At 35.7% G+C, this 244,015-nt stretch overlaps 2 protein-coding genes across 2 annotated transcripts; one reads left to right on the top strand and one right to left on the bottom strand.

The window, feature by feature from the left end:
* Window positions 1-20,348: 20,348 nt before the first annotated feature.
* Window positions 20,349-24,068, bottom strand: LOC149786088 (uncharacterized). Its single transcript, XM_089976382.1, has one exon. The coding sequence runs from the start codon at window positions 23,593-23,595 to the stop codon at window positions 22,714-22,716; it is 882 nt and encodes a 293-aa protein (XP_089832508.1). The 5' UTR covers window positions 23,596-24,068; the 3' UTR covers window positions 20,349-22,713.
* Window positions 24,069-72,700: 48,632 nt separating this feature from the next.
* On the top strand, window positions 72,701-230,131 carry LOC149786087 (uncharacterized). Its single transcript, XM_089976381.1, has 5 exons — window positions 72,701-73,075; window positions 178,669-178,934; window positions 196,081-197,125; window positions 214,112-214,253; window positions 222,434-230,131. Exons 1-5 carry the CDS (start codon window positions 72,793-72,795, stop codon window positions 225,915-225,917), a joined length of 5,220 nt encoding a protein of 1,739 aa, XP_089832507.1. The 5' UTR covers window positions 72,701-72,792; the 3' UTR covers window positions 225,918-230,131.
* Window positions 230,132-244,015: the final 13,884 nt, after the last annotated feature.

The following is a 244,015-nucleotide window of genomic DNA, read 5'->3' as shown; positions in this document are numbered from 1 at the left end:
GTCCCTTCTAGGGACTCTTGTTAGCTCAACTGGCTGTTAGGCTAAGTGAACTTATGGTACATCCCTGCATCTATGATGCATCGTGTTTGTCCATTATCCATCCGTCAACAAATTATTGTTACCACTCTAAAGGGCATATTCCTGATCCTTATTTTTATCAAGCTTGGAATATAGGCTTACATCACCAAGACCAAAGATAAGGTAGAGAATAGGCGAAATCTGTGCATATTAATGCAGTGATATTACCTCAGAGTAGTTGAGCATGTTACCGTTCTGGAGTTAATTTTTCTGATCCGATTTCGATCAAATTTAAAAAATATACTTTTATCATCAAGATCTTGGTTGAGTTTAATAATGAACACGATTTACTCATATTAATGAGGTAATCTTGCATCTAATTAACTAAACTTTTGCGGATGGGGGCGAATTTTTATTCGATTTTGATCCAACTTATAATATAGGTCTCAGGTGAATTAGATAATGAGCTAGATATACGCATAGTAAAGATGTGATTGTTTTTGATTGACTGGTTTCTTATTACTTTGGATGACATATTTCTGGTCTGATTTTAAACAAACGTGGGAATATAGGCTCATATCATTGAGCTCTTTGAAAAGTTAGATAATGAGAGATCCACAATCTATCCATATTAATGAGGAGATCTTGCTTCTGATTGACTGAGCTTGCTACTATTCTGGAGTCCATGTTTCTGATCCTAGTATGATCCAACTTGAACTATGGTCTTATATCACCAAGAACTTGGATGAGATTGATAATCAGTATTTAATCTCAAAGGAACCTTTACAGACACGTATATATTTCCACTTAAACAGGATTGAGAAAATCGTTTACCTTGTGTCAAACAGTACCTTAAATCAGAGCAATCTGTCTTTGATATTTGTGTAAACGTTAGACGAAGAAATACAGAGTAGCTTTCTTTACAGTATCTTGAAGTTGAAAGATATGTAAACATATTATACTTGTGCTGCTACACTTGAATTAAGTGGCAAGAAAACTGCTGGAATATCGATGCAAACAGTGTAATTTATTTGTTCTGATGTATTACATGATCAGAGAATAAACAAGTAAATATGGATATAATTTATCATTAAAATAAAATTTACCTGTTACTTGCTAACGAGCACCGTCACCTTCCTTAAATCTCTTGATTAGGATATTCCAAGGCATATATACCTGACATGCACTGACTACCTTTCTCTTAAATTCGCTTTTTTTATTTGATCAATTAATAAAGGCTAAATTCCGTTTGAAATCTGCCTTCATGCTGCAGGTGTACTACCTAAAGGTTTATCTAAACCTATCCTTCAGACATGTTCATGCACCTGAAAGTATAGAACAATATTTAAAAAATAAAAAGTTCTATTTATTTTCCATCCGGTGAAACTATCTAGACTTTATTTATAAGCCATGTGGCTCTTTTATAAGCCGCAAACAAACTGATACAACTTCGGCTTCAGTTTCATAAGCCGCAAACAAATTGCTATAAACATAGTCAACTTCGGCTTCAGTTTCAGTCTTTAAGGTAAGCCACGTACCTATGGCTGTTTTATAATTCGCATATTCCTATAACTAGAGTAAACTTGGACTTCAGTTTTAGCTATGGACTTTCCAATGAAAGAATCAACGAAGCCTTTCCTTTCAGCCTTCGGTATACTGCTGGAAGAATCAATCCAGTCTTTTTTTCAAGACTTAACGATACTGCTGCATGAATCAACTTTAACTTTTATGTACCCACTAGCCTTGTACTAGAGTAAATACTTTTTTGTATCCACGAACCAAGCGTTGTAATAATCAGTCTACACCTTTTTACCCACGAACAACCCAGTGCTGTAATAATCAGTCTACGTCGTTTTACCCACGAGCCAAGTGCTGTAATAATCAGTCTATACCGTTTTACCCACGAGCCAAGTGCTGTAATAATCAGTCTACACCGTTTTACCCACGAACCAAGTGCTGTAATAATCAGTCTACACCTTTTTACCCACGAGGCAAGTTCTGAAATAACCAGTCTCACCTTTTTACACAGTAGCCAAGTGCTGTAATAATCAGTCTACACCCTTTTACCCACGAGCCAAGTGCAGAAATAACCAGTCTACACATTTTTACCACGAACCAAGTGCTGTGATAATCAGTCTACACCTTTTTACCCACGAACCAAGCGCTGTAATAATCAGTCTACACCCTTTTACCAACGAGTCAAGTGCAGAAATAACCAGTCTACACCTTTTTACCACGAACCAAGTGCTGTAATAATCAGTCTACACCGTTTTACCCAAGAACCAAGCGCTGTAATAATCCGTCTACACCTTTTTACCCACGAACCCAGTGCTGAAATGACCAGTCTACACATTGTTACCCACGAACCTAATACTTAAATAATCAATCGATACCTTTTTACCCACGAACCTAGTGCTGTAATAACCAGTCTACACATTGTTACCCACGAACCTAATGCTGAAATAGTCAGTCGACACTTTTTACTCACGAACCTAGTGCTGAAATAACCAGCCTACACTTTTGTTAGCCGTGAACCTAATGCTGAAATAATCAGTCTATACTTTTTGTACCCACGAACCCAATGCTGAAATAACCAGTCTACACCTTTTTACCCACGAACCTAGTGCTGAAATAACCAGCTAAAGTTTTTGTTATAACCACGAACCTTGTACTAAAATAATCAGTCAACAATTTATTTTTTTTGCCCACGAACCAAGCGCTGAAATAACCAGCCTAAATTTTGTACCCATGAACCTTAGTGTTGAAATAATCAGCAGACACTTTTTTTACCCAGGAACATACTGATGAAATAATCAGCCCACATTTTTGTACGCGTGAACCTAGTGCTGAATAATCAGCCATCACTGTTTTGTGCCCATGAACCTAGCACTGAAATAATAATACAATACTGAAAAACTTAACTGGGCCTTTAATCTCATCCGCGAACCGATTGTTGACAGACTCGGTCCTAGTCTTCTTTTCAGCTCTGAACGTACTACTGGAAGAGTCACCTGTTGTGTTTCTTTAAGTAATGAATGTTGCAAAAATAGACAAAATCTTGTCGAAGTTTTTATTTTAAGCCGCAAACCCACTATTGAACGAATGACCTCGGCATTTTCTTTAGACAACGAACTTACTGCTGAAAAAAATTGTCTGAAAATCATTTTTAAACTTTGAACGCACTGCTGATTCAATCATTTCACTCCGAAATAGCTAACTGGCTGTTCAAGAAGTAAATTCGTGCTTTTTGAAGTTGATTTGGAGCGATCTCCAAAACCGAAAAAAATTTAACTCCGACATTTTTTCACTAATTACATTTACCTTGCCTGTAGGTTAACCCAATGGAATCTACACGTCTTCGATATGAAGTATAATTTAAGTGAATAGTTGCTTCATTGGAACTGGATTCTTGACTCGAAGCGTGTTTCGATAATATGAGTAATAGGTGCATGGTGAATGGTTTGAATTTGAAGCATGCGCAGTGGAGAAAGTGTTGGCATACCTCTATGCTATTTTTATGTATTGTGTCTGAAATTTCTATACATACTGTACTTGTGGAAAGTGTACATGATGTAAGCGCACATCTTCCCCCAAATTACTGCTTCCATGTGCTCCAACAATCAGCCTAGATTAGTATAAAGTACCCGATTTCACCTCTAAATATGTTTTGTCCTACATCCTTAAAACTTAATAGCTGACCATTAGATATAGCCCCCCCCCAAAAAAAAAGAAGAAAATAACAGCTCTGATGGCGCCCCTGTAAAGTACACTAGCACTATCATTAGCTGTTATTAAAACAGAGAAAACGAATTTTGTTCGAGTAGGCAATACCAGCTTCTGAAGTGCAATGAATGTATATAAAAAGTAAATAAGGGTATTGGCTCGTTATTTACAATTTACCTTGAAGTCTAAGAAGTAAACATGACCATTTGGAGTTATCAGTGTTTTTTATACATGCAAATCAGAAGACCAATCTGTATACTCTATAACACAAAGTACACCTTCAATCATACTTCAAAATAAATGGAATTAAACGTTCGTTTAACAATGCCTAAGACATACCAAGACATTTTTAGATAACCAGGAAAATCAGTAAGGAAAAGCTATTAAATTCTTTTTCTTTCCAAATCTAAAGAAACTGCACAGCACCGCCATACCAGACTCTTTTAATCTCAAGAAACGGAATCAACTGTCAAAACCTGTCCATTTATTTATTTTTTTTAAAATCGATTCCCAGGCACGCCCGATGCAGGCATGCCCGATACAACATATGTGTGCTTCAAAGGAAAAGACAAATTCATTCCCAAAATAGAAGTTGAAAGAAACCAGGAATTGAACTATCCGTCAGCAAGAAGGTGTGTCGAACGCAGTCTTTCAGGTTTAGTCAGTGCCGGACTACCAAATAGGCAGAGTAGGCACCCGCCTATGGGCCCCACGCCATTTAGGGGCCCCTCGACAATGTGTGTGTGTTCTGGATTTCTAATGTAGCTTTAACAATTTTTCAGTCATATCGCTACGATGTCTGCAGTGTGACAGTTTATAGTGATATCTAGCACTGGGGCATCATGCTGCAGACATGTAGCATGATGTCCCACCCAGTCACATTATCCTGACACAAAGCCAGCTAGTCCTAACACTAACCTCTTAATGCTGTTCGCCAAGCGAGGCAGCTGTTAGTACCATTTTGTAAGTCTTTGGTATGACTCGGACGGTGATCGAACCCACGAACTTCCGCATCCGAGGCGGACGTTCTAACCACTAGGCCACAGGAGCGGTCCTTCGCGACAATAATTATTTAATAATTTTTGTTTAATAACGTAAAATGTTAATTTGTTTAATAACATTAATAATTGTTAATATTTGTTTGGTGTAATAAAAATGGCTTATTTAAATTGTTCGTAGGTAAAATTACAAACGTATTAGGAGATAATTTGCAAGTGGAGCCCCAAGATATCGACTGCCGACGGGCCTCCACAGGGTTTAATCCGGCACTGGTTTTAGTCTTGACCGTCATTAATTTACGCATCTAATAAAGTGTAATATGTAACTAAGTACTTTCGCCCGTCGTGAATAGTTATGCTCTGAAGGCAAGCCCTCGTGCATGATCAAGTTAGATAAGGTTGACTGTTGAAATGAACCGATAAACTCCGCTTGAAGATAAGTTTTGCGTTTATCAGTTCTAAAAATAACTGTCACAATTTTCTACATAGTGAATAGAATCTACCACACGAACACTAAATTCAAAAGACATGGTGCAAAGTGCTCGTGAAAAGTGTGCACCCTTAATACTCTAAAGGGAGCCCAATGAGTATTACCTTTGTACGTGCCGATTTGTCATGTGCGTTATGTATTATGTAATTCTCCAACGTTTCTCTTCTCAATTTTTTTTTCTTCTTTCTTTTCTTTAGACGGACAGGCCCGGCCTTGGGATGTGCGAGGCCCAAGGTAGCAAGCGATGAGCGCGGGGCCCCAAGCGAAAATATTGCGGTTGCCTCGTATGCCTTGCCCTAGGGCCGAGCCTTCAGACAGATATCCTCTTCCCCGATTTGCCTATATAATAAAAAAAAAAAAAATGGATTTTCATGTGATTTTGTAACTCCCTAACTTAAGGTGGTGTGCTATATGTTATTATAGTTTCTAGAAACAAAAATTTATTTAGATAATACTATTTTTGTCTGGGGTAATTCCTAATGTTGAGGTAACCAGGCTGGTTCTTCCTATGAAGGTTGCTCATCCGAACATAGACCTTTGCCTTTGTCGGCTTTACTTCCTTCCAAATTTTGTGATCCTTGCCGGGATCTCCTAAGTCCTGTGTATGCTATATTGTGTGTTTGCTATATATATCGATGTAAGGATCATAGCTTAAAGTCAAATTATCCCCCAGTTTTCTTTTTCTTTCTTAATTTTTTGGGGTTAGAGATGTATTAGTTTAATTTCCGTTTCGAATTTTTGAATTTCTTTATTTTTGAATGTGTGTCTATGGACATATTTTGATGAGAAACGAAACGTACACTACAGAAATAAAGCAAAATCCTTTTGTTTTATGTGTGTGAATACATCTGTCCAACGTTTTTCATTTTTTCACGTGGGTATTCAAGGGTTGTTCGGCAATGTCCTGTTTAATGAGTGCATTATCTGTATTGTATATGTCATCATGCTTTTCTGTGTATGTATATATGTATGTATGTATGTGTGTATATATATATATATATATATATATATATATATATATATATATATATATATATATATATATATATATATGTGCAGATCGGCGTTAGAGCTCAGATATTTGCGTTTTCTTTGATTTTTTGACTAAGTGTTTGTAGTTTTCTACTTTCTCGTCTTTTCCAAAGAAAACTCCAAGCGCTTTCACCCTCTCCTTTATTAAGTATGTTGGGAAGTCCATGGTGATTTCCTCTCCAGTTTCCTACTTTTAGAATTTCTGTTTTATCATGGTTTATTTTTGATCCAGAAGCTTTCCCAAAATTTTAAAATTCTTTCTCTAGATGTTTAAAGGAATTTGCATCCTTTGTAAATTTGGTGCAATCATCTGCATTTTGGAGCATTTTAACGTGCTGTCTTAGATTAGGGATTTGTATGCCTTCTATTTCTCGGTTATTTCTTATCATGTGATTCGGAATTTCAATTGCTATTACGTATAATATCATGGATAGTGGGCATCCTTTCCTCACTGATCGCTCTATGTCAGATTCTTTTGTGATCGCTCCATTTACCTGCATTCTTGAAATTATTCCAGTGTACATGATTTCGGTCCATTTCCGGAAGTAAATTCCGAAACCAAATTTTTTCTAGTACTTTCTGCATATAGTTATGTTCCAATCTGTCATAGGTTTTTTCTTGGTCGAAGACTACCATAGCACCTTTCTGTAATGTTTCATTTATATAGTCTGTAACTGTTTTTATGTGAAGTATATTGTTTTGTATGTCCCTTCCCTTTTCCCCGCAAGTCTGATTTATGTTATATGTTAATTGTTTTTCCCGTCCGATTTTTCACTCTGTTCGCTAAAATTCTACTTAGAATTGTGTATTCTATATTTATAAGGGAGATGGGCCTCCAGTCTTTTAGGTCTTCCCTTTCTCCCTTCCCTTTATATATTAAAGTAATTAAACCCTCCCTCATAGTTTTTGACATAATTCCCTTTCCTAGTAAAATGGTATTATATATAGATTCAAGGATCGGCGCTATCTCACCTTGGAATTTTTGGTAGAATTCCACGGTGAGTCTATCTTTACTTGGTGATTTTCCTTTCGCCAATTATGTGATAGTCTTCCTAATTTCATCTCTGTGTTCTGATGAGATCACCTCACATTGGACATCCTGAAGTCAACTATTTACTGTGTTAGGATCTGTTTGTTGCGATGTATAAAGATATATATATATATATATATATATATATATATATATATATATATATATATATATATATATATATATATATATATATATATATATATATATATATATATATATATATATGTGTGTGTGTGTGTGTGTGTGTGTGTGTGTGTGTGTGTGTGTAAATTTCCCTGCTCTGATTTGCCTTCCATGATTTTCTTCCTCCTGTATTTCTTTCAAACGTTCTAGTATTTGCTTTTTTTCTTTCCTTACTGTTTAACTTCCTTAAATTTCTTCTTTTTTTTTTTTGATTTCCTCTTTTCTCATTTTTTAATTTATCCATCCTTATTTTAGAATATTGACCAGCTTTTTTTCTGATTTTGCTTTTTAAACTGTTCCATTCCACAATTATATCTACGTTTCCTTTTTCCATAAAGTTAAGTTATTCCATTCTTATGATTTCATTTAATTCTTTTTCATTTAAAATGTTGTTATTTAGTTTCCTTGTTCCCTTCTCCCATTTATTTATATTCTAATTGCTTATTTCTATATATACCAACTTATGATTAGATAGTTTAAAATTTGAGATCGCTCCATTTTGTAAAACTATTTTACATAATTCCATAAAATTTATCTAGCTTACTGGCTTGACCATTTTTATATTCATACGTGAATTCTCTTCTAATTAAGTTTAATCCACTAAATTATGTTCAGTTAAAAGATTTATATTTCCGTCTAAAGAGTTTGTCGCTTGTCGTCAGATGTGAGGTTCTGACAATTTCGTCTCCAATCCAATTAAAATCACCTCATAAAACACGGTAATCCATAGAATAGTTATGTAGATAAGTATACAGGTTTTCTTTAAACAATTGTTTTTGCCCCTCTGTGCCGGAAAGTATACGTTTATAATGTTCCATTCTTTAATTTTATAGGAATTAGCCTTCCTTTGAAAAATTCTCCTTCATTACATATTCCCGGCTGATATCTCTTTTATTTTTAATTATAGTCGCTACTTCCCTTCCCACTGTGTCATCCATTTCATAGTTACTAGTTATTAAGATTGCATTTAATTTGTCTTCAATCATTGCTTGGATTTCTTTTGTAAGACCATTATGCGTTTCTTGCAATAATATTATGCCGTATTCCGCTTCTTTAATTAATTTATCTATTTTCTCTTTGTCGATCCCATTAATGTTTATTGTAGCTATACAAAAGTTAAGTCCCTCCATTTTTTCGTCATTACCAGGTAGCCGCATCTCTTGAAATTATTGCATTTTTATTGTGTTAAAAATGTTTATATTAAATATTTAAATACCATAAAACTTATGATTATTTATATAATATTAGAAAGTGTTGGGCTCTGGCCTTCCGTTCTGCCAGAACCTCCTGTTGTATTAAACTTTCATTTTCTGTTGTCTCATTTTTTATTTGGTTAGTCTCGTCAATGTCTGTCTCGTCAGTATCCGTTCCCGTTTCCATGTCTGTTCCGTCTGTTTCCATTTCGCTTTCGTTGTCATTGTCAGTATCGTTTTCCTTGTCCTTGTCGATTTCCGCTTTCTGCGTTTTTACTTCTTTAATGGATCTATCTGCCCTCTATTTTTGTAACCTATAATAGTAGCCTTTGCCGGGGGGATTACCGTTTGGTGTGTTTTGTACGCTCTCTCGTGTGCCTCCAAGGGGGTTGTTTCACCTCCCTGCGAGGAACTGGATTCTGATGTTCTTTTTTTTAATTCTTTTTTGGGCGCCGGTGTGTATGTTAGGGACTTCAGCCCAATTAAATCCACCGGTCCCTTTTCTATGGGGAGATTTCCACCCTCTTCTTCTGGGGAGCTCCCCTCTTCCACCATCAAGTTTTGAAGGAGATATAACGGTTTTTTCCAGGGTATCTCCTTCCTTGTTACTCAGGCCCGGTCCTAGGATGTGCGGGGCCCAAGGTAGCAAGCGATGAGCGCGGAGCCCCAATCAAACAAAAAATGCATTGCGGAGTTGATTTCCTGAAAGCTCGGGGCCCAAGGCGGTTGTCTCGTTCGCTTTACCTGGAGCCGAGCCTGTTGTTACTGGGGTGTACTTTATTTGTTTTCTTGGGGCTTTCAAAATCCTCCCAGTCTAAGTCTTTTTGAGAGCTATTTTCTTTGTACCCTATAATTGGAGTCAGGTCAATATTAGGGACCTGTATGTTATATGTTCCCTCCATAGGGAGCCCTATACTGTCCACATTTGTCTCTAACGTGGTGACTGGGTCAGGGGTAGAGGTTATCTCTACCTTGTTTGTCCCCTGTGATTGATGTTTTAGGGATGAATTGTCGAATATTATTTCAATTAAATCGTCATCCCTTTTTAATTTCTCAGAACTTACTATATATGCGTACGTGCGGGGTGCTGTTGGGTTATTGCAGTATATTGGCGCGCGCTCCGTGATTTTACATCTGGGACATATACGTTCATTTTCATATCCGTTGTACCAGGTTTTAATGAGAAAACTCGTTGCATAAAAGAAGGTAGGTATTTTACTGGAATCCTCTTTGGCGATTCTTAATATCCTTACACTTGTTTTCACAGAGTTATAGCCCCATACAGTTGCCATTCTGTGCCCTTTGACCTTTACATTCAGTCTCTTTTTGTAGCTTCTCGACTATAACCTCATCGTGTACTTCTAAAGGTAGCCCTGAGATGAAAATCTCTTTTGTTTTAGCTTCTGCATATCTTAGGATGGGCGGCGCGATTGAAACTACGACCTTTTGCCCTTTTACCTATACCTCTGTTTCCTCTAGCAGAGGTGTATTGAATTCTTTAGGGTATAATAAGAGCTTGTGTATTCCTCCGTTTTGCATCCCCTCAATTGTTTCTATGTTTATTCCTCTTGATTTCAGTGCTGTCAAGATTTCAGCAATTGGCAGTTGTACATTGTGCCAAAATTTAGCTGTTTTCAGCCTTTGGGGTTGGGGCCTACAAGATACTGACGTCCATCTCCCCCTTTTACCTTAACCTCGAAATACTCTTCCAGTTTGGGCCCCTCTGTATGCTTGTTTGCCTTGATCCCTTTTAGGTTAATTTCATATACAATGGATTAGTGTGAGTTGTGCTCACTACTGTCTTCTACCACTACATTGAATCGTTTAACCTATTTTATTGTTATGGTTAATCATATAACAATCAAGACTGAATACAGCCAAAAATCCTGTGTAGTTGATGCACCATTAGTCAGAATTGTGAATTACAACCAGAACACAAACTCCAAAAGTTCAAAATGCCAAAAAGCGGGAAAATAATATTCAAAATAAGAATGTGAAGTTTGAGTGCACGAAATGCATAAACTGCACTTCACAATGCAAAGATGTGAGACATGATTGAATATTTTCCTCTCTCCTGTGGACTTTCGTGCAGTTTGTTTCGTTCGTGTCATGGCAAAGGTTCCTACTTTTTTAGCATATAAATCTCAGACTGAAACAGCTTTCTTGTAAAAACCAACCTGTACCACAGATATTTTGAGTCAACGTTTCTCTTTTCTGGTATTTTCGCTAGACAAGGTTCCGATAACCCTACCTACACCTTGGCGGATCGAACAGGTATATCGGTGCTTTGTCCTAGCGACATCTATTGGATTTCATGTGTTGCCTCCCTTAGTATGTAATTCCAACTAACCAATAGCGTGGTGCATTGGTGGCGTTCACCAGATAATATGTACTTTTGAGAGAGTGACGTATGTAAGGTGAAGTACTTCACATTTAAAACATGCACAGTGGAGAGAATGTTTGCATACCTCTATGCTACATTAATGTAATGTGGATGATATTTCTTTTGGATATTGTACTTTTGGAAATTTTACATGATTTAAGCACACTGCTAACTAAAATGACTGCTCCCTTGTGTTAAAAAATCAGTCTGAATTAGTCTAAAGTACACTATACATAGCAGCTATTAAAATAGGGAAAATGAATTTTGCCAGACTAGACAATACCAGCTTCTGAAAGTGCAATGAATGAATTACCAAATATATAAAATGTAAAAAAGTTATCGGCTCTTTTTTATACAATTTACCTCTGAAGTTCAGGAAGTGAAAATGACCAAGTAGAGCAAGCCCATTTTTGAAAGATGCACATTTGAAGTAAGGCCAAGCTGTATACTCTATAACCCATAGTACACCCATCAATCATACACCAAAATAAAGGGAATTAAAGGTTCTTTGCATTATACCTAAGATATACAAGGTCTTTTTTAAATAGCCAGTATAACCAGTGAGGAAAGCCGGGGACATTCTTTTTCTTTAAAATCTTAACTATGCAAAATGCGAAACTGTATAACGCCACCATTGTACATCGGCCGAAAACGGTGGTGGCAATTGACCTAAAATGGATACTTTACAAATTTAACATCAAAAGTATGACTATGTATCAGAGAGAAGTCATTACAGTCTATATGGGTGAAAGGTATTTGTGCAAACACGGACTGGCACTAGAAAAGTGCTTATTTATCAGTCCATTCAAGTTGTGTGCTCCCATTGTCTCGATCACGTGGGAACAGTGTTCAAATGTGAACAGCTTAATTTTGATTGGATGCGGTGGCTTGCCGCCGAATCCAAAGAAATTCACAGAACCGAAGCACAGAAATATCTACTCCAGTGCTGTCCAACCTTTTTGACACCATGGGCCACTGAAAAATGTTTTTTTTTGAAGCCGAGGGCCGCAGCAGAAAACTAAAAAGCAACGACTATATAGCTGCTCGAGCTCTGGCGGGCCATTTAAAATCGCCCGCGGGCCGCGGATTGGACAGCACTGATCTACTCGATATGCAAAGGTGCAGATAGGGTTATCGGAACCTTGGCTAGCGAAGATGCTTTTCTGGTACATTCATTTATTTGTTAATTCGTTCTTATTCTTACACTCTCTCCTTGCTTCAACGACGTTTGTGTGTTTGTTCTGTAATTGTTATCTTCTTTTGTTTTTTTTTTGTTTTTTTTTTAAATATAAAACAATAATTAATTTAAAGGATTACTGCTGAAACTACAAACATAGATAACTTGAGTGCGAATGGCATTACAGTTACCACTATTCATTTTTTTTAAAACTGTTAGTAAAATCTTAACGCACCCTCCTCTCTCTCTCTCTCTCACTGACCATTACTTATTTGAAACTGAGAAGACGTCTGTGTCCATAGTATGTCCTCTTTCTCTAAATGAGAATCACTTTTCACAACTAATGGTTTCTAAGCAAAGACTAATACAGTTTTGGGAAGTAGTCCAAAGCTTTTAGAATGCTGCAAAAGTGATAAAAAAAATATATTAATTTTTCTTAACGCGATTAGTTTAACAATTATAATAATGTTCTACATGAGGATAAACATTCTAGTACAATTTGTCAATTTACCGAAACATCACTTAAATCTGTGTACTGAAACTATATAAGAAAAAAACATGTAAGTATAATTACTTTGAGTGGTAAAGTATAATTTATATCACAACGTTGCAAGTTAAACATTTAATTTGTCTTTAACAGCATGCACATCTGCGTATCGCTCTTATTTGGTTGATTGGAACAGTTAGGTGTTTTATCAGGAAGCTGCTAACCCGCGTTACAATCTGATTAAAATCGGATCCCACTGTCCTACGTGAATAACCAGACAGCGACAGCTTATGGGTCATGTTCTGGTGACTTTTGAATTAGTCAATGGAGATACTGTTTGAAAGCTGACAGCGAATAAATCGTTAGGAACACTTTGATGCTCATCAGCCATACTGCTCAGTCTCCCAAACCCAGTGATATAAGATTTAATCAGATTGGGCTGATAAAAATAGCGATTATGGCAGTAACATATGGCACAAGGACAACGGAGATCTGATTTTAATTAGACTGACCTGCATTAATAGATCCCCCTAAAAGAGTGCCCTTTTTTGCATCAATTATGTCCCACGTTTCGGTGTGTCGGAATTAAACGTAAACTCCTGATTCAGCTGTACGTATGGAACTGTGAATAAAACGTTTATATTATACATAAATCATGTATATCTGCAACTCAAGGAGCACATGTACTATGAGTGTATTTACACTGACCTTTATGCTAATGATTTAATACGAACCCTATATTGGACACAGGTATTACATTGTGTGATGTATTTAAAGTCAGAAGTATGGGATTAAACATATCAAACATAGCCGTTATTATCTTAATTTCTTTTCATTGACCGTGTGGCTGTCTCAACGGCAACAGAGGAATTTGTAAACATTTTATTGACCAGTGGGCTGTCTCGAAGTAACATAGGAATTTATACACTGATGTCATTGACCGTGGTCCTAGCATGATCACAGGTAACAGAGGAATTTGTACACACTTAATAAAGGTGCGTTATGCAGTCCTGAGAACAAGTCGTACTTTAATCAAAGTAGATTTTACAGTTCCTATAAATTACGATATGCTGCAATCAGTTCTTATCATAGATCATAACTGTGCACGTGTGAAAATACGACAACGAAGGGAACTATCTCTTTAATCCACCTTAATCCCAGTCCACTCGCGGCATGTCATTTTACCACGTTAGCATTCAACGTATTATCATAAGATTGACCAAATAACGATCGAGTTTGGGGTTATTTCAATCAGTGAGACGTGGTTAAATAGATAAATTCCAAAATAAGATATCTTAGTACCGATAATACTTGATAGAACTAGATAGAGGGTGGGGCAGCTATGTATTTAAAAACAGGAATTTCTTTTTGGGCTGAAATAATTCTTTACGGGTAAAGCTTTTAATGGAAAATGTGTATGTCTACACAGGAGTCGATGACTGGAGCATTGTCGAAATCTATACTGTCGAAGCAAAACAATATTGTGGAAATATAACTTTGGGTGACATTAACGAGGGCAAATGGCACTATAGGGATTTCAACGAGGACACCATGGCATTTTGGGCCCGTGAAGACATCATGACACATTGGGGACATCAACGTGGACATTATGGCATCAAGCTAATGCAAATTTATCACAGATATTAAAAATGTTTTAATTTACACCAGGTGATCGGTTAAGCTACAAGGGATGTCGAACATAACTACACTAATCGATTTAATATTTATGATTGATGTACAACATGGCTGTAGTGGTCGCATCCTATGTCCTACAAACTTTAATTTTTGTCAGCTTCACTGCAAAGTATTGAGCTATAAAGAAACCTGTCACAAACGTACACATACCTATTGCATGGAACCAGTTAGGATTTTTTTCCATCCTTTCCCAAAAACGAACAGGTTTGTAAGTCTTCAATAAAATGGTAGATGTAACCCATTCCGCTATTCATAATAATAATAAAATGGTTCTTTTCCGAGGAAACACAATAATATTAGGAAATTAGTTCGGCAACGGAAAAATAATACCTAGTTTGACTAAAACTAAAAAAGTATTTTCGTGTACACTGGACCAAATATAGGGATATTACAAACCGAGCTATTCGTACGAAGTGCAAGACTTGGGGATTTTTATAAATTAGCTAATACTCTTCAAGATGGCACTGCTGGTCCAAAAGACTGGCTGATTGTAGCCAAAACAGAAACTCAGAGTATCCACCGTTTTTTGATAATAGTGAATATGTTCAATTAAATCTTGTTTAAAAAAGTGTCTTTAATGGATACTTCAATGAATACTTTAATGGTTGCTTCAGTGGATACTTCAATGAATACTTTAATGGATATTTTAATGGATACTTCAATGGATACTTTAATGGTTGCTTCAGTGGATACTTCAATGAATACTTTAATTGATATTTTAATGGATATTTCAATGGATACTTTAATGGTTGCTTCAGTGGATACTTTATTGGATATTTTAATGGATACTTAAATGGATATTTTAATGGATACTTTTCGTAAAAATCGTTGGTGAAAATACCGTCACTGCCCTCCGCTCTGTATTACTTCATGTCGTTATACTTAGTAGTATTTACGTTAGAAGAAATGATGCAGAAGATTAATTTTAAAATTAGCAAGACAAAGATTTGTGATGAGATCAACCCTAAGCTATTTAAAGAAGTCACACCTGTGTTATCTCAGTGTACACACATGCACGAAATGACTACATGAGTCCCTATCTCGGCGCACACACATGCAGGAAATAACTACAAAAACGTGGAATATAAAATATGTTATAAAGTTTTTCAAAATTCAAACTAGTTTGAAAATTGTTGGAGTTTCTTTATTTCACCATTTTAAGTCTTCTGTGGGAGGTGAGAACTATTATTTTGTTTAATTACGGTCATTATGAAAAAGAAGAAATAGAAAAGAATACAAGCCATACCAAATCGTACCAAAACCATATAAATAGTTTGTTGGGAAGCAAAATCTACGTCATATGCTAGCATTTTGGAAGAAACAATATGATTCATACCCTCATCAAGGCACTATAAACATAGAATGATGTCATTTTTTAAAATTCACCAGGGTAATCTACTTCACCAAGTCTACAGCAATGTGAGTAATAGACAAATCTGTGATTGTTATATCCTCCGAACGCCTTTTGCCAGACTAGCTCATATCAAAAGAATTATAGCAAAATATATTAATGAATGGAATCTTCTTCCATTGAGAGAATAAGAATACCCCTTCATTGCATTCCTTTAAGTTGTACTTAAGCAGGAATCTAGAAAAGTCCCAGCTTAGTACTATCCAGGTGATTGATTAGTGAAGTGTTGAAGAATTCATCTATACTATAGTTCAATAAACGATAGCCCATTCAGAAAGCATTGGTCATTAAACAATAGTAGTTCATACAGTGAACCAGAAACCGCAAAATATATTCTTTTTGACTTTAGCAAATATATTTTAACAGGAACCGCACAGTAGGCATATTGTCCTAAGGTACAGGCGTATCTTCGTTTCTGATAGGCAACACCCCTGCATTTGCTTGATTTTAAACAGTTTTGTTGTGTAAAAGTAATTATGAAATGCACATCAAACCAACAGATAACGAGAACTGGGCACCAGTCTAACGCTTGGCTCAAACTCTGTCCTCCTTAATAATTATCTTGTCTTTGACAATGGAGCTAATATGAGCAATGACGACACAGGATTGAAAACTTACATTACAAAAAGTTATGTACATATATTTTAATAATAGCAAACTGTAATTATTAAGTATTTATTACAGAAATATATTACGTATATATGAAAAACAAAATATTAAAATGTTGATGTTGACGTGTGAACTGGGAACGTCAAGAACTTCAACTTTAGCTCAGGTGGTAATTATGTACTAACTAAATGTGTACCTCGGGTATATCAGGTTAGCGTGAAGATATAAATATCCCTTAGTACTTTTGGACCACTTTCAAAATCTTCTGGTTGACCTCAAGCGACTTCCATAAGTTACCCATTATTAACGAAGTTATGTCGATTTTATGGGGAAAATGTATTGTGTTCGGTTTCTGATAATACGATATTTTGTACAGTCTTAGAAAATACTTTAGAGGTTTCTGGTTCATTGCATGAGCACCTATTGCTAAATGACGCGTGTTTTTTTTTTATTGATTGTCTTTATTGTGTATACATTTTCTGTTAAACCTTTGACCCTGATAGAAATAAAATTTGGCGTTTTCAGATCCCTGTTTAAGTGTGATTTCAAAGTGCATGACAAATAGTTGTTCCGAATTTCCAAAGGGAGAAGATTCCATTCCGCAACAGACGTTTTGGATGTTACTTATATCACAAAGAGCCACACCATGATGTGTCTTAAAAATGATGTCTTTGTTTGTAATGCCGTGTTAAGAGTCTTTCCCATTTTGTCTCCTTCTAAATACTAGCATATGGTGTGGATTTTGTTGCCCCCTCAAACATTTCTTCCGTCTTCAGCTTTAAAAAAATTTCTTTCAGTTTCATCTACTGAATGTTGTTGCTTTTGAGTTTACGCCATTTTTAGCGTATGATACGCTGCACATGGCGGCCAGTATATTTGGTAGAGGAAGAACCCAGAAAAAAAATCCCAGGAATAACTACCGATCCACGGAAAGTTGCTGACTAGCTTTCTCGCATACCCACGCTTGCCGAACCCAAGACTCCAACCCGCGCCGACAGAGGTATACTGAATGAAATGGACAAAACCAAGGACATGTCCTTGCATGCATGGCAGCGTTGGAAGCTAGGTAAAATATCGTGATTGATTATCAGTTTAGCTAATCGATTGTTGCTATTAATAATCAGCTATCGATTTAAAATCAATTAATCTGTCTACAGGATGTCTTGTCACAGCTGTGGCTATGTTTTAAATAGCATGAAGTTCCAGACACTCCGAATGACGCAAAATTAAATTTCGACCAAAATCGCTGAAAAAATAGACGGTTGCTAGTAAATAAGTCAAAATTGAAATAGAATGAGGAGGATGAGAAAGAGATGGAAAAGAAGGATACCATTTATTTATACAAATGATCAAAGGTTAGTGACTTCTCTCTGGGTCCTTCGATTTACTCCATCTTACGACCACTGTACAATGGATAACATAATGTGTGGAGACATTAACAACTATATAAAGAGTATGATAAAATAATATGACAGTCTCAGCTTACAGATGTCGTTGTCAAACCGAAATAAAAAGTAATCCAACTCTGATCTATGGCCCAAAGTATAAGAAGTAATCCAACTCTGGTCTATGGCCCAAAGTATAAGAAGTAATCCAACTCTGATATATGGCCCAAAGTATAAGAAGTAATCCAACTCTGGTCTATGGCCCAAAGTATAAGAAGTAATCCAACTCTGATCTATGGCCCAAAGTATAAGAAGTAATCCAACTCTGGTCTATGGCCCAAAGTATAAGAAGTAATCCAACTCTGGTCTATAGCCCAAAGTATAAGAAGTAATCCAACTCTGGTCTAGGGCCCAAAGTATAAGAAGTAATCCAACTCTGATCTATGGCCCAAAGTATAAGAAGTAATCCAACTCTGGTCTATGGCCCAAAGTATAAGAAGTAATCCAACTCTGATCTATGGCCCAAAGTATAAGAAGTAATCCAACTCTGGTCTATGGCCCAAAGTATAAGAAGTAATCCAACTCTGATATATGGTCCAAAGTATAAGAAGTAATCCAACTCTGGTCTATAGCCCAAAGTATAAGAAGTAATCCAACTCTGGGCTAGGGCCCAAAGTATAAGAAGTAATCCAACTTTGATCTATGGCCCAAAATAGTAAAAATGATAACTTATCTACTTAATAAGGCGGTAAAATTACTCCGTCAAGCTCGCACTTCTGTTTAACTACAGAAGTTGTAATAACTGTTGAATTACAGAGTAAAGTTCTTTCATGCTAGTTTGACATATAAATCTTTTAATACCCTGGCTTCACAATGTATAAATGCCCCCACCCCCAATTCCAGCTTCCAGTATATATTCACACAATCCGCTGTCTATTTCGCTTTCCAATCTTCTTGCCTAAATTTGAAACAACTTTCTATAAAACATGGTATGCATATTCAAAAGCAGTTTAGTGGAATATCATTCCTAATGGTATTAGCATACACCAGTACTTTCTTATTTGACAGTATAGTTTTCTTTTTACAACAAAGTTGTATGATATAAAATACAGAAGCTTTTCTTTAACTAGTGTCAAATTTTACAAGTTTACAGTTATCTTTTTATTATCTCACTACTCACGTAAGTCAGATTATCTAAGATTATTGTTAATTGGAAGAGAGTTCCAAACAAACTAATGTTTGTTGCGTAATCCTCCGTATCCAATAATATGACATTTTTATGTACTTTCCATGACGATGCGTGGAAATAAACACTGTTTATAACACAAACACATATACAGATAGAGGGACGGTAAACCAGACAAGCTTGTGTCAAAATTAATTTTCGTAGTCACGTTTTAAACTCATAATCAATACACCTTCACAATTTGAACTCGTAAGCAATTCACGGTCACAACTCATAGGCAATTCACGGTCACATTTTGAACTCATAATCAATTCATGGTCACATTTTGAACTCGTAAGCAATTCACGGTCACATTTTGAACTCGTAAGCAATTCACGGTCACATTTAACAGATTTGTAGCAGATAAGTGAGAGTACATTATTTAAATTTAAAGTGTGTCTTTGTGACTGCACTGAAGCATAAACACACGACAAAAAGCCTACATAAGATGTGATCTTATTTGATTTCAAATGTAACTAATTACTACGGAAGTTTCTATTACTCTATTAAATTCCTAGATAGTATGGTACTCACACCCAGTTTTCTACCGGCCTTTCCCTGTGGATATGAAATTGATACTTTTTCAATGCCGTGCATTGAATGATTCTTCAGCACAGATAACATGTCATTGACATTTGTTGCAAGAAATTTTTGTAGGAAATTATGTTCATGTCGTATGCAGCACTTCAAGTGAAAATTATGTCATTCGGGATAAGTTACGATTATTTTCACATTTTGCTGTTTCAAGTGGATTTTCATGTTTCGTACTGTTGAACTGTTTCTGACCCAAATGTACATTCTCCCACCCATAAAGTATCATTACTTTTGATATATCACTGGAGTTAAGTGGATTTAATCATTTTGGCTAAAGGAGAATGCTAGAACAAAAAATATGGACATGTCAATCAATCAATCAATCAATCAATCAATCAATCATTCATCTTCAAAAAGACACTTCGAGTTTCTTCACCGAAAACATTTAATTATGTTCAAATGGATATAATAATAATAATAATAATAATAATAATAATAATAATAATATATTTAAAGAGGGCAGCCCAGTAATATATATTGTTCAGTTATACATCTTTTGATATTGTTTCGCAATAACTGATAATAATAATACAGCTGTGTTGTAACAATATTTAAATTTTTATAAAGTCCCGTGAGTTGCAACACAGCAATTCAATACTTGTCAATACTGATTGACATTTTCACGTTAATCACAAAGCCATCGGTACATAAAGCTCTATTAAATTCAGATTAGATGTAGCTAAAGCTGCCGTTAACTAAACAAGGTCAACTTATTTAAAAAATCTTTAATTAAAAACGGATAATTGTCAATGGAATAGTGGTACATGAAATAACGCGTTCCCCGATTCGATTAAAACCAGTACACAGTAAGGCTTTATCGATTTCCTGCAGAACAGTATGTACACTAGATACCCACATCAATGCACCGTTGGAAAATCAATATTTCATCACACATTAGTTAACATGTAATTGGTTATTTTTTTAATACTTTTTTATATATAATTTTACATCACAGCACATCTGCATTTTTAAACACTGTGCCGATCCAGGTAAAATGACTTGCACGGGACAAACCATGATAGTTGATCCTTACCGAACTGAAGGTGGAAATCTATCCGACTGAGTACTATTTCTTCCTAGGAAAAGACAATTATTATTGTGCTTACCACCCCACCCCCACCCTTTTTTTAAATGTTAATTTTTCTTCATTCTTTTCCTTTGCATCAAATTAACCTGTGCAACCACCAAAGGTGATATGAGGACACACATTAAGGTTTAAGTTTTTGAGTGTGTGTGTGTGTGTGTGTGTGTGTGTGTGTTACGACACATAAACACGTTATAGGAAATATCTTGCTTCTGGTCATATGTCCAACGTCTTTACACCTTAACCACCGCTAAGGACCCAGGCGGCAGCAAGGGTCAATGGCACCCGATGTGACGATGATGACCTGATAGGGTTTTGTTGCTCCAAGACCTCAGGCGACCGGAGCAACTGCACTGTCCCCCACCTGCCATCCCCGTTAGTACGCTACTGCCAGCGGCGTTATGCACACTTACCTATTATCCAGATCACATGAGCGAAACAAGACACCATTACTCGAAGTACAGCGTCTTAAGTTTTAACTGGAAATTCAAAGATTAAACACAAAATGTATTTATTTTAAACCATACTGCGCAACTTTACATTTAAAAAAAATTACAAGTAAAAAATTATAATCAAATGTGAGAAAAAGCACATGGATCTATTTTACATCTGAATTGTACCTTAACGAGATATTATCTTAGCTTTGATGCAGATCTGTTTTGCATTAAATCACGGTTGACATAATCCATATTTACGTCAGACTAACATTAATCATTTGACTTGTTTCTTTGAGATCAATCAAATCTGCTTTTAGATTAAGAGGAAAACGGTATTTGGCAACTGAGTCTAAAATAGAAACTTACAAATCCGATTTTGCGTACAAATCAAAGTAGTACACCTTGGTATGGAGACAAGAAAATTTGTTGCGGTAGTTAATCCCGAGAATTGAAATCTGGAGCTTATAAATATATATATAGTGAAATGCGAGTTTACGATAACCTTTTACATTAGACCATGAATGGTTCCTATAACGATGAGCTTCAGTTAACGTTTCTTGTTCTGTTAAATTCATAGAACACTGAGCAAGTCACGAGAAATAAATAAATAAATATATATCAGAAGTACAAATACGACCCTTTTCAGACCGTAAGTCTCATTTATCATTTTCTCTCACCGAAAACGTTATTTCAGACCTTAACTCCTACTAACAACCATTTGCAGACTTTATCTCCCACTGACAACCCTTTTCAAATCCAAATTCCCATTTATAACCCTTTCAGACCTTTACTCCTATTAGACTGAGCATCATGACCCATGCTGTATAAAAATTCAACATAATTTTGCATACTCAGTATAGTTCGACATTAACTGAGTACCTGCCAAAGTAAAACAAACTTCTCAAATTATCAAAATACATGGTGACAAGTGTTTGAAATATGTTCAAAGACCTATTATAATAGGTATAAAGTCCTTATTATGCCGTGCTGAGCACATGTAACATTGTCTTTCACCATGAAAAGTATCACGTTGCTTTGCGTCATATGTGCGTTAGCATGGTTCTTTTAGCTTCGTGCATACATATATATTGCTTACCACACATACGAAAGTAGAACTGACATTATTTAGTACTTTCTATAACAATATCAATGTCTGACATGGAGATTAATTGCATCACAGAATGCAGAGTTTCGAGGATGGTAAACATCGAAGAAAACTAAGTATTCTACACGATCTTATGTAAATTTTAGAAGTAATTTTACAGTGAAAAATAACGTTGGTCATTTATAAGCAAACAAAACATCTTCGACCCCCCCCCCTTTAAAAATATCTGATTCGCACCATGGATGGTGTGCTTGGCTTTCAACTAATGAGACATTCCATCATCAAAATTTAATGTCTTATGCTCTTTCCGTTGCATTGTTTGTACGTATGCAGGTGAAAAAATCTGTTTCGGCTCTTTCCGACAAATATGTTCAGCTCTTAAAAAATCCTTTTTTGTATCTTTTACAATCGTCATAAAAATTTTAAATCTGAAACATATCCACTAAAAGTTTCATAAGAGTTTGTCATGAGAGAAGGAGCCAATCTGATGGACGTTGTCAGCCCAGAATTCGTGGTATTGACTTAACTTTCCAGCGTCGATCAACTTATCGATGTCCGCTTCCATGACGGCTCTTTCCACCTCGTCTGTGGGTGAATATTCCCATAATCTTAATATTGGACGATCCTCCGTTAAATGTAGAATTAGTAAACACAGTTTTAGATTCACTGGGTTTGCTAGTCCATTTTGAATCAACAAAATTTTACACATGGCAAGTTCAGCAATGTCCAGGGGTCTCGGTGCGTCTAGACCCGTTACTTTGACGTTGATTGCATACGTTTTATTATCCTTAATACATAAAACATCAATCTGACCGACAAGAACGCGGACAAAGTTTGACACCTTGACGTGACCCGTGAGACGAACGGCGACGGCTTCAAATGAATCAAACCAGGATTCGAACTTGCGTTCAAACAATCGACAAAGATGTCCGCAAAATGTGGATCCAGTGTCATTAGTCCCGCTAGGATTTGCTTGGTTAAATGTGTCTGCGGCCCCCTTACTCTGAATGAAAGCCATCATCGCGAGGTAGAACTGCTCTGCCTGTTCTTCACGGGAAACGCTTTTCAGGAATTCCCTGTAACGTTCTCTGTTCTTCTCATGTTTGTTCAGATCCAGACGACATGCCTCCTTCCGTTGCAGAAATGTTTCCCATTTTCCTTTTCTGGCAGCATTGTACGTGCTGGTTACAAGTTCTTCGCCAAGACATTCTACAGTAATAAAAATTTTCATAGTCGCAAGGTCGTATGTCCTGGACAGCTTCTCCAACCGTCTTTTAAGTTCATCCTCGTAACGGATGAATGTCGAAGCAGACGACACTGACATGACAGACATTTTGTTATATCAAACACTTCCCCGACCTTTTTAAATAAACTGATTGTGCGTACCCTTAGTCCTGTTAAACAAATCCTAATCCGCTGTGTATTATGTATAATGTGTATTTATGTTCCAATAATCCCATCTGTGCTGAGTATAGTAGTATATATAATCTCCAGTGCCTAACCCTGGTTTTGTCTTTGTATGCACTTCATCTCAAGCACTCGTATATACATTTTATTTGAGACGAACACCTGGGTTTTCAAAAATGCAAATATTTGCCACTATTTATGTATACACTTCACCTATATACATCACACTCGCGATCGAATCTAATGGCAGCAGTCGTTTTTCTATCACCTTTAAAAGAATTCACTCCTCAGCACTCCTACTGTAAAACTGCTCCCGCGTGTTGTGTCAGAAAAAGTTACTATCATGGATAATTTCATATAAATTAAACATATCATTGCCACTTAAAATTGTCTTTCATAACCAAGTAAGGTTCATTTACCACCTCTGAGTAGGCAAATATCGTATCTATTTTCACAGGGGCTCCACATGGGTGCTATTCTTGAACTATAGACCGATACACAGTCCCTATTGTGGAATTCTCAGGCTTGCCCATTCAATAGCTAAAAGTGTTAATTTTTTATTTTATTTTTACAAATATTTTAATCATTCTCCTAAAAGGAATGAGAACATGACTTTAAAACAGGCTGAGATGAGAAGATGTGTTTACAATGTATAATCCCTATGGAACCTCTTAGGGAGGACCTCGCGTGTCTCCCCGGGAGACCTGTCCGAACACGATCGGATATTTCCGATAGAACCTATGGGCAAGAACTAAGAACTGTTCATACGGGTATTGATACAGACACTGATTGTCAACTATACTGTTCTGTAAAAATTGCTTCGTTGATATGCTTCTATAATATAGAGCCATAAATTCCCCAAGTCAGACGTCAAGATTTGTGCCGATCGATTCTACCGTATGAATATGTTATCGATCTCCGCCGAAACTATTAGACACGCACAGAGAAAATATTAAATGTCTAATTAATATATATATATATATATATATATATATATATATATATATATATATATATATATATATATATATATATATATATATATATATATACAGAAACATCGTGTGGTTTCGTGAATTTATGACTGAAATACAAAAGCAGCAATATAAATGATGAATCCCACAGGTCTTTTATAAGATCAGTTATTAAATGCGGAATAATCTTCACTTGGAAAACAATCTTAGAGCAAAGTTCAACTTTTAAATGTACGCTGTTATTGTCAAAGACTAACCGCTCCAGTGGCCTAGTGGTTAGAGCGTCAGCCTCAGATGCAGGAGGTCGTGGGTACGATCCCCGGCCGAGTAATGCCAAAGACTTACAAAAATTGTACTAACAGCTGCCTCGCTTGGCGAACAGCATTAAGAGGTTAGTGTTAGGACTGGTTGGCCTTGTGTCAGGATAATGTGACGGAGTGGGACATCATGCTACATGTCTGCAGCATGATGCCCCAGTGCTAGACATCACTATAAACTGTCCCACTGCAGACATCATAACGATATGACTGAAAATTGTTAAAGCAACGTTAAAAATCCAAATCACACACACACACACACACACACACACATTGTCAAAAACGTAAACACGGCAAACATTGTTACTGTGAAGTTTGCGAGATTCCAAGCAATATTCTCTTCACCTATTTGATAATATAACTACCTGGTCCCCAACGTTTGACCAGGTGTTTATTGGAGGTTACATTCACCAAAATCAGTCGGATCTAGATACACAAAAAGTATATTGTCTTTAACCTCACACATGACTTCAGATGCCAGCGTGGGTTTGGTGTTGAGAAGGCATTCTTTCATTTGTTTTTATTTTCTTATCATCACTATGTTAGCTAACATGTTTTTATCACCTTCCCAAAACCCACCCAGCTCCTTTATTTTGTGTGTAATTGATATGCACTAATTAGCTTAACAAATAGCTCAACATGCTACAGTCAATCGTTGATACAAATACAGCTTAGTCCGATTTAAGTTTGACTTGATCAGTACAAATGTTATTGATTGGAACTGACACGTTTATGTTCTCCACACTGTTCGTTGATACGCGCCAATCCGCTTATCCAAATCCGTGTCTCGCCTGCATTAACAGAAATAGAAACGTGGGAATACATTTCTTCAGCGGCGACAACAACGGTGGCGACGACGACATCCGTACCAAGAATGTTAATTTTGGGGTTAATTTTTAGTTAATTTTTTCTTTTTTGGAGGGGGGTCTAGTAAGATACATCAAAGAGATTTTTGCAGCTGTGAAATAGCGTTTTGCGAAGCCCTTCTATATATATGTTTATTGGAGGTTTTATATATATATATATATATATATATATATATATATATATATATATATATATATTTCGGTTGTCTCTTTTTCTTGACCCCTGTGAGCTCACAATGTAGAATGGGCCCGATGCGCGTTCCTGCATATCTTCATAAACTCTTATATCATGCAAGCAATCGCTTTGTTGCAGTTAAAATGGACGCATTGTAAGGTGAGGTTTATGACTTTGCATTTAATGAATTTAAATTACTGAGGACACCCGAATTTGGCTTGAAGTGTGTTCATGTACCGCTAAGCTTTATATATATATATATATATATATATATATATATATATATATATATATATATATATATATATATATATATATATATATATATATATATATATATATATATATACATATATATACATATATATATATACATATATATATACATATATATATATATATATATATATATATATATATATATATATATATATATATATATATATATATATATATATATATATATATACACACACACGCGCAATTTCAAATAGTCTCTCGCAGTGATAGAAAATTAAAACATTTGTTCCGCGAAATAATGTATCCCTCCACCAGCAGCCTAGTACCCTCCTCTACTCTCATATCTTGCAAAAAGCGTAACATTGCTGACGCCGCTGTCATTTCCGTTCATGGCTTCGGTGTTTGAGTAGAAAAGTGTACGCAAACTGACTTATAAATTATAGGAATGTTGTCCATACACCGTCATCGATCATACTGTTCAATCCATATTTATATGCTTACTTACCTACTTATTTACCTGAATTCCATGATGAAGTTTAAAAGTGCTTTTCATGTCATAATTTTAAATAATCGTGTATTATTATTTGTTTTTGGGTGGTGGTGGGTCTTTTTTTTTACTTCTCTTTTTTTTTGTAAACTCAGATTAGTTAGTGTTTTTGGTGCAGGGTAGTCATCACTGGTTTTAAAAAAAATAGTAACTTGGGGGTGTGTGCTTGGAATTATCTTTCTAGTTTCTGACGGGAAACATTTATTTCTTTGTCTCAAGATTTTATAAAATAAAAAGTATATACCATGTTTTTTTCCTATAAATCAGAGCAAGACTATTTTTAAACCTATTTAACCTCCACCTTCACCTCCCCCGTTAGAGAAAATTAACTGGTCGGTTGCAAAGTTATCGCTGAATGACAGTAGTCTACGATCACTGGAATAATGATGCGTACATCACAATAATGCTAGACCACAGTGTACGTATGTAGGGCAAAGAAGGTATGTATCTATGTATGTATGTATGTATGTATGTATGCATGCATGTATGCATGTAAGCAGGTAGGTAGGTAGGTAGGTAGGTAGCCCTATGAATGTATGTATGGTTACAAAAATATTTTTTAACTACACGTCATGTACTACCTATCAAAAGTTAGGCTGTAAAATGTGTTTGAAAGCTTTAATTTTCTGCCCTAAATTACTGATTTGTATTACATACCTAAGTGTGGAATATGCAACCATATTGGCGAAATAATGTTAATATTATTGTTCATTCCTATATTTTCACGTTTGAAAAATATATCCTTGACATGTTCAAATAGAAGATTTCCCATCACACTACTCGTTAAAATACCACGTTTCTTTTTCCCCACACAATGAAATGTATCTGATATTAACGTAGGGAAAGTAAATATCCTCAATTTGATGGCTATCTTATATTTTACGTGGCACAATAAAAAAGCTGGCTGTCACTGCAGGAAAATTTAATTCATTTCTTTTTTATTTTTACTCTTTAAAAGAATCGACATTAATTTGTGAATCTATATCATGCGTACGCCGTTCTAGTCACTGTTACTTTTAGCAACCATGTGTACGAATATTAAATAAGTGTTAGAGCAATAAACAAAACAAAAACAGTAGCTTTATCTCTGTGTCATCTTCTGGTCGAGAAAAATAAAACAGAACTCATAACAATTGCAATGACATAACGCATCGGAAATAATTCGTATTTGAATTACACTAGTGACAATAATGTTTTGGGCATGTAGGATGGAAAAAGCTGAATCTAGGATAAAAACTTAATGTTCAACCAAGTCTAACATTATTTAACAGTATACAATATATATATATTGTTACGCTGTATAATTGTATCATTGATACACCACAAGATGTATACATTTTTCATTAAAAGAAAGGAGGCTTGCCGAGTTTCCTTTTAGTGAAATATGTATACAACACAGTCGAAATAGATGTTGTAACTCGTAGTGAACACTCCGATAATCTGCATGATCAACAATGTTGATGCTCCAGCACGAAACCAGCTTACACAGCTGTTCTCTGACACCATTAATGCAGAGGCAAAAACTAAAGGAGAAAAACAGCTTGTTAGTCTACAAGTCCTGCTGATCGAAATGACAGCAATGCAGTCCCATGGGCATCACCAACATGCTCATGTTACGACTTAAAGGTCTTAAACTAAGTAACAAAAAGAAGCGAAACCAAAACGTTTATTAAATTAAACTAATAAATGTATTTGTCTAAGTTGCAGTGTTGCCGTAATATTAAAGCTTTACATTTCCCTCCAATTTATTGTATAAATATTGATTATCATTAAGACAAGAGGCATGGGTGTATATCGCAGTTTAAAGGATTTTAAGCGGTCAGATATGGTAATGTTAGAAACAAATTCTACATCAGGGGTCTCAAACACGCAGCCCGTTAAGCCGTATCATGTGGCTCGCAAAACGTTTGGCGTCAGAATGTGTCATGAGAGATAACAAAAGGTCATCGAAAATGCCATCACGCGGCCCTCTGGGCGGTTTGAGTTCGAGACCCCCCTTCTACATAGTTCACACATTTGATGCTGATAAACTTTCTGACCCATAGGACTTGGGGTCTGTATTTGTCCTGACTGTAAAAGCAAGAATTTATAATGTTTATGAACCTTGACTTTGTCACTATTCTGTAGTTTTCATAAACTATCGCCCTGGTGTAAAACTACCAATCTGTTCTGTGTAAAGGGCAGTCGTCTTGAGCCCTAGCTTGAGTGAACATTAAAAATAAGTTGGGAATCTGCTTTGTGTTGGATGTTATTGTTTGCAATTTTTGTATTTTGTACCCCGTAAAATACAGGGCGAACATTTAAGAGGAATTAAATCCCAAATAATCATAAATGTTATCACATGCTCATAATAATGAATGCTCAGAATGAATTTCAATATATAGGGCGAACATTTAAGAGGAATTAAATCCCAAATAATCATAAATGTTATCACATGCTCATAATAATGAATGCTCAGAATGAATTTCAATAATGTTGAATATGCTGACGGACCGATAGTTTTGCATGTGTCGATATACCAACAATCTTGAGTTATCACAATGATACAATCCAGAAGGTCTTTGAACCATAATCCCAAAGTAATGTTTTTGTCCAAAATAATTAAATAACCACTTTGTAAGATAACTCAGTCTGTCTAATCTATGATGTAAAATGATAAACCAAAAGACGGAAAAAATATACAAAAAGAAGCAAAGAAATATTGGAGGCGAAACTTTTTGTTCTCTGTTGATTCTATTTTTCTTTTCTTTTTGATCACTAAAGCAGAGAATAAGATGGCATGTTCAGAGGGGAAATAAATTATAAGAACGAAAGAATACATGAATAAAGAATGGTTATCTTCGGTACTGGTATAAAGCTTGATAATGTGTACGGATTATTTCCCTTACATTGGTTGTTTCACAAACATCGGACATATATTTCAATAGAAAAGCAGTTACAAAGATTTGTTGCTTGTGTTATTTCCGAGCGATCTAATTATGTTCTCTTCGTCGTCTCTTTGTGTAACTGCTTTGGTATGGTGATTGCATAAGGCGTCTCTCTCCTTTTCTCAGTTATGATAAAAACATCGTCCTACCCAGTGAAATTGGTGAGATATCTCGCTGAAAGTGATAGAGAACTATATGTATACACACCCCTGTCAAATTAATACTAATTTTAGACACACGGAATAATACCCATATATTTGTCTATTCTGCGCATAGCTTTGAAAAGATGTAATGTTTATGGATCGGGCTATGGAAATTAAATACATTACTTTGAACTTTTTCTGTCAACATTTCACCCGAGGAACTAGGTCAGAATTATAGCTGGTTTTACAGAATTTAAAGTAACAATGCCACTCAATGACAAGAAACACTGAGCAAACTAAACCGATCTTGTAAAGAAAATTAGTAAATTTGAACATTTTATACAAAATAAGCTAATATGTAGAACAGAAACATCAATGAATAGGATGTAATGTGGTTACAACGTCTTGTTTATGGAAAAAATTGCTAAAAGAAATATAGAAACAGACTATACGCCCTAGAATTCCTAGAGAATCCGTTCGAGCCGCAATTTGACAAGTTGGATAGCAGACGATAAAGTAGGTGTGGGACAACTTCTTACAAAATTTGAAACTTGGATAAAGATGCAGTATTGTTCTAAGGTAAACATTTCTATCCTTTAAATGATGTATTTATTTGTATGATCCTAAAAGGTACATATTAAATAGGTTTTCTGGGTTACAAATTCATGAAGATCATAGAGTGGGTCTTCATGCTGACATTTAGAATTCACATTCTCTTATGAACTTAGAAGAGAAACGTGGGACAGTTTTGTACTTTATGAGTATCACTTTTCTTTTTTAAAGGGCGATTGTTTTTTCTTAATACAAATTGGATTTTCGACCGAAAACAACACGTGATCCAGAATAGTCCGAAAAGTTGTTATAAACAAAAGTAATTACTATCTGTATTAGCGACTGGGGGATCAGACTCAGTTACTTTAATTGAATTTGATAGGTAGCGACACGGGAAAACTCTGTTGTCTAAGAAATAAAGGGAACAAAATCTCGTGTTTCTACTCGAATAGCATTGTGTTGATAAAATATGCTTTATTAAATCTTTAAGTATTTAAGTATTTGATAACTTATTAAAACTTAATATATTACAAAGACATGGGTTTAATATTGCTTTTACTGTGTTATCAAACCCCGACGATGATACAAATTATTATCCCGACTATATAAATCCAAAAAATTTCTTTCAGTCAGAAAAGCGTTATTCGGCCAGATTATGATGGAAAAGTAATCTTTTTTCTAATTTTCTTTTTACATAGGTCGATGAAAGCGATAGACAACTCAAGACTTTTTAATATTTAATTGGCTGACTTTTTGACATACAACTTTAAATTGCTCAAAATAGTTCTCTTATTAAAAATATTAAACAATGAAATTCGACATTTATTTAAAAAATAAAAGAAGAAGAATCGAAGTAAAAATCATTAAGCTGAAAAATAAATAATTCACAAGTGTCCATGTATATTTCACCTTAACACCCATAGAAGCATAAAGACGTCTCTGGATGGCAGCCGTATCCCCGCACACCAAGGTAAAATGTAGGAAAACATTTCCTGTTTTTACAGTAAAACATATTAAAGATTTAATTAACAGAACCGGATGTTACACACAGTAGCACATACTCCACCCCCATTTGTTTCATTCTTTTTCTGGGTGGGTGGGTGTTTTGGTTCACGGTACAGTTAATACATAGGACCGAAGGAGGAAGGGGTCTGAGGGTCTGAAGTAATTATGGCGCTCGTATAATGCATTGGTAACGTACTTGCTCTGCTCCGTTGAGGTCAATTGATCGCGTGGCAATCCAAGGTCATTACTGTATGAACATCAGATAACGCTGCCAGTGTCAGGCTAATCGACTGATTAAATCACGATCTGATCAAAAAGTTGTCTGATTTTTTCGTGATACGTTCTAAAAGCGTCGTCAGGTCGCGGTCAGATAAGGATAGGTAGCGATAAAGTGTCCCTTATAAAGTTGCCGACTAATAGAAAACAATGAACCATTTCCCTCCAGGCGCCCTGAAAAATAGAAATAATAAAAATCCCGGTTGGATAAAATCCCTAGACTCTCGTCATTGATGGTGCCTACAAAGGAAACATTGAACATTTTTATCGAGATGGCTCTGATGTATGTTTTGTAAACATTTCAGGGAGGTATAATGGACGAACCGCATTTGAAAAGTCGTTAAATTTTAATGACGGATAGAAGGTTCATAATATGGTTATACATTGGAGCGACAGTCCCTCATTTAATATGGTTCTATATTTTCTTTTGAGTATTTGCAATTTTCCGGTTGTACGATTTTTCTTTTGAGTATTTGCAATTTTCCGATTGTACGATTTTGCTTTTCATTTCTTCTGTGTCATCATCAGCTTTATATTTTTTTTTAAATTCTGTAACCACGTATATAGTCACTACTTATTTAAGAACTTTACAAGACTTCAAATACTTTTCTCTGTTATAGAATTGTAGTTATTCTTTTGTTTCTGTGCGATAGAATGGTAGCTAGTCCTTTGTTTCTGTGTGGTAGAATGGCGGTTATTCCTTTGTTTCTGTGCAATAGAATAGCAGTTAGCCCTTCGTTTCACTTTGAATAGCAGTTAGTCCTTTGTTTCTCTGGGTCAGAATGGCAGTTAGTCCTTTGTTTATCTGTGATAGAATGACAGTTGCTCCTTTGTTTCTATGCAACAGAATGTCAGTTAGTCCTTTGTTTCTCTATGATAGAATGACACTTAGTCCTTTGTTTTTGTGTGATAAAGTGGCAGTTAGGGCTTTGTTTATCTGTGATTGAATACAGTTAGTCCTTTATTTCTGTGCGATACAATATCAGTTAGTTCTTTGTCTCGCTATGACAGACTGGCACTTAGTCCTTTGTTTTTTCTGTGACAGAATGTCAGTTAGTCCTTTGTTTTTCTGTGATAGAATACAGTTAGTCCTTTCTTTCAAGGTAATAAAATGGCACCTTTGTTTTGTTTTTCTGTGACAGGATGGCAGTTAGTCCTTTGTTTCTATATAATAGAATGGCATTTAGTCCTTTGTTTCTGTGACAGAATGGCAGTTAGTCCTTTGTTTCTATATGACAAAATTGTAGTTAGTCCTTTGTTTCTATGTAATATTATGGCAGTTAGTCCTTTGGTTCTGTGCGATAGAATGGTAGTTAGTCCTTTGTTTCTATGTAATATTATGGCAGTTAGTCCTTTGTTTCGCTATCATAGAATGTCAGCTAGTTTTTTGTCTGTGCGGTAGAATACATTTATTCCTTTGTTTCTCTGTGACATAATAGCAGTTAGTCCTTTGTTTCTATGTAATAGAATGGCAGTTTGTCCTTTGTTTATGTGCTGTAGAATGACAGTCCTTTATTTCACTTTGATAGAAGGGCAGTTAATTCTTTGTTTCTGTGCGATATAATGGCAGCTGGTTAGTTGTTTCTGTGTGATAGAATGGCAGTTAGTCCTTTCTCTGTGACATAATGCATTTAGTCCTTTGTTTCTCGAACATGGTGGAGCTACAATAGCTCCGTTGGTGGAGTGTCGGATTTGTAATCTAAGGGTCGCAGGTTCTGTATTCGCCCAGACCATACCTGGCGGCTACCTCAGTGTCTCCTTGCTTGGGAAAGGCATTTAGCTCTAATTTCCTCGGCATGATGTACTCAATAATAAGTTAAACGTGCCGTTAAAACCCCACAAAACAAACCAACAAACAATACAATTATCGGACATGGTTCAAGCATTTGATAGTTCTATTATTGTTTCTACTATGTTTTATTTGAGCCCTTTCCACGCTCAATGGTAAAACAATTTGTGTTCCCATTATTTGGCAATATTTCTCAGACTGTGCATACTCACTGGTTCAACTTATATTTCACTATCTGACTCAAAATGATAATTAAATTATAAAAGCTGAAAGTCACAATACGTTCTCTCTGTATTTTCGTACATATTATGGGACCTTGTCAGTTTATTGTCTAACACACTTGCCCACCAGTAACATGCAGTGTTATCAACGACTGATAATATTCATAGTTATCGAGACAAGGGTGTGGCAGGTATCTTGGTATCTTGGGTGACACGTCGTGTTGGATGGAGCGGCTGCTTAACATATACACCCGTTTTTAATTTCGTTGATTTCATTGCACTATATATGAACTTTTATAACGCATTTAGTTAATTTGTCAATTATGAATGCCAAAAATAGTAATACCGAATGTGAGCAGCCGATAGCAAAACAAATAATATTTTCCATCCGATTCTCTGACGAGTTTAAATAAAGCTCAAATATCTTTATTTGGTAAATTGAAAAACGTTATGTGACTTTGCCAATTTGTTTTTATTCTGAGCTTTACTTATCACTCCCTTTCACTTGCTCCGTATCTTTTGCCACTCTGTGCGGTGTGGATGTGATGTCATCAGGTGCAGGCTGATTCGGACCTGCTTATTTAGACTAAATTACGGATTGACACGGACCATGGGAATATTTCTAAGTTTCGTCTTAGATCTAAACCTGACTTTTACAATTGTTTTAAATATGATATTTTTCATATTTCCCAGGTACGTTGAGCAGTTCAAAGGAAGCAAACCCCCATTTTTACGAGAAATAATGGCGCTGTTCTTTATACAAATCAAATGAAATAATTTACGATTGTTTATCTTGCATTTCCTATTTACTGGTTAAATATTTTCAAAGCAGCCCACCCACGTCTGTACAAAATTGAAATAGTTCACTTTAATTTATTGAGAAATAATACAACTGCTAGCACTGAAAAAATCGTGAAAACAATGTCAATGCAGTTAAAAATCTCTCTCTGTGTCTTTCTATCTATCTATCTATCTATCTATCTATCTATCTATCTATATATATATATATATATATATATATATATATATATATATATATATATATATATATATATATATATATATATCTGAGTATGATGATGCAATTTGTCCGATTTAAGTAGTATTTATCTTTATCATGTATATAGTACAATATACTATTAGTGTTAAATCAGAATGTGCTATTTATTTGGACCTCGTAATAATTATGATGAAGAAAATGATAACGTAACTATAATGGTGGCTGTATATCCGTTAAAAAATGAAATATATTTTATTAATCTTTGTTTTTATGCACATTACTAACACAAAATTTATTGATACTGCTATAATTAAGCATCATCCGATCACCGTCTGTTTAATGCTTTGTTTAATCAGTATGTCCTTACCTATTTTAATTAAAACCAATAATAGAGAGATCATCTATCCATCGATTTTCAAAGCCTGTTCGATTAATTAAAGCACTTTTGTTGTCATTTTCCAATTACTGAATTTAATACCATTCTGCAACACAAGTACAATGCTGATTTAAATACGTTTGTGATCTTTGGTTTTATGGAAGTTTTATTATATTATATCTGTCTTAATATAATAGAATCTCTATTCAGGAATCAAGCTTTAACGAAGTTAACATGTGCTTTAAATTAAATATTTACGTTCATTAATATTGACAACATTTTCAAAGGTTAGAGTGAAAATAAAATAAATTGGTGTATGGGTTTGAGATTTTCCTCACAAGAAAAAATTAAACAAGAACAGCAAAGTACGTTTCAGTATTGTGTTACTGATCAATAACTCATTACACAACATTTATTGGGTACATATAATGCAAAGAAAACACTATTTGATGAAAAATCAATATACGCCATGAGTCAATTTATATACACTTCATTTCATAGTATTGAGAGTGGGCCACAAATTTCAAAATATTTTTTTAAAAGATATAAATTCAAAGAATTACTTTACGCTTTCTTTATTGTTAGCATTGAAAAGTTATGTAAATTAAAAAAATCTAAATGTGATTGTTCGTCTCTATTTTGTCCTGAATTCGACTAACTTTAAGAGTCAACCATCCATGTTATTTTACTATGTTTTCGACAACAATAATAACTATTAATAATAAACCAGGTATGTGTATTCAGTTGATTTTTTTATAATATTTCCCATGGTCCGAATAGGCCTGGCATTTGATCCGAATCAACGCATAATTTGGTTTAAATGAGCCATGGTCCGTCCATATCAGCCATTTCGCACCATCGAGGTCAGCCGGTTAAGCCCGAATCTTAACCTTGATTATGAAAGCAGGTGCGACCGCTATAACATATAGTTGTCGTATTCAGAGATGCGAGTAAATATGTTTAATGTTATATAAATCCGAGCTCACACTAAAGACTGAACGGGAATAATGCAACTGGATTATCATGCATCGAACACAGATTTAATACCTCTTACGATAGTTCAGTTGATGAAGTGGAAGGCTGTACATGAAATAAATGGACATCCTTAGGACGCTTGTTCGAATCGGTTCTTGCGAGACTTTTTTTATCTTAGTTTTGGAATATAATGTTTGATGTTCATTAAAACTCTTCCTTTCAAATTAAGTACAAAGGTAAAATAGATTATTAATTTTTCCGTCTTGTACGAAATTGTGAATTATGTATACCAAGTTTTGAGAAATCTAAATTGTGGAACATCGTTAATTCTGTGGAATATGTTACCAACCCGTGTCTTTTAAATAAAGAATTCAATCATTCCCCAATTTTTAAATTTTTTATATTGTATATCTGGTATGTCCCGAATAAAGCTTCAAGCAAAGTGTTGCAATATGTTTTAATCGTTACTGCAGTGTGTTACTGACAAAAATATTTCTTGTACCCAAAATATTGTCAGATTAATTGGAACATAAGAATACAATACATCCCAATTCATCACAAAATGTATATATACAATAAACTGTTGAAATAAACTTCAGTTGTGATAACTGGAACACGTAACAATAAGTATCGAGCAATTGAGGAGCGTATGAAATTTACTTGGATTAAACAAAATCTAGAATTCTATTTCGCAGTTAACGCTGGATTTTACGGAAAGGAAGAAACAATTGTGTTTACTGTGTTTATATTCTTTATATTGATTTTATTAGTAAAAATATCTTTGATGAAAAATGTAAGTGTCATGTTTAACATTTGTATTTCACCTCTTTTCAAATAAAATCTTGCTGCAGATTCTAATAAGGCGAATGCAAGCATTGTGATAGGACATTCTTGATGCACGTTTAGGTCATCTTTCCGCAAGGCCGAATCATCACGTGGTGGCTCAATACGTTTGGTATATCTTTGATTTTACTGATCTCCTTGTTTTGCACTGGTTCGACTGTTATGAACTATTTTTTTTCCGATTGATTTTATTGTGCAATGATTGTTAACAAATACTCTTATACCATTAGCTTTGTAATGCAGTTTGCATACAATGTCCGTTCCTTCACAATACCCTATTCGTTTTACACGTTTGTTTGCTACACGATCGTTAACATTACCTCATCCGAAATTAAACAAACATCTGTTCAGTTGTATTAACAGCTTTCATGAGATCGATAATTTTATTTTTATTTTACTGAAATGTAGATCTAATATCATTCTTAAGGTAAAATAAATATTTTTCAAATTGACTCATTTTTGTTTATCAATCACGTCAGTTAACTTGCTGTTTTCTTTCAGAAATAGCGGAGTTAAAGATTTAATTGAGACAAAATAATTAGCAATTATTTATATTTTCTATAGTATCACACAGAAACTTATGGATTTTGCTTGTCAAAAATGTCGCCAATATATTCCATTCGCTTGTTATTTGCTATTATTCATTAATATCTTTATTACTGTATAGAAGTATTTCATAAAATAATATACAGTTGTGTTGATTAATGTCATAGCGGATATCTTAATTGTCTGATCATCAGTTATTCCAAGACCAAGTAACCAGTTTAACGTAGTTGCGTCATGGCAGTTGTTGACATAAATCATTTTAGTGACTAATACATAATATTTTACTACATTTTTTATGATTGACACAAATGTTTAACACTCCTTGTGACAGCTCCTAATAGGAATGTATTGTGGTTGCTAAGAATGGTATAATTTTTTCATTTTTTAATAGTGAATTCGATAACGTTTAACAATTCTATAGTTAATAAAGCGTTTATTTTAGTATTGTGTAAATACGTACCGGTTTAAAGCTTAAAACATTCTATTTTATCACTAAGATTGACTAGATTGATAACTCTGTTAGTGTTTTTTTGAGTACATCAACCAAAAGGCGGCCAGACTAATCAACTCTATTCGTGTTCTTTTGAGTACAATCAACCAAAAAGCGATCAGAATAATCAACTCTGTGCGTGTTCTTTTGAGTACAATCAATCAACAGGTGTTATTTTGAGTACAATCAACCAACAGGCGGTTAAACTAGTAAATTCTGTTCGTGTTCTTTTGAGTACAGTTAGCCAACATGCGGTCAGACTAATCAACTCTGCTAGTGTTCTTTTGAGCAGAATCAATCAACAGGTGTTATTTTGAGCACAGTCAACCAACGAGCGATCAGACAACTCTGTCGGTGTTCTTTTGAGTACAGTCAACCAACGAGCGATCAGACAACTCTGTCGGTGTTCTTTTGAGCACAGTCAAGCAACGAGCGATCAGACAACTCTGTCGGTGTTCTTTTGAGTACAGTCAACCAACAGTTGCAAAACCATGGACAGTAGTGCCATTCGTTGTTAATTTATTGTTATTTGTATGATTCTTTACTGTTATATTCTCCTAATAGGTGAAAGTCGGTTTATTAAGTCCGATTTTTCTGCCACACAAAGCGCGTATAGTTTATTAGTTTCAATTTCTCTGTGTAACGTTACGTATTCATCTTCTAAACCAGGCTATTAAATGAAATTTTCCCAGTTACTTCCCAGTTACTGTTTAAAAAAACCCACATAAATATTAACTTATCTAATTACGATTTAAAAGTAAAGGTCCGTTCACAATAGTTGAAGTGTTATGATTGATTTCTTTTTTATTATTATCCCTATATCTTTGTTTATAATAAACATTTTGAGATTAAGCATGTAGGTCTGAACTTTAAAAATAAAAAAAACAATACTAGCCAGATCTTAACTATTACTTGTTTTGAAGTTGGATGCTTTTCCTAAAATATAGTACGTCATATTTTATATTGCTTCTTTTTTAACTTGCAACAATAACATATATTGTATGCTGCAACGAATATTACAAGGTTTCCATCTTTATTATCTTTTTAACAGTATATTTGGTATATTCGTTCAACACGACTGTTGCCATGTGCAAAAATAATGGAACACTGGATAGTGTTCAATATCCATAAAATCACCCATGTAGTGGTTATACTGTATTACTGGGTATATAATTCATTTTTTCTCTCAATTATATCCAGTAATAATTTATCCTTTCTCGGGAATAAAAATTTGAAATTCTTGCTGCTTGGGGTAAGTTTTGAGATCAACCATGTTTAAGTTTGTTTTTATTTTCGCTTGCAGATTCAGTGTATATTGGTTTATAGCAATAGATAATCTGATACTATATTTATTTGAAATTTTAATTCTAGTTAATTCTTGTATGCATTTTTTGTCAGCCTTCCATACAACTTGTTCTAATGAATTTACGTTATTAATCATAAAACCGTTTAGACCCCCAAAACAAAATAAATAGTACTTGAGGTATTATACAAATCATCAGTAAACATTCATTATTGGAGTGATATTTTAGTAAGTAATAAGAATCTTGTTTGTATCTTAAAATAGATGCACCCTAATCATTATTTGGTTTCGGAATGTAATCAAGCATTATAATATAATGTAAGCTAATATTACAGATCTAGATACATGGCATTATGAGTTTACATGTTTATGTAGTAATTATAGCAAGAGTTATATGACAATGCAAATAAGGCATTCATCTTAATATCATCACTAATTGGAGGTTGTGCTAGCATAAGTGCAATACCTGTTATCCATACTTTTGAAAGCAAAATATTTATTACCACAATTATAGCAACTGGAATTCCTACTTTTGCAAGCATAAAAGCTATTGCCACAATTATAGCAACTGGAATTCGTACTTTTGCAAGCATAATAGCTATTGCCAAAATAAAATTATAGCAAATGGAATTCCTACTTTTGCAAACATAATAGCTATTATCACAATTATAGCAACTGGAATTCCTACTTTGCAAGCATAATAGCTATTACCACAATTATAGCATCTGGAATTCCTACTTTTGCAAGCATAATATATATTACCACAATTATTGCAACTGGAATTCCTACTTTTGCAAGCCTAATAGCTATTACCACAATTGTAGCAACTGGAATTCATACTATTGCAAGCATAATAGCTATTACCACAATTATAGCAGCTGCAAGCCATAGTAGTTTCATGCTTCATTCAACAAAATTTACAAAATAAAAAGTTCCATTGAATCACAGATATTATGAAACATTTATTTATGTTTGTAAAATCCTATCGTGATTCTGATACCAAAGAGGTAATAAATATGCTTTCGGTAAGATAATAGAGATTTAACCTACATAAACATATACAGAACCATTTAAAAGATACTTTAAACGTTGAAAAAATAAATGACTATGAAATAAGATCTTAAATAAAATTGTAAAAAAAAATTGTAATGAATTTATATAACAGAACCAATGTTTCAGGCGATCGTTGTTCTGGTGATGCTGACAAACAATGCTTTATCAATATTACAAAAAAGTAACCCACAATCCTGATGATTTCGTTGGTTTTGACAACACAGCCATCAACCCCTGGAAGATTCCGTAATTGTATGGACGATTTTTATACTGGGTGGTCATAAAAATAAAATCAGTCATATATTTAATACGATAATGTTTGTTATTGCTATCTTGTTATTTTACATTGTCTTGCACTATTGGTCTGATATTATATTTTAATTCCGTTTTCTCTATATGCTATTTTTACATTATCTGAGATTAGTATGCAGTAACTGTTATGCAACATATTTACATAGATAATGAGCAAAACTTACTAGTATGATGAAACGTAAAGAGAAAAAAGTCTTGAAACAGGAAGACAATAAAAAATAAACTTTGAAATGAAACCAAATAGATAAATAAGTTTACAACGAGAAATTTTAATTATACAATACATTATTCAATTCGAATTAAATAAAATATATTTGTTTTATTAGGAACATGCAAAAACAATACCATTTAATGTTACAACAACACCACACAGATAAAAAAGATAGGTACACGACTGGCAAAAGAATATGATTCAAGTTAATCTCACGAATTTACAAACTGGTTGATACTCATAGCCAAGGTTCCGATATGTTCACCTATCTACCCGGGGGCCCCGAGTGGCCGAGTGATCTAAAGCACTCACCGTTATGGATCACTGCTATCTCACCTCTGCCTGCGTGGGTTCGAGTCTCCGATTCGGCCAATGTGGTTATGTGAGAAAGCTTGCCAGTAGCTTCTCGTGGGTCGGTGGTTCTTTCCGGAGGTTTCCCGGGTTCTTCCTCCACAATTTATACTGGCCGCCATATATAGCATATCTTGTGTTGAAAAATGGCGTTAAACCTTACAACATCATCAACAACAACAACAACAACCTATCGACCTCTTGGCAGATTGATCAGATATCTCAGTGTTTTGTCCCAGCGACATCTATTGGATTTCACGAGTTGCCTCCCATAGTATGTAATACCAACTTAACAACCGCGTTTAACAGCGATTTATTGTACATCGGCCAGAAATAGTGGAGACAAATGACTTCAAAAGGATACTTTTCTAAGTTTAACATCGAAAGTATGAATACGTACCAGAGAGTGGACAATTGTTTATTTATGAGTCCATGCCAGTTGTGTGCTCTCCTCGTCTCGATCATGTAGGAACAGTATTTAGATTTGAACAACTTGATTTTGATTGGATGCAGTGGCTTGCCAATTGTTATGAATTGGCCGAAGTTTCTGAAGTTTGATTGGATATAAACGGTCACGTGCTCATGATCAAGAATTTTTTATACATCGGTACATTCTGCGGTAAATGGGCAGTGGTACAGATCCATTGGACCCGTACGGGATGGAATAAGACGCTCCAGCCCCCACGAGTCTCCCAGCTATAAAATAGTGAGATGATAGCACAGCATTACTGGGCGGAAGTCTTCTTCGACGAAGTCAACGGCCAGGGCGGAATGGCTCCAAGATGAACTCAACGACCATGTGATCAGGGCCAGGGCGTACCACACTATATCAGTGAACTTCGGCTGTGGTCATCCAGTCTGGAGAGGGACGATCTCCGCCAGGCTGTATCTTGCCCTTGACACACCACATGAAGACAACTAACAATTCTTCCATACCGGATCGGTCGCAGCCAGGGTCAACAATGACCGAGCCTTCCGCTGCACACTAGGACGGAGGTGACAAGTATGCTACTGGTGCTCCCACTCCCAAGATCCATGGGAGAGACAACATCATAATCGGTATATGGAATGTTAGAACACTGAGGGCTGTGGAAAAGTTGAAAGAACTTACACATGCGTTGAAGAGCTACAACTGGAACAGTATTGGTCTCTGCGAAGTGCGTTAGAAAACATTTGGCGAAATAACAACAGATGAATATCATAAGATCTACTTCAGTGGAAGAGGGGACATTCTGTTTGTACAAGGAGACTGGAATGCAAAGGTAGGAGTTGAAGCACAGACAAACTGGCAAAGCACACTTGGACCCTTCTGCAATGCCGAAACAAATGAAAGAGGACTCAGGCTCTTGGAGTTACCTGCCTACAACAATCTTGTGCTAGCCAACACATTCGGCCCTCACAAAGCATCTAGAACAAGGGTGGGCAAACTACGGCCGGCGGGCCGCATGCTGCCCGCCAAGGGCTTTCATGCAGCCTAGGAACAAGTCATCATTCGCACTGACTCTGTTTATGTTAGTCTGTTTATCAAATAAATGTACTTCTTTTGAAGTTTAAGTTTAAGTTTTCAAATATTAACAACATATTAACAACTGAAAATTAATTAGATGTTATTTAGAAAAACCTTCTGTTTTTGCTATTTCAAATATTAATTATTTTACTTAATGAACTATGCGGCCCGCGACAAGGTGTAAATTTGTGTATGCGGCACTTGCACTGGAAAGTTTGCCCACCTCTGATCTAGAAGATGGACCTCGCACAGTCCATATGGACAACATCACAAACAGATATTGGAAGTGACCATGATGTACTAATGACAACGTTTCGTCTCTACCTGAAAATGATTAAAAAGCCTAACCAACCAATAATCAGATTTGACCTTGAAAAATTGAATGATCCAAAAGTCGCAGAATCCTTCCAAGCAATGATAGGTGGTAAATTTTCACCTTTGATAACCCTGGGCAGCCAAGACACCGACCTCGCGAGTAGTGAAGGGGGGCACTTTACGGACAATGGGAATTAGCATTAAAAACACCCTTGGGGCACTTTACGGACAATGGAAAATTAACATGGAGAAAAATCGTGGGGCACTTTACGGACAAGGGGATTTAACATGGGAATAAATCGTGGGTCACTTTACGGACAAGGGAATTTAACATGGGAATAAATCGTGGGTCACTCTACGGACAAGGGAAATTTAACATGGGATTTTTTTTAAATTTAAAAAAAATTTTTTTAAAAAAGGGGTAGGCAATGGAAAGGCTATCTCTTTTCGAGAAATATGGCTGGCCCTGAAAAGGGCCTTTGGGTTTTCTTCTTCTGCTTCTAATTTCTTCTTTTCCTCCACCAACTTCTTATTTTATCTCCAACACTCTTTCTCTTCTTTTTTTTCTCCTTCTCTTCTTTCTTCTCTTCCTCCTCTTCTTCTTTCTTCCTCTTCTCATTTTCCTCTTCTTTTTCAATTTTTTCGTTCCATGTTCTTATTCTTATCTTTTCCTCTTCATCCTCCTTCTCCTCCTTGATCTCTTTCATTACACCACTAATCTTGTCCTTTGCTTTCCTTAAATTGTTAATTTCCATCTTTACACGATGGGGACTATAGGAATAATGGTCTTCAACCAGTCTTAATAGCATCTGTTCCATTATTCCTAAGTTGTCTAAAACGTCTTGCAAGGTTTGTAATTTGTCCATTTGGTTTGACGCCATCTTCTTTGTATTCTTTGCAGAATGGTTTGAACAACTAATACTGTGGGTTCTTATACGAAAAGCGCGAACGTGAAGGAAAACATCCCCCTAAAACATAAAATGGATCTTACCTAGATGATGACCAAACATCGCGCGTACGTGAAGGAAAACATCCCCTACTTTCTCATTTCATATAATATAACCCTAACTATACTCTTCACATACGCTAAGAAACCCATAATCTACTATTCACACAAACATACCTTAGCTCTTACTAACTCACCAACACACAAACTCATACCCTCACACTATCATAAAAAAGAGTTAGTGTTTATTTTTACACTACTCTACCTACACACATTGGCAAATTAATAGTTATTTCTTTTCTAGAGTATTGGGTAGCCCTGAAAAGGGCTTTTTTTTTAAACTCCAGATGCACCTATCTAATGGTTGCACCTTCCTGGCCTGGCGCCGCACACGCATCTTCTTCCCCAGTCTTCTTTCACCTTTCTTCTGGGGAGCGCAGAGGGAGGATGATTCGCTTCAGCACCCCAATCCTCTGTTTCAGGAATATTAAACGACATCCTCTCTTCTCTTTTCTTTTCCTCCTCTTCCCTCTGTCTTCTGTCCTCTTCTTCCTTCTTTATTCTTGCTTCTTCTACTATAGCCTCCGCTGATAGTTCGTTTACTATCCGCCTGGCATATTCCAGGTGCATCTGGAGTTCTAACAGTTTCACTATTCTGCTAGTCATTCTTCTGGCTGTGTTGATCAATCAACAAGGGTAGCTGGACTGCCGAACGAGTTTCAATTTATACTGAAAGCGCGAACGTGAAGGAAAACATCCCCCTAAAAACATAAAATTTATCTTACCTAGATCATGACCGAAAAAAAAAAAAAACAACAACGCGCGGACCTAAAAGAAACACTCGCTCACTTTTTTTATGCTACCCATCACTTCAATAGACTATCCACATACACAAAGCAATCCAATCTAACCCCAAATATACACCTCAAACAGCCCAAAAAAACAAACATCATTTTAATCTACTATTCACACCAACCTACTTTATCACTTACAAACACAATCACACTAACACATACCCTCAAAATTTTTAGAAAGAGTTAGTGTTTATTTTCACACTACTCTACCTTCACACATTGGCAAATCCATCGTTATTTCTTTTCTAGAGTATTGGGTAGCCCTGAAAAGGGCTGTTTTTTTTTTTTTTGTTTTTTGTTATGGCATTCTTTTTAGTTTCTAAGAATGCGATGTCCTCTGAGGATAGACTTTCTGGCGATAGGTCTGCTTCTTCGGAAAGAGAAGAAGAATTCTTTGGTGTCGATACGACAATCGACAAAGCCTCTGTCAGCTTCAGGTTGCTGCTGTTGCTGTTGTTGTTGCTGCTGTTGCTGCTGTCTCTGAAGTCTGTACTTCTCTGTCCATTCTTCTTTCTCCTTGTTCATTTCTTCTCTGAAGAGCTCTTCTATCAGGTCTTCAGTGATTTTTAACATTCTCACATTCTCTATTTCTTCTGGCTTCGGTATCAGACTGTGTCTGACCCTATGCAAATTCACGTAGGCTTCGTTGAGCTTAGCTAGTTTGGAGCACATCTTCTTAGGAGGATGAGTCGACAATGGATGGCTAGACTGGGAACAACTCGGTTCTTAAAGTGAAAGCGCGGACGTGAAGGAAAACATCCCCCACACGGTTTTCGAGCCGCAACGTTCATGAGAGGGATAGTAAGAAATGAAAGAGCATCAATCCAACATTCTTCTAGCTAAACAAACCACAAAGGCATTTTTTTCAAAACACAACATTTTTTATTCAAAAATCACTTAACACTAACTAACAACAACTCTAACAATAATCCAACATTATAACATCAAACAATTTTTTTCAAATCAGAAACATTTTTTTCTTCAAATACTAACTACTTTAAACAGGGCTGACAACGTTGTGAATGAAATTGTGATTTCCACTGTTGGAAATCATTAGGCCATTGATGGACACTACGTTTCCTAGCTTGAGACAAAAGATAAGCATAATGGTCACAAAACCATCGATGTACTTTCACATCGTTTCTAGCAGAAGAACGAGGATCGAAATGAGTCACTAAATGTTCTAAGGAATAGCCCAGGCTGCGATGATGCAGAAAATACACACAGTACTGTCCACACACCAAGGAATCTGTGCCTTGTAATTTCACGTTATTGAATCGGGTGGTCTGAGCATTTCTTCTCATAAAGTCGATGATATCGTCTTCCAAAGGAGGCAATCCATACGAATCGAAATATTCCACATAGCCTTCTTGAGGAAAGTAGACGGCTACCCAGTGGGTTCCTGGGAGATGACTATCGTCCGTGTTGATCACGTAAGCTTGATGGTCTTTAGGTTTGCGATGAGGGAGTTCATCTTTAGCACAGACGACGGGATTCCAAGAAGACGTATACGAACTGTGGTTCAAAAGGTAATAAAGTTCCCAGGTATCCATTGTTTTGTGTTTGTTTTCTTCTTCACAGGTAATAATAAGTCGTCAATTCGATCCTGACTTTTTGCTTGAAAATGTCTGACGAATAAACGGTTATTCGTTCTGTTTCCTCACTCTGATTCAGGAGAGCTTCGATACGATGGATCTCTTGAGTGGTTAATGGTGGACAAGAATGTTCACGCAAGTCTTTATACCACTGGTGCAACACGTCTTTGTTCGAGATGAGACTCCAAGCTTCATCCAGATACTCGTCCAATTTTTCTTCTTGACTCAACATCAGGCATTTATCGTGTTGAATTTGACTGGGATGATCGTTTTGACATCCATAGCAATTTTTCTTGATCAATTCCGTCATTTTGTCGACCAAGTGTTTGGCAAAACAGGAGACTAAATGGGCTTCTTGTTCTGGCCATCTCGACTTCATCATGATATCTTCTTCGTCTTTGTCTTGAGATTCTTCTCCTTCCACGGTCTCCTCACATTCCGTCTCCAAAGTTTCTTCACTTTGTAAAGAGGGATAACAGTCTTCCATGGCTTTCTAATAATCTAGAATGACTTCTCTCAAACTGTTGATTTCTATGGTATTATCGAATTCTGCATACAGGATGACGTTCAACGTTGGATTATCATCAACACTGGGGTCTTTGATTGCAAACTGAATTTCCACACGAATCTGGCCGGATTTTATAGGGTGGAAATGTCCCTCGTCGCTGCCTTGGTCTGGAGTGAAATCGAAAGCCCACAAAGCGTAGCCTCCTGCATAATCCTCGTACGTAATGCCGTGACTGGTGTTGGTTCCTAACTGTCCGGTGGCTTCGTACAGGGACAAGTACGACCTCAAGTAATTCTTCTCTTTAAACTTAGGTTCGAAAGGTCGGGTACACAAGGTCTTGCCATCTCGACTGACTTCGATCTTCGACACGTCAAAGTGTTTAAAGTAGAAAGGATTTTTAGTGATAGTTCCGTTGAAGGCTTCATTCTCGACGATACCAATGATTAAACGTTTGGGTAGTTGTCCTTGGAACAAATGATCTTCGATCATGGATCGCTGTCCCTTAGGAATGGTGAACGTTTTCACTTCCACACGTCGTATGGGATACTTGGCGGTCGTTCTGCTCAACGTCTGACTGATGTCGTTACCTACTTTAGGTAGCACTTCCACACGTCGCACGTAGAGTCTGGCTTCTTGGATTTTGGTTTTGTAATCGTCAGCACTAGCCAATAAATGGAAAGCGGTACTGCTCCGATTCAGTCTCAGGCGAACATTCACTCCGTTCAGCAAATATTTCTCTTGCAACCACATGTCCAAATGTAAACGATCCATCAGTTCTAAACTTTTGTCGACTCCTTTGATTCTGTCTCTTCGTTCTACAAATCCGTCATTGTTTGGTGTTTTGGTTGCATCAGTTTCGAATGTTTCAAACTGGCCTGCTTCGTCAGCTTCCCATACCACACAGGCATTGAGATGAGTGTTCTTGGCGTCTATTCCGTACGTCAAGAGATTTTCCAGGTAGGCCCGATAAGGGTAAGTATCCATGCTGCTACTGACCAGTTTGTTATTCAAGTACAAGTCCACTCCACTGAACAAGGAATGCATGAAATTGTTGACGGGAGCTACTGCTTCATCGTCTATAGGACCTCCAGTCTTATCGAGAATTTTGACTTTCAGGTACAAGTAACTGCTATTCAGATCGATGTAATCTTCGGGCTGTCCTTTGATTTCAAACTCGATGGGAGCGGAATCGGTCAGTGAGGAGACGGGGTGAAATTCCACCCACTGAGATTCTTGCATGGTCATCATGGTGGGGGGCATGGCAAACAGATCCAGTTCCGTCTTGGAACAAGCGCAAGACTCTCGGTGCATCATTTTTTGTTCTGTGTCTCAATAATCGAAAACGTCTAAGTCTCGAACGGTTCTTCTTTTCTTGGCCTTTCTCGCTTGAAGTCTGGTGAAAGGGTGTTTTCTTCGTCGTCGTCTCTTTCTACCTTGTCCTTGCTGAATGCCTGATTCGGTAGCGTGCAGGGCATTTATAGGTGTGTCTCGTCGGCCTAAAATGTCTTTACCCGTTTGCAGCAAGACATTTTTGCCTGCCCTCATCAAGGCTTCTTTAGGGTTTTGTTTGTCGATGATGACATTTTGGAGAAATTCTTTGCCTTGCGTCAGTGCCGCATCTTTCAAGGCGTGCAATCCGCGTGTCACCATCGGTTTCAACACCGGGGCTACCGAACGAAAGGCCGATTTTAACATGTCTCCTAAACCGTGTCCTCGCTGTCGTGCAACCCCTCGGTACACTGGATACATGACTTACTTACGAATCGTGAGAAAACCGTTTTCGAAAATGGAGTTTCACCGTGACTTTTCCTTTGGTGAATGGAATATTTTGTCCCAAATCTCCTTTTATAGTAATGTTGACCGTGTCCAAATACGACTTGCTGACAGGCAAATAGTGAGGATGGACAAATTCGCGGTGGACGTGGTAAGTGTTTCCACCTTCCTCGTCAGCGTTTGCGGCAGAATCCACTTTGAAAGGAATGACACGCAGTAACGGTACGGAGGTGTGTCCCACCACGATGTACTCCACTACATCGGAGTACACGAACATCAAATTCAGTCCTTGGTTCAGTTCTACCGGGGTACGAAAATACTTGGCAAAGGTCTCGTTGTCGGCAATGATTGGTAATTCGGGTTTTTGTTCTACTTTCTTCCTCAGCTCCATGTCTCCGCCCAACATGTCAAACAATTCAGGACAAAATAAGAAAGACATCATTTTACGCCCCTCAGGAAATTTTATCAGGAAGCGACGAGCTGTTTTGTGGTACTCAAGGGTGACGATACCTTTATTGGCACTTTCCAAAGCTTTCAGAAACACGCCATTAAACCTGGTGACTATGGTGCTGACCAAATGTTGGCCACTAAAATAATAGCCTGGGGGAATGAACAAGTGATAGGTGGTGTACTTTTGTGTACGGGTTTTCTTGTCATATTTGCTATGGGTATCCATCCACTGTTGCACTTGATCGTCATAAACTTCCACATCAAATTTATTTTGATTGGGAAGGACATTGAGGACTTGGGTCGGGTGAATCATTTCTACTAAAGCCACTTCCCAATGGGCTTCGTGATCTAAGGGAATGGCTTGAGGTAATTTGGCCGTGTAACAGCACAACGTGTTGTGGGGAAACACCTCCATGGAACTGTCACTGGGTAAGGTTAAGTAAAATTGGTTTTGGTGACTCATAATTCCAGAGTTCTGTGGCTGTCCGAGGGGTTAGTGGACGTCAGAGGCGTGTCTCCGCCCAAAATGGGGTTCTGGTTGTGGTTGTTGGAGTGGTGACTGGCACTGGCACTGGACACAACGTTTCCGTTCGAGGAGAATTTCAGGGAGGGATTGGGAAGCAGGTAACCGATGCAACTGCTCAATAAAATGGTCCACAATTGTTTGTCTCCTTGTTGCAAACTTAAATTGGCGATGGCTGCCCCGATGACACAATACACCACGAAGATTTGGCAGAAAAAGACGATTTGCGTTTTAGGCACACGTTCTCCACACCACACCCACAAGGGTTGTTTTTGTAAATCTTGCACAGAAGAACTAGGGGAAGAAGGACTGGTCGACGTAGCTGCGTCTGCTGTGTGAAAGGGCATGATGGTCACTTCTTCTTTTTATAGTCGATGACTTGCGAAGCGTCGATCCAAGAATCGAAACTGGGTGGATATCCTTTCCAACGTACTTTGACTTCTTTGACACGTCGTTTGCCCACTTTACGGGTTCTGCGTTCGAGAATGCTTTCGATGTCGTACACGTCGTCTTCTTTTTTGGTGACACGTTGTAACTCGGGCAAATAAAACGTTCCTTTGAGTACTTCTCCGTTCATGTCTTCCAATTTATAGACGGTAGGATGACGGCCATGCACTCGTCCAGTGACGCGAAACAATTCGGTCGTCCAATTAGGTAAGTAACCTTTGTCGAAAGTGCGTTTGGTTTTGCCAATGCGCACCCAATCTCCTACGGCCAACTCTCCACTTTTCTTGGGGACAGCCCTCGTCGGGGACGTACCGAACAGACGCTCGAACACCAGCACTTCGTTGTCGGGAGTCACGTCTTGCGGGGCACGTCCGATGCTTCGATGGTAAGATTGGTTGTACGCTTGCACCAGGTGCGGTAAGATGTCGATGTACTTCAGAGTGTGGTGATGCGTAAAATATTTCCACATGCGTTCTTTCAAAGTACGTTGAAAACGTTCCACGATGCTGGCTTTGGTTTCGGGATTTTCGGTGGTAAAAAAATGAATGTCACGTTTCTTTAATTCTTTTTGGAAAGCTTGGTTCAGAAATTCGGTGCCTTTGTCCGTTTGCCATCGAAGAGGGCGACGGTCGCTTTGTTTCAACACCCGTTGCAGGGCTCGCACTAATTCGCTGCTCGATTTGGAAGTCAAGGGCACGACCCAGGCAAATTTGGAAAAGACGTCGATGACACAAAACAAATATTTGTAGCCGCGATTGTAGCTGGCCAAATGAGAGACATCGGCTAAATCGGCTTGCCATTGATGATCGATGCCTTCCACTCGGGTGCGACTTCTGGCAAACTTGCGTCGAATGGGTTTGTGCAAAGTGTAGGTAGCTTGTTCTTGTAACCATCGTTGCACTTGAGGTAAACGGAGACTTTTCAGTCGCGTTTTGGCAGCACGATACAATTTTTGAACTCCTGCGTAACCTGCAGGATGCGAGGGATCGTAGTAAATGCTGGCTAAGACTTTTTCCATTTTTTGTGTTGGTGTGTTAATAAGTCACCCACTCTTCGGTGATGCTACTTTGGGTGGGTCGAAAGGGTGGTTTGGAAACGGATTTACGTGTCCGATGGGCTACGGGAGTAGAAGTCGAAGGTAGTGGTGGTGGAGGTGGCAATGGAATGGCTTTGGTTTTCTTTTCTTTTTTCGCTTCTGGTTTCCCTTCTTTCTTTTTCACTTCTGTCGAAGGAGGTGTGGACATCATCTTTTTAACCCAAGCTTTCATTTCTTCTCGTTGGGGTGTGGGGGACGGGGTCAATAAGGATGTTGCAATCTTACTCGAAATGGGAGCTGCTGACGGTGTTTGAAACACTTCGCGCGTCTCTTCTTCCTCAGGTCTTTGTGGGGTAGCATCTCTGGTGACGGTTGGGGATGACAGTAGTGGTGGTGGTGGTAATGATGATGATGATGGTGCTGGACTTTTCATCAAGGTCTTAAAATCTTTCAGAGTGGGTAGAGCTGTTTCGTCTAAAGCTTTCTGGTGAAAGAGTTGCAGTCGTTGCAAGAGTTGACCGTACTTTTGCGATTTTTCTGTTTCGGACAAATCTTGGCGATCCATCAAGGACTGCAATTCGTGTTGTAACTGGGACATCTCGCTCAAATGGGGATTGGGAGGTAAATGCGGGGTGCGTTGTTCTTGCCACCGATGGTATTCCATCCATCGTTTGTAAGGCACTAAAGCTAGTTTTCGTCCTTCCATGGGGTTGTCAGGGGTGAATTCTGAAATCTTGGGACTTCCGAAGGCCTTTTTATCTTGCTCCCATCAGTCCTCCCAACATGGTTCCCAAGACTCCTTTCAGTATGGGGCCTAACAAGAGAGGTAAAATGCCTCCACGTTGGACCAACATCTTCTTTTTCTGACGAATGGGAACTTTCTTTTGAACCATTTTTCGAAGAACGTGACGATGTTTGCCTAAGCATTGTTTCTGGTGTTTGGACAAAGGGATCGTGCCTTTCAAAACGTTCAAACAACATTCGCACACGGTATCGATGACCTCTTTGGAGGCTGTTTGAATGAGTTTTTTTCGTAGGGGTGGAGAAGCTTTGGACAGGACAGATAACAGGTCCCCATGTTTGGCTAAACGTGGTGGCAGTCCTTTTCTTTTCTTTCCTTGGGGTTTTCTGGAGGGTGACATCTTTGAGTCTTTAGGAGCACCTAAAAAACACTGATACCCTACTTGGTCACAGGCCTTTTTTATACTGGAACGCGTCGCCACTGATTGTCTTTACGTTTTATCAGTTTGAGGACAGGCATGACACGTCGTGCAGGGGTACGTAACGGACTAAATCGAGCCAGTTCTTGCTTGGACAAATCCAGTAAACTTTGTAACATGCCCGATCTTTCTTGGACTTTGATTTTGGGAGAAGGTACTTTGTGAGCAGCAGCCACTGCCGCTAAATGGGAAGGTCCTGCCACTGGGGAAGTTCTTTTGGGGGTCATCAACGGAGAAGTTCTTGGTGTGATCAACGTCTCCAAGTACTCTTCAGTTCCTGGTGACATCAACGGAGAAGTGGACAAACGTGAGGCTGCCGGAGACGCAGTCACCGCTGTGGCAGGTCGTGGCTTGCGAGTGTAAGGTTGCGTCCTGGCCGAAGTGCCTCTCTTGCGACTAGTTTTCTTCTTCTTCTGTGGACTTTTCTTTTTCTGAGGACTTTTTCTCTGTTTCTTTTTCTGGGGGCTTCTTTTCTTTTTCCGGGGTGATGGTGGTGGTGTCTGGTAAGAGGAGGGTCCTGCCACTGGAGAAGTTATTCTTCTTGGGGACTTGGTCTTTTTCTTTTTCTTCTTGGGGCTTCGTTGAACTTTTGTCTTGGGGATAACTTTGGGGGCATTAGGATCCCATCTTAAGAGTGAGCGAATGATGACCCCTCCTAGAGTACCGCTCCCTCCAGGTTTCAAAATGATTTGTTTTTTGGTTTGAGTGTCGATGCGGGGATCGGCCAGTTGGACCAAAGCGACTTTGTTTCGATCGAAAAAGCGTTGGGTTTGATGAGGAATCTGAATGATTCCTTGGAGTAATTGACGTGCCGTCACCGTGAACCATCGTAAGACTTCTTTGAGACTAGCTTCTAAGACACGGGCTCGTGTTTGTGGATCTTTTTCTCGGCTGATGCCATACAAGGCACGAATCAATTTGACGGGAAGATGTGACTGAAGGGAGGTCATGTTCACACTGTGTGAGACAGACGAAAAAGGGTCTGAGGTTTTTATAGATTTTTTTCATGGGAGGAGTGAAATGAAGTCGAGGACGGAGACGTGTACAGGACAGGTCCTCCGTCTTGGCACCAGTGGTGAAACAAGTGGGTACGAAATCGCAAATCCTCGGGGGTCGTAGGTTTCAAATCGACGAGTAAATAGGCGTGTGGCGTTTGAGTGGCATCGTCGTACGCCTGAGTCAGCCAAGGCGTTCCTAACTGTTTGGCTAAGACTTGCACTTGCGATTTATCTCGAGGGCTTTTAAACAAGACTACGTAATGCGCATTGAGACTGATGGTGCGATGGGCTTTACTTTGTTGAAACAAATTTTGGGTGATGTAAACGACACTGGCATTACGGTGATGCCCTTTGCGCGTAAACCACAATTTAATTTCTTCTTCGTCTTCTCCTAACATGTCGTCGAAAATGACCAAATGGGTTAGACGGGAGTCAGAGACGATGCCATCGTCTTCTTTAGGAATGCCTTCCACAAACACGATGGAATTGCCTTGACTTTCTCGCAAGAGGTTGTACGCCGATTGCCACTCTTTGTAACACCACACGATCCGTTGAGGGGGCCGATCGATCAAATGATGTTTATGTTCGATCAAACGTTTGACGAATTCGGTTTTGCCTGAACCGCTAGGTCCAGCAATGAGCATGTTAAAGGGATGGCGAAGATACAAAGCCTCCCAACTGGCACGATCTAAGTGTTCGTCGATGACTTTGACAGTAGAGGAAGAGGGAGCAGAGACAGCAGAGGTAGCCATGGTGTGAGAAATGTCACTTGTGACACGAAAACAAACAAGACAAGAGTTTATATACTTTTTCAGAACACGTTTATTGAATGTTTTTTTTTCAAACATGAATACGAAAGACAAAAATACATAAAAGCCAAAGGCTTAAGTACAAGGATAAAAGGCACATGATAACGATGAACGTGGAATAAACACAAGTGTCTGTACAACAATCACATCTTTTGGGTAATGTTCTAACCAGTTCAACAGGGGGTAAGGTCACACAAGTGTCCTCCCGAAAGGGTCTTTCAGGTCTGTCCACGACAGTCCTGTCCTGGGTGACGGGTTCTTCTGGCACCGTCACTAACACGGGTTGAAAAGTAACTATTTTCCTTGAACAACTCTCGTGCATACTGGGCCACTTCTTGGGTCCAAGCCTCAAAATCCCATTCTTTCCAGGCACGGACATCTGTCCAATGGGGATGTAAGTCACAAGCTACACACACATCGTCATACACGTCTTGGGTAGCTAAAAGTTGACGAATCTTTTTTTCCCGTAGAGGTCGAGAAGTATCCAGATGAAAACGCAAGGCTTTGAGCAAAAGGAGTTTTTCGTGACCATTTAAGGCCATGGAGGTGGTAAGTACTGATCGTAAAGAGTCCACAAAGAATCGACTGGTAAACGAAATCCCAGAAAACAAGTCACTAAGACACACACCACTTGTCGTCCAAAATTGAATGGATACAGTTCTTGTAATAATCGATGGTAATGATCCACGGTTTGAATATGGTCATTGAGTTCCTTCCACGGAATCTGTTGGATGACATGTGACATAAACCGTGGCATGGCAGCCTGTTTTTATATTCTCTTTTTTTCGGATGCAATACACGTACTTTCTAGCCAGTGATGTTCGTTCTCCAGTAGGGAATCTAAATCTTGCATACTGTAACCGAAACGTCAGAGTTCGTTTAGGTGTTTCCTCTTCCTCTAAGTAGATTCCACGTAACAAATGTTGGTAATCCTTTAACTTGTCTTCCTCAATGCGTTGCACTAGGTGAATCTCAAAGTAACCATAATTATGAACATGTCGATCATTAGCGACCTCAAAGTGTTGAACAATGTCTGACCATTGAAAGAATTTCTGACGAATCAGTTCTCTTATACCATTCAAGTACCAGTGGTTAAAGATCTGGTGACGTATCGGATGCAATTGTTCTTTACGTTTCACTTGTATTTTCACCAGCTCTCGGTAAATGCGTTCTCTCAACTCCACAGGCAAAGCACGAATGTTCTCTTGTAAAGTATCCATGAATAGGTCATACTAAATCCTCTTTGGTCTGACACAAGAAATGTACTCTTTGCACAAACATGGTTTCACTTCAGTGTCGAATTTAAATTGTTGAGTCACTAATCTACACATTACAATTCGTTCAGAAGTTTCCTCTTTCACCAAGTTGACATTGTGTTCAAAAAGTTTGTAATTCGTTAACTCTTCCTCTGGAATTCGATGCAATACGTTTACAATGTAGTAACTACAATCGTCAATACCAAACCATTCCTTTTTATAACCAGAAGGTCGTTGATCAATGTCTGTCCAATGGAACACTTTCAATTGAATCAGTCCTTGTATAGCCTTCAGGTACCAGTGGTTCAAACACCGGTGACGTATCGGATGCAATTGTTCTTTACGTTTCACTTGTATTTTGACCAGCTCTCGGTAAATGCGTTCTCTCAACTCCACAGGCAAAGCACGAATGTTCTCTTGTAAAGTATCCATGAACAAATGATTATGGTAAGAAGTTACTTCAATGTCTCGGTCCCACTAAAGGTAAGTAATGACAATTCGGTGACCATCGAGCATGTTCTACGTAGGCCGAATCTTGCGGTTCCCAGTGGTGAAGTGACACACCGCAACTGAAGCACTTGACTTTATCTCCTTCGCCCAAGTAGAAAAATCCGGCTCTGGCTAATTCTTCGGGGGTCGGTCCTCCCAGATACTTTGGCCATTTTCCTTTGAACGATTGAAGACGATTTTCAAAGTCGCAGTATTCCGACGAACGCACAGGAAACGAATATTCGTTTTTCACAGGTTCGTTTCGATGAGGGTTGGGTGACAGGAACAGGAGTTTGCTCAGGGCTGGATGACATCCGTAAGGGGGTAGACGTGAAGGTGGACATTCCCCTTTAAAACGAAACCCAGTAAAATGTCCAAGAGGACGAGCAGCATCACTTTCGCATCCCACAGGTCTGACACGCACAGCATCACTTTCCATGACAGGGGTAGGAGCACTAAAGTTCCCATGATGCTTTACGGCATCGCTCAGGTCACAACGTACAGCATCGGTCCCATCGCAAGGCTCACAATCGCACTCGTCTGCAAACTCCGTTACGCAATTACAATGGTAACCACATGGACAATCGCAGTTTCCTTCCGGACATTTTCCGTCGCAATGCATGGGTCTTATCCATCCAGTATTAGTCACACTAGAGGAAGATACAACTTTTTTACAATCCCCAAACTGAAACGATGTCTTTTTCAAAGTATTCATCTTGTTCGCTCGGTCTTGGTAGTCACAATGAACTATCGATCTTGACCATAACCCCTTTTTATACTAGTCTCAATGCAGTCTCCAACTTGTACATCTTTCCTTTTTTAAGTTTTTTATGTCCTGTTCTGGAAGGTACCGTCTCTAAGGTACCGTCAACATTGTACCGTAGTGTAATGGGTGGAAAGGCCATAGAAAGGTAAGGGCAGTGCGGAGACCATCGAGTATGCTCCAGAATAGCTGAATCTTTATAGATACATAGATCCATTCGTAACTTCAGTCCGCAAGCGAAACACTGTACCTCGTATCCCAATCCTGACTTAGGTCCCAAGTAGACAAATCCTGTTCTAGCTAAAACATGCGAAGAAGGTAATCCTTCCCTATCCGTAGGCCATTTCTGAAACGTGTCCAATCGACGGGCACAATCACAATAGTCAGGTAAGAAGACTGGAAAATGGTAGGGTTTGAACTTGGAGTTCTCATCGGGTTTCTCACTCGATTCTTGCTGTGGCGAAGTCATCTTTCTGGTGGGGTAACTATCCTCTTACAACCAATGTTTTATACCAACGTGTCCATACGGTAAGGTGAAATGATTGGGAAGTCGAACTCGCTTCTGGTACACGATTTGATAGACTTTTTCCAAGGGCCGACTGACGATGTGGTGAGTGGGTAAACGTACAATCTTGTTCGGTTGGTGAGTGGTCACTTTAAAGTTTCCATCCTCTCCCGATTGCAAGGCTTCTTTCAATACCCCAAAGTTGACCACTCGACTGGTACGATAATTCAGAGTCAGTCCTTTCACTTTGCACGTCGTGTGCACTTCTCCTTGTTTGTCCCGGTATTCGTAGCCGTAATTTTTGGGACCGCCACTGACGAAACTTAGAATCTTGTCGTCGGGATGCTCGTCTGTCCAGGCTCCTAAACGGTCTCCTTCGATGTTAGGGTGATGTTGAATCGGGTGATGGATGTAAATGCAACTGTCCGTGTCAAAGTACAGGACGCGTTCTTCTAACAGTTCTAAAGCTTCGTACAATTTTAAGCGAGCATGGGCTGTCACGTAAGCCGCAATGATGACATTTCCAAAAGGGTCGTCTTGTACAAAGTCCAGATCTTCTTCGTAATTGACCAAGATCAAATTCTCTCGAACGACGTCCACGTGTTTCATGTATTTGGTTTTGTCGTGAATCATCTGGAAGTAGCGGGAAGGTTCTGTCAAATATTCCGTCTTGGGTAAACACGGTCGTTGTGCCATTTTACCCCACAAGCAATTTAACATCACTTTGGCAAACGATCGCCTGCCTTCGTTTTTCTCGATGTGGTCCAAAGTGATACCTTCTTGTTCGTAATATTTCTCTTTGAATTGTATTTGGTCTTGGGGAGTGTGACACCAGGAAGGATAGCCGCTGGCTTCTTGCTTCAGTTTCAAAAAGGCATCCACGTAGTCTGCGAAAATGCCTTTCTGCGTGGGGTCACCCTTGCGGTACTGTTGTGTCTTGGGAAAGTGGCAAATTTCGTACACTTCTAACAGTTGGTATCCCATGTCCAGAGCTTTGAACAATTCCACGCTGACCCAGGTTCCCGTCAAGGCCCGTTCTTCCTGGCTGTGCTGACAAGGCTGGTCTTGGTTGCACGTTTCGGCACAAGTACGGCACAAGGGAAACATCAGTTTGCCTTGACAATGGTGAGGTAAGACGGGATGGTATAGGTTCGTGGGAGGCAAAACTTTGCACTTGATCAAGCCTTCGTATTGTCGAATGTTTTTCAGGTCGATGTGTTCCGTCAGCAATTGCGGGTGCCCTACGGGAAAGCGACAATATTTGCACACGTAGGGATACAGCGAACACACGTCCAAGTATTTGATTTCTTCTCCTTTCTCTTCGTCGGCTTGGTACAGCAAACAGGTGGCATTGGTCCTTCCTCCGTACAAACTATCCCTCGGGTTCAGCGGGTCCACGAACTGGTAACTTTCCACGAGGCGTTTAAACTCGGGATCGGTTTTCATACGGTGATCGTACTCGTGTTCCCACATTTCCACCACTTGGTATCCTTCCTGTTCTAACTTTAGGCGTCGCTGACAAGTGTCCTGGTACAAGTCTTCCATGGTTCGTTGCAAAAACTGATTTTTAGTGCCACGGTCAGGGTAACAGACGGGACATCCGTGAAATAAGCAACCGTTAAACTCGTACACGATCTTGGGGTTTTCTAAGTCCCAGCCATCGACCGAATACGTTCCGATGGTCTTTTCGCCTCCTCCGTTGCGGGCATGCTGAATCCACTTGTCTTCCTTGTCACACAAGTAATGTAACCAGCGTAGGGCTTTGACCGAGTATTGACGTTTGACAAAGTGAGTCGTTTGAGGACTGATGACAGCCACGGTGTTTTCAGGCATGAATCGTTGTCGATACACTAAGGAACACGCTTTGGCAATGGTGCAAGCTTCTTTCAAAGGATCGACCCCTCCGTGTTCCATGAACAGTTCTCGAAATTTTCCACAGCAACGCCGTAAAATGTCCACGTCGGAACGACAATACTTTAGCATTTCTTCCTGAAAGTCGAAAGGGTCCGAGGCGTGAGCCTGGTACCAAGCGTAGAAAGCTTCTCGTTGTTCGGTACGCATGTTGTCGGGGTCGTAATAGTGAACCTCAGGTAAATGGGGTAGAACGGCATGTTGATTGGCTTCCGTATTGAAAAAGTGTGGAAAGTACCCTTTAGCCATTTCTGTCATTCCAAACGTTTTAGGCATTCGACTCAAAGGCATGGCCAAATAGCTCATCGAATCTTTAAACTGTACTTGTCCCACTTGCATGAAAATGATTTTGGCTCCGTTCAAAGTCACTTTAGGACGCTCGGTGCCTTGTTCCGTATAGTACCTCAAAAGAAACTGTCCATCGTATCCGGAGAAATTGTGAGCCATCACCGTGGCATGACGATGACAATCTCCGTAACGTTCGATGTCCTCTTGGCTCCACGTCTTGTCGATGGGGTCTAAGACCCATCGAGCGAAATCAGCTAGCGTGTTCGGTCCCCGAAAGATTTTTTCACGTCCTCCAGGAATCTTGCTGCAGTGAGGGCAATGACTGAAGATAGGTTCTTGAATGCACTTCTCGCACGCTCGATGAGCCACGCAGAAATTAGGAATGTGAATGCCAGTTTCTTGCATGCATTCGAAATCGAAAAAGATGAAATTGCCTTTCTTCTTGTGACCGTCCTCTTTCTCTGGTGGGGGTTGGTATTTTTGCACGTAACATTGGTGTTCCAAGTCCACGATGTGGTGACAAATGTGACATTTTTTCTTTCCTCGACATACGTGTGCCTTGGTATTATTGGTACGTATGACTTGTTCACACGTAGAGCACAATCTCAGCAGTTGACAAGCGCATTTCTGCTGTGAACCTTGCGTTTTCAGATGTTGTTGGTAACAGGTAGGGCTGACAAACGTGCGCAGACAAGTGGAACAAGGCACTGGTTCTTCGCTCAGACAGGGTGAAGAGGCCAAACATCCTGTGCATTTCGATCCACAATGCTTGTGTTGCTCTCGATTGTTATAACCATGGTCACATTTCTCACAGTAATAACTGTATTTCAGGAATCCGGTGATACTGGTAATGGTATCGAAATGTTCATCGTGATAATAGACATGAATGTATTTTCCGTCCTTAAAGTCTTGCCCTCGAAACAACAGAGGTCCGCGCACTTCTTGAGGGTGCACTTTCAAGGTATATCGTGGAGCTAGGACATCTTGCAATTTTTGCATCTCAGGAATGCCACAGGGTGTGTCTTTGGACAGGCCAGCTTGTTGCAACAGGAGTTCTGCTTCGTTTCCTTGTTTGGCTCGATGGGAACGTTGAATAGTGTCCCAGGTTCTTTTCCATTCTACCGTGTCGTTCTTGTTGGCATAGGTTCGTCCCACCACGATGGCACGGGCTAAACACATCTGGTCATGAGGGTTGCTAATTCGGACGAGACTCTTTTTGGTGTTGCGAAGGTCGTCCACCAATAACATCTTTTTGCGTCCTGTCCCTTGAGGAGGAGAGACGTGGGTCATGTCCAGTGTGGCTTTACCATCGGTGATGTCAAACTGATCATTGGATTGTTGTACGTGTTGAATCTTGTCCATGACTTTGGAAGCAGTTAATTCTGCAGGGGTGCTAAACTCGATCCAAACAGGGGATTTCAAACCGTCGTGTTGTATGGAAAGTCTCAAACGATCGTCTTCTTTGGGTTGACATTGTCGCTTGAGTGCAGTGAGCAAAGAATCCCACACCTCGGTGATGAACACTTCTGCTTTCTCTAACGGTACTTCGGACTTGAAATCTTTAAACTTCACCGTGTATTTGTAAGCCGTGGTTCTAAATTTTCTAGAGGAGCGCTTTTCTGTCTCTCGAATGGAATAGTACTTTTCAGGGTTGACAAAGGGTGGTGAACTTGGTTTAGAGGGTTTGGATTCTGGTTCACTCATGTCCTCTTCAAAATCACTGGCATGAATTTGTGCCAAGATTTCAGCCCTGGTACGAGGCGATAGATCACGTTTCTGCCTCTTACTTTCTTCTTTCTTCTCAAATGAATGGGATCGTTTCATCTTGAAAGCAAAAAGTCAAATGACTCAAGTTCAAACACCATAAACTACTTTATAGTCCTGGCAGACCAGCGTATATAAAAGGGTGTGTGTCTTGTCCTTTCACTATTCATTTCACTCTCAAGCCGAGCACAACGATGGAAGAGACTGACCAGATGGAACGTTTCGTCAGAGCTTTGCGAGGGGTCATTAGAAAATTCTCTTCAGACCAGCCTACGGACTACTCTCCTTCCTTTAGAGATAAAAGTCAAGATACTTGCTATATCTGTCAGAAGAAAGGGCATTGGTCTTCAGAGTGTCCAGACCGTCAAAAAAGAAAAAAAACAGGGACTAAAAGAGACAAAAGTGAAGATACCTGTTATTATTGTCAAGAAAAAGGACATTGGTCTCCAGATTGCCCCAAAAAGAAACAAGAGGAGTCAGAAGAAAAGAGGAATTCTTCAGAAGAAGAGAGGGATTCTTCAGAGGAAGAGAGGGATTCTTCTGAGGAAGAAAGAAGACAGGTGAAGAAAAAGAAACAGGAGAAAAAAAGAAGAAGGGAAGAAAGCGAGGAGGAAGAAGAGGAAAAGAGTGTGACGGTGAAGAAATTCAAAAAACAGAGAGACTAAACAAGGAGAAAAGAAGAAATTAATGAACTTTTTATTAAAGTGTTGTGTTATAAATTGTGAATTGGATTGTAAAAAAATGGAGAAAAGAATAAATGAATGATATAAGGTAAGTGTCTTTGAGTTGTGATTTTAAAATAAGAAGCTACACTCACACACTCATACACAGACACGTACTATAAAGGTAACATGGGTGAGTTTTTTTGAGTTATTGGCAAATTGAAATTGTATTTCTTTTCGAGAAATGTGGGTGGCCCTGAAAAGGGCCTTTTTTCTTCATGGTGTAGGGGTGAGTTTAAGCAATCAATTTTAACTGCCTTAAACCTTTGCCACGGCCAAGGCCTACTTCTGGACTGCGTAATGTTGATGATGATAATGATTGGGTTGAAATCACTAAGGGTGGTACGGTAGGCTTAGTCACAGGGTTGACATGTTTGGCTCGGGAAGGTCGTATTCTCTTCGGTCGTGATAAAGAAGTCTGATACATTTGTTTCAGACTTCTTAACTCCGCTAAAATGTCCAACAGTACCGTGACCGTTTGATTTTCACCCTCTTGTTTCTTTGCTGCTACTTCTTCTTGCTGTTGTTGCTGTTGTTTTTTTCTTACCTCTTCTTCTTGTTGCTGTTGCTGTAGGAGAAAAGTCTGTTCCGCTTCCTTTTGTCGTTGTATAAATTTCTCCAATTCTTCTTTCTGTCTCTGTCTAAAATTCTCCACTTGCGGTAATGAAGAAAGTAACGAAGGTTCCGGAACAAATTCTTGCGAGGAGAGAAAATCCACAAAATCCCAATTCACCTCTTCTGAAAGTAAGTCCGGGTTCCCTTGGGCAGTCTCCCCTGCTGGTGCACCCCACTGGATCGTTTTCTGAGTTTCCGTCATGTTGAATCACTGTCGCATAGATTGACTGCACACAAGCGCTAGCGAATCTATATTGACTACGTGACGTCACAAACTGCTCTCTTCGGATTGGATGCGGGCTGACTGAATTCTGTAACGCGTGTTCGGATTGGTGAATGAACTCAATCCGTTTCAATCCTTCCTCCGCCTATAAATAAGCGCCGTTCAATGCATTGATTCACCTGTTCTCGTCGCTTCAAGATGTGGACTACAGTTGAGTCATCCACCCTTGTGTCTTCCATGATGTTTCGGACAGACTTGCTCATGTATGTCCGATCGAAGTGGACCGTTGTCCACAGGACAAACACCAGCCTGTGGATACGTAGGATCTACGTCGAAAGACAAGGATGCCTGAAAAGAGTACTGATGTACGGACCAACAGTAAGACGCAGCCTAAGGACAAGAAGAAGACCAATGCGGTGCCATTTATGTTAATGAATACATTAACATAAAACCCAAAGGCCCTTTTCAGGGCCAGCCATATTTCTCGAAAAGAGATAGTCTTTGAATTGCCTAAATTTAAATTTAAATTTTAAAAATTTTTTTTAAAAATTTTAAAAAAAAAAAAAAATCCCATGTTAAATTCCCCTTGTCCGTAGAGTGACCCACGATTTATTCCCATGTTAAATTCCCTTGTCCGTAAAGTGACCCACGATTTATTCCCATGTTAAATCCCCTTGTCCGTAAAGTGCCCCACGATTTTTCTCCATGTTAATTTTCCATTGTCCGTAAAGTGCCCCAAGGGTGTTTTTAATGCTAATTCCCATTGTCCGTAAAGTGCCCCCCTTCACTACTCTCGCGTCCTTAACAACCTTATTCAGCACAGCTGTAACTAGCACAGCTAGCGAGATCATTGGCAAACATCATCGAACAAAGAAACCTTGGGTCACAACAGATGTCATTGAACTATGCAACAAAAGAAGAGAACTGAAAAAGGGAAAAAGAGACCATGAAGGAGCTAGAAAATATAGAGAGATAAACAACGTCATCAGGAAAAGCATGAAAAAGGCAAAGGAATCCTGGATAGAAAGACAATGCTGCAAAATCGAACACAGTCTGAGTAGAAACGATAGCAAAATGGCACATCAACTGGTGAAAGATCTCACAACCCATACACAAGGGAAAAATGTGATCACCATCCAAGACAAATCAGGAAAATGCCTCACAAAAGATCAAGAGATCCTCAAGCGATGGACAGAATACTGCTCAGAATTGTACAATCATAAGACCCAAGGAGATATAGTAGTACTAAATTGCTCTTAGGCATAAGAAATTTATAATAACCACATTCTTCGAGAAGAAGTAGAAGTTGCAGTTAGGTCACTAAAGAAAAAAGAGTCAGCTGACGTTGACAACATACCAACAGAGTTCATTCAAACAGGAGGAGAGGAGATAGTCACGTTCTTGGCAACAATCTGCAACAAGATATGGCAGACAGGAGAATGGCCCACCACATGGACTCAGTCCGTGGTCATCGTGCTCCCCAAGAAAGGAAATCTACAGCTATGCCGAAACTATAGAACCGTCAGTCTATCAGTCACCCGAGCAAAGTCATGTTTTAGATAATTCTCAACAAACTAAAGCCTCAAGCAGAGAAAGTTATTGCTGAAGAGCAGGAAGGCTTCCGAGAAGGAAGGAGCACCACAGAACAAATCTTCAATCTCAGACTCCTCTGCGAGAAATACTTTCAGCATCGGCAGATTCTATATAGATTTCAAAAAGGCCTTTGATAGGTTATGGTATGCTGCCTTATGGACAACTATGAGGAAGTACAACATCAGCTCAAACTTGGTGCAGGTTGTTGAGCACCTCTATGACAAAGTCACTAGTGCTGTCCTCATCAATGGCAGCAGAGGAGATTGGTTTCGAACAACAGTTGGAGTCAGACAGGGATGTATACTGTAACCTACACTCTTCAACATTTTCCTGGAAAGGATCATGGAGGATGCCTTGCATGACCACAAGGGCACTGTCAGTATTGGAGGAAGAACAATCACCAACCTTCGCTTCGCAGATGATGTTGCTGGTTTAGCAGGAGAGGAAAAAGAACTGGCTGACTTGGTTGAGCGCATCGACATAACCTCCACGGCATACGGTATGGAGATTAGCGCCGAGAAAGCCAAACTGATGACAAACAACACCAACGGCATCAGTGCAGAAATAAAGGTCAGCTGACAGAAGCTGGAAAGATTCACAAGCTTCAAGTACTTGGTATCAGTTACCACGGATGAGGGCTCCAAACCAGAACTACTTTGCATGATTGCCCAGACAACAGCAGCAATAAGAAGGTTGAGACCAATATGGAAGGACCAACATTGCTTTTGGTTCCAACATCAGGCTGATTTGCTCGATTGTCATATCCATCTTTCTGTATGCTTGTGAAACAAGGGCTCTCACATCAGATCTACAAGGAAGGATTCAAACCTTCCAAATGAGGTGTTACCGCGAGATCTTGGGCATCTCATACATTGACCATGTAACCAACGACGAAGTCCACAACAGGATCCAACGAGCCATCGGATCCTATGAAGACATATTGACCACTGTGAAAAACAAAGCGTAAACTGAAGTGTTACGGTCATGTCTCAAGATCATCTGAGCTGGCAAAAACAATATTGCAAGGCACAGTGCGAGGGTGCAGAAGAAAAGGCAGACAGAACAAGAGGTGGTAAGACAACATTAAGGAGTGGGACTTCTTGGGTTAAGGGTTTGATGATGATGATGATCCAATTCTGCGGACTAAATTTGGTTCCAAGTTACCAGGTAATTGTATGTAAAGCTGTGTCAATATCAACGTCTTACACCAATAATAACAAGAAGCCCCAACCACCCACCTTTGTGATTTCTGACTAAAATGTAATGTGCAACCCCCTGATTAAAATCAATCATTAGAAGTTAAAAAATGTAATTGCACAGTCATTCCGGCATTCCAACATTCACCCCTTTTTCAAAAGAAAGCATATGGCAGGCTTTACAAGACAATATTGAGAAATTATTGCATTTGGATTCGACGATGTTTCACAGGCTGTTATTATAGGCGATGGCCATTATGTCGAGCAAGAAACTTACTAAAAATGGACACGACTTTGCTTTTGATAGATCGAAGTGCGTAGAAAGCAAGAACAACGTCTGTTATAACAACACGTGCCAAACGCAAGCGTAATGTTAGAAAAAAGGACTAGTCTGCTTTAAAAAGCATCAATAACAATAACAAGCTCCTTCTATCACTGGCATGACCCGCTCTGACTCTACCCTGTATTACAATATGAAGAATCGACGACTCTTAGCTAGCGATGATCGGGCTATGTATTATGTCGCACTTAAGAGGTTAATGAACAAAAACTTCGATCTCCCTAAAAGTGAATGTTTTGTTAATGAAAGCTGCTGATATGATGAAAAAAAAAAGAAGTAAATTGGAATTATAACGATTAAATGAGTATGGTTGGGTATTTATCGATGTGTAAATTTTACCTAATAACTCACAAAATTAACATAAAGTCCTTCTTTATTTACTTTGTGAACAATCAGGTAAAATTGACACATCAATATATACCCAACCATGCTCATTTAATCCTATAATAAAACTGGAATTGATATAGTCAATGATTTTAAAACAATTATAAACGCGATTAAGCTTGAGAAATGACGTGTTGACCCATTTTCACTAGCCGTGGTTACGATGTTCTAAGGGAAATAATCCCAAAATAAACATGGTGATATGGTACGAAGTTGACGTACAAAATAATAAAAAATCAACATTCAAAAAGGAATATACTTCTTATTGGAGCAAAGAATTTTTCAAAATAACAAATATCATGTGTACTGACCCAAATGTGTCAGAAATAAAGGATTTAGGTAAACAAAAGTTGTATTTCCAATTTTACAAAATATTACAACGCGATTATAATAAGAAACCAGCTTTTGTTAAATTTTTAAGATTTAGGACAGAAATTGAATTCATGGATACTTTTTACAAATAAACAAAATTGTAATATTTAATCTCTCATGTAGTAACCTAAAATATATAGTAACCGAAATAATATTTTGCATTCTTAATTTATTAACATATTTAAATTCAATTTTGTAACACCCAAATCAGATGGAACCTCATAATCAAAAACAAAATGCCCTTTCAATGACTGTGTTATGTAGTAAGCGTATTTTTAAGGTGTGCCATACTTTAAATATATTAATCAATATCCCCTTGCACAAAAAACTCATACCCAGTAAAATATTCATCCAGTAAATTTTTTGAAAAGTATATTAAATTTGTTTCCGTTCAGGGGATTTGACCTGGAAGATGGGAAATCTGGCAGTTTCTCCTATATGCGACCACCAAAATTATCCATTGTAAACAAGGCACGCTAAGTCAAAATGTGTGTGTGTGTGTGTGTGTGTGTGTGTGTGTGTGTGTGTGTTATAGCTTGATTTAAATCAAGGGACGATGATGATGAGGTTTCTTATAAATGAATAACTTAATTTTAATTTAAATTTTATTTGTACAATACCTGTAGAACTGATGAAATCGCAGTGAGAAGAGCTCTTTTGTGGGAAGAGTTCTCTCGCTTAGTTCGTATGATAGCTAATAGTAAATATGAGACAAAAACATGACGTTTAAGTTAAGATTCTTTAATTACAGAAATTGCGTTTGTTCCACTTATTGGATTTTCTAGACTTTTGATTTATTTCTAGGCAATTGATTTACAATCTATCACTACAGCATTTAATCGTTTTGCAATTAGTCTTTTGTCGAAGAATATGATGAATTGACCATGGTCAACAGAAAATATAATAGTTGTTACCTGGCGTGTGTAATAGCATAAGTACTCCATAACACACTGGCTCGTGGGACCACAACATTGACCAGGTCTCACGCGTGGTACTGAAATATGCATTAACCTACAGCTTCAATTGCTTATAAAATATCCTTTGGATTCCACTGAAATATCTTAGGCCACGTCAGCGGCGTCGCTAGGGTTGGTGTCACCCAGTGCGGTAAACTCATGGTGTCACCCCTCCAGACTTCCACCATGGATTTCTTCTTCTTAAAATAACTCCAAATTTTGCTCCGACCAGCTCTGAATCTCATTCAAATAAGCACCAGACGCTCTGCAGACTGCATGGTGGCACCCTGTGCCTGCTAGTCATGTATTTAACTATGATCGGTTATCCGCTTATGAAATCCGACTAGACCGAGAAGTGTGTGCTCTGTAAAATTTGCAATTTTTCATGTTGGTGTCACCCCTCTGAGATGGTGTCACCCGGTGCGGTCCGCACCCCCCGCACCCCCCTAGCGACGACACTGGGCCACGTTACTATTACTGAAGCAGCAAATATGAGAGAGAGAAAGAGAGATTTAGTCTTCCTTCGTTTTGCGTAAACCTCTTCTCCTTCCCAGAAAACAGTACTCATTGATTGTGAAACGGGCGTCTTCTGACAAGTTCATGACAATGATTGAAGAGTATCTGTTTGACAGCCGACAGCTTGGTATCGCTTTTACTTACCATTTAATTATAAGAGACAGAAAACTCGGTTTGATTGGGTTTGATTGGGTGGGGGTGGTGATACAAGGGATAAAGCAATGGCTATACAGTGGAAGATTTCCCATTAGGCAGTCAAGGCAGCTTCTTAGGTCTGCAAAATTCAGCTGGAAGCAGATTTTAAAGTATGAAAATTTCGCTTTTTGAAAACAATTTTTGTTTATTTTCTCTTTTAAACAAATTAAGCTCCAGTTAGCTATGCTCCAGTTAAATTTTGTCATTTTGTAAAGGACTAATGGAATTTAAAGGCTCCTTGCTCTGGTTAGGTGGGGATGGGTGGTACATCAGTTCTAACAGTGCTTATGGGTGTGGAAATACAAAATCCGTCACTGTGACTATGCATATTTTGGGCGTAGCTGGGGTGTAGGGAGCCTGAAAAGAAGATTGATCACAGTGTTCCCTTTGAATACAATTATCTGTCAAAGTGGTGGATATAATTCCTCTACTTTTTTGTACGACTACAATTAACAGATCAAGCATGCATATATATATTAGGTCATTTTCATAACTAATATTGAATTCACAAATCGCTCATTTATGTGATATCTTCATAGAGTCATAGTTAGTTCTTGCATTTTTTTTACATCATGATATACCTTGTAATTTGGATATTGCAAAAAGAGTGTCATTTTTTTTAAACCCCAACAAGTTTTATTAATATGTACAATGTAAAATTTTTGTCAGCGACCTCAACTTTTCAAAAATAAACAATCCTTCCTCTTTAGCACATTTGTGAATGGGTAACAGAGAGAGGATGATTTTCACCTGATATTCAATGGACAACTACTTTGACAATTTGCTTGCATTCAGTACATTTCTCTTACAAGAATGCGATTTTATTATACACATTTACAACATGGATGTATTCTGTTTCATTATTACACATTTTACTCTGAATACAGGTAACTCAAATTTGCTAGTTTACTGAAGAAGTAATCATTCACATACAATTTAGATTAAATGTAGTATTTGACTGAGATAATTCAACTTTACACCAACTCAGCAAAGTGGACACCTCTTTCACGAACACACTCGCACAATTTATATGTAAATACATGTATTGTGTATGTACATATGTATTTGTTTCTTGCGTTTGATATAGAACTATAACAGTTATTTGTGTGTTTCTTCTTGTTTGTAGTGAAGAAATGAAAACTGTTCCTCGTTTACTACATTATTCTTCTTGTTTTATTTTATTTTTTCACTTTATTTTCCCTCTCCTGCAACGACTTTGGTTTAAAGAAGCGTAAACATGTCACGATGCGGACTGTCGTCATTGCAATCTGATTAAAAGCAGACACACACACACACACACACACACACACACACATTTGCTTGTCATACTGAATACATAAATACATACATACTTTTGATGGTCAAAATAAATCGTTTACCCTTCGACAATAATAAAACTGACGGACATCGAAGTAAAATCTACAAACCATTCAATATCTTATTTGGATTAATTAACCTCCATCGTGTACATGTCCCTTTATATGACATATAAGTAATAATGAATCCTTTTATCCTCGAGTGAACCCGGTGACAGTAATTTAGGAACACAGGAATTTCCTGTCGTACTAAGAACCTATTTTTCCTTGTCATCATCATACCTCCAATCGGGCTGATAGGTTTGTCGACTGCCCACTCCCAATTCACACTACCTGCCTAAAATCGAAACATGAAAGAGAAACTAAATTATTTGATAAATAAGCGCATCCTGTTAATAGTAACTTGACATCTAGATGAAATCTAGTCCGATAAAAGATGAAATCTTCCTGGCATGTCTATTAGGCACGTCTATAAGGAACAACGCTTGAACAGGCAAAGCCTAATTCATTTGCCTTCATTTGTAATTTTAATCAATAGCAGATCGCAAAATATGTGTGCAAAGCAACGACTTTTCTATCTAAGTTAGCGCTCATATTTTGTTATCAATAAAAGTTTTCAGTTCTTTTTTCACATTGTTTCAAATTAAGATTATCTTTTCTTTCTTTCTCAAACACAATCTAAAGGCAATATTGCAAACTGGAAAAAAAAACTATACTGAAAAATATTAAATTGCGTATTTGCCAGGTCTACGATTTTCCAAAGTCATCTGCATACGAGACAGGAATAAATACGATACTGGATGTCATTCAAAATGATGTTGTTTTGCGTCCAAAATTATCAAATATAACACGACGTGTTCGAATTTGATTTAAGGAACACACTAATCAAGTGTCTGCAGTGTTATCTTTAATTATAGAGATACATTTACTTATTGCCCCCCCCCCTTGTATCCTTCACTTTGAAAATCCAACCCCCATAACATAGTTCTTTTCGTTTATAATTCCACAGATATTATTTTTTTTTGTAAAGAATAACAATAATAAATGAATAAATATACATACTTAAATTTTGATGTGTATACATATAATTTTCGTTAATTTGTTTGGTTTGTAGTTGGAGTCCTCATCCTTATTATCATCACCTCACCCTGCTCGTTATTGTACTTTTTTGTGCGAGGTCCACAAGAATCCGGACCCAATTGTTGTTAGAACTAAAAACATCGTGTACACAATGAAGTCAAATTCTTTATTTATAAATTCTTTATGGTTGAGTACCTTTTCTGAAATTAAATAACATGGTAAACTTAACCAGACGCTTTTTTTAAAAATACAAATCATAATTCCGCATTTGCCATGTACAAATTATAGTTTGACCAAACACTTTTTGTACGAATTTTGGTGGGTTACATTTAATTAAAATGTACAAATTATTGTCTAACCAAGACTATTTTTCTTAAACAAATGAAATGTTTAACTTTTTAGTCGCGTACAATTATAACCCCATCAAACACTTTTTGTATATAATGCAAGAAGCGTATAAAAATAAAAACGAAATGTGTGCGGAATTTCACTTTCTATTTGCAAATGGATACCTTGATAGGTAACTAAGTCGTGTTAATTACCGACGTTGATAGGTAACTAAGTCGTGTTAATTACCGGATTAACTGACCAAGAAAAAGTTTTATTATTAGTAACCGTCCTTCTTCAGTGCCCCACTCCTTTTCAAAAAGAATAGTTGTTGTAAAAAAAGACGCAGTGAACAAACTTTCAAATATTTTTTAAAAGCTTCATAAAGATTTACAAATTATAAAAAAATTATAGGTTTGAAACCTAGCTTAATATAAATTATCCATTCCGCAGAAAATGTAGAGAATAATTACGCAAAAATCTGGTTACTCAGGCCTAGATCTGAAGTTACGACCTTAACAAGCGTGAGTTTCTATTCAAAAATAACTCTTTTGTCAAATCATTGGTGTCAATGGAAATTATTACAGAATTTTTTAATGATTTTTTTTTACCATACGCTGTACATGTAGAAATATTTCTTTTTCCTCTCAATCTTTTATCCCCATTAATTGTCCTCAATCTTTTATCCCCATTAATTGTCCTCAATAAGATTTTATAATAAAAAATAAAAATGGAAAAATTAGATCGATATTAGAATGCCGACACAATCAATGTAGTTTAGTAATGAACTCAGCGCATGTCAACATCGCTGTTTACTTTAAATGTATTAGCAGAATTTGTTCGTACAATATTGCACATCTAAATAATATATACACATTCTTGTTAATCCGCGTAAGTTTTGCTAGGCCGCTATCGGTCATCACACTTATGACGTCCTCTTTCGTAATTAAGTATTGATTATTATATCAGTACAAGATATGACTCATACAGCTGCATATATACATGCTTTTCAACTTTTTAAATGATATATTCAAATTTTAAACATTGATTTTTTTAAAAATATTTTTTATTTAAACGTTTCCTAATCATAAGGACTACAACAGTAATTATTGGTAAGTTTGAGAAGTCGTAGGCACAGATAGTCAACGTTTAACTAATTTATTGTTTCCAAATATATCTGACGTAAATTTTTCACTTCTACCATACATTAGTTACAACTTCAGTGGAAGTGTATTAACTTTGAGAGAAATGCTTGACGCTTCATATTTAAAAAAAAAACCAAAAAAAAAACAAAACAAACAAACAAACAACAAAACCTAAGATGAAAATGCATTGTTAAAGATCTCAGTCCATAAGTAGATATTTTTTTAATGATATTTTCACTTTATGTGAAAAAAGTACATTGAACCATAGCGTTTGACAGGCTATCTAAAAGAAAGATTAAAACAGATAACGACTTTCCTCAATCCATTCAGTTTTACCTGTGGGCTATTCCATCAATGTTACATACTCCCAACTAACTTCCAATGAACATTTGTTACATGTGTACAATCAAACAAAAAGGGTAAATAATTGAACAAGGAAGGAATAATAAATAAGTTCTCATTTTTGTCTCAGAGATTTTGGGAGAAACAAGACGGATGGCTATATATATACATACAGATTTGTATTTCATGTTGTCTTGTGTTAACGGAAGAGCTCGTGTCAGTAGTACAACCCTCTTCGAGCGATTGTTGTGACATAGCGAGTAGGTATCGTAGAGAGCTTGCATTCTCATGCAGTGGGGTGTGAATTATACAGGAAGAATGATGTGATCTTTAGTTCGTTTGGATTACAATAATGCCTCTCGGTGAGAGAAATATAGAATCAGTGTGTTTTGGTGCTATAGTGATAGAATGGGAGAGTGAGGAACGTCTTAAAGATGCTGGGTTCACGGTCTCAAACAACGCTTTGGTTGGAGTCCTCGTTCAACTCACGAGTCTAGTAAGACATGCAGACGATATTTTTTGTGACATCTCTGAAGAATGCCAGAAGATTTTCGACAGAACAGACAAGATTCATAAGAAAGTAGTTTGGTTGGATCAAGTTGTTGGAAAGTTGGATGCCAAGCAGGTTCAGATTCGTAAGTAAAAAGTTTATCCAACTTTTTGATTACACATACCTGTACAGTTTGAATATGAGAGTGGGCGGGGCTTACCTGGAGACACCTGTCAACCAAGGGAATTTGCCGCCTCCCGTCCTAACGGTTTGTTGTGTACATGCTTCACCAGTATTATTCATTGGGTTTTTGAATTTAAATCATTTTGAAGCATTGCGTATATTTAAACTGACGTTGTTGATAAGAAAGAAAGAAAGAAAATTAGCTTTAAGCATCTAAACTGCGCTTTGACCATGGTATAAACAGAACTGATTTAAGTAGTTGAATTCTGAAGTATCGCAGATGATACTAAATTTCAAGCAGTTTCATTTACTTGAAATAAATTGATTAATATCAAAAATATAGTTCGTAGGATTAATTCAGCGATAGTTCCTGCTAAACGTTTGATAATTTTACCATTCTTAAAATTTTAGATACATTTAAAATTTCGAAAATTGTGAACACTTGTGACTTTTTGCAGTAACATGTATTTTGAAACTCAGTAAACCCGTGTACATGACGGCATGGACCGTAAACCACACACACCTTAGTGCTTTACCGAATCACAAACCATTAGGGACCGACCATTTACTCTTTGCAGGGTGCGGATGGGGGGAGCCAACCAGGAAATATTGCGTTTTGCACTGTTTATCGCTAGATATTTTGCTCTGTCAAATAACATGATTGATAGCATGAATGGAAAATGTACCCCCCCCCCAACAAACAAAAAAATCCAATCATAACAACTCCCCATCAAAATTAATGGTTGTCCCATACATGGTCTAGTCCATATTTCATCAAACACTGAAAGTCCCAATGCCACCATTGTAAAGTGTAAAGAGTTGCATATGTCATCTAAATCTTGAAAGATAATGGTTCTAAACATTGTTGGGTTCCATTAAAACCAGATAACACTGACCTTTCATTACATTATGAGCCATGTAGTTTTACCCTTGAACTGAGAAACCCTGTCGTTTTTCACTCTTTCAGTCAAAAGTTGGAATACATGATTTGATGATGTAACAATTGTAAACGTAAATAGCCAAGGCCATAATCTGTTGGATTTCCAGTTTTGACCTTCAAAGTATACCAGAGCCCCAGCTGATCACCAGTATTCTTCCAAGTCTTATTTTTATCTAATGCAATCATTTTCTTCTGAGATCCACATTAAAAAAGTTGGTTTGCCTCTCTTCATTCCCTCTCGATTCAGTTTGTCCGCAATGTGTGAATATTATGTATATAGGTTAGTCATTAATGGAATTTGTATCACATCAGTACTGAATATCTGAAAATCATTTAAACCTAACATCTTGATTATTGCACAGAACTGTTTATTTCAGATAGTTTTTTTAACAAATCATTTCCTTCCTTCCAGACTTTAGTTAGATTGGAAGAATGTTGAAATTTACGACAAATGGTGGCATTGGGGCTTTAAGTGCTGTTATGCCATATCAACTTGACTGTAATGAAACCTGCTCAGTATGGCATGTTTTTTATCAAATCTGATGTTTGACAACTTGTGTAATGACAAGTGAGTGGGTCATTTGGATTTTTAACATAGCTTGAACAATTTTTCAGTCATATTGCTATGATGTCTGCATTGTGACAGTTTATAGTGATGTCTAGCATTTGGGCATCATGTTGCAGACATGTAGCATGATGTCCCACCCAGTCACATTATCCTGACACCAGGCTGACCAGTCCTAACACAAACCCTCAATGCTGAGGACCTAGCAAGGCAGTTGTAAGTGCCATTTTTATATATCTTTGGTATGACTCGGCTGGGGTTCAAATGGTCTAACCACTAAGCCTGTGGAATGACAATACAATCTGTCTGTCACTGTTGGGAGTTACTCAGATACATTGAAGCATAAGAACTGTTCAGCAACATACCAGATTACAACATAGAAGGATTAATTTACAGGATTATGAGCAATTTATGTTACATTGTACAATTAATCCATCCATTTTGCAACAAGTCAGTGTTGAACCATGATAATTGTCACATGAATGATCCATGTCACATTTCCTAAATAACCAAATTATTTTGAATGAATGAAAGTTGTATCTGATTGGTTGCTCAATATTGATGGAACAACTGTCTGCCATTGTAACCTATTCATTCCAAATGGAAACAGGTGCAGAGGTTTCGTGCTGGTTTTTCAAATAAATTTGGGTATGTGCCAGAAAAACATGATGCTGTCGGTATTCCTGTACCTGTTTTAAGTCTTGAAAGTTAACTGTCTCAACATCAAAGTCTGTACTGTAAAAAGCTGACTTAACCTTTTCATACAATTGTTGTCCCGTATCTAAGCTGAATAGTCAGTGATTGTTGGCAACAACACAGCACCAGTAGGAGATTTAGCTTATGGCTTCACTGTGTTGCAAGGGTTTGATATTTGATTCAAAATGAAATAATGCAAATTAAAGTACTACTTCAGTTTCATAGATGTTAATCCAAGTGCTTACTTTCTGCTTCATTCCATTTGCATTGAAGAATCTTGAATATCGGAATATTTATTTGTTATCTAGTGTTTGCTGAAGTTGAAGGCCAAATAAAATTAAACATTTTATTTGGTACATGGAAACACTTTAACTGTTTACCTAATAAGTGAACTCAAAACCAAAATTGTTAATTGTGTGTGGATTAAGTTAATTGTTAATTGTGTGGATTAAGTTAATTGTGTATGGATTAAGTTGGTGACAGACAGTGATGATATTGGAATCAGAATACAATATATATGTGTTTTGTTCCATACAGCATTGCGAATTTTTGTCCTATCCGTAACTCCGTAAAAGTTCTGGCCGGGGTCATTATATATAGCTTAAAGTATCTAATTCATTTTAAATACTTTGTATGAAATGAATGATGTACTTTTAGCTACATTTAATGATACTGACCCGATAGTTAACTGAGTTACAGAGAGGATAAAATTTGTGTTGCTGTATTGAACAAACTAGTGTTGTGATGTTGACTTGTGATGCTGTCCGTTATGAACGCAGCTCCTGTAAAGATCAGAAACTCTTTCGTTTCAGTCTCACTTTAGTAGTATTGTTTAAAATACATTTTCTCCATTCTGTGTAAGTGATAAATCATGCATTGATGAAACTGGTCCATTAGCATTTGTGTCAGTAAAATTTTGGTCCTGGCCATTTTCCGTCCTTTCTGGTAGAAGGTACTGGTAGTTACAAATACAACTCTAGCAGAAACACTACAGGTGGCAGGGTTATGGGATTCCATGTGGATTTACAAGTTGTCACACATTGGAATGATATGGTAATATGCTGTACAGATCACTAAAAGGCCTACTCAACTATCCATAATTCAGAAGCTGAGAAATACTGATATGGGGAAACTATGCACAGATATCTCGTGTTGTGGACAAATCTGTCTGCAATAATTGCAATGTTGTATGAATAGGTGAGCTTAGATTCCAAACCAGCAGCATACCAAAGACAGATTTGGGGGCTTATGCAAACTACAAGTACTCTAACTCAAGTCTGTGTAAGGAAACCTTACGACTGACATAATGATGTGCTTAACTTTAGCTCCTGCTACATGAGACACTCAGTGGAACTTTTGCTTCATCCAAAGATACAGTGTCTGCTGAAATTAGAATGCATTTAATGTTTACACATGCAGACTTCATCACCCAATTTCTGGATTAATCCAGATATGACTGTGATGGCCCCATGCATGGTTTGTGTGCAAGACTTAGAATTAGTAGGTTTGTCCCAGGCCAACCTGGGTAGGCTGCCATTGTGTTTCTTGGAGCAAGTCACTTTAGTGTCTTGCCAACAAATGGCCATTCAGATTTGGACATTAAATACTAATCAATCAACCATTTCTTGTTTGGAGAGTGGAAAATAGACCAACTGATGTCATTTCACATCTGAGATTTGTGCACTTGTAACAGCACCATAAGAACATATATATCAATGTTTTACCTTTATTTTGTTAAAAACACATTTTATAGAACTGTTGCTTCTTTTTGGCCATATAAAAATGCATATTTGGCCGTATCTTTATCTCATAAGGGAAAACATTTACTTTGATTTTGGATGGGTTTATGTTGCTGAATCATTGTGAAACATATTCATAATTTATGTTTATATAAGTTTACATCATTATGGTTCATGGTATCACTTAACTCTGATACTATTAAACCCCCAGGTAACAGGTAATTGTGATTTTCCACCTGTGAGTTTTGTTAGCCTTTACCCCCCCAAGCATATATAGTAAATGCATGGTCATATCAATCTGGTTTTTCTCCAAAAGAGTTCTTATGATGTTCATAATTTAATCATTATTCATCCTGCATGGATAGTCAGATAGATATTTCAGTGAGACACCATGGCAATGTACAACTTTATTTTTAGAGAACAAAATTTGTGATTACAAATAATGCAGTTTTGTGCAGAAAACCCCACTTAGGCATGATTCTTTGTCCTAGGGAATGCAGTTTTGTGCAGAAAACCCCACTTAGGCAGGATTCTTTGTCCTAGGGAATGCAGTTTTGTGCAGAAAACCCCATTTAGGCATGATTCTTTGTCCCAGGGAATGCAGTTTTGTGCAGAAAACCCCACTTAGGCATGATTCTTTGTCCTAGGGAATGTCCTAGGGAATGCAGTTTTGTGCAGAAAACCCCACTTAGGCATGATTCTTTGTCCTAGGGAATGCAGTTTTGTGCAGAAAACCCCACTTAGGCAGGATTCTTTGTCCTAGGGAATGCAGTTTTGTGCAGAAAACCCCATTTAGGCATGATTCTTTGTCCCAGGGAATGCAGTTTTGTGCAGAAAACCCCACTTAGGCATGATTCTTTGTCCTAGGGAATGTCCTAGGGAATGCAGTTTTGTGCAGAAAACCCCACTTAGGCATGATTCTTTGTCCTAGGGAATGCAGTTTTGTGCAGAAAACCCCACTTAGGCATGATTCTTTGTCCTAGGGAATGCAGTATGTGGTTCAATTTTGATCATCTTGCAAATTTGTCTCATGTTCTTGCATTCTTAGGTTTTCACAGGCTGAAGAATAGCCAGTCACTTTTTCAAGATGTTTATCCAATTATACAGCTAGAATTTTATGCAAAATTTTTGTAATGTACATTATAAAATGAGGTAAATACATGCAGGACAAGTAATAATTCTAAGTCACCTTCCATGCAGGACAAGTAGTAATTCCAAGTCACTTGCAGGACAAAAAGCAACTGAATTTTTTGGGAGATCTGATCATCTTTGATCAATTCTGGTGGAAGAGAATACTAAAGTGCAATTAGGAGAACGCCTGTATTTTATGATTAGTATAGTGCAGACCTTTATTGAGAACCATGTTGCAGTGTCTTAGAATTTGTTGCTATGCACTATTGATTGATTGATTTTAGGTTTGTATTTAATTGCATATGAAAAGATATTATGTTAAGTTCAGTTTCGATGGGAATAAAGTTCCCTGCACATGGCAGCTGAGCAGTTTTGATCAGAATAAAGTTCCCTGCACATGGCAGCCAATGAAAGCTGTACCATATCTTTTTGTTGCTTTATCTATGAAAAGTTTGGTTGAGTTTAGGCTATGATGTTGTTACTACAGTAGTCTTTGCAGGGTTTGAACCAGCAACCCTTTGATTGCCATGCAAAACAAAATTCTGCTACTCTGTTGAAAAGAAAATAATTTATATGAGTATGCAGTGTAAATGGGGGGGGGGGGAAATTAGTACAGTATCATATATCATGTCAATTAGACATTTTAAGTGATTCCTGGCATTTACCTGGGTGCTCAAAAGTAGCTGTTTTGAAATGATTGATTATGTAGAGTTAATGAGCTTGAGGGGCAAATGCAACTTGTCTAGTCAACCTTTTGTACTGGCACTTTACTGTGATGCATATATTGCAACAGAACATTTTTGTTTAGGAGATTGCTACATTGTGTTGGTGTTGATATAGTTTTGTTTATGATTACTCATGAAAAATGAGGAAATTGCAAACATGGGTGATAAAGAAGTATATCTGATTGTTGCAGTGTCTTGTAACAGTTTAGAAACTCCTTAAATGTCTAGTAGTCCATAAACATTTAGTAGTTTGTTACAGCTAGTTACAGCATAATAATCTTATAATTATATGTAGCTGTTTGGAAGAGTAACAGTGTGCGGACCAAACAGTGATATTTAGTTGTTAGGGCTAGTTAGTCATGTATCATGAGCCTCTAGTGAAAGTGATATGCACACAAAACCTTACAAATCTATATCACATATATAATATATTCTTGCGTGTACATGAACTTATTAAATGTAGCTACATTTATGAAGATTTTAAACTTCACTTCATGTGCATATCATAAGGCCAGTTGACTTTTTGAAGGGTATTTCTGAAAGTAATCAGTACATATATCATCACTGTCAATTTATGGCCATTTCCAGACAATACAACAAGGTGGGCTTCCCAACTTAATTGCAAAAATTACAGCAGGCGATAAATAGGTGCAGACAGGTTGACTGGCCAGCATACCATATTTGCCCTTGTACAGATTGTACAAAACTGCAAACACGGATCCAGATCTGTTGTTTTATAGTACATGATGTCAATATCTACACTGGTGATTATAATTATTATGATTCTCCATAAACAGCATATCAATAGATCCTGATCATTAGATGCATTATTTGCTTGCAGGTCTGGGTCCATAGTTTTGTAGCAGGATGCACATTGTATAGCATTAGATATGGGCATGCCAATAACAAGACGTATTTCATTTACAGTAGATAGTGCACTTTGTGGGGACCACAAAAAGTGTCTTGCAGTGCGAGAAAAGATCATATCAGTGGTGTCAAAAAATGAAAGGAAGCATTATAATAGAACTGATAGTTATTAAAACCTTGTAACAGTATATTAAAATGGGTTCTTAAAACCTTGTAACAGTATATTAAAATAATGCCTCAGAGATATCTTTATGAACCTTGCACCATGCATGAAAAATTTAATTTTGCAACAAAAGATGTGAACACTGCAAGATCAACATTAGCATGTTTTTTTCTGTTCTTGAGTTTTGTGCAGAGCTTTGTTGCTTTCAAAGTATGAGTTATGCACTGAGACATGTACAGTTTATAAAGTTGGAGGTAGATATCACCTGTTAAAATTGATTTGTTACCAAATTATTCAGATGTGAAGAATCGCAGAGAAATGTCTTAGTAAAGGTATTGTTTTTAATTAAAGAGAATTAATAAGGAGGATAAATTTGCAATGTGAATATGCTGTAGTCAACGTAAGTGTTTTTGCGTGTACATAGTTTTACCACATAAATAATGGGCAGTTGCATCGCATTCCATAAGAATTGAAGGTTAATGGATGGAAGTAGAAGAGAACCAGCTCCTCAACCAAAAATGTTTTAAAAATATTCAGTAGCTTTTGATAGTCTAGATAAAATTTCAGGTTACAGTTAAATATTTTACCAGATAGATTAATTGATTGTCATTACCCAAAATTACCACTTTACACATCTTTAATTGTTTAAAAAGTCATTAATGCATAAACTCAACAGGTTGTTTCTGAATCAACCCGTCTGACAGGGTGAGTTTTCTATTTTTTTGGGGATCCATTTTCATCTTAGCCACTGAGGTAGTTAACTATTTCCATAACTCAGGCTGGTTGTTCAATAGTCTTGCATTGCATGACCACATCACAGATGGAGTTTAAAGGGAGGTAATAGCATTGCAGTTACAGTGTCAAACTGATCTGCCAAGTGACCTTGACACAGTTGTAAACATCACGTGGATATGTGAATATATGTCTTTTTTTTTGTTGCTGCACCTGCAGTTATTTAACCACAATTTAATAAATGTTCTATTTATGACAAATATATAAATTTATGAAGTATTTTTGGAAGCAAGTTGTCAGGAACAGCTGACATTTAAATGGGTGATGCACCCATCTTGCAGCTTCGAAGGAATGCTTGGTAATCACCACACTCTATTTTTATGAATACAATAAATTGAATATGTGTGAACTACATATGTTTCAAATACATGTCAAAGATCAGAAGTATTGCATGACACACTTTGTAATAAATATTATTAATTAATAAAATTTGCACAATATTGGTATTTGCTAAAATGTTATGACTACAAGCAAACTTTAAGTTTTCATTATTTTCTATACTTTCCATCTTTTTTGCGATTTTCCAAGACCAAGGTCCCTTGGGGCTCTAGTGGGTCAAATTTATTGGTCTCTTTTCACCTTCAGGGTAACCTGTTTACAATTTTATCACTTACTATGAAATTGTCATTTGCTGATTGCATCTATGCAGTTATTATTTGAACCTAAAAGTTCTTTACAGTTTTGCACTCATTTTCATTCAAATGGGTGTAATTCTGAATTGAAATAGTGCCTTCATATAACTCCGTCATGGGTGTTGTCTTTTACATTACTGGAGACCAGTTATATAAAATAATTAATATTTTTAATTCTGGTAGCTTTGATAATGATGTCATATTTTGGATCATTGTGAATATTCCATTTTCTTATACATACACTGTATCTGTATGATTGATTGGCTGAACTTTCACTCCAAATACTGTCATCAGACACTGAAACTGCCTAATTGTCATGATTTTAAATTCAGTTAGTTCGTGCTTTTTCCTTAGGGATTTTGGGCCATAATGGGAGGGAACAATGGTGGAGTGGAGGGTAGGGATCTCTATTTGGTTTTCCTATAATATATCAAGGCCCCCCCCCCTTACACACCACCCATTTTCTCCTGTTATGGCACCAAATCCCTGTGATTTTACACCTTTCCCAGTATTTACTTAAGATGAACCATGATGTCCTAACTTTTTCCTTTGAGAAGACATTGATAGGATTGTTCAGACACATGGTGTTATATAACAGATATACACTCTTTATAAATTACTTATATCTGACATAACTTGCTGTAAATTTGATAAGGACTGTGATTAGCAAACAGAGTGCAAAGGTAGCCATTATTGAATCATGCTATCTATTATATGTCCAGTAGGAGGTTAAAAATATTGGTAAAAATAGCAGTCATTTTAATTAGCATGATATCTAATACTAATCTCTACCAACAAAATGAACCCCAGATTGGCTACCTGATTCAGAAAATCAAGTTTTTTTAAAAAACATTCTTTTTTTTATGGTCAGAAAGATATCTTGGGTCATAAAAGCAAGTATAGGGTTGGTCAGGATTAACCAGAAACAAGGCTAGATAAGGTTTGGGTTTTGTATGAGATCATTTAGTTATCACCTTAAATGTTTAAAGTAAGTTTAGCATGAAAATAAGATGTTCATTAAATCTGTATGATTTGCTTGATTAACTATCAAAGCATGAAGCATCTTGCATTCAGAGTGATAAAATAAGCATATTACTTATTATTGGAACTATGACAATTATTGTCCAATTAACATAATATTCACCTTTAAAATTTGATTGTAATTTAATAAATCTCCATCATGTCCACTCTTTATGAGAATATTGGTTTAGATGATGTTTAATTATTGAGATGATAAAACTTGCTGATAAGGAGGAGTCCACTTAATGGTATGATTTAAATAGCAATATTTTCTTAGAGTGTGAACAAGTAAAGATCTCTTAAGCTTAATCTTTGATAAGAGTATTGTGGAGGATCATGGGATTTTGTCTTGATCATGGATAGGATATTTTTTTCCTGATTTGCAAAGCTGATGTATTACTGTATTACAGTATGGTTTAGGTAATGCACAAGATCACTGCACATTGAAGATGAATGGGTTAATGGGGATATTTGTTTGTAATTACCATAGATCAGGCACTAGTGTATTTGTCAGGAGGCCCATGTATTTGGCAAAACATGGGTCATTCTGGCCAATGGCTCATTCTTTTTTGTTAAAATTATATTTAACTAACATGTAAAAAAAAATGTAACCTGGAAAATTTTCAAATTTTTTTTTTCCACCTAGACATTCTCTGTTTGTCCCGCTAGTGTTGGACTGTGCAGAATACATTTCAGATCTGTAGATATTGTTTTTGGTGAATTTAGAAATGTGAATGTTCTCTGCTAGAAACCTTTTCTTTGTAGGGACTTTTTGTTTTACTCAGTAATTGGTTTAAAATTTGAAGTCATAAAAATGTGGCAACTATTGCCCAATCAGAATACTCAGATACAACGTATGTGTCTGTGCTTTGTTTCCCCATGGTCTGCTAGTGATTATCGAACACAGTGAAATGCACGTGTTAAACAAAAGTATGTACAGTTCGATAATTTTGTGTGGACTGAATTGTAATGACATTTAAGAAAAGCATCAGTCTTTTTGGTTTTGCTATATTGATTTGCTCTTGTGGTTAAGTTTTTAAAGATTAGATTTTTTACATGTATATAGTTGTTTTACAGTCACTTGTGTCCTAGAGTTCTAATCACATGTACATGTTAATATACCTGCAGTACACTTGTAGTAAGTAAAGTATGTGGAAAGGTTCTTCAGTTGATGAGACTATCCATGCTGGATCATGTTCAACAACTAAAGTGTGATTTCTGACTATGTGATCATATTTATCTTTTAGTAATGGTGCTTCATTAATCATCATCCCCATAGGCAGTTCACCCTATTAGTGAATCAGAACAGTTTTCCTGAGGGGAATATTTCACTTGCGACTGACTGGTCAGTCTTTGCTTAAGTGTGTTTAGTTCACAGCTACCAGTCCCACTTATAACAGTTGTTCTAGATTTTTTAAATTTTTGGTTTGATATTGTCAGCATAATCAGTATTGACAAAAACATGACTTGAAATCATAGTTACAGAATGGATTCTTAATGTATCATGTTTGGAATGTGTATGATTATATGGTGAAGGCAGTTGAGTACTAATCATTGCAAGAAATTCAAAAGCTTTCATCATTAAGAGCAAAGGTGAGTCTTTTCTTACATGTAGTTTAATACCAGACTTTTTCTCTGAACCTTTATGTGCATTATATAGTATTAAACTTGCAGTAGCAGATAACACATTGCACATCAACTTACTTTTTTAATAAAGTAGCAAAACGTGTTAGCTAAGTGGAAAAAGTGTAACCACTAACTGAAGTTCGTTTCTTGTTGTAGGAGACATTTTTTATTAGATTTTTCACCAGGTAGAAAAAACCATATGACCGGAAACAACTGTGCCACTTGTTACTGTGTATCTCAAACCATGAACAAGGGTAACAATAAAATAGGTAGCAACTTGACCACTAGTTACTGTGTAGTTCAAACCATATAAAGGGGTCATAATAAAACAACTGAACCATTGCCACTTGCTATTGTATGTTTCAAACCCCATTGTTATCATCATCCCAACACATGGGCAATAATCAGCTGAGTTCCTTTTGCACAAGTCATGACTGTGATTGCTTATGGACAATACAGATTCTACTGTATCTAGATAGAGGCTTTAGTAGGACAATTGTGAGATTAATGCTAATCTCTAAAAAGTATCATACCCCAAAAATCCCTGCAGAATGTGCAAAAGAAACAAAGCATATCTGTAAGCCTTACCTTCATTTTTTTCCATTAAATCCATCCTGTAGTGAAAAAAAAAACCTAGTCCATTATCATATTTGGACATCTTGTCAGTTTGGTCTGCAGAACATAACTTTGAATTAATATGCAAATATGGGCAAATCGTTGTTCACTAGTCTCAGACAATTTTATGGAGTTTTGGAGTGCTTCAGGACCTTTATTAATTAAACTATCTTTCCAGAAAGAATTTATTTTAATCTCAGTAATTGTTATGTATATAAAAATAATTGCTCATTTGTTTATTTCTGTAATCCAATATGCATGCAAAGATTGTTATAAACCAACTGAAATTTGGCAGACCATGGAAACAGTTTTGGTAGCAAAATCTGCAAGTAAGCTAATTCCATTGTATGCCCGCAAAAGTGACTAAAATTGTGTAATTTGTTGAAAACTTAACAAGTTTTGTTAGTGTGCAGAAATATAAAAGCCTCTTCTTGTTTGCATGGCTTGTCTTCCAGTGAAGTTTAACAGAATACATATCAATCCCAGCTAAGTGTCTGGTCAGCCAGGCAACTATTGGAAATGAAAACTATCAATTCTGATTGCTATGTCAACAAAGTCATTCTGGTTTTATCAGATCTTTTGGAAAATGAGTCACCATGTATCAAAGACCATGGTCTCTTTGGAATATAGTAATAGTTTACAAAATATCTTTGGAATCCTTTCATTATTTGGCTGGTAAAGTGTTGGAATCTTCGTTGAGCTGCTACAAAGGGATCCTTTTCTGTAGCTCTGTCACCTATGATGATCAAAATATAGAGATTTGTTATATTTAGGGAGACAGTGTCAGTATGAGCATCATCTGGGTGCAACATTTTCTGTTTGAAAATGGACAGTAATGGTAACAATAAAATGATTTCTTAGACAGGAAATTTGGTATAGGTTGAGAGGGATACCATTTGAATGCTTTATTAGAAACTTTGGCTCCCTGATTTTGAAGCATCAAGATAATTAAGAACAGTTTACAGATGCCAGACCCAAATAAGAAACCAAGTGTTGCAAAAAAAGCCATTTAATTGTTCACTTTGATAGTACTTTGATTTAAATTTCATGGAACAGTCATACCTTAAACTTTCTAATACAGTGAAACAAGACTTGAGGGATTGTTTTATCAAGCAGGTACATCTTAACTTCCAAATACAGTCAAACTTCTGAATACAGATTACTGTTTTACAACCAAACCTGGCTGAAGAGATTACTGTTTTGGGATCTTAATGTACATATAAATTTTGTTTTATAAAGTGATGACCTCTATTGACAGACCAAGTGTATTACTAGGTATAACTTTTTGATTTTGGCAAGGGTAGATCTAAATTAAGACATGAATTATTGTATGATAATTTATATTATAAAACTACTAGTACCTCCAAAAGGCCAAACCAAAATATATGGTTCTGGTAATGCAACCTACTCTACTTTATTGCTCCCATATCTGTAACTCTTTGTCGTTTGGGGCCCCGAGTGGCTGAGTGGTCTAAAGCGCTCTCCGTTATGGATCACCGCCGTCTCACCTCTGTCTGCGTGGGTTCGAATCTAGGATTCGGCCAATGTGGGTATGTGAGAAAGCTTGCCAGTAGCTTCTCGTGGGTCGGTGGTTCTTTCCGGGGTTTTCCTGGGTTCTTCCTCCACCATTAATATTGGCCGCCATGCATAGCCTATCATGTGCTGAAAAATGGCATTAAACCCCACAACAACAACAAAATCTTTGTCATACATACAAAAACAAAACACATTTATGCCTAATGTATCCATTCATCTTCAAAGCTATAACTTTAAATTGGAAACTGTGACATAAATCGATATGAGCTGGATAAAAAATTAAAAAAAGTTACTGTGTACCTCTCTGTCCTATTTTTTTACACACACAGTTTGGAGAAACACACATGCTTAATGGGTTTGGGCAAAAACACTCATGCAATTATTCCCAAAGTGGTATAAAGGAAGAGAAGAAAATGCAATTTGATTAAAATCAGATCTCCAATGTCCTATGTGAAGATCTGAAAACGATTTGCTTAAGGGTCATGTTCTGCTTACCTTTTAATTAGCCAGTGGAAATACAGCTTTATGAAACCTAAAAATGAATCAAATCATTTGGTGCACAGTCATGCTATTCATCAACACTGCTCAGTCTCCAAACGTAAAGATATAACAGTTCAGTTGATTGGTTGATAAAATTGGCAATTGTGATAATAACATAGGTTACCAGAACATGATCCCTAAGTAGTCGCTCTCCAATCTTCATGTATAACATGGAGATCCGATTTTAATCAGACTGAAAAGAAATGTAGACTCAAATGCCCCCTGGGCCTTCCCTGATTTTAGAGGCCATTGGTTACTCAGGTAAGAGGAATTCTCTGCTTCTGAAGGTGTTATGGTGGGGTAGGCTGGTAATGATATGTGTTTGAATTCTCTTAATAAAGAAGCAGGTAAAGATATTTGAAAATCCTGTTGTTTTATTTAATGTTTTTTCAAAATGACCAAATTACCACTTTTTCCATTTCTGGAATGATAGCTCATTGGGTAATGTGATCCTGACTATAGTTTAAGGATCAGTAACAAAGCTAGCAAAGAGGTGTTATCTGCCTAGTACATTAGGAATTTATCTGACGGGTGTAAATAAGTTGCACTTTCATGAGAAACCTGGCATGGATTTCCAAAACCATGGAGATTGATGACCAAGGTTCACATTTAGAAGGGGCATATGGCGGCTTGTTGTTTACATATAATAAGATTGATTTGTATCATTTATTTTGTGTGAAGAAGATAAAATGGTTTTCAAGATAAAATGAAGTATGTGCATTTTTGGAATTTTATTTTAAAAAGTCTTAGACAGTTGGCTGACATTTTAACTACGTGCATCGTAAATAGAAATTAAAATACATGAACATAATGTCTTTTCACACTTCACAGGGAGAATGAGTGCAATTTCTGGACAGAGAAGCAAATTGCAAGGATTTGAAAACATGTATGTTTGTGCTTTTATATATTTTGTAATAAAAAAATGCAAATTATATTTATTTTTAAAAATATGATATTTCAAAGTTTGTCCTCTTGAGAATGAGTTCACTTCACAAACTAAGCTTTGCCAGAGTAGAGTTAGAGTTTGAGAGAGAGATAGAGAGACAGAGAATGGGAAGGTTGGGGGAGAACATAACCAACCAATCAATGCATCCTGTTTGTGGTACGTGCAGCTACACAAAAAGCTAAGTGTGCATACAGCTTAATTCTTATGCCCTTGATTTTCAAAGCAGGTGACAACTTATTCAAAGAAAAAACTGAACCCTGGAGAAGAAGAGAGATTTGATCATTCATTGTTATTGATCTGAGTGTTATATATCTGCTTACAGTCATCCATCCCATTAAGCTGATGATTACAGATACAATCATCAATTTACATATTAAATTGTAGTCTAACTCTTCTAGCTCCCTCAGGTCACATTCTGAGGAGAAAACAGAAAATAAGGACATTGCTCAAGGCTATGTCTTTAATAATGTATCACAGAGGCTGTACCTTACATTTTTCATCTGCTTGGTGGATCAGTTTTCTGCCTGAATAATGCAGCTGTAAACATGAAATAAAAGGGAATAATGAAAAAATTACAAGCATTGAGGCAAGCTATGGTTTCATGTTTTCAGGATTTAAAGATGCTTTATGCAAGAAGCCTAATTACAGGGGAAAAATAATACAGTTTACTGTAAATTTATATAATTTCAGTTTGTCAGAAGAGTTGTCAGCATGATTTTTTATTAATGACAGAATTAGCTAAATCTATCTTAAGCAGCTGTCTTTGGTAAATGATACCTCCTAAGCCAGGTAATTGCATAACAGAGGTTTGTTTCTATAACAGCTTGGTTTGAGAGACCTTAAAAGAGTGAATGTTTGTGGCAGGTGGATGCTTTAATGATTGTGAAGACGTTTGATGTAGATTTAATTGTACACTGTGTTAAACAAATTTATTTCCTTTTTTTAAGGGCTGTGGTGGTTCAGGTATTCATGTGTTGGACTTGTGACCAAAAGTGTTGATTTGAATCCAAACATCAAATCAGCTTGGGTCATCTATGGAGTGCCCTTGGGGAAGGATCTTTATTCAAATTGCCTTGGTACTAAAGAACTTGTTTGCTGCTTACTGTGCCATAAAATTTCAAACCAAACTAATCCTTTTCTTAATGAGAAAATGTCTGATTGCGGCTTCATACTTAATTCTTGCTTCATGGAAGCAAAAATTTCTGTATTTCCTTCTGTTATAACATTATGTTTCTGATTTCATGGTTTGAAAGATCCTAAAACTTTCTACATTCAGTTGAAAGATCTTTGTGAAAAGGCACAAAATGCAGATTTTTTTCTCCCAGTTCTTTGAAAAATTCTGAGCAAGTATCACAGTACTTAATGTATTGTGCTAACCCAGTAACAAGCAGCATTTTTAACGGGTCAGAGCACTGTTGGACTAGTATTTTTTAATGTTCTATTGGTCATAGGCCAGAAGAGCTTATGGTTGCTCTGTTATTCATGGTCCATCGTCTGTTGTTTGTCGGCCCATCCATTAGCATAAGTTTGTTATCACTACCCTTCATGAACTACATCGAAGATTAACTTGGAACTTTACACAGCAATTCATCTCATGGTCTAGTTTGTCCTAAATGCAAAATGGTGTTGCTCAGATACCCAATATGGCCAACATGGCAGCCATCTTGATTTTTTAAAATTGCTACTTCTTCTCAATGGATAGTCATATCAACATGAGGTTTTTGCTAAAAGACTTTTTATGATGTCTCGTTGGTGGTAAATAAAAATGGTGCTTATCTGGTGACCATTATGGCCATTATATGGCAACATATTGAAAATGTTGTTATTGCTACTCCTTCTTACAAAAGACTTCATATAATGTCTTATTGGTTCAAGATAAAAGGTGCCTACAATGTCCATCTTGGAAATCTTGTTCTGGCTAATACTCCTAAACAGCATGGGGTTTTCACTACACTGAATGTCTTCTTTTGATGTCTACCTAGTCCCAAATAAAAATGATGCCAGTTTGATATCCAGTATCATTGCCATGGAAGCTATCATTAAAAGTCTTGTTAACACAACTCTGCTTGGAACAGCAAGTCATATTCATGTGGGGTTTTCACCAGAAGACTTCTTATGATATCTGGTTGGTCGTAAATGAAAACGATGCTAATCTGACAGCCAATAGGACCACCACAGCAACCATCTCGAAAGTCTTGATATTGTTACTCCAGAATTGAAAGTCATATCTTGAAAATATTGTTATCTACTCATCCAAATTGATGGTTACATCAACAGGGGGTTTTCATGAGTGCACTTATATAATACCTAGAAGGTCTGAAACGAAAATGCTGGTCATACATCTAATAATGGCTGCCATGAATACTGTCTTAACAATCTTGTTGTCACTACTTTCACTGAATGAATGATCTCATGTTATGTCCCCTTTGTAATAAATGAAAATGCTGCTAATTACATCCAATATTATAATGAACCACAGCAGTTAATTTGAAAATATTGTTTTTGCTGAAGAATGTCAGGTGGTTTCAACACTTGACAGTTAAAAGGAAGAAGGGGTCTTATCTTAAAATTCCTGGAAATTCTTTTCACCCAGAGAGATTCTGTTTTTGAGGGGTGTTTACCCTGTAAAATTTCATGCATGTATTTTTTGCATACAGCAGGAGATTCTGAGAAATTTACAGTTAACTTTGTATAGAGGAAGATAGATGTAAATTGTGTGCAAGATTTGAGCAAAGATAGACCCTACTTATGATAAAGTCTATTTATATTTGCTGATGTAATACATACTGTATGCTAATCCATTTAATGCCGTATTTGGTAGACAGTATCAAGGCTATTTCCACTTCCTTGTATCTGGTAATTATAAATATAAATAACCATTACACACCATTTTGAACAATCTTATTTGTTATGCATTTCTTGCATGATATTTATTTTCATTCACTTGATATATGGGAAGTGCTGGTGGGGAATCTAATATCTAGTGAGACCTTTATGTAACTGTTTGGAAGCAACAAAGACCAGTTGTGAAAATTACATATTTATTTACAGTTGTATAATTTTTGGAAATGAATTTGGACTTACTCTAAAAAGAACAAATACAGTTTGACATCAAGTTAAACAATCAAATTTGGTATAGTACTCTATTTAGATTAAATGAACACTCTCTTCAGTTAGTCTTAATGCAAGCACTGAATATAGTACTCAATTTAGATTAAATGAACATCAGTTAGTCTTAATGCAAGCACTGATTAAAGTACTCAATTTAGATTAAATGAACACTCTCTTCAGTTAGTCTTAATGCAAGCACTGAATATAGTACTCAGTTTAGATTAAACGAACACTCTCTTCAGTTAGTCTTAATGCAAGCACTGAAAAGTCTGCTGTTCAAATGTCCAGCTGAATTCCAAGATGAAGTGTTGAGAATTTTTTTACACATTGTCTCTTTAACAATGCACATTAATTTGCACATGTAACGAAAATGGATTATATTAATAGTCTTTAAACATAACAGATATGAAACTGTTTCGTTCATTTAATGAAACTGTTTTATTTGTGCAAATGACATTTATATATGGAATTGTACTGTTCACAGCAGCTTATGAATAAATGAAAATACACCATTCAGTAATGGACATGAAGTAACAATACCATGTCATTCATATAATGAAAATCAAATTATGATACTGAACAATGTTGTTCATCAAAAGTAAGCATATCTCATTGTCTGACAAAACTAAACATTCACCATGAATAATGCTGTACATGGCAGTCACCAGGGACTCATGCTATATTTACATAAAGCACAATACATTGTAACTTTATGCATATAATTCTATGATGATTGAGCAGATTATGACTGAGCAATTTTTAAAAAATATAAATGATTGAGCAATTTTTAATATAGATAGTGTTCCACACCACAGATGATGATCCACTATACTCCATTATCACATTACCCATGGTGCTTAGCTTGTGTTAAGGTTGTCTCAATTTTCAGAGCATGCATCATGAAAATACATCATTAACAACACAATAATCCAATCTCCTAGACACATCAGTGAAAGTGACCATTTTATCTATCGCTATGTGACTGTGCTTGGAAGAGAAACTTTGATTGGCTCATTCAGATAGCATGAAAGGTCATGTTTGGTCACTGTGACGAGCAAAATTTGTTCACTGTCAGTGATTGGTTAAGGAGGTTTATGCATAATTCCCGAGAAACGAGGAAATCTCAGCACATGTGACGATGGGTGATAAAGAAGCATAGTGGATACTGTCTATTGATTTGTGATGATGTCTTTGAGACTATGTAGTATACATACATTATTTACGCATTGCTTTTGTTTCTGCCACAAAATATTCATTACTATATAAGACTACATATACCACCTTTCTGACCTATATTTTCACAGCTGCCTTATTTTCCCACATAAGTATTAGTAGTTGTATTACCTACAACCATGTTATGCATACTGATTCAAGATTATCCACTCCCTTTTGAATAGAAAGCAATGTAAATCTGTTCCAGAGAGATAGGATTTGAATATATTTTTTTTCTCACCCTGTGGGCAAGTTTTGTGTCATCTGTCTTAGACAAGAAGCTTAGGCCGTCAGATCAAAGCAGCCGTGAGTATGAAAGTAATTTCTTGACATACTAGGAATGTACATCAATTTGGTTATGTCATACTTATTTCATATGTTACCAGCTTTTGAAAATGTTAATATTGTAATAGGCCATACTCATTTACTATTTAAGGGGAGTGAAGAACTTTACAATGTAACATAGAACATTGCATTTCTTTATTTGTTTTATGTAGTGCCTCTTTGTATTCACATTTCTTTGTTTTATTTGCTGCCTCTTTGCATTCACATTTCATAATCCTTAATGGTTTCTGCATTATTGTTTTAGTGTCTTGATTTCTACACTTGTTACAGTGTGTTGATTTCTGCACTGTTATAGTTTGTTGATTTCTACAATGTTATAGTTTGTTGATTTCTACACTGTTATAGTGTGTTGATTTCTACACTTATTATAGTTTGTTGATTTCTACACTTTTATAGTTTGTTGATTTCTACACCGTTATAGACTGTTGATTTCTGCACTGTTATAGTGTGTTGATTTCTACAGTTGTTACAGTGTGTTGACTTCTGCACTGTTATAGTGTGTTGATTTCTACACTGTTATAGTGTGTTGATTTCTACACTGTTATAGTGTGTTGATTTCTACACTGCCATATTTTGTTGATGATAGGAACAGTTTTAGATAAGCAGAGTATTTACATAGTTTTGCAAAAAATTGACTAAAACATATCAAGAAATTTTATGACACCTTCAAAGAAGACCCGAAAATTAAATATAAGTCCTTAACATGTTTCTCCTGCTGTAAGCACAGTTGATATTTTATTATTGTGTAATTGATCAATGTTGGCATAGTTTCTGGATGTCATTACAATGCATGCCTGAAAAAGTCTCTTCAGATAGTCTTGTTCACTATGCCATTTGACATGTTCTCAAAGGCATGAGAAATAAAAGACTTAATCTGGTATTGTGGGTTTGTGTTGTACAGCGTTCACAAAATACTCATCAAAATATGAATAAAAAACAAAACAAAATTAATTTTAAGCCAGGCATTAAAATATTGGTTTGCGCTTTGTAAGATTAATCAACAACCTTTATGGATGTATATCTCCTTGGAGGAAACATAGGTTTTGAATTCTACTTATCTTACCATTCATATGCTAATTTAGATGAAACTTAGGGTGCGATTAGTGCACCTATTTTCTGCAGTAATTGGTTATGTTACTAATAGATTCTAATTACTGTTTGGTCTAGCTTTAAAGGACTTAAGGGTTAGGTTGCCAACATTGAAAGCAAGAGCTGCATCAGAAATTTTGTTGAATGTTGCCATATTTGATTTATTCTGATCATTGTACCAGTAATCTTTTGTAGACAGAATGCCAGGTTCATTTGCAGAATATAATTTAGACTTTCAGTAAGGTTTAATATTTGGTTGTTGTTTACTGTTCAGTCTGGTAATTGATGCTTTTCTTCAGGCCATAGTCCAGTACTTGTAATAATAAAACTCCGAGCATTCCCCTCAAAAGGAGCAATGCGTTTTTGATGAACCATGTAGTTCTTTTGTGCCTGGATATCGCTTTACTTTGGGAAAGGAGGTGGACCTTATATGGACAGTTGAATGCCCCATATTTACCAGCAAATTTACTAACATTTGCATTAAACACAATTATGTATTGTTGTTTTATCTGCCTTTGAGGTTTATTTTTTAGCACATGGACTTTGGTTGTATTGTACCAAGCACACAATATCAGGGGATGATGGCTCAGGGGTAAAATAATTTTCTGTGAACTATTTTTATGTGTACCTCACCAGGTTGCAAAACCAAGTGAGTTTAAGCTCATGGTATGGCCCTGTATCTGTTATATGTTGTTTATCATGCGTCCATCAACAATTCCTATTTTAAGCTTCAGAAAAAGCACGGGACAGATTTTGAAAAAATTTGACAGAGAGCCTCCTGGCATATCGGACATTCATGCATACTTCTGCAAAACCAGCACCAAATATCGCTACCATTTCACAAAAATCCACAATAGAATTCGACCAGATTAGTCAAAAAGCACCATGATATAAAGGGCTTTTAAGTTTATACAAACAATGATCTGCCTTCGGTCTGGCCATTATTACTAAAAAGAAGAAAAATACCATTTGAATCATGTATAAGAAAAAAGTTCCTCAAACATTGATAAAATTGGACAGAAATCATCCAGGCAAAGCTGCTTTCAAATGTGTACAAATGCTGCTATTGCTATAAGTAGAAACCTTTAAAATTATATCTTATAAAAACTGTACTGTAGAATTTGAGAATGCATACTGGTATAAAGGGCTTTAAGTTTGTGAAAATGATGCTGATATGCAAACAGATATGTGCAAAAAGAGACACTTTAAATGACTACTTTTCAAACTCTGCTCAACATAAATTTTGACCAACTTTGACTGATTCTTTTACTCACATGGTCATTATGATACTGATTCCTCTTCTTCCATGGTCAATATCACACTGAACCAATCACTTCCATGGTCACTGTCATGCTGATTCTTTCCCTGACATGGTCATTATCATACTGTTTCCTCCTTTCACCATTTCCATGGTCATATTGTAATACTGATTCCTCTTCTTCCATAGTCATTATCATACTGATTCTTCAGCTTCCATGGTCATTAATTATCACATTGATTCTTCCACTGCCATGGTCATTATTGTACTGATTTCTCTTAGATGGTTCATATCACTCTGATTCTTTCATTTCCATGATCATTATCATGCTGATTCCATGGTCAATTTCACATTGATTTTTCCACTTCCATGGTCATTAGCATTAGCTGATTCCTCTTCCTTGGTCTTTATCACAGTGATTTTTTTCACTGACATGGTCATTATCATACTGATTCTCCCTCATTCATGGTCATTGTCACACTGATTTCACCTCTTATACACGTTTTTCTGTTCACTTGAAAGTTCAGTGGCTGTGTATGCATGAGTGTGAAAAACTTGGCAATGAAATATATATATATATATATATATATATATATATACCACATGGTTAAAAATAACATGGCATATAAAGTGTTGGTATAAAGCAAATTGATATACCAATACTATTGCTATATCAAATTTTGATCCACCCATGGCTCAATAATACGAATATATAAACATTCTTTCAGGCCTACATATTAATGATGTGTTTCTGCTCATTCATTAATCATAAATGACATTTGAAAATAATGACAAAAAGTATTAATAGTCCATGTTTTCTAAATGAAATTAAAATGGTACACAATTTAATTGTAATTCTTTCTTTTTTTTTTCATTCTTCTCTCTCCTCTCTTGCAAAAAGGAGGGAATAAGCAAAAAATCAGGAGTGAGAGAGAAAAACATATGGTGCAGGATGAAAACATTAAAACTGAACTTGTACTAAGTAACCTACAGTAATCTGGTTCGCTGTAATGGTATATTTATGCTCTCCTTGGGATCTATCTACAGTGTTCATAATATCAGTGATACTTAGTTGCAATAGCCAGTTGACACTCTGAGGCCTATATGTTACGAGGCATACATACTGTAGCATATTTAATGCTTTATTGTTATTGTTTCTTTAACCTAATATAATGTTCTAAAAATCGATTATTCAATTATTAAATATAAAAATGTCCAAATGGTTGCCCCCACCCACCCCTCTGGATTATCATAGCTAGATACGGGCAAAAAATCATGAAAATACGAGCCTTTGGGATTTTTGTTTGTGTCATATGACGATGTCTCTGGACCTATCAATGATGGTAAAGTTTAGTCAAACTGTCCAAAGTGGGGGAGAGAGATAGCAGTGGTGTCACTAGGGGGTGGAGGGTGGGGGCAGACCCCACTGTGTGACACATGATCAGAGTAGGTGACACTAAAATGACTACATGTATCTATAAAAATGAAGAATTTTTATGCTGGAAGGAGCTCCATGGGGGTGACACCATGAGTTACTGCACTGGGTGACACCAACCCTTGAAATGCCACTGAGAGAGAGAGAGAGAGAGACAGAGAGACAGAGAGAATTTTATAGTCTTTAGAAATGTTAATTAAAGCAGAATAATTACTTAGATGAACTGTCAATGTATTAAAATATTTTAATTACCTCTTGTTGGTTCATCATTTCACTTTGTTTCTCTTCCACGTTAATTTCTATACACCAGTATGTGAATGCCTGACAGTTCAGGTTCAGTGTACAAGAAGTTAACCATGTTTGTACAACTTTCTTCATAAAAACTATATTTCATGTTTAAATCATGAGCGTGTCTTATATTGATTTAATAAATGTGAATAAAAATAGAAACTCAAAAAGAAAACAATAAACTTATCAATTTGCATATGTAACTGTGAACAACAAGAAAAATCGTAGAACTACATTTTGTAACAGACACACTAGCAGGTATGCGATGAATTCATTCACTCAGTCAATACACAGTTGACCAGAGCGTATCGTAACTCCATTGAAAGTGCAAATATGTGTATTTGTCTGTGATACAGATTATATATATATATATATATATATATATATATATATATATATATATATATATATATATATATATATATATAGTATGTATGCCATATCAATGATATTCCACGCGTATACATTTTTCTTTAACAGGAATCTCAGCAACCCTCATTTTCTTTTAATGAAAAATGTATTTATCTCATGGTATATCATTGATACAGCATACATACTATATATATATATATATATATATATATATATATATATATATATATATATATATATATATAAACTAGAGCTATTTTTATTACATATTGGAAGGAAAACACATTGAACAGTATGATGTATACAGGGCTTGTAACTGGGAGGTGGGGCCTGTACACTAGCACTGTTGTACTTAGTTTGTGGCTTGCATGGAGGTGATCATGTTGGAATGAGCAAAACACCTGTTGTATTGTTGTGGAAGAATTAGACACATGCAATGAAGTGTATCCTGATAAACTTGTTACAAGACCCTGCTTGTTTTGAGTTGGCAGATAGAGCATGGATTGTTTCCATCAGATCCTTGTTTTACCATATACACACATTTGCAAAACATTCAGCTGCAAAAACTAACATATTGTTTTAGAAGATGCCTTAAAATTACATCATGTCCATCTATAAACACCAGCATTTTCAAATCCCATTCTTCTAAACGGGTTGGCAAACTGGCTGGCATTGTTTTTTTGTGCTTTCTATCCATCAAACTGTCATGTAATCAAGATTGGTAAATCATCTATTGTGCCATTAGCCAGACCAAATTTTTATTTAGATATATTAAATGTGGATTCCAAGACCTGATCAGTTTAGTTGTTGCAGCCTTATTTGTGAATTATTTTTGTGAAAACACATTTTTGAACTTTTTTGAATTGGGCTTTTGGGGAAAAGGTTACAATAAAGACAAATGGGCATAAGGTGGATCAAATAAATTTGGTACGATTTTTGTATCATTAAGATCTTATTGGATTTTCATACCATGAATACTTTAAAATGCATTTTTGAACATTTTAGACTTAGAAAACATTTTTTTACAGAAACCTTGTAAGCATGATCAAAAAAAATTGTGTGAGGTGTGCAAATGAAATTTACTAGGTTTATTTATCTTAATATGTACAATTTTATGACATGATTAGATTTCCAGGCAAATTTAGCAGTTTTGCCAAAGTCATCTTTTAGTTGTTTTTGCAGACTTTCTGCTTTTCCTCAGGATTGTGAACATAACTGTTCAAGATTTTCATTTGCTGCTTTGTGTTGTGCAAAATATAATTTTTACATTGCCAAAGATTTTTTCATACGTACTTAAATTGAATTATCACCAGACAAGTAATTTTTCATTTTAGAAAGAAAATGAGTGTTCCATTTGAATAAATTTGATAGCAGTTCATCAGAAAAAAATATATGGACAGAGCAAGCACAGTTTTTAAATATTTTTGTTATTTTATTAAATTAAATTTTCAGAGGCAAAGGAATTCCTCTTGGGAAGGTAATAATTGTTCATTTTTCCTAATACATTTGGAAGCAGGTGCTGAGATATTTGCTGAGCTGGATATATAACAATATATTTGAGGAGAGCATTATTAGTAGGATTTATTTTAATTTTTTTTAATTGTCTTGCACATTTTTGGAAAGAGTTTCTTGAAGAAGGGCAAATTTCATTAGGCTGAAATTAATGGAAAATGTATAAATGTCGGTCATGCATTCAGCATGAAGCTGATTGCTGCATAAATTTAAAATTAGCAAATTTTCTAGTTCATCATTGTCATCATATGTTTAAATAATCACTATAAAGAATGTAGTGACAAATTCAGAAAAACTGTTGTAGTCAAGTCTTAATGAGCTGAGATGTATTGCCTGGAAGACAATTGTTTAATTTCCATTGCACAAAAAGAATTGACCTCTTGGATAATTAGACTGTGTCCTGCTTACTAATTAGCATATTCTTTAAAATTAGTACTTTTTAATTGTGAATAAAGAGTCATGTTGATTTAAGGAGATATTTTGAGGACACAGTTAAAATTTAACCAAACTTGGAAGAAAAATATTGATATTTTAATTTTTAAAGAAATTGTATTTGTTACATAGTGTAGAACTTCATAGCTGATCAACTGTGTTTCTGTCTGATGGATTGGCAATTGTGATCATGTTGTGAAAGAAACCTTGGATGTAATTTACCATCATAGATGACTTTATTTAGAACTACTTTTGTTCACATGGTAAGATATAGTGGCATAAAGAGACAAAGTCATGATCAGATCATTATTAGCCTTTTGTGTTACATGCTCTTTACCGCTCTGGAGGTACAGCACCACAACCCATCAAATCTATGTGTATTCCTATGACTGCTTCAGCTCATTTGTCCCCAGAGGTTTTTGTCATTTTCTCTTGAAATGGGGGGTAGGGAGCACATTTGGGAGGTTAATTCTGCATACATCCAAATACATCTGCTTCCAGGACTTTTTAGCTTAGACTGATTCCTAGTTGTGCTAGAAACAATGTTTTTCAATGGCTATTTGGCTCATGCATGTATAAAAGGGTAAAAATTGGAGTTCTTTTTTCTTTTCTTTGCTTTTTGGCTAATTGGAGCCATCATTTTTGTCTCCTGGACACTTCTTACTCTCAGTCTCCACCTTATCCTACTTTTTGTGCAGTTCAGACTGGTTTGACTTAGATCACAGGGCTAAAGTCTAAAATCGAGACACAAAATTGGATTCCAACAGCAGGCGAATATTTGGTGTAAATAAATCTAGTCTCAAACAATAGGTTTTTCCCTCTGCATTGTGTAATGCGAGTAAAACGTTCAGATTATTTGGTATCATTGTAGACCTTCATCTGACTGCTTTTTTTAAATACCACCCACTTTGGTATATCTTAAATGACCTTGATACTACAGAGCTCGGAAATAGGGTACAGCTTCATCACGCCTACAGGCAGGGTTGGGGCTAAATGAGTTGCAAATTATTTCTTGACTTGAGGAAATGGCCATGGGATTGCTGGAACATTTAGAGCAGAGATAAACATTCACACCTCCATGGTTGATATGATTGGCCAGTGGGACAACTCCGGTGGTGTAGTGTTTAAAGTGTCCACCTTGGATGTGGGAGGCTGCTGGTTTGAACCCCAGCTGAGTCATACCAAAGACTTATGAAAATGGTACTAATAGCTACCTCACTTAGCTGAACATTAAGAAATCAGTGTTAGGGCTGGTTGGCCTGGTGTCAGGATAATGTGACTGGGTGTGACACGATGCATATGTCTGTGGCATGATGCCCCAGTACTGGACACCACTATAAACTGCCACACTGCAGATATCATAGTGATATGCCTGAAAATGTTTTAAAGCTAGCTAAAAATCCAAATCACACACACCTACACTGTGAGACAGATTGCCAAGTGGGAATGTCAGTTGTGCAGCAGATGACTGACAACCACCTGGCTCGTCTGACAGATCATTAGAGAACAAGGTTCTCCCTGTAAATGGAAGCCAGTCCATTTGCTGACTAATCTTTCCAAGTTATCACTTCTTGCATGACTTGAAAAGAACTCATCCTTTCTACTTGTATCAAATTTTTTGATATAGATGGAGCATCTATTTTTAAAATTCCAATGTAAATTTACAGAGTTGTTGGGTCAAGTTTAGACCTGATAAAGCTTTTGTCTGCAGCTGAAAAATGCCAGAACCTGCATTTTATGGGTTAGTTGCATAGAACAATTGCATGATGAGAGAAAACTGCACTAAAGCAGTAGATAATCAAGTCTCAAATGAATTAGTCCATCCCACTTAGAAAACTATGTATCATGGTTTTTGTTGCAAACAGGTGGACTTGTTTTCATAAGCAAGGTTTGGGCATTGTTCAGATTCAGTTATCAATTAGCAAGGTGCCTTATTGGTTGAGTCAGAAATTGGCATTGTTGACATATCAGTGTCATGTGCCCACATTTATACCTAATATCATTATTATTTATGTTATGACTAAATACACCTATTTAGCCACTGGGCATTTAGCAGAAGGTAGTAATAGCAGAATCTTTATTGCATATTATCCTCCTAGCCATTTGCAGACATTAAATATACATCTTAAGCTATATATATGTGTGTGTGTGTGTGTGTGTGTGTGTGTTGGATAATACTATATGCATTAAAAATCAGTCTTTTCAAATGAAATGATGCATTGTAATTGACAGTGCTCTGGTATGAATCAGAATCCAATGTTTACATGTATGCACTAAAATATGAATCATGATTCTTGAATCTGTGTTGACTACCACACAGCAAGTATTCTAACTTGCAAATCTGGAGATGAAAAACAAATTTAAAAAATACAAAGGCACATAAAAAATAAAAATAAAAGTGAGTACATTATCAGCAGCAGAAGTAGTTAAAGCAACAAATTTAGAAATATAGGGTTATTATTTTATATAGTAGTTGATTTAGGCTGGTTGAGAAAGTAAACTTTTTATTAAATGCTGTAAATTCATTAAATGATTATGGTTAATAGGACTTAAATAATTCATTGTGAAGTTTAAGAGATCAAAGAATAATATTGTGTGTTTTTTTAAATCTGATTATTACATGAAAGTAGATAGTAAATCTAGCCCCAGCCCAAAATGACAAAATGCAGCTATATAGCCAGTGGACATTTAACAAAGGGTAATAATATTCCCTCGACCCAAATTCTTGCTTTACATTCCAATACCAGTGGCATTTACCTGAGTATGCCTTTACGATTTACACTGAAATTCAGATCCAGGAGTCTAGCATGCTGGAATTAAGTAGTGCTAGATGTGTAAGCTATAATACATCTTCTACAGCACAGGTAAGAAGTTTGATTTCTTGCTTGCATCATTTTCTTCTCCAGTGAAAAAGGTGTAAGACAAGGGGAAAAGTTATATCCTTTATTAATCTCCTTATATCTGAATGACCTAGACTCATTTTCAGTAGTAAATGGGTGCAGATTTTGTGCTGTACCCTTCAAAAACATGCTGATCTTGTAAATATGTTGAATGTTATGCTGCTTTTACATGCTGTTCATACTTTACTTGCCACAGATAATCATGCTGACATGCATTACATACCCAAGATGTTTAGTAGATAGTGTGCTAACTGGAAATTTAATATCCAAACAGAAAACCCCCACAAATTATTGTATTTGGTTCCCTGAAAAAGGTCACACATACAAGCTAAGATAAGAAAGGCCTTATATTGATGTTGCATATGAATATAAATACTTAGGCCTTATATTGATGTTGCATATGAATATAAATACTTAGGCCTTATATTGATGTTGCATATGAATATAAATACTTAGGCCTTATATTGATGTTGCATATGAATATAAATACTTAGGCCTATATTGATGTCACATATGAATATAAATACTTAGGCCTTATATTGATGTTGCATATGAATATAAATACTTAGGCCGTATATTGATGTTGCATATGAATATAAATAATTAGGCCTTATATTGATGTTGCATATGAATATAAATACTTAGGCCTTATATTGATGTTGCATATGAATATAAATACTTAGGCCTATATTGATGTTGCATATGAATATAAATACTTAGGCCTATATTGATGTCGCATATGAATATAAATAATTAGGCCTTATATTGATGTTGCATATGAATATAAATATGTAGGCCTATATTGATGTTGCGTATGAATATAAATACTTAGGCCTTATATTGATGTTGCATATGAATATAAATACTTAGGCCTATATTGATGTTGCACATAAATATAAATACTTGGGCCTTATATTTCATGAGATTGAAAAGTTCTCCAATGGTCCAAAAAATCTAGTATCTATTGCTATAACTAATAAAGGTATGCATTTACTTAGAAAATGTATACACAGTTTTGGTCTGCTTATTGATTGTCGGCTAAGACTGATCAGACCATTGTACTGATTTTAACATAAGCTTGTGTTATCTGCGGATTTGTAAGATCAGATAATAGTTGAACATACTCATCTTTCTTTCCTTTTGAAGTATACTGAATATACAAAACGTACTTTTCTGTGTAGTAGATCATAGGCGAACTTGGTCTTTTCCCCTTAATTATTAAAACTAGTATGATAAATTATTGGGCTAGATTTGTTAGTGGTTATGAAGAAAAAATGTCATTTCAGTTCTATTTTCTCTCATACAAACATTTTTGAGATAATTTCTATGACATTGATGCTAGAAGTAATATATTTATTAGATGATGTTGGAATTGGTCTCTATGGAGAAATAAAAGTTTTGTTTCAGTTAAAATGGTGAACATTGTTGAGCTGCTACTAAAAGATCAGTACAGACATCAATAGATCATCTAAAGGTATTAATTACAGGTTATTTAAAATGGTGTTGCATTTAAAAAAATCTGTCATTACTAAAAATAGCACGTAAAGATTAATTAAGTTTAGAACTGCATATCATAGGTTTTCTGTTGAAACTGGTAGGTGGGACAATGTTTCCGATAATGAATGATATTGTCAGTAGTACGAAGAAATAGTTGGTGACTTGTTAGTTACAAGAAGTATGTCATGAATATCATTATCTTCTTGTATGACCTCATTACCCTGATAAAAGACAAAATTGTGTATCTCATTTTTACATTTCCAGGACTCACATTTATAATACAATCATTTAATGAATACAGGTAACACGAGACTATTTGAAGGTTCATAGATTATGTTTTCCTTAATATTGTAATCCCAGTTAAGTATTATGTGTTGATATCACACACAATATTCATGTTCTTTTTCTTATAACCTCATGTTATAAACTTTACAATTTAAGTGTAATAAAGTCTTGTCATCCAAAAATCGTAATTCAAGCTGACCACATGTGACCTATGGATTATTTTGAAATATTATGGATCTTCAGGCACATTTTACATTTTTAGACTTAAGCAGAGATGATATGTGTTTATATTTCTTATACAGTCTTGATAACATTTATGAAAACTGTTTAATTTGCTGCATTAAAAAAAAAATTCTAAAGTTACATGTCAGCATTTAATGAGAAATTTGCAACTGTGCATTACAACCTAAAGCAAATGAAATTGCAGTTTTGTACAGAAGTCTATATGGCATAGTTAGGTCAACTTTTCTTGGTAAGTGGCTAGAATGCTAATACACCACTGGACATATAAAACCAAATTTTGTTCATTATGATATTGCTGGTCATAGTATGAGTTGCCCATTTGAAACATCACGGTTCCTTCATGACATTCTAACATCACTGTTAATTAACAGGTAAGAGTTGTTTGTAATGCTGCCTACCAGCTCATGTGTGAAAAATCTGTCTACAGCTGCCATTAAGGAATTGTACACTCTTCAAAACTTTCTATTAATTGCTGACATTTACAGATATGTTATTGAATCAGTTTGCGTGGTGTGCCAGTCCAATTTATCACTGCTTGGTTGACTTGAATAAAGAGGCAAATCATATAAGACCATGACACATTAGCACAATCCTAGCTGTTCAGTTTTGGGTAAGTTTAGTTATCCAATAAAGACAAAGAAAATTAAGATAAAGTCAAAAATAGATAAATCCTTAAAAGACAAAGTTCAGTTTTTAATATAAATCAGACTGTTTTAAAAAGTTCAGGACCGTCTCAACTGCAAGATGCACCTGTTACAGCAAAAGGTTTGCCTTCATTAGTTGCTTTATATGAGGTGTGGGAAGGAGCATTGGCTCAGTTTTACATTTACATCAGCAGCTCACAAGAAGACAAGCATGTTACAGTGTTTACAAATACTCTGTACAGTTTTATCTCCAGTAAATAAAATATACATTGAACAATATGGCTCTATTTTCTTTCTCAATTATTCATGGTTTGCAGATGGCAGTTTTTGCAATTTTATATTATGTTTGTTTCATTATAAGTGAAAATGCCCTGAAGTCATTGATTACGATTCTAATTTGAGGTACTAACTTGAATCTCTCTCTGCATTACAATGTAGTATTTTGAAAATATCATTTGTTCAAAATTGTCAGTAGCATTGTATCAGTAGATCAGTGAGGAACATTTACTCCTTTCATTTAGTACCCTTACAAGGACAGAGAGAAGTGAGAAAAAAATGAAGCCTTTTATATATTCATTGCCTGGCTGCCACAGTGAGTGAGTCTGTCAGTCTGTCATTCAGTCACTCAGCTTATATCTATCCCCAGAGTACATAACATATAGTATAGCTCTAGCTGTGTTAACACAGTTTTGGGATTCATAACTGCTGGCATGTTATATCCATCTGGAATCACATTATAATGAAGGGTGCTATAACGAGGGACAACAGCATATTAGGATACTAGGCAAAACTACCATACATGGCATTGTGAATCAAAATTAAGTACAAAACCACTGATTAAATACAAAATGGAATAATGATGGGTTTGTAAGAGGAACATGTATGCAATGAGTACATTTTAATTTTATTTCAGATGTAAGATATATAAAACAAATACATTTGGCTGTATTTCGGATATAATTACAACTGTATGTCATCTATCAAAGAAATTAATATATTTTTTTTATCCCACAAGGCAGAGCACATTATGTTTTGATGTCTGTCTCTATCTATTACCAATCTTGGGGTTCAGCACAATAACTCAGTTTTCTGCCAGTTACCAAACTTTGTTGATGGCTTACATTGGAGGTAAAGAAGAAGCCTATTGATTTTGGGATCAATGGGCCTTTTTGTTTGATATATTTCCATCTTCATCTCCCACTTTCACTTATTAGTTTCATAGAACTTCTTTAGGGTGGTCTTGGGCAGTGGACAAGCAACGATGAATGGTACATAGTTCCTGAAAATATGACCTGTAGGAACTGTTACTTCATCTTTCAAAAGCTTGTTTTGCACAGTAGTAAATTCACGGGTTCAACAGCTGTCATATTACATGTTATTAATTCATTATTTTAAATTGTTGGCTAAGAACTTAGTTTTGTTTCACTGTACACTACTCAACTTTGTCCTCTGTGCAGCAAATTATGTGCAAGTTGTCAAAACCTTGCACAACTAAAGTAAAATACATAAACATCCATGGTTGGAATATTTACATTTCCTTGGGCATTCTGAAATTCTGTTCAAAGTCATCCAGGTCGTCCTTTCCTATGAGCAAACAGTTCAGTTATTCATAGGTTAGAGAACTGTTAGATCTATAAAGCAATTTATACCTGGTGGCTTTTTTTACCTTTCAATTGGTAAAAATGCATGATTATTAGTGACTTTAAACCTTCAACTTTGAGATCATTTTGGTACTTTTTTATGTGTATATTGGCATAATGATAATAAAACACCAAAATATCCTGTTGTTAAATTGTGAAGGAGTACTTAGTCTAGTGTGATCACTATACCATCTGTACTCACTTAATAGCCAGGTCCAACTGCAAGCTGTTTAGACTTGGCTCTTCTGTTGCACAACACACTAGCAGATGATGGTCTATGCAGTGTGTTCTAGGAGTAATCAGTACAACAAACAACATAGACTCTGAGCCACTGGCACATTATGTGACAGCTGATCAGGGTCTATGTTGTTTGCAGTTGGTTGACTTTACTTATAAACAAATTTATATGGTAAATGAGAACTGTTCGTGAATTACTGTTTATATGTAAAAGCTTGATTGATGTATTTGTACCTAATCAGGTAAAATTTGTATATATTGATGATTTTGTATTTAATCACATATTTTGATGCAGTCACTTCCAAGTACAAAAATATATTTTCCCAATAAATGTACCATATGCCAATAATTTTATTTTATCAAAGAGATCTTTTTCGTTAGACATTAAGTAATACGTCACTTTTTTTTTTATCCAAGTGGAGCAGTTTGGTCAGTTTAAAATACACATCCAGTTGTGATCTGTCTTGTGACTCTGGAATACTGTACTTACTCACTTTTAAGTCAGATCCAGCTGCAAACTGCATAGACCCAGATCTGCCATTGCATACTGCAAGCTCTATAGACCCAGATCTGCCATTGCATACTGCAAGCTCTATAGACCCAGATTTGCCATTGCATACTGCAAACTGCATAGACCCAGATCTGCCATTGCATACTGCAAACTGTATAGACCCAGATTTGCCATTGCATACTGCAAACTGTATAGACCCAGATCTGCCATTGCATACTACAAACTGTATAGACCCAGATCTGCCATTTCATACTACAAACTGTATAGACCCAGATCTGCCACTGCATACTGCAAACTGTATAGACCCAGATCTGCCATTGCATACCACAAACTGTATAGACCCAGATCTGCAATTGCATACTGCAAACTGTATAGACCCAGATCTGCCATTGCATACTACAAACTGTATAGATCCAGATCTGACATTGCATGCTACAAACTGTATAGACCCAGATCTGCCATTGCATACTGCACCAGTAGATCTATTTCTCACACTTTGTTAGGAATAATCAGTAGAACAAACAACATTGACCTGAATCTATTGGTGCATAATGCAATGATTGATCAGGGTCTTTGTTTGCAGTTCAGCCTGACTTGCAGGTGGGTGTAAATGGTATGATTTTAAAAACAATGTTTCAACTTTGCACAGACAAATGACTTATAAATGTTGATATATATTGAAATTAAAAATATTGTCAAGGACAATCAATTCAGTGATAGCAATTATAGAGTTTTCAAAATTCTTGTTTGTCAGAATTTTCATCTCACTTGTCTCAAGTTTTCAGATTTTTCTGTTTATTTCAGATTGTTTGATATAATGGAAACATTTATATTTAAACATTAATTCTGCAGCTGATAAATAATATTAATCTTGCTAATATGTGTTTAAATTGTGCTCAACTGAATTTCATATTAATGATGAATGATTGTGAAATGTTGAAGTATTTACCTTTTTAAAGATTGATATTTTTATATAACTAAGGGTCCAAAATGTCCCAAATCACAAAAAATGTATAGCTTGCTCTGCATTATTCCCTGGTTAAATATTCATCCCCACGTTAGGGCCATTACATAGAAGAGCATGGAAAAAGGTACCCTGTTTGAAACTGCATCCAATTTGCACAGATGGAAGATGGTAGACTTTTCTGGCCATGTTTGTGAGTTAATTTTCTGCAGTATGATTATATTGATAACATCACTTTCCTGCATCAGAAAGCCTGTATGATCAATTTTATGGAAGATTGTAAATCACAAAAGATTTGTAACGGTCTTGTTTACTTTTTTTAGTTCAATCATTTTCTTTCTCAGGGCTATAATTAAAACTGTTAAAGAATTTGTTTTATTATCGATCAGAGACACAAGTTGCAACCATTGCAAAAATTGTCATTTGATGTCGGTCTCTCTGGGAGTTCATAGAGCTTTGTATATGATACATCTAAGTAAAAGGTAATTTTATATTGATGATGTCATAATATAATTATCACTTTATTTTCAGTTCTGTAGTAAGTGTTGATTTTATAGGAAGCAGAGGACTATTGGTTTTTAGTGATATGCATTGTTTGGTATCCTCACTTTAAGTTATAGAAATTGAATCAAGAATTAGACGTACTAGAGAGGATATATATACCACATGCATTTAAAATAACATGGCCTTTAAAGTGTTGGTATAAAGCAATTTGATATACCAATACTCTGCCCATATAAACATTCTCGTGACCGTGTGCAGTTGATTCTAGATCAATGATGAATTTCTACACATTAATCATTAGTGATGTATGAAAATAACGATAAAATGTATTAATAATCCCTGTTTTCTAAATGAATTTAATATGATACATATTTTCATCACAGTCCTTTCTGCTTTCTGTTCGTCCCTCCCCACTTGTGCATAATGTACATACTATGCAGAAATGTTGAGTGAGAGAGAAAAGGAATTTGGGCTGGATTAAAACCTTGAAGAAGAAATTACATTGAGTAACCTGCAAGAATATGGATCGTCATAATGATATGTGTGCACTTTCCTTGGAATTTATCTACAGTGTTTATCAATGATACAGAGTTGCAAAATTATATTGACATTTTATGGTACATTTCTTGGTTATGTGGTACATAAACTGTGATGTATTTAATGTTTTGTTGTTGTTGTTGTTTCTTAAACATTTTATAATGTTCTAAATATCTATTAGTATTAATTTAATACGAAAATGTTCAAAGGCCTCTCTCTCTCTCTCTCTGTGGACCATTGTAGCAAGATACGGGTGAAAATCTATGAAATGATAAACGATGTCTTTGGACTTGTGAATGATGGTAAAAGTTAAGTCAAACTGACCAAAGGATGAGAGAGAGGGTTTTAAAGTCAAACCGACCAGAGAGAGAAATAGAGATTTTTGAAGTCAAACTGAGAGAGAGAGAGAGAGAGAGAGAGAGAGAGAGAGAGAGAGTATGGTTGGTGGTACTGTTACTAAAGTAGAATAATGACTTAGATCAACTGTAAATATATTAAAATATTTAAGTACCTCTTGTTGGTTCATCATTTCACTTGGTTTCTATTCCACATTAAGTTAAATGCGCCGGTACGTGAATGGCTAAGCGTGAATGGTGTAGCTAACCAAATGTTTGTAGTGCTCTACTTTCATCATTAAAACAATCTTTCATGTTTAAATCATAAGTGTGTATTATACTGAGTTAACCGATATGAAGAAAAATAAAAAATAAAAAAAGAAAACAATCAACTTATCAATATGCAAAGGAGATTGTGAATAGCCACAAAAGGCTTATAACTACATTTTGTAGTGGACACACTCAGGGATGTGAGGAGTTCATTCACTCGGTCAATACACAGCTGCCGTTCAAAGGGCAAATTTATGTATTTGTATGTGATATAAATGAAATATGTGTATAGTATGTACACTGTATCAGTGATATACCACTAGTATAAATTTTTCATTAAAAGGAAACACTACTTGCTTCATTTCCTTTTAATGAAAAATGTATATATCTCGTGGTATATCATTGATAAGCATGCATACTATATATATATATATATATATATATATATATATATATATATATATATATATATATATATATATATATATATATACATGTATATAACTTACAAATCTTGTAAGTTTTAAATAGAAGTACCCAATATAATTAATAATACAACAGCTTCCCTAACTAAATTAATGGACATTTAATTTTGTGAAATGGGTGTATGAAATACATGTATTTTTTAAAGCATGATAAGTATAAAAAAATCCATGATCTTGAAAGGAAGTAAGAAGATCAAAACTTGGGTAAAGGAAGACATACACATAGTACATGAATACACCACTGCCTCATTATATATAGCATGCCTGGATTAAATGCAGACCTGTGTATAACGTGGGGGCAGGTGTGGATCCCATTTTTCCATGATGCAAAATGCAACAGAAATAGGCTATGCATGCTAAATATAAATAAATTATGAGCAGATTGGTAAATGAAATATTTATATCACTCACTTTAATGTTGAAAATGGTGGATTCTGCTGCAAAATTTGAATCACATCATGAAATTTGTAACTTTGTCCGAGAGTGTTTCTGTGAGGACTTACTTAAGTGCCGATATGGTTTGATTTCCATTGTGCAGAAATGTTTGTTGCATCGTTACAATGAATTAAAAATTTTACCTACTCTTTTTTGTCATGTTTATTACATGTTTTGTCTCAAATCCAGTGAATGGAGTGGGATAAAATAAGTTACAAAGCATGTAAATCCATCTGCATAAGAGCTAGTGGTCACTGTTATGTGTCCAGTTAACTATTTTCAATTGACCTGTTGAACACTGTTACAAATATTATTGCTCAAGTAACATAATTAAAGTATCTATCATTAATTAGTGGTTTATCCTAGTAAGTTGTAATTGTAATCAAAAATAACAAGACAAGTGTTCATTATTGAAAAGCAAGTTCCAAAGTTTGTAGTGAACTTAAAATTCAGGAATTTGCTTTTGTTGTTGTTGTTCTAGGGTTTAACGCCATTTTTCAGCACAAGATAGGCTATACATGGCGGCCAGTATAACTGGTGGAGGAAGAACCCTGGAAAATCCAGAGAAGAACCACCGACCCACGAGAAGCTACTAGCAGGCTTTCCCACGTACCCACGCTAGCCGAGCCTTGGACTCGAACTCACGCCAGGAATTTGCAATTTAAGGCTGTCTCAGAGATGAGCAGAAATATAAATGAAATCATAACATCAGTATTTTACTGATGGAACAAAAAAAGTCAAGTTTCAGCATTGTTGTTTTATGAAATAAATATTGATTGTTTTTATGATTTTTTACAATATATTTTATTGTGATCAAAAATAACACTACAACATTTCCACATTCACTTGCAAAAAATGTTTTCAGTGGTACACATGTAATGTGTGCAGAAATCACATGAATTTCCAACAATCTTTCAGAAATGTATTATCTTGAAAATAATAGGTATTTATACACAAAAATTAACAACTTCACCAGAAAAAGCTTTTTTCTGGCAATTATTTTCATTGTTGATTATGAATGAATATTCAGTTATTAAACCCCTCTCTCTCGATCTTCTCACTGTTGATATTTGTCCCTTAATTTTTCATAGGTCCCTCAGTAACTTGAGCACAAGTTGTTCAGGGACAGGTGTACATAGAATAGACTTGGTGCTTTTGAAAATGTTCCAGTTGTGGCATAGAACTTCTGTCTCAACCCTTGAGTACTGTATCTTATATACTTGCTTTTTTGTCAGGTCCAGCTGCCAACAACATAGACTTTGTTCTGCTTTCACATAATGCACCAGTAGATCAGGTTCTGTGTTGTTTGTTCTACAGAATATCCTAACAAACTGCATAGACCCAGATGTGCCAGTGCATTATAGATCTGGTTCTATATAGTGTGAAGTTGGATCAGACTTGTAGGCAAGTATATAGGGTATATTATTGCTGCTCTACTTAAAGAATATGCTGCTCCCTCTATATGTTAATGCTCATTGGAGCCATACTATTGATCCACATTATATATGAGGGAGCATTATATCAAGGTATGTTAAAACGAGGTTTTTTCATAATACCAGTAGTACACTGAAACACAATAAAGGGTGCTTAATGATGCAGAATCACATTATCATTGGATCTTAATATCCAGGAACTAATATTAAATGAAATACTTCAATAGCAATGAGAAAGAGAAAAGAATATTAGTAGTAGAATGTTCCCAATGTTTAAAAATTTGTGTGCAAAATTTTAAAATACAATTTGCCAAATTTGTTTACATTATACTGGTATATACCCTACACTGATGATTACCCGTATAACAAATAACCTGTCAGCTGCTAGATATATCCTTGCCTGGGCCTTATTATCATGAGCATATATTTGGGTGTTTTGAAAATTGACACGACTGCCATTATTCAAAACAACGTGTACATATTGTGGTATTATTGGATGTACCCTGCTATGAAATCTAAATGATATATTTGTTGTATTAGTTACACAGATTATGATCAAGGAATCAGGTGTTTGCTGTACCTGTGTGCAGATAAAATAAAAATTAACTTTGTTGGATTGATGTAGGATCAAAATCATGAAATTCTACCCAACATCAGATGTCCCACACACAGGTCAGCTGATTCTGTTGCTGTACCTGTGTGCAGATAAAACAGCTATGTCACCAATTGTCTTGGTTGGAACTATCAAAATTGTGAAATCCTAGCTCACATCAAATGTCCCACACATGGTTCACCTGATTCCATTTAATGACAAAACAGAAGGTATCATATCAGCTAATAAGATAATGGATTTTACCTTATATCCTAGTTTTAGCTGACACATAAGTCAAAACATTTCTTAATGAGCTTTTGTTTATTGGAGGTTCATTTGTGTAATATTAGAGAGCCAACAAGCACATTTAGGTGGTTTTCATTCTCTCTTGGTTATCACCCCCCCCCATACTTTAACTCAGTTTTTGAAGTTAAAATTCGTTAATTTGTTCAGACTTCTTTTGCAGAGAAGTCTTGAAACACTTAGAAGCAATTTTGAATGCATTCATTTTTAAACTGTATTGTACCCTGCCAAAAAAATACAAATTATTGGCTGCAAACTATATGAAGGTAGGAATACAGTAGCATTGTCCTAAGAATTATTTAGTTGGTTGTGGAAATTCAAAATGGTTTTACATAAATGTGTATGTAGGTATATGTATAACATTATATGATACTGTTTAGATAGTTTCTACCTGTTTTTCAAGTCACAAAGGTTATGCAAAACTTAATAATTAATTAGTTTAACTGACCCTAATAAGTTTTACCTAAATATACATGCATATTCTTTTATATTTATTATCCATTGATTGGCATTTACAAGAGATAGATAAGTCTTATTCTTTCCAATATTTTTATTATTCATTTTGGACTAGAGCATTCTCAGTTGGTGAAAAATAATTGTTGCCAGGTTTATCATCAAACAGATGTCAAAATTCAAAATGCAAAAATATTTAAAAGATTCCTAGGGAGTACCTGATTCCAACACCTTTTCAACTGCTAATCCAAACTTAGTCCTGGTGCTTTTTAAAGAAACAAATGAAATAAAGAAATATGTGGATCTTTTGTGAAGTTTTCCTATATTGACCACATTTTTGAATACAGTTGGGTCCTATGCCAAAAGATAGATAAGCTACAAATAAAAAATGCAAAAAATGCAGTTCTAAAGCCAACATTACTGTACACAGAATAATATAGGGGAGGACCAAGTTGGATTTATATGGTAATGATCTTAGCTTGTCACATACATACATCTGGTCAAGTTGTGGGGGCAGAAGGATGGTAAATTTATGAAATGTAGACAGGAAAAATATAAACGATGTGGAAGAAAAACCTTTATATCATTAAGGGGGATTTTAAAAATGTAGTATTTTTCTGGTAAATTCAGAAAATTTCAAATGGGGGAATTCCCTGATTATAATGAAGGTATTGAAGGGGGACAACATGTTTGCTTCCATACATTCATCTTATATACATACCATGACCACTCTTTGTAATGATGTTTATGGGAACCATGGCCAAGTTACTGCCATGTATAGCCATAGTATACTGCAAAATGGTATTAAACTTAACAGACCAATAGTTGCCTTGCATATTTGTTGGTCCGTGTTTGCAAAAGCATCAAAAGCAAGGATACAAACCTGGTTAATAAAGCCTGGGTATTTAATTTTAAAAATCTCTATGGATAATGTATAAAATACATGTATATAATAAACAGATAAACATATTCTTTCTAAAGTGACTCCAAAAGATATACGATTTCTCACGTAGATTGTCATAAGGGGCAGATGTCAGAAAGTGAGGGACACAATAAGGGGAGATATCTGACTTAATAGAAAAGTGCGAATCTTGGATAAAGCATGAGGGGGAAAGAAAAAAAATAGTTCCATACCTGACTGCACAGTGGGAAAGTCTCAGAGTGCAGTCTTCAACTAAGAATTTTATGATGACCCAAAGTCCAAAGACGACAGAGAGAGAGAGATGGAAACTTCGAACATACACCAACACTGATTTGGACATGACTGGAAGCACCAGATAATGCTGTCATGCCGGCAATCTGAGTTTGATCTTTTCACTTGATCATATGGTGAAATTTGATCTATCAGTAATAGAAGGTCTAAAATGAATTTTGCTTAAGTTTCTAATTCTACATGTATTCTGAGAGAAAGCGAATCTTTCACGTCAGTTTTGTTTATGTAATTGATTAACTTGTTGTATTTTATATAAAGGGGCTCCTGTTATTCTATTCTTTATCTCTGCTCAGTTCTCTCTTGTTCCATCCCTTAATTTCATATTTTATGTTATTACTTACTTATCTGGGCATTAACACTGTGGTCAGTCATATCGAAGATAATGATAACCAAAAAACGTAAGCAGTGGGGAAGATCTCTCACATCATCTATTCCACCACACACCATTTCATTTACATATATGTGAATTGCATATAGCATTACATGATATTGTTTTAGGTGTTGTATGCAAGTTTTTCATGTAAAACATGAAAAAAGCTATGTAAAACTTGCTGATTAATCTTCATGATGAATGTCCAAGTGTTTATACGAGGTGTTTCATAGATGTACATCATATCGTTTGTATTTATTATGTTTTAAATAGGCATTTGTATCAAATGGTAGATAAGTCACATTGTTGTCCAATGCATTTATTATTCAGTTAGAGAAAAATATTTTTTCAGGTTTATATCAAACAGCTGTCAAAACTTTAAAAAAATGTTTCAGAGACTGTTAATTGGAACTGATTCCAACACCTTTTTTGACTGCCAATCTTCAAGCCTATCTTCTAATAGTTTCATAAGAAATGAATTAAATAAACAGATACGTAGATCTTTTGTGAAATTTGCTTTGACTGACCACATTCTTGAATACAATTAAGGTCCTTTCACAAAAAGATAGGTAAACCACAAACGAAAAATGCAGGTCCAAAGCCAGAATTACCATACATGCAGTTTAAATGCAGTTTAAATTCGTATTCTATTGCAGAGTTCATTCTGATCCGTGACCTTGTGCCAATAACCCTTAGTTTTCATCTTTGGTGCACAAAAGTTCCATTCCATATATATAACAAGTTGTGGGGATAGAAGGGTGATATGTCTGTCAGTTGAAATGTATGCAGGTAACAAAAAGACAAGGAAGAAAAATCTTTGTTTTCTTGAGGGAGATTTCCAAAACATATTATATTTCTGGTAAATTTGTTCAGTTTATATGGGAAAATTCCCTGATTTTCAGGGAAATATAAAGGAGAGACAAAATGGTGACTCTATTTATAAGGCAAAAAAAAAGATATGTTTCCAGTGCAGTAGGAAACATGTTTTTGCCTAATGCTTTATGTGGGAGACATTGCCAAATACCACCTTATAGAGAATGTTTACTTTTACGTTGGCAAAGTTGCCTTGTAGCAAATACATTATAAAACAAAAAACCTTTACCTACTTTATGGTCATTGATCCCATCAATGTGGATGAATATTTTAGAATAAATCTTGGCTCTGAATTTGTTTACTGAATTTAAGTTATACCACATAAATATACCATCTTCTATAATTCAGATTGCAAAAAAATATCCCGAATTGTGGTCTGTTCAAATTTAATATGAGTCAGGAAAAATCTGCCTCATGTCATGACCATTTCACCTGTGGTGCAGATAGTGATTTGAGTACGTTTGTTATTTATATAGTAGCTGTTACTAAGATTTATCATGAAATTTAAATGTATTTTGAAAACAATATATATGAAAATCAATTTGTAAATTTTGAATTGGTTGAATGGGGGTGCCATTTTCTTTAAATTTAATAGTTTGCAAATGTATAATGCAGTTCATATGATGTGTGAATATGTTATATGCCCTGTCCAGAATTTTATATACACTCCATGAAAACTACATGAAAACTACAAATACCATATTCTCTGTACTGGCTGTTGGCCATTAGTTAATACCTTTAAATTTATAATAGGGGTAATAACATAATTTTATGTAATGAAATACTAACATTGTTACAATAGACTTATGATCAGGATACAGCCCGGAGCAAGAATATCCCTCAGTGTAACACTCGCTCACTTATAATGCAGATCACTTTTATGACGTCCGTGTAATTTAAGTTTAATTAATGCCACATAAATATAAACTTTAGTGTTGTAAAGAGAGAGTGCACTGTACTCGGATTCATGTATCTATGTTTACCAAGATACCATATATGCTCACTTATAATGTGTCCATCTGCAAACTGCATAGCCCCAGATCTGCAATCACATAATGTGCTGGCACATCTGGGTCTGTGCAGTTTGTTAGGAGTAATCAGTAGAACAAATAGCATAGACCCTGAGCTGCAGGTGCATTATGTTATGGCAGATCACTGTCTTTGTTGTTTGCAGTTTGACTCTACTTGTAAGCGAGTATATACGATAGATGTTTCATTGTGTAGGTGATGCTTGTGGGTAATACTGTATTTTCACATAGGCCTCACTGATTGATCAGATATCTTAGACCAGCATAAACAAACATAGTTTATATCAAGGAAGTATTTGATCTGTGACTTGCATGGCAAAAAATTTTAATGTATGACCATCACAGGAATTTACCTTTCCTGGAGTGGGAGTGTTGTATTGACACTGGCAAACTTAAGCTTACATATGAAGATTGTTTTTCATGCAAACACTTTAAGATATACACACTACAAGTGAGTCATGTTCACATGGTAATGTACACTCACTCATCTGAATTGAACATTTGTAGGACTTGACCTGGTGCTCTTTACTTAAATGCCATTGAATTCTATATGAAGTTTCTTTTGGTAAAAAAATTATGAATCTCTTTTTGTATTTTTTTTTCATGTTAATGTACAACCACCCAAACAACCAATGTGAACTAACCAGTCATGCATTGTAATATTTGAGAAAAGTATCAGAATTAGCAGATGTAAAGTCTACAGTATACTTTTGTGATCTTAGGACTACCCCTGTGATGTGATCATAGGACTATCCCTGTGAAGTTGTGCCAAAGATAATTACATGTTCAGTATCCTTGTGATGTTGTGCCATAGATAATTACATGTTCAATATCCTTGTGAAGTTGTGCCAAAGATGGTTGCATGTTCAATATCCCTGTGATGTTGTGCCAAAGATAATTACATGTTCAATATCTCAGTGAATTTGTGCCAAAGATAATTACATGTTCAGCTTTTAATATGAATATCCCTGTGATGTTGTGCCAAAGACAATTACATGTTCATTGTAGAGGTTGCTACTGGTGGTGTTGTTGTGAGGTTGTACCTTCTTACAAGGTGTCCGCTTTATTTGGCTATTATTATCTAGGGGGTGATCGCCCTCAATATTGTTGCCTGGATTGAGTAAATATTAAAATAAAGTGTGAATTCATAGATGGAATAAATAGAGATCTGAGCAGATATATAGAACAGATTGACACCAGCCCCTGTACATGGAAAATAAAAATTTAATCAATATTCATAAACAACTGGGATAATACATTACATTAGGAAGATACACATCTTTTTTTAATAAATCTTTCACTGAATTTCAAACACAAATATATTTATGTAAATAGCCAATCAGTTTTAAATGACAGAATTGGTTCGTCATATAATCAAGTGAATGATCGAAGTCATTGCCTTATACAACTTTATAACCTTCTTATTCCTGTCCTCTCTGACTTCATTATGGTGGTTCCTCCAGGTCCTTTTGCTTTTTCCTTTTTTCAACCTCCCTACTGCCTCGCCTCTTATCGACCCTCAAACTTTGTGTGGGTAGGAGGATACGTAAAGTGTATAGATACTTAGAAGTAGGTACATGGATACGTCAGTGGATACTTCCATGGATATGTCCATGGTGCTATTTCCCCTTTCAAAATAAACAGAGACAACCTAAATATTCTGTCAGTAGTCCTACTGGGAACAGATCATTACTCCCCTCTCCTTATGTCAGATATCATTCTATCAGAATTAAAACAGACCAAAATCTATCCGGTTAAGCTAAACATGGCAGATCATAAACAAACCTAGTTTCACAAGATTAATGTACTTCCTAATGGCTATTTCATTACTGAATCCCATTAACATTACATGAGACATAACAGTTCCGTTCTCGTCTCAATTACACAAATGAATGAATGAAATTCATTACATGTCTTAACTACTTTATTTTCAAAGAATACACACATTCAAGTCTTTGTCATACGTGAAATCATCTAAAATCAGTGAATTCAAGCAATTTATCAAACTTATATACAGAAGATCATTGTACGGATTCAGATAGGTGAACTCACAGTTGTACTCATATTGAGAATATCGGTCTACAGATTTAAACAATTAAATTTAAGAAAATAATTATATGATATCAACGAACTACATGAAATTGATGCTTATACTTTGTGCTTTCAAGCTTTGTTTACTTCTGCTGCCAAAATTGTGTCTTGTGACTTTCCAGACATCCGGTCCCTTTGACCAATGTTTTATGAGAGAATTTCTTCCAAATTTACTCTCGAAGTCCCTTATATTTTCACTCTTGCAGGAAAATTGCAGACTAAATTCATGTGGGAAACAAAGTCTTAGCCCCTTATTTAGCGTAACCAGTCAGCATTAAATATATTTACTGCCTTGTAAAACTAGGCACCAAAATTGTGGCCAGCATGACTTATAGAATTCCAAACAACAGAGCTGGAAAAACTCAGCTTCTGACAGTGTCAGTATAAAATCGAAGTTAACCATTCCTTTTCTAGTTGTTTAACAGCTAAGTAAACAAAGGCTTAATTAAATCACTTCCTCTTCCAACGCAGACATCAGAAATCATTGCAGTATAGCAATTTACGAAGCACCAAGACTGTCCCCATAAATCTAATTAATTGTCCTCTGGCTCCAAGTTAATGTGTTCTTCATAGATTGACAGAAATTTGCATCCTTACATATAGCTTTTGATATGACTATCCCTGTGTTGTTGTGCCAAACATAATTATATGTTTAGCTTTTTAATGACTATATATATGGTATTGTGCCAAAGATAATTACATGTTCAGCTTTTAATATGAATATCCATGACAGTGCCAAAGATAATTACATGTTCAACTATTTAATATGACTATTCTACGAGTTAGTACCAAGGAGAATTACACATGTTCAGCTATTTAAGAAAACTATCCCTGTGACAGTGCCAAGGATAATTGCATGTTCAGCTTTTTTATAGTTCTACTGGTCATAGACTAGAAGAGTTTATTGGATGGTCTATTGTCCATCCATCATAGTCCATCTGTTAGTACAAGTTTGTTATTTTTACTTCTGTTAAACTACTTGGAGGATTGCCTTGAAACTTTACATACACATTCATCCCATAGTTCAGTTGGTCCAAAATGAAAATGGTGATGCTCAGACATCTAGTATGGCTGCCTTAGTGGCCATCTTAAAAACATTGTTATCACTGTTCATCCTACATGGATGGTCATGTCAGTATGGGGCAACTATGATGTCTAGCTGGTCTTACATGAAAACGGTGCTGATCCAATTTGGCCAAAATAACAGTCAGTTTGAAAATATTATCACTACACCTGTTTGGATGGTCTTATCAACATTGGGTTTTTGCTAAAAGACTTATCATGCCTAGTTAATACTAAATAAAAATTGTGCTGATCTGACATGGCAGCCATCTTGAAAATCTTGTTATTGCTACTCCTCCAGAATGGATGGTCATATGAAAACGTGGTTTTCAATAAAAGGCTTCTTATAATGTCTAGCTGGTCCTAAAATAAGTGGTGCTGATCTGACGGTCATTATAGCAGCCATATTAAAAATCTTGTAATTGCAACTGTACTTGAACAGAAAGTTATTATATGAGGTTTTCACCAGAAGACTTCTTGTGATGCCCAGTTTGTCATAACTGAAAATGGTTCTTCCCTGATATCCAATATAACCCCATGGCAGCTATTTAAAAGATCTTGATATTGCTACCCCTCCTGAAATGAAAGTCAAAAGATGTTATCTCTCCTCTTGTCCAAATGGATGGCTTTATCAGCATAGGATTTTCATCAATAGACTTTTTATGATACTTAGTTGATCCTAAATGAAAATTGTGCCAGTTGTAGGTTCAATATGCCAGCCACAATGGCTGTCCTAAAAATCTTGCTGTCACTACACCCTTTGAATCATTATGATGGTGTTTTGACCTGTCAAGCCTTAAAAAAAAAGGTGTCAGTCATACATACAATATGATTGTCAAAATGACTTTCTTAAAAATCTTGTTGTCACTTAGTAACTGCCCATGAATGTATCATCATTATAACATGGGGCTTTCACCAAAACGTTTCTGATGGTATTTGCTTTTTCCAAAATGAAAATGGTGCCAAGCTGGTATCTAGTAAGTGTACCACTACAGCTAATTTTAAAATCTTATCGCTGAAGAATATTAGAAATGGTCTCAACACTTGACACTTAAAAGGAAGAAATGGTCTTATCTAGAATTCTTGAAAATTCTTTTTGCCCAGTAGAGCATCAGTCTCTTTGAGGGTCTTTGTTTTGACATGACTAATCCCTGTGACACAGTGCCAAGGAGAATTACCTGTTCAGATCTTGAATATGTCTATCTCTCAGTCTGATTAAAATCAGATCTCCAGTGTCCAATGTTAAGATCTGACAACAATTGCTTAGGGGTCATGTTCTGGTGACCAACTATGACCATAATCGCTAAATTTATCAGCCAATCCAATGAAGTTGTACACCTTTGTGTTTGGGAGACTGAGCAGTATGACTAAACAGAATCAACATGTGTCCAGCGATTTTTTAAAATTCACTTTCAAATTTCAGAAAGCTACATTTTCATTGGTTAATTCAAACGTCTCCAGAACATGACCCCTAAGTGGTCGCTGTCAGATCTTCATGTAAGACAGGGGCAATCTGATTTTAATCAGATTGGACTATCTCTGTGATGTAGTGCCATCGATTATTACATTTTCAGCTATTTAATTTGAGAATATTTATGAATATTTGTTTGAATAAATAGACCTTTTGTGTATTTGAGGATTTGGGATGTTAATAGAAATTTTTCAGTTTCCAATACCTTATTTGCCAACTTTATGTAAAATTAAGTTTTTGAAATAAAACAAATAATTAATGTCCTCAAATCAAGAACAGATTCAAAACTATAAGCCTCTTGTCATGCAGTCTTTATCTTGGTCTGTGATCTGTACATGTTGGGATGTCAAGTATTTATAATATGATGTAACCTTTCTATAGTTTGATATAGAAAGCTTGCTGGAATCCATTAATTATAAACCTTCAAGGTCCATTGAATGTTGTTCTTGTATTAGCAGAATTTTCATTAAAATAACAACTATAAATGCATGTACATGTACGTAGATTTAAATGTATAACCTGGAATCCAAACAGATACATATCAGTAAGTTTATTGTATATATTACTATACTTACTATTGATATGTAATTTCTTTATGGGCCTATAAATGTGATATCTTAGAACTTCCATTACTGGAAATTAATTGGATCATCTATTATAGAATGCAAAAAGGTGGAAAGGATATTAGATCAGGAAGGTTGGTTGTAGGGTGGTTTTTTGGGGACACAGTACTGGCTATATCATGCTGAGGAAATGGTAGTTTTGTGCTTTCCAATGGACACACTGATGCAGCTGACTGAGCTGTCCCCAGGACAGGTATCAAACCTGCAACCCCTGGATAATGAGTTCAAAGCTCTGCCAGCTGAGCTGCTGTGGTTCACTGTCAAAGTTTTATAAATTTAAGGCTTCTCTACACCAGACAGCTGGTCTACTTTATGCAGTATTAAAAACCCTCACACTTGTAATATGTAATGGTATGTAACTGTCTATTGGTCTTGGAGGTTATTAAGATTCCCTGTTGAGTAGTAGTGATGGTCTTTTGTCCTTGATTATGGCACATCTGGTCTGAGTCCTGTTCCTATGCCCTTTGTCATTGATGGTGGCACATCATGTCTGAACTCTGTGAGTATGCCCTTTGTCACATCTTTTCTGGACCCTGCAGTTACGATTAGTTGATGAAATTCCTGTGAATTTAAGAGTGAATAAATTAATCTTTTGTATAATTTTGTTGTGAGAGAGGCTAGGGTAGACTGTTTTTTGGACAAAAGAGAAAGGTGATCAAGCAGCTTTAATTATACAATACAGTTTGTTAGGAGAATTCACCTTTCTGTCAATTTCAGTACCATATTACTCAGAGATTAATAATGTATTTAATGTACACACTACAAGCATTACAGTAAACATCTTGAAGGAGGCAGCAGTGCATACATACATGCATACATACATACATACATACATACATACATACATATGTCTACTTGGATCAAGTTTTGAGGGTATTAATTTCCTATCTATTCTGCAAGCAGTAGGCTACATTCAGTTCTGACATAGGGTTGGTAGTGGGTTTTTTCTACTCTATTCCAGGTAAAGGATATTTGAACTAGTCTTTTCATTGTGTTACATACCAAAACCAAACTGGAATCAGCAAGGGAGGAGATGTTTAACCTCACATTGTAAGTCTCCTCCTTTTAGTTGGTAGAAGGGGACTGAGTGTTATCATTTCCTTTTTAACTGCCAGAAAGAATGTGGAAGATCATCTCTTGGTCAAGTTGCTGGATCTATTTTATGACCAAAAGGCCTAATTAATACAATGATAATACACTGTAACATCATAGGCCATCTGCTACCTTTGATCTTGAAAAATTTCTTTGAGATTTAACAAGGTGTAGGATTAATTGGCAAGTAATAGGTCAGGTGGAATTAATGGCCAACTAGAGTACCACTTGCAGTCTTTTTAATGCGACTTTGGCCAATATAAATGACTGCTCATAAGTAAAGAACACCTTGATTGCTTACTAAACCTCTTTACTTAATAATGCCACTTTAATTAATACCTGCGTTATTACAATATGCTTGAAATTAAAGGTAATTTCTGTCATGTACAAGTTGAATCAATATTGGCAAGATTTTTGCCATTTGATTTAGTCTAAGTTTCCCCATGTTAAATACCAATTTTTTTCTTTCTTTGGATATATCTGTTAAAATCTTTAATTAATAACCAGCCACATGAGCCAAAAAACTGTTTACAAATTGGACCATGTACTTGGCCATTGTTCATATATATGATCCAGATTCTAATGGCCTACTTTTCCCTTGATATCAGACATCAATGATCATTTGATAGAAGCAACCTATACTGTCTGAAGTGAAAAGGCAGATAATAATTTGATTACATGTAAATAAAGAGGCCCTGAGATATTTAGCGATCATGTGACTTAAAGCAGAGCTGCATTGCAGAGTACAATTGTTGAATAAATTCTTACTAAAGTTACAGATTATATTTGAATTGTTACGTTCATCTGACAACAAAATATTCTACTTAATGATTTCAGGCAGGAATGGTTCACTAAGTTCACCTAATTATGGAATCTCCAGATTAAAGTGACTAAATTTGCTACTACCACTGGGTTTAGGTAAATTTCAACTTTTTAATCGTGGATTCCCTCTGACCTCCTATCTCAGCACACTGGGTAACTGTTGAAATACCTCAGTGGGGTGGGAAATATTAGAGGCAACTCCAGCTAGCAATTGGTTCTTTTTACTCTACTAAATTGTAAGCCAGATGTGAAAGTGTTCATTGCCATTCATTTATTCAGACATGTTTAATACATTTTCAACAAACTGGCCTTGAGCTAGGAAAGTAGAGGTCACAAAAAGGTTATTTGGTATTGTGGAGCACAGTTTGAATTTCTTTTAAATATTTTTTTACAATTCTTCTGCTGTTCCACACAGAGGTATCAGTGTGGCAGCATATACTCTAGCTTGCTTGGTTATTAGTGTGGTAGCATATACTATGGCTTGCTTAGTTATTAGTGTGGTAGTATATACTCTAGCTTGCTTAGTTATTAGTGTGGTAGCATATACTCTGGCTTGCATAGTTATTAGTGTGGTAAGTATATACTCTGGCTTGCTTAGTTATTAGTGTGGTATCATATACTCTAAATTGTTTAGTTGTTAATGTGGTAGCATACACTCTGGCTTGCAAAGTTATTAGTGTGGTAGCATATACTCTAGCATGCATAGTTATTAGTGTGGTAGCATATACTCTAGCTTGCATAGTTATTGGTATGGTACAGGTTGTATATACTCTAGCTTGCATAGTTATTAGTGTGGTAGCATATACTCTAGCTTGCTTAGTTTAGTGTGGTAGTATATACTCTGGCTTGCTTAATTATTAGTGTGGTAGCATGTACTCAAGCTTTCACAGGTATCATTGTGGTAACATATACTCTAACTTGCATAGGTATTAGTGTGGTATCATATACTCTAGCTTTCAGAGGTATCTAAATTGTGATATGCTATATTCTAGCTTCTACAGGTATAGTACAATATACTTATGATATTGTTACCTCTGTTTCTCTTATTTCATGACCTAGGTCCAAGGAAGTAAATCTTAAACTCATCCAAATTTATTTTATCTTCGTGGGAAATTGAATTATTGAAATGAAATCTGTGGGTGAGATCTCCATTCAAGTGATGTAAATCTCTTTTTGCTTACAATTTTGTCATAGGCTATTATAGGGACACTGACTCTATTCAGTATCACCACCTAAATTGGAAACAGACATCGTCATAACAATTGCAGATTGTGACAAGCATTTTGCTAAATCCCAGATCACAGAAAATGATGTAAATTTAAATTGAGACAAAATTAAGCCAGGTAGATACCTACAATTTTGTCTTATGAACTGACTGTTCAGCTATGATAAATGTGATTGTGCCTGATAAGCACATTTTTTTAATGTAAGAGTACATTAATGTAAACGAAATTTATAATTTTATTTACTTGTTTCGTGAAAGATAATTTGCTATGGTGTTACTATTGGCTGGAATAAACTTTGAGGAAAGAATGTGGGCTAACATGCTTTCCTTTGTGGTTTGGCTAACATTTAAAATGGAATACATTTATTTAGGATCAACCATTTAAGATTGGTTACCGGGATGGGTGGGGGTGAGGGGCATTCTTTTGAACCAGTATATATTTTCTTTTACTATATGATTTTTTAAAAAAAATGAATATAATGGATATAATTAGACCAAAAGATATGTGTTTCCTATTGCACTGGTTTTAAAGTTAGGTTAGGCAGGTATTTTTTTAAACATCATTTATATTTAATGTGATTTTATTTTTCCAATGGGGGAAAAACATGCTATGGTTGGCAGTGAGAAATGGAGATGGTTGGCCAACCAGAAGCACACATTTTTTAGACCTTAGTTCTTTTTTCTTCAAGTTCGAGGCATGGGGTGCATGAGGTTATTTTGTTTTTTTAAAAACAGGACCCCACCACTCCCTGAAAATTAAATGGTCAGTTGCTTAATATCCCATGCTGTATGCATATCAGTGTTGTACGTGAAATAGAATGCATCATTATGTAATAAATCTTTCCAAACATCATGAAAACATAGAAAACATTTTATTTACCATTTTCAACTGCAGTTTTGTATGCAAAAGTCACAGTTTCTTCAAAGGCAGCCTGATAGTTACAATATCTTAAGCAACTTAAAGGGAACTCAGGCCTTCTAGTGTGTTATCACTGTATCAGCAGGGGCCCCGATTGGCTGAGTGGTCTAAAGCGTTCTCCGTTACGGATCACTGCCATCTAACCTCTGTCTGCGTTGGTTCGAGTCTAGGATTCAGCCAATGTGGGTATGTGACAAAGCTTGCCAGTAGCTTCTCGTGGGTCGGTGGTTCTTCTCGGGTTCTTCCTCCACCATTAATACTGGCTGCCATGCATAACCTATCTTGTGCTGAAAAATGGCGTAAAACCCCTCAACAACAACAACTGTATCAGCAAGTCTTAAACTATTGTAGTGATTTTTCAAGTTGTGGCTATTGAAACCATGAATCTAATAATTTGTGACTGAAATTGCAGTGAGCTCATTTTACTTACACTTGCAGTGTTAATATATACACTTGCATTCTCTCTCTCTCTCTCTCACAAATATAATCAGGCTTGTGTCACAAAAATTGGAAAGGCCAATTTCTCCAAAATTGATGAGCTAGCTTCAGTCAGAATTTTTGGGCTAATAAATGAAATTAACTCTATCAGTGTTATACATATTTTAGCCTTGATTTCCAGGGATTTTCTCTGTTAGGTTGGTGCATTAAGAGTTTGGCAGGATGCTGATTTATCATTTCCAGGATTTGAAGACAGGTACTGCCATAACACAACTAGTAGTAAATTGTTACCTTGTGTGACCTTCCTTGTGTCACTAAAGAGATATCATCTTGTAAACTTTAGTAAATGAAGTAGGAAGTATAGGAGATTACCTTAAATTTTACCTTTTGTTCAACTTCAATTTAAAAAAACTCAGCCAAACATTAACCAGCAGAGAACTCAGTTTAGGTTGTAGTATTGCTTTTGTGTTGCTCACAGCTTGCAGCCTTTTTTAAAATTATTTATCAGTGAGAATTGTATGTGTACCATATCCTGTTAGGTGTATAACAAGCCTTGTTAAATTAAAGTTTCAATGAAAATTGTTTGTCCAGTTTAGCTTATGAAATCTTACTCTGAATGCAAGCGGAAGTTTAAAAAGATGAAGCTTTCAATGGGCAGAAAAAAAATTATTACAGAAAAGGACATCAAAGAAAATTGTGTCACATTACATTGACATAATGGGTTGAGACTTCATTGACATGAAGGGTTGAGACTTGGAGCCTTTCCTTACAGGAGACAATACAAATATGAAAAAGGTTTGCTCATATTTTAAATTTTATCAGTAAGTTTCGATATTTTCTTTCCAAAGTAGACAATTGTTTATCATCTGCATACTTTTTACAGTTCACAAATACACACACAATCCCCAGCCGAGTCATACCAAAGACTTATAAAAATGGTACTAACATCTTCCTCTCTTGGCACTCACCATTAAGAGGTTAGTGTTAGGACTGGTTGGCCTGGTGTCAGGATAACGTGACTGGGTAGGACATCATACCACATGTCTGGCATGATGCACCAGTGCCAGACATCACTATAAACTGCCACACTACAGACATGATAACGATATGACTGGAAAATTGGTAAAGCTACATTAAAAATCCAAATCACACACACACACACACTTTCACCCCTATTATTGACTAAGGGGTCTTAGCCCCCCCCCCCCCCATATGCGTATATCCTATTGTTCTGGTTTTAAAATTAGTGTAGCTGGGTAGAATTTTTTAAAACTTGTATATTATAATGATTGGTATATAATGTACTAAGTGCTTTGAGTACTGGGCAAAACTGGCTCAAATAGATGCACAAAATCAGTAAATCAGTTTTGGGAATTAAAAAAAAAATTACCCTGGGGAAAAAGGTACTAGTGTTGGCAACTAAAACCAGGGATGATTGGATGACTGATAACATTTTTGCAGTGACTTACTGCCAATCTGTGACAGGTATCATGCATTGGTAGATCAGGGTCTGTGTTTGCAGTTTGGACCCAACTTGTACACTTGTATATATGATACATGTAGTTATGCCTGAAAATGTGAAAATATAATTGAAATTTTGTGTACCATATTTAAATAGAAATTATTTTTTTTTAAAGTGATCAAAATACAAAATGAAATCAATACTTTTGTGTAACAAAAATAAACAGAAACAAATAAAATGTAAAAAAAGTGGTGTTGTACTTCAGCCCTGACTATTAGTAGGCTGGCAAGTGGTGTTGTACTTCAGCCCTGTCTCTGTATTAGCAAACTTGCAAGTGGTGTTGAACTTCAGCCCTAACTCTGTATTAGTAAGCTGGCAAGTGGTGTTGAACTTCAGCCCTGACTCTGTATTAGTGAACTGGCAAGTGGTTTGTAATTCAACAGACTCTGTATTTGTATGCTACAAGATTGATCTTTTCCTGGAGAAGAGTTCCAGCCAGCACTACAATATTCAATGGGCAAACAGAAACAGATATTGATCCCTTATGTATTTAGGACGGAGATCAAAAATGTATAGAATGAGATAACATCTGATTGATACCCAGTATAGCAGAGGTATCAGTTGATGTTATCAAATATATTTTACTCAAATTTGCTGCTGTATGGGTAAATCTGGCAGTTTTCTAAAACTGATTAATTAATGGAAATTATATTTGGTCTATATATTGGATTGCTTGTGTGTATTACACCTTGGTGAATTATTTAAATTTTGGAAAGTCTGTGAAGGGGAAATTGATTTCACTTAATATAGCCAAAATCAAAAGACCATAATCTGAGTGGTCGCTCTTTATAAAGCACCTTTGTATAGTGCAGTCCCTTATATAACATAAATGTGGTCATGGGTGCCATTTTTTAAAAAGAATACATATAAAATAGTTTAAATGTTGAGTCCAAGTAAGGGCTGTGCAGACCTAGATCTGCCATCAAACTATTCTTTGACAGCAGTGGCATGTGTCCCTGGCCAGGGCACTTTACTCAGATTTCCTCTGTGTAGTATAACCTTTCATGTGTCAGTGTGCTATCAAACACTAGCACACAAACTAACAGATCTTGTGTTATAAAAGTGTAATATTTTGGACATCTTCAGCAGCAAAGAACCATGGTTTTTCAGTAGTTTGCAGGCCTATTATGTGACCAAAAAGGTGCAGGGTTAAATCTAACCATTGGATCAGACTGGGTTGACTGTACTGTGATGTCTCCCTGGGCAAGGCAGTTAAATTGGCATGGCACTAAATAATCTGCTTGCATTGTGTGCTGTAAAGCACCAGAATCCAAAGAAAACCATTGTCTTCAGCATATGTTGGATCTGCCTAACAAGAGATACTCTATTTAAAACTTGACTGTTCCTTTACTGCTATGTGTCCAAAATGTTTCTGTTGGCACTTTGAAGGTTTTACTCAGGGCTGAATAGCTGTTATACAAAAGTGGTCAATATTTGTTGGAGGGATTGTTGAGATTTCTTTACAAAGTAGTAATTGACAATTAGTGTAATTGGTGTAGATCATATAATATTTTCTGGGTAGATTTGTGCATTAATCAAGCTGTGTTACTTTGTTGGACAAATGTTGTCACAGCTGCTTATTGATCTACAGTTGGTCTCCAACTTCTGTCGCTTAGTTACATCACAGTAGATTATTATCATTTGTGCTGAATCGGATGTATTTTTGTCTTAAATTACTGTAAGTAGATCAAAGATTACTTGTATTGCTGAATTTGCAATTTAAAAAATTATATATATAATTTTTCATTAAGGAGTTGAAAACAGGATTTTCTTATTGGAGCAGCAAACATGATGAACTACTTCAACAACTACTACTACCACTTCTGCTGCTGCTTTGGTTGTTACCACTTGAGGGCTTTTTCACATTTTAAATTCAGGCAAATGATAGAACAAAAATCATACTCACCCAGGGACATTTTTTAGCCTGCTCTAAGCTGTACCGTTCACACACCCTCCTGTTTATTTGTACCCTCCTACCAATTTTAGAAATAATAAGCAACAAGAATATAAAAGATGCACAGAACTTAGTAATTTATTCATCAGTTTATAATTTCTTACCTGATTGTTGCCAGGGGGTCCCAACACTGTCAGCTTACTGGTGTTTTGAACCAAATGCTAGTTCAAGATGTAAACAGGCAAACAGAATGCATGCTGTCCTTTTTTGGTTGATACAACAGTCCATTTCAGTAAAAACTGTTGGCTGAATCTAATATTTGCAATATCTTCTTTTAATACCCCCACCAAAAGAAACAAGAAATGAAAAACTGAAAAAGGAGGAACTCTTGTGTGCATGTGTTCAAAGAGATGTAACTCGAGAATTTACATAATTATTGAGATTATCAAGATCGTGAACTACATTGCATCTGTTGCTTGAAAACATAGACTTGCTTATGCAAGCATGGCAACGAATGTTACTAAACTTTAGTCAAAAGAAACGCCTATTTGATTTGAAGTGCCAACCAGTTGACAGTGTTTTAGGGCCCCCCTGGCATCAGTCAAGTTTGAATTTTAAATTGATGAATGAAATGATGAAGTTTTGTGTATCTTTTAGATCCTTTATGACCCTTTGTTTTTAAAATCTGTAGTGGGGTACAAAAAACTAGAGGGGGTGTGAATACTATACTTCAAGACATTTTGGATAATTTTACCTTAAGTTTGGTATAATTCATCACAACTGCAGGAGGTAAATTGATCAATCATTTGGCTGTCAGTTGTCAATTAGGCAATGCTACAGTAGATAATTTTAATAATACAGACAGATATATATTAAATTACTTAAATTACTGCAAAATGTTAAATTACTTAAATTACTGCAGAATCTTAATTGGGTAATTAACGTGTGAGGAAAATTACCCCAGTGATAATAGACTTGAGTGGCATGTAGGTTTTTGGCATTTTATCAGTAAGTTTAAATAGAAATAACAACATTTCTTTGTTTTTTTTTTGTTCTTGAGATTGCTTAAATTTGTCAGTAGTGTGTAATGGGGAAAAATAAATAAACAGGTAAAATCAGACACAAGCTTCTTGGTTGCATTTCAAGATCACATAGACTCTATTTACATAATGTGTGGTATATATCACCAACATATTTAATTACCTGATTTGTGTCAAATTAATACAGTGGATCATGCAGTCCATTAGATGTTGATAATCTGAGATGAATTACATAAAACCAGTCAACCATAATTCTTCATTGGTGCTAAAATTAGGATGGAACAGATAATTTAACAGTCAGGATTCATTTAAAGTAATTCATGCATGAATAGAGGCATCTTCATTCACTTTATTTGTAATACTAAATCAGCAAAGACTCCACAATATAAACATTGGTTGCATAGATTACTCCTTTGATTACATAATGTCTGGCTTTAAATATAATCATTGATTATTCACTGGCCAACCCAGGTTTATGCCTGGAGTTAAAATACTTGGATAAAACCAAAATGTATGGACTGGTTTGCCAACACAAGTTTATGCAACAATTTCTCATGTATGTGTATTTAGGTTAATGGAGACATCACTTTTATGTTAAGCTATTATATTTTTTAAAGATATCATTAACATTGAAATATTAGCACATTTACCTTTGTAATCCGAACCATTATATGATTCAACCAGACAGATGAATAATGATGTAATATCCATTTGTTGGAATCTGAAATACTTTCACAGTATTATGGATCTAAGGAAATGTATTTAATCTGATAAAATCCCTAAAAACTACATGAAATTGGGCAAGTTTAAATCATTAATGCCCCATATTGAGATATGGGAGCCCTATGGTAATCACCTTTTCAGTCCTTCTGTAATTTAGCCTGTCTGTCCACCTGTCTGTAATTTAGCCTGTCTGTCCACCTGTCTATCCTTTAGTCTGTCCATCTGTTCACATTCCTTGTAACACCCGAGCTCTATAGTCTTTACATATAATTAAACACTAATTGGTAGGTAATTGTCTAATTATTCATAGAACTAGATGTGAATTTTAAAATCACTGTCTTCTTCACTACAGCAGATCCTTGTAACCAGCAAATCGATCAACATTTTCTGATGTATGTTGTCTTGTGGACCTAGATGCTGATTAATGGGTTTTCTCTTCCCTGACAATATCATATGGGCTATAACTTGTAACTGAAGAATCATTCATCACATTCTGATGAAAATTTGGTATGAACTTTGCCCCATAGACTTTTATACATCTCTACTGGATTTGTCTGGTCAACTCTACTTTTTAATGTAGTTATGTTCTTTGATAATTCACTTTATAATTATCACATGGGATGATGCTTGCAACCAGTATGGTTAGAAAATCATTAGTTATATTCTATTGCAGTTTTGGTATGAATTTTGCCCCATAGACTTACATACATCTTTATGGGATTTGTCTGGTCACTACCTTTTAATAGGGGCCCTGAGTGGCTGAGTGGTCTAAAGCAATCACAGTTACGGATCACTGCCATCTCACCTCTGTCTGTGTGTGTTCGAGTCTTGGGTTCGGCTAATGTGGGCACATGTATGTGAGAAAGCTTGCTGGTAGCTTCTCGTGGGTCGGTGGTTCTTTCCAGGGTTTTCCCGGGTTCTTCCTCCACCATTAATACTGGCCGCCATATATAGCCTGTCTTGTGCTGAAAAATGGCATTAAACCCCATTACAACAAAACAACAACAACCTTTTAATATAGTTGTGTTCCTAGATGATAGCATTTTATATTAATGCATGGGATAATCATTTCAACCAGAATGGTTAGAAAACCATTCATTATATTCTGTTGCAGTTTGGGTATGAATATTGTCATATAGACCTATATTTGCCTTTTATGGGTTTAGTCGGATCTGCTCCAATTTACACCCAGTTATGCCACTTGTCATGCAGATTCTTTTCTTTGCATAGAAACTTGGAATTTTACTTGCAATCAGAATGGCTCAAGAACCATTTAACAAATTGAGATACAATTTGAATAGATTATTGTTTTGTTTCATTGACTTTAATACATTTTGAATTGGGTTATGGCCCTTGTCAGTCAGTTAAATATCTTCTCATGGGTTTGCTTGTTTTGATAAAACTGTGAAGGACTTGGATTTTAAGTATTCCACATCTTTATTTTGAGGAGTCATGGCTCCTGAATACCTATCTTCTACTAACTTTAGTTTCCTAATACGAGTTCATCTGCTTAAGTCCCTTAGACCAAGGAAATAATGCAATGAACAGGGCCCTTTGCACTGCACTTATCACTAACAGCTGTAGTTTTCATTTGATTTAACATGAGCGCTTGAAATTTTATTTCCAAAATTAAATATTATCACCCTTAATTAGTGTTGAAATAGGGAGTTTTATACAGTTTCTTTGAGGTTGCACATTATTGGTACTTGTAAACGTCACTGGATTGCATATCTTGACTTATTATGATACCAGTTGATTGAGTTCTTATCAGCTTATATTTAATGTTTCAGTTTTATTATATATGATTTCCCTATAAATCTCAAGTTAATGATTAAAGGCTTTTACATCCAGGCTTGATTTTAATAGCTTGCCTGATCTGCTGTTTATCTGAGGTACATTACGAAAAATTGGCAATGTCAGGCATGGAGACTAAGAAAATAAAATACAGCTAAGTAAAAGTGAATTGCATATAATTAGCCAAGAGCTCTGTATTATTAATGAAGTAGATCAGTTTTCTGTACATGGAGTTTTACACAACAATTTAATTTCACTTAACCATATTACGGTAATTTTTGCATAAAGCTCACTTAATGCAGATGGCGTTTATTGACATGGTAGTCCATCATTGCATCAAAAACTGGTGGTACATTTCACTTGAATTGTGTGTAGAACAAGTCTTTTTCTCTTCTATTGTTTGGTGTTTTTTTGGCATTGTTTTAAGGTTATATGATGATAAGGCAAGCAAAGTGTCTTGCCCGTCGGACACTCAGCTATTGAATCTGGGCTGATCTGGTGGTGAGAATCAGATGGGCACCTTTTGGTTTTGAGTCCAGTGCTTAAACCACTATATTGTCAGGGGCTTGCAAACGTTATAAATCAAATCTGCTTGAGTGTTATGTGATGGCAAATCTGAATCTGTGGTAGAACTTGCTGTAGCATTTTGTGATGGCAAATCTGGATCACTTTTAGAACCAGATCTGCTGTAGCATTTTATGATGGCAGATCTGGATCTGTGGTAGAACTAATGCTGTAGCATTTTGTGATGGCAAATCTGGATCACTTTTAGAACCAGATCTGCTGTAGCATTTTGTGATGGCAAATCTGGATCTGTGGTAGAACTTGCTGTAGCATTTTGTGATGACAGATCTGAATCTGTGGTAGAACTTGCTGTAGCATTTTGCGATGGCAGATCCAGATATGTGGTGGAACTAATGCTGTAGCATTTTGTGATGGCAAATCTGGATGTGTGGTAGAACTTGCTGTAGCATTTTGTGATGGCAGGTCTGGATATGTGGTAGAACTTGCTGTAGCATTTTGTGATGGCAAATCTGGATCTGTGGTAGAACTTGTAGCATTTTGAGATGGCAAAACTGGATCGGTTTTAGAACATGATCTGCTGGAGCATTTTGAGATGGCATATATGGATTGGTTTTAGAGCCAGATCGGCTGTAACATTTTGTGATGGCAGATCTGGATCTGTGTTAGAACTTGCTGTAGCATTTTGTGATGACAAATCTGGATCGGTTTTAGAACCAGATCTGCTAGAGCATTTTATGACAATAGACCAGGTTATGTGATAGAAATATCTGCTGGGGCATTATCAGATGGCAGACCTAGATAAGTGGTAGAACTAGATCTGCTGTAGTGTTGCGTGATAGGAAATACAGATCAGTGGTAGAACTAGATCTGCTGGAGTGTTATGTGACAGCAAATACAGATCAGTGGTAGAACTAGATCTGCTGGAGTGTTATGTGACAGCAAATACAGATCAGTGGTAGAACTAGATCTGCTGGAATGTTATGTGACGGCAAATCTAGATCGGTGTAGAACTAGATCTGCTTGAGTCTTACGTGATGGTTAATACAGATCAGTCACGGGTAGAACTAGATCTGCTGGAGTGTTATGTGATGGCAGATCTAGATCAGTGGTAGAACTAGATCTGCTGGAGTGTAATGTGATGGCAGATCCAGGTAGAACCAGTTCTGCTGGAGCATTATCAGATGGCAAATTTTGATCAGTGGTTGAACCAGATCTGCTGGAGCATTATGTGATGGAAAATCTGGGTCTGTGCTGTTAGACTTTGAGTTGGAGATCTGCTGCAGTATTATGTGATTGGCCTAGACTGTTTATTAGACTTCAGGTGGCCAAGCGATCTTAAATGTTCCAACCTTTACCAATCACTGGCATCTCATTTCTATCCACATGGGTTTGAGTCTCAGACTTGGCCAATGTGGGTATGTGTGAAAGCTGCCAAGAGCTTCCCATTGGTTGATGCTTATTATCAGGTTTTTGCAGGTTCTTTCTCTGCTATTTATACTGGCTGTCATGTTTAGCCTATCTTCGGCTGAGTAATGGTGTTAAACCCCAAAACAAGAACAACAACCTATGCCATTAGGATTTTAGTGGATTCTGTGCTGGTGCATTATATGATGGCAAATCTGGACTTTTGCTGTTAGAATTTGAGTCACTGTTATGATGGTGCATTATGTGATGGCAGATCTGGATTTGTGCTATTAAAATTTGAGTCACTGTTATGCTGGAGTGTTATGTCTGTCTTGAGTTTTTAATTTCCATTCAGATTTCCCCATTCTCTTTGGGTGTAAACTAATTTCTTGTCAATTCATTGAAAGACATAAAATCATTCATTCCATTATCACAGTATTTAATGTTTGTTATGATGAAATGCAACTTTAACATTGTGAATATTCTTGTCTTCATTGCTGGGTATATCAGTATAAAACTGGTAGATCTATATGTATTAAAGACAGAGTTAATCCAAAATGCAAGGAGTGTAATGCATGTACATATGCACTGAGATCAATGTAACCCAGTAGTATCCTGTACTCAGTGACACAGAGTTGTAACTTGGCACTCCGTTTTTACAACCAGAAGTAAGATTAGAAATTACTATGATTGAAATTCATATCAGTTCACTATTCTTGAAGATACACACTTTTTTAAAAACTATTTCATGTAACAACCTTGATATGCCAGTTTCTTAAGTTCACTTGTCACCATGGTTGTCAGCTTCAAAATCATGTTATTGTTTAGCTTTCTGAACAGACAGTCATATTCACATGGGATTTTCACCAAAATACTTCAGATGATGTCTGGTTGGTCCAAGTTAATGCTAGTCTTACATTCAGTATGGCCAACACAGACGCTTATTTGAAAATCTTGTTATTGCTGACAAATGTAAGCAGTGACATCAACACTCAGCAGTTAAAAAGAGAAAATTCTCTTATCTTGAATTGGTGGAGATTACTTTGGTCACGAGAAGGTCAGAGACTTTGAGAGACTTAAAGTTTATGTTTAGTCTGTTGGCACTATGGCATATGAACTGCAAACTTGACCATTAAATGCAAGGCTTGTTTGTTATGTCTTTAAATTGTTACCTTAGCTGTGATATCAAACTGTGTTAACACTTACTCAATTAAATGTATTTACAGGCAAATGACAAAATTAATCAGTGAATCAACTCTGAATAAACAAAAGGATTAACAGATGCACCATGGTGAAACTGAGATCTCTGACTGGGGCACATTTTACCTGGTATGCTGGTTTTAATAAGAATAACATCAATAAAGCAACAAAGATTATGGACCTTTTAACTGTATAATCAACTAATCCATAAAAAGCACAGAACTTAATATGAGTACAAGAGCAAAGACCTTTCTCATTTCAGTTATTATATTTTGTTACTGATCTACAGAGAAATGATTGTGACGAGTACTGATGCCTGGGTTTAGAGTCATCAGCATACAACTTGATTGTTTATAAATCTAATAAAACTAATTACCAGACTCAACCTTGTATCTTGATTCATAACAATCTGCACTCTGCTCAGCAATAGTGGTCAAAGAGATTAAATAATGGTTGCTAGTATTTTTTGTAATATAATTGTGTATAAGCCTGTTTGTGTATAAGCTGTACCCCCTAAACTGAAAAACATTAAAAGGTGCATGACCCACATATAAGCTAAAAATCTGAGACAACATCACAAGATGCATGCAGTAAGCTCAAAATGTATTTATTTAGGCAAACCACATTACTAAAATGAACTATCTTCAAGCCTAATGAAAATGAATGTACAAACATTAATTTATATGCTGAAAGATTTCCGATTTGTGATAGTACAAATGAGATCTCCTTTCTATGTTGGATCATAAACTTCTGAAATAATTAAATTTTTTCTAGCAAGTCTTTTGGTCGCTTTTGTCAATCTTTGTTTGCTGTATGTCATGCAGACAGAAACTTTGCCATTTCATAAAACATTAACATTAACTGGCTGATGCAACAAATTTTGAAGAATCTGCCAAGTTGTATCTGGTGTCTTTCACCATTTGCATAGAACACGTGCTAATTACAATTCAGGGAAGTAAGCAATCCCAGTCTGACACACCATCTTTAGACATGGCTTATCTTCTGATGCCACATTGCTTCTCCACCATTCCCGTACTTGCTTCTCATGTACATACAATTTGCAGTTGTTATTTGCTTGTCATATTCAGTAACTTCAAGTTTGAATGCCACATCATAAGCAGAATGCATTTTTTTATTTTATTCAATATTCATTTTAGCTATTACCTTACATTTCTTTTAAGAATAAACTTAAATAACTTTTGGTATAGGTTACCTATCCTGTTTATATTTTGTCATGTAATTTTTGCATGAGTGGTTGGTTAACAAATTGCATTGGAGAATTATTTATCATTATTTCTTTTTTTCACTGCTGGGAGAGCTTGATTCAGTTAAAAAAATATGCTTGGTTGTCAGGATGGAAATGTTATGCACAGAACACTTCAGGCAGGTGTGACAGTTATTGCTCTGATTAGAAAACAGTTGACCCCTGTTTTATCTTATTAAACAATACCTCAGAGACTTGCTGTGGATTAGTAAATTCATTGGCAGTGTACAACCCATTATCCATGAGGTATTATGTATAACAGATTAAGCGTGGTGTAGTTATTGTTCCACAGCTAATAAATCTTTTTCCTTTATAAACAGCTAAACAATAGTAGATGTTAAACAGTGAATGTGGGTGCTTAATCTTTTTGAAACATCAAGTGTGCTTTTCACAGAATCCAGGAGACTTCCTTTTGCTTCCAAACATACCTGTTAAAAACCCCACACCAATTATATCATTAACAATTAATCACACTGACTTGTATATTGGTATTTGCCTGTTATTTACCCTTGTGAAGCGTATGTACAACACAAACCACTATGGAGCCTCTCACTGTAGACTAACCATCATACATGTATTTTAGTCTGGATTACAAAATATTTGTCATAAATACGTTCAGAAACATAATTCCTAAATCTTTTTATTTCGTTTGTTTTCATAGCTTATTAACTTTGAAATAAAGCTAGCATTTGTTTGTAATGTACTGATGAGTTGAATGATCACTGATTAGCTGTCAGTGTTAACCACTTGAAAGATCACTATTATGGTGGTTCTTTTGGAAAATACACATACAAGTATGGCTCTAATACATGTATGGCTGCATTTTCTGGTGGTTGAACTTGTATCAGATAGAAGTCAAATACGATGATGCCATCTTTTCACTCATTATCCTGCCTATAAAGTTAGAAAAAATATTTGTTTAACTTTATGACAGAAGATATGAACTATGCAACATCACTAGGCAAGTGATCTCATCTTCAGCAATCTACAATAACAATATATACCACTAGTTGACAAAAAAAAACTACAAAATGTTCAAGTTTAGAACTTGGCCCATGGATAAGTCAACCCCCTTCTTCCAGGCTTTTTTTCTTTTCCAAACTTGTTTGGCTTATATTTGTGAGTATATATGGTATTTCTGTGTTTGCAGTGCATTCATTCATTAAAGTGTTAAAAGAAATATTTTACCTAAATATCATGGTGACTGCTTGGTTTCAGCAGGTGGTCTATCATGATGGTGCATTTTCGTAATTGATCCATGCATGACAGTTGTACACATTCATACTTGACTGATGGTCACAGGTAGCAGAGGTTGCTCAAATCAGGTTTTGTGGTATTTCACAAATAAGTAATGGAGTATTATCTGGAATATAAATTATCAAGGAAGAGAGGAACTATAAGCTCTGTATTTTTAATTCATAAATGTGCAGTTTATAATTGAATTAAATGATCAACAATTTTCAAGAATTTTCTGCAGAGTTCATTGTAGGCTGAATCATTGGCACATTTTAAGTTATTGACCACACTAAAATCCCATAATGTCCCTGTATGATACCTGAAAAATAGTGATACCTTTAGAGACTTTTATTGACACCCTGAAACATGTACATGTATTGCCTATAATCTGTGCAAACAGCCTAATGCTTATGGAAAACTTAGGGCAGTCTATACAGTTAATTGTCATTGAGGTGATTAAAAGGTAAGCTGGTTACAGATGAATAACCACCTTTGCAAATGTTGCTTCATTGACTGACAATAGGCAGGATAAATTTGTGATAAGAATCGTTAATCAGATAACCCATTTGGCTAATTTGCATAGGTAAAATACAGGAATTGGGATTGCTCAGTTTGTTTGAACTGTGTATATCCCAGAGATGCACGCTGAAGAAACAAAACTGTTTACTCTTCTTTTTCTTGAATGAAGATTAATGGCTATTGTGTATGGCAACATTTTTTGTAGTTTGATTTTACTCATATATCATTTCAGTACTGTAAATATGTGTGAATAATTTTTTAAGACAAAAATATGTTGAAATGCATCTGTAATTCAGTGATGGATAATCAATCAGTGAAGTGAATGAAACCCAGTAAAGCTAAGTTTTAGAACTCCAGGTTGGTGGAATTTGATTTTGTGAAGTGCAGCAGCAACGGAGAGTTTTTTATTCTTTGTTTTATCATCCTTCAATAAAGTTCCCAATTTCATCATTTTATAGTCAGTCAAAATGTTGGTCCCATTGGACCTATCGATTATATACCTGTTAGACAAATTCCAGAGACCTGCAGTCCACATATATAAATTTATTTAAATTAATTTGTCGACATGTCTATGTAATTTTGATTGTGAACAAATCTGACTTCACAGAGAAATTGTTGAGACAGTACTTGTGTTTAAAAGACCAGGTAAAAGAGTGTCCTTCTTTACTATCTGTTTTTAGCACTGACAGAATTTGTATGGTTGTATTGAGTTGAACATAAAAATGGAAAATAATACATACACTAATTTGATTTCTTTAGTTTCATTCCTCCTAAAACCCCTAAAATCTCATTAAATTGGATCTGGATGCCTTAGTTAGTGTTTTTGACGTGATTTCATGTGAGTTGGGGACTTAAATAAATACCGAAGTAGAGAAAGGCAAGAGAATGGATTTGGTATCTGGATGATTATTAACATCAATGAACATTTCAGATCCTATTTGAATATGTTCAACAAATATTTGAAGAGAAAAATGGTATTCATTTCAGCACTAAGAAAAAATTCAACAAGATCTCTGGAGAAATTTTAACAACAGAACCATTCAGTCTTTGATATGACTACAATGTCGAACACTAATGAACACTTGCTTTGCCTTCAAATCCTCCACTGAAGTATGGAGAGCAGCAAGGGCTGCATCTTGTTTAGACCATGCTACAATGTCCAATGCATTTGAAAGACTTGGTGTAATTTCTTGGTATTTAATGTCTGTTTTGTTGTAATTTTGTAAGTGTATGTGTTTGTGCATGTAATTTCTTGGTATTTAATGTCTGTTTTGTTGTAATTTTGTAAGTGTATGTGTTTGTGCATGTGTGTATTGTGATGATATCTGATGGTACCTAAGCTTACCAGCTGGAGACTGGATAGTACTGTTGTCCAGGTTTCTCTGCTGGATTCTTAGAGCGAACCCTGGTCGTAACAAACTTGTTCATTGCAACCATAACGTTTGCATTGTCAGAACTGTATATAAGACATTTTGACCACGATATATGATTGTCTCTATAAAAAAATGAATATATCCCTTAGACCTGACCATTTCTTTGAAGGAAGGGGAAGAAGATATTTTCAGGTTTAATGGGGGCCTTTCAGCAGTAATAAATACACCTGTCCAGTAGGGGTGTTAATGCCATACTGACACAAATCAACTGTGCAAAGACGTGTGTTGGCTTATTATTGTCTTTCAATCAGTCTGTTTCATGGGTGAATTAAAATTAATATAACGAATAATAGTAAAGAGAATGTTTGGTGTGTGAAATGTGCTACATACAGGTGGTGCCTCTATTTCTACGGACATTGTATACTTTTTATCAATATGATGTGCAAGGAATTAAATGCTTTCCCTTGCTTTTGTGCTTGACAATGTTCACACTTTGTCCACCTGGAGTTTTGAAATTTATTTTTGCTGGGCTAATAGCAGATAGCATATTGCTTTCAGAATCATACTCTTAAAGAAATGAATCACACTTAAACATTACTCTGACAACTGAAATAATCATGTTTTGCATTTTAGGCCAATTTAAGAAAATATGGTTAGGTAGGTATTTGCTTTAAAAAAACATTATATATATATATATATATATATATATATATATATATATATATATATATACAAAATCTTATAATGATTAGAGATATATTGTATTTAGAATTTCAAGCACTGGGTAAAAGTGGATCAATTAGATGCACAAATCAGTATTGGGAATTTTTTTAAAAATGTTGTTTTTTTTTTTAAATTTTCTTTTTTTCAACCCTGGGAGGAAAAAGTACTATGGTCAGCACTGAAAAATAGGGACGGTTGGCTGACCGAAAACACATTTTTTATATACGGAGTAAAAATTTGACTTCAAAGAAATGTTGCCGCTGATCACAAGCTTTATTAATTTGGCTTCAACATTACCATTCATTGCAGTGATGTGTAATAAAATGTCCTCAGCAAGTATTTTCTATGTGCTTCAGACAAATTGGGTTCTACTTTGTGTGCTTTATTTATGTAGTTTAGCTTAATGGACTCACTTGCAGTAGAGTTTGACAGTACATCACCCTACCTATTGTCAGCCACTTATGTAATCTCTGAAAGGTGGTTGTTTACCTGACCACATTAACTTTCAATTTCTTTATATCAGCTGCATGCCCCAAGGATATTTAGGTTTAGTTGAGCTTTGAGCAGGACTGTTTACTGTATACACAAGCAACAGATTACGTGCATAGATCATGGTGGTCAAGAAATACAGGGTGGGTTTTGTTGTTAAGAAACTTTGGGACTTAGATTCCTGAACATGACCAGGAGGGACGGGTATCCAAAATCATGCTTTTCTTGTGACACTGCATGTTATGGCAGGTATGTGATGTTCCAAATCAACTCTGATGAAATGTATGCTTTGCACTTTGCTATTAAGAATTGTTTCACACTGACAGATAATTTAGAGACACTTGTTTGTCCATTTAACTATGTCTATGTCATTTAAAAATAGTGACACTTTATAAATTTGGAATAGTTTGGAATAGGCCCTTTTCAAAACATTGATGCACCATTGGCACAGTCGATTCCAGTCCTAGTGACCATCTATTAACAATTTGGAAATGTTTTCAAGATGCCAAGGTAAACAAAATGAAAATGGATTTGTTTCTTTAACACCATGGTATTATTAAGACCTTTGCAACAAAATGAAAACTGATTTGTCTCTCTAATACAGCGGTATTATTTAAACCTTTGCCACAAAATCAGATTCATTGTATATACCTCTAATATTGGCTGATATTGTGAATGATTTGTAAATTGCCATTGTCTCTTTTGAACAGGGTATAAGAAAGATTAATATGGCCATTATTAGAATTAATATTGTGTTATTTACCTCTCAGATACATATTTATTGTTTTAGTATTGCATTAAAAAAAAGACAACCATTCTTCATCAGGCCCCAAAGCTCCATACAGCAATCAGTTGCTTCATGAAGAAAAAAATGGCAACTCTTTAGATTTTGCAGTGGTCTATTTAAAGTACCATACATACTCACCAATAGGTTGGGTCCAATTGCAAACAGCATTGACCCTGATTTGCTGTTGTATGATGTGTTGGCAGATCAGGGTTTATGTTTGTTTTGCAGATTATTGTTTTACTGATTAGTCCCATCAAACTGCGTAGACTCAGATCACCCACTTCATTATGGATGTAGATGAAACACCAAGTTCCATGGAACACATTTTATGTAAATATGTGGCTTATTTCAGAAAAATAGGGGGCCCCAAGTGGCCGAGTGGTCTAAAGTGCTTTCTGTTATGGATCACTGCCATCTCACCTCTGTCTGCGTGGGTTTGAGTCTAGAATTCAGCCAATGTGGGTATGTGAGAAAGCTTGCCAGTAGCTTCTCGTGGGTCGGTGGTTCTTCCCGGAGGTTTCCTGGGTTCTTCCTCCACCATTAATACTGGCTGCCATGCATACTCTCTTTAAAGATGAACATATCATATTTACTGTCTTTTAAGATGAGGCTAACTGAAAAAAACCACAGACCCAGATCTGCCATCGCATAATGCACCGGCAGATCTGGGTCTGTGCAGTTTTTAAGGAGTAATTGGTAGAACAAACATCATAGGCCCAATGATCTGCAGGTACATTATGCTATGGCAGATCAGGATCCTTGTTGTTTACAGTTTGACTTGACTTATAAGCATGTATACAATATATCTTGAAGAAATATTAGAGTATATTTTCAATACTGTCATATGTTTTGAAGATTTTATTTTCATTCACACTCTAGGTCTAATTATATTTTTTTGGAGTATCATGGCACAGTAAATAAGGCACTGTCAGACTGGATTTATTATTGGATAAGGTTATCTTAGATGTAAATTTGGCAGTAGTTCATAAAAGTTTAGTAGCATCCAACTTAAGCTAATCACTGAAGATTAATGATATGCCATTTGGGATCATAAGCCTATTGTAACTTTCTCTAAGAACATCATGTTGACATTTACCTGTAATTTGGTTTTCTTGGTATTTCAATTGGTCATGGAGAGAACTCTTGTATACTTTTTAGCTGTATATTTGTCTTTAATAGGTAAATGATACTGTATAATAACCAGATTGTAAAAATTTATTTTAATAGGTAATTTAATTAATTAAATAAATCAGTGAACATATTTAAGGCACACTCTAACAACCACCTCAGTAAAACAGCAACTTTTTTAATGGAAACATTTTTCAAGATCCTATGCCAGATTCAATACATTTCTCTGAAAAGTGACTTGAACAGACAGTACTTGGTAACTATAAGGCACTTTATGACACTCTTCCTGTTGTAATACAGTGTAGTCCTGGTTCCCATTGAATCAAGTAGTAGTAAAATTATATGTATCATGTAATTCATTCTCAGGTGAGCTCACTATAAGGTGGTATACCTAATAGTTGACATGGATTGCTTTATAATGAGAGACTTTTGTAACAGCCACCTAATTATTATTGTCAGTTTTAGTGAGTTTCAGATTTGGTTTCAAGCCTTACAGAGGTTAAATTAGTATGCTTCATCTAAAATCTTGACTGTTTGGAAAGCTATCACTAATCTCCAATCAGGTGGAGTGTGCTGGTCATTGGATGTTTTCAGTCACATGGAGGAGTCTGTTAATTGGAAAAGCTGGTTTATGAATGTAGGTTAATATGGGAGTTGTTGTCTGTAAACAAACTTTTGATAGTAGCAATAACTTTAACATAGCTATTTTCCAGCTTTATACTTTTTCTTCACCCTGCCCCAACATGTCATTTCATGAATATCATTTTCAGTAAAATTCAGCTTCAGATTGTTAGAACTGTTTTATACTCACTTGTAAGTTGAGTATAAATGCAGTCAGTGTAGACCCTGATCTTCCATCATATGATGTAACAGCAAATCAGGGTCTGTGTTGTTAGTTTAACTGATTACTCATAACAAAATATGTAGACCCAAATCTGCTGGCACATTTAGTTGATGGCATATCAGGGTCTGTGCAGTTTGCAGTTGGATTTGACTTATAATTGAGTACTTACAGTAAGTTGTTGTTTTTAAATAAAATGAAAAGTATTTAATTAATTACCTCCACACAGTAGCTTGATTACCATGTTTGTATGTTGTATCAAGAACAGCATTTTATCCTTACTTATGTCTGTAATTTAGTTGGAAACATGATCATCTTGATTGGAAAATATGCCCCTTATAAACATTTTTTGCACATAAAGTCAGTATCAATTGAACATGTGGTAGAAGCTGTTTTTCTTTCAGTCAGGATTCTTGTAGTTGTTACAAATGTGTATTTTTATGAACGCTTTAAATCCATTAAATGAGAATTTAATTGTTGTGTTTATGCATGATTCAAGTAAAAGAAACAATGTAGGCAAACGATTTTGATATAAAATAACTTGATTTATTTTTAACAGAGAAAGGATGGTCAGAATGACAAGAGATGAGCATCAAGGAAACTAAAAGTTTCAGGAAAAAAAAGAATTTATTAAAAATTACACAAAATTCTGGTAACACTGTAACATCTATGAAATTGTCTTGGAAACAGCAATAAAGCCTACTAAGTCAGAGGTGAAAATGATAGGGTGTAGGTGAGAATATTTTACCAAGTTATTAAAAAACTTTTTCAGCTTCTGACATTGTTGGCCCTGCATAATAGGATTTTCCTCATTTGAGCAAAAATTAAAATGCAACCATGGAGGCAATTATGATATAAATAAATTAGCTCAAACCATAATGCAAAAGAATTTCAGTAAATTTTCCAAAAAGTACAGATTAAAGAAGGAACTTCCATAAATTCACTATCAATATACACCAGCCATATTGTATTGCATTCACACTGTATTGCATCCATATGGTATTGAATATTTGCTGCATTCATGTAATGACTTCATTCAGTATCTGTTTCAGCAAGACATGTATTGTGTGACATAGATGCCTGGCAATAACTACAGTATATATTCATGGACAAGTTGGGCCCAGCTACAAACAGCATAGACCATGATCTGATATTACATATATTATGATTCTGGTCTTAAACTAAATAACTTAAAGAAGCAAAACTAGCATGTTTTGTAAAACTTAACAAATAGTTTAATTATGTAAGTTATAAAATGAAAATTTAAGAGGAACTTACAGTATTATGAATTAAATCCAAACAATCTAAAAGTTCTATCACAAAAAAAATAGTGTTCCGAATGAATTATGGGTCCAGAATGTGCTGATGTACAAATAGCCATGAATGTGCTAAAGTGCCAACAGTTTTGATGTATGACAATGACATTGTCCAGAACTCCTTCAAAATAATTCACAGTAATGCCAAAATTGTTGCTTTAGTCCAGACTGTCATATGATCACATTGTAATTCCAATAAATAATTTAAGTAAATGACTTCCCTCAAATCAGATCCAAACACAAGATTAAATGCATGTGCATATGGATATTAAAACGAGAACAATACTAGGAAAAAGGAATTTGGAATGAATTTTCTGTTTATATACATCTCCATGACACTCTAATGACTCTATGACACAGTACACCTCCTTTGTGACTTGAGTTGCAACACAACCCACCTGACTCAGAATCATCCAATGGGAAATTACTCCAAACAGGTTCATTATATGGAACACAAACTCAAATAGACAACATATTTATAGCTCATTGCAGACTACAGTCATGAACCAAAAGTTAAAGGCAAAACATGGGTATACCTAATACATAAAGCGCTGGCAGTTCAGGGTGTAAGTAATGTCTATCCATACAAACTGGATAGACCCATATATGCCACTGCATTATACAACAGTAGATCTAGCTCTTTGCGGTTTGCTGTTGAATATATGATAACTTTTAGGTTTTGGTACATTTGCTCTCACAAGGGATTACACAGAGTTCATGACATGGAGCTTAAATGCAGATAAAGTTAAAGTACACAAATGTGGGGAGTGAGCAAAACTTGTCCTAAAATGTCTACAATAAATTTTGCCATTCTTCCAGAATCATCTTATGTTAGCAGTGTTGAAACACCAGACATTAAACGCCTAGAAATCTTGGGACTTGCACATTATGCTGGTCATGTTGATTTTTTAGGTTAACTAGGAAAAGTGGAAAAAAACAGGGGTATTTAAAAAAAAGCACCACTTAAATGTGTTGCTATATGTGGAATTCATAAATCCGCAGACTTAGGAGGAATACTATCAAAATTTGCATGAGACTTAAAGATAAAAGTGCATTCATAATTGAATATTTATTTAACATGCTCATGGGAAGCCTTAAAGTTCAACGGTTGTTCAGTTTCTAAAGAATGATGATTTTTTTCTTTATGTTATTTTTTTCTATACGTATGTGTCTTACTCAGTAACATAGAAGTATCACCATCTACATTATATCTTGCAAAAAATCACTGATTTTGTTCAAGATGCAGGAAATTCATTGTCAGGGAATTATATAAACTTGGAAAAGTAGCACATAAAGGTTATGAATTAACAGCTGGCTTTGGTGGTGCAGCCCCATCATGGATACTGGGATACAGGTGGCAGCCAAAAGTAGCCAGTTGCTCTGGCAGATATAGGCAAATTACCTGGCTACCAGCTTTTAGTAAATTCCCTGATATTTATGAGCAAGCTGAAGTAGGGTGTACACATTTCTGAAAAGAAAGCATGAAGTTTTGGCTTACTTTAGGTTGCTTTACAAAATATGACTGGTATTTGAAAAGTACTGAACATTTTGTTATAATTTTTTTTAAAAAAACCTGTCAGTAAATTTTGAACACTGATTGATAGACAAAATAACATTCTATAAAATGATTTGCACAGAGAAAGTGTGTTGTCTACAGATATATGTGTGACGTAACATAAGTAAATGAAAGTGACCTAAAAATGTTGGAGAAAATGAACAATTTTGCTATAGAGCAAAGCTCGTACTGTAAAGCCTGACACTTTATTGAGGCTGACTTTGATCGGATGTAATTGTTTGTCATATCATACAATTTTGAGTTGGTTTGAAAGTCTTATAAAAATGCCAAGTCATATAAAAATGGTACTATTAGCTGTCTCGCTTGGCACTCAGCATTGAGAGGTTAGTGACCTAACTTAGGTACTGGGTGGGACATAATGCCACATATCTGCAGCATGATGACCCAGTGCTAAACATCACTATAAACTGCCACACTGCAGACGTCTATGTGATATGACTCAAATTGTTAAAGCTGCTTTAAAAATCCAAACATTCTTGATTTAACCAATTCATTCAGACTTGTTTTATGTACTGTTCACTTAACTAGTTTATTCAAAGACCTGTTCTGCACATTAACTTTCACGAGACATGATTTCCATTTATCACACCAGCCTCAGTAACATTGTCTGTAATGTAGGTTAATAGAAAAAAAATGAATAGAAATAGTAGATCACCTGGTGACCTAATTAGGAAATTTCATCCTCATAGAAACAATTGTTACTTATTTAAGTTTGATAATTTAGAAGCTTTTAGTATCTTGCAATTAAGTAACATTCTTTTTAATATGGAAAGTTTTATGCTATGCTTCTCTAAATAGCTTTTAAAAAATCAGCTTTTAGAAGAGAATGATAAACTGACACTAATTTTACCATCAAATATCAGTCTTTTTGGTTCATTGGATGGTGTACAGCTAGTTGTATTTGCTTACATTTCACAAATATTTGTTCATATTTACCCACTAGATTTAGTGGCATAGCCAAGAAAGTTTTGCCCTTAAATGCTCTTAAAATCAAGGAAAGGAAACACGAGGACATGCATCTATGAGGAAAGAAGAGAAAGAAGAGCAACTCTTAGCTATGAAAATGGATACGTAAAGTGTCATTTTAGTTGTTGATATCAACATAATTTTGTTTTGGCTTGTATTAAATTTGGGCAACAAACTTTGGTACATATTGCAGCCAGGGCACTCAAGGGTCTGAAATCCAAAATGATAATGTTTCCTATCAATCATTATTATCAGTATAGATCTTCACTGTGCTGATATTTCTGATGTTTGTTTAAAAAAATGGCCCCATTGTTGTACCACCAACTCATTTAATATTGTACTCATCATTAATAGGCCCTTTGAATGCCAGATTTTTTCATGTCCAGATTCATGTAGCAATCTTACCAAGTGAATTTAATGTGTAAAACTAAAAAAAATGTATACTTACGTTCTTATCTTTATGTTGTTCAAATACTAATTGCATTATTAAGACTTGAAACTGTTTACTTTGGCTGGCAGTCTGGTTTAATTTAGTGTTTTAGAAAACTGCAAGACATGAAAGTTGTATTAAGTGCCTGAACCATGCATTCGTATTAGCAGGGAAAGGGATAAGAACCTTTTATCATTCCTTTCTGTTGAGTGAACAAAATTAATGGTGGTCAATACTGATATGGGGATATATTTCATGGTGAATTATTGAATTTAATGTGTAAAACTATTTTAAAATTTACTTATGTTCTTATCTTTATGTTGTTCAAATACTAATTGCATTATTAAGACTTGAATCTGTTTTCTGTGGCTGGCAGTCTGGTTCAATTTAGTGTTTTAGAACACTGCAAGACATGAAAGTTGTATTAAGTGCCTGAACTATGCATTCGTGTTGGCAGGAAAAAGGATAAGAACCTTTTATCATTCCTTTCTGTTGAATGAACAAAAGTAACAGTGGTCAATACTGATATGGGGATATATTTCATGGTGAATTAGTTTCAGAAAATACAAAAGTACTTAGGTGTGGAATGGGGTGGTATTTTATGGCACAACAACACTCTAAAGGATATATTTGTAGAGGCAAGCAGACTCAAGAGCATTACCCAAGAAAACCAAAGTAGTCTCTCTGGTAGGAAAAGAACCCATATGGCTTGATGGTTAAAGCCTTACACTCTTGACTCATTATGTGTAATTATTCATCAAATTTTATCTCTCCAGAGCCCAATTTGTCTTGGCCATTATCAAGTGATTTAGATAGCAATTAGATAACATCACAGTGGCACAAGTCTGATTAATGGTATGGATTTGTTGATAGCGATATTACAAGTGTTAAATACCATAATCGTCAGCTTATCTCCATGCAATACTGGATTTAAAACTGTTACTAACACAAGAGTACCATATATATACTCGCTTATTAGTACAGTCAGACTGCAGGTAACAAAGATGCTGATCCACCATTGCATAATGCATCAGCAGGTCAGGGTCTTTATTGTTTGTTCTACTGAATACTTCTAACAAACTGCATAAACCCAGATCTACTGGCGTATTATGCAACAGCAGAGCTGGGTCTGTGCAGTTTGCAGTTGGATTTGTCTTGTAAGCGAGTACATATGGTGGTTTGAAATTGTATTTCAGTCACAGAGAAACAGTCTGAATTACTTCAAACCATTGCTGGTCAAGTGAAGGCTCATGTAACCCTTGCTGCAGGCTATAGTGGGTTGCTATTGGAATTGTTGCCCCTTAATTAACATCTGTGTCAGATTGTAGTACTGTGTCAGTTACAGTAATACACAGTATGAAAACAGTAAGGCACAAAAAACGTTTCCTGCCAACCATCCCAGTTTTTCATTGCTGACCCTTGCATCTTTTCCCTTCAGTGATTAAAAGAAAACGGAGAAAAAAAATATATAAACAAATATTCCGTAAAGTGATTTGTGCATCAAATTGAGCTGATTTAGCCCAATACATGTACTTGAACCACTTGGTACATTATATATACTAATCATTAAAATATATATAATGTTTTATAAAAAGCCTACCTGTCTATCCTAATTTTAAAACCCATGCAATAGGAAACACATATTGTTTTTGCCTGTGAATTTATCATATACATATAGTGAATTGGCATACCTCATGAAGCTGAATGTGTATACTGATAGAAACATGTAACAAATTATGATTACAAAAAATCAATTTTGAGGATCGTTAGAGATATAAAATTGTTTTACTGTACATGATTCCTACTTTCAGCTTATCATTATCATGTTGCTTAACTAATTTTCTCAAGTAAATTTAGTTACTTGCAGTTTTAAAAATAAAATACCAATAAACATTTTAAAAATTCTGAGAACATTTCATTTGTTGTTTCAGAAACACAGAAAAACTAAAAAAAACAAATATCAAGAACTAATTAATCTAAAATATTTTTTATTAACTTGCAAGTAGGGGAATTAACACAATGAAGTTAGATTGAGATATTCTCATTTTCTACTAAATCTAATTGCCATATTTATTTAAATATTCTCAAAATTATGACACTAATTATGCCAAGTGTGACTGTATTTTGTATGCAAGGTTGTGAGTTGTACTAATATTGACACTCAATTATCTCATTTGAAAGTAAATAATCTTCTAAGCACACTTGATCAATCTTTCTCAGAATTTGAACACCTTTAATGTAATTATTGTAAATTGGACAAAAGGGTTTTTCTTTATGTCATTATTAAAGAGCTGCTGAAAGAACCGGAAACGTCTTTTCAGCATTGACCCAGTAGTTTTTATATCGTATTTTCCATTGTTATACATTTCCTGCTTTCATTGGATTGATGTTTTAATGTTCAAATTGGGAACTTCTATTTCGATGGAAGTACTGTAGTTTATTCAGGTTTTTATGTTTCTAAAATGACCATCCTGTCACATTCTGATCCATGGAGGGCATCGTGGGTGGTGATACCCAGTAGGGTTATTTACTAACTGTAATGGAAATAGGACACTATAATGTTTGAGAATCAAGTCATCCAGATTACTCCATGCAGTCCCAGGAATGAGAAATTGTGACACAACCTTACATTAAAACATGTTTTAAATTCTGGAAAGTCAGTATATATCAAGAACAGGAACACCTGTGACAAACTGAAAATTCTTAAGGACTACCATATAATTTGGTAATCTTCGTTAATCATAAGGTTAAGTAAATTAATTCTGGTCATGGTTTCATAGAAAACTTTCTTCTTTGAAACTGAGATTTGAGTGAATATATATCAATTTTACTTTCTTTATGATGAAAATGTTGTTTTTCCACTGAACTTAATTTGTAGATAAAGCAGTTGTTGCAGATCAGATTGGTATGATTTAGCCAATCATGTGTTGAAAGTGGTGGGTGGGGTTATCATCAAGAATGGGTTTATCATCAGATAAATATGCTCCAGCATATCAGGGTCTTTGCTGTTCACATGAAATCATAATCAGAACAATACAGCATAGATTTAGATCAGCTGGCACACCACACAACATATGTGGGTCTATGCTGTTTACAGTTAACCATAGAATTTATATAAACCAGTTGAATAACTGTCAGACTGAGATTCCAATAGAATAACTGTCAGACAGATTCCAATAGAATAACTGTCAGACTGAGATTCTGGTAGAATAACTGTCAGACTGAAATTCTAATAGAATAACTGTCAGACATATTCCAAATAGAATAACTGTCAGACTGAAATTCCAATAGAATAACTGTCAGATTCCAATAGAATAACTGTCAGACTGAGATTCCAGTAGAATAACTGTCAGACTGAAATTCCAATAGAATAACTCAAACTGAAATTCTAATAGAATAACTGTCAGACTGAAATTCTAATAGAATAACTGTCAGACAGATTCCAATAGAATAACTGTCAGACTGAAATTCCAATAGAATAACTGTCAGACTGAAATTCTAATATACTCAAGTAGAAAGTAGCATGTATTGGGTTCAGGACTAAAGAGTCATGGTTATAGAGCATGTAACAAAAATTAAGATGAACAGGAGAAATTTGTGACATTCATTATATGCAAACCTTTTTTTTGAAAGGTTTTGTGTCCTTGAAGAATGGCAAGACTTTTTAAAAAATTTATACAGATGACTTTATTTCCATTTATAAAAGGGAACAGCTACTGTGTATTTTTAAATTATAAGTCAGATTCAACTGCAAAACTGCATAGATCCAGATCTGCTGTTTCATAATGTGCCAGCAGATCTGAGTGTGCATTTTGATAGGAGTAATCAGTGGAACAAACGACATAGACCCAGATTTGCCAGTGCATTATGTTGGCAGTTGGAGACATAAAAGTTGTTGTTGTTGTTGTGGGGTTTAACGCCATTTTTCAGCACGATAGGCTATACATGGCGGCCAGTATTAATGGTGGAGGAAGAAGCCGGAAAACCCCGGAAAGAACCACCGACCCACGAGAAGCTACTGGCAGGCTTTCTAACATGCCCACATTGGCTGAATCTTAGACTCGAACCGCCGCAGACAGAGGTGAGATGGCAGTGATCCGTAACGAAGAGCGCTTTAGACCACTCGGCCACTCGGGGCCCTGAGACATAAAAGTATGTTTAAGTAGAATGCATTAGATGTATTCTCTGACATACATGAATGTTGCAATTTTAAAAAAATTTAATATTGTTTTTGTTTTACTCCATGGAGTCACTATTGTGTGAAGGTGCCATAAAGCAGTACATGTACTACAAACAAATAATTGACTGGCATTATCATTGCAAGACAGAAGCATCACTTCCAGTCACAATTGTGGCAGTATGTCATCAGCAATGTAAAAGATGTATTAAATGCTTTACAAGTTAAATACAAAGATAAGACACTGGGTAATACCATAGAACTGTTACTCACAATTTAATGGATTATTACTGTACGAACTTGAGTATAAGTCGGGTCCAACTTAAAACAAAATGGAACCTGATATGCCTTTGTATATGTGCCAGCAGGTCAGGGTCTATGTTATTTGTTCGTCTGATTAATTATAACAATCTTGATAGACCCAGATCTTCTGGTGCATTATATGATGGCAGCCCTATGTCTATGCTGTCTAAAATTGGATCTGACTTATAAGTGAATGTATACAATGATATGTCAGTTGTCCTTTTTGTACTATGTTAAGTTATGCCATTATATGAATGTGTGACCAGTCATGTTTTTTAACACATTTTTCTAGTATTTGTGGTTCCTTTTTATTAGCCTTATAGGTGACTGCTCAGTAGATAAACGTTGTTGTTGTTGTTGTTGTTGTAGGGTTTAACGCCATTTTTCAGCACACGATAGGCTATACATGGCAGCCAGTATTAATGTTGGAGGAAGAACCCGGGAAAACCCCAGAAAGAACCACCAACGCACAAGAAGCTACTGGCAAGCTTTCTCACATACCCACGTTGGCTGAATCCGAGACTCGAACCCACGCAGATAGAGGTGAGATGGCAGTGATCCGTAACAGAGAGTGCTTTAGACCACTCGGCCACTCTGGGCCCTTTGTAGATATACGTAAACATGGTAGTGATCACTTTCAAATGGATTTCTATATGAAGATAAAGTAGGATACTTGTCTTCACATGGTTGAATGAATTTCCATTATGGTGGCATTGGTGGGGTTTTCACAGATGTATCAGGTTGTCCAGAAAGAACATTGTTATTTGCGGTGAGCACATGATAGGTCATACATGGTAGCCACTATAACTGGTGGAGGAAAAACCCAGAAAACCTCACATAAGAACCACTGACCCATGGGAAGTCAGATGCAAGCTTTCTCACATACCTACGTAGGCCAAGCCTGAGACTTGAAACCATGTAGACAGGGGTGAGATGGCCATGATCATTAAAAGCAAGCACTTTATACCACTTGTCTACCCTGTGGCCCTTATAAATAAAGATGAACATCATGCAGTTGGGCACAAGAAAAATTCTGCCTCAGATGCGGGAGGTTACGGGTTCAAATCCCAGTCATACCAAAGATTTATAAAAATGTTACTTAAGCTGCCTTGCTTGGTGCTCAGCATTAAGAGGTTAGAGTTAGAACTGGTCACCCTGGTGTCAGGATAATGGGACTAGGTGGGTCATCATGCTACATGTCTGCGGCATGATGCCTCAGTACTAGACATCACTATAAACTGCCACACTGCTGACATGTAGCAATATGACAGGTTTTTTGAAAAAGCTATGTTAAACATCTAAATCACACACACACACACAAAATCATTGGAGATTATTCTCTGAGAGTTTAAAGACCTTTTCAGACTAATTTCTTCAAACTAAATATGTGGAGCATGTTATATTGACTCTGTGTGAAACAATGTTTGTTCTTGTTTATAATGTAAAAATATGCATTAACAGTACCTATGGCAAACTGAAATTATTTGAATTCTTTCATATACATCCACATGTAATATAGTCATTAGTCTTCAGTTTGGAGATGTTTAGTGCAATTTGTGTTTTCTTTTTTGTGTTTGCCACTTTTTAGCAGCGATCGGCGACGCGTCATGTAAATGTGTTATGCATATCACATGATACACAAAAGTGTCAATGTAGGACAAACAATGACAGTGGCTGATAATATAGCATGTGTAACTAAATATAAAACAATGGTATGGAACTGCATTTGTATTGATTCTTTTATCTTACAGCTTTCAACAATGGAAAATTTATATCCATAGTGTACAAATATATATATATATATATATATATATATATATATATATATATATATATATATATATATATATATATATGACAGAAAAAGGTATATTTATAATGAAGTAATTGACATGATTCTCTGTTTTGTTTTAGTCTATATTGAAGACAGTTTTAATTCATGTTTTTAAAATATTTTGAAGAGTTAATCTACATGTATCATTTCAAAATAATACATTTGTATATTCTTTTAGTGATAATACACTTGTACACACAAGAAGTTTTAAAACTGATGACAATGTAGAAATTTTTATCATTTAGTAAATAGCATGCCATCCTGAAATATTCATGAATCATTTTACTTTTGATATAGAATATCAAATAAAATCTATTGGCGATGCAAGTTTTGTCTCTTTTTAAAGAAGTTTCCACCATTTTGGAATCATTGTTTTCTTTATTTTTATTGGCAACCACATCACTGCCTTATTAGGTAGTTTGTTTCCCAGCATCACAAACAGGGGTTGCTCTATACATAATGGCCTCTTCTGGAATCTACAAAACAAATCAGAAGACATAATTAAATATATATGTTACATATCACCGTTGCATTTTGAATGTGTGAGATTTATAAGTTTGTTTACTCGTGTTTTTATTTTTACACTTCGAAAAGAAATATCTGGATATAGGTTCCTAAATATGAAATAAGCTGACGTTTGAACAGTAACATTGTCTTACTATGTAATATATAAACTGCAGATTTTGGTAATACATAAATTATGCCCCATGGGTCCCACTACTAGTTTATTTTGTTTGTATATAAACATGTTTGTTTAGTTTTGTATATCAAGCCTTTAGTAATCTACCATTATTTAGACACCTGCATGGATAACATTTGAAAATTTATTGTTAAAATATTTTTTTCTTCTGATATCTGAGTTGATGACAAGACCCTTAAAGTACCCCTCCCCCTTGCACTGAGCAGGCCTGTACATAATTCTGAAGTATACAAATGAGTGAGGTGGCATGACTACACACACACACACACACACACACACATATATATATATATATCACTCCCTTGATAACTCACACCCTGATAACTCGTGAACCCGCTTATAATGTGGGCTGAAGCGTGGATCCCATTTTTTCAACCAGAAAATATCCCAAAAATTGATCCCTATTTGTTGAACTTGAAGAAAATCACAACCAAAATTGGTAACAGAAACTTTGCTGTATCGCTTGTTTTATTGTCAAAAACAGTAGATAGGACCTGGAAATTTTAATCAACACTATGAAATATCAAATTTAAAAATAGGTCATACAATTTTTTACATTTTCTTTCCCAGTGACATTCCTAGTACACCGCAGTTAACGATATGTAAGGAAATTTTGATTCAATGAAAATGTCACTCATGCCGAGTGGAGGCAGTACTTTAATAAATAAATACAAATTAAATATAAAAATTATCTAGCAATTGAAATTCATGTTCTAGTTCTATCTTTTAGTTTCTTTAAGCGTAATTGTCATAAATGCAATGTGTCCTCTTGTAATCAAGCGTAAAATTCATCAATCTACTGTAACATCTATGTCTGCAAGAGTTTCTCTGAGAACCTAATTAAGTGCCAACCGTGTTTTGATAACTGACCTCAGGAAGTATTTGTTGTATTGTTGTACTGAATCAAAAGCTGGCCTCCTTTGTATTGTCACATTAATTATGTCTTTTGAATCAAATAAAGAAAGTGGAATAAAAGAAAAGTTAAAAGGCACGAAAATCCTACAAACTTAAAATCTAGTGGCCCCGGTTGTATGTCGGGTGAACTCACTTCATTTGGTCAATTGAATACTTATAAATGTTATTGTGTATGTAACTTAAACTACCTTAAATTAACTGACTCTTTCATAACTGATCAAAGAAAACAAGGCAGCCAAGTGAAATGAATACTTAGTAAAATAAAGAGCTTGATTTCACAGATACGGACCATTGTAGGCAAGCGAGTTTCAGAGAATTCTTGAACTGGCATTTAAAGATATCCTCAGGGATGGTAAGAAGTTTCATTATTAATTCCAATTAATTGATTCATGACATCAATATTGTACTAATTGAGCAATACAGAAATTGAGTTTCAACATAGACAATTGTCTCAGGAAATAAATATCGCATGCTTTTTTAAGAAAAGGAATCTTGTTTGGTGGTGTATCAACAGTTAGTCTAGTTTCCTGCACGGTGGAACCCTGATTCGGCAGGATAATATTAAACACCACTTCAAGAACCATACTCATCAAGTAAACAAAAAGCAGTGATGTAATACACAGATTTTTTCGCATACATGTGACGGTTGTTGAAATTAGATGGAATGATCTTTCATATGTTGGACATTTTGAAATCAGATATTATTTAAACAGAATAAAGAACAACTTCATTAGAAAGCACATTATTAAACATTATCATCAATGTGATTGTAAAATAAGGATTAAGTCAATAAACAGCCCAGTTCTCTAATGCCGATCCCCCCAATGGTTTTCTCGATGTCAAAGCAATTTTTTTTCCTTCAATTTTTGTAATGTCCCTTGGTAACTTGCGCCTCGCTTAAGTGCGGTCTATGTTTGTGGACCCTGTATGCGTGAGTTATCGAGGGAGAGGTGAATATATATATATATATATATATATATATATATATATATATACACACACACACACACTCTTTAAAGTTTGAGCTCTTGTGTACTTTTTTAAATTATTTATCTAGACCGCCTCTGCTTCATTCTTGGATCCACCCCTGTATCACGGAACTGAAAGGCTTTGCATTACTAGCACATCTATTGATTAAAAACATCCTCCACCCCCAATATTAATCGAACATGTTCTAGTTTCTGAATAGATGTAAATGACAAACCTGATTTGATGTAATGTTTGCTGGGATAGGGTTGGGATGATCCGTCATTGGTCTATGCCCACCTATGAAATGTTTACTGCAGATATATGTCCATCTTGTGATTTTGTCAGTAGTAGAAGTTCCCCTTCCACAAGTACAGTTGTTCACACCTAACATTCACACTTCTTGAGATTTTTTCGGTTTTGGAAATGAAATCAAAAATACACATCACATGTTCACGATCTGAATATCTACTATCGCTGATACAAAGTCCAAATCAACAATGTCTTGAAACACCACGATATTTTAGCTTTTCAGGGATAGATGCAATCTCTTCAGTGTGTTCCACCATTTATATTGTAGTACAAAAGCTAGTTTATTTGTCCTACATTCTGCGTCTGAGTCTGCGAGCTATAAATAGGCGTGCTATTTTATTAACAGTGTTGGTCGATCTCTGCTATAAAGAAGTCACATGAATTCAGAAACTCTGAAAATCAGCAAGTAATTTTATCCACCAGGCAGCCTTTGAAAAGAAGCTGGGTTATCTTCTACAGTATAGCTTTTTCATTGTAAGCTAATGGACACAGAGGGCTGGTTGCAGATGACCACTAGAGATATTGACCCCCCCCCCATCAGAAGCAGCTGTTTGTGGTGTATTATGATTTATTAATGGCCTCCTTGACTTCATCAAATAAAGATCCCCCCCCTTCATGATACTGTGTTATCTCTTGTATGATGCACAACCAACTAGGAACAGTACAAACCCACATTCTTTTGGAAGATCATGGTTGTGGACTGTTTTTGAAAAGAAAAAAAATCTTGAATGGAACAGTATAAACCTGGATTTTCAGGCATATTTTTGCCTTGGTATACCTGGGTCCTTGCTGTTAGTAGCTGGGTTATGTAGCGGTAATTGAAATGGACACTGATTTATTAGGCTGTCTAGTGAAGATATTATCAGATATCCATAATATTTGACCTTTATTTCAAAGGTATGAAAAGGTCAGTAATCTGGTGACCATTGTTATATTCAGATATTTAAGGATTCACTTGATGGTTTACTGGATTGCAAATATGAGTTTGCATGAGTAAAATGTATGCATGGATGTAATGTGTGTGTGTGTGTGTGTGTGAGAGAGAGAGAGAGAGAGAGAGAGAGAGGCATGGTGTGTGTTTTGGCCAGAAGACTTCTTATGGTCTTTTGCCTTTCACAAGTATGTTTAGTTGGTACTAAATGACAATGATGCTGATCAAGTATGGCCACCAATTTTGACAGCTATCTTGAAAATCATCTTGTTATTGCTATCTTCCTGCTGAAGTGTGTGAATTTTTACTACAGAGATTATGGTGAGGTAGTTTTTTATGATGCAGTCTTCCTTATGATGAATCAAGAGCTGCATTCATGCACAAATGGGTGTAATTCTGCAGCACCAAAAACACTCACTGAAGAACCCGCCTCAAACTTTTAAGAAGGATATCATTTCCTGGCAGTCTATACAAAATTTAGAAAACGTTTTTGTCGATGCTGAATTCACATTTTTGGTATTATCACTTTATGGCTTGTTTGTAAATATGGGAAAAGCTATGGTAATGTATGTCTAGAAACGTTTGTCTTCTTTTCCAAATAATGTGTGGTATCTTTGATGGCATTTGTTAAAAATTTTGTCACTTCAGGGTTGACTAGATACATCTGTATTCTAATTGAGTTACCCTCATTAGATAAAAAATTATTTTTATTGTTGTTATTACTTGATGAGATGACTTGAGTACCTAGTAACCAAGGTTTTATGTAATATATTTGGATTTTGTTGTATTCCATGTGGACATTGTCATATTAATCAGAATTCCAAGTGTGTACTGGTACAAATATTTACTTTTTTCTTCCTTTATTGCATGAACATGTGTTTGATATTGGAACACTGATTCACACAATATACTATCAAGATCACTATCAAGATCAAAGCTGTAATTGAAGTCTCACATACTGGATTCACTTAGCTCATAAAAAGCTTGTATTTGGGGGGGGGGACTCTTTGATATAAAAGCTAGATGAGAAAAAAAGGACTGGTTTTATATTTACAGATCATGTTGAACACTTGCATAAAAGAGCTGTATAACATGATATTGTCACAAAGGAAATGGGAGTAGACCAATTGTAACGGACTTGTGTAACAGATTCTAAAGAAAAGAAAAGGGGTTATATCAGTCACCCCAGTCCTAGGGTTTATTTTTTTGTTTGTCAAGGTTATTTGTAAGAAATTATTAATAGCTGTTTGATATTCTGGGCCTCTTTACAAAAGTATGAACTTTAGTTTTTTTTTTAGTTAGCAGTTGAAACTAAGTGCAAAAACACATTATAGTTGAGCATTTTAGAACTCTCTAATTACTTTGTTATACCAGTAATTTGTAAATTCCCTATTGTTATAATGTATATACAGTATAAAGTTTCATTAGGTTTGCAAGTATACCAAGACTAAATCTTTTGTATCAGTGTTCATACTTAACATATTTTATCTTGTTTGGTTTGAATGAAATGGAAAGATAATTGTAGACTTTCATAATGTATGCCTAGGCAAAGGAACATGACCATTACTGCTGTATATACCCCTGGAAAAGTTGCCCAACTGCAAAGAACATAGACTAATCTGTTGTTGTATAATGCACCAGTTGATCAGGGTCTATGTTATTTTTTCTACTGAGTACTGCTAAAAACTGCATAGACTCTGATCTGCTGGTACATTATGCATTGACAGATTTGGGTCCATGCAGTTTGCAGTTGGATGTTTAAGACTTATTGTTTATGTTGTAAATACTACAGATTTGCTTGTTTTTGTTTCTTGACTAATATTTAACATCACTGAGGTTGATGCACATTTCTTAGTTCAGTAATGCCTACATACATTAGTCTTTGCTTCATGAAAATCAGATTATCTCTCAGAGGCTTAACTCAAAAATCTAGATAACTCTGGAGTCTGGACAGTATAAATTGTCCCACTATTGTCCCCTCCAATTTTTAGGGACTGCTGCATTGTCATGAAGGTGTGCAATGGATAATTAATCTTTCTCTCGAGGTCAGAAGGTTGCAGTGTTGACAGTGTTTATATGGATCGCAAGTTTAAAGTGTTGGCTGTACTTGCTTCAGTGCCCACTGTTGAATAGGTTTCCATGACAATCTTGCAGATTTTCAAATGTTCATTGCCCCATTGTTCAATATCTTTTGTACTTCTCCATATTGTTCCAGTTCAATCAATGGTCCAGATTAGTGTCCAATAGCTTAAGCTTGGCCAACAGATCAATTGAACAAATTTTCACCAATGGATACCTTGAAATTGATTACCCCCTATTTGGGATCCATGCTTTGATGTGAACCAAGTGTAACAGACTGTTTTTTGTTTGATGAATCCTTATGTCTCTTGAATTTTATATGCAAATATTTAATAATCAATTCAGAGTAGGTTTGTGAAATTTATACAAAATGTAAATTTGTATGAAAATGAAAATCATGTGATTTAGAAAATGCAACAATATGGAATTCTCAAGGATGTAAGACTTGCTTTTGGACTTTGTCCAACCAATTTTGATGCATTATCTTGATCACAATGTAGTTATGAAGAAAATGGGAAAAAAAATTAATAAGGAATTGGTGTCAGTGCTAGAACAAAATGATACATATCTAATATCTTTAAGCTACATGCAAGTACAGATTTAAACTGGATATCGTGATCTTCAGGGATATTAATGATATCTCTGTCACTGCATAGCATCTTGAATATTCCATCAGTCATTGATGGTGATACTGGTGTTCCATAATAGAGCTGAATAGACATAAGAAAGAACTTGTCTTGTCAAGTAGAAAATCTCAGTGGTGTAATTTGCATGGCAGCCTCTGTTAAAGAAAGCCTTGTCAGTCTGTGTAAAGCTAAGGGCATTCTGAACATGGGGTTAACCTATAAATGACAATTTGGCATGTTGGGTACTCATATCTTGAGGGGAAAAAATTCCACACTCATTAAATACCATATATTGTTGAATCATTCCACTCTCAAATTATAAGAGATAAAATAGTGCTATTCAGGTAGCCAATGCAAGGTCATAGGGCAAAACTAGCACATATAGAGACTGATGTTTTATCATCTGTTCAGGTAGTCATTGCATGGCCATAGGGCCAAACTATTCATGTTATAATCATCTATTCAGGTAATGTGAACCACTGATTATCATTAATATTTTTTTTTATTTCACACATCTGAGTTGTATGTATCATATCTGCCTGAACATTTGTTGTTTTATACACTCAAAAGACAACTGAAATTTTATATACAATATATATATTGCCATACCATTTGATATGTACTTGCTTATAAGTTGAGTCAAACTGCAAACAGCAAATCTCCTGATCTGCCTTAGCATAATACACCTGCAGATCTGGGTGTATGCTGTTTGTTCTGCTGATTACTTCTAACAAACTGTACAGACCCTGATCTGCTGGCACATTATGTGAAGGCAGAGCTGGGGCTGTGCATTTTGTAGTTGGATTTGTCTTATAAGCAAGTATATATATGATATCTATTCCTAATAATATAATGTAGCAGAAACAGCTAATGCTGGAAATAGAAATTGAGAAGTGTTTTTAGCAGAAGACTTCATAAACATTTTCATTTATAATGTAATGTGTACAAGCTATATTCACTATATGTTGTTGTTATGGGTTTAGCACTATTTTTTGCACACAATAAATTATACTTGGTGGCCAGTATAATTGGTGGATAAAGAACCTGGGAAAACCTGGGGAAAAACCAGTATCTCATGGGAAAAGCTACTGGCAAGCATTATCACATAGGTACACATATTGGCTGAGATGGAGACTCAAGCACATGAGGCCCAAGGTGATATGTCAGTGATCTGTAAAGGCATTTACCTTAGACCAGGGGTGGGCAAACAATGGCCTATGGGCCACATGTGGCCAGCCAAGGGTTTTCATGCAGCCTAGGAACAAGTCATCATTCGCACTGACTGTTTATGTTACTCTGTTTATCAAATAAATGTGCTTCTTTTGAAGTTTAAGTTTTCAAATATTAACAACATATTAACAAATGAAAATTAATTATGATGTTATTTAGAAAAACCTTTTGTTTTTGCTATTTCAAATATTAATTATTTTACTTAATGAACTATGCAGCCCGCGACAAGGTGTAAATTTGTGTATGTGGCACTTCACCTCTGCCTTAGGCCATATGGCCACAGTGGAGTCCCTATGTTTACTATATAAATCTGTTAAGATTTAGTGGATATTGTGCAGTGTTTCTTTTCTGTCATACAATCCCATATACACCTGAAAAATACAGTGCTCTTTAGTTTTGTTTTCATTCAGCTATAATTCACATTCCATGAAAAGCAATCTAAGTGCAGTAGGAATATGAGAGAAGATGATTTTGTCACATTGATGAAAGTAAATGAAATGGATAAAATAATTTAAGTTGTTTTGAATGCTGTGCCTCCAATTTTCCTATCCTCAAAACTATTTAGGTGATAGTCAAAAAAAATATTTTGATAGCATCCTCAGAAAAGTCAGATACAATATTTCCTTATTATAACACAGTCCATGAGAGCCTTACAGTTTGGAATGAAGGGCCTTAATTATAAATTATAATTAATTATAGTAAGAGACTCCTGCCTTAAAATACAAAATTGTATTATAATGGAAGGTATTGTAGCAATGGAGTGAAGTAATTGGCCTCTGAAAACAGGATGCCTAATGGAATGTCATTACTGCATTAATATAGTTTGGAAAAAAGTAACTATTTAAATTAAGTCAGGTGGTTACTTAATACAGGTGACCTTCAGGCAGGTTTGTCTGTAGTTTAATTCGTCTGTTTCCATCGCCAAACATTTTGAATAACTTTGTTATTTCTCAAAGACTGTGTTGTTTAGGTTTTTATTATTGCATTTATTATTGTTGAAAAATGTATATGAGTAACTGGAATCCATAATTGATGATACAGCATTTTACGTGTTAGGTGCAAGTCGATTATACACAATCTGTTATGTAACCGGAGTCAGAAGCTGTCTTCATCATTTGATGAAATTCAGCTGTGTATGACAATCATCTAATTGTTTCGTTGTCCATATATCTTCAAAAAAATATGCAGTGGCATATCCATCAAAAACGGATATAGAATTTCCCTCTGCTTTTATGAGTAACATTGCTTGTGTCTGAACATTAATGTAGAAAATAAATAGACAGAGAGACAATGTCCTGAACACCTGTGCAAGGTTGTACTAGGTGACCAGGTTTAAAAAAAATACCTGTGACATAATCAGTTATGGTAATCACATTCTTTTTTAAATTGCCAAACAGTAACCATGTTTGGACTGGAAATATTATCCAAACTGCTGCATAATCATTTCTCTGACAAATTGGTGTTTGCTCTGACTGACAATCTGTACAAATTGGTCTCTTGTTCTGACTGACAGGCCATACAGAAAGGTCTCTAGCTGTTATAAATCATAAAATTATAAGTTAATTACCATCCCCTAGCCTTGTATGTAGGTTCCACAAAGACATATGTATCATCCTAGGTGCATAGTGATAACACATTTGATTTGTTTCTATATAAGTCATTGGTTCAATCACTGGTTCTGATGCATGCAGTTATTTGGTTTTGTCCACTTTGGTCTGGTATTGTCTACTGTATTTATTGCTGTTTCCATTACAGTTTCTTTGTACATGTATGCATTTATCTAAAATACAAGTTAGTAAATTGACATTTTAAACTTCAGTTATAAGATATTTTCGGTCCAGTTTTAAATCTTTCAAATAAAATAAAAGAATATTTTCAGTACCTTTGTATGAGCATGTTTTAAAATTAGAAATGCTGTACATTGATTTTCTGTTCTTCATCTAGACAGATACATATTGATATTCACAAAAAAATGACCTAATTTGGTTTCTTGATGTCACTCAGGGCAAAAATGGCAAAAGTAGCCTTGCTAGACTGAATTACATCTCATGAGCTCTAGCAACATACTTGATCTTGGTGTCTTGAACCATATCAACACTACATATAGTTGCAGTATTTTCCAACAAGAACAAAACCCATTTGTTCATCTGTAACCCAGTATGGTCATCCATAGTTTCTTGCAGAAAATCCATTTGAAACAGAAGATGGATTTTAGTTTTGCATGCAGTGCATGATTTGCCATTATGGTAGCAGCACTGAATAGTGCACTGAAAATTTTCTGTAGGAAGGAATAATAATAATAATAATAATAATAACTTTATTTAAAGAGGGTAATAAAATTAGCAAAGAACTAAAGTACCTTGAGGCCCTCATACAAAGGAATTTATTGATTTAAGCTGCATATCTGAAGCCACTAGATATGTTGGGTTTGGAAGCAGGAAATAGAGTGGGCATTTCTAATCTCTATTGGAATACTATTCCAGAGCAAAGTTCCAGAGTATTTGAAACTTTTTTTGAAATAATTCCTTATTTGGTTTTGGAATTTTATACTGTTTTGTAGACATGGCTCGCAGGTGGGGAGCATTGCCAGGTAACCTTTACTGGAATGGTGATTGTAAATATTCAGGAGCACTATTATTGGATATCCTGTACATTAATTTGGCTTTTCTCAGATGGATTTAGTCTTTAATAGGCAATATTTTTAACTTACCAGCTAAATATTCCTTGCTTTCTTTCTGGATTGATATTAGCCCAAATGCTCTTTTTTTTAAGATGTGCCAGCTTTGCTGTTTCTATCATTTGAATTACCCCATACTGTACTACAGTAGCTCGCTGTAAGCTGTATGCTTAGTACAATATAAAGGAAACAGTGCTAATCTGAGTCCTGTTGTCTTTTACAGAAGTCTTGAAGCATGAGGGAACACCTGAGCTAAGGGAAAAACTTCAGAAACTTAATCATTAGCTAAAACCACAAACTGACCATCACTTTGGACTTGAGTAAATACCTATCAGGTTATTTATGCATCTACTATTGGGGTCCCTTATGGAACAAAGAGTTCACTGAAATTTGACTTTGCAGCCCATATTAAGTTCTATTATTATTATTATTATTATTATTATTATTATTATTATTATTATTATATCATATTTGTAGTGACCTTAGCCAGAGCATATCTCAGCATCCTTGATATTAAGTACCAGAAACTGTCAGCAAACAAATTTCTGTTGTTGATCTTTCTATGGCTAGCTGGGCCTAAACCAGTTTTATCTTTTATATAGACACCCACATTTGTCTTTCTGTGTGTCACAGCTTCCAAACAAGTGTTCGCAGATTCAAAACTTGTTTCGGCTTACAAATGTTTTTAATACTGTTTTATTTTTATGTTCAAACTTCTTTTTAAGTTGCTCATCTCAATTTTTTATTTTTTCCCCTCACTTTTACATTTTTTGTTATCTTCAAGCTTTCTTTTATCACTCCTGACTCCTAGTACTGGCTATAGTTAACTTCATAATACTGAGAGATGCACTCTGTTCTAGAGCTGTAAAGCAGTCAATTATGTAAAACGGGATTTGGTTCTGAATTTTAGTTTAGCTTTGCATAAAGTTGTAGAACCCTTGCATTGTGTTAGTGTGTCCTTGAAATCTGCTTGTAACATTTTGGGGGTGGGGGTGGTGGTGCAGCAGTGGGATTCCAATAGTTCCAAACTGAATTTATTTGAATTGAGCATTAAACTGGAATTTGTTGATTTAATGGAGCTCAGGAAAGGATTGAATGATCAGTCTAAAAAAGCACTGTTGATGAGTGTGAAGAAGTAGATATTGAGACTTGTTGAGATTGAATGGTTAGGATTGACAAACACAAATGTTTCTGGAATCTTCATTGATGGAGACCAAGTTATCAGACATCACATAGAATTAGTCCTGGTGCTTTGATGTGAACAGTCATATTCAGTTAGAATGTACAAATGGAAATACAGATAAAAACGGTAGGATTTCTCAGCATGTACATGGGGCCCCTTGTGTTCTAAAGTCTGCGCTGTTTCAGATCACTGCAATCGCACGTCTGCCTTCATCGGTTTGAGTCTCTGGTTCATGTAATGTGAGAAACCTTGCCAGTAACTTCTTGAGGGTTGGTGGTGTTTCCTGGGTTCTTCCTCAACCAGTTTTACCAGCCACCATAAATAGCCTATCTTTTGCTGAAAAATAGCAGTAAACCCCATAATAATAACAACAGAATATACATCCAGGGAGGGAAACCTTAGTCTTAAATAATTATTTATTTAATTTCACTGTTACCAGATCCAGCTACCAAGGTTTGTGTCAGTGTTACCAGATATGTATAATATACCACACTGAATTTCACATTGATCCAGTACCTGTTTTTATTCATGAATTTCCACAGAATTTTTAATTGTGAAACAGTTTACAGTGTCACTTGAAACTTACGTTAACTACCATTTCATTGTCAAATTATGTAATGTACTGAAAATGCCACTAAAAACCAACCCAACACACTCCTCTGAGATTTCCAACTTAAGATATCATTAGCAAGTGTGAATTACAAATGGGTATATTGTATTGCCAAGCAGTTTTGCATTTCACCTATAGCGATATAAAATTGTAAACCCAATATTTTAAAGCTTTCAGAGTACAAAAATCGATAGCGTCTTAAAAAACAAAGTGGTACTCATTTTAACAAATATAAATATCAATTAACTGGAAATTTTGAATTTAAACTGAGGTCTCAGTAGGGTCTTCATTATAAAACATGGTCTGGATTTGCAACTATTGAAAGTCAGGTAGTCCCAAACCAAAGATAACAAGAATCCCAAGACTTCAGATCTCTGATTTGCCACTGTTAACTCTATATCATTCCTTTTGGGTACTGAGTGGCCGAGTGGTCTAAAGTGCTCACCACTACACATCATTCCCATCTCACCTCTCAACACATGGATTTTCATCTTGACTTATCAATAGCCTTTGTGTGCTTGAGAGAGAAAGCTTGCCAGTATCTTCAATATGCTGATGGTTCTTTCCAGGAACTTCCACGGTTCTTCCTCCTCCTGCAAATAATCTGGTCACCACATATAGCCTATCAGTTGCAGAAAAATGGCATCAAAATCAAACCAAACATCATTCGCTTAAAAATGGCAGTCATTTGAAAAGGCTCAGACAGTATGCCCTCAAAGTTGAGCATGTTGAGAATATTATCTGATCAGCAAGTTAATACATGTATGTTTATGTGGTAAGATTCACCGCTGCTAAGTTTTATTAATTCAACAACAATTAAAGCCAAAATTAAATTGCATGGCAGTCTCAAAATCCATGGGGTAATTTCACATGCGGGAAAGCTAAAGAGCAGCAACAGAAATAGATATGATATAAATATTGTAAACATTGAGGAGCAGGGCTTACCGTATATACTCACTTATAAGACAAATCCAGCTGCAAATTATACAGACCAAAAATCTGCCATTGCAAAATGTGCCAGTAGATCTGGGTCTGTGCAGTTTGTTAGGAGTAATCAGCATAACAAACAACATAGACCCTGATCTGCAGGTGCATTATGCCATGGCAGATATGGATTTGTTCTTCACAGTTTTATGTGACTTATAAGTGAGTATAAATGGTAGGTGTGAGAAGATTTTTAAATACTTATATGGTCTAGTTGTGATTTTTTTCCTTCTGTTTATGTTGAAATAATCTCTTGTCATGGTTACAGTGATATTTTACAAGAGATAATGCTTCTTTGTTAGTTGTGGGGGAAGGTCAGTGGTATAAAGTTTACTGACCCCTATTGTGATTTATTTAATCAGTTCTGCAAATGTTTACACTAGATATGGGCCTGTCACCTTTTCAAGATAACCGCTTATCACTGTATTTGTCACAGCTTGGAATTATACTGCAACATTAGGAGAGAGATTAAACTGGACACCATATGACACCATGTACTTCCCCAGAGTATAAAAATAAACCTCTAGGCTGGTATAATAAAAGTTTCCTCAACATTTGTGGTCTTTCTGGAAGTGAACAGATCTTTTTTAGAACAACTGTGAAAATGGAGATGTACTGAATTTCTGCATCAGAAAAGATATTGTCTGATGAAGAATAAAATATGATAATTTTTGATGACATACAGCAGTTATTCAATAATATCAGATTTCATAGATTATTGACATTGTTTTTGTCTTGCATGTAATACAAAATCAAGATTAGTATTGACAAGGTCCAGCTGGCATCCTCCATCTACCAGTCTTTGTCTGTCCATGCATTGTCAGCTTTTAGGCAGAAAGTTTTTAAAGGCCTGTATTTCCATTTTGTATTAGTGGATCATCATCAGATAATAAGCTTATAACAGCCAGGGGTGGGGGTGAGGCATCGTTAGAGATATAATAGCCTAAAAGTTATGTGTCATGCATGCATACATGCCTACCTACCTACCTACCTACCTACCTACATACATACATACATAACAAAAAGTAAGGGTGATTTTCTGTTCATTATGTATTTTCTGTTACTCTTTATCATAATATTTTTAAAGCCCAATGTTTTAGTGATATTGTGATAAATTTTTCCTTCAGTCTGTCTGTCTATCTTTTTGTCTATTATATCTCTTCTGAAATACTATGTGAAAATTCATGAAACTTTGTTGTTACGTTGCCTCATTGGTAACCATCACTAAATAGCAAGTCATTATTTTCCAGCTAAACTTAATATGTCCAGCCATAGCAAGAACATGCATTATGTATGTTATGAATTTGTAATATGACCCCTGGGTCACTGTCTCGGGGAGGGGGACAGTGATTGCCAATTGTGGGGAATAATATGCACTGAAAAGCATAAGTATTTGTGACCCATTGCAGTTGCTCTACTTTCTGTTTAGCAAGATGATATAGTACATAATGTCAAGAGCTAACATTATCTTAGTTGTTAACATACAGCATTCTTAACATTAGATGACAGCATTTTCAAAATATATCAGTCAGATTTGGTTGAAAACACATTATGTTTATTGTCTACTTTGTGAAACATTTTGCCTCTTGACAACTTTAAGGAAGACAAAACGAAGTGTACACCATTAAGATGGCCTAATGTAGAAACATGATATTAAAATGCTCCAATTAGTTCTTTAATTAGACTAATGGGATGATTCAGGTGGTAACCCACAATTACACAGTAAATGTATTTTCAAGATCTCTTTGAAGGAGCACAATATTTTAACAACTTAATAAGTTGTTTACTTCTGTTAAATGTTGGTGCACATATCAGTTCTTTACATTCTAACCTTGTTTATCTAACTTCAGTTTTTCTGTCTTTTGGATTAAAGCATGTTTCGTAAATTGCCATACCATTATTTGTCCTGCAGGGTACAAATAACATAAGACTATGGTATGACTTTGATTATACACTGCATAAATGAAAGTTGGAGAAATCACTTTGACAGTCTGTCTGTACATCTGTAACACTTTCATTTACTTAAAATAGCCTGAACCATGTTGTCATGACTTTGTATGCATTTTTATCATGATTAAACTTTCTGTCCTTTAACAACACTGGAGCTGCCTGTTGAGTATTGCAAGTTTACTATTTTTATTACAAATTGTGTCCATCCATCTATCAAACTCTATAGAAACAACCAAAATATCGTTATGAGACTTTGCATATATTTTCTCCCATATCCATGTATGTAAGATTTGATTTGTCATTAGTACATTTAGAGTTATCGAGAGTTATCTCCTTAATTTTTGAAAAACTGAACTTCATCTCATTGGGGTATTCTGTGAGCACTGACTGACATATCTAGTTTCATTGGGGTATTCTGTGAGCACTGACTGACATTTAGTTTCATTGGGGTATTCTGTGAGCACTGACTGACATTTAGTTTCATTGGGGTATTCTGTGAGCACTGACATATCTAGTTTCATTGGGGTATTCTGTTAGCACCGACTGACATATAGTTTCATTGGAGTATTCTGTGAGCACTGACTGACATCTAGTTTCATTGGGGTATTCTGTGAGCACTGACTGATATCTAGTTTCATTGGGGTATTCTGTGAGTACTGACTGATATCTAGTTTCATTGGGGCATTCTGTGAGCACTGACTGACATCTAGTTTCATTGGGGCATTCTGTGAGCCCTGACTGACATCTAGTTTCATTGGGGTATTCTGTGAGCACTGACTGACATCTAGTTTCATTGGGGTATTCTGTGAGCACTGACTGACATCTAGTTTCATTGGGGTATTCTGTGAGCACTGACTGACATCTAGTTTCATTGGGGCATTCTGTGAGCAGTGACTGACATCTAGTTTCATTGGGGTATTTTGTGAGCACTGGCTGACATCTAGTTTCATTGGGTTATTCTGTGAGCACTGACATCTAGTTTCATTGGGGTATTCTGTTAGCACCAACTGACATATCTAGTTTCATTGCTGTATTCAGTTAGCACCGATTGACATATCTTGTTTCATTGGGGTATTCTGTGAGCACTGACTGACATTTCTGGTTTCATTGGGGTATTCTGTTAGCATTGACTGACATATCTAGTTTCATCGGGGTGTTCTGTAAGTACTGACTGACATCTATTTTCATTGGGGTATTCTGTAAGCACCAACTAATAGATCTAGTTAATTGGGGTATTTTATAAGCACTGACTAACAGATCTAGTTTCATTGGGGTATTCTGTAAGCACTGAATGACAGATCTAGTTTCTTTGGGGTATTCTGTAAACACTCACTGACAGACCTTGTTTCATGCTTGCAATAGAGGACTGGCTGCAGCATTATCAAAGTGAATGTATGTATTATATTATTATTTTCAGCAAAATAGATCATGACTGCTTTAGAAGTTTTTTACCTTGATCCAGTACCTGTGCTTAGAAATTAGTTTTGAGAACATAAAGGCCTGGGTCCCAATTTCAATACTATAAGTATTAAAGTTGAGTTGAGACTTAAAACATCTTATTGGTTAGTTTTAAGTTGGATTTAAATATCAGCCAGATTGTTGCATTCTATATTGAAATATAAGTTTAGACTTAAATTCTCTTACTTAAAATCAAGACCAAACTGTCTGGATTTCATGAACAAGCTGTGAGTCTGGACTTAAACTTGTCAAGAATCAAGTCATATGATTGGCTGAAACTTGGGCCTGACTTAAAATGAACCAATTACTGTATATGGCTTAACTTCATACCTATTATTAAAGGGCTAGATCAGTTTTGAAAATTGTTGGTTATCATTTTGCAACAAAATCTAGTTGCCCAGTATATTTGTCTGGTTGCTCAGTATATTACTGTGGTTACCCACAATATTGCCATTGATAAAATTATTCAACAGGTTTCCCTTATATGTAATTAATCCTGGTTACCTTCAGTCCCCTAATAGAATGTGTCACATACTGTACATATTGTACAGGTTCACCATGAGTGGCTGGTGGTTTAGACTGGGATTACTTAATCGTGTATTGAGCAGTCCACACATGGATTTGTGTGACCTCTTACCAACCAAATAACCCAACAGGTTGGATAAAGGGTTACATTGACATACATTTGGACACACAGCTGTAGCTTCCCACAGCACAAATTTAATGTTTTTTTTATATATAAAAAATCATTTTAGTTTATAACATGATAATTTTTAATTTAATTTTTGGTTGCCTGATCTGGTTTTAACATTGGAAATAATTGCTGCCCAGCATGAATTGTTAGTTATATTGGGTTCCTCAGCAGATAATTTTTCAACTTCAGGAGTTGTATTTGTGAATAAGGTCCTGGTTTTCTCAGAATGCAAAATACACCTTGTCGTCAGTGTTTAGTGCAGAATGTTTCTCATATTTGTGCTGAAAAACCAAATATACATCAGTCAACAAATTTTTTAAAATTATGCTCTAGAAATGCAGTCTGGGAAAGTAGATATACATGTATATCAAACTCCATACTGGTCATTACTTGCCTAAAAGGCTGAACTTTTTTTCCACTCCATAATGGTTACCTTATCAAGTACAGTAGATAGATGAAGATAGTGATGCGCTAAGTATGTACTGTCCTTTAGCAAAGACTGTAAATCTATATAACAAAAAGAATACTTGTGCCTATTATAGATGACCTTCAAGTTGGAAAGTAAATGTGCTTTGTCAAAATTTGATCCTTACTGATTTTTTGTTGGGTCTTTTAGCTGTTGGGGCAGAACCAAAGGCTGTTGCAATTAACAATTCACATAAAATTGATTAGGTGCTTCCTAGTCATTTGAAACTGCCTGAAAGACTGACAAAGAATGCTGCCACTTAACCGTGAAATGAAACAAAGTCCGTCTTTATGAGCTGGGTCATTGATTGAAAGTTGTCATTACTGACAAGATCAGTAATTAAAATGTAAAATAATCAAAACCCAGATCATTGAGTTTGCATGGATGTTGTCAGAAAAGAAATCCAGTAGCTAATTTATGTTTGTGAAGATGAAATTAGAATGGCACTTGGACTGTTCCAAGCATATGTAAGCTTTGATTAATGTGAAAATTAAATTAGAATATATCACATTAAGTCTTGACAGAAATATATGCTGTAAGATTATCAGCTTGTCAGTTATGTTTTTGGCTTTCACAAAGAAAAATAAAAGCTAGTTTATATACTGTTTGGTAATGTTTGCCTTTACATTTAAGTCTTAAGTGCTCAGTTTTAATTTCATGGCTGACAGCTTTTTAGAAAATAAATCCATACCATATATACTAGCATATAAGTAGGATACACATGTTAGCTCTGCAGATCCAGATCTGCTGTTGCATAATGTGCTGACAGATCTGGATCTATGCAGTTTTTTAGGATTAATAAGTGGAACAAGCAACATAGACTTAAAGTCTATATTGTTTGTAGTTGGACCTACCTTATAGGTGAGCATATACTGTATACTTCGGTGGCCCAGTAGTTGGAACTTCTGCTTCTGATGCAGGAGGTCGTGGGTTTGAACCCCACTCGAGTCATACCAAAATGGTACTAATAGCTGCCTCACTAGGTACTCAGCAGTAAGAGTTTAGTGTTAGGACTGGTCAGCCTGGTGTCAGGATAATGTGAATGGGTGGGACATCATTCTACATGTCTGCGGCATGATGCCTCAGTGCTAGATATCTCTTTAAACTGCCACACTGCAGACATTGTAGCGATATGACAGAATTTTTTTTAAAGCTAAGTTAAAAATCCAAATCACACACACACACACACACACACACACACACACACACACATGCACATGCACACACATTATATACATTAATATACCTTATTTCATACTAGATACATACCTGGCACAAGTCCCATGTTTAATTGAATTTGTTCTCTTAGCCTTTCTAATAGCATGCAATTAAAATGTCCAAAATTTCTTATAAAGTGAAAATCCTGGCTAAGGTATAATATATGCATATATTCTCAGTTCATCTGGTTCATTTTTTAAAACTAAAACTGATATTTACAAAACTGATATAGCAAAGTGGTTCTTTATTGATTTTATGTCAATCATGCATGAAAAAACTATTTATCACATGTAGAATTCTTATGCAGGCATATTTGTTGTAAGTAACACCAGTCTTAATAATTATGGTGTGCAGATGGTTAGTAAATACAAAACACACAGAATCAGTCTGAGGATTAAAGTCTCAAATAAAAATGTTTATTGTCCCAAATCTTACAGAAGCATGATTTGCTCATAAAATCTGGAAAAAGTATTTTGTACTGTTCTGACCCATGCCTTGTTACATTGGTATTAAGAGAAATTAAAGGGAAGATAAAAAAGCAAAAACTATTCCATATCTTGTTACATTGTATTAAGGGAAATTAAAGGGAAAATAAAGCAGCCTAAACTGCCTTCCATCCACCTGTTTCCTGATAGAAGATTCCATATACCTGCTTCAAATATTATATAAATTGGCATGTCAGATAATCAAGACATGAGTATTTTCAAAGGATTTAGTATCATAAATATACATAAAAGTTTGACTCATTTGAGAAAAGAAACTGTGGGTACTGCACAAAATATTTGAATGAAAGTTCCACAAACAAGCTTAGGAACATCAGACCATTCTTTTAAGAGTAGCATCCCTTGTATAGATCAAATTGCAGAAATGAGGTGGTATCGTGCATATAACATACAGGGCACACATACTCAGACTCGTGCATATCTTGAAAGGTGAACTCTAACTAGTGTGCGTACCCTGTCAGTGTCCACATTCTTGTTGAGTGTCTTGAATTCCATCCTGTGAGACAGAAGTTTTTCCCTTATTTGGACTGAATTAAAAAGCTTTATTATGGTGTGTCACCATAGACAGTCTTGGACTATTTTGAGGGAATGCAGATTGTTGAATGTTGAATACCTTTTTGTTTCCTTTTCCTTCATTTTTATGTTATATACCTTTAACAGAATTTTAATATGTGTATATTTTATCTTGTACTTGTTTAAATTTATTTTGAAGAGTTTATCTTCCTAATGTTTTATAGCCTTTCTTTATTTTCACAGTGTTAGAACTTGACTTTTAATGGGCACCATGTAGCCATTATTGTGTTGACATGTTGTTAAAAGCTATTCATAAATAAATGCATTAAATAGATACTAGTAAAATGTGACAATACAACGTCACCAGAAGAGGAAGGGAGCTAATTCAGTTTGTCATGGAACACCTGGGGAGAGCCATCATGGCAAGGAGCTTAAACTAAATTTTGGCCTAGATCTTGATTATCTGACAAGCCACAACTTTGAAAATGGGTACAATGGCTTAAAATGTAGTACATTGGCTTAGAATATAATGAATAAAAGTGATAACAAGTTTGAAAGACAGATTGTTCCTTTTGAGCTAGCATTTAGACATGAGTATTTTCAAAGGATTTAGTATCATAGATATACATAAAAAAAGATTGACTCATTTGAGAAAAGAAACTTTGGGTGACAACAAAATTTGACAAACTAATAATTACTTTTATCCATAGTTAACAAAGTTATCTACATTTGGAAGAAATCATTTTAAGAATCAGTTTAACAAGGTCATTTCATCTGTGAAACAGATATTATATATCTCCAACAGAGGTACAAAAAATATCTGTATGAGGAATAAAAAAGTAATAAATGTGGTCAGCCTAGAAAGTTCTATATATGTGCTTAAATATTGACTACAAATGTAAACAACATAGATCATGATCTGCCATCACATAGTGTGCTGGAAAATCAGGGTCTACATTCTTTGTTCTACTGATTATTTTTAACAAACTGCATGGACCCAGATCTGATAGCACTTTATGTGATGATATATTTGAGTCTGTGCAGTTTCATCTGGACCCAACTTATATGCAGATATTTGCAGTACATAATACGTTTAGTGAAAATTAGCTACAGAAGATGGATTTTTTTAAAGGTTCAGTTTTGAGAAGGGTCATGGCAGTCTGTCTTGTTTTTTAACATATGGCAGGTTGTCTTGTTTTTACAGAAAGACATACTAAAAATGGAAGTGATGCCCACCTCTGCCTCTGATTTTCAACAACTCTGAATCCTCTGCTGACTAGCCTGCTTTTCAGTTCTGTAAAAATAGTAGTTTGTATGGCTCTAATGGTCAGTTTATTCATGTGATTGAAACTTCAATGATCAGGATTTTAAGTGGACCTTCCGTTAAAAAATCCACTCCAGTGACAAAGTAAAGAGTCTGAACGTATTTGACATCTTCTAGTGTTTACCTCAGTTTGGTGGCAATAAATAAATGTCAGACTTTTAAAATGTGACTGGTACCTTTTATACTAATATAGGTGTAGGAGAGACCTCTGAATCAATGATTGAAGATTTATATGGCTTTTCTAAGTTTACTTTTGGTTGTGAAAGATTATGGTATTTGATCAGCTCTTTTGTCCTTAAAATGACTTTACATGAATCATGACTTAGTGTCAACTTGTGTTTCCTGATATATTCCTTCATGAGATTTGAAACTTGACTAATTTAGAACTTCCTGTGCAAGATCCAATCATTTCCTTCACTAAATAAATAGTTGAATATGGTGCTTTACAAGATTCACAAATAAATTTCTTTTACATTCAGAACTATGAAGTCATTAAATTAAGCATTGCTTCAACAGAAACACCAAGATAGTGATAGTAAGACATGCAAAGGGAGATAACTCCAAAATGATCTGGCTATAGAAGAAATGCGAATAGAAGGTACATAGCAGTTACAATGAAAAGGCACAAAAGAAGACCAATAAAAGTGACGAAACTGTATGCACTTTGAAAATGATTGATTAATTTCTGTAGTAGATATAAATGTATGAATATAATGGTGATACAGGCCAGTTTGCTCAATCATTACAAATAGCAAAAGGAAACTACTGTAATAGTTTTGATAAACATTTGCAGTAATCTGGAGCAAGAACTGGATTACTGAGGATAGATTATGGTAACAGTCACAGTTGCAGACAAACGTTAGGCTTGATTCATATGGAATAAAAACTTGACACTTGATGATAATAATGTAGTATAAAATGACCATCAATGATGGAAAAATATTTAAATATCATAATCAGTTACTGTTAGTATGTCAGACTCCAAACTGCACACACAGATCTGCCATCACATAATGTGCAGGCAGATCTGAGTCTAAACAGTTTGTGTGGAGTGATCAGTAGAACATACAAGACAGACCTTGATTTGCCAGTACATTATGTGATGGCAGATGAGAGTTTATGTTGTTTTCACATGGACTTATAAGTGGTACTTGTAAATTCTTTGCCAGTGATTGAATGAGTTTAAAGCACTGTAAATCTTGTTACTTGGACAGTGTAAAACTTGTTACTCTTAATCAGTGCTGTATAAAATAACTTGTAGGTTGTTTCCAACTGCCAACAACATAGGTCATGATATGGAGTCACATAGTGTGACAGCAGATCAGGTCTGTGTTGCTTGTTCTACTAATTACTCCAAACTAACTTAATAGATCCAGGTCTGTTGGCACATTATGCAGTTACAAATCTGGGTCAATGCAGTTTTCAGTTGTACTCAACTTTGTAAGAGAGTATATATGATAAGATTTTCTTTAAGCTTCATGTGCTTTTCATTTTATAGGATGCAGGCATGTATTTTTTTAATCCAGATTTTTAATTTAATAAGAAACAAATAGTTCTACCCTGATTTTTTTATTATTGGCTACAAACATAAATAGTTGTACCCAGATCTTCAATTTTATACAATACAAACATAAACATTTTTACCTAGATATATAATTTTATAGGACACAAGCATGAATATGACCCAGATGTATCATCATCATCATCATCAGTAGAAGCAGCAGCATGTCTCTATAATGTCACAAAAAATAACCCTTGCATCATGATGATACTTGTATAGTTTAATGTGTCTGTAGATCTTGCCTACCAATCCATGATAATTTCTAGTTGGAATAATGAATACATGTACCATGAGTGAGCCTGGGGGACAGTAATGCCACAACAAAATTGTGTGTGTCCCACAAATGTTAACAAATTCCCATATCTGAACAGTAATAGAGGGACAGAGAAAAATACAATGTCACCTTGAGCTCATCCAAGGTGTGACTCTTTGTAACCCATGTATTTTACTGAGCCTATTATTTGACTTTTATTCCTTTTTTACTGTAACCTTCCTATTTTTGTTTTCAGCTGTTGGCGATCTGAAAAAGTTCAGCAGCGTCGAACACCACCATGTTTCTCTATATGGATTTGACACACACATGTTCATACCTGCAACCCGGCCACACTGCATCATAGACCAGTATAGTCTTTGCGATCCCACACCCATCAAGATCCTTCGCAGTGCAGACACGTATAGAAAGGATGGCCTGTCAGGCTCCAAACTTTTCAAGTTTTGGCCAGTAGTCACAAATGAAACTAAAATACGAACTCCAGATCTCAGTTTCTTCAGAAGAGTTAGTATAAAATTTTAATTGCTATAGAATAATATTGTTGTTATTTTCATTGTCTAGCTGACCACATCAGAATCTGTGAAAAGTCCACAAATTAAATAAATTCAGGGAACAAGCAAATGCTTTTATGGATTAGAGATTTGAGGGACATTGTCAGTATTTTCCCCTCAGGATGTTATATTTCTCAACGCACTTTTTAAAAATTTAAATGCAATTAATTTGGTTGTAAAACTTGCATGAAAACTGCATAGCAAGAGAATTGCATGTGTTTTATGTACCAGTACAATAAAGATGAATTAAACATGATCTTTTGATATCTAATTACATCCACATTTTGCTACAAGTTGGCTATATTGCCATTCCTTAGCAAGCATGTACAAAGCATAATAATTCAGTATTGCACTGAACAATCAAGAATTGTGGTCAGCCTGTACTGTAGTCAGTTAATTCATTTATTAATATTTTTTTTATTGAGATATGTCATATGGACAGCCCATACTGTAATCAGTTAATTCATTAATATTTTATAATTGAGAAACGGTCAGACCATACTATAATCAGTCAAATCATTTATTAATATTTTGTTATTGAGATATGGTCAGCCTGTACTGTGATCAGTTAATTCATTAATATTTTGTTATTGAGATACTATGACTGTGAATGAGATATGCATGTACCTTTGAGATGAGTTTAAGTGAAAACTTGAGTATTAATGTATAGCCAGATATATTTTAAAGAATAATAAGGTAAGACTGGCATAAGAAAGAAATATTTGTAAAGAAGTTTCCTGCCATACATGTACTAACCTCTTCAGTTTCTACAGTAGGTACAGCATAATAAAATTACACCTTTGGACATCTTGATTGTTTCTGACACTTACATTATATTCTACAGTAGGTACAAAACACTAAAATTATACCCTTTGGATATCTTGATTGTTTCTGACACTTACATTACAATTACTCTCAGTTCTCACTATTTTAAAAAAAAAGAAAGAAAGAAAACAAAATGTAAATTGTGATAATATTTCACATTAAAATTTACTTTTCTTTGTTTTTTTCATTTTACACTGAAATCGTCTTTTAAAACTACAAAGGAACAGGTAATATTTATTATCAATACAGTTTTATTTAGTTTTATTTTATTATTTTAGTGTTAAAATCAATTTATGATATTGCAAACAATCATATACTGTGAATTTATTTTCGGTCTATGAATTTTTCATTTTTTCGTAACAGTAACATTTTCTTTGGTACTCAGGTTCATGGATTTGAGAAAATACGTCTTGTCAGAAATCTCACTGTATGTGGACTGTTAAATTTTTAACAAACAAGATCCATGAAAATTGGTAGTGAATTCATTGTAGCAGGGTTTTACAATTTATGTTATAGTTTCTTTTCCACTGTTTCGTTTTATATATTTATATTAACAGAATTTTAGTACATCACATGATCTGGCTAACCTTGTGCCCAAAGTCAAAGGGCTACCAGTACACTGGCTTTGGGCTACAGTATATTGAAGTCTGGTACCCTGTGGGCTACTATGTGATATCATAAATTATTTTAAGGCATACTTACAAAAAATACTATACCAAGGATAATAATTAATTCTTGATAAGTGACATTTAAGAGGGTAAAATAGTCCTGTACCTAACTTTCATATTCAAATGCCTTTTATGGGTAACTGAGTTTAAGCTGGGAAGCTGCTTTTCAAACATGCTAGACCTGATAAGAATATAATGATATGAATTCCTTAGATGCTGTCAGCATGACAGTTTAGTAACTCATATTGCATTTTCAGTGCATTCTGAATTTTCTCAAAGTTAAAAAATAATTTACAGTTAAAATTTTATGCTTTTTTTTAGGAAAAGAAGGTGAGTTATGTTTGCTGCATAACGTTGTAACAAGCAGATTATTGTATTGCACATTCCTATTGGTTGTTATACACATTTTGTTGTTTCTTTTCCTCTATATACCATTTACTTGTGAAATAATGAAACCCATCTCTTAAAAGGGACACTTAAGGGGCCGTACAAATTTGCCTCCATTTAAAACAGGTTCCATTAAAAGAAAGTGAAATATCTATACACCAGTGGTTTGTAAATGGTGTCTTTTATGTGCAGGTATTCCTCATATTAAGTTATCTGCTAAGGCAGGTTTCACTCTATTAAGAGGATAAAGTTTAGAGAGACATTTTGGACAGGTGCTGATCAAAAGTTGGGTGTAGCTGGATTTGCACCTGTATACGCCAAGTACACAAATATATGCACAAATATACCCTTTTTCCATTATTATACTTTGCTCAAATTTTGAAATTGTTGTATTTTTAAGTTCTTTTTTCTGTTTTGTTAAGAAAACAGATACTTACCCAGTTTTATAAAGCATAAATATTTTTCACCTGTGCTTTTTTCATTAACAATCCTATTATTTGTACACATATACAGTTTTCGCTTAATGAGTTTAAAAGAAATTTTCATAATGTATTTAGAGAATTTCACATCAATATGATAATTTATTAGTAATTGCAATCCATGTGCTGCTTATTTAATTTGACAATTATGACCTTGTGTTCTTTGCAAACCATCCTTTTTTTTATTAAATCAATAAAAACTTTTGTAGTTTTCCAATATCTGTTATGTTTGTGGCAATTTATTAGTTCCACTGGTCATAGACAAGAAGAACTAGTGCGGTTGCTTGTTTGTCTTCTGGATATCATCCATCAATCTGTTTGCACAAACCTGTCATTGCTACTCATCTTAGACAACTTCAAAGATTGCCATGAAACTTATACAAACACATTCATCCTAATGTATAGTTGGTTGTAAATGAAAATGACCTCACTTGTATATCCAATATAGCCACCATAGTAGCCGTCACGAAAATCTTATCCCCACTTCTGAACGGATGGTCATATCAGCATGTTTTTTGCTAAAAGACTTCATCATTTCTAGTTGGACCTAAATGAAAATGATGCAGATCTTGCATCCAGTATAGTACAAGAATGGCTAGTTTGAAAATCTTGTTATTAATAATCCATCTGAATGAATGGTCATATCAACATTGGGTTTTCACCAAAAGACCTCTTATGATGTCTAGTCTAAATGAAAATAATGCCAATCTTACATCTAATATGGATGTTCTGATGATTATCTTGAAACTCTTGTTATTGATCATTAAATGATTTCAATACTAAAAATTAAAAGGAAGAAACAGTCTTATCCTGGATTTCTGAAAATTCCTTTTAGGCAGTAGAGCATCAGTCCTGTCAAGTGACTCTTGTTTTTGAGGGTTTATTCTTGCTCTTAAGATTTAATTTCTTAAAATAGTTCCTAAGCAGCTATTTGATCTTGCAGTCCACTTGCAAACTCCAAAAATAATTGGCACAAAGAAAAAGAATTTTAGATTGGAGATAAACATTTTTTTTATGAAGAATGTGCTGTTTGGAGGCAGCACCCAAATTGTTTAGCCACAAAATACCTCTTCCCACTGGGGATTGGGGGTGTCCCTCAGAAAATTGTATGGCTGAATCAGCAAAAATTGAGCATTTGGTACATACTATTCACGTTTCTCCTATCTCTTGTGTTAAATGAGTATAACATAGAAATTATTGGGGCAGTGATTGCAGTTCGGATACCCCTGGATTTATAGTATTTGGTTACTAGAGGAAAAGAAAATGCACACACACATCTTATTGTTGTTAACTATTAACACTTATTTAATGTTGTGAGTTTGGGGATTTGGTCATTTACCAATTGCATACTCTATCCATCCTGTTTGTCTAGACAGGGTACTATGTAGTGGCTAGTGGGATTTATGATGTATATCAGTTGCTTATATAAAGGTATAGCATGTGTATAACTCGGCCTTTATCAACAGCTAGGAAGAATTTTTGACATTGCCAACCATGGACAATTCTGGCATAAAACATCTCATCCCATTTCTGTACTGGAGAAGTCATGAACATGTTTCATTAGCCCAGAAGAGTGGTTTTTACATAATTGCAAAAATGTTGTACAGCTTTCCTTCATGTATACTGTAAAATTATGGGGCAAGCATTAGATATATTTCTTATCCAGAAAATGTTTTAACTTGTCCTTGGTTGCCAGTATGATGTTCACCAAATTTGTTAAAACCAGTATATCCCCCCCCCAATTAATTACATTATTAACAGCAATGTAGATAATAATGTACTGCAGTTATATTGACGTAAATATACATATCCTAAAATTGTTCAGACACCATATTTTCAGTTGTAATAATTTTCAAGAGTACATACAATTTTCTGGAGATCAAGTCTGTTTTATTTTGAAGCCATGTCAAAATAATAAAATGCAGTTTGGAATGCAAACTTAGGAATGTTTTACCTGTACTCAGAAACAGGTGATTGAATATTAGACTATAAAATCACTTTCAGTACTATATTCATCACATGGATTAAACAGTAGGTATTGACAACTAGCAGCAGTAAAAACAGCTGACATACATACTCCACAACTTGTGCACATGTTCTTCCTTAATAAATCATTCATCATCTCTAACATGCCTGTTTCACAATGTTTGTCATCTCATTTTTCTTTTCTTTTTGATAACCTATTTTTGGACATAGTAAAATCTTCAGACCTACTATATCTTTAGAAATAACTATTTTGTGATTCATTTCCTGAACCAGTCTAAGTGATTTGGCTCAGCTGCATATTTGGGAGTACATATATATATATATATATATATATATATATATATATATATATATATATATATATATATATATATATATATATATATATATATATATATATATATATATATTCCTTGCCATATTTGGAGTCCAGGTTGTTTCAAACATTTTTGTAAGAAATATAGCTTTTTTGTCATTTTGTCAGAGGTGAGATAATTTGAATTGATGTATATTAATCTGGTGATATATGCTGTTGAAGACAATCTTTACATTAAGTAACAATCTCAGTGTTAGAGCACATCCCAATAAGTAGTTGTATTACATTATAATCTGGGTCATGATAACTTTTAGGGATCAGTTTGTATCAGTGATTGAGACTTGTTGGGCTTTAATCAATTTTGTAAATACTGTATGTCCATTTAAACTGAGTAAGCAATATTACAGAGAGTTTATGTGAAAGTAAGCATGATCAGTCACTGGAGATATGTGGACAATCTGCGCATTTATCACCAACAACTTGTACACTGTTTGACAAACAGTTTTAGAAACAAAAACCTAAATACCAAAACTGCAACTAGAATTCTTTCTTTGAAAAAGAAATTGCTGAAACATCGTTGTGGTTTCTATATGGGCACACAGTGACATAATGCAGCCTAGTTTACCTTGCCCATTTTTGACCAGAATTGAATTTGCTGGGCACAACAATTCAGGATCCCAACAATAGAGATTTTACTTTTTCAGACTCTATATTTTTTGAAAAAATAATAATTTTCATTAGCATATGAACTATGCAGACAGAGAAAAGTAACTTTTTTAATGATAGTAATAATAATAATAATAATAATAATAATAATAACAATAATGCTTTATTTATAGAGGGTGACTCATTAGTCAAGGATTATTCTCACTTGAGGCCCTCTTAAGGAGAGTATAACAATGCTCATTATATGAAGATAGCAATAATTGCTGTTTATTTCAACACATTTAGTATTAAAATACTAAATTCCATTATCTATTAGAAGCAATGTCAAGATATTTACATTTCTGACTAAATGCAAAATAGGAAATAAAATTGTTGTACTTTTTAGTTGCCAAATTTTATTGAGACCAAAATGTTTTGATTTATACTGAGTTCATTTTTGGCTGTACCTTTGTACCAATGGCCCTTCTTTTTTTTCTGTAGCACAAGAAAATTCCGTCATGATGCCCCTGTACAACATAAAAAGACCGAAGATAACAACGAAAAAATGTTACAGTTTATTTTAGACCACTTAAATAGAGCGCATCCCAAGCTTACTGAGTAGATTGCGAGTGTTAGCAAAGAAGCATAAGACCATGAGTTTAATTGGCCAACACTAATTTGTTTATTATTATCATGGGCACCAATTAAGAGCACATCATAAATGAAAATGTTGTTGTTTTTGTTGTAGGGTTTAACGCCATTTTTCAGCACAAGATAGGCTATACATGGTGACCAGTATAACTGGTGGAGGAAGAACCCTGGGAAGCCCTGGGAACAACCACTGACCCACGAGAAGCTACTGGCAGGCTTTCTCATGTATCCATGTTAGCCGAGCCTGAGACTCAAACCCATGCAGACAAAGGTGAGATGGCAGTGGTTTTGTAGGGTTGAGAACATAATAAGCAGTACACATGCCAGCAGTATACTTTTGATGGAAAGAGAAGCTGGAAAGACCCTTACAAGAACTACTGACCCACAGGAGGCTACAGGCAAGCTTTCTCACATACCCATGTTGCTCAAGCAGAGACTCGAACTTGCATGGACAGAGGTGAGATGCATGAGTGATCTGTAAAGGCAAGCACCTGAGACCACATGGCCACCTGGAACCTCAAGAGATCTTCAGCAAATTCACTGCTGCATTTATTTCTAAAGTAGCATAGAGGTTGGAAAAAATGTAGACTCAAATGCCCAAAATAAATTCTATAGGGGAGCGGTTAGTCAAGCATGAGGAATTCCAATCATAGTATGAATGGGTCAAAACAGGGAAGGGAGATAATGATCTCAGGCACTTGGGCCAATGATATGCTATGAATATTGACTTTTATAGCATTATAATCAGATTATTGTTTGCTTTTTTACAATCTACTTGTTCACTAAAAGGAACGTTTCCTGAACACTGGACGTATGTATTTTTGTTTTTGTTATTCCTAAATGACCCCACTTCTTTAGCCTGGTAGGGGCACTGGGCTTCACTATTTTGGCCTGGTAGGAGCACTGGGCCCCACTTTTTTGGCCTGGTAGGGGCACTGGGCCCCACTTTTTTCATTTCTAGAATGAACACTGCTTATAGCATTGGTGCTAAATCAGACACAGACACTAAGCAATTTAGACAGTTTACAACAAACATGAACTGCAGATCTGTTTGTACACTGGACTGGTAGTAAAAGATCACAGTTTAGATTGATGAGCACTGAATGGGAGCTCTAGATACAAATTTGATACTTTACTTTGTTTTTGAGTCAGTTTTTTTTTAAGATGGTGTATTTTGTGAATACTACAGGAACAAGCTTGCCACACTGAGTCATAGTATCGACATTAATCATGTCCTTTTTAATGTGTCAAACAGTTTACCAGGACCAAATCTTAGTGCATTTGATAGCATGACTCTGTTAGATGAGTGATGAAAGGTGGTCATGTAATTTGGATTTGGATTTTTTAAACGTAGCTTTAACAATTTTTCAGTCATATTGCTATGATGTCTGCAGTGTGGCAGTTTATAGTGATGTCTTGCACTGGGGCATCATGCCGCAGACATGTAGCATGATGTCCCACCCAGTCACATTATCCTGACACCAGGCCGACCAGTGCTAACTCTAACCTCTTAATGCTGAGTGCCATGCGAGGCAGCTGTTAGTACCATTTTTGTAAGTCTTTGGTATGACTCGGCTGGGGATTGAACCCATGACCTCCTGCATCCAAGGCGGACGCTCTAACCACTAGGCCACCAGAGCAGTCGGTGGTCAGGTAATAAAATTTCAAAAATGCATGAAACATTCAGAACTTTTACTAGTAGCATAGTTGACATTGTTTGAATGCTCCATTATAAAACAGACTTTGTTATGTCATGATCAGTTCCCTCAGATCTTTGGACTAAATGCTTAAAATTAAATTGTTTGTACAATTTGAATTGATAAAAAAATGTCTTGTGTATGTTTTGTCAGTTTACGTATAAAAAAACAACTGCTACATTACTTATCTAGAATGTCTAAACTAATCAATTAGAAGCTGCAGTTCATTATCAGATATCTATTTCAGTAATCCGGAGAGATGGGTTTGTCTGTACTTAGCCAAAGATGTCTTACAAACAAAACTGACTTGTCTTTGCCAAACATTTTACATGGTCTGAGTTTTCCAGTTCTGTAACTTAGGGACATTGTAAATAGCATCAAGTTAAATAGGGCCCATCTCAATGAAGTTAGGAGAGCCAATCCAATCAAGGTCCATCTGATATGGGTTCTGCTGACTTCATTGAGAGGGGCCCTAATTGCTGTGCTGCTTTCATTGAGATGGGCATCTCAACAAAGTCAGCATTGCCCATCAAATAAGGGCCCCTCTTAATGAAGTCAAAAGAGCTCATCCAGTAAGAGCCCCTCTAAGGGAAGTCAGCAGTCTGATAATAATCACATCCATCCGTCTACCAAACCTGTGATCCGGCTATTGATCCTTATCTGTACAACAATAGTTTGGTTTTCACAAGATGATTTTACTGGAACTGATTGAATTGAATTTGAACTAAATTTACTTTGCAGCTTTATGTTGATGAGTCCTAGAAAAGTTTAATTTTCATCCTTCTGTGCTTTCAGTTAGACAGTTTATGGCCCCTATTTGCCAGACATCCATCTTTAGTTTTCACAGCTTAACTTTTACAAAGAGAATTGTTGGATTTTATACTGATGAGAACTTGAGTGAGTTGGATTTTCAGTGTTGCTTGTATATTTACAGGAGTCATGTCCTCAGATTAACTGCCCCTTAACGATTAAATAAAATTTTTATACTTCACACATTTTCATGTGCAGGACTTTCAAATAATTTGTACGAGTTCTTACATATCACTGTTCCATATCATAACTTACCAATGGTTTGTTGAACAAAATTTGGCATGCATCTTAATGTTGATGAGACCTTGACTGAATTTGATTCCCAGTATTCTATGAAATCATTTAAAGGAGTTAAGCCCCCTGATTATCTTATTGACTTTGGCGTCTGTAGTTTTCACTTACCAAGGATGGTTGGATTTCAGTCAGATTTGGCATGCAACTTTTATACTCATGAATTCTAGAAATAGTTTGATTTCATCCTTCAACTCTACTGGAGTTATGCTCCTGACTACCCAGATACCTGACTTGTGGTTTCTGCAGCAACTTTACTTAGAAATGCTTGACTTTAAACAATATCATATAGCATACACCTTCATAATAAAGTGGATTTGAGTGAATGGCTGGTTTTGCTGGTTTAATCAGCTTTTTAGTACATTATTGGTAATATTATGCAGAGGAAATGGAAACAGATTCAGGCTGACTTGGATTGGTCTGTGCAAACCATGGTAATGATCATGATAAAACTGTTAAACTATGTTTTCCGTATGTAAATGAAAAACTGCTACATATGTCCCTTGCTATCAATCCATGTTTTCTTTTATACTTACTCCAACTTGTAATCACTTAGAGAAACAAAGGTAGAGGTGAAAATGGCAACACAATGATGGTACAGTGGCAACACAATACATACAAGATGAATTGTCAAAATATAGTCACCATTGATCAAAATGTTAAAAGTAATTGTTTTATATATAATATACAAGTAAAAGTTGGTCATTAGGATTAAAATTTTCTGAAATTAAAATACTAATACAAGCAGCATTCATTTAGAAGTAGGAACCTAGGAATGGATAATGTTGGGAATGGAATGTTGTTGTAGAAAGAATAATACTTGCATTGTCACAAAGGTCAGCATACCATTTTTACAGTATTTATTTATCACTAGAAAGAGGTGACTGTTTGCATGTTGGAAGATCAGTTTTTGTTGTTGTTGAAGGTATAATATGCATGGGAAGGTTGTATAAGTTTATTTCAGGTATTTAATGCATTTAGTTACTTCACATTCTTTCTTTCTTTTTTTTCCCTCTCTCTCTCTCTCTCTCTCTCTCTCTGTGTGTGTGTGTGTGTGTGTATATATATATATATATATATATATATATATATATATATATATATATATATATATATTCACACTTTCATGGTGATACATAACATGGTACTTTTTAACTGTACCAGTACTTATGTATTTTCTGTCAATAAGGAATGTATGGAAATTCCCAAGTAGTCTTGTTACAAATATAATGATATTAACATGGCCAATAAATTTGTTAAAAATTATTCCTTTTTTTTTACATAACAGTTTTGAATATTACAAATATAATCATATTTTTGATCTTTTAATCACATGTTAGACACATGTCACATATGCTACCATGGTGGCCAAATAGGATATTGTGGAAGATTTTAGCAACAAATCCAACTTTTGCAAAAAATTCAGATGTAGAAATACAAATAATTTATTTATTAGTTCTTTACTAGCCTATGTTAATATGTGAAGTACATATGTGTATTTGTTTGTATCACTGAAAATCATCCTAACATTTTCTAGTTATTTTCTATTTAAATTTTATGTAATTATTTAAGTCCACAAAATATTGTCTCTTTTGTAGAGTAAGTCTGTTTTATGTGTACTAGCCCTCTCTGATATCTTGCCTGGGTGATGGCATCACACTAAAAGTTTTTATGCCTATTATATCAGTGGTATATTGTAGGCTTCATTGTGTACACTTCTTATTTATATCAACAAGCTCTCTCTCTCTCTCTCATGTCAGTGTGTCAGCTACTGTGTAAGCTTAATTGTGCCACTTTAGTTACAGTTTTAAAAAAATTCTACAACAATTAACATCTAGCAAATTCATCTACTATCGGGTACTGACCATTTAATTTTGTTGGGGTGGGTTTGGGTAGATTTTCTTGTAAGTTGATATTTTATTTTATTTTGTCTCAGGATAATTAATTTTTTTGAAATAATATTATTTTATTGTGCTTGAAATCAGAGTAAGATATTTTTTCCAGCTTTTGACAGAAGGAAAAAGTGCCAGGCCCTTGTCCCAGAATGTTAAATTGTTGATCCCTTATATAATTGTGATGTACAGTGGTATGTATTGCGGTACATCCAGAAAAACCATGGTACAAAATTTTGTTGTGGTACCCAGTTTATATATATTTATATGTATAGAGAGAGAGAGAGAGAGAGAGAGAGAGAGAGAGAGAGAGAGAGACTTAAACTAATAAACCCTTTTTGAAATCATGATTGCTGCATCTGTATCAATGATGGTGCAATATTTTAATCCCTTTCTTGTCTATAAGTTTAAGCTGTACTTGGTCACAGACCAGAGGAGTATATGAATTGGCCTTTCACTCCTGTGAAGATTGCCACCAAACATTTGATATAATTCATCTTGAGGTCTACTCGGTCCTGATTGAAAATGGTGCCCCTTGGACATCCAACATGGTCACCACAGCAGCCATTTTGAATATCTTATCACTTTTACTCTTAAATGCATTGTTTCCCTTTACTTTCATTTCTGCATCTGAGACCCCCAAATTTTTAATCTTTTTATTCTCAGTTTTGCTCCCCTTGGGGATACACTGCAAATGGATGGTCATATCAACATGAGTTTCATGAAAAGAATTCCTATGATGTATAGTTGGTCTTAAATGAAATTAATATGACAACCAAATTTAGTTGCCAAGGCTGCATGTGACTTGACAGGTTGTTATGCTGTCACTGTGGTAGGTGTGGGGTGGGGTGCTTCCAATATTTATTTAAATTATTATAGAAGTCCCACCCAGGCTCGATGTTGGTTGGAAGTTAAATTAGTGAAAGATGTAAAGCTCCGAGCCCCCAGTCAGCAAGGCCGATGGTTAAATGATTGAATTTATAAAAAAGTGAAATTCAACTAATAACAATTTAATGACAATTCAGTAATCAATTGATTAAAATTTCCCAAGTACTCTCCTTCCGCTCAACTCTGATAGCTTATTGCATCGTTTGATTTTGTGAGATAGCTTTCCACCTGTTGTGTTCTACTCATCTGTGTATTCTTCTCTCCTATTCCTCCTATTCCTTCTTTTCCTCTTCTCCAAATTCCTTCTCTCCACCCACTCCTCAATACTCCTCATCCTTCTTCACTTTCTCCTCCTTGACTCCTTTTTCTCCTCCTCCTCGATTCTCTCCACCGACTAGACTTGTCAACTCCAACCATTCTTCTAGTCGCACTTCCGTCTCCCCTCTTAGAGACTCGGGACTTAACTAAACCGGAAGTTCTATCCTAAAAAATACTTACTTTGAAAACACAAGGACAGTACAATATTTTCTATAGCCCTCTCATCTTATGCTACACCCAGCCTATCATCAGATAACGGATTAATTAAATTTCTTTGGCCACGCATTCATTCACATCAAAGTACTCATACGTTCTTGTATGATAAAACAAAATAAAAGTACAGTATCAATTACTTTTCATACATATATCAATAAATTGTGTCACATCAGTACATATTCCTAATCCCATTTAACTAAACAATATCACAGCAATCAGACAAATTTCTTTACATGATAAGTCATACAAAGTACACAAATATTCAAATATTCATGCTCTGATATATCCATACATCCATATTAACTAATTTTACACACTTCAGCTATTTTCCAAATTCACAATTCAAGCATGTGTAAATTCTAACACATAACATGAATAAATGCAATACTTTACTAAGAAGTAACCTAATAGCAAATTACAAAATTAATTCTGACCACAAGCTAACAATCTACATAATTCTCTACATTATATTCAAGCTCATTTCTCAAATACGCATGTAAATTAAACACTATAAAGGTAATTCTACGTACTAAATGATCATAGTAATTAATGCTGTAATATTCTGCAAAAATTGAGCAAATAACCTAATGATCTTTCCGAAGCTTTGTCTTTCCTTAGAATCTCCTCTCTAAGTTTTACTGCCAAATTACGAGTGGCTTTCTCAGAGTAACCCTATATTGCTCATCAACCTTCCTAGGTGAGACTGAATTTTTGCTTGCAAGTTAAAAGTTATAATTCAGATCAAAATTGTTGTCACATCCTCCATTTCAATTCTGATCGGATGTCACTTTGATTTGATCCAATCAAACTTAGCAGTCCATGTCCTTTTGCTGTCTGTCCACATGGGGATGGATTTAGCCCCCCCCCCCCCCATTTCTCACGGGTTCCTCTGATCTTTGTAACACATAGGTGGGAAGTCACTTGATCTAACACCTGTGCCAATCCAAGATGCCGGATATAATCTCTCTGGTCATGGTAAACTTGCGTAACAGATTAACTCTAGCCTGTGGCTATGTTCAGATATCAACCATGGCTTGTACTAATACCTTAGTTTATACTTACGAACTGGGCTGAGCAAATGTGACACTGCTTATTTTAAAATCTTGTTATTGCTAATCTTTTTGAACATCTATTTGTACTGAGAAAGAGTCTTCACTAAAAGACTTCTTATGATGCCTAATTGATCCTAAAAGAAGAGGGTGTAAAGTCCAAATCAAATATGGCCATGTGGCAATTGTCTTTAAAATATTTTTGCTGCTTCTCCTCAAGAGATGCACACATCTACATGGAATTTTCACTAAAAGACTTCTTACTGATACCTAGTTGGTCCAGAAACAAAATGGTGTCCATTAAACATTCAGTATCGCCACCTTGGTAGCCATCTTGTGCTTGCTGCTCCTCTCAAATGGATGGTCATATAGACATTGAGTTTTCTCTAAAAGACTTATCATTGTATCCTGTGGTCATGAATTTAAAAGATGTCAGTCTGTCATCTGATATGGCATGCATGGCATGAACTTTGAAAATCTTGTTATTGCTACTACTGAATTACTAAACACTTAAAAAACCAGTCCCCACCCCCATTCCAAATAATGTTAATTATTCATTAATCCAAACGTAGCAATTGGTTATATCGTTACTTTGTCTGAGATAAGTTGAATGATTTTCTATCCATATCATGTTTAAGGTCAAGGTCATTTACATGTATCTTGTAAACATGTTCAATGAGACATGTAAGAAAATATTTTTCTTACCACACTTACATGACTGGTATACTACTTCATAAACCGGATAGCCACCACATAATTTCAGAGTAGGTTTTTGCTTCTGGCTTCCTTAATTTCCACTGTCTTAAATAGGACTGTGATTAAAATACCTGGTGAATTGCAAGGGATCTGTATAATTCATCTTACTACCAAAGACTGTCAGGTTTTTGCAAACACAGTGACAATTTTAATCCAAATAATGTTGTGTGTGTTGTTTAGCTCAGACCACAGTGATGAAGTCAAGCGTGAGAGTGATAATAATATACATGATGTTTGGGTACTTTCATGATCTAATTCATTTGAGATAAGGAGTCTTCTATCAGGAAAAATGAGTCCATCAGTACTACCTGTGGCTGCTAGTGTGTGGAGAGACCATCAATACTTGTACCCAGTAGTTTTGAAAGAGCCCTTTCATACTGCATGTACCTGCAAGTTTTCAAATAAAAACCTCATCAAATAAAAATCATCCTGGTAAAACCTGTAAAAATGTGAACCTTTTAAAACTTCAGACTTCAACAATTTTGGGAAATGTAATATCTTCCCTGCAGAAATTAGAGCATCTTTTATTTCTCAGAATCGTAATAATTAGTCTAACATTTTCCATTACGTGAGATTTTCTTTTGTTCATGTGAACACAAATCTGTAATATATATGGTCAGTTCTATGGATAGTTTATTTTGTCAAGCCTGCATTAATTAACAGAAGCTTAGCACAGGAATCACAAATGGCATCCATGTGTGCCCTGGCATATGTCCATCCTCAGTCTAGGGGTATAGTGAAACTTCCATCTTTTCTAATGAAAAAAAAGGTAGGCTTGATACAGTGGGTCTCTTCCTGTTTAACACTCATGAATGCAGTGCTGTGAAAGTAAGTTCAGAAAAATTACACAGCATAAACTTCTATGTTTCAAGTGCTAGACTTGTACAGGTTTATATCTTATCATTGGATCAGCGTGGGTCCTTAGTAACCTTGGGATGTTTTTGGTCAGTTTTCACCATTTGCCTCAGCATTAAATAACTTACTTGTGTTGCTGGCCTGCACTTACCAATAGCCAGCTTTTGTTGCTGTGCCAGTACTAAATAGCCAACATGTATTGTTGTGTGATAAAACACCAAAAAACAAAACCAAGGTAAATACCCATGTTTGACTCAGTTTTCAAACTTTGTGCTCAGATTGTGGTTTTATATCATCTTACTTATAATACACTTCACATTATTAGGAAATTTCGGAGATAAAGCTACTGAAAAGGATAAAAATTAACAAAAGTTATAAAAAAATTTTACTGGTCATAGAGCAGAAGAATTTATGGGAAAGTCTGTTGTCAGTCCTCCGTCAGTTACCACAAGTTTGTTATCACTTCCTCAACTACATGGAGGATCACCTTGAAACTTTACACAGTCATCCCATGGTCTGTTTGATCCTAAATGAAAATGGTGTCACTTGAATGTCCAGTATGGCCACCTTGAAAATCTTGTTTATCACTACATCTCTTGAATGGATGGATGGTCATATCATAATGATATCCAATATTGCCACCATAGTAGCCACCTTAAAAAGCTTGTTATTGCTGCTTCTCCTGATTGAAATGTAATATTGCCACAGGGCTTTCACCAAAAGATTTATGATATTCTGTTGGTCCAGAATAAAAATGGCATTTGCCTGATTTTTTTAAATATTATTACTACTCCTCCTGAATGGATGGTCATATCAACATGGAGTTCTTATCAAACAATTTCATATGATGTCCAGTTGGTCCTAAATGTGCCATTCAGACATTCACTATCCTTGCTGTAGTTGTTGTTGTTGTTGTTGTGGGGTTTAATGCCATTTTTCAGCACACGATAGGCTATACATGGCGGCCAGTATTAATGGTGGAGGAAGAACCCGGAAAACCCCGGAAAGAACCACCGACCCACGAGAAGCTACTGGCAAGCTTTCTCACATGCCCACATTGGCTGAATCTTAGACTCGAACTGCCACAGACAGAGGTGAGATGGCAGTGATCCGTAACGAAGAGCGCTTTAGACCACTCAGCCACTCGGGGCCCCTATCCTTGCTGTAGTGGCCATCTTGAAAATCTTATCACTAGTTCTCCTGAATAAATGTTCATCTCAGCTCAGAGTTTTCAGAGAAATATTTGCGATGTCTAGTCGGTGGTAAATGAAAATGGTGCAAATCCAACTTTAAATATGCCAGTCACAATGGTCATCTTGAAAATTTTCCTTTATGGCTGGTCATATTGACATTGGGCTTTCACTAAAAGACTTCTTATGATGTCTAGTTAGTACTAAGGGGTCCAGAGTAGCAGAGTGGTCTAAAATGCTCACCGCAATGATCATTGCCATCTCACCTCTGTCTGCATGGGTTTGAGTCTCGGGTTTGGCCAATGTGGGAACTTGAGAAAGCTTGCCAGCAGCTTCTCATGGGTCAGTGGTTCTTTCCAGGGTTTTCCTGGGGTTTTCCTCCAACATTTATACTGGCCACCATGTATAGCCTGTCTTGTGCTGAATATTGGTGTTAAACCCTACAACAACATTGATTAGTTGGTACTAAATAGAAATATTTCCAATCTGATACTGAATGTGGCCACCGTGGCATCCATCTTGAAAATCCTATTGTTGCTCTTTCAAAATGGAAAGTCGTATCAGCATTCGGATTCATCAGAAGACATATGATGCCCTGGTGATCCTAAATGAAAATGGTGCCAACTTGACAGCCCATATGTCCATGATAGCAGTTAATTTCAAAAAAAGAAAATCTTGTTATTCCTGAAAAATATCAAAGATGGTTTAAACACTCCACACTACAAGGAATAAATTGTCCTATCATGAATTCCTGGAAATTCTTTTCCACTAGTAGAATGTCAGTTCCTTCAAAGGACTCTGTTAAACCTTGGAATCTAATTTTGTCTCTTGAGAAAACACAGTTGCAAGATTACACAAATTTTCGGTAATCATCAAGTTTTTCTACATTTGAAACAGAGGAATTTTTAAGTGAAGTCTAAGTATTATAAATTTATTTTAATCCTGGTTGCATGCTAATTTTTCTGTGAACATTTATTGGTGCCAGCCAAATAATGAGAAAGATCTTTAAAAAATCTCAATTTGAGAAATTTTTTTTTTTTTAATTGAAGACCGGACCTGATGCAAGGTGTAGTTATACAGATAATTATGTGTCTGTTTTATGTTGTAACTATATTTTGTAAGTTTTATTTACTTATACATATCACCAAACTGAATTTGATTTTGTTTACTTTCATGACAGGTTCAGAGAGTGAAGTCTTTTGAAAAGAAGTACAAGCAATTGAAACTTAGAGAGCGACCAAAAACTATATGTGTGGATCAATTTGTGCTTGATGATCTGAAAAATGAGGAAGCAGAGAAAAAACACCAAAATGGTGAAAAGTGTTTAACTTCATCAGAACCTCCTGTCACAGTTGCTATTGACACATCAGGGACGACATTTGAACGTTTGCAACTATTGCGTAATTCTGGGAGGGAAAGTAAGGAAGAGAAAGAGAAAAAGAAGAAAAGGCGGAGGACTGTTTCAGGCATACCCAATGTTTTGAATGAAATTGATGAATTTGAGCGAAAGAGAAAAGCCATTGAAAAGAGACGAGAACAGCCAAGATCATACAGTTTTGATGATTTAGATGCTGAGCCTGATGATGTAGAGAGAGATGAGACAGTGGTGAAGTATTTGGATGAAATAGAAGGAAAACGGGAAGATAGAAGAGAAGATTTTGCAATGAAAGAACCAAAATTAATGAGATTTTTTACCTGTGGAAGATCTCGTTCTCTTCCAAGGTGTATGAAATTGAGTAGTGTCACACGATCTATGTCAGCAGAACGTAAATCTCAGAAGGATGTAAATACCTCATATGGGAGCAGTTCCTTGAGCATTGCAAGTATGGCTTCCAATGCATCCAGTCGAATGTCAAGGTCCACCAAGCGCTCTAGCGTCATCAGCGATAAACTACGCTCTATTGTCACTCGCAGCAGTAGCAAGGAAAGAAAGCGGCCAAAATCTTTAGATCTTGATGCACTTGATGACTTTGTTGAGGTGGATAAAACCAAAAGCCTGGTCAATGTTTCTAACACACAAAATGTTTCTCTTACTCAGAAGGAGAAATCAGATCCCAGTGTTGGACCAGGAAATTACTATTACTTTGACAGCAATACTTTACCAAGGGCACAAGCCAAGAAGTATAATTTCCCATGGGAGAGTCTTCCAAAAGATTGGACAACATCAGTTAAGCTTAGAGAAATTTCAAAGAGAAGGTCTAAAGAGGACAGACAGTCTTCATCAGGTAATAATCCATGTACAGTACATTGTCTCTTTTAAAATACTAAAAGAAAACACTGATTTAGTTTGCCATACATTAACTGAAATATATTTTCATGGGTCTAAAAGTATGAGTTAGTGGTTAAAGACACACTTTCATTGGTACTTAAAGCCATATAGTTTGGGGAACAGTTTGTTTTTATTTCTACACAAGAATTAATTGTCTATAGCAACAATAATATTGATAAAAATTGGTGCCCCATAAAAAAAATGAACTATTGGTAAAAAGAAATTAAGAAAGAAAAAATGTACCTGTTAAAATTTCACTGAAGTTATGTATGTTTTGGATCCTTGTTATAATTCCATCATGCTGTTTGGTTATGGATATCACAAGGAAAAAATGTACATGATCACAGTGGCCTGAATCTGGATCTCCTGAAAGTTACTATACCAGTGGAGCAGTCTGAGTTAACATCCCATGCAAGTACCAGTGACAAATTCCTTCCCTTAAGGAGACACGTCATTGTGCCTCCATCAACTTGAATGACTCTTTTTTCAATTCATTGAAAAACTGTCACACGTGGGAGGTCTTGAAATAGTTGATCCCACTACTATCACCCAGTATGGAAGTGAGCAATATGCACTGTCTGACTGGGAAATAAACCAAGATCTTCCAAATGTTATTCAGGCACTCTACAACCAAAGACATCTGTGACACCATGAATAAAAAAACATGCTATGCTTGCACTGTTTCTATGCTTTGAAATTTATAACATGAGCACTATTTAATATTTCTCTTTGATTTAAAAATTGGTTGATTTATTAATTCTCTTTTAACAGTCCTAGTGCTGTTTATGAGTCAAAAATCATGTATTCTTAGTTAGTGCCTGTCTGATATTGAATATGGCCATCGTGGCATCCATCTTGGAAATCTTGTTATTGCTACTCCTTCTGAACCAGAAGACTTATTATGATGACTAGTTGGTCCTAAATGAAAATAGTTCTAATACTACTACTGTTATCAACATGAGGTTTTCATTCATGGCAGCCATCTTGAAAATATTGTTATTGCTATTCTTCCTTTATGGAAACTAGTTGATCCTGAATGAAAATGGTGCTGATCTGGCCTCAAATATACCGGTAGCTGCCACAATGAACATACAGTATTGAAAATCATGTCACTAATTCTCCAGAATGGATAGTCATATCAGCATGGGATTTTAATCAAAAGTCTTCTCATGGTGTCTAGTTTGTCCTAAATGAAAATTTGAAAATCTTGTAACTTAAAAATATCTGAGATGTTTTCAACACTGCCATTATAATGTTGTGTCATCATGAATTCATGCAGGTTTTTTTGGGACAGTAGAGCTTCAGTCCTTTCAAACAACTATTGTAATTAAACTTGCAATATGTACTAATCTCATCAAGCTCTCTGACATATTAAATAATGAGTGAAATCCATGCATATTAATGAGGTTTCCTTATGTCTGATTGACTGAGCTTATTACCACTCTGGAGTTTTTATTTCTGATCCCGTTTTGATCAGACTTTCAATATATACTTCTGTTATCAAGCTGTTGGACACCTGTGATAAAGAGCAAGATCCATGCATATTAATGAGGTGATCTTGCATCTGGTTGACTGAACACGATGCTAACCTGGATGTCATTTTTCAACAAAACAATTGCAGTAATAGACTTATATGATCAAGATCTAAGATGAGTTCAGTAATGAATGAGATTGACACACATGAATGAGGTGATCTTGCATCTGATTGGCTGAATTTGTTAACACTATTTTTGATCTGATTTTTTTGTAAACTTTGAATACAGACATAAAGAGCATCAAGGTATCCACTGAATTTCACTATTTGTAGGATCTGTACATATTAATGAAGTTTAGCAAAGTTTAAAATAGTTTTTAGATTGTATGCAATTTAAACTATTTGATTTTGCATCTAAAGTACCTGTTCTTTATAAATTCAATCCAAGTAAGGAAAGCAACTGGTGATGTCTTGATATGATTGGACCAAGGCTACTAAAGGTAGCAGCACCTGCAATTGTAGAGAGTATAGCTTTCATTTGCAATGAAAGTATTAGTTCTAATAAATTTCCACAAACATGGAAAACTGCCACAGTTACACCATTGCATAAAGTGGGAGCAAAAGATAATGTAAATAACTACAGACTCATCTCTATCCTTCCTTGTCTCTCCAAATTACTACAAAAACTACTACTACTACTGTACTGTTATCAACATGAGGTTTTCATTCATGGCAGCCATCATGAAAATCTTGTTATTGCTATTCTTTTCTCACCTGTTTGAATACTTATGATCTTATTCATGATAATCAGTCTTGCTTTCGACAGAATCACTCTTGTGAAACTGCACTTGTATCTTTGATTGATAAATGGCTGAAAGCATTAAATCAAAGAGAAATGGTTGGCACTATTGATTTTCATAAAGCTTTTGATCTTGTAGACCATGAAATTTTGCTTGAAAAGCTAAAAATCTATCTATGCATTGAAAACTCCCTAAACTGGTTTGATTCTTACTTAACCAATAGAGTGCAAAAAGTATCTTTACCACATTAACCCCTAGCGACGACTTAACGGGGCAGGAGGTAGTAGCCTACTGCCAAGCTCTGTAGCGTTATGGTCATGCATGATACACTAAAGTGGGTGGTATTATAGAAAGGTAGACAGATGTAGCTCTACAATGATACCAAATAATCTGGAATATCTAGTGTCACTACAAAATACAGATTTAAAACAAAACTCATTTTTTGGACCCGACTTTTTTTTACCCAAAATTTGCCCGTGGTCGGAATCCGATTTTGTGTCCTGATTTTAGACTTTTTGGTCTCAGATCTAAAGCAAACTGGTATGAACTGCAAACAGACAGATGAACCTTTGCGAAAAGTAGGATAAGATGGTCATTTGGAATAAAGAGTGGTCTCCATACAAAAATAATGGCTCTGTTTAGCAGATAAAAATATTTATAAATAAAAAATAATAAAAAATTAAAAAAATCCAACTTTTACCCTTTTGCTCATGCACAAATCAAATAGCCAATGAAAAACGATGTTTCTAATACAACTAGGCAGTATGTTATTGAAAGATGACTGGGGATTGGGTGTTTTCAAGTCTATTAAGAAATAGCTTTCAAAATGTGTTTCCTACTCGATTTTCAGGCGAAAATGACAAAAAGCTTCAGGGGTTAATGTGTTAAATGGTCAACATTCTCAGAGTAAAATATTAATTGTGGAGTAACACAGGGCTGTATCCTTGGACCTCAGTTATTCATTCTGTTTATCAACTACATACCTCGTAAGATAGGAACTTCAATTTCTTCCACTGACTTCTATGCAGATGATACTACACTGTCTGAGATGGGTAAAACCAAAATGATACTTGAAAATAACTTACAAGATGTTCTAAAAAGACTTCAAGTATGGTACAAGTAAAACAGTATGAACATAAATACAGAAAAAAACTAAAGCATTACTAGTTACAATGCAACAAAAACGAGCAAGGCTAGATAGCGACAAACTCCAGGTTCTATTTGACAACATGAGTCTCAATATGAGCTCTCAAGATAGAATTCTTGGTGTATTCATGGATAACAATCTTACTTGGTCTATTCACATTAAACGTGTCAAAAATGGTTAATTGTTGTCTTTGGTTACTGAGGAAAATCAAAACATACATTCTTCTTCAGCATAGGGTCATCTTTTATAAAAGTTATATTCAGCCATATCTTGACTATTGTAATGTAATTTGTGGTAATACCTCTAATTAAAATAGAAAAAACACTTTTAAGACTCCAAAAGAGGGCTTGTCATTTAATTCTAGATCAATGTGTAGACAATTTCCAGGATGCAGTGAATAATATAAAGGTTTTAACAATACATGAAAGAATATTTCTTAGAAAGGCCAAATAGATGTATAAAGTATCCAGAAAAGACATTTGTGTCTATCTAAGCAATATCTTTCACCAAAGAGATGCTGATGGTACTCCAAATTTAAGGTCCATAAGAAGTAAAAGTTACATTATAACAAGGCCAAAGAAGGAATTGTTTAAAAGAGTTTTCAATATACTGGTCCACAGGTATGGAACAATATTCTCAGTGACATAATGCAGGCTCCTTGCATTTCTTTTCATAATCAATGTCTTAAATGGATGAAATCTTTAGACAGTTGAACAGTTCTAGGACAATAAATACTACCTGCTTTTCTGTAATGTTGCAACATTTTCACAGTTGAATTTTTCAATGCAGGATGATATTTTATATTTTATATATGTTCATATGTTCACAGATGCCTGTGCATATGTTCCAGGCTTGATACTTTGATTTTTAAAATCACTTAATTATCTAGTGTCAAGCCAGATTCTTCACATCATGTTGTATATACTGTATATATTGTACATGACAGATAGAAGGCCTCAGGGTAGATTAGTTCTGTAAATAATTGAGTTACCTTCTTAAAATAAAGTCTTTATTATTATTATTATTAATATTATCATTATTATTGTTATTATTATTATTATTATTATTATTAACTATTGAGAATGACATGGTTTGATTACAGAGTTCTTTCTCTTGTAAATGTTATTAATACCAGCAAAAATTAAATTTTAGAACACAAGATGTGTCAAGGATAAATTCACGTAGAATAATTTTAAAAAGAGTAAGTATATACATTAGTGATTAAAATAAATAATGCATAATTTATAACTGTGAAAAAAGCATAAAATAGAATTATTGTTAAAGGAAATGTAGTTGCAGGCTAGCATAAACTATTTGCATTGTTGCAGTGAAAGATCAGAAGTTTTTTCCACAGTTATAGATATATGTTTGCAAGTAATTGAATTATTTTCTGATATTAACTTTTTCTATAATGAGGACATATTTCTTGTAAATACCATTTATAAATTTTATTTGCAGAGAAATATTTTTAGCATATGTGCCACATTTAAGATTCAAAAATTAATTAAGCATGTTTGATATGTGTTTGACAGTTGCTAAAATTGTCATGATAAAGTGATATAATTGGTGTCACTGCTCACAATTTTTTCTTCTGGCTTTGAATGCAGATAAAACCTCAATGTGCTTTTTTATGAAATATGTCCAGATTTAATACCAGGAGTAAAATGGTCTGTAAAAAAAAAACACCTGTGAAGTATAGTTTCCAACAAACACCTGTTAATTATTGTTTCAGTCTATGTGCAAGACAGGTGACTGTCATGTCTGTAGTTGTTGTTGTTGTTGTTATAGGGTTTAACGCCATTTTTCAGCACAAGATAGGCTATACATGGCGGCCAGTATTAATGGTGGAGGAAGAACCGGGAAAATCCCGGAAAGAACCACCGACCCATGAGAAGCTACCGGCAAGCTTTCTCACATATCCACATTTGCCGAGCCCGAGACTCGAACCTATGCAGACAGAGGTGAGATGGCAGTGATACGTGACGGACAGCGCTTTAGACCACTCAGCCACTCGGGGCCCCGTCATGTCTGTAGACCACAAGCTGAAGCTTTAAATGTAAAATTAGCTTTGAAGATTTTTGTTGACTTTAATTATGAGTGAGAGGTTAATCATGCTAATTATGCCATTTATTTTTGTAATAAAATTTTTATTAGACTTTAGCAAAGTAGGTTTAATTCATGTGATATAAAGGCGGGGAGCTGGTTTGTATGTGTGGTGTTCTTAAACTACTACATTAGCCTGTTTAGTTAAATGTCAATTATTAAGTTATGTGGACCAGGTGAGCACTATCCAACACACTAATGGGTCTCTTCTGATATTATAGGTTGATGATTTTTGCAGGATGATTAAGTGCCTCTTTTTTTGTTAATATAAAGTCTCGATGCTTTCGTTTGAACATAGGACAGTAAATAACAAAATGTTTGCAATTTAGCAAGAATGTAAACTCACAAAAGTAGTTTTAATGGGGAAATACTATAGTACATGAAAGAAGACCTTATGGCCATTATTAATTTGCAAAGTATTTATCTTGCTAATATCCTAAATTTTCTTAACACATGAAAATTTAATGATGCTCAAAATATTTTGATTAACAGTGCTTGTTTTGTTTACTTTTTTTAGGTCAAATGTTATTTCATTTATTTTTTTATAGATATCATAATATTGGAATTTTGCTTATGTACCAATTATGCACCAGTTATCATTTGACCTTTACTTTAATTGACAAGTTGTTTTCAAGCATGCTATTTAAATTACACACATTACACTGATATGACTGGCCTTGAATTTGTTAGCTGATTTTTATACTTTTTGCATAATGTGTCTGTTTTCAGTAATGCTTGAATCAATTAATCTTCAAGACATTATATTTAATCATGATAATAATAATAATAATAATAATAATAATAATAAAATCTGCCCATTGTTATCAAGAGCAACTCAAAGTTATGGATTGAAGTCTGGAGAAAGATACTACATGAATAAAAAGAGTTCGTACCTTGAATATATAAATTATACACTATTGCAGTATTGAATGTATGTGAATCTGGTTCATATTCTACCGCAACACCAACATTCTTTATGCTGCCACCTTCCATAAAATGTGTGAGTTCTGCTGCAGATGCTCATGTTATTAATAAATATTGCAGACTACTGCTGATTAATTTGCAGATGTTGTGTAATGCAGTGACTGGAGGCATCTGCAACTTGGGGTTTGTATTTTTTCCAGGCATCATACTTCCTTTAAGGGCAGTACAATTGTTCTTCAGCAGACATTTGTAAAGTCCTGGGTCAATGATTGCACTGAGATGCCTGAGTCCAGTCTTGAGCTGATCTTGACAAGATTTCTCCTCATAGTTTAATTCTCAAATATTTATTTAAGTCACTTCTTATGAGAGATCCTGTAAAATTTAGGAATGAAGTCATTACCACCCTAGCTGAGACTGAAAGATAGGATCACTGCTAAATGTTGTCTTTATTATATCTCATTGCAGCAGCCCTGATGATTCCTGTTTATTTTAGACATCAAGCCTACCGGTACTTCTAGGCATCTTTGTAAACAACATAAACATGATTCTTGAAACTGCCATCATCCTTTAATGGCAAGAATACATATTGCTGTACAATCTATCAGTGTCCCCAGATGATACATAGTTACAAAATTTTTTCTTCTTCTCCTTCTTCAAGTCTGGTTGCAAAGCCAGTCTGCTTGACCTAGCTCTGTCTCAATTTTCTTTTGCCTGATGTTCAGTTTCTTAGGAATATACATATTTGTGATGCTTTGGAGTATCACATGTCCTTGGACTGTTTACATGGTGTCACCCTGTGATGCTTGGGAATATGTGCATGGACTGTTTACATGGTGTCCCCCTGTGATGCTTGGGAATATCACATGTGCATGGACTGTTTACATGAGAGGTGGGCAAACTTTCCAGTGCAAGTGCCACATACACAAATTTACACCTTGTTGCGGGCCGCGTAATTCATTAAGTAAAATAATTAATATTTGAAATAGTAAAAACAAAAGGTTTTCCTAAATAACATCTAATTATATTTCAGTTGTTAATAAGTTGTTAATATTTGAAAACTTAAACTTAAACTTCAAAAAAAAACATTCATTTGATAAACAGAGTAACATAAACAGAGTCAGTGCAAATGATGACTTGTTCTTAGGCCGCATGAAAACCTTTAACGGGCCGCATGAAAGCCCTTGGCGGGCCACATGCGGCCCACAGGCCATAGTTTGCCCACCCCTGGTTTACATAATGTCACCTCAAGATGCTCAGGAGTATCACATGTGTATGGACTGTTTATATGGTGTCCCCCTGTGATGCTTGGGAATATCACATGTGCATGGACTGTTTACATGGTGTCCCCTTGTGATGCTTGGGAATATCACATGTGCATGGACTGTTTACATGGTGTCCCCCTGTGATGCTTGGGAATATCACATGTGCATGGACTGTTTACATGGTGTCACCTCAAGATGCTCAGGAGTATCACATGTGCATGGACTGTTTACATGGTGTCACCTCAAGATGCTCAGGAGTATCATGTGTGCTTGGACTGTTTACATGATATCACCTTTAAATGCTTGGGTGTATCACATGTGCATGGACTGTTTACATGGTATCACCTTGTTATACTTGGGAGTATCATATGTTCATTGACTGTTTATATGGTGTCACCTCAAGATGCTTAGGAGTATCACATGTACTTGGACTGTTTATATGGTGTCACCTCAAGATGCTCAGGAGTATCACATGTACTTGGACTGTTTATATGGTGTCACCTCAAGATGCTCAGGAGTATCACATGTACTTGGACCGTTTACATGGTATCACCTTGCAATACTTGGGAGTATCAAATGTGCATGGACATGATACTTGGGAGTATTACATGCATGGACTGTTTACATGGTATCACCTTGTGCTGCTTGGACTGTATCACATATGTATGGACTTTTTACAGGGTACCACTTGAGATGTTTTTCCAGATGTTAAAGTTCTCTCACATGACCAGTCAGAAAAATACAGATCAGTATTTTCCTTCATGGTTTTAATGACAGCTGGTTTGCTAATATTTTCTGTACTGATAATCTCACCATCATCTTTTAAGTGGTAGATGTTGGTTTTGTTTTGTTTGGTTCTTTTGCCCAGGCTGTAAATATTAAATAATCTGTGGTAAAAGAGTACTTCTCATAATATATAACAACATGTGAGGCAAATGGGAATTCTTTCAGCAACCATCTCAAAACTCTGTTTTCTAAATAGTGCAGTTATCCCAGATCTACCAAATGCTTGAAATTGCACTCCAGTAAACTCTACTATGATCAGGGCTGTACTATAAATTGTACCCAGCAGACTCTACTATGATCATGGCTGTACTATAAATCATACCCAGTAGACTCTGCTTTGATCAGGGTTGTACTATAAATCATACCCAGTAGACTCTACTATGATCAGGGTTGTACTATAAATCATACCCAGTAGACTCTGCTATGATCAGGGTTGTACTATAAATCATACCCAGTAGACTCTACTATGATCAGGGCTGTACTATAAATCATACCCAGCAGACTCTACTATGATCATGGCTGTGCTATAAATCATACCCAGTAGACTCTACTATGATCAGGGTTGTACTATAAATCATACCCAGTAGACTCTGCTATGATCAGGGTTGTACTATAAATCATACCCAGTAGACTCTACTATGATCAGGGCTGTACTATAAATCATACCCAGCAGACTCTACTATGATCATGGCTGTACTATAAATCATACCCAGTAGACTCTGCTATGATCAGGGTTGTACTATAAATCATACCCAGTAGACTCTACTATGATCAGGGTTGTACTATAAATCATACCCAGTAGACTCTGCTATGATCAGGGTTGTACTATAAATCATACCCAGTAGACTCTACTATGATCAGGGCTGTACTATAAATCGTACCCAGTAGACTCTGTTATGATCAGGGCTGTACTATAAATTGTACCCAGCAGACTCTACTATGATTAGGGCTGTACTATAAATTGTACCCAGTAGACTCTACTATGATCAGGGCTGTACTATAAATCATACCCAGCAGACTCTACTATGATCAGGGCTGTACTATAAATTGTACCCAGTAGACTCTGCTATGATCAGGGTTGTACTATAAATCATACCCAGCAGACTCTACTATGATCAGGGCTGTACTATAAATCATACCCAGCAGACTCTACTATGATCAGGGCTGTACTATAAATCATACCCAGCAGACTCTACTATGATCATGGCTGTACTATAAATCGTACCCAGTAGACTCTGCTATGATCAGGGCTGTACTATAAATTGTACCCAACAGACTCTACTATGATCAGGGCTGTACTATAAATTGTACCCAGTAGACTCTACTATGATCAGGGCTGTACTATAAATCATACCCAGCAGACTCTACTATGATCATGGCTGTACTATAAGTTGTACCCAGTAGACTCTGCTATGATCAGGGTTGTACTATAAATCGTACCCAGTAGACTCTACTATGATTAGGGCTGTACTATAAATTTTACCCAGCAGACTCTACTATGATCAGGGCTGTACTATAAATCGTACCCAGTAGACTCTGCTATGATCAGGGTTGTACTATAAATCATACCCAGTAGACTCTACTATGATCAGGGCTGTACTATAAATCATACCCAGCAGACTCTACTATGATCATGGCTGTACTATAAATCATACCCAGTAGACTCTGCTATGATCAGGGTTGTACTATAAATCATACCCAGTAGACTCTACTATGATCAGGGCTGTACTATAAATCGTACCCAGTAGACTCTGCTATGATCAGGGTTGTACTATAAATCGTACCCAGTAGACTCTACTATGATTAGGGCTGTACTATAAATTGTACCCAGTAGACTCTACTATGATTAGGGCTCTACTTTAAATTGAACCCCTATAGACTCCACTGGGATTGTGGCTGTACTATAAGTTGTATCCCAGTAGACTCTGCTGGGATTGCAGCTGTACTATAAATTGTACCCAGTAGACTTGACTGTGATTGTGGCTGTACATTGGGAGTTATTTACCCTTTTAAACTTTAGTCTTTCTTAAGCAGTAATTGAACCTGTCATTCTTTAGGGAAATTAACACTAACATAAATTTGATTATTGGTCTGAATCCAAAATGAAATATAATTAAGATGCCTAACATACATGCTAAGTAGATTTAGATGACTGAGTTCCAAAGTTTCAGTGCTGCTTGGTGGGGATGGGGGAGGTGATAAATACTAAGATAGACCCACAAAGAAAACAGAAAAGAAAGAATATTTTTTTGTATTTACATCAAAGAATATTCAGATTCTATCTAAATAGAAAAATGTTATACTCATTAACTGAATCAGTTCTGCTTGTGTTGGTGTGTCATAAAACACCCAACCAAAGCCAAGCCAATAATATGGACACAGTTTTATGAAATGTTCAGTTTTGTTCACAACTCATCTGTACCGCTCAGGTGGCATAGTGGTTAGAGTGCCTGCCTCGGATGCAGGAGGTCAAGGGTTTGTACCCTGGCCGAGTCATACCAAAGACTTATAAAAATGGTACTAAGAGCTGCCTCGCTAGGCACTCAGCATTATGCGATTTGTGTTAGACTGGTCGACCTTGTGTCAGGATAATGTGATGGTGTGGTTATGTCATGCTACATGTCTGTGTCATGGTGCTTCAGTGCTAGATATCACTACAAACTGCCACGCTGCAGACATTGTAGCGATATGGCTGAAATTTTTTTAAAAGTTATGTTAAAAATCTAAATCACGAAATGTCATGTGCCCCACTTACAATATTATTACTAACATTAGAGATGGGTGGACAGTTGAAAGATTAAATAGCCCCGAGCCCCCAGTCAGCAAGGTTGATGGTCTAGGTTTATAAAATATAAAAATAATAAGGTGAAAGATATAACAATTTAATAAATTATATCATGGTATTCAACAATTACAGGACAATTTCTTTCAGTCAATACACAAACCTATTCAAATTGCCAGTTATTTCATCATGCAAAATTAAAGGTGAGAGTGTTTTCCTTGCTGTGTCTCTTCTGTGTCACTCATCTGCAACTTCTGCCTTGTATCCCAATTCGGTACTTCCAGTACCCTTGTTTATGTTCTCTGGGCCCTGTGCCTTCGCACAGCTGCCTATTTCCACATGCTCTCCTCGTCTTCTCACTCTAATCTTCAGGTGGCACCCTATTCCACCTGGAAAGCTTCCTCAGAAGCCTTTGCTCCAAAACTTGTCTGAATTTTCTAGAACTCTTTTTTTTCCCACTCCTTTATAGAAGTCCACAATTTGCTTTCAGAGTACCGTGATGTTTCTTTAGTCACATCAAAATCTGTACTGATTCTTACAAAATGACTTTAACAGGATAATGTCTGGCAGCGTGAGAAACCCATCCAAAAATTTACTATTTTAGTTCTGATTGGATACTGATGGTCTCTTTGAAAACTGCCTGGGGTAGTAGCACTGACATGTTATAATGTCAGGTTTTCCAGTCTCTAAGCCTAAGCTGACCGGTGACATCACTGGCTGATTACAAAATAAAGTTTCTCACCCCCACTGCAAGGTTATCTTTGAATTGACTGCCAACTTGACTGTGATGCAATAGCTAGGTCACAGACAGGTAGTTTATTTGTCAGTCTAAAGTCATAATATTATATAACATGTAATGACATTACCCAAAATACATTGAATTATGAATTCTGTCAGAAGATGTATTAACATGAGGCAGGAATTGTTAGCAAATTTTCTCACAAAACATGACACAAAATCACAAACACAACTCCTCTGTCTGTAGCAGTTTTATATTTTCATTAAAAAAAAGAAAATGAACATTTTTCATTCATCATGAAAAATAATCTAGAAGAACGGTTAGTGAGGAAAACAGTTTTGTTTTGACAGAATAAATACCATTGCATGTGTCAATTCAGTTAGTACAATTGGAATTCATAGTGTGGTATGCGTCCTTTGTTAAAACAAATTATCACACCAGAGTCATTATACTATTGTATGGCCCTAATTTGGACTCAGATACAAGTAGTTGAAGAGATGATTTATTTAATTTTGATGGAGATGTGCCAAATATTTGTCTGGTATAGGAATTCAAAACTTATTTACTTGCTTATAAGTCAAGTCAAACTACAGATAACAAAGATCCTGATCTGCTATAGCATAAGGGGCCTGCAGATCAGGGTCTATGTTGTTTGTTCTACTGATTAATCCTAAGAATTTGCACAGACCCAGATCTGCCAGCATATTATGTGACAGCAGATCTGGGTCTGCAAAGTTTGCAGTTGGGCTTGTTTTATAAGTGGGCATATTCAGTACTTCTTTTTGGTCTGTATGACTTCTGATAAGTCACTGAGACATGCAAATGGTGCTTGTAAACAATATTTTCAAGAAAGATTTGTATCCACTCTCAATTTTCACTTGCCACATGCTTTGTTTTTTCTGGAGTACAAATACAGCATCTAAATGAATTATATCTTGTGATATTAAATCAGGCCAGTGTGTCCATTGTAATTGATAGAGAGTATCTAATTACATGTACATGGAATGAAAACATAATCACACATTGCAGTCAGATAATAGAGTTAGGAGCAGGCTGAGGTTCCTAGTGCTGTTTACATATATTCCGAATGTTTGATGACTGACTAAGCAATCAAACTGGAATTATTTTGTGGTTTTGATCCAAAATCTTCGCACATTGAAGTGAGTGCAGCAAGTGTTTCAATTTGGTTAGTATTATTTTTGGACTTGTTTGTAGTAAGGAGATATTTTGATGATTTTTTTGCAGTGGAACTTTTGAATCAAGGCTCAGGTCCCACCAATTGGGTCCATTTTAAAAAAAAATGATATTGTTGCAAGTCCATAATGCTGTCTAAAATTTAAATCATTTATACAATACAGTGAACACAGACATAGTGGGCACCTCTGTATCAAGACACCTGCTCATAAAGGACAACATTAAGTTTAGGCATTTAGTTCACTTCTGTATCCAGGTACCTGTTCAAAAAAGGACAATCATAAGTTGAGTTAGATATTTCACTTCAGTTAGATTCACATCTGTCCACAAAGGACATAATTGTGATTTCTTCAGTGTCCTTTATAGGTATGGTTCAGATTTTTGTCTACAAAAACTGACTTTACATGTTTTCAACAGGAATGAATGGAGTGGAAGGCTTTTCACACACAGTGAAACTACAGATTAGTTAGCAGTGGTACATTTTCTAATGAGTTGGTTGTGTTCTTGCACAATATTCATATCTTCAGTTATCTATCTGTCTCAATAAAGGCTGGCATAATTATTGAAATAATTTGTTAATTAGTTGATATATGAATTAAACTCGACCATCAATACAGAAATTAGATAATTGATATTTGAAAGAGAAATTTATAGACAATGACAGTTATTGTTTTAAAATTCAGTATACCTGCTTGATGAAAGTGGTAGTGTTTGTAATGATTGTAAATGTTATATTGTATTCATGGTGGCATTGTAAAGCAAAATCTTTGCAAAAATTTGACTTTATATACAATGAGCTATTAAACTGAAGAACACAAGTCAGAGCAGTTCAGATAAATGCATGTGAAACATCTAAATGGAAATTGTCTTTCTTTTTGATTTTCCATAATTTGGATAAAAGAATATGGCAACTTACAGGATCTTGCACTTCTTGGGTGTTAAAAAAAACAAGTCATTTCAGGTTTTACTAACTACTCATGCTACTTTTGGGATGTTACTATCTTTGTGTCATGGATCTTACTGCGTTTTCTAACAGAGAAACAAATATTTTGGACTTTCTTAATATCCATAATTTTTTTCCATTTTCTAGAGGTGCGCATTTTGACTGTTATACTGGTTTACTATGGTATTTTTCAGTGGTACTTCTCTCTGTACTGGTACTTAAGTGGTTATCCATCAGTAAGGAATGTAAGGAAATTGCAAATAATCTTGTTAAGAATTTAATGTTATTAAAAACATGTTTTCTTTTTTTATTACGAAATAATTCCAAATATTAATTTTTCTACAAAATAGTTATATTTGTCAGATTAATTTCATATATTTTACAAATATATTTATCAACATTTATTCATGTATGCCAACATAGCAGCTGAATTGATGTTGTGAAAGATATTCAGTCCAAATTCAACTTTTGCAAAAAATTTGGAGTTTAACAAATGTTTTTTTTATAGTTATTTACTAGTGTATGTTAATGTGTTAAGTACGTCTATTTCTTTGTAAGACTGAGAATCATCCTATTTTCTCATGTCCACTAAATATTTTCTTTTTTGTTGAGTCAGTTTATTTACTGGCCATCTCTAATATCATGCCTGGGTGTTGGCATGCCACTTAAATTAGGCCTATTATTGCAGTAGTGTAAGCTAGTAAATTGTAGCCTTCATTGTCAAGACTTTCTGTTTTTATCAGCAAGCTCTCTAATGTCAGCAAAATTTCTTTTACAGGGTGTCTGATGTAGTGTAAGCTTAATTGTCCCAGATTAGTTACAGTTTTTAGATGACAACTTGTACAACAATTAACGTACACATAGCAAACATCTACTATAAAGGCACTGACAGTTTAATGGGGGGGGGGGCCTCTGATTTTATTTCCATTTGAGATAATTTATTTTCATTTATCTCAAATATATTTTTTCTTCAAATAATACAGAATATGATGTTGTTTTGCTTTAATTCCCACATCACAATAAAATTAGATTGTTGGTCAGTCTATTGTGGTGTGTATTTTAGCATGTTCAGAAATACAGTGGTACAAATTGTGGTGGGGCTAGGTGGCTGAGTGGTCTAAAGTACTGACTATCACTATCTTACCTCTGTCACAGACTCAGCCAATGTGGGTTTGTGAGAAAGCTTGCCAGTTGCAGCCCATGGGTCAGTGGTACTTACTGGGAGCTTCCTCCACTAGTTATACTGGCCGACATATATAACTTATCTTGTGCAGAGAAATGGCATTAAGTCACATAAAAAACAACAACAATTTTTTATGGTACCTAACTCTACTTTTAGACCATCTTAATTGGTTGGTAACCTATTTATGAGACCAATCCTTTTAATTTTAAATATTTTACATGCAAAGCCTTAATTGAGCTCAAGGACCCAGAGTACTGCATCCATCACCACTTGTTAGCTTAGACACCCAGAAAATTCACTCAGCTTCACCTAGCATTGTTACTGATCCATGGTGTCAGCTTGGTTTATCTATCACCTTGATTTGTCTTGGACCAGAATGCAACCAATCATGTATCCATATCATTTACTGACAGACAGAATTCTTCTACTAAGGTATGAAATGCTCACCTTGAAAATTATACATATCAACCACATGATGTTAACAAATTACCCTGCCACAACAGTTTCTATGTCCATTTAGCTGGTGGGAGTACTTGATTATTCCTTTCATCTTGCTTCTTCACAGGTACACAAAATTAATTTCTTTAGTAGTTAAAGTTACTTCACTAAATTTTTCATTTCAGTTGGGCAGTATGGAACAGTATATGTGCAATAATTTTTAGTTGCTTTTCTTTCATCTTTTTTAAAAATGCTTTCCCCCCCAGTAAATTCACTGGTTAGGGCCATTTGGTTCAGAAAATGTGACAGTTGATTTCCAGCAAAATTAGTTTGGTCTGCTTTTCTAAGATGAAAGAGAAGCATATATAAATATCTATTTTCTTTTGTCCTTAAGGAAATGGTTAGTGTGTCATAACTGCTGGAACTAAGCTAACAAGAAATGTGATATAGTGTTTTCATCAATATTTTAAAATTTATGAGTTGATCTTTAATTGTATCAAGAAAAAAATTAAAATTACTTTAAAATATATTTTTAGGAAAATATGTCATAAGAAAATTTAAAGAAACTAATATATGTATTAAAAAATTTCACCTACTTTTAACATCAGTTATCAAAGCATTAATCAAATACAGTTTTACTTATGCTAGCTATAAATAAGTGTGCCCTGTTGAAACATTACAAGTCATTTATATACCGTGATTAATTCATGCACTTGTTGGAAGTTCACATTATTTCAAAGAGACAGCTATAAAATACATGGTATAAGTTGAAAATATGCGAGACTGCGATAAAAGGTATCCACCTGAGGCTGTGAACATTTACAAGTCATTTTCATTCGTGACAACTTTAAAATAACAAGAAGCAGTTTTCAACAATCACTTTGAGTTTACACTTCACCATCAGTCATAAGTGTTAAACCCCCTATGAATAGGCATACCTAGGTCTAGTTATTCATAATGTATTCTACTACAAAAAAATCCCTCCCTGCTGAATATATGGGGATGGTACATTCATAACAGATTATGTGTCAGTCACAGCTTGTTGCATATAACATACATGAGAGTCTCACTCTCACTTACAGTTTTCTGTAGTGTATTACGTGATGCTCACTTAATATTCTCTTGTCATGTTCAAGTACACAGTACCTTATTTCTAATGTTGTATAGGTAACTGGAGTGGATATAGTAGCAGTAACCGACAGTCACTGGACTCGGATCTCATCAGATCTGAAGGAATTCCATACCATTCCCAGCATTCTATTGGAAAGGACTCGGGCAGGGATTCTCCTTCATTAGAGGAGGTGGCTGGGTAAGTGAAACTTTTACAAATTGTTGCTACAATTTGGAAAAAATATGAAACCTTTCATGTAAATATTATATTGACAGTAATGAATGAGGTAGGAAGGAGAGACATATGAAGGAAATTCAGCCAGGGAAAGTTACCAAGTTTCAATTAAAAATGGAATTCATTAGAAGTAAGGGCTGTTTTTTGAAGCATTGATCAGCATGTTGTAATTTTATTAGTTCTTAATGAAAGATGAAGAATGGGTGGGGTGAGGTGAGATGGGGGAATTGTAGGTGGAGTGAAGAGTACTTATTAATGTGGAATGTCACCTAAACCTATAGCCAGTTCAGAAGCTTCATAGATTTTCATAGAAAATGTATAATCCTGGGTGTAGATTTTGTAACCTTAAATATAATATTCAAAAGATTAATGTCTAACATGTAATATAACATCATATCCAGAAAGCCTTTGGGGAAACTATATCATAAGTATAATAAATACATGGTTGCAAAGATGTCCTACTACTGGTACTCACTAATTTTGTACATGTGCACGTGCATAAGGCAAATTGGAGTCAGAAATTGCAGACCCCTGTTTAAGGTTAAGATAAGATGAAAAAAAAGGTTTTTCTCTTTCTCACAATTATTCTGTTCAACATTTGACCTTTCATTTGTGCCATACATTCAAACTGGAGTTTTGACAAGAATTAAAAATAGATGTTGTTCGCATGTTCTTGAAAAGGGAGTCACTAAAATAAGTACGTAAAAAACTAGGAAATGTGGAACTCAGATGTAGATGCACATGTGAACATGTGGATGTAGAACCCAGATGCAATGGCGCCTCCTGCATGTATGATGTGGTCTAATGGATGAAGTGTTTTTAACCTGAGATGCATTATACCCTGGTGATGGTCATGCTAATATTAGGTCTGGTGGACGTTTTGAAAGAGTTTGATTTACATACTTGTAGATGAAAAACTGAATTTCACTATTTTAAGGCATTTAATGTGCTGAAGTTTCTTTTTGGAGTTTTAATTTGACATGTACAAACTGTTCCAGCTTATTAACTGTACATGTATATAGAACCACAAAGCATGTAGACCCATATCAGCTGTCACATAATGTTTATGGAACCATAAAGCATGTAGACCCACATCAGCTGTCACGTAATGTGTATAGAACCACAAAGCATGTAGACCCATATCAGCTGTCGCATAATGTTTATGGAACCATAAAGCATGTAGACCCACATCAGCTGTCACGTAATGTGTATGGAACCACAAGCATGTGGACCCACATCAGCTTTTACATAATCTGAATCGAACCTCAAAGCATGTAGACCCACATCAGCTGTCACATAATGTGTATGGAACCACAAGCATGTAGACCCACATCAGCTTTTACATAATCTGAATCGAACCTCAAAGCATGTAGACCCACATCAGCTTTTACATAATCTGAATCGAACCTCAAAGCATGTAGACCCACATCAGCTTTTACATAATCTGAATCGAACCTCAAAGCATGTAGACCCACATCAGCTTTTACATAATCTGAATCGAACCTCAAAGCATGTAGACCCACATCAGCTTTTACATAATCTGAATCGAACCTCAAAGCATGTAGACCCACATCAGCTTTTACATAATCTGAATCGAACCTCAAAGCATGTAGACCCACATCAGCTGTCACATAATGTGAATCAAACCTCAAAGCATTTAGACCCACAAAAGCTGCACATAATATGTTTGTAACCACAGAGCATATGGGGGCCCCTGGTTGCCGGGTGATCTAAAGTGTTCATCTTAAATGATCACTGCCAGCTCATCTCTGTCCACATGTGGGTTCGAGTTTTTGGGCTCAACCAATGTGGGTATGTGAGAAAGCTTGCCAGTAGTTTCCAGTGGTTCTTACCGTGGTATTCCCAGGTTCTTCTTCCACCAGTTATACTGGCTGCCATGTATCGCCTATGTGTTTAGAAATGGTATTAAATCCAAAACAACAACAACACAGCATCGAGACCCATATCAGCCGTCATATGTTTGTGGAACCACTAAGTATGTAGACCCTCATCAACTGTCACAACATATTTTTAGAACTGCATAATATGCATCTCCACTTAAGCTGCCACACAATGTGTATGAACCCCGAAGCATGTAGACTTACATTAGTTATCACAGTTAATGTGTTGGTTGATAAGGATATATTCTAATGATGTTACCTTGTATTGCCATCACAGTGTAAAACTGTTGATAAAATGATGATATTGGCAACAGCAACAGAATAGGTCATATCGTGCAGAATAATCAGCTGTATCCTTTGCATTAATACATTTCAAGTGATACATAATTTTCAGACAACAACAGCCTAAAAGCAGTGGTCCTTGGAGAAAAAGAGAATTTTTGTGTGACTGTACTCTTGGTCTAATGGCACTTTACCAGTCACACAATAAACAGCTTGATATTATTGCAGTGATATTTTTGAAAAGTGGCAAGATCATCATTGGTACAGCTATTGGCTTATAATAACGTCACTAATATATACTTGCTTGAGATTATGGGTAGATCAAACAGGGTAGACCCTTATCTGCCAGTACATCATTAAGAATGTATGATCTTTGCAATAGCCATAATTTGAATATAAATTGAAATAATTTTGTGAGAGATTTTTTTTCTTGATTTGCAAAGCACATTTGTTTTAGTATCTTCAGCCATGAGGCAAAACTTTCTAGTATTCATTTTAGCCTTTGCTCTTAAAAGTTCTTTTGCTCTGTAGGTTTTGCATTGTAGGTTTAGCGCAGAGTGAACTTCATAAATTTTCAGATACATTCTTTTCCAATTACTCAAGTGCTTTTCATTATGTATAATTCATAAAGATTGTATTTATTACCATATCAGTTGATCCAATGCATCAGCCAGGACTTTTCCCAATGAAAAGGATAATGAAACCAGTCAGGAAAGGGGTAAGGCTAGACTACCCTGGCAGATGGGAGGAAATGCCTCCACATTCTGTCAGGAGTTTCTACTACCCTATTTACCATTTACCTGCGCATCACATGAATTTGGTGGCTCACACTTGTGCATCAGGATTTATACAACTCAATTGAATGTAAGTTTGGAAAGAAAAGTCTGTAGTTCCTGATTTTCTAGCACATTATGCTGCATGTGACAGCTTGTCTGGTTATATGCTTCTCACAGATTTGCATGCATTTTCCCCATCTCCATCAGGTTTCTTGCATTTTCATTGGTCAGAGTGATTCGTATGAAGACCCGGTATAAACCTAAACTAGGTTGTGGGAAAAATATGTCAACATGATGTGATTTCATGAATAACATCGTTTTAATATCAGTAATACAAATACCTGTTGCTATTGCATAGCTTACTCTTTCCAGGATGGAAGTCCATATGATCAGAATTCAGCTTCCCAAAAGGTGACTTTCTAGAAGTTAGCCTTGTATCACTGGTCGATGCTTGGTTGTCCTCCTGTTTTTTTCCAGACATACCATTACAATGGTTTTTATTCAGAATGCTCTGCTGATGTTTACCTATTACTTGGGTCGACAATACACATATATTGTTATACCCTAAGTCCATCACATATTGTTTTGCTTGAATTAGTTTTCATGAGAGCTTATAGACATTTGTTGTTATGACTTTCACAGTGTCCTGGATCAGCTTCATGGAGTTCAGATAAACTTATTGTTCATTCAATTTATTGTTATTATTATTCTGAACTCATGGGTAGGTATTTCCTCCCATCTCTTTCCGGAATTAGTTGTGATTCCTTTTCACTTGTTGTATTTGGTGAACATCTGGATTGATGTTTCCACGACTGATACCTTGTATTGAATTTTTGACTAGCAGAAGGGAGTTGCACACCAAAATTTATTCATTTTGTGTGTTCAGTCAGCTAGTACATGTATACCTTTTCATTTAAGTTGTAATGAGTTGGGATCTCATTCCACTCATTTATTCTTAATTATTTTACAACTAATGGTATCACTATGGTCATTGTCACAGTTAGGATAGTATAGTATATATTCATGTATGTGTATCTTTGTATTTTGCTGGTTCATTTCATTGTCATCCATACTTGGGTATAGTATTGGGTACTAAACAGTGTTTGAGTTCAGGTCTCACACCACTTAATAATTATCATTATAACCTATGAAGCAAGTATGGTATTGATGTTCATACATTGTGTTGACCTTGATGTCTGATACATATCATAAACCTTATAATCATCATTTTGATCATTGTTCTTTTTTATATAGAGATTTTCTTTGCAGGCAATATAGTTTAACAGTGTGAACTATAAGAGGATGGGCAAAGGCCTTCCTTCTCATCATTTTGACTCAGGTACTTACTCTGGGGCCCTCAGGATATGCAGAGGGAAAATTAAGTCTTTAGCTCAGAAGGGCATTCCTTGTTTCCAAGAGCAAGTGGTATGAGCCTCTTCAGAGACATATAAGGCCAGCGGACAACTGATAGTTCCTAGGACCAAGTCAGATACTGTTAGGATTAGGTTCAAGGTTCTTTCTATGGATCTGGTGAATGGCAGGTTGCTGGTCACTTGTCTAGGAATAACAGACACCAGCCATTGGAATAGAAATTGGGTCAAGATTCCCTGCTTGTCACACTACTTTTGAATCCTCCTAGGGACTGGGTGACAGAGTTCATTGCCAGGCATGGAAGGGATATTGGATCAGCATCCCCTTACACCTTTCTTATTATCCCACTCAGTCCCCACATGATGTGAGATCATTCATTGCAAGGAAGTGATTTAGTCCTTCCCTTTTATGAAGCCATGGACTTCAGGGCCTTAGCCTCATACTAGAGAGGTCGATGTTGCCTCCATGGACTGACATCATCCTCTTACAGGTGGAGATTAAAAGGAAGGATGATTCAGGCCCTCGTTTCCAAATGACCCAGGAAGGTCATGAGGCACTCTTGCCAACCAGCTGATTCAGCCTCCAGGGACGTTTGTCTTACTCTGAATGAGGTGTCCTCTTATACCCAAGTCTCTTTCCGAAACTGAGTGAAACTGGACCACAAAGTCCTGCCTCCCAGGAGCTGGAGCAGGATGATGTCTTGTTAGTCCTTGTGGACTTTCATGGGTTTGATGCAAAATGGGCTGAGGTGGTGACCCCTCCCTTCTAGTTTCCTTCTCCCTCCAGACTGTTGATCTATGCAGAGGATGAAGAGCTCTTATTTTTTAATAATTTGTTAAGCAAGGTTTGCCATCTTCTAGCCCCAGATTTGTGTTCCAAGCTCTCTGGCCTGGAAGACAGTAATTCTCCAGTTTGGAGAGCCTATCCAGGGCTCCATCCATCACAGATCTTGCTCTCCCAATTGACAATGGGCATAGAGCTTTCACAAGATTTAATAGGGCCAAGAATTTTGCTAGCCAGTGTAAGGGGTGGTCAGCCTCCTCTCTCACTAAGACCTTTGGGTTCATAATCTTGACTGGCTTTGTAAATGTCCGTCCTTGGATGCTGAAACATTACTATGGTATTTTCTTGGGGACTAAGTCCTACCTTCCATTTAAGACATTGGATGCCTTGGAGCATTAGGCTAAGTCATGGGTCACCATAGTCTCACATCCTGATTTTGTGGTTTTGGTAACGGAGGTGGGGCTGCCTTCTTCAGTCTGAAGGAGGACTCTCTGTTGCCATTCACACATCAGCACTCCTGTGGGCTACTCCTGGGAAGCAGAGACCTTCCGTGGCTTCCCAAGACCAGAGGGACCAGCAACACTGCTTCCTTGTATCTCCTGATGAGCTGAAACTTGGCAAGACGAGGGATCACATTTTTCTCCAGGGGCCATCAGGGAAGCTCTTTTTTTGCAATGCAGTCCCCTCCAGTCCAAAAGGATGCCCCAATTCAGACCTCCTCCATGACAGTCATGCCATAGCAGGGGTTGCCAAAGAGGCCAGAGGAGAAAGTTTGAGGACTCTTCTCCATTTCCTAAGGCCACAGGTGTGGGCACCTTGAACAAGTTTTTGTAGGTGGACCCATTCAGGATTGAGGAAACAGCCTCACTCAGGAATGCCATAAGGCTCATTGACTGGGTGGTCTCCATCTACCTTCTGGGTGTGTAGTTTTATATCCTTTTCTTTCCTCCTCACAGGAAGTACCTTAGGTTTTGCTTGGATGGGAGGTTTTCCAACTTCATGCTCTACCATTCAGGCTAACATCTTCACCCAGTCATGGGAGTAGCTTTTGTCCACTTGAGAGTATTGGACATCCCAATCCTCCTGTATTTTAACAATTGGTTGATCCACAATGGCTGGCTAGAGTCCTTTAGACAGGATCTGGTGCACTGTTGGTCTATAGTGACCAGACTGGGTCTTTGATCCAATGTAGAGGAATTAAGAGCTGGTTCCATCTCAAGATTTTATATGCATTGGGATGCATTCCCTCATGAACAATGGATTAGTCCATGTCCTGCCTGACAGATCAGACAGAATCGTGGCCATTTTTGGAGATGCTGAGAGGTCAGGTCCCATTATTGGCTTATCAGTATCTATCTCTTCTGGTAACATTGAACTCCACAGTTGCCCTGGTTGCCTTGGGCAGATTGCACTTGTGACCACTCCGGTTTCTCCTTCTGGCAAACTGAAAGCAGCACATGGACATTCAGACAACTCAGACTGAATTTCCAACATCTGATTTGGTTGGCATATTGGGTCCAGTTTCAGACCAGAGTCCCCATGCACTCACTGTAAACCTTTCTCCTATCTGTTTACAGCTGATTAGATTGTATGTGGGGCACTCATCTAGAGCCAGAAGGGCTGATTCTTAAGTGTTCATGGTCCAAGGAAGAATCTACCCACTGCATCAACAGTTTGGAAATGATGGTTTTGTTCTTAGTACTACAGGGTACGTTGACAAATAAGAAGTTGCTGTGTGGTGATTTTCTCCAACAAGGAGGCACTCATGCTCCATTTGAAAGTTTGGAACCGCCTTCATGTGGCAACCTCAGAATGGATTACCATTCGAGTTTGTCACATTTCTTGCAAAATGAACATTATATGTCAAGACCATTTCATAAGGACTACCCTGACTCTTCTGGACAGACCGCTCATGGGCCAGTGAAGCAAGGTCAACTTCTTGAAAATTCAGGAAGTCACCCTTTGGGAGGATGGACAAAGGTAATTTTCATCCCCAAAGGAGTAATCTTTGCAATAGCAGCAGGTTAGTATTACATCATTCAAAAAAATTAACTACATTTTTTCATGGAGTTACTCAACATTCACTCATACTTTCTACATGAAAATGATTGGAAATATTATGAAAAGAGATTGCATGGGTCATCTGTGTGGGTAAATGTATTTCATGGTTTATGTTAGTTTCCCATTGTTGAGTGATACAGAGTGAGTAGAAAATTGTATCTGGGCTAGACATAAACGGCTCCCCCAGTAAATTATTTATTGACTTGCTTCACAATGTGTCACAACTCAAACATGTCATGCAACTGATAATACATCAGTAAATATTGTACTCCAAAAATATATTCAATTATTTTTTGAGCTGTTTATCAACAGATTTAAGAAACATAAAGACTGTAGCTTAAATTTGAAGTCAGATGGTAGATTTGTATGGTTGTTGTTGTTGTTGTTGTAGGGTTTAATGCCATTTTTCAGCACATGATAGGCTATACATGGCAGATAGTATTAATGGTGGAGGAAGAACCCGGGAAAACCCCTGAAAGAACCACCGACCCATGAGAAGCTACTGGCAAGCTTTCTCGCATACCCACATTGGCCAAATTTGAGACTCGAATCCACACAGACAGAGGAGAGATGGCAGTGATCCGTAACGGAGAGCACTTTAAACCACTCAGCTGCTCGGGGTCATAGATTTGTATGGAAAAAAGATATAAAAATAAGTAGTATCATGATTTGGAGACTAGCATCTTTCTTTTTAAAATGACAGCAAAAATATTATAGTCACATTATTTGGTCTCAGTCCAACTTGTCCAGTAGGAATGCCAAAAAATATTTATCAAATTCCATGAACTGTTATTATTTAACAAAGAAATATGAAGAAATAATGTAACTGCTCAACTGGATTTTATTTCTTCTTGCTATTCTCAACTCATACTCTCTTAGTCTCATAACTCATAAACAAATAAGAAATTTGTTCAGATAGTTTCAGTTTTGAACAGCATTAATTTTCATTATACTTTTTTGTTTTAAATAGATGTACTGATGGCACCAGCACAGCCGAATTTGGCGGGGATGAGAGAAGTACGCTGACTGGTGATACTGACACACTTTCCTCTGGAAATCACAAAACAGACTTCACAGACTCTGAAACAGAAACCTGGCTTCAGAGTTTGGCCATACGTGCTGCAAACCGAGCTGGGGTTGATGCCAGTGCATCAACAACCCTCTCTCGTCTGACACGCCAAAATATCATGGCATTGGATCTGATGATGTCATCAAAAAGTCCTGTGAAGAAAGATGATGAGATTTCTTCAGTCTATTCTTTGGACCAAGAGGGATTCTATACATCTTTTCACACTGACAGTGGCTTGCGTAGAAGTACAGGGACATTGATTGACGAAAGTGAAGACTTCTCACAAAACAAGGATTCTATAAGTATTGACAGTTTTGACAGTGTTATTCATATACCAGATGACAATGAAAAATTTGCTGGCATAAAAAAAGGAAAAGCAAAAGTTCTCAGTAAAGTAACTCCTCCAGCACCACCACCCAGATCTTCCTCCAAGATGAGTTATGGTCAGCAGTCAAGGTTGATTGAAGGAGAAAGTGATAGTAGTGGTGAGGACTTGACAAAGTTGAATAATCCCAAAGAACTGATGTCCATACCCTCACAGGATTCCTCCCAGTCTGAGTCAGATCAAGAGGTTGTATCTGCCAGGCTCCGCAGTAAAACGCAAATTTCTTCTAATACAGCTTTTCCCCCAATGTGTGTTGTGACCTCAGGAAGTGATGATGAGAGTTCAGATAACACATCTCAGACACAACAGAAGGGTCAGAGGTTGAGAATGGACCAAATGAAGGTGGAGGGGTACATTTTTGATGAGGAACAGTGTGAAGTGATTGATATGGCTACAGCTGACATGGTGGATGGAAAGCTTTCTGATACACTTTCACAACTTTCGATTGATCAAGGAAACAATTCTTTAAACAGGTCAGAAGATGAAATAGAGAGATCAGGGAGAACAACTCCTACCAATTCTTCATCTGCTGGAGGGAACAAAGATCAGGGCTATCACACTATGACCTTACCAAATGCATGGTATATGTCTAGCTTCAAAGGTCAGGAAAACCCAGGTTATAAGTCATGGCCTAGATCAAACAAGTCTTCAGAGCCCACAATCACCAGCATTCTAAAGACCCCAGAAAAGAACATGGATGGCCCCAGGCCACCAAAGACACTTAATTTTGACCCATTTGTCAGCCTCATCAACCCAGGGAATTCTTCCTCACTTCAAGTGCCATTGCCATCTCCATCAAACTCCTCCTCTGATGAGAACCAGTCTAGTTTCAGTGTGACTGGAAGTTCATTTATCAACCAGTCAGCTGGGTCCAGTTACAGACTGGCAATGCCACTGCAAAGTCCCTATCCTGGTCCTAGAGGTAGACAACAGAAGGAGAAGCAAAGTAGCACCAAACACTTACCATTGAAGTATCAGCCTGTGATAACTGTGACCCCAAAGGAGAGGCCAGGAGACCAGCAGGGATCAGGTTTAGGAAGCAGTGGAGGTGCACATGTTAAACTATCTCAGGAAGACTCGTCAGGATCTTTTGCTTTGTACACTACCTCTCAAGTTCAGTCATCAAACCCTGGTCCAGTGTCTGTCTCAGCAAATTCAGCACAAAGTCCAAATCCAAATCTGTATGCAGTTGGATCCTTGGGTATTAGGCCAGATCGAAGTAGCCATGTAGTTACAAATGGGAATGGATACATGGACATGAAGGCAGCATCCAATTCTTCATTAAGGAAGAGTTCAAGTGCAAGCTCAATTGCTTCTTCTGAATGCTTGAACTTTGCAGATGACAATACATATGTGAGCATGTCAAGTCCTTGTAGTTCTCCCAACCTGTCCATTATTGACATTCCTATAGTTGATACCCCAACAGGGTCCATGGATTCTCTTGTCAAGCCACAGCATTATGACAAAGATACATATCATATTAATGCCTTACTCACTCAGGCACCGAAGACACTATCTAATTCACGATCCTCAGCTAGTGCAAGTGACTCAGGATATGGTAATAGAGAAAGTTCATTTAGTACTTTCATGGCACCAGATAATTCTGTGGCTTCATCATCATTTTCATCAATGTCATCATCATTCTTCAGTCCCACTGTGTACACCCCAAATGTGTCATCAGATCAGGACTTAACAATTGTGTCTCAGATGTCCAGCATGTCCTATCCTATGTCTTCATCAACACCCTACCAACATCATCATCAGCAGCAGATGCAGGGACATTCTGTCTCAAGGGCAGATAATTCTTCTGTTAGCAGAGGAAGTAACTCTTCAAGACAGGAAACCACCATTACCCGACCACAGTCAAAAGTGCATTCAAACCAGAGCAATAGGGGAAGAAATTCTCAGCCTCCAGTTAAAAACTCTCAGAGAGATATCAGTGGGAAAAAGGTCAGTAGTCAAAATGGTGAAAGAGCTGTTGAGATGAAAGGACTTACATTATCCAAGTCAGTGCCAGTTGATCTCAGAGCAGCTTTTAATCAACCAACAGTGCCAACAAGCTCTCCTAGAAACTCTGTACAGAATTCTAGGAATGGCCTTATGCAATCACCAAATAGTTATAGGAATCCAATAGTGGATAAGGGAGATAACTCTACATCTTCATCAGCAAGGACAGATTCCTATAGAGTAGCAATGGCTGAATCACTAAGGAATGGATCACACCATCTAGGTATGCACCAAAGCAAAAGCTTTCCCCAACTTCCTCCAAGCACAAGGAGTGGTCCATTACGTGTTGCTGCAAATATTAGTGGCAAATATACCCCAGTGTCTCCATTAGATGATGCAATCAATCGTGCTGATTCATACAGGATGGCAGTCCGAAATACAAATGGTGTTGTGGAGAACTCCAGAAATACCTCCTACCGAGTTGCTGTGGATGAACAAAATCCGATCACAAATAGTTTACGTTTTGAACCTCTGAATGCTGGAAATTCAGTGTCACCTGGTGGAAGAGATATTCGTCGAATGGGAATAACTGATATTGATCAAGTGAAAGATATTGATAGTGACAAAATAATTGTGACCAGTGCCTCACAATCTGGTATGACAGCCAAGAAAAGGGCAAAACCAGATGCAGACCCAATTCAAGTGCTGTCCTCTATGGATTACAACAGAAATGACACAAAAAAATCAAGCAAAAATCCAAATCGGTCCTCAACGTATATCTGCTTTGATCCTATATTTGAGGATAAGGAAGATTTTACAAATTCTCAGGAGTGTTTAAGACTTTCTAGCACCTCACTGAAAACATTGACGCCAGAAACCTTTTCAGATAATTCAATTGATAGGTCAGGAAACAAAGTGAATGCTTTCAGTGGCTCCACATCAAGCCATAGTTCACTAAATACAGGTCTCATGAATGGATCTAGGAGCGAACGTAAATCTAAAACGAGTAAGAATATTGAAATTCAAGATGACTGGAGGTTTTCTGCTGTTTGAATGCTTTCTATTTGCCAGTGAGTTTTGTTTTTGTTTCATCTTGAAAATTCAGGTATTTTTTGCTAGTGAAATTAGGTACAGGACCAAGGCCTGTCACTTTGGGAGAAATATACAAGAATAAAATTGCAGTTTCAGTTTATTCTGACAATAAAATCTGCCGTGATTTTGAGATAAATCTCCAGGTGATTTAAAAGTCCCAAGAAATGCCATCCATATATTATTTTTCAATAGTTCCATTGAAATATGTTCTCAAAAACTTTTAGTGTGAAAACATGAAAACCCCAAAGTTTGTTACAGTTCATGGAGAATATTCATGTCATTCATATTAAGCAAAAAGTGCTAGCTGTTAAAAGACAAGATTCCCCAAAACTTCTATAGCTTTAACTTTAACCTGGTTACAGTTTGTGGAAATTATTGGACTTGATGCTTCAGATGACATTTTTACTTGTAATACTCTTAATATAGCCCACCTATTGCATTGCTTTGGCTTGGAGGGTTTTGAATCCCTCCATGTCTATAGCATAGTTTCCATTCTCTATTAGCTAGAATAGTTTGTATTACTAACAATAGTAACAAACTACTTGGTGTTACTAAAATTAGTAACCAAATATAGCTCTTAAGACCTTGCTGGTCAACTTTATACATCAAGAGAGGGAACTGATGGTTAGGTAAATGATCAGGTCTGGTTGTAGTTATCTCTCTTGGATATTTTCCAACAGACACTGTTGGTGGTACTGAAACCAACAGTAGAAAATGAATTTTTAAGGAAATCATAGTAAATCAGTAGTTTCTCAAATAATGTTTCAAATGTAAATGTAAATTCTCTTGTGACATCTAATTAAAAGAAATTTTAGAAAATAGTATTGATTATTTAGAGCAGTATTTTTATGATAGTTAAAAGGTCCCTGAATAGCGGTATCTCTGGAGTTGTGTTCTTCCATCTGTTCGTATGTAAAAAATTATCACTTATAACTCCCTCAACATGACATAAGTATGTCTTGGAGATATTTCAGTTTAACTGCAACACCATTTTAATATATACTGATGGCTGTGTTTATCTTCATGTTATAACAAAGAGCAAAAGAAAAAATATTACTGTTTCTGTTTTCTGATGTTTTCATTATTGGCTATTTATTTGAGTTGTTTTATAGGAATTCTAAATTATAAAGAATGTACATCTATTATAGCTTTAAAAACATTTGTGTATGAAAGATATTACTTTTATTGTTTATGGTTTACAGCATGATAAATCACAATTCACATTCCATGTTTATATTCATTTAGATACATTATTAGATGTTGGATATTTTTTCTACGTTTTGTACATTTCTATTCCATTTAATGATTTCTGTGGCAGATGTTTTGGTGCATATTTTTATATAAAAAATAAGAATTTTATGAAACCATTATAATTGTAAATATGACATACATATACATTGTTTTGCTGTGGACAAAAGTGGTGTCTGCTTGTATTAACAATCTAGTAAAAATGTGGTAGAACAAGTCATTCTAAAAGGCAGCAGTGTATTACAATCATGTTCCAATTGAGTTTGTTGTACTCATGGGAAGTACGTGTTTGGTATACTTGTATACATGCACGTGTAGGAAAATAATCTGTGTAATATTGGAAAATAATGACCTTGATATTAAAGGTCACTTAGAGGAGTCTTTAGTAGATTTAGGTATTGGTACATTTTGTGAGAAGGGTTTCAGAATTGATAGGCAACCCTACTTTTGTATTCATGTTTGCAAATAATGGCCTTTCCTTGTTTTACAAAATTTCTCCTTCCTGAGAAGAAGCTACCACAATGTAAAACTTGTTCCATTATTCCAATTTCCCTTGCACATGTTTCAATTTCATATAAATGTTATTTCTCTGCATTGCTGCATACCAAGTCAATTCCATACATAATATGTCAAATGGTTCATTTTAAGTATAAATTCAGTGCACACCTGGTCCCATAGTCACAAAATATTAAGCACATCAATTTAAGTTGGGAATGTGTAACTTTGAAAAAAAATTACATATCTTTATTCAGACTAAAATGACTGAAACATGACCATACTATTATTATTTCTATGAACTTGCTAACTTTTATAGACATCAAAAGAGTTAAACTTTTACATCTTATTTTGTTTTCTTGGGTGAGTTCACTTTTGTTCTCAACAATTTTAAGACGTTGGGCCTGAATGCACATACTTACTTGTGAATTGAACTTTGAGTTTATCCAACATATTATTGCCATGTAGTAATTTGCTGCACTAATTAAGAAATTTTTATTTTAATGACTCTTACAAAATTGAAGAAAATTGTGATTTTTCATACACTGCAATTATCTAGCTAAACGTGCTTGTCACCCAATCCCATGATGGCTTTTTAATCAGCTTTTTGACATCTTGATGAGAATGTTTGATGTTAGCTCTGTGGTCTATGATGGTAAAATTTTATGGTGGATTTAGAGATTTTCAGTTGAATAGGATTATTGGAAAAAGTACATATATCACCAAGAAACTTAATCATGTATTCTAATCATTTCTTAGCATATTCACTGAATATGGCTGAATGATGGCAGAGATTATTTTTCTTGAAAGACTTAAATCTTTTTGGGGTATGCCATAAAAGTATTTAATGAAGTTGGAGTGAGTAAAGCTAATTTTTCCATTTTATTTATCAGATGTAAATAAATATGTCTCCATATTGCAGATGTGCTGAGTAATGGTTCAAGAACACTGTTAAATTTGTTTATTATAAATGGCATAAAGTCAGAGTGAAGATCAGCATTCAGCACTAAGGCATCAGCAGTTACCATTTCCCATCATCATTTTTGTCTCAGTATCCATTTTTTCTCAGCATTTACTGATTCACTTGGTGTTTCCTTCATGATTAGTCATACCATTTTCACCAACATGACCATCTTAGTCTTATCATTCACACATTTAATTTTATTGATCTTTCGTCAAATTAATTTATTTTTCATGTTCATTCATACGCAGACAACTTTCCATTGCATTATTATGATTGTTAATTTCAAGGATCTGAGAAAATGCATTATAATTCAGAGTACAGATTTCAGACCATGGTAATGTTGTGTAGATAGTTACCTCCCTTCAAAGCAGTCTATCAGCTTTTGATGTAGCACCTGTTTTGACTGTTTAGTTCATTAAACTTTACCATTTACAGATGATACAAAATGTACATTTTTAGAAATTTCACTCCAAATAAAATACATCACACTTTTTGATACAGTGATACTGGCAATTTTATGGTAGTATATTGTTATCCAGGAACATATTGTACGTCATTCATTAACTCAGTGCATTAATTTCATCTTCATTATTGACTGGTTTAAACAGGATTCAAGGGGGGTAAATTTGAGGAATTTTAATGGTTCACATTAATCTCCCTTGAGTGTCGTATCAGACTTAGAAATATCTGAACAAGCATCTTTTTTTAAATGGGAAATTTGTCTTTAAGCAATTAATACCATTGTCTGTTATAACTATTTATAGGAAAAGTTTTACCAAAAATATATTTTGTGTTCAGATATTTCAGATATCACGTGTACATACCATTGTTCTCTGTCATGGCAAACAATTAAAGTGATGTTGTATGCTAGTGATGAATAATAGGTTACCATAATCTGCATCATGTGATCATGAAATTTTATAAATTATGAACAACTTTGATGAATCGGCATAATTTCCCAACTTCAGAGCTCTGGTGGTTTCATTACAGCATCTAGGGGAAATCAACAGCCCCCCCACCCCATGTTAAGTTTTGTAGACAGTATGAAGTAAATGAATTATTACGGGTAAAACAAATTTTAATTTCAACTTACCCAGTGAAATTAAAATTGGAAAACTTATAAAGTCTTGTATTTACAGAAAACTAAAGACCAAATAATGTACTAGCTTAGATTGTGTACAAAGCAATCAGAGGCCCCAAAAACATAAAATATCTGGAATTGCATTTAATAGTCTTGTTTGAAGAAAATAACAACTACAACTACTTTTTAGTTTTATTTTGTAGAAACTTTATTATTTAATGTTGGGGATTGTTCCCTGTCACATAGCATCTATGCAAGTGTGTAACTTTTTTTTAACAAATGGGAGAACTGGTTAAAACTGTTGCTGTATGAGGAATATTGTATAACTGTGTTTGATGGTGCAATGTCTAGTAGATCATGAAAAGCAATAAAGATATATTTTCTGCATATGATTGTATCCTTGTTATTAAAATCTATCCTGCTGTATTCTCTTTGACCCAATTTCATACTGCATCAGTTTAGAAAACTCTTAATTATTTCTACTTTAATTATAATACAGGTAAACTTTTTTCATTAGTAAATACCTCTAAGATGATGAAACTCATAGAACTTTTCATGTATCAAAAACAATTTTAATGAGAACCTTGAATAAAACATTATACTCCCCCACTGTTTATTAGTCATCAATGTAGGGCGTGGTTGACTTTAGAGATCATTGACTGAGTCTCAGTGACCTAGATCATTTTTTTTACCTCTTCCATACCTTAAGTGCAAGCCCTTCATAAATGTTGACAAAGTGCATGCGCTAGAACTAAAGTTATTATGCATGAAAGATTTTCTTATTTCAGTTACAGTAATCTTGACCCTTCTGTTTCAAAACTTGACCCTTTAATTCCAAAAAACCCATCTTCTTTCAGTCACAGTAATCTTGACCCTTTAACTCCAAAAAATGTTCTTCTTTCAGTCACAGTAATCTTGACATTTTCATTCCAAAAAGTATGTTCTTCTTTCAATCACTGTAATCTTGACATTTCAGTCACAGTAATTTTTACCCTTTAATTAAAAAATGTTTTCAGTCACAATAATCTTGACCTTTCAGTCACATTAATCTTTACCCTTTAATTCCAAAAAATGTTCTTTCAGTCAAGTAATCTTGACCCAAAAATATGTTCTTTCAGTCACATTAATCTTGACCCTTTAATTCCAAAAAGTATGTTCTTTCAATCACAGTAATCTTGACATTTCAGTCACAGTAATTTTGACCCTTTAATTCAAAAAAATGTTCTTCTTTCAGTCACATTAATATTGACCCTTTAATTCCAAAAAATGTTCTTCTTTCAGTCACAGTAATCTTGACCCTTTAATTCCAAAAAATGTTCTTTCAGTCACAGTAATCTTGACATTTTAATTCCAAAAAGTATGTTCTTCTTTCAGTCATAGTAATCTTGACCCTTTAATTCCCCAAAAAATGTTCTTTCAGTCACAGTAATCTTGTTCTTTCAGTCACAGTAGTCTTGACCCTTTAATTCCAAAAAGTATGTTCTTCTTTCAGACACAGTAATCTTGGCATTTCGGTCACAGTAATCTTGACCCTTTAATTCCAAAAAATATTCTTCTTTCAGTCACAGTAATCTTTACCTTTCAGTCACATTAATCTTGACCCTTTAATTCCAAAATATGTTCTTCTTTCAATCACAGTAATCTTGACATTTCAGTCAGTAATCTTGACCCTTTAATTCCAAAAAATATTCCTTCAGTCACAGTAATTTTGACATTTCAGTCACAGTAATCTTGACATTTTAATTCCAAAAAATATGTTCTTCTTTCAATCACAGTAATCTTGACCCTTTAATTCCAAAAATGTTCTTTCAGTCACAGTAATCTTGTTCTTTCAGTCACATTAATCTTGTTCTTTCAGTCACAGTAATCTTGACATTTTAGTTGCATTAATCTTGATCTTTGAGTCACAGTAATCTTGACCCTTTAATTCCAAAAAATGTTCTTATTTCAGTCACAGTAATCTTGACCTTTGAGTCACAGTAATCTTGACCCTTTAATTCCAAAAATGTTCTTCTTTGAGTCACAGTAATCTTGACCCTTTAATTCCAAAAGGTATATTCTTCTTTCAGTCACAGTAATCTTGACCTTTCAATCCCAAAATACATAGGCTTCTTACTCCAAGAGCAAGCCATATTTGCAGAATAACTTTTTGTGCTGCAGTTAGTTAATTGACCAATCTTTGTGGGTGGCTTACACTTAGAATAGTAATAAACCAGTATATATTCTTGGGTCATGGTCATGGAGAGTGTAGTAAGAAAACGAGAGACCCTCAGAGAGACTAATGCACTATTGGGCAAAAAGAATTTCCTGGAATTCTTCCTTTTAACTGTCATGTGTTGAAACCATTTATGATACTCTTCAGTGATGACAAGATTTCCAAATTAGCTACTGTGGTACACATACCAGACGCCAGTTTGGCACCATCTTCATTTAGGACAAAGTAGACATCATTAGGAGTGTTTTGGTAAAAACTCCATATTATAATAATCATTCATTCAGGGGGAGTATTGACAACAAGATTTTCAAGCCAGTCAGAATCAGGTCACAATTAATACTTTCAGTTCAGTACCCACGAATGTAGTTCTAGTCTATTTGTAGAACATTTTTTCCTCTCTCATTTTGGTGGTGATAGAAGAGATTTATTTATGCATTTTTGATAGGGTCTTAAAGGTAACTGTTTATTCTTGATAATATGAGCTCAGGGTGTTGTCTGTGTGTATTTCGGCAACAGTGCACAGTGAGTAATAAGGCCTTGGTGATGATCCGGAAGTGAAATCTGTGTTCTGTTTACATGCTGCTATGTTGACAGTCCAGCATCTCAAAAAAGAGCAGGTCAACCTTTGACAAGAACTTCACCATGAAGTCATCTTTGAAGGTATTTTATATTAACATATGATTTGCATTGATTGTCACACAGTGGAAAGGTCAGTACTGAGAAACAAATGTAGAGAACATATAGTAAAATTAATTGTGTTCTATGTCCAGTCAGTGGCAGCATTACTGGATTTATGAATGGCACTGTTTTCATTTAGGATTTGGTGAAAACCCACTCAAGGGGAGTAATGACAATATGAATTTTAAGTCAGTTATCATGGAAGCATATTGGATATACAACTAGCACCATTTTCATTTTTGACCAACTAAGTATCATATGAAGCATATTGGTGAAAAATTCCATGTTCATATATCCAACCATGTGGACAAGGACCATTTTTATTTTAAGACCAAGTGGACATCATAAGAAGTCTACTGGTGTAAACTCTATGTCAATATGACTTTATGTTGATGTATAAATGACTCCCATGGCAGCCATGTTGGACTTGAGATAGCAACATTTTCATTTAGGACCAACTAGACTGGATATCGTATTGAATATTATAAAAAATTAAATATGGCTGCCATGGTGTCTATTTTGGACTTAATATCAGTACCATTTGCATTTATTATCAACTGGATATCATGAAGTCTTTTGGTGGAAACTCTATATTGATATGACTATATATATATATATATATATATATCCAATATGTCTTTTGTGTGGTCATGACTTCAAGGCAGTATTTGTGTCATCTGTGTGGTCATGACTTCATGGTAGTATTTGTGTCATCTGTGTGGTCATGACTTCATGGTAGTATTTGTCATCTGTGTGGTCATGACTTCAAGGCAGTATTTGTGTCATCTGTGTGATCACGACTTCATGGTAGTATTTGTCATCTGTGTGGTCATGACTTCATGGTAGTATTTGTGTCATCTGTGTGGTCACGACTTCAAGGCAGTATTTGTGTCATCTATGTGGTCACGACTTCAAGGCAGTATTTGTGTCATCTGTGTGGTCACGACTTCATGGTAGTATTTGTCATCTGTGTGGTCACAACTTCATGGTAGTATTTGTGTCATCTGTGTGGTCACGACTTCAAGGCAGTATTTGTGTCATCTGTGTGGTCACAACTTCAAGGCAGTATTTGTCATCTGTGTGGTCACAACTTCATGGTAGTATTTGTGTCATCTGTGTGGTCACGACTTCAAGGCAGTATTTGTGTCATCTGTGTGGTCACGACTTCAAGGCAGTATTTGTCATCTGTGTGGTCACGACTTCATGGTAGTATTTGTGTCATCTGTGTGGTCACGACTTCAAGGCAGTATTTGTCATCTGTGTGGTCATGACTTCAAGGTAGTATCTGAGTATGGCTCGTGTGGTCATGACTTCAAGACTTATTTGTGCATGGTTTGTATCATCACTACTTCTGTGCAATATTTGTACATTTGTACATTTTTTGTGTGGTCAAGACTTCAAGCCAGTATTTTTACATGATTTTTTTTTGGTCATGGTTTGTGTAGTCACAACTTCCAAGGCATATTTGTGTATAGTTCCTGTGGTAATGATTTCAAGATACTGTGCATGGTCTAGGTGGTCATGACTTGAAGGCATTATTTGTGTGGTTTGTGTGGTCATGACTTGAAAGCAGTATTTGTGTGGTTTGTGTGGTCATGACTTGAAAGCAGTATTTGTGTGCAGTTTGTGTGGTCATGACTTCAAGGCAGTATTTGTGTGCAATTTGTGTGGTCATGACTTCAAGGCAGTATTTGTGTGCAATTTGTGTGGTCATGACTTCAAGGCAGTATTTGTGTGCAGTTTGTGTGGTCATAACTTCAGTGCAGTTTTTGTTCATGGTTCACGACTTGAAGGCAGTATTTGTGCAGGGTTTGTGTGGTCATGACTTCAAAGTAGTATTTGTGCATGGTTCACAGGATCATGACTTCAAGGCAGTATTTTTGTGTGGTTTGTATGGTATGACTTAAAAGCAGTAGTGTGCATGGTCCATGACTTCCAATCTGTATTTGTGTATGGTTTATATGGTCATGGCTTCAAGACACTATCTGTTCATAGTTCATGTGGTCATGGCTTCAAAGCAGTATTTTTGTGCATGGTTTGTGTGGTAATGACTTCGAAGCAGTATTTTTGTGCATGGTTTGTGTGGTCATGACTTCAAGAAGTATTTGTGCATGGTTCATGACTTCCAAGCCATATTTGTGTATGGTTCATATAGTCATGACTTCAAGACACTATTTGTGCATAGTTCATGTAGTCATAGCTTCAAGGCAGTATTTGTGCATGGTTTGTGTGGTCATGACTTCAACACAGTATTTGTGCCAAGTACATGAGGTATGAATTCAATGCAGTATTTGTGCATGGTTCATGTGGTCATGACTTCAAGGCAGTATTTGTGCATGGTTTATGACTTCCAAGCCAATATTTGTGTATGTTTCATGTGGTCATGACTTCAAGACACTACCTGTGCATAGTTCACGTGGTCATGGCTTCAAAGCAGTATTTGTGCATGGTTTGAATGGTCATGACTTCAAAGCAGTATTTGTGCATGGTTTGTGTGGTCATGACTTCAAAGCAGTATTTGTGCATGGTTTCAATGGTCATTACTTCAAAGCAGTATTTTTGGGCATGGTTTGTGTGGTCATGATTTCAAACCAGCATTTGTGCATGATTCATGACTGCCAAGCCGTACTTGTGTATGGTTCATGCAGTCTGACTTCAGGACACTATTTGTGCACAGTTCATGTGGTCACGGCTTCAAGGCAGTATCTGTGCATGGTTTGTGTGGTCATGATTTCAACATAGTATTTTTGTGCATGGTTTGTGTGGTCATGACTTCAACACAATATTTGTGCATAGTACATTAGGTCATGAATTCAAGGCAGTATTTGTGCATGTTTCATGTGGTCATGGCTTCAAAGTAGTATTTATGCATGGTTTGTGTGGGCATAACTTCAAGACAGTATTTGTGCATGGTTTGTGTGGACATGGTTTCATGGCAGTATTTGTGCATGGTTTGTGTGGTCATGACTTTAAGTCAGTATTTGTGTGCATTTTGCATGGTCATGACTTCAAGGCAGTATTTGTGCATGGTTCATGTAGTTGTGACTTCAAGTCAGTATTTGTTTGGCTTGTGTGGTCATGACTTCAAGGCAGTATTTGTGTATGGTTCACAAGGTCATGACTTCAAGGCAACATTTGTGCCAGGTTTGTGTGGTCATGATTTCAAAGCACTATTTGTGCATGGTTCGTGTGGTCATGACTTCAAGGTAGTATTTGTGTGTGAATTTGTGTGGTCATGACTTCAAAGCAGTATATGTCCATGTTTTCTGTGGTCATGACTTCAAGGTGTTATTTTTGCATGGTTCAAGTGCTAAGCCTAAAGAAGCTTACTACAGCTGAGATCATGTGTTTGACTATTGTTCCCAACCAAAAATATTGGGATTGCTGTTGTCAAACACAAAATTAGTCCTCACACCTTTTTATTATTAATACAATTACAAACCTGAAAATGATAAATTGAATAACTCTGGATTTCTTTCTTAATTCGACCCATTAGCAACTCATGCCCCCATGTCATATTCAAACTAAAATGTGTAATGCAAGTTTGATATATTTTTAACTTTTTTCAAACTTTAAATGAAAGTTAAAATGACTCCAAAGTTTAAAAAAATCTAGTCAACAATTATTGTATATATGATTAAAATATGTTTATTCTTTTTGCAATTTCATTTTATAAAGAATGCATAGTAAGTGACAAAAATCTAATGCCTCAGATCAGTACCATAGCATTTATTGCTGTCTAGATGTAATGTGTGTATAATGAAAAAGAAAGAAACAAAAACTGTCTATCAATAAAAAATATTTTGCATTACAAAATATGACCATCACCTTCGAGTTTTAATCCCTGATAAAAAATAACACATTGCTTATCATGATCTCATATTCCCTGGAATAAGCCAATGATGATATGCATCAAAAAACACCAAATTTAAGAACTCAAATGATTTGTTAGTTTTCCCAGCATGTAAATATAGAAAATATTTCAATATTACTACTACAGGTATCACACAGAGCCATGAAGTTTTTTAAAAAACTTTTCAAGCATAAAACCTCAGCTCAAAGTCAGTCTTAAAGTTTTCACAGTTTGTAACTTCAATTTGAAAAATCATAAACTGGTATAATTGTCTCCCCTTCCTTGATTGCTTAAATTCAGTGACATATAACTTGTATAATTGTCTTAGCTTGGGTTCCCCTTTCCTGATTGCTTTAATTCCATGTCAAAAAAGTTGCATAAGCATCTCAGCTAGGGACCCCTTTCCTTAGTTGCTGAAATTCAGCTACACTGAACTTGTGTGTGTGTGTGTGTGTGTGATCTTGATTTTTAAAGTAGCTTTAACAATTTTTTAGTCATATCACTATGATGTCTGCAGTGTGACAGTTTACAGTGATGTCTAGCACTGAGGCATCATGCCACAGACATGTAGCATGATGTCCCACCCAGTCACATTATCCTGACACCAGGCCGACCAGTCCTAACACTAACCTCTTAATGTTGAGCTCCAAGCAAGATAGCTGTTAGTACCATTTTTGTAAGTCTTTGGTATGACTCGGCTGGGGACTGAACCCATGACCTACCGCATCTGAGGCGGTTGCTATAACCGCTAGGCCACTGGAGATGTCCACTGAACTTGTATAATTAATTGTTGAAGCTTGGGTCCCATTTCCCTGATTGCTTATATTCAGTGACATATAATTTGTATAACTGACTTAGTTTGGGTCCCCTTCCATGATTGCTCAAATTCAGTGATACAGAACTCGTATACTTGTCGAAGCTCGAGTCCCCTTCCTTGATTACTGAAATTCAGTAATATAAAATTTGTTAAACTGTCTAAGCTTTAGTCCCCCTTCCCTGACTGCTTAAATTCAGCGACTCAAAATGTTTATAAGGGATTTTGGCAACTAGCTACATGCTGAATCAAAGCAAAACACCCCTAGTATTTTTGTGTGTAAGTTCATGTTTAAGACTGGATGTTTGCAATTGTAAATTTTAAAATGAATTCCAATCTGTTAAACATCAAATTGAAATGAATTCAAATTAACAAATTTCTGAGTGTAATGTTTTTATCCAGAATTATATCCATCCTGCTCTACATGAACTAGACTGATATCTGTGCTCAGAGAAGATGCATACTGGTCTATGCCTGCTCTACAGGAACTTCATTAGTATCTGTTCAGAAAATATGTAGACTAGTCTATTCCTGCTCTACAGGAACTTCATTAGTATCTCTGCTCAGAGAAGATGTAGACAGGTCTATGGGACACTATGGGCATTATGCATTTGCATTTTTCCTATACTAGTGCCAAAATGTCATATTATATAAATGCTAGAAAAATAGGTCATGAATTCAGGATTTGCCATACTGGTGAGGGAATATATAAGCAAGATTCAGTGGTAAATGAATTATGAACATTTGCAAAACATGAATACACTATACTTTACAAATGATAATGAAATTTAAGAACTAATTCGTGATATTAATGGTGTAAAATTCCCACATTTTAAAAACACAAGTTTACAAAATTTACAAACAATATATGTGAAACACACATCACATGTGTAACTAATATAAATGAATTAACCTTTCTGTACAAAATTATACACTAATTTTGACCCTTTAGTTTATGCATCAGACATAGTATCAACAAAATGACCAAGGCACAGAAGTCAATAACTGAAGACCTAAAAATACTCGGCATACTTGTAATTAGAAATTTGCATAATGCATGATATTACCTTAAAATGGGCATAGTTGTTAATGGTGGCAAAGAAACAAATAAAAAAATATATGATTCTGAAAATCTGAAAAGACTTACAAATCGCAAACCTACAGACAAGAGGCCCATGAAGGCCTGACATTGCTCACCTTGACTGGCAACTGCCTAGCAGTAAAAGGCCAGAGCAGTAGCTGTTGGCCAAGAAATCTGGTTCACAATGATCCTTTCTTCTGAAAATTATCAGACGCTGTTCATTTCACATGTCATGAAAACAACTGCTTCTAGGCTTTCTGTTTCTTTATATCTTTATCCATATCTGAATGCACAGACATCATCTGTCATTTGAAAATGCCAGGACACTTTATGTCAAAGTTGGTCAAATTCTGTTCATCCTTGTTTGAGATAAGGTTGCATAAATGTTTTTCAACTTTTAATAATGACAGCCATATGAAATGGTGAAATGGCTTCATTTGCATAAATCTGAATGGCAGTTAGGTTAGAACACATTACATCAAATTTGGTTAAATTTTGTTAAGTGGCAATTAAGAAGTTGTTCAAGTTTTCTTTTTTTTATAATACCTGCCATACTTGATAGCAGACTGGGATCATTTTGATCAAACTTAAAAGTGATTCATGCAAGAATGCCTTTTAAAAAATTTGGCCAAATTATGTCAAGTGGACCTTTACAAGCAATTTCAAAGGATGACCTGTGCCAAGTTTGGTTCAAGCTAATCTCGCTGAGTTTGAGAATTTGAAAATGGAAAAAACTGAAGGAATGATAGGTTTTCAGATTTTTGGTAAAGGAGGACATATCTGAAGATAGATCGGCATCATCTGTATATATCTGAAAGGCCAGTATGCAAGGTTACTGTGTGCCAAGTTTGGTTGAAATTAGCAGTTTTGAGAAGGTGAATATAGCATTTGTTGACAGACTCAAGAGACTGATGTAAGATGAATGGCCTTACGATAAGCTCATTACGTATTTGTTATAATTTAACATTTGGTTTAATTTTGCTGACACAATATGGATGACTAAAGACGTAAATATACAGTAACTGATATCCCTCAACAGTAACTGACACCCCTCGAATATTTAGAAATGAAGACAAGATCTTAAATACTTGTCACATCTGGGGTTTTATTATTTACATTTTTATGATTGAAAATAATTTTCTAAACTTGAACAAAATGAATAGTTTGTCTAAGAGTTTAATTGAAAAACAATTATTTGTCACTTAGTAAAAGATGGCATCTACCAGTAGTGCTGATGACTGACTGAGCACATGGAACATCATCTGGTTTAATATGCATACTTTCGGTGTCATGGGTAAACAAAATCTTCCCAAGTAATGCATTTTTGCCAAGTTAGTGAAACTATTAAATTACAAGCAACTAGACTTGTGTTTGTTAAACAAGTCTCCAACACTGACAACAAATAGGAAAGTCCCTAAAAAGTTTATAAATTTAGAACAAGTTTGAAAAACTGCTTTAATGGCATGGAAATTTAATCAGATCATCTACGTATCCATGCAAACACATGGACCAAATTCATTTTGTGTACTTCAAGTTGTTTTCTGCTTAATCATGCTCTTTTTGCTAACAAGGTCAAAGTGAAGGAAGTAATAAAGTGTGTATGAGACTTATGAAGAGACCCAAGTTGGCCTGATATCACTCACATAATTTTGGAACCACCAAGATCCTCACCAAAGAAGCTATGGTGGATCAGTGGTTAATGGCACATGATTTGTGACCAGGAGGCAGTAGTTTTTATTCCCACCATATGATCATTCTAAATTCTCATTAATATGCATGGATCATATTCATCTGTGATCTTGATGATACAAGCTCAAATGGCAAGTGTAATCAAAATCTTGAGAATCTGATTAAAGTCTTTTAACATTTTAGGAACTTTAATTGGCAATATACAGCTATTACTGTGCCATTAAATGCATTTAATACATCATAAACACACACACATCTCATCAGAAATATGGCCTGTAGGAGCTTCATTATTATGTGTGGTTGTTGCTCACAACTTATTGGAGGCCTTGAGGATACAACTTACCATATCCAGTCAGAATCTCATAAGTCATATAACCTTTAGAGCACTTACATTTTTTGCCAATTACTACCTCAAATGAGACCTGTATGACATATGCTTATGTATCACATCTTATCAAAATCTGATCATAGTCTCTAGGGTTCACAAGATCAGTCAATCAGATGCAAGATGGCCTCATTAATACACATGGATCTTGATGATAATTAGCTTATCTGAGATCTTAATGTATCATTAATGATGACCCTATAAACTGTTCGCTGGCAAGTGTTGATGGACATATGGGTGACCATCTTTGCTAGCCAAGGTTCCAATATGATAATCCTATCTACACCTTGGTGGATCAAACATATTTTAGTGCTTTGTCATAGCAACATTGTTTAGATTTCATGAGTTGCCTCCTTTAGTATGTAATGCCAACTAGCCAATAGCATGTAACAGCAGTGCATTGTACATAGGCTGAAAATGGTCGAAGCAATTGACTTAAAAAGGATACTCTTAAGTTTAACATTGAAGGTGGCTTGCCACCGCATCCAATGAAATTCACAGACCTGAAGCACAGAAATACTTGCTCAATACGCCAAGGTGTAGATATGGTTATCATATTGGAATCCTGGCTACAAAGACGATGGGTGATAGATGACAGATGGTACATGAAGAACACAGGGCAATGCCATAAGCTCACTTGACTTTAGGCCATGTGAACTAAACATTGCTGTTATGACCTCAAAATCTAATTAGGCCATTTACATATGAAAACAAATTCATTTTGTCTGTTGGTCACAAAAAAAATTTGTCCAAAAGGACTAAAACAGTAAAGCTGTGTAAGAGTTATAAAACTGCTGTAATGACCTGAAAATCTGATCAGGTCATTTACAATGAATACAAATAAATTGATTAAAATTTAATTTGTCTCCGTTATCAGTATGATTTCACTCCTAGTGCCTGTATCAGATTCTAGCTTCTAGTAGTGACAGTTGGCCAGAACATTAATCCCAGCATTCTGGATATTTGATACCAGAGACTGTCAAGAGGTTCTAGTTCTGTTGTTTATATTCCCATGGCTAACTGAGCATGGACCAGTTCATACCTTGATAAGGCACACATTAAATTAATTAAGATACCTTATCTATAACCTTGACTAAAAAAGGAACAGAGTGGGAGAGCAAACACTTGGTACTATAAGCAACACTGGTTTTGATGTTTATGAAGATTCTAGCTTCATTTTACATAAAGTTGTAGGACCCTTACTTCATGCTTGTGTCCTTTGAACCCGACTGTAGCAGTCTATCTCAAGTCTTTTTGCCTTATCATGGTACAAAGTTCTGTCAGAGGTTTAAGACCAGTTACAAAAATGTGTAAAAAATGGTTTAATGCAGACCTGCCAACCCTAATGAGACCATCTCAGTAAGGCAGTTGATTCTTTTCTGTAAGATTGACCAGTTTTCAGTAAGGGTGTAACAAAATACCATTAACTGCTATTGTAAAGCTGGAAAACATAATGAAAAGTTCGATGCATCGACAATAAACATTATGTTCAACTGAAAAGTTTGTAATGTATGCATAGACTTTATTTACCACTAGTACAGTTGCACAAAATCAAGTTCCAAACCCTATGCAGCTGAATGACTTGTTGCTATCTCTCAACTTGACATAATTCTTGGAAATTCTTTTCCATTTCACATGACAACAGCAATCATATCTCCCACCACGAGACATTCTCAAAGTGGCATGTTATGTCCAATAAATGTAATTGTGTCTTTTTCAGCTTTTATTCATAAGAATCTGAATACTCCTTTTTATTCTTCTGTGTTGATTATTAAACTTTTCAAGAAGCTTTATTTCCCTTTCGCCTTAAACATGGCGGTATAATATTAAACAAAATTCCAATACCAATACTGGATAAATCAACAGTCTGATCATGCAGATGCTTTGCATGAACAAATGGGTGCAGTTTAAAGTATCTGGGGTGCTGCTGTTCAGTTAGTCTGGTTCACTGACTAATATTATTAACTCTAAGATGAAACCCGGATCCAGCAGCAGGGAAGTCGTACAGACCCCCTGGCTCAGATAAAATTAACCCTCCCACACAAACTTTCTCCGTAGAAGCCTCAGAAAGCAAAAATAAAGCCTCCTACGCAAATTAATCCGCAAAATTTCAACCCAAAGTGCATTTTCAGACATAAAAAAAAACAGCATTTTTTTGGGGGGGGGTATTGTAAAATTTGTTTGTGATTGTAAATTCCGACTGCGGATACTAATTTTATTTCACAATAAAACAATATAGTTGAAAATAAGATGAGTCGAAAAGTTAGCACAGTTGGAGAACCTCAATCTGCTAGATTAGCGCGAGATCAATTAGCGGCATTAAAGAAGCTAATTCCGACAAAACGATTATTTAAGAAAAATGTTCGTGGTTACGAAGATATGCAACATGGAATTTCAGAAACTTCGGCAAAATGGTTGAAGCCAGTGACCGGAACAATTGAGCAGGTTGTATATGGCGACGAAAAAGATCCAGATGCTAGAAAACGTGGAATCTTTCCTATGTTGAAAGGTATTGAGGATCAATCACGAACATTACCCGAGCGATTAGCAATAGCAGCAGCGGCGCAACAACTTGCAATTGCTGATGGAGGAAAACCTGGAGGTGGAAAACCGGGAGGAAGAAAAATCTCAATGATAAAAGGGAAGTTTAATATCGATAATTTAAGAGAAAATTTCACCGATGAGGGATGGGAAATAATATCGCAGCCCCTCTCGACATTATATAATATAGATGAGATTGGCCAATTTGCGGAGGAATATTTTAGTAGTCGAACTGAATTTTTGACTGCAGTGGGGAAAAAAAGATATGCAACTCGCGATAATTGGTATGATATGGTATATAAAATTTACACACAAACAACATCAATAAGTAAGATAGCGGATCCGCGTTACAGAAGGTTTTTAGAAACGGCAAGAGATACACAAAGATATAATAAGCAAATGGCGGAAGAAAGAAAACAACTAGAGAAAGAAAGAAAACAACAGGAGAAGAAGGAAAAAACTAAAAAACGAGGGAGAAAAGAAACACCACAGGAAGATATTCAACCACAGGAGCCAATATTTCAACCAGAGGAATTAGAAGTTAGACCAAAACCTAAAAAACGAGGAAGAAAAGCAGCATCACAGGAAGATATTCAACCACAGGAGCCAATATTTCAACCAGAGGAATTAGGAGCTAGACCAAAAGAAAAAACTTCACCTCAGAAAAAAGAGAGAAAATCAAGAAAGAAAAAAGATCAGAGTGATGAACCAATAATTGTTCCCGAATATGTACCATCACCGGCTAGTAGTTCGCTTATTCTTAGTCCTAGAATATCTGCTGAAAATTATTTGGATAAAAACATGTTGTATTTAACTCGCAACTATGATTCAACAGTTCAAATGGCTGCGGATAATTCTCCGGAAAATAAAAAATTACTTTTGCGAAAAGATATTGATGCTGATAAAATTGAGGAAATTGATTGGCTAGCAATGATGTATTTTGGTAGTATAGAAAAACCAGTAAAATATGATGATGAAAATTTTAGAAAATTTTCATCAGATGTTATTAAATACA

The sequence above is a fragment of the Sinohyriopsis cumingii genome, chromosome 12 (genome assembly GCF_028554795.1).
Source record: "Sinohyriopsis cumingii isolate HCF-2022 chromosome 12, ASM2855479v2, whole genome shotgun sequence".
Taxonomy (NCBI): domain Eukaryota; kingdom Metazoa; phylum Mollusca; class Bivalvia; order Unionida; family Unionidae; genus Sinohyriopsis; species Sinohyriopsis cumingii.
This window is presented reverse-complemented; position numbering and strand designations above follow the sequence as displayed.

What these genes read in the sequence shown, in the direction of transcription:
- LOC149786087 (XM_089976381.1), top strand. Translation starts at nt 72,793, where the DNA reads ATGCCTCTCGGTGAGAGAAATATAGAATCAGTGTGTTTTGGTGCTATA. An exon ending in TGCCAAGCAGGTTCAGATTC is followed by an intron (nt 73,076 to 178,668) that starts GTAAGTAAAAAG and finishes TTTTGTTTTCAG; the next exon opens with CTGTTGGCGATCTGAAAAAG. An exon ending in ATCTCAGTTTCTTCAGAAGA is followed by an intron (nt 178,935 to 196,080) that starts GTTAGTATAAAA and finishes CTTTCATGACAG; the next exon opens with GTTCAGAGAGTGAAGTCTTT.
- LOC149786088 (XM_089976382.1), bottom strand. Translation starts at nt 23,595, where the DNA reads ATGTCTGTCATGTCAGTGTCGTCTGCTTCGACATTCATCCGTTACGAG.